The following is a 288,358-nucleotide window of genomic DNA, read 5'->3' as shown; positions in this document are numbered from 1 at the left end:
CTTCAGGGTATATTGTCAATAAAATGCAATCATGTCTGCTTCCAGAAAATGTAAACAATCTGGTATGTCTGCGTGACTGGCTAAAGTGATGCCTACTTGCCTACTATAAAGTGACTGACAGTGAATATACTAGATAAGTTATATAATTAAAGTTAAAGCGGGGGTTCACCCTAAAAAAAATTCTAACATTACATTGAGCTCACTTCCGACATTGACAGTATGCTGATTTTCGGGAAGTGAATCCCGCGGGAGTGGGCGTTCCTATGCACAGGCTAAGTGATTGACGTATGACAAAAGCTTCCCCCCTGGCGCGTACGGCCGCGTCACGAGTTGCCGAAAGAAGCCGAACGTCTGTGTGCGCAGGTGCCGTATAGCACCGTATAGAGCTGACTCCCAGTCCGGCTTCTTTCGGCAACTCGTGATGCGGCCGTATGCGCCGGGGGAAGCTTTTGTCATACGTCAATGACTTAGCCTGTGCATAGGAATGCCCACTCCCGCGGGATTCACTACCCGGAAGCCGGGGGGGGGGGGGGAAATAACGATACAACGGTATGTACGGAAAAAAAAAAAAAAACGATCAGCATACTGTCAATGTCGGAAGTGAGCTCAATGTAATGTTAGAATTTTTTTTTAGGGTGAACCCCCGTTTTAAATGAACTTTCTATGTTTTTCCTAAAGTTTAATAAGAAAAAATTACTTACGTCAGTGCTACAGTTTGAATTTAAAACGTATTTGTGTGAACTGTGAAGTTAAGTCATGGATTGTGGAAACTAACTAGTGTTGGGTGATTGTATATAGTGTATACCACATTTACCACTGACTAATGCAGAGTTGCAATGCAAGGAGATCAGCTAAAATTAGTTGGATCTGTAGGTGCGTTATAATTAATCGAAATAAGTCGATTAATCGATTAAAAAAAAACGATTAATCGAACACGAAAATTGTAATAAGTAACAGCCCTAATATATATATATATATATATATATATATATATATATATATATATATATATATATATATATATAGTAGGGTTGTCCCGATGCCGATACTAGTATCGGTATCGGGACCGATACTGAGCATTTGCGCGAGTACTTGTACTCGCGCAAATGCTGCCGATGCTTCGCCCGAGAGAGAGGGGCGGCGAGCAGTCCTCAAAGAGAAAGCCAAGACCCCCCCCCCCCCGCCACCGCCGTCTAGTTGATAAGCGCGGGGAACAATACAGCTTTCATTTGAATAGCTGTGTGTTCCCCCGCCGCGTCATGTATAGCCCCTCCCCCGTTGAGCCGCACCATACACTGTGCGTCTTTCTTCTTGACTCTGCCTATGCATGGGACTGAGCTGTGTCTATCTAAGCAGACAGGCTTGTTATTGACTGAGCCTATAGCCAGCTGTAGATTGTTGGGTGAGGCCAGCGTGCTAAGAGAGCTGAGCGGGTGAGTGTGTGTTTTTACATTGCGGTGTCAGTGCTGGAAGAGGGTGGAGGGGGGATGAAGCTGTATATACCACAAGTGTAGGAGAATGGGATTAAAGTGACCCTGTTACCAAGATAACACATCACAATGCAAAGGGGGAGGGGAGGACTTATGCACAACATGGACATTGAATTATATTGATCAGTGGAGGCTTCACTGCACCCCATGTATAGATTTTATTGTATAGCCACATGGCTGCATTTGTGGGGGACATGGCTGCATTTGTGGGGACATGGCTGCATTTGTGGGGACATGGCTGCATTTGTGGGGGACATGTCTGTATTTGTGGGGGACATGGCTGCACTTGTGGGGACATGGCTGCACTTGTGGGGACATGGCTGCATTTGTGGGGGACATGGCTGCATTTGTGGGGGACATGGCTGCATTTGGGGACACATTTAAAAAAAAGTATCGGTATTCGGTATCGGCGAGTACATGAAAAAAAGTATCGGTACTTGTACTCGGTCCTAAAAAAGTGGTATCGGGACAACCCTAATATATACTGTATGTATATCTATATCTCAAATACACTGCCACTAACAAACCTGCCTGCTTAATCTAGCTCAATCTCTATTGCCGTCCACTATAACACACTATATGAGCGCTGTGTAAGCAGCCTTATATAGTGTGGAGCGTGGACTTAGTCCCCCTGAGCCATGATTGGCCAAAGACACCCTGCCTTTGGCCAGTCATGGCTTTCGCTGAGGAGCGTGCTGTGATTGGCCAAAGCATGCAGGTCAGGTGCATGCTTTGTCCAATCATCATACAGCAATGCACTGCGATCTCACAGTGCATTATGGGGTGTTACGTGGCACTCAAATTTTTCCACGAACGAACCATAAAATTAGCTGTTCAGCAAATAGGCGAACACCCGATGTTCGAGTCGAACTTACGTTCGATTCAAACTCAAAGCTCATCCCTAATATTGCGTACAACAAAGGTTACCTCCATAATTTGGTCTAATAGCATTGCTTACAAGCTGGGTGATTGTGGCCTAACTTAGCAGGGGGCATGTTGGACCTCTACAGAGAGATCACTGCTTTGCCAGAGAGAGCAAAGGCCCCACTCTGCAACTGCTGGTAGGAGACAGTGGCTGATTTCAATGAGAAGACCTTTTGAGTTAGCTAATATTATCTGAAACGTTAATTGGACTTTAAACATAAAAACAAAAAACAATAATATAACATATAACTAAAACATTGTGGATGCATACCTCCCAACTTTATGAGGTGGGAACAAGGGACACATATTAGCAAAAGTATGTCAACATAGGACATGCCCCCTGCCACGCCCCCTTAAAGTAGAGTTATACAAAAAGATTGGTTAAGCCCACAAGTGCTTTTTTACCACTACTATTCTATTATAATGTCTTTCAGTGGCGGCTGGTGCTCAAATTTTTTGGGGAGGCGCAAACAAACGAAAAAAAAAAAAAATTGTAGCCACTGTGCCCATCCAACGCAGCTACTGTGCCCATCAATTGCGGCCACTGTGCCCATCAATTGCGGCCACTGTGCCTGTAAATTGCCTCTACTGTGCCCATCAATTGCCGCCAGAGTGCCCATCAATTGCCGTCAGTGTGCCCATCAATTGCCGTCCAACTTTGCCCATCAATTGCCGCTACTGTGCTCATCAATTGCTGCCAGTGTACTCATCAATTACCGCTACTGTGCCCATCAATTGCTGGCAGTGTGCCCATTAATTGCTGGCAGTGTGCCCATCAATTGCCGCTACTGTACCCATCAATTGCTGCCAGTATGCTCACCAATTGGCGCTTCTGTGTCCATTAATTGCTGCCAGTGTGCCCATTAATTGCTGCCAGTGTGCCCATCAATTGCCAATACTGTGCCCATCAATTGCTGACACTGTGCCCATCAATTGCTGCCAGTGTGCCCATCAATTGCCGCTACTGTGCCCATCAAATGCTGTCGGTGTGCATCCCCCGCCTGCCCAGCGCTTACCTGTCTCTGAGGGGCAGCGGGTCATGGCTGTGATGTCCTCCACGCTCATCGATGTCTTCTCCTGTCCTCTGCTATGATTGGACGCCTGATAGACGTCCAATCGCAGCGCCTGACGTTTCAGCCAAACAGGTGACAGGTAACAGACCCAAGCACCTGATTGGATGAGAGGTGGTTCAGCGTTAAGAAAACGAATATTCTTTTGCTTTCCTAACACATAGCTGAGTGAACTTCGAGCGCCCAGCATGGTGCCCGCTGTTCACCTTTTTGGACGCACCGCCACTGATGTCATTTGAAATTTACAAATGCAGCAATATAGAAATTGGATGAAAGGTTTAGCACTGGGAAACACTTTTTGAAAAATAAATAGTACATTTTATATACAACCATATAAGTCAAGACCCAAATGAGGACAGGGGGGACTTTGTTCCAAATCACAGACAGTTGGCAGCTATCATGTGGAAGATGTACATTTATATGCAGGAAAGTCAGTACTTCTTATGGACATGTACATTTTTTTCATGTACATCACCAATCAACATGCATTTTACAGGTGGATAATAACTTGATATTACAGTTTTATAACGACATGTTGTTCACTTTGAATCAAACTCTCGTGTATGGGGAGTAGTTTGTACTAGGTCGGACACTGCAGTGTGGTAGTGTTTCCCTCAGTAATGATGGCGGCCGCTGGTTCTTCGTCGCAACTATAATGACATATTTCCCATAGACCGCCCGCCTCTTTTGTATAAATATCAGGGCGGAAGCAGGCCTCGTTCTCTTTGAGTACAGCCAGAGGGGTGTACGCACTGATTGTTCCTGGCTCACCGCTGTTCGCTCGGCAAGTCTCACGAATAAGTCGGCCAGGAAGGTGATCAGTCATGGTGAGTGTGGCGGCTTGCTACTCCCTCCCTTCTCACACGGCCCGCCATTGTACACGTGTGTGTCTTGGCGGGCTGGCCCATAGTCCTGTAGTGTGCTCAGTGGGGAACAGACTGCATTGTATCCGGACTGTTCAGTCATGTGCTATGTGAAGGCCTAGTAGCACTTGGCTTCGATATTACAAGGCGAGGGTTCATAGACTACAACGCGGTGTCATTGACCTAGGATTAGTAGTGTGTGTGTGTGTGTGTGAGGGTTAGGACTCCCTGTATGGGGATGTACAGGTGTCCCATCTATTCCCATTCATATCAATTGTGCTGTTCAGTCTGATGCGGGTGCATGGCCCTGAATGTCGTCAGTGCTTGGGACTGGGAGCTGCTGTCAATTGATCTCAATGGGATAGTCTGCATAGAACACTTTATGAGGGTAACCATGGCCCTTGTATGTGTATATGCTGTAATTCACACGAGAATGAGGAGTGTTCCTAAACCCAGGGCCCTTCATTCATTATATCTGGTCTCCCACAGTACACTGAACATGGAAATACAATTATTTTAGTAAACACCTTTTCTCATTAGCAGTATAGCAGTCTTGTGACTTCTATTGGTGTCTGGTTAAAGATTGGAGTGTTCATTCCTTTTCTGACTGACCTATGAGGCTTCATGACCCCTGACCCTCTGGACAGTGCTGATTGGCCCTTTGCTGATCACTTGTACTCTCCAAAAAACTGTAGCACTACATGCCAAACTGAGCATGTGCAGTGTGACTCCAAGGTTCTGTGCATCAGCAGATAGACTGGGCACAGTAAAATAAGTGGAGGATTAGGTAAGACGGGACCAAACAGCCTTTTATTCAATGTGGAGATTAACCACTTAGATTACAGTGAGTATAACAATCAGGCTTTACTGGATATAGACTGATTTTACTGCTGTGGGTTTAGTAACGCTTTAGGCCAGTTGCATACTGGGGCAGCATTGGCACTAAAGCACTGCTTGTTTTAGCTGCGCACTTTGGCTGTTAAAGTAACACTAAGGCTGCATTCACATTGTAACGCTGCGTATGCGGCGTATTTTGCCGCAATTTGTTTAACTTTTTTTTTCACAAATTATTTCCATTGCTGTCTATGCCCGAACGCCAATGCCACCTGAAAAAGGTCCGGGACTTGTTTTCAGGCGTTTCGGCGTGCGATTTGAACCATCTCATAGACAGCAATGGAAATTCGCCCCTCCAGCATATCGAGCATCGCGCTTCAGGCGTTTTGTCGCCTAGGTGTGAATGCAGCCTAAAGGCAGAATTTTTAGTTTTTTAAAATAACAAACATGTTATACTTACCTCCACTGTGCAGCTTGTTTTGCAGAGTGTCCCCGAATCCGGTCTTCTGGGGTCCCTCGGCGGCGTCTCGGGTCCTCCTCGCAAAAGCGTTCCACCTTCATGCGAGCTCGCATGGTGGAAAGCTTTTGCGAATGCGCTCCGTGATACAGCGGCGGACATAGCCACCGACTATCACTCGGCCCCGGCGTGCCAAGGCATCCGCTGTGATTGACAGCAGCGCCAGCCAATGGCTGCGCTGCTATCACTCCGTCCAGCCTAGCCAATCAATGGCCAGGCTGGGAACCGAAGAGGATCACGTGGACGCGCACGGGACTTTCGAGGGGTCAGGTAAGTAAAACGGGGGGGGGGGGGGGGGGCAGTATCGTCGGATGTTTTTTCACCTTAATGCATAGGATGCATTAAGGTGAAAAAACATTTACCTTTACAACCCCTTAAACAGCCATTATCCTTCTTGGATTGTGGTAAAAACTTGTGCCTTTACAAGCACTTTAAACCATGATGGTGAAATGCACTGCCCCTACACAATGGACATGTGTGAGCTCTTATTGGGCTTCTGTTGCATGGACCCGGACCATGCAGATATCGCATGTGATCAGCAGAGTGTGGGTGCGAATCGCATACAATGTCTGTTTGCTATAGTGTGAACCAGGGCTTGGACTAAAGCTTTTTGACACTTGTTGCTCAAAAGTTACAGTATTTTTTTTTGCTAGAAAATTACCTGGAACCCCAAACATTATATATTGACGGAGACCCCAGAGAATTAAATGGTGGTTGCAATATTTTAATGTGACACGATATTTGCGCGGCAGTCTTTCAAACACAATTTTGTTTTTGGAAGCAATGCTCTTTAATTAAAAAAATGAAACTGTAAAGTTTACTTGTATGTCTTAAGATGTTGTGCCTTGAGAATAGTGATCTTTATTGTAAGTAAAAGATTGATTCTCATTTTAGCCAGAATCATGCCTCTCTAATATGTGGCTATACTGCTGCCCCTCTGGAAAGCAGTCCATGGTGGGAAAGTGTGACATTGCCTGCTTTAACAATCAAAATGCCAACCACACTGCTCCAAAGTGCATATTGTATTTGGTGTCACCCCATTCACTAGGATGCAACATTTACATTTGTGCTACAAAGGCATTGCAGCAGCATTGCTTTTTAGGTGGTTGGTAAGCTGCGACTCAACCTCCTGCTTTACTGCTACCTGTGTAAATGAGCCATAAAGGTCCACTGATTCCCTGGTCCCTGCATTTTTTCTGTTATGCTCATCAGTACAGCAGTCTAGGTTAAGGGACTAGTGTTAGTAAAATGGACTATTTTACTAGTAAACAAGTAGCAATAGTGTAAGAGGGTTATAACACCTGTCAGTTTTTGCCATCTGTGTCCTATCAGATTTCCCTTCACCACCTCGCAGGAAGTTAGAATTCCTAAAGTGAGGGAATTACTGGTTGTCATAAAGTGTCAATTGGAAGGCTTGCCTTCCATTTCTGTTCTGGTACCCCAAAATTTGTTCTCTCCCATGGAATGAATTTCCCTCACAGGGCACAGACCAAAGAAAAATGCTAAGCTGTTGTAACATGCAATGGCATGCTACCGTCATTGGTAAATGTTCTTGGCACCCCCAATTCATCTGCTTTTTAGTGTGCTGTACCACGCTACTGGAAATCCATAACATTGACTTTTGGTCTGTAGCATGTTAAGCAGTTCAAATGAATGGGCTGTTGCAACACAGCAAAATGGACCACAATAGACCTGACTGGTGTGAATGGCCCCTAAAAAAAAAAGCCCTTGCTTACCTCCTGCAACCATAGTCATCAAGGAGACCTTCATCGTCCATCTACAACAGGCAGTGATCTCAGGTTTTCTCTATGGAGAACACAATCTTGTCAGCCTGTTGGCCTTCTGATGTAAACACACCAATGTTTCTGTGCTGTTCGAAAACCAACTGAAAGGTAACTTTGGAGCCGTGGTTCAACTTGTATGGTGAGAACCTAGGAGGCCACAACTGGCCCTTGGTGGTTCCACAGGGCCAGGCATAAGTCTGCATTTGACAGAAGACTGACCTTCTATAGGATATGATGGGATGCAGACAATCAACAGATGTGGTTGCAGGTAGGGCACTATGACTTTAAAGCGGTGGTTCACCCACACTAACAACATTTTAGCATTAAATTAGGCATAGTAGCGCGAGCTACAGTATGCCTGTATTGATTTTTTTTTTAGCCCGGTACTCACTGTGCAATCCTATATAGAAGAAACGCCCATTCCCTGCGGGGAGTCGGAATCTTATCTATACGATTGCACAGTGAGTACAGGGCTAAAAAAATCAATACAGGCATACTGTAGCTCGCGCTACTATGCCTAATTTAATGCTATAAAAAAAGTTTTATTAGGGTGAACCACCGCTTTAAAGCATTAGTTGCCATGAGGATATAAATCTAACATCCAGTGTGGGAACAGATTCTCTTTAAAATGGGAGATTTGTAAGTTTGATAAGCTGATGCTTGTCCAAAAGTTTCCCAGTATGAGAATGATGCAAGTGCAATGAATGCTTTAAAACAGTAATTGGTTCTGAAGTGCCAAAAGCTTTTTATTGTCTTTACCTGACATGATTTGCAAGAATCGTACTAATGTGAACTTTTTCCCACAGGCATTTAAAGACGCAGGAAAAGCACCTGTTGACTCAGAGGTTGCCATCCATCGCATCCGTATTACACTCACCAGCCGCAATGTGAAATCTCTGGAAAAGGGTATGTTTACATTTAAAAACCTTTTGTAAGACGCTTAATGTGTTGTGAATGCACATATTTGCGCAAGAGATTTAATCCTGGATGCATACCTCTGGCAAATATTTTGCTACTAAGCTGCTTTTGTAGCTTAGATCTTGTCTGGGGTAATGACGTTTTATCACATGTATTATGATCTGGTTGGCAATGAGGATGACATTTTTTTTCAATGATGTACAGTGATTGATTTATACGCTATTCTGAGCTGACCTTGGAAATGCAACAAGTTAACATGCGTTTGTATCATTTAACAAGGGTTAATATCCATAGAATGTGTGAGGTATAGTAAATCTTGCTATGATGGCACACTAATGGTTATTTTGTCTCCTAGTCTGCGCTGATCTGATCCGTGGAGCAAAGGAGAAGAACTTGAAGGTGAAGGGACCTGTGCGCATGCCCACCAAGGTAACGGTTGATATGGTGAAAATGTTTGTTGTATTGAGGCTAAGCTCACACTTGGGCTGCTCTTGTGCTATGCCTCAAGAAAATGCAGGGAACAGGAGCCTGCACCTTTTCTGAAAATGTGGCTTGCATGGAAACCACAATGCAGTGCTCTTGTTTTGTGTGGCTGGTTACGGCTGTAGCTACAGACCCGCAGCGGCAATCGCTGTGAACCTAGCCTAAATGTATGGTGTGCAACAGGATTTATACTTATAAAATTAGTTCTAATTTCTTCCTCAGTTTAGTGTGGAGTGAGAATCTTGTTAAGATGGTGACAGGAATGTATAGTAGAATAAGTTTTTTGAGTTTGGTCGTTAATCTCTTAAGACAGAAGTAGGCCTCAAAAAATTGCCAGTGGGCTATAAGACTTGGCCGCTTTTCACGCTGAGCCATTTTACTGCTAATAGTGCAGGGTGCTTTAGACCCCAAAGAGGTTTAAAACGCTGTGTTGTGGCAGAAGTGATTTGGAAGTGCTGCCAATTTAGTTCAATGGGCATGGTGTTCAGTGCTCCCCAAGTACCCAAAGATACTGCTTGCAAGACTTTCCCTGACCTTCAAGTGCACTGCCCCTGTGTGAAGTCACACTGAAATGAAAGGCAGTTTTGAGGCACTATCTAGAACCTATTTCTAGTGCAAACATGCCTTAAAACTGCCTCAGTGTGAAAGGGGTCTTCAGTCTTTTGCCTAAAAGATTGGACTTGCCTACCAGCAAATGTTTGCATAGTATGATATAGTGTGGCATTGTAGATGCTGGAAATGGAGCTAGGTGATGAGATAATGTAACTTCTACATGAATGTTAGTCACATTAGTGCCTGACACAGTGAGGGCCCTGAAAGGAAAGAGAACATGACACTGGTGGGGGGCAGTAAATACAGGTAGCTTGATTGCTCCCCATGATTAAGCTCCAAGGGGTGGAGTAACATGTTGGGTGTGACCTGGGTGCAGTCCAGGCTTAGATTGCCATTCACTTCACCTCATACATATGGGTCTGCACTTTGTGTGGCTAGTGGATCTTTTGCCTCTGACATTGGTTTTCACTGAGCATTCAGTCCTGTATGGACTGATCCATTTGCACCTTGTCAAAGGCAAGAGCACTGACTCTAAAGTACTATAGGCATCATCCCAATGTGGACATTTGAGGTCTAGCAACGCACAGGAAAATTGCTGGTCAGCAAGTGGCAAAACAATATTGGAGGTGGTAAAGCCTGTTAAAGTAACACGAATGATGTGTGCAATGGCTTTGCACAGAGCGGCCCCACAGACCTTCTGAGGTACCCCCCCACTGGTGCTGTAGGTTCCCCTTCTGTGTCTGCTCTCATAGAAGGCCGCTTTGCTCTGTGGGCAGATATGCTTGCTTGCTCCCAACTTCCAAGCCAGGCTGTGTATCCATAGTGCTTGGCCCTGCGCCTTAACATTATTTGAATGACAGAAACGGGAACCAATGGCTCTATGCTGCTGATGCTTGTGAGAAGGAATAGAGAACTCAAGCCCCAGGCACAGCACTAGATTGATACAGGACTTGTAAGTGTTTAAGGGTGGGCAGGTAGCCATGCTGTTTTTTTCCTTAATGCAGAGAATGCATTAAAGTATCACTAAAAGGCAAAACTTTTTTCCATTTGGACAATGGAGATGGAGTAGACCACTTGGTTTTTTTTTTTGTTTTTTTTTTACTGTCTGCCCCTGTTGGGGAGCTTATCCCTCTGTTTGTACTCTTGCGGTTATGGAAAGTGATGCAAGAAAATCCCAAACTTTGGGTTGTCTACAAGAAAGTAAGGGGAAATCTTTTTTTTTATTAGGGACATTAGTTCTCATAGGGGGTGGGGGATCCTTTCACTTCCTGTTTTGCTTATGAGACAGGAAGTGAAAGTACGTCTCCCCAATAGGCAAAAATCTGCCTTTCCCTTACTCTATCCAAATTGAAGAAAATTTTGCCTTTGTACTTTAAGGTAAACCTTTTTTGCCTTTGCAACCCTTTCTTAATGCAAATTTAAAATTGTGTGATATTGAGCAACTGAAATGTCTTAAGTTGTCTGCTGTTCACCATCTAGTTGACATGGAAACCATTTTTGTAGGAAAACTGGTGGGACTTCCAAAATTGTAGTGTCTGTCTTGGGGAATCTTCAGATGGAGACACCTGGTCTGGTGGCAACTAACATTCCTTTCACTTTAAAGATTTTCTTGCAGTCTAGAACAGTTAATGGCAATCTCTCCCTGATGGGACAGCGAGTTGATTGATGGGGTCTAATGATCCTTCCCCAATTTATTCAAAGCTAAACCCACTTTACATACATGGTGGTTGGTTTTAAAATTGCTAGGCTGTGCATTTGTGTATAAATTCTAGCGTTCTGACATGCAGTATATTTGGAGTCCAGTTGATGCCCTCTTTGCAGAGAATCTTTATCTGTATAAATTATACCGCAAGCTTATGATGGATAATTTTTAAGTCAATTTTGTTTTTGTTTAGACTCTGCGCATTACTACAAGAAAAACCCCTTGTGGTGAGGGTTCCAAGACATGGGATAGATTCCAGATGAGGATCCACAAGCGTCTGATTGATCTACACAGTCCCTCTGAGATTGTGAAGCAGATTACTTCCATCAGTATCGAACCTGGTGTAGAAGTTGAAGTGACCATTGCTGATGCATAAATACCACCTTTTGAATAAAAGTGACCATCGTATTCCAGTTTCTTTAACTTTATTTGAAACAAGTAGTGAACAAAACTAATCTCAACTCAAATGTGTTGCAAAAATGTTCAAAAACTGAAAGCGGCAACTAAGTTTAATAGGATCCAGTTGAGTTTATTGGCCAAAGTGAGTCACAGTAGTGTTTAGAGGCTTACCAGTCCCTTTCCTCAGTTTTAGAATATGCATTTAGAATAAGACCAAGTAACACACTGCACTGGGATGAAATGGTTAGGGATCCAAAAAGAAGGAAAGTGGGCTCTCTGAACAAGCATTTAACCCATATTGCATTCTTTTGACCATTTCATCCTGGTTCAGTGTGCTACTTTGACATAACACAACTCAAAGCCCAGATGGGGGGGCACTGGACTCCCTTCAAAATGCATTGGTCCATACAACACTGCCTTTAGAGATGTAAAAAATCAACCTACAAAATTTTCTCTAATGCCACGTACACACAATCATTTTTCGGGTTGTAAACAAAGTTTTTCAGGCTCTAGAAAAAATATGTTCTTTTCAACTTGATCGTTAAAACAGCCTTGCCTACACATGGGGAAAAAAAATTCTGTAGCAAAGCGCGGTGACGTACAACACTTACGACTGCACTATAAAGGGGAAGTTCCATTCAGATGATGCCACCCTTTGTGCTGATTTCGTGTTGGTAAAAGACGATTTGCGCCTTTCTGTTTGTTACAGCGTGATGAATGTGCTTACTCATTACGAATGGTAGTTTACCAGAACGATCGTTCCCATCTCATAACTTGCTACTGAGTATGCGTGGATTTTTCACGTCATTAAAGCCGACACGACCATTTTTTACAACCCGCAAAACGTGAAATGGAGCATGTTTGAGACATTTTTTGGCCGTTTTTCAGAACCTGAAAAATGCTCTGAAGCCCACACACAATCGTTTTTTAATGACATTAAAAAAGTAGTTTTTTTTTTTTTTTTTTTTTTTACAACCTGAAAAATGATCGTGTACGTGGCATAAGACTTGAGCATTACTACAACTGACCCATGCTGTATTCATCTTTTTAGAGTGCTGCCCTCACTACATGCCTTGAAATGGTTTACTTAAGTGGTCACCAACCCTGTCCTCAGGGCCCACTAACAGGCCAGGTTTGCAAGATAACTGAAATACATCACAGGTGATATCATTTGCTGCTCAGTGTTTGCAGTATTATAGTCTGCATCTCCCCAAGATAATACATAAAACCTGGCCTGTTAGTGGGCCCTGAGGACAGGAGTGATGACCACTGGTTTACATGGCATCCAGCTTTTCACCAACTCCAAAGTTGCTGAAAATATTTTGAACAGATTAGGAAGAGCTATAATCTGTCAGGTTTTTCTGTTTCTGAATACAGAATTACGATTTCTCATGTAATGTGATCAAACATCAGTGAAACCTATAAGGTTTTTTCCTTTCTCCACAAAGATGAGCACATTATAGGGAGGAGATTGGCTGAAAAGCAGAACTATCTTGTCACAAATGCTGAGAATTTATTACTGAAGAGATGTGACTAAAATATACCTGCTTGCTGTCTTCTGATATGTAAACTGAGGTGTGCATGTACAGCTTGGTTTACCTCATTGCCACCATCCCTACATACAAAAGAGTGAGCCCATGGGTTAACACTAATGTTGACTGGTCAAAATTGCATGATATATCCCTTTGCTGGCAATGGAGCCATTCAAATGGTTGTGACTCAAGTCACAGCAACTTTTAAAAAGGTTCCTGCGCTACATTTGTGATTTATTGCAATTTGCATTGACTTCTGTTGAATTAAGTTGCAATGAAATGGCACATCAAATCATTCTGATCAGGCAGCTTTGAAATTGCACTGAAGTAACACAATTTTAAAACCACACTGGTGTGAAAAGGCCAGATGGCTTGGACCACTGAAGGAAGGTACGTTTTAGCTCAGCTTTACCACTGCAGAGCAGTCCATTTGATTATTAATGGTTGCTTTGACAATGCATCTCACGGATGTATCTTTTATCCCTGGTGGGGCTTGGAGTCTAAAACAAAATCTAGGTGAGGTAACTGAATGTCTGTCAGGCTACCTCTAGGGTTCTACTTGAGTACTACTTTTGAAAACTGATGCCTGACATGTTAACTCAGCGTTTCTCAATTCCAGTCCTCAGGCCCCCCCAACAGGTCAGGTTTTCAGGATTTCCATTATTTTGCACAGGTGATTTGATCAGTTTCACTGCCTTAGTAATCACCACAGCCTTTTCATCTGAGGGAAATCCTGAAAACCTGACCTGTTGGGGGGGCCTGAGGACTGGAATTGAGAAACACTGTGTTAACTGAACATAGATTAGGGATTTTATGATCTACATGCTTGCTCTACTCTGGGGCTCTAGATAATTTGGTGTGGTGTGAATTACTGCGCTGCTAAAGCATATAAGTATCAAGCTGCTGAACACGGCAACTGAAAAGTGAGAAGCAAACAAACAAAATATGGATGAAAGAGTGCAGCGCTCGGATACAAAGTGTGACAATGAAGTCAAAAATTTGCATAAACAAAAATAAATAAATACACATGGAAAGGAAAAAAAAACACGTCAAGCAATAAACAGAGTCCAAATGGTGATAAGTGAATATCAAGTCCAAAAAACAACCAACTCAAACTGGAATTGAGTGATTTGAAACAGTAACTTTCAGTGATGAAATAAATGTGAATGGAATTGGAGTTCCAAATATAGAAAGGAGTCCCACCACCGGTATAGATGCAGGCTTACCAGAATGTGTGGACTCTGAAAATTACTTTTCCAGAGTCAATCAGGCTTGATAAGTGTTTAACCACTTCCAGACCTTGGGTGTTTTTCAGATTTGGTGTTTGTAAGACTAAAACAGTTTTTTCTGCTAGAAAATTACTTAAAACCCCCAAACATTATATATATTTTTTCTAACACCCTAGATAATAAAATAGTGGTCATTGCAATATTTTTTGTCCCACTGTATTTGCGCAGCGGTCTTACAAGCGCACTTTTTTTGAAAAAAATTCACTTTTTTGAATTAAAAAATAAGACAAAAAATTTGGGCCAATTTTTTTACATATTGTGAAAGATAATGTTACGCCAAGTAAAATGATACCCAACATGTCACGCTTAAAAATTGCGCCCGCTCATAGCGTCAAACTTTTACCCTTAAAAATCTTGATAGGCGACGTTTAATAAATTCTATAGGTTGCGTTTTTGGAGCTACAGAGTAGCTCTAGGGCTAGAATTATTGCTCTAACGATCGCGGCGATACCTCACTTGTGTGATTTGAACACCGTTTTCATATGCAGGCGCTACTCGCGTATGCGTTCGCTTCTGCGCGTGAGCTCGTCGGGATGGGGCGCTTTAAAAAATATTTTTTTTGTTTTCTTATTTATTTTTATTTATTTTATTACTTTTTACACTGAAAAAAAAAAATGTGATCACTTTTATTCCTATTATAAGGAATGTAAACATCCCTTATGATAGAAAAAAGCATGACAGGTCCTCTTAAATATGAGATCTGGGGTCAAAAAGACCTCACATCTCATTAGACTAAAATGCAATAAAAAAATTAAACTGTCATTTTTTCAAATGACAAAAATGTTTCTTTAAGAGGCTGGGCGGGACTGACGTTTTGACAGAAGAGGGGGGGGGCGGTTTATAAGGGCACTCGCAGAAGAGGATGAGTGGAGAGCGCTGGTGGGGGACCCTAGAAGGAGGAGATGAGACTGCTCTGTACAATACCATTGCACAGAGCAGATAAGTATAAGTTCTTTGTTTCCCCCTTACCTTTCCAGGACAGCTACTTGAGATGATTGGCTCTGCCCTCTAGTCTACAGGAAACACAAATCAGATACAATTTAAAAGGCCCCTCCCTTTTTTCTGACCCTCAGTTGTTTTGTTTCCAGACCCTCCAGGAGCACCGACACGTTTTTTGTTTTTCCTAGGTCTGGTAACTGGTTGGCAGACCCCCTGCTCTGGCAACATCCAGTACTGATGGAAGCCTTGGCTTCACCGAGGTGTATCAAAATGGCGTCGGAGGACTTCCGGTGATGCGGCAAGATGGCGCCGGAAGTCACGTGATGCACTTTCTGGCGCCGTGTTCATATGGAACACTGCGGAGTACACTGAGGACATGCTGCCTGGGACTGCAGCCTTTTTTTTCCCCCGGCCGATCTCCACTCGCCTATGGAGCTTGAGGACAGGCCTGAGGAGGGAGCACCCACTATAATAAATATCCCCCAAAAATATATAAACATTTTTCCTTCGTTTAGGCCGATATGTATTCTACATATTTTTTTGTAAAAAAAAATCACAATAAGCATTTATTGATTGGTTTGCGCAAAAGTTATAGCGTCTACAAAATAGGGGGTAGTTTTATGGCATTTTTATTAATATATATATATATTTTTTTTTTACTAGTAATGGCAGCGATCTGCAATTTTTATCGGTACAGCGATCTTATGGCGCACACCTCAGACATTTAACACATTTTTGGGACCATTGGCATTTATATAACAATCTGTGCTATAAAAATGCATGGATTACTGTAAAAATGTCAGTGGCAGTGAAGGGGTTAACACTAGGCGGTGATCAAGGGGTTAATTATGTTCCCTTAAGTGTGTTCTAACTTAAGAGGGGGTGGGACTGACTAGGAGAAATGACAGATCACTGTTCATACATTGTATGAACATACGATCAGTCATTTCTCCCCTTGAAAGAACCGTTATATTACGTGATTTTGGGAAGCCGAGCCAACGTGCCGCAGTAAAACTGCGGTGGGCCGTCTGCAAGCAGTTAAAGAGAAAATGGACAGGAAGGCCAACTCTTTGCTGGGTAAGGCCTGGGATGCTTCAGCTTTATCCTTGGGTCCAGCTGTAGCATCCACTTGTGTGGCTAGGAATTTGGATGTATGGGTTCAGCGTCTGGATGATCTCCTTTCATCCGACACCCCCAAAGAGAAAATTAGGCAGTCCCTTCCACTCATTGCCAAGTCAGTAGCCTCTGATGCAGCTGCAGCCTCTGTGAAAGCTGCAGCTAAGTCTTCTGCTCTCATTAATTCAGCCAGGCGAGCGATTTGGCTTAAGTCTTGTGAGGGGGACCTTATCTCCAAGAACAAGCTCTGCGGCATTCCCTGTGAAGGCAAGCTCTTATTCGGTTCCTCCTTGGTGGAGGTCCTAGCTCGTTCCTCTAAGAGTAAACGGTTCCCTTCTCAAAAGAATAAGCCACAGAATAAGAAGCCTTTTTGCGGTTTCCAAAACAAAGTTAAGTTTTGAACCAACAAAGAAAAAGTGATCTTTTAACAAAGATAAGCATAAGAAGGGGGACTCTCTTTACTCCTTCAGCCCCTTCCAAAAATCCCCACTGACGCCAGGATAGGGGTAGGGGGAAGTTTGTCCCATTTCATCAAAGAATGGGCAGAAATTTCCGACAATTCCTTTATTCTTCAAATGTTGGAAAGGGGTTACAGGTTGGAATTCAAAAGTCCCCCCCCCAGAGATTTTTTTCTTACTCGTCTGCCAAGAAACCAGAAAGACGGCAAGCCATGTTGAATCTAGTTTCCATGTGGGAAACAGAAGGGGGTCATATCCCCTGTTCCGGAAAATCCAATTTTATTCCCACGTCTTTTTGGTTCAAAAAAAGCCTCCGGCGGCTTCCGGATGGTCATCAATTTAAAGCGGTGGTTAACCCATAAAAACGACTTCCCCCTATTACACTGCCCCCCCGCATTACAATACGAATATGCCATTAATTTTTTTTTGGCTGCTGTACATACCTGGGTACAGCTATTCACCCGTGTCCTCCGGGTTGCGAGTCCCGCGGGAGTGGGCGTTCCTACCATGGTGGTGATTGACGTTTTGACTAAAAAACGAGCTCCCCCCGTCGCGTAAGCAGCGTCACGATTGGCGGAAGGAGCCGAACGGCGAGTCGGCGCTATACTGCGCATCGCAGTTCGGCTCCTTCCACCAGTCGTGACGCGGCTTACGCGACGGGGGGGAGCTCATTTTTTAGTCAAAACGTCAATCACCGCCATGGTAGGAACGCCCACTCCCGCGGGACTCGCAACCCGGAGGACACGGGTGAATAGCTGTACCCAGGTATGTACAGCAGCCAAAAAAAAATTAATGGCATATTCGTATTGTAATGCGGGGGGGCAGTGTAATAGGGGGAAGTCGTTTTTATGGGTGAACCACCGCTTTAAGCATCCTGAACAAATATATTCTCTACAGACGTTTCCAGATGGAAAACATTTATTCTGTAAGGAATCTATTGTGGCCAGAGGTATTCATGGTTACCCTGGATCTTCAGGACGCTTATCTTCATGTTTTAATCTGCCAGAACCACCGAAGGTTCCTCAGATTTGCGATTCTCATGGACGTGCCGAGTCATTGGCAGTTCAATGCCCTTCCTTTCGGTCTCTGGGCAGCGCCCAGAATACAAAGGTCATGGCCTTTTTTCGGATACAGAGTGTATCGATCGTCCCTTATCTGGGATCTGCAGTTGGTTTTGCGGACCTTTCAAAATCTGGGGTGGAAAGTCAGACGGAAGTCTTGTCTGATACCCTCTCGGAGCATACTTTTTCTGGGTTATCTAATAGACTCTGTTGCTCAGAAGATTTTTCTTCCCGAGGAGAACATTTTGAAACAACTTCTCGCCTTGCAGGCCTTCAAATTGCTCCCACAGACCTCGCTTTGGCGGATCATGCAGTTATTAGAATTAATGAGACTGCAGCCATCCCAGGGGTGCTCTGGGCCCAATTACACTCCAGGCCCCTTCACTCGTTTCTCTTGCGCCATTGGGATCGCAGGAAGGATTCTCTAGATCAGCTAGTTCAGCTGCCAAGAGAGGATTTTCTCAATCTCTCTTGGTGGGAGCAGCGGGAACACCTGCAGGGAGGGAAGAACTGGGTGCAACATGCTCCAGTAAACGTTACTACAGACGCCAGTCTGTGGGGCTGGGGTGCGCACTCTCAGGGCTGGCAGGCCCAGGGAGCCTGGTTGCCAGAGGAGGCAGTTCGTTCCTCAAATTTCAGAGAACTACTAGCTGTAGGGAAAGCTTTCTTGGCTCTGCAATAGAGGGTCGGTTCAAAAGACCTATTATTTTTTTCAGACAATGCCACTACGGTGGCGTACCTGAACAAGCAAGGGGGTGCTCGTTCGTAGTCACTTCTAACGCTATCACAGCAGATTCTGTCCTGGGCAGAAATCAATGTGCCCTCAATCAGAGCATTTCACATCAGGGGTTCAGAGAATACGCTGGCGGACTATCTGAGCAGAGTGAGCGTCAATTCCAGCTGTTGGGAGTTACATCAAGGCACGTTGCAGGAGATTGTGCTAAGATGGGGCCTTCCCGCAGTGGATCTTTTTGCCTCCAGTCTCAACAGAAAGCTGCTGGCATTTTTATCACTGGAGAGAGAGACAGTTTCCTTTGGGACGGATGCTCTCTCCTTCCTGTGGGATTTCGCTCTGGCCTACGCCTTCCCTACTTTTCCCCTCATAACTCTGGTAGTTTGGAAAATTATTCAGGATCGGGCAGAAGTGGTTCTGATCCCCCCCCCCCCCCCGGTGGCCCAGGAGGAGTTGGTTTTCCTCCCTGAACACCCTCTCTGTGGATCTTCCCTGTCCCCTACCAGATCGGAAGGATCTACTCCATCAGCCTCCAAGCCCTCAAATGGAAGGTCTGATGGCTTGGATGCAATACTGCATCCAAGCCATCAGACCTTCCATTTGAGGGCCTGGAGGCTGAGCGGCGCATCTTACAGTTGAGAGGGTGTTCAGAGAAAGTTATTCAAACTATCCTGGACAGCCGCAAGTTGGTAAGAAGAATCTATGGGAAAGTTTGGAAAACGTTTAATTCCTGGCAAAGGAATTCCGGTTTATATTATTTTTCCACTTCCTGTATAATGGATTTTTTTGTACAAGGGAGTGGAGAGCACCCTTAGGGTTCAGGTTGTGGCCCTGTCTGTGTTTTCAGACAAAAGGCTAGAGGAAGATCCTTTAGTCAGAAGGTTCCTTTCAGCCAGATCTAGACATGCTCCCAGGATCATCAAACATGTGCCTCCTTGGGATCTATCATTGGTGTTAAATGCTCTAACAAGGGCTCATTTTGAGCCTCTGCATGAAGCTTCCCTGAAATTTATTTCCTTAAAGATTTCCTTCCTTTTAGCTATTACGTCAGGGAGAAGGATTTCTGATCTACAATGCCTTTCCTGTAGAGATCATTTCTCTGAGGATTCTAGAAGACAGGGTAGTGATTAGACCTGATCCTTTCTATTTACCCAAAGTATCTTCTAACCTTCATAGGTCCCAGGAAGTAGTCCTACCTAGTTTCTTTACCTCTCCCAAAAATGCGGAGGAGGAAAGATTTTGTTTTTTAGACGTAAAGAGATGTCTTCTACTTTACCTAGAGAAATGCAGTGGGTTTATGAGTTCCTCTCAACTGTTAGTATTGTTCAGTTGCCCCAAGAAAGGGTCCAAAGCGTCTACAAGCTCTATTGCTAGATGGATTAGAGAAGCTATCTGCGATGCTTACAAAGCGTCAGGTCGTATCCCTCCTTCTAGAATTAGGGACCATTCTACGAGATCCATGGCTACGTCATGGGCAGAAAGAGCGGGAGCATCTTGGGAAGACATTTCTAAAACTGCCATCTGGTCCTCCTTTCATGCATTTGTCAAACATTATAGTTTAGATGCTGTACAGCCAGGACCTCTCCTTTGGTAGGAAAGTGCTTCAGGCTGTTGCCCCTCCCTAAGAGCCCTTTCACACTGGAAGCGCCTATATGCGTTTTTACCCCGATTTTACCGCAATTTTACAGCGTTTTCAATTCATTTCAATGGAGAGGGGCGTTTTTGGAGCGTTTTAATAGCGCTATTTATACCGCAAAAAAACGCGGCAAAAAAGCACCAGTGTGAAAGGGCTCTTAGGTATAGAATCTTGCTTATCCTCTCAAGTAGCTGTCCTGGAAGGTGAGGGGGGAAAATCCCTGTTAGTCTTACCAGTAACGGTATTTCCAGGAACCTTCCAGGACAGCGTCTATATTCCCACCCTATTTTTACTTTCACCTGGTGGTGGTGTTTTTGTGTTTTTTCCTCTGCAGAGTGCACTTTGGTGGAGGTTTACTTGATCTTCTAAACAACTGAGGGTCAGAGGAAAGGGAGGGGCCTTTTAAATTGTATCTGATTTGTGTTTCCTGTAGACGTGGAGCCAATCATCTCTCAAGTAACTGTCCTGGAAGGTTCCTGGAAATACCGTTACCAGTAAGACTAACAGGGGTTTTTATTAAAGGGGTTTTCCAGCCATTTTTTGAGTTTATTAAAAGTCAGCAGCTACAAAAAGTGTAGCTGCTGGCTTTTAATAAACTGACACTTACCTGCTCCACTGCTCCAGCAACGCGTCTTCATTCTTACTGTGGGCGGGCACCCACTGCGCATGCGCGAACGGCGGTGCGCATGCGCGAGCGGCGCGGCGCCGTCCGATTGGACAGGGGCTCGCCTACAGGGAGGGGCTGTGAAAAGGCGATTAAGCGGAAGGAGGAAGTGGGACAGGAAGTCCCCTTCTCCTGAAGCCCCCACTCCCCCCCCAAAAAAAATTACATGCCAAATGTGGCATGTAAGGGGGTGAGGAGTGGGTTAAGCGGAGGTCCATTTTTAGGGTGGAACTCCTCTTTAAGTATGTGCATAGCAGATATTTAACCATCTATTACATACAGAATTATGATCTGTCTAAGCTAGTACGAGAAAACATTGACAATACTGGAGCGTGCACTCCTAATTGAGAGAAATAGAGATTTCATACAGAACATGTTAGCTTATTGGACCTCATGCTGATCCAACGACTTCATTTCACTGACCTGTTACAAGCCTTGAAGATTCAGCTAGCTGCATCCTTTTTCCCCAGACACACGTATTGACAGGCATAGTTGTGCGCAGTCTATTGCATTAGTGTGTGCACCCTTAAAGTTTACATACATACACTATTGTAAATGAATCTGAACAAACATTTTAATAACATGTATTAAAACATGGACAATGTCAGTAGTGCAGTAGACGGTATCAGTAGGGCAGTGAGCGGTGTCAGTAGTGTTTTATTTTAAATATTTTTTTACAATTACATTTTTATTTTTTTATATATTTTGGGTGAAATATCAGGGGTTTAAACAGCTCTGTGCTAAGCAGCTTCCTGTTCCTTCACAAACACAGTTTACTATGCTTCAGTTTTGAATGGACACAGTAGAGACCGCTACCAATCCCTCACTGTACTCATTCAAAAAATGAAGGGGCTGGTGAATGACATTCCTCGACTCTCCATCCTGACACATGCCTCGCAATAGCTAGCAGGAGAGGAAAGAAAGAAAGCTGGCAGTGCTGCGGGGTAGTTGGAAGGGGGACTTGGAAGGGGGACTTGGAGGGGCCTGAGCAGCAGGGAAAATGGCTTGCTGCAGCTCTCACACATTGGTAACTAAGCCAGTGGTCTTCAAACAATGGCCCTTTTATTTGCTCTTATTCAGCCCTTGGGGCACTATTCATATGCAATGGGGCATAGTTCCTGCCCCTAACACCAATGATGCGGCATTACTTCTCCCACTGACACCAATGATGGGGCACTACTCCTCTCACTGACACCACGATGGGACACTATTCCTTCCATTGACATCAATGATGGGGCACTATTCCTCCCACTAAAACCAAAAATGGGATACTAGACCTTACTGACAAATGATGGGGCACCATTCTTCCCACCGACGTCAATAATGATGGGGCACCTACTCCTCCCACTGACACCAATTCTTCTCACTGATACCAACAATGGGGCATTGTTACAGAAGCCACAACATTTTCTACTCCTACTGACCATAGTCTGGCCCCTCAAAAGTCTGAAGGTTAGAAACTGGCCCTTTGTTTAGAAAGTTTGGAGACCCCTGCTCTAAGCAGAGAACTAAACAATAAGATCAGTGCTAAATGCTCAATATTCACATTCACACCTTCAGTGGCTCTGGTGAAGATTAGGTGGCTCCTCAGATCCTCCAATTCTGGCACATCTTCGAGTTGCGTGCGGTCACACTGCTCCTGCATCTGTGAGGGCCAGTATCCGGGTATACCTGTATAGTTGTTCCATTGGCCCGCTAGATCACAGTCCCAGGTGGTCTTATCCTCTGATCGTGACAGTTTGCTTGAACCATGACAGATGAATCCCCATCACCTGCATATTTCATCGAGCAACTTCTCCAAAGGCACAGTGCTCAAGAATTATTATTTTTTTTCCCACTCTGAATGAGCTCCTGTCTGCCATCTTCCCACCTAGAAAGATGACCAAGTCATCAAATGGTGGCAGCACCTGCACAGAGCAGCACTGCCAACAGGAGTCCTAACGAGACAACAACCCTAAAATTCATCATCGTGGAAGGTGAGTTTGGACACTTTCGAGCACGTTCCTCCCTTTGAATCCTACAGAAATGATCCCTGAAAGTATAGTCCTACAGTGCTCAAGAATTTTGTCAAGTTCAAGTTACTGTATGTGATTTCTCTGTTTCCCGGAGAGGCTTTGGCATCGACCTCTCTGCTGTGGGAAAAGGTTGATCCAGTAACCAATGATATCACAGCACTTCTTGGTCTCTTTAAAAGGATTTTTATGAGCCACCCCATGCATCAAGGCGACCTCACTGTACAGTACGCCATTCAGTTCCGCACCCTAGTAAATAAAGTGAATCTCTCGCGTTACTATGAGTATGTGGATAAATGTGTAGAGATACAATAATAACCAAAGCTGCTAAATCTGATAACATTCGGGAACATAAAAATGGATATATATAAATAAATGATTAGCGCTAAAGTCAATACATAAATACAAATAGTGCTGACACCATGTGATCTAGTACTGATAAATTTCACAAGCAATATGATACAAACGTGTAAAGTATAATATGTGTAGATAAATATTAATATAAATATCAAATATAAATATAAAGTGCTCCTCTGCCAAACAGTGACCTAAAACTAACAAACATGAACTGTTGCTAGAAACAGGAAACGTGAACTGTTGCTAAATGCAACAACTCTATAAATATGTGCAACACATGCCTCCTTAACCCTCAATGTCCGTGATGAAAAAATGGTTCAATAATGCAAAAAAAGGTTGAAGATAATCAAGTATGAAGTTATTCCCATGGATGGTAAATCCTCCTGACAGTCCAAATTTCCAGTCCGCCCCTGGTTTAGTTGTAATATTGAACCATATTAGTGATCCTCCACCTGTCTCCCAAAACTCTCACCTCACGGATCTGTGTATTAGGCACATAAGGATGTTATCAGCCTCCTTACATCTATGGATTATCCAAACGTATGGTGTACTGATCTCCACGATCCGGTGTCCTGAGATTGATATCTGAAATATGGGAAGGGGGGCGGTGGGGGGATCGCTCCAACCCAAGTCCAAAAGGAGGAGAGGCGACTGGTGGCCCTCACATTGGGCTCGAAGGGACACAAGCGGACAGCGATGGACTTCAGGGTGCTGAAATCTGTGAAGTCCATCGCTGCCCGCTTGTGTCCCTTCGAGCCCAATGTGAGGGTCACCAGTCGCCTCTCCTCCTTTTGGACTTGGGTTGGAGCGATCCCCCTTCCCATATTTCAGCTATCAATCTCAGGACACTGGTTCAGGAGAGGGGTGGTGCTCGCTCGTCCCCTCCCCTTGCTGACCTGCCAGGCTGCATGCTCAGATAAGTGTCTGGTACGTATTTTGGGGGGACCCCATGACATTTTTTACACTTTGGAATGGGGGGGGGGGTCCCCTCTGAATTCATACTAGACCCAAGTCTGACAGCTGATGACTCATCGGTTGTTAAGGACGCAGTGGCCGGCTTCCCTGCCCCCTCCTTAGCAACCAGTTCTATACAGTGAATGTACAGCTAAAAAAAAAAAAAAACGCAAATCGTGGCAAAATTGCAGTAAAAACACGGTACTTGTGTTTTGGATGCGGGTCCATTGAAGTCTATTACATGCAAAAAGCTGCATTGGAAAAAAAGTCCCCAGTCCTTTCCAAAAACGCAGAGGCACAAAAATGCATTGATGTGAGCATGTTCTATAGCATGGGTCTCCAAACTATGGCCCTCCAGTTGTTCAGAAACTACAATTCCCATCATGCCTAGTCATGTCTGTGAATGTCAGAGTTTTACAATGCCTCATGGGACGTGTAGTTCCGCAACTGCTGGAGGGCCATAGTTTGGAGATCCCTGTTCTATAGGAACCCAGGTTAAAAAATGTCCCTGCATTTCTGCAAAATGCATCAAAAAACGCATTAGTGTGAATGGAGCCTTAATGTCCAATGGGCATATAAGGCCTTTTCCATTTTTCTGTATCTTAATGTGATGTCACTCACAGGTAGTCAGATATAAATGGATGCAAGAGCCACCACCGCAGCTCTGCTAACGTCTGCTGTGAAAATGCAGTCCAGTGCGTCTCCATTCACAGTTTCAGATCCGATTACAGCCCGAACTTGTACGATTTCAAACCCGCATGTCTGTCTCACTTCGGAAGCGATTTCAGAGACATCTGTATGGGTTCCTGCACAGATGTCTATTGAAATCTCCCCAAAGTTGCCAAAAGTAGTACAGGAACTACTTTTGGGAATCGGTGTGGCGCCACACCGATTCAGACAGTGCTATTGCCGGCAATAGCCAGCGATTTGGCATGCGATTTGACATGTCAATTTGCATGCCAAATGGGACCAATGTGAACGTGGGGTTAATCAGCCACAGAACCTGTGTGCGTAATATGTGTTTTGTTTAAAGGGATGAGGTGGCAATGGCAAACCTAGGTACACTAAAGCATACACTCACAGAGAGACGTATTTACCTGCACGGGCATGGGATGCCCATGCAGGCAGTCCTAGTCATGTAACTTGGGACACTGCGGCCTTACAGATGCTTCTCCCAATCTGTCATCCTTGTGGGCGCATGACTCTGAACCCGTACTGTCTACAGTCAGGGCTGTGCACCTGCACTCGCCTGGCTGTCATGGAACTCCTATGCATCCAAGCATGATTCTCCATGGCTGTCTACTTCAGCCTCGGTTCACACAAATGCAGTGCAGGAGACGCAGCGATCCCTGTGCGTTTCCCACACTGCATTGCAACCTCACTATTTGTGATCCACTGCGGGTGTCATTACAACATTAATGACTACCCAAATGCATTTCAAACACAGTGCGGTTTACCTGCACCGGATTGCATGATACAAAACAACCATGCGATCTGCTTGCAGTGTGACTCCAAAAAAGTTGCCTGCACTTCTTTGGCGTGATGCAATGTGATTTGAGCCCATTTAAAATGAGCCTTTATTGCTTTCTAGAACACTTATACAATGCGTTGTCATGCGCCACAGTAACAGTTATAATTCTCTGTGCATTCACATCCCATTCAAAATAAATGAGCCACCCAATGTAACGCACCTCAATGCACAACTGTATGCTGCGTCGAGATGTGACTGAACTCTTAGGGCCCATTGACACCTACGCAAATTACTGCATGTCAGCGCAGCTACACCTGTGTTTTAAATGTTTGTACATTGCATCTGTGTGATGCCACGCGAGTGACTTGATTTGACATTTGTTGTCAAATTTTTTTTAATACATTAACATGCATAATAAGGCGTGTTAATGACAACGGCAGTGCAAGATTTTTGCTAGCATACAGAAAATTAGCATGGAAGGAGAAAATAAATATTTCAATGCAAAGACAAGTCTGAGTCATGTGTGGCTACACATACCTTCTGTGTGCTGTGGAGGCCAATAGAATTAGTGGAGGCTGATGAGGTCAGGTGGGTGGCAGATGATATGAAGGCGGCAGTAGCTGCTCATCACTCCCTCTCTGCTTGTGCTTCTGAATCTAGACTTTGTGTGGTGGGTTTTTATGTTCGGCCAGAGCATGCTGTAGCTTTGTATGAACTGTCATTTGTACCCCCAAAAACTGGAATTTGCTTGCCTTGTCAGAATATTCCTTTCTCCTATAGTATTTAGCTTTTTTTAATCGTAAATTGTTAATTGACCCCATTCTGAATCAGAGAGCTGAAGTAGTATGGGGCCTTGCATTGCACCAGTTGGATGCTGGAACTGTTCTGCTTATTTGCTATTCTATAACGTGGAATAAAAATGTATCTGGAAGCTACTGATCTCCTAGTGGTGTGGTGTGTAGATGTACACACTCACACACAATGGAACCATGGTATCGGCATATACTAGAAGTCTTTTTTTCTATTAGCAATGGCCCCTTGTAACACAGCAATAGAAAATCCCAGGGTCATCATCACATAAGTGTGCTATTTTGTGTGTTCATACTTTTAATCAGGGCTTTTTTTTCAGCGGGAACGCGGCGGAACACAGTTCCGGCACCTTCAGCAATAAATGTAATGGCAAGGTTTGCTGGGGTGTGCTGGATGGTCTATTGATGCTTGCTGCTGAAGGTTTATTTTTGTGTGGAGGTCTATTGTTGCTAGAGGAAGGAGGTCTTATGTTTCTGGGGGGGGGGGGGGTGAATTTTTGCTGGGAGGGATCTACTGGTGAGGGAGAGTTCTATTGTTGCAGTCTGCTGGGAAATCTTTTTCCACTGCTGGGGGGTCTATTGTTGCTGGGGTGGTGTTTTTTGCAGCGGGTCGTCTATTGTTGTGTGGGGGATTTTTTTTTGTTGGGATGAGGTTTATTATTGCTGGGGGTGTCTACTGTTGTTGGGGTGGGTCTGTTGTTGCTCACTGCAGGGGATCTATTTAACTGTCTTTCTTGTTTACCATTAACAAATTCAGTGCAAATGACTTGGCAGCAAAATTGATACTTGGTTCTGTATTCTCTAAAAGGGGTGGCACTGGGAGGTTGGTAGGAGGTGGAACCAAGGAACGGTGCTCAGGGGTGGGTAGAGAGCAGAAACAAAGGGTAAAGGTCGGAGTTCCTGCACCTATTGTCTGAGAAAAAAAAGCCCTGCTTTTAATGCTCAACTTCATGGTGCATTCTGACTTTCTTGCTTTCCAGCAGGTGCAATGGACATCAAAGATGACAGTTCCGTATTGACTGCAGAAGTAAGTTCTCTGCTGGATTTACCAATATGCAGTGCTGTAGATGACTCTTCAGTGTTGGTAAGTAAGGCCATAAACCTAAGACGATATAAGAACTGTAGGTGTGCACACAGCTTCTATAGGGTGGAAAACCAACTAGACTGGTTGCTATATAACATATTTGTGGTCAGGTCTACTTTGATAAAAGAACATGGCTGAAGACTTCAGAGATGTGCCATACACATACTTGTTCATTTTGTCTTCACTGACCAGCTCACTAAAAGTATTCTGATTAGTTGTTATAGTGTACTGCAAGCTGCCTGCTTTGCCCCAAAAAAATCAAAACAATTCTTGCCCATTCACTGCCAGTGAGATGTTTCTGAATCTCTTAACACTGCATATACAGTCCAAAAACTACGTTCTCTAATGGGAATTGTTCACACCATTGTAGCGCAGTGTGTATTTTCTTTTCCCCCCTTTTTTTTTTTTTTTTAACCCCAACACCTGAAAATACACGTCTGTGAAAAAAACAAATCAGAAGATCTGTGAAGCGCACATAAAAGCACAAAGCAGAAGTGCCCTCAAAGAAAAAGGCAAGCGGACAAACCCCCTAAAAAAAATACTTAGTGGTAGCAAAGCCATGTTTTGACAATTTGGTGAGACAGGATATTTATGATGGAGACCCTGTGGGTCTCTTCTGTCATAGATTCTTCCTGCCTGTCCGTTATGTACACTGAGCAGCACATGCACAGCTCTGTGTACATTTATGCCCCCTGATCTGTGCCGCGACAATGTGACTCAGTGATATCATTGCAGTCCAGCCAATTGGCAGAAGATGGGTGAAGATGGAAGCACCTAAGACGTGCCGCATCGATCACACTACAGCGCTGGAGGACATCTTTGACAGGTAAGTTGGCCATAATGTCAATACTAGCACAATATGGCATAGGCCTGCAGAGGGTTATTAAAAAGAAAAAAATGTACCAGACTCTACTACTCATGTTATGTTATGTTATGTTTATCATATGAGGTGATCCACAGTATAAAAAGTGAGAAATACACCCCGCCCCCACATAACAAATCCTGGTAATATACAATGACCTGTGGATCACCTCATATTATGATTAACATAAAATATGATAAACATGTCCAAGCTAGATATGTAAATAACCTGTCACTCACAGCAAGGGGAGAGGAATGGACTTGGACAGGGTTTTATCTGGAAGTCCGTTAACTTTCACTGAACAATAAGAGGATTGTTTAGAGCTGGATTAACTGTGTGGCAAGACTGGGCACAGATGATAGGAAATCTTACTCTACATTGTTACATTTTTTTTGGGGGGGGGGGGGTGGAGGCTTCGGTAGTAGTGGGACTCCCTGTCCCACTTACTCCTTCCGCCCAGGGACTGCCTCGGCAAGTTCTCTTCCCACCTTAGACGATCTCCAGGGCCACGTGACTGGTCCCAGGAGATCGCCTGTCCATTCATAGAGCACAGCGCGACTCACGCATGCACAGTAAGTGCCCGGCCGTGAAGCCGAAAGCTGCCACGTGCCCACACTATGAATGGAGGCGCCGGCAGACGAGGGGAGCTCCGTGCGGCCGCGTCGCTGGACCGTGGAGCAGGTAAGTGTCTTAAGTCAGCAGCTACACTTTTTGTAGCTGCTGACTTTTAATAAACACGAAAAGGCTGGAACTCCCCTTTAAGTAGAGGTCCATGGGGCCCATACCTTGTCATATTTCCACTGACATCCTCTATTCATATATGTAATTCTGTACCTAGGCAGGGTGGCGTCAATCAGTGCTTCCCAGGAGGAGAGGGATGGGGGAGATGGTGGGATGCATTTTAGGAGCATCTCATTTTTTGCGTGGATTAGGAGATCAGTTGTTTTTGATGGTGAGATCACTGTGTGTCATCGTGTTTTCCCAATATTTTGCAATTGTCATGGAACCACTGTAGCTGATGAAGTTTTACATCAGTTAATTTCTATATTGCAATTGTGTGAGGAGCATGGGGGGGAAGGAGGACTATGTCCTGACTTTTCCACCAGTGACCTTGCTGCCCCATGTGGAAGCTTGATTGTCTTATATTGGGGGGGGGGGGAGGGGGGTGGAATTATATTCCAGGATTTATTCACAAATGTATCTTAGGAGCTAGCCATTGTGTGCAGATCCAAAACCATTGAATTGTGTGCACCCTAGGGTCCATAGATATGACTAAAGCTGGCCAGGCACCACAATCTGGTTGTATAATGTTGGGCTTTGCTTGATCAAACTTTTTTATATTAATGTTAATTACATTTGTATTGTTTCCCCTTTCAAAGAATGAACAAACTTCACATCCACTGAAAGTCTACTTGAGAATCAGACCTTTTTCAAAAACAGAGCTTGCAAACAATGAATCTCAGGTTGGTTTTTACATTTGTGTTCATACAGTATTGATACTGGTGCCCTAGTGTGTGTGTGTGTGTGTGTGTGTGTGTGTGTGTGTGTGTGTGTGTGTGTGTGTGTGTATACCTGTCCTGTGCCTGTGAGGAAATATTGCTGCTATATTGCCTCCTTCCCCACCAACCTGAATTGTACTGAACCTCTTCATAGAGCATTAAAGTGAAGCTAAACTGGTTTAAAAAAATATATTCTATTCAAGTGTAGCGCTACCCCCTCAGGAGCCACTGGTTGTTTTTGGGGTCGGCGAATTAAGTTGCCTCTAATCGTTGTCTAGGGTGATAGCAGTGAGTAGAGCAGTAAATGAATATCCAATCAGCGAGAGAGGTTTTCTGAATGCTTTTTCTCGGACCAACATCAACATGAGGTAGGAAAGGTTGATGAAGTGAGAGAACCTTGCAGTATCAGGCCTGGATAGAAGAGAAAAGCAATCCTGCTTTCAGTAGTAGTAGATAGTTTGTCGCCACTCCAGCCAGAGTGGGTGAAGTGCCCCCGGACAGACCCCTGGCAGCCAAAGTGTCACTTTAAGGAGGCTGGGAGGAGCAGGTCTCTGCCACAGACCTGGCTCTGATGGGGCCTCTGCCACAGGCCTAGCACTAAATGAGCTAAATGGTTGAGCTTATCCTCCCAGTAAATTTGCACTAGGGTCACCGGTTGACAGTGGAAGTGTACCTGTCAATGTCCCGGTCACCAGATCCCCGATGGTTCATTCAAGCCCTTTTGGACAACCTGCCTCCGGGTTCTCCTCAAGCCGATCCCCCACCGAACGGCATACAGCCTGGGATCTCCTCAGTAGAAAGGGGGACCCAGTTAGTCACTAAGGCCCCTCTGTGGCATCAGTTGCTCCAGGCCAGGAGGGCCCAGAGTCAGGAACTTCGCGTTGCGTGTGACCCCAGGCCAAGTAGGCCATAGTGGTGGGGCCCGCGATATGTGCACACCCTAAAGGTGGGTGCCGCACCCGTAACCCGCGAAGAACCAAGAACGGCTCCCGCCACAGAAATACCCGCTCCCAGCATGCACAGCGAGGCTCAGCTCCTCTCATTGGCTGCTGGGAAGAAGCGGCTCCGCCTGGATCCCCTCTGGCGCCATATGCTGTCCAGAGATGAGACCATATCTCTGGACAATGCAGAATTGGCGAAAGCCAATTTTAACACAATCAAGAATGAGAGCAACTTACCTCTCTCATTCTCCCACTAACTTTAGCGTACCCCCTTTACTGAAAGTAAGGGGGCGCTACACAAGTATATACAGTATTCTTAACTGAAAAATACTTTCTATTGCTTCGCCTCATCCAAATTACTCCTGAGATGGAACAATAAACTATGGGATGTGTAATGTGCAACATGACTGCAACTAATGTGCACTGCTGATTTCAACCAAATAGTTTGAAGAGGAAAAGGAGACGTATGGGAGCTTGATGATAAAGAGGCAGACAAGCATATAAGAAATTTCCTGCAGGTCCATCAGTGGCGGTGCGTCCATAAGGCAGCGCCCGTGCGCCCTTCCTCTCCTGTCACTCCTCTATCAACATAGGTAGATTCATGCATTACATGAATCTATCTATGGTTGCTGCTGCCACCCCCTATTCAGGTGCCTATTTTTTTGGAAGAACCTAATCAGAGCCATAGGCTCTAATGGGCATCCAAAAAGGTGTGTGGGTGCCATGCTGGGCGCTCGCAGTTCACTCGGCGTTGTTGGGAAAGCGAATGAATATTCGCTTTCCTAACACGGAACCGCCTCTCGGCCAATCAAGTGCTTGGGTCTGTTACCTGATAGGCATCCAATCACAGCGCCTGTCGTTTTAGCCGATCAGGTATTCAATCGTAAGAAGAGAATGGGAGAAGACATCGAGGCACGTGGAGGACACTGTCGCCGTGACCCACTACCCCACCCAGACAGGTAAGTGGCAGGTGGGGGATGCGGCATTTGATGGGCACGGTGGCGCCGTTTGGGAACACTGGTGTCATTTGTTTTTTGGGGTTTTTTTTCAGTTTGTTTGTGCCCCCGCCCCCTCCCCCCTCCCAAAAACAATTTGAGCACCAACCACCACTGCAGGCCATGAACTCCTTCCCGACTGCCATGGTGTCCCTTGAAATAGTTTGGAATGTCCAAGAGGCAGGAAGGATCAGCAGTTTGTTGCATAATCAGAAGCTGGTGCCAGTGGCTGCTGATCTGTAGCCCCTACTGAGTTGTCTGTGACACCTCCCTCTTTGTGCTGAGCATGCAGTGAGCACACTCTCAGCACATAAATATCAGGCACCCAGCAACTCATGTGAGCATTAAAGTCCACCCTCTTGTTACCGTACGTGTGTCGGGCAGTCGTAAAGGGGTTAATTAGTGGATGTGAATGGATTGGTATTGAAAAAAAAGGGTATCAGTTATTGTCACTTTAAGTACTCTGCCCTAAAGTGAAATGCTAAATGATTATAATATGGGAAGTGGCAGGGGTAGCATCCAAGTCATGAGTCCAGAGGTGTTAAAAGCTGACCGGATCTCCCATGTGGGTTATGTTCCAGCACTAGTATTGGGGCGGGGGAGGGGCTGATTCTTTCCCGGGCTTCCTAAATGGGGAGAGCAGTCTTCAATCTTACAAACTTGTTATGGTGTTAAGTAAAATTGATCCCATGGATTTCTCGTTGGGTATTTTCCCTCCTAAGGCCTATTGCAGGTATTGCATGCATGCAGGACATGTACACAATGGAAAATGTGGTGGATTGTTTATATTCAGCTTTTTTTGTATCGATTGTTATGACTGTTCTATGTATACTGCTTATTGTGTACCTCTGTCTTATTGTTTGGACATGCCCTCCTACTAAAAAATAAAATATTTGGAAAAATTGATCCCATGGTGGTGTGGGCTGTACATACAAAACACAGCAAAGTGTATATTTCCATCAATTCCTTATTTCAGTTTCCTTTTCTCCATTTCTTTTTAGGATTGTGTGACTGTTGAAAACTCAGAATTGGTTTCTCTTAGTGCTCCTAAAGACTCCTCTGCAATGAAAAACTCTGAAAGGGGAATTGGACAATCAGTACACAAATTTACTTTCACAAAGGTCAGTCATTTCATTAGGATTTTTTTATTTTATTTTTTTCCTTGTGTTGTGCCTTTTTGTTTGCCTTGTAGATGTTTACCGTTTGAACTTTTACAGATATTTGGACCAGATACAGCACAGGCAGAGTTTTTCGATGGCACAATGAAAGATCTAGTGAATTCTTTCACCCAAGGGCAGAATGGGCTTGTGTTCACATATGGAGTCACCAATGCTGGGAAAACCTTTACAATACAAGGTATCAAGTTGTGATGTTTTTTTTCCTTCAGTGTCTTTCTGCATCTAAAGCGCTAGATGGTGACTTTCTGTACATGGTAAAGCTTAAATATGTATTGCTAAATATAATTTAGATGGAAGTGTGAGGCCATTTTATAATGAACTTTGTATATTAAAAGAATGGACTCATTGGTATGACCTCCTCATCTGAGATTCATTGCAGCTTCAGGTCTTTTCTGGCACTTTTTTGTTACAATAAAAATCTGTATTTTTGGTAGAAAATCACTTGGAACCCTCAGATTATTTTTAAGCAGAGGCCCTAGAGAGTAAAAAGACATTTGGTGCAATTTTGTCGCGGTATTTGCACAGCGGTTTTCAAACGCTTTTTTATTTTTTTTGCAAAATGGATGCCAAAACATGTCACACTTTAAAATTGCGTGTGCTTGTGGAATGGGGACACAGTCCAATACTTAAATATTTATGGGCGATGCTTTTAGTTTTTTAGTGTTTTTTTTTTTTCTGGTTACCTGTTTAGAGTTGGAGGTCTAGCGCTATAATTATTGCTCTCGCTCAAATGTTTGCAGCAATACCTCACATGTGGTGTGCAAACACCACTTGCATATACGTGTGGGATTTGCGTTTGCTTATGCACGCAAACACGGAGGGAGGAGGGCGCTTTAAATGTTTTGCATTTTATTCTTTCATCACTTTTAATCATATTACAAGGAATGTTAACATCCCTAGTAATGGAAATAAGGGATGACGGGTCCACTTTAGGGAGAGATCTGGGATCTAGATAATCTAGTATAATGAATTTGTGTCTGTAATAGCGCAACATTCAATGCGTTGAAAGCAAAAATTTCCTAACTGTAAACAATGTGTGATTTAATAATTGAATTCTGCTAAAAAAATGTTAATGCCATTTATGATGAACCAAAAAGTGTACAGAACCCCCTAAAAATGTATGTATGCCTTATCTTAAACTGTGTGCAAACACGTGTGCCATGATTATATGTGAAACCATGTGATCAAAAAATGTTTTACATTTTTTTTTTTTTTAGACAAATGCTTGATTATCTCCAAAAAGCCAGCGGTTCGCCTCGCACATCAGCTGTTCGCTGAATACCGAGCATTATGGGGCATTCGAGCACCCATGGAACGTGCCATAATGAACGGCGAGATAGTCAATGCACTGCGAGATCGGCCAAAACATGCACCTGACCTGCATGGTTTGGCCAATCACAGCGCGCTCTGCTGTGAGAGCCATGGCCCATACTATGTAAGGCTGCTTACATGGCAGCTGTACATCATTTTATGAATGAGAGGAGCAAAATGACATTTGTAAGGGAAAAAATGTAATTTAAATCTGCTCCCTGCTGTAATGTATTGCTGGTTTCCAGCAATATAAATAAAAATTATGATAAAACGGCATGGGATCCCCCCCCCCCCCCCAGTCCATTACCAGGCCCTTTGGGTATGGTATGGATATTAAGAGGAACCCTGCGCCAAAATAAAGTGTAGGAGTTGTCCCCCCAAATCAATTTTTTGGGAAAAAAAATAGTTTCATGAATTAAAAAATAACAAAACAGTAAAAGTTGGCCCAATATTTAAGTGAAAGCTGATGTTACGCCGAGAAAATAGATACCTTAGTGTCATGCTTTAAAATTGCACACACTCATGGAATGGCGCCAAACTTCGTTACTTAAAAATCTCCATAGGCGACGCTTTGAATTTTTTTACAGGTTACCAGTTTAGAGTTAGAGGAGGTCTAGTGCTAGAATTGTGCTAGAATTGTTGCACGCGGTGACACCTCACATGTGGTTTGAACGACGTTTACATACATGGGCGGGACTTGCATTCGCTTCTGAGCACGAGCTACCGGGGACAGGGGCGTTTTTAATTTTTTATTTTACGTATTTTTTTACTTTCACTTTTTTTTTTACAAGGGATGTAAACATCCCTTGTAATAGGAATAGTGTGTGACAGGTCCACACTTGTGGGCACTGATGGGTGGCACTGGGCACAGTTGGGCAGCACTAATGGGTGGCACTGATGGCCAGCACTGATTGGCATTGCTAATGACCACTGATTTGTGGGCACTGGTGACAATTGCTATACTGTAATCGGGGCACTGATCAGTGCGCTGATTACATTAATAGATGCCCCCCTGTGAGATGCCGCTAATCGGCTGTCCTCTCCTCTCACTCTGTCAGTGCGAGGAGAAGCGAATTACCGGCATCTCCATGTTTACATGTGACCGGCTGTGATTGGACACAGCCGATTACATGGTTAAAGGGCTCTCTACAGATATCGGGGTTGTGCCGTGTCTTGGCAACGCGGTGTGGCCATGATCGCTGAGCGGCCATTCTAGGACGCCGTCATGACATTGCCGCAGAACGAGAGCTGCACCGCCCAGCCCGCCATCATTTGACAGTGAGCGGGCCGCAACTAGTTAAAGCGGGGGTTCACCCGAAAACTTCCGGGTGAACCCGGCCTCTTCCGGGTATGGTCTTCGGGACTGGGCATTCTTATTTGACAGCCTTCCGACTGTCACATACAGCGCGTCACGAGTTCCCGAAAGAAGCCGAACGTCGGTGTGGCTCTATACGGTGCCTGCGCACCGACGTTCGGCTACTTTCGGCAACTCGTGACGCACTGTATGTGACGGTCGGAAGGCTGTCAATCAAATGGGAACGCCCAGTCCCCACAATTGGCCTCAATCTAATGTTAAAAAAAATAAAAAATTTCGGGTGAACCCCCGCTTTAAGGAAGATCCAGAAAGAAAGAACTTTGGTTATCTTTATAGTACCCTTTGAATCTAAAAGAGCATGGTTCTCCCCTCTTCCTGTCACACAATTTCTTCTGGGGGCTTTACATTACCTAAAGGAAGCCTCAAAACCTGGTTTCTAAATGGCAGCTCATAAAAATTTGGTTTCTGGAGCCTCTAGTTTCTACTCTTGCCAGCTGCAAGAAGGTTACTAGAGCCATCTATGGTAAAATGTGGAGAGTATACAACCCTCTTTTGGTTGTTGGAAGACCTTTTCGCTATTTTGGAATTTATACTAGACCATGCTATATGGAAAAAGGTGTGGCAGTCTGCACCCAAAAAATGTGTGTGTGTGTGTGTTGTCTCCCCAATTTCAATAGAGCATTTGGTTGTACGGCTCTTTACGGCTCTAGCGTGATCGATCTGTCAGTGGTCGAAGGAGAGAAAAATCTCAAGATTGATGTGTTTCCTGTGTCTGGTGGCAGGAGCTACAGTCTCAGGTGTTGTCCTGAAAGAATACTCAAAAACAAGTTACTGATAAGTCTTGCATTTTCTTTCTATTAGGCCTCATGCACACTGGGCGTTTGGTTTTCTCTCTTGACTGCCTTTACTCCCGACAGGAAAAAAGCAGGTCAGCACACCTAAAGCCACATGTTGCATGCGCATTAAGCATTTGAATGGTATTCATTGGCCAGAATTTATTCTGCCCATTGGAAGGAATGAACTCTGAAGCAAACACCTAAGGTTTAAGCGCGTTTACACACTTTTAAAACAATTTCTGCCTAAAAAGCTTTTCTGTCCAGCCTGTAAACACCTGTGTGCATGGACATCTAGGCTAACAGGTGCTTTTACAGGTTGGGAAGAAAATATAATGCCTGTAAAAGGTGTTTTTGAGCACCCTGCACATGAACCCTTATACACTAACAAACTTTTTTGCCTTTGCAGGAACTCCAAAAGATGGTGGTATACTTCCTCGTTCACTTGATGTGATTTTTGGTCATATCCGAGGTCACCAGTATACGAAGATGAATCTAAAGCCCTATCTTGGCAATGATGTGATGAAGCTAGACCCTGCACAAGTCAAGCAGGAGGAAACCACAAAAGCGGCTTTCCTATCCAGCCTGAAAGAGGTTAGTGGCAACCTAAAACTATAAATGAAATTTGAAAATAAAGTTGTCCACTAGATGGCATTATTATTCTTACTGTTGGCTCAGAAATTGTGTGCTACGGTATCTGTTCTCTTGTACTACTGTCAACCTATGTATAAATCTTGTATTGCAAGCATAATTCGATTCAGAAACATGCTTGTAATCCAAAGCACTTATACGTTCTATATATCAAAGCAAATTTCCCCCTTAAATAATGGAAACTCAAATGATTTGTTCCACAACCATGTATTTAGAAGTCCTTCCGTTTTTATAGTCCATATAAATTATTATAGCATTGTGATAAGTTGTGTAACCATAAAACGTTCATCCACAAGGGGATTAGAAGCAAAATACAGCAGGAGCTCCAGAGTATAAAGAGTATAGCAAGTGTAGCAATTTGTTGGTAAATGTTGTACCTTCATTAAATATAACCATATTGCTACACTTGAAAGGCGTCTTTTCTCTTTTATACTTGTGACGTGACACTACTTGTATATCGGATATTGATAAAAGAGTGATCAGTGCATACAGTCCAATAAATATAGATAATAAAACCACTAATGTATAACAAAATAAGTGATAAGTGACAATAATGTGCAATAAATGCTATTCGTCCCAAAGTGCAAACATAAGTGAACAGAAAATGGCAAAAAATAAGTGATGAGGGTCCTTGTGCAATCCAAATCTTAAAGGAACTTCACAATCTTCTGTATAAATCTTTTAGGTGCTGTGCTCACAGAGCGCTTACCTTAAGGCAGGTATATGCAGACTTGTATGAGTGTGGATAGGTCCAGGGATGGTTCCTCCACATAGGTTCCCAGCTACTGCCTGTCTCCACGGGTACAGATGGCCTCACAAGTTCTCTCCTCGATTTGAGCCCCAGTAAAATCAAGAGACGCTCCATCGTGAAGTACAGCAAGGGATTTTTAATAAATAAAGCTGTAGAAACTTGCATCAAAGTAAAACAAAAAAAAAAGCAGCAGTGACAGCGGTGTTCAGGCTCTTTCTATTTCCTGGTCCATCAGATCCTTACCGGTTACGCCCCATCACGTGGTTTCATCAGAGGACCTCTGCATTTATTGCACATTATTGTCACTTATCACTTATTTTGTTATAGATAAAACCACTAATGTATATTTATTGGACTGTATGCGCTGATCACTCTTTTATCAATATCACTACAGGTATTTACTTACTTACCCATATATATTTAGCAGCATAATTAAACGTATTTTTCATTCACGGTTATTCTACACTTAAGTGGCGGTGCGGTAGCACTATTCATATACTACTTGTATAAAGACATCGCTTGTATATCAAGTCAAAATGTAATAAAATATTTTGCTTGTCTTGCAAAACGCTTTTAAACCAAGGTTTTACTGTATAAAGAAAAGGAGACAGTATCCTCACATGTAGTGAACAAGTGGATACGTAATAATATAAAAAGGTGCCACGTCCTAATACGTATGAGAAGAAGGGGGCAAGTTTTTGGACTTTTCAGGCACAGTGTGCTGGTAAGAATACAGTCGTACAAAGAGAAATTCTCTAAAATTAGATTTAATTGAACATAGAAATACAGTTCATATATTAAAAACTTGACGTTCCAACGGAACTAACTAGCTAGGCATTGCAATAAGCCTCCAAACCATAACAGGAGATGGTCCACTAATAATCAAAACCTAGAAATACAGCGTTTCAAGATTGAATGAAATACAAGCTATAAAGAGTAGATTATATAATTAAAATATGCTGTGTGAGTGAAGGAGGTTCGGACATATACTGTCTGAAAGGTGGAACTTGCAATGTGATGACTCGACCGGTTTTGTGCGTCTTACAGTGCTTGTTCCCAGAGTCTCTTGGGTATAGTTTGATATGGTATCAGTAGATCATATCATAATCATAAATATAGAGCATAGAAGAAATGAATTTCTTAGAGGCTTAAAAGCTAGGTCCGGACTGCTGGACACTAGATGAATACAGATGAACCCTTGTGGGCAAACAAATCTCAAATGGAGTATTAAACTGCTAGAGAGAGGGGGGGGGGCCCACCGTGGCTCCCAACCCTATTGTGGTATCCAAGTACTCAGAAATCCGTGCCAGGGCCTAGACCTGAAAAGGGGTTGTAGCCCAGACGCAAAATTGATTCTGGTGGTTCGAGTGGCAGCGGGTATACTCCATAAGTCTCCCGGGAGACTGCAGCCTACAGTCTATGTATATGTCCGAACCTCCTTCACTCACACAGGATATTTTAATTATCCAATCTACTCTTTATAGCTTGTATTTCATTCAATCTTGAAATGCTGTATTTCTATGTTTTGATTATTGGTTGACTATCTCCTGTTATGGTTTGGAGGCTTATTGCAATGCCTAGCTAGTTTGTTCCGTTGGAACGTCAAGTTTTTAATATATGAACTGTATTTCTATGTTCAATTAAATCTAATTTTAGAGAATTTCTCTCTGTACGACTGTATTCTTACCAGCACACTGTGCCTGAAAAGTCCAAAAACTTGCCCCCAGTTTCCCTTCTTCTTCTTAAAGCGGTAGTTCACCCACAATCCCATGATTTTACCATCGAGACAGGCATTGTAGCGCGAGCTACAGTATGCCTGTCCCGATTTTTTTAACCCCGTACTCACCTTGTAGTCGTCCATCGTAGATTCCGGCTCCCGCGGGGAATGGGCGTGCCTATGGAGAGGGAGGATGATTGACGGCCGGCCCTGGCACGTCACTCTCCCCGAAGACAGCCGGAGTAGGTCTCGGCTCTTCACGGCGCCTGCGCACAGGCTATGCGCACGCGTCGTGAAGACCAAGCCTATTTCGGCTATTTCCGGAGAAGCGTGACGCGCCAGAGCCGGCCGTCAATCATCCTCCGTCTCCAGAGGCACGCCCATTCCCCGGTATCTTCGATGGACGACTACAAGGTGAGTATGGGGGGAAAAAATTCGGGACAGGCATACTGTAGCTCGCGCTACAATGCCTGATTTTAAGGTAAAAAAAAAAAAAAAAAAATTTTTCCCGTCGATAGGGTGAACCCCCGCTTTAAGGTTTTGCTGTATTCTAAATTGTGATACTTGCCATATTGCCCTTCAACTTTTTTTTTTTTTTTTTTACATTTTTCAATAAAAGCCTGGAATAGAGCAAAGAGCCCGTTACAACGCCATTTCTCAGTATGGTGGTGATGGTGATCGATTTCACTGCTCCATTTGATCATATTTGTGATTTTTTTGAAACTATCAAATTGTAGTGCAAGGACCGCATAACGCTCTTATCACGAATCCGAATTTGACAAGCATTCCCCATGCCTCTCGTTCTTCCTGACACCAGGAATGCTTGCTGTAGAATTTACTTTGTGCTGCATATAGGGAAGATTGTACTGCCACGTGGGCTGATGACACGCATACAAATTTTTTTTTTTTGCATTGCTGTTTTTAATGACTCATTGCAGGATGGCATGAAGACTGTTTCAAGTTCAGGAAATCTTCGTAACCTGGCCTCTAGTAATGAAGCTTCATATGTAAAAGGTAAATTTGATCAATGGCTGCTGGTTATTACAGCTTCATATTGTATGGCAAAGTGATCTGTTTTAGTAAGCATTTAGTAGTGCACAGCTCCCAACTTCCTGATTTGTAACAATGTCTCCCTTTTCCTCCTCATTTGTCCCTCCATTTTGGTCTGATCTATATAGTTGAATATTTCACTTTCAAAAAAGGTTTGGCTCTGGGAAACACTTCATTTAAAATTCTAAATTGCTGCATTTGTAAAATTTAAAAGTCAATATAAAGGAATATATAAAGTGAATCTCTCGCGCTACTGTGAGTATGTAGATAAATGTGTGGAAGTACAATGAATAACTAAAGCTGCTGAATCTTGTAACGTTCACCGAACATAAAATAGAAATGTGTAAATAAATGATTAGCACTAAAGTAAATACATACATATAAATGGTGCTGACACCATGTGTCGTATTGCTGATAAATCTAGCAAGCAGTATAATATAAATGTGTAGAATCAAATATATATAAATAAATATTAATATAAATGACATATGCAAAAGTACTCCTGTGTCAAACAGTGACTTAAAACATAAATGTGAACTGTTGCTGAATGCAACTACTCTATAATAAAGTGCAGTCCGTGCCTCCTTAAAGGGTCACTATAGGAATTTTTTTTTTTTTTTTTAGCTAAATAGCTTCCTTTACCTTACTGCAGTACTGGTTTTATGTCCTCATTGTTCGTTTTTGCTTTGAAGTAGCTGTAATTCTGCTGTGATGTCCACACTTCCTGGTTGCCTGTTTCCTTATAACCATCATACTGGGAGCTTTCTCACGGTGGTCTAAGCCGTCATTACTGTATGTCTAAAACTCCTCAGAACCAATCGGATTAATTTTAAAAACAAAACACTGCCCTGGATTTGTTTGTTTTTGTTCTGTGAGTCTTCCCGACTCACCTCTCACCCGGAACTTCATGTATGTACCTTTAAAACTGAAAGTTAAACTAGAGGCACATTATATGATGGATTAAATTAAATTTGTAATCCTTTTTAAAAGGAATCGGTTAACTTTTATGTCTCTATACCCAATAAACAGTCATTTCAGCAAAAAACAATTTCCTTTAGTGACCCTTTAACCATAAATGTCCGTGATGAAAATGGTTCAATAATGCAAAAAAGTTAAATACATAGATAATGTAATCCCATGGAGAGGCTCAAAAACCTCCTGACAGTCCAAATTTCAGATCTTCCCCTGGTTTAGTTGTAATATTGAACCATGCTGGTGCTCCTCCACCTGTCTCCCAAAACTCTCACCTCCCGGATCTTTTTATTAGGCACATAGGTTAAATGACCACCTCCTTGTATCTGTGGAGTGTCCAAACGAATGGTCCACTGTGATCCACGATCCAGTATCCTGAAATGGGTAGCTGGAATAGGGGGAGGGGGGCAGCGGGTGATCGCTCCCGCCCAAGCCCAGCAAGAGGAAAAAAGGCCACTATAGTGTAGTATTATCGGTGAATTTTTAATGATAAAATAAAAATCGGACTCTTACAATTATAATAAACAAAGCTAGCAGGGTATGATTGCAGTGTATTCACACTGTCTTACTGTGACCTCCGCTGCTCCTGGTCTGCGCTGTTGGCCTCGATTTCCCTACGGCGTTACGTCACACTCCACGTGACTTCTACACGTGGAGTGACTTTTTTGCATTATTGAACCATTTTCATCACGGACATTTATGGTTAAGGAGGCACGGACTGCACTTTATTATAGAGTATTGCATTCAACAGTTCACGTTTTGCACTTTATAGAGTCGTTGCATTCAGCAACGGTTCACATTTATGTTTTAAGTCACTGTTTGACACAAAGGTACTTTTGCATTTGTCATTTATATTTATATTAATATATATTTATATATATTTGATTCTACATGTTTATATTATACTGCTTGCTAAATTTATCAGCAATACGACACATGGTGTCAGCACTATTTATATGTATGTATTTACTTTAGCACTAATAATTTATTTACACAATATAAAGGAATAGTAGTGGTAAAACAAAAAACCTTGTGGATTTAATTAACCCTTTTAAATAACCTGTGTGTCTTATGCCAACATACATTTGCTAGTAGGTGTCCCTCATTCCTATATGAAAATGTTGGGAGGTATGGTAGTGTTGTACCATATCAGACTCGATACTAAGCATTTACATGAGTACTCCTTGTATAAATGCTCCAATACCTGAAATCAATACTTTGTTTTTTGTAGTGCAATTTAAGCCCATTCAAAATTAATGGGCTCAAATCACACTGCAAACAATCGCGTGTGATTTGAACAGTGATGCAGTGCGATTCCTGTCAGACTTGCATGCAGTTTCCCTCACCGCTCCTGTGTGAAACCAGGCTTTTCATGGTAACTTCAGCCTGGGTTCACGGTGGAGCGTGCGGGAAGGTGCATGCGATTCGGACAGGAATCGCACAGCATTCCTGTTCAAATCGAATAAGAATCTTTGCAGTGAGATTTGAGCCCATTTATTTTGGATGGGCTTAAATCGCACCACAAGAGTATTGTGTTACTCGGTATCAGCGAGTACTTGACCAAACAGTAAATCGCTGGTAAATAAAATTATCGGTGCAACCCTAGTATTTAGCTCTAATTTTAAAGTTCTTTTCTGACAATCTTGGCCTGAGATCATTATGCATTCCCAGTGTCATCAGAATGAACCACTTGCTGACTGACCACCGTACATATACTAAATGGTAGGATGGTGGTGGTGCTGTAGGATGAAGATGAAAAGCTCTACAGTATAAGGTGCAAGTGACAGTCAATTGTAAAAATGTAAATGTAGCGCTACCCCCTGAGGAGCCGCTGATTGTTTTGGGAGCGGCGTATTAAAGCGGTTGTAAACCGCATAAACTTTTTTTTTTTTTTTTTTTTTAAACCTGCAAGGCAAAAGGCATAATCGGCTAGTATGCACCGCATACTAGCCGATTATGAAATACTTACCTCGGAACGAGGTGAAAACCACTTACCTGGTCCACGCCGAGCAGGATGTCATCTTGCTCCGGCGTGTCTTCCGGGTATCGCCGCTCCAGCGCTGTGATTGGCTGGAGCGGCGATGACGTCACTCCCGCGCGGGAGATTTAAAATCGGCAGGGTCCGGCGGATGCCGGTCCTATCACCATGGATTTCCCCCTGCGCATGCGCCGCCCGCATTGCGAGGGGAATATCTCCTAAACCGTGCAGGTTTAGGAGATATTCTCCTTGCCTACAGGTAAGCCTTTATTATAGGCTTACCTGTAGGTAAAAGTCAAAATAGTGGGTTTACAACCACTTTAAGTTACCTCTGTGTTGTCTAGGGGTGAAGGTAGTGAGTAGAGCAATAAGCGAATGTCCAATCTGTAGATAAGGTTTTCTAAATACTTTATTTCTTGGCCCAACATGACCAACATCAACTTGAGGTAGACAGAAAAGGTTGATGAAGTGAAGAACTTTGCGGTATCAGGCTTGGATGAAGAAGAAAGCAATCCTGCTTTCAGCAATAGTATTACAGTTCATCGCCACTCCAGCCAGAGTGGGTGAAGCGCCCCTGGACAGACTCCTGCCACAGGCACGGCAGCCGAAGTGTCACTTAAGGATGCTGGGAGGAGCAGGTCTCTGCCACAGACCTGGCTCTGATGGGGCCTCTGCCACAGGCCTAGAACTTGGATGAGCTAAATAGTTGAGCTTATCCTCCCAGTAAATTTGCGCTAGGGTCACCGGTTGACAGTGGAGGTGTACCTGTCAATGTCCCGGTCACCAGATCCCCGATAGTTCGTTTAAGCACTTTTGGACAACCTGCCTCTGGGTTCTCCTCAAGCCGATCCCCCACCAAACGGCATACAGCCTGGGATCTCCTCAGTAGAAGGGGGACCCAGTCAGTCACTGGGGCCCCTTTGTGGCATCATTTGCTCCAGGCCAGGGCCCAAAGTCTGGAACTTCGCGTTGCGCACGACCCCAGGCCAGGTAGGCCATAGTGGTGGGGCCCGCGATGTGCGCACACCCCTGAAGGTGGGTGCTGCACCTGGAACCCACGAAGAACCAAGAATGGCTTCCGCCCCAGAAATACCCCCTCCCAGCATGCACAGCGAGGCTCAACTCCTCATTGGCTGCTGGGAAGAAGCGGCTCTGCCTGGATCCCCTCTGGTGCCATCTGCCATCCAGAGATGAGACCATATCTCTGGACATACAGACTGACCCACAGGACAATCCAGAATTGGAGACAGCCAAATTGAACACAATCAAGAATGAGAGCAACTTGCCTCTCTCATTCTCCCACTAACTTTTAGCGTAGTGCCCTTACTGAAAGTAAAGGGGGCGCTACATAAATATACCCACAATGTTGCAGTAAATTTTCAAATTCATGGAAATCTTCAATAACAAGTGCAAATGGCAGACAATGTATACAAATGTGTAAAGCTTCTCACAGTAACTTGATAAAACACCATATGGATTGCACAGTAAATGGTTGAAAAACGTAATGTGAGAACAAAAACAAAGGTGAATTAGACTCGGAATGTCCCATGTGCCACCTTAGGCACAAGTAGAAATCATCAGAAATGGTTCATAAAGCAATCAAATGATGTGTCGGTGATGCCCTTCACTATAACCAGTGACTAAATGGCTGATGCCTAGCCAGTCCAGTATGGCGACACCTCTGTGTGCTGGCCTCTCACCTTACTGCTGTAAGTTAACGGCATTGGACTATAATGGATGCTTCAGGCGGCCTCTGGGGGTTTCCTGAGGGTCTCGAGCTAGTGATGCCTTATGATGGGTAAGTCCTCTTGGATTGTTTTATGCCAGTAATAAAGGCTAAAGGAAAATTCCAGGATGTGTCGTAATGTTTGGTAAAAGATTTATTAACCACTTCCAGACCTGCGCATGACGATGTACGTCCTTTTTTTAAAGATGGATATCTCGGTAACGGCAGCAGCTGCTGCCACAACCGAGGTATCCATCTTTAGTGTGAGCGGTCCTGTACACGATAACGGTGGTCTTCGTGGCGGATTCGCCGCGGGATCGCCGTTATCGGTGGCGGGAGAGGGGCCCTCCGCCGCTTACCGGAGCCGTCGGTAGCGGCGGCGGAGATCGGGACCGGTCGGCTGTTCACTGGGGTTGCGAGTGAAGGAAAAATCTCCTTCACCCGTCCCCATAGCTCTGCTGGGCGGAAGTGACGTCAAAACGTCAGTCCCGCCCAGCCTCTTAAAGAAACATTTTTTATTTTTTTTTGTCATTTGAAAAAATGACAGTTTCAAATTTTTTATTTTTTATTTATTTTTTTCTTGCATTTTAGTCTAATTATGAGATCTGAGGTCTTTTTGACCCCAGATCTCATATTTAAGAGGACCTGTCATGCTTTTTTCTATTACAAGGGATGTTTACATTCCTTGTAATAGGAATAAGTGATCAAATTTTTTTATTTATTTTTTTCAGTGTAAAAAGTAATAAAATAAATAAAAAAATAAGACAATGTTTTTTTTTTAAAGCGCCCCGTCCCGACTAGCTCGCGCGCAGAAGCGAACGCATACGCGAGTAGCGCCCACATATGAAAACGGTGTTCAAATCACAAAAGTGAGTTATCGCCGCGATCGTTGGAGCGAGAGCAATAATTCTAGCCCTAGACCTATTCTGTAGCTCAAAAAATGCAACCTATAGAATTTTTTAAACGTCGCCTATCGAGATTTTTAAGGGTAAAAGTTTGACGCCATGCCACGAGCGGGCGGAATTTTTAAGCAAGACATGTTGGGTATCATTTTACTCGGCGTAACATTATCTTTCACAATATATAAAAAAAATTGGGCCAAATGTATTGTCTTATTTTTTAAATTAAAAAAAGTGATTTTTTTCCAAAAAAAGTGCGCGTGTAAGACCGCTGCGCAAATACGGTGTGACAAAGTATTGCAATGACCACTATTTTATTCTCTAGGGTGTTAGAAAAAAATATATATAATGTTTGGGGGTTTTAAGTAATTTTCTAGCAGAAAAAAACAGTTTTTGTCCTGCAAACACCAAATCTGAAAAACACCTAAGGTCTGGAAGTGGTTAAAATAAAATTGTGGCTGATGCACTTTTTTGAATTGAGCTCATAAGCAATCCACGAGCAGCGAGCTCTTATTCCTGCAACACTGTACATCATTTTGTGCAATAAATACTGTGGGGGCGCACATGCCCATATGACATGGGGGGGGGGGGGGGGGGAGCCGATCAGCAGGCCCGGCGGACGCGATGGCCACCTGCGATCGCTCCACAGAGGAGCAGAATCGTGATCTGCCTATGTAAACAAAGCAGATTGCCGTTTTGACAGGGAAGGACGCAGATCTTCTGTTCCTGCTAAGCAGGAACAAGGATCTCTGTTAAGTCAGTCCATCCCCCCCCACACAGCAAGCACATCCTAGGGACATACTAGACTCTTTGATCACCCCTGGTGTTAACCCCTTCCCCGCCAGTGTCATTGGTACAGCAGCGGTGCATATTTTTAGCACTGACCACTGCATTGGAGATAAAACAGGAAGGTTGGGACTTTTGACGAAGCACCGCAGTGAAAGAGACGCCTCATCCCTAAATGTAATATAAAAGGTAGTTTTGGTCTTTAGATGACGCACAAAAAAGGAACCGGATGTAGAAAAGTAATTTAACAACCATAGACATGACCTCATATAGCCAAAATAGTTATTACAGTAGAGGTTGTAGTTGCATAAACTCGGATACAATGAAGAGTAGACATGAATCATAAAAAAAAATGGTACTGTTGCCAATTATCGCTCCATGTACAAATTCATATAAAAAGTTTTTAATAAGGAATAAATGTCCTCGCAGATAGTCGGTCATTGGGGTATGCGTCTTTGTAAGCTCTATGCGTTTCGAGGGCTAAATACCACCTCATCAGGAGCTGATGCGTATGACAGTTCTGTAGAAAATATATAGAACGTTGAACATCCTAATAACTCCAATAGTGGTAAAGGGGGGGGGGAGCAAAAAAGGAGGGGAGGGAACCATGGCAGGGGAAATGTTCATCCCCCCCCCTACTCACTTGAGGACTCGAAATGTCACTGCAGAATACTGAGGCCAAGGAGGTACGCCTTTTGATGCAATGTCATGCGACTGGTGAGAACCATGGGAGAACAAGTCACCGAAGTCGGAAACAAATTGGTACAAAACTTTTTTTTTTTTGCGTCGCACCAATTGGAACGGGGACCATTGAAATACATGGATTTTGTCTTGTCATGCCACATCATGTGTCAAGTCGCACAACCACTCGCAGTAGTGGAAACTGAGCCTTAATCTTCTCCCTACACACAATCTGGTGACTGCAAAAAAGCTTCTCAGATTTCACTCTGTACATTGAGAGCTCTGGTAGTGTTGAAGATTCTGGCTTCTTAGGATAAGTAGTTTACACCAATCAAGATGGGAGGAACAAAGGAAAATATTAAGTTGAACTTGGAAATGGAGCTTTTCTCAACAGTTAACGGCAAGTTTGTGAATTCAAAGCTAGCTGACAGATGAAAGTTCACATGTATTTAGCAGTTCCTTAAATGCTGCTTTAAACATCAGTGAGATCAATACTTTGCATGTAATAATGCTGTAGTGGACCATATAAGTTACACTGTATATATGGGGTTATAATTGGGTAAACTCTGAAGTCAATGGGAAAATGACAAATGGGTTCCTGAAAAGTCTTCACCCTGCACAATAAAATCTGGCTATTTGGGGCTAGTTAATAAGAGAAGACCTGTTCTGTTATAAAGCTCTCAACTTGGAATGTTGTGTTTAAATTGCCTTTCCCAAACTAAACACCTTGATGGCTTAGTGGTTGTCTTTAGGTATTATGTGCTTGGGTAAAATCACTGTGGTTAAAAATACTCTGCTCCCCAAAATATTTTTTAAATTTTTTTTCATACGGCCTCCATCCTATGTTAGCGAGTGGGAGTCTGACCTCGGTGTCACTGTTGAACCTGTTCTCTGTAAATGTTGCCATGCTATAGGCCTCATACATGGTCTCCTCCCACTGGTACCTGGTTCCAGCACACATTTCTGTCTGTACCAAGCTATTCTTTAGAGTGCTTTCAGGGCTGCAAGGTTTTGATCTCACCAGTGTTGGGCAAATCTTTTTCTCCGGAACCTGCTATAACTAGTCAGCATCTGTGACCTTCAGACATTACCAATGCTCAATTTAAGCTTTTTACAATGTGTACGTGCTGCCAAGCAGACAGTGGTAGCTGCCTGGAAAACGTCCACTCTTGGTCTGCTTGAAGTAAAAAATCGAGTTGCATGAGCATGGTTCATGGCAAGATTGACATCACCCTACATGATTGTGTCCCAAATATATCAAAATTTTGGCAGCCATAAATGGATTTCTCCCTGGTGACTTTTTGATTCCATGCTGCATGAATCATAACGATGTGCACCAGACTTTTGCTGCCACTAGTGGCCTTCCCAATATTACTTAACCGCTCCAGTAACCACCTCCCTCCACCCTTCGTATCCTTCTTTATCCACCTAGTTCATTTTTATTTTTTTGTCTTGCCACCTGTCTTTTTCTTGCTTTTCCACCACTTTATAAAGGACACCTTATTTCCCGCATAAGCCTTTTTTTTTTCCAATAACCTGTTTATTTAGAATTTTTTGTTCAGTACAAATATGCATGTAAGACAGTCAACTGTATATAGTAAGCAATAAAGTCATAACAATTGTATCCAGCAATATCAGCGTCATTGTCATTTCTTCCATGTGTTAACATGAAGTGCCATAGCTGCGAACTCTGAGCCTACGCCTTTTTTTTTTTTTTTAAAGGCTTAATAAGTGCATTGAGAGAAATAACCGTTTAGATGCAAATTTGAACTGCTCCATAGGTGTGAGTCACCAGGGGACTAACGGAAGGAGAGAAAATAAATAGAAAAGGGGGAAGAAAGAAGGGGGAGAGAAGTTAAAAAGTCGTCTATCTGCTGCATTTACCGGTTCAGGGTGGATCTTCCCGGCGGTGCCACAACTCCCAGACTTTATCGTGGGCCTCCAGTCTGTCCTGCATTCTGGCCGTCATCCTCTCCATCAATTCCGCATCTTTAATCCTGGCATAAAGAGCCTCGGGAGGGGGGGGAGCTGCGCTTCCAGTGCAGTGCCACCAAACGGCACGCTGCCGTGAGTACATGTCGGGTCAGTTTCTTGTAAGGGGCAGGGATTTTCAGTGGGGATAGACCTAGTAGGCAGAATTTCGGGGTAAGGGGGATCGTCTTTTCAAGAAGCTGAGCCAGCAACTGCTGAACCGAACTCCAAAATGGGGCAATCAGCGAGCAGCTCCAATAGATATGTAGGAGGGTACCCCTGGCAGTGCCAGCAGCGCTCGGATGTAGTAGGATAAATGGCATGGAGGACGTCAGGGGTCATGTACCAAAAGTAAAGGATTTTGTATGTGTTCTCCTTGTACAAAGTACAGATCAAACTTTTTGCTGCCTGAGCCCAGATCATCCGCCACTGTTCCACGGAGATCTCCTTGCCAAGGCCTTCTCCCATTTAGCCATGTAAGCATGTTTGCCCATAGTGTCCACCGACCAGGCATTCAAAATTTTATAGATATCGGAGATCAGGCCCCTCTGCATGAAACCCGCCAGGATCAGCCTTTCAAAAGAGGTTGGTGGAGAAAACTGCAAATTTGGTGCGATGGATAAGGCGTGATGGCGTATCTGGAGATATCCGTAGAACTCCTGGCGCGGCAGATCGTATTTGGCCTGCAGCTCAGCAAACAGGTGCAGCCTGCGGGTCAGTGGGTCTACCAGGTTCCCAAAATGGAAAAGATTTTGTGTGGTCCATGGTGCGGTCATGCGATGGGTAAGGCTATCCGGGATCTTGGGGTTGCAGGCAAAGGAGGTGAGAAGGGAGCTGTCTAACGCCAGTTTGTGTTGGCGGACCAGTTTGCGCCACGTTCGCCGGAGGTGGGTCATGGGGCCCAACATGCGCTCGGGTTCCACCTCTACGTCCGCGCTCCACTGCAAATTGTTTGGGTGCACCGGGGCGAGCCATAGCTTCTCTATTTCCATCCATTTATTATATGAGCGCAGGGTAAACCAGGAGGCTATCGCCTTCAACTGTGCTGCCTGATAATATTTAACAAGGTCTGGAAACGCGAGTCCTCCGTCTGACTGCACCACCTGTGGCACCGAGCGAGGAATCCTATGCCTCTTGTAGTTCCAAGTATACTGGAACAGATCGGTCTGGAGTTTTCTCAGGTGGGCATAGGGCACCGGTACGGGCAGGGTTTGGAACATGTATAATATTTTTGGGAGGATCGTCGTCTTAACCGACGCCACCCTCCCGAGCAGAGAGATGTGGTGTTTCTTCCACTGCTGGAGGAGGGCCCTAATAGTGCGGAACAAGGAGGGGAAGTTGTGTTGATATAGGGTGGTGAATTTTGGGATAATATGGATCCCCAGGTATTTCAAGGAGGATTTCCAGTTGTATGGAAAATTTGCCTGCAGATGGGCTACCTCCCAGTCTGGGATATTAATCGGGAGCGCTTCCGATTTTAGATGCGTTTATTTTGTATCCCGATAGAACCCGGTATCGGTCTAGTTCGGCATGCAGGATTGGAAGGGAGGTCCTAGGTTGAGAGTGAGGATTATATCATCCGCAAATGGTGAAATTTTAAACTCCTCGATCACTGACTAATATGCCCCTGATGTCTGGGTTCTTGCGTATAGTGGTGGCCAGGGGTTCCACACACAGCGCGTAAAGCAGGGGGGATAGTGGGCAGCCCTGTCTGGTACCGTTGGTCACCGGAAATGCAGAGGAGAGGGCAAAGGGGGTCCTAACTTGAGAGGAGGGGCCAGAGTATAAGTGCTGGATAGCTCGTAGGAAAGGTCCCCTGAGCCCTACATGGCGTAATGTGGCGAACAGGAATGGCCATCCCAAGCGGTTGAAAGCTTTTTCAGCATCCAGGCCAAGCAGCAGAGACTGCCGGCCCTACCTGTTTGCCACCTCCACAAGGTCAATTATTTTCCAAGTGTTGTCCCCCGCTTGGTGGAGCGGGACAAAGCCTACCTGGTCTTTATGAATAAGGGAAGGGAGGACAGAGTTTAGACAAATGGAAAGTAATTTAGTGAATATTTTCAAGTCCAAATTCAGGAGGGCAATGGGTCTGTAGTTGGCACAGAGGGAGGGGTCCTTGTCTGGCTTCGGTATCACTGTAATGAAGGATCGTTGCATGTCGTCGGGGACCGGAGTGTCGTGAAAAATAACGTTGAACAATTTGCACATGTGGGGGAGCAGGAGGAGAAACGCTTTATAGTATTCATAGGGGAACTTGCGTGATGGTAGGGATTTAATGGTGTGCTCCAACTCCTCTACTGTGATGGGGCATTTAGGGGGGCCAGGTCCAAGGGTTGGAGCTGGGAGACTCCGCTCTGCTCCAAGTAGTCATGCATGCGCTGGGTGAGGTCAGGCGAGGGAGTATTACTGGGGATGTCCGGATTGTTGTAAAGAGTTTCGTAAAAGTCTGCAAAGGAGTGGGCTATGTCTCTAGGATGGGATACCAGGATTCCTGAGTTGTTTCTAATCTGGTGTGGAGTTGTAGCTTGTGCGCCGTCTCGTAGCTTCCTAGCAAGAAGGGAGTGGGCTTTGTTACCCTTGTCGTAGTACAGTTGCCTAAGCCTGAGTAGTGCTTTCTCCACCTTTCCCAGCGCTAGCTCACCAAGAGTTGCTCTGAGGGCGGTGATTTTTTTTTTTAGGAGCGAGAGGGTAGGGGAGTCCTGTAATCGACTTTGCGGCCTGCGCATTTTTTTCATGGCCGAAGGGAGAGCTAGGCATTTACCCCTCAGTACCGCCTTGTGAGCTTCCCACAGCGTGGACGGGGTTGTGTCCAGGGTGTCATTCTCTTCAAAATAATTTAAGGTGGACTCCAGTTCGGATTTCGAGGGGAGGTGCTGGAGGAGGAATGTGTTAAGGCGCCAGTTATAGGGTCTGCTAGTGGGGGAGCCCAGATCCAGAGTCAGTAGGACCGGAGCATGGTCAGACCAGGATATCGGTTGTATCTGTGCTGCGCGGGTCAGTCGCAACGCCGGGTTGTTAACAAAAAAGTAATCTATACGGGAGTGTATTCGATGAGGGGCCGAGTAGGTGTACTGTCGGTCGCCAGGGTGGAGAACCCTCCAGGCATCAAACAGGGCATAACATCTGGAAATTTGTCGGAATAGCCTCGAGTCTCTAGGCACTCGTGCCGGGGACACCCTGGGGTTCACCACGTGGCGGTCCGAGGTAGCTGATTGGGGGGGACTTTGTGTTAGGTTAATCACCAGAATCCCATGGTCCGCGCGAGCATAAACCTTGGATAGAAGTCCAAGCTGCCGGACATTTGGGGCATAAACCGCGCAGAAAGTGACCTCCTGGTCCTGCCAGAGACCCCGGAGGATAAGATAGTGGCCTGATGGGTCACTGTAGAGGTGGGTGCTAGTGAAGGGCGACCCCCTTCTTGAGTATGGCTACGCCTGCCCTTTTGTGGGGCCCCGATGAGAGAAAAATAATGACCATAATGACATCCGCCCTCAACGCTAAGTGCCGCTTTCTGTCTGAGTTTAGTCCGTGGACATTTAATGACAATATCCTAGCCATGGGGGAGTGTGAGGGTGGTGGGGAACCTACTTACCTGAAGTGGATGGAGAGGATCCGGGCACCCAGGAGTGGGAGCGGGCATCCCACGGGAGGAGAACCAGAGGACTTCCAGGAGCCCTGTATGCAGCCAGACGATTAAGGGAGAGGAAGGGATGAGACTGTGTAGAAAAAATAAAAGAAAACCTTAGTTTAGAGTAATACTGATAACAAACTACAAACATCTAGTCAAGACCTATGAGGGCCAACTGGCCTAGTTCAGGACGGCTTCCTGTGGGTACCACCAACCCAGCACCCAAGGGGTGGCTCGGGGGGACACAGGAACCCTAAAACAGAAGCTAAACGACCGGACCTTGTACAAGTCCAATAATCTGGGCTGAAGGTGAGGGGGGAGGTGGAATGTGGAAAGTCTCTCTATAGAGCTCAAAATGCTAACCAAGAATAAAGCTAGGGCATTGGGAAGGGGGGGGGGGGCAGGTCTTGGGCAGTAGTCAGGGCAAAGTCACTGGCAGAAGTGTTGGGGCAGGGTGCCCGACTGGCAAAAGCCTGCAGGGCTCTTTAGGTCTTCCTTAGGTGCGTATGGTGGTTTTTCTTGGGCCCTTCAGCACCTCCTAGAGCGTTTAGTTGGGTGGACCTTCTGCCAAACTGTTGGGGGAGGGGGTGGCAAAGCCACAAGATCCCAGTCCGGGAGCTGGGGAGGACGCAACTCCAGGACGTCACAAAACACTGGTAAATCTTCCGGGTTATCGCAACACGGCCGTTGTACCCTGGTGTTTGGCCGAGAGGCTGAACGGGAAACCCCAGCGGTAGGTGATGTTTTCTTCCTGTAGGATACGTAGCAATGGTTCAAGCAGTCTACGCTTTTGTAAGGTGATCCAGGACAAATCGGGGTAAAGCTGGATCGGAACATCATCCAGTGTCACTTTGCGGGCTTGTCGCATTATTTCCTCTTTCAGGAGGTAAGAGCTCAGCCTACAGATTATGTCTCGGTTTGGAAGTGGCCCCTTTGGGGCGCAAGGCCCGGTGTGCTCTGTCCATTTCTAACGGCTTGGCTGGAGGCTCACCCACCAGGTTGTTCAACAGGGTCTGTAAGGTGGCGTGTATGTCCTCTGGGCTCTCCTGCTCCGGGATCCCCCGCACGCGGATGTTTCTTTGCCCCCTGTTATCCAGGTCCTCCACGTGGTGTTGCATATCCCTGAGTAGGGAGCGGTGTTTTGCACTTTGGGTCCTATGGAACGCTAGTTTGGTTTCCTGGATTTCCTCCTCCGCCATCTCCACTCTGTCTGCTAAATGTTTGAGGCCCGATTGTAGTGCCTGAATATCTGAGCGACAGGTGGATTTCACATCTGCTATTAACTGTTTAAAGTCATCTTTAGTAGGCATGGCTTGCAGGTAGGAGTACCATTGGGGAGGCATGGGTGGAAACTGCGCTGATTCCGGTGGTTGTGGTAGGGGGTTGGTTGGAGCAGGGCCTGTTTGGGGGGGGCTGTCCCCGGATCCGAGAGGAAGGATGGCTGATCCAGGATCCATTCCAGGCCAGGGCTTGCTGCGGCTGGAGGGCCATCTTGGTGTCCCAGGGTAAGAGAGGGAGGAGGGGGGCCTGTCTTTTGTGCACTGATGGCCGCAGTGGCTGCCTGTGAGTTAGAGAGGCAGGGTTCCCCAAATCGACCCTGTATTCCAGACGGGGGGTGGCTGGCTCCGCAGCTCTCCCCCAAACTGTCCATTGGCTCCCTGTCGCGGGTACTGAGAGCGGGTGCCGGGGCGGATGAGCTGGGCCCAGGAGGGCCGGCAAGTCCTCTGGGTCCTCTAAGAGGGATGGGAAGCCTGGATCCGTCCCGTGTCTGGCGCTGTCCACAGCATCTGCGGGAAGGCCGCAGAGCACTGAGTGTAGTGCTGCTGGTCTGGGTGTCCCAAGATGGCGGCCGGGAGGCCTAGTGAGAAGGCCTCTGAAAGGGGGAAGGACGGGGCCGGGGAACTCACCGCTCCCGAGTGGTGTAGGGCGTCCTCCGATTGCTGCTCCTGGGAATGGGAGTCCGGAGCTGGGCCGGGATCGAGGGGGAGAGCCGCATCTGGGGTCCCTCAGTGGAGGTAGAGGTGTCTGGCGCCATCTTGGAGGTGTCGTCCGGCCGCATATCCGACGGCTGGAAATGGGACCAGAGGTCCGTGGATGAGCCCAGAGGGGGTTGAGATGATGCCCTGTGCTTTGTGGTCCTGGAGCCGCCCATGAAAGTGCAGGGTAAGGTCCCCAAATCTACCTAGTAGTTTTGGGCTGTGAGCGAGCAGAGACACTAGGCTGCCATTCAGGTCGGCTTCCGACCACGCCCCCCATAAGCCATTTTTACTGTGCTAATTGGTTCATTAATTTCTAGCTGTAGTGTGTGCTTATCTGGCCTTGTCTGGGTGGCCTTGGCCTACTGTACAGTCAAAGCTGTGAAATGCGTGTCCTACTTTCCATAATTGTTTCATCCGGATTTCGAAAACCTGAAATCTTTTGAACAGGGAAAAAAATTACCCTTTTCTCTTGCACAAACTTACCACTTAACATGGTTTTAAAGCCTTTACCTTAATGCATTCCTTACATTAAGGTAGAAAATGTAGTCATCAGTATTCCTCCCAACCCCCATTTACCTGAGGCCTCATTTGATCCAGCGATGTGCCCATCTGCAGCAGGGGGCAGAGCCGAGTACCACGTTCTGAATCTATAGAAGCAGACGGCAAGGTCCAGAAGCGAAGCCCACACAGGCTGCCCCATAAAAAAAGGCTTTCTATTGGGGCAATTCTAGAGGAGCCAGGAGCAGGCAAGTATAAACATGTTTTGTAATGTGTTCTTTTGGGGGAACCCAAGGGCATATGAGCTGCTATGGGCATGCTTGCTTGCCCTCTAATCTTGGTGGAGCAGCCTACATGTCTTGGGCCAGACTTTTTTTTTTTCTTCTAATAGGTGCAGTCTGTGCAGGATTTAATGTTGAAGGCTCCAATCGCCATTTTTGAGAAATAAAAAATGCGCATATTTTTGGTGGGAATTTTTTATATTTGTTTTTTCACAGAAGCCTGCACCCGCAATTGGAGGAAACCAGGTGCAATGTCGGGCTCCTGCAAACACTACATGCAGCTCTGTTGCCTGTACCTCCTGTATGGGATTTATGTTAACTGCTGTAGGTAGTGTGAATGGACTTGCTTGTGGCACATTGTCTGCCACAGTGACAGACGGGACTTCTGTCATTCAGATTTCTGTGAATGTGTAGGCAGAGCCCCACACTATGCCATTTAAAAATGTGACAGCGAGTGTAGGTAAAGGATCCCTTATCTGCTGTAACAGGGAGGGTGAAAATTGGGGGGGGGGGGGGGGGGGTGCAGGCGGTGGGTCTAGTGCATGATGCATCCAAAATGTGGGGGTGACATAAGCCAAAGGATGAACCTATCCTTTGCGACTCTTATCGTTGTTATCCACTAGTAATTCTAGCAGCTGAAAGTTATAGCCAAACCCGTTTTTTCTTTTAGTCTTGGTGTGGAAAAGTTAAAACCCCCTATCAAGTTGTGCAAAGGGCCTTTGAATAAAGTACATTCATCTTAACCACTCCATTTTGTGTCTAAGCTTAACAGTTGTTTCTCAAGTCGTCTTCCAGGACAGCACCCTGAGAGATGACTGGCTTCACCTGACAGGAAACACAATCAAAAGAGGTTAAAAACCCCTCCCCGTGCTCCTCAGTTCTTGACTGTTTCCCCACAGTGAAACGATTTTTTATTCTTTATGACCTGGGGCTGGTGGTCCCCCCCCCCCCCCTCCTGAGAGCTGGACCGCAGCACTGGGTAGCCTCTGGGTCCAGCAGGATTTACTCCTTCCTGGGGGGTCCCTTCCTTCTCAGGGGGGCCTCACTGAGTGAGCTGGAAGAACCCCCCTGAGTGCTGGAGTCTCCTAGGCTAGTGGCTATCCTAGATCTCCAGGGGCTTGACCAGAGACGCACAGCAGCCGAGAGAGAGGCGCCCGACTTGTCCTTCCTCAGCATGGAACGGGAGGACCGGCCACTCATGGCCATGGCTGCAGAGGAGACCACGGGGGTTGAGTCTGCCTGTTTGAGCAGGGGGTACGATAGGCTGGGACCCTGATTCTTCCCCCTGTTTTCCCATAGAATTGATGTGCATTTCTGTGTACCCCCTTTTTTCTCAGGGGAGGATGTCATTGCCCAGGGGGGTACTAGTCGTTCATCCAAAGACACTAGCCATTTTATGAGATGTGGCTATTGTAATAGTAAACTGCCCTCAGATCACTCTAAGCCCTTCTGTTCTAAGTGCATTCAGAAATTAACCGGTAAAGAGACCTCTCAGGTTATGAAGGACTTTCTCGAGGTTCAGACTCAGATGCTTTCCACGCTTGGGGAGTTTCAAACTTCTCTTAGGAGCAAGGAGCCTGAACCCCCCCCCCCCCCCACCGCAGGGCCCTCCTCTCAGGAAAGCTCCTTCTTCACGGTTTTATAGAGTCCGCCAAGAACCTCTGGGGTCCCTGTTGTCAGACTCAGGATGGCAGATCAGGCAGGTATATCTTTTCAGCTGATGAGATAGAGGGCCTCCTTGGGGCGATTTATGCCTCCGAGGAGATTCTGCAGCCAGCAGAACAGGTATCTGCACAGGATAAAATGTACCAGGGCTTAGTGAAGTCTCCGCCAAGGGCTATTCCAGTACACCAGTCCCTTAAGGACATCATCCTTTAGGGAGTGGGCCGAACCAGAGAAAAAGCTTCTAAGGTACAAAACTTGGAAGCGCCGATGTCCCTTTTTAAGGAAGAGGAGAACAAGTTCTTTAAAGTACCTAAATTAGACTCCCCCCCCCCCCCCCCCCCCCCCCCCTCACGCAGGTCTCCAAGCAGTCTGACCTCTTCTTTGAGGATGCGGGTAACTTAAAAGATCCTATGGATCGGCAGGCTGAGACTACCTCTGCGTAGGGCCTGGGAGGCTAATGCGGCAGCCTTGAGCCCCACATTGACCTCAACCTGCGTAGCAAAGAACGCGGATTCTTGTATCTCTAAGTTGATGGAACATGTCTCCCATGTTCCTAAGTCTAAGGAGATTCTGGACTCCCTACAGATTATAGGCAGTGCAGTGGCTTTTTTGGCTGATGCTGCGGTAGAGTCTGTGCGTTCTACCGCAAAGACGGGAGCCCTCATCTACTCTGCTAGGAGAGCAGTGTGGGTCAAAATGTGGAACGGCGATCTTTCATCCAAGACCCGTCTTTGTGGTCTTCCCTTCGAGGGCTCCCTCCTTTTTGGTACAGGCCTAGATCAGGCTCTGACTAGGTCCTCAGAAAAAGGTATACGTTTCCCTACCAATCCTAGACAGAACAGGAAAATAACTTTTCGAGGCCCCCAGGGTGGACTTGAGGGTAGGAACCATCCTTCAGAGAGGCCTCCTAACAATAGGCGCTGGGGAGTTGGGAAGGACAAACAGAAAGGGGGCATCCTTTTTTCCAACACTAAACCAAGCGATAAGGATTCCAAATGACGGGAAAGTCGGGGGAAGACTCTCCCATTTCCTTCCCAGGTGGGAGAGTATTACTCAGAGCCCTCATGTTCTCCAGATTGTAAGAGAGGGGTACAAGCTAGAATTGGCAGTTTCCCCCTCCGAAATTTATTCTGACTCATTTGCCCAAGGACCCCCTCAAGTCAGCAGGCCTTCTGCGGAACGTCGCAGAGCTTGCACAGCAGGGGGTCATAGTCCCAGTCCCTGTGGACCAGAGAGGTTTGGGAGTTTACTCCCATATCTTTGTGGTCCCAAAGCCGTCAGGGAAGTTTTGGCTGATAATCGGAGACCCCTGAATACCTCTGTCCTTCACAAGAGGTTTCGTATGGAGAGTGTTTACAGCCTCAGGAGGCTTCTGCTGAGGGAAGTATTCATGGTGACCATTGATTTAAGGGACGCTTATCTCCACATTCCAATTTTTCTGGGTCATCAGAGGTTTCTCAGGTTTGCGATCACCTCCGCCCAGGGAGTGCAGCATTGGCAATTTGCTGCCCTCCCTTTCGGACTGGCCTCCAGTCCAAGGGTCTTTACAAAGGTCCTGGCGGAGGCGATCGCTTTCCTGCATTTGCAGTGGATGGCTCTAGTTCCTTATCTCGATGATCTGTTACTGTACAACCAGAGTCAGGATCTCCTTCTTGCGGACCTGACCACTGTCATGACTACCTTGGAATCCCTGGGTTGGATTATCAACAAGGAGAAATCCTCGCTCCTTCTAGAGCAGAGGAAGCTTTATCTAGGATTTCTGATGGACTCCCTGGAAAGGAGGCTCCTTTTGCCAGAGGACAAGATTCGGTGTCTCATGGCAGCGGTCAGGTCGGCAGTGGGGAGAACGGAGTCCTCTTTCAGGGACATCATGAGGCTGCTGGGCTTATTGACCTCTTGTATCCCAGCGGTCCCGTGGGTGCAGCTCCACTCCAGACCCCTCCAATTCTTTCTTTCTCCTTTCCTCCTGGGACGGAAAAAGAGAATCCCTAGATGTCAGGGTCAGTGTCCCAGATCCAGTGAAGCACACTCTAAGCTGGTGGCTTCTTCCACAGAACCTGCAGATGGGTCTTGCGTGGAGTCAGATCGAACCCGTCGGGATCACCACAGATGCCAGCGCCTAGGGGTGGGGGGCTCTGTGCCCAGGGTTCCTGGAGCCAACGCCAGAGGGGGGCCTCTTCAAACTACCGCAAACTATTAGCGGTCGGAGAAGCTCTAAAGGCATTCGAGGAAAGAATTCTGGGCCGGGAGGTCCAGATTCTTTCCGACAATGCTACCACGGTGGCCTTCCTCAACCACCAGGGAGGCACCAGATCCCGCACCCTTCTGGTGCTGTCTCTAGAGATCCTGGGCTGGGCAGAACTGAGAATTCCCTCCCTGTCGGCAGTCCACTTAAAAGGGGCCCTCAACTTGGAGGCAGACTACTTGAGTCATCAGCCCATTCTCCAGGGGGAGTGGGAACTGAATCCAGAGGTCTTCAGCCTGATCTGTCAGCACTTTGGCAGCCCAGAGGTGGATCTCTTCGCCCGCAGGGCAAACAGGAAGGTGAGGAGATTCTTCTCCCTCTCCCGAGAACACGGCTCGGAGGGGGTGGGTGCATTGGCCCAGGTATGAAAGTTTCACCTGGCCTATGCTTTTTCTCCTCCTGAACCTGATTCCGAGAATCCTACAGAGGTTAAGTCTAGCAGTAGGCAGACTAATTCTGGTCACACCCTGGTGGCCCAAGAGGACCTGGTTTCCGGCTCTAGAGCGCGGGTCGGTGGCGCCTCCCCTCCTTCTCCCTATTCGGGCAGACCTTCTTCGGCAGGGTTCGGTCTTTCACCCAGACCCCAGCTTCTTCAAGCTGACGGCCTGGTGCTTGAGAGGCGGAGCCTGAGGGAGAAGGGCTGTTCCGAGAAGGTAATTGACACGCTTCTGGCCAGTAGGAAGGCAGTCGATAGGCGTATTTATGTCAAGATCTGGGGCGTCTTTTCTCGCTGGTGCTCGGTGAGACTAGTATCCCAGCAGGAGACTTCGGTCATCCTAGATTTTCTCCAAGACTGGGTGGACCAGGGGATAGCCACTAGGACTCAGAGTTCAGGTGGCGGCCTTGTCTTATTTTTTAGATATACGTCTATCCCTGGATCCCCTAATTAGAAGGTTCCTAACAGCCAGAGATAGGATGTCCCCAGTACAGATTTCTAGGGTTCCGCCCTGGGATCTTTCGATTTTTTTGGATCAGTTAACCAAGGCTCCGTTTGAGCCAATTGGCATTATCCCTATTGGGTTACTCACCTTTAAGTTTTCCTTTCTTTTGGCGGTCACGACTGCCAAGAGGATAGTTGATATGCAGGCGCTCTCTATTAAAGAGCCATTTTTTCGTTTATTTGAGGACAGGGTTGTTCTAAGTCAGGACCCCCTGTACCTTCCTAAAGTAGTGACCAAATTTCACAAGTCACAGGAGATAGTTCTCCCTTTTTGTTCAAATCCCCAGAATGAGAGGGAAGCTTCCTTTCATTGTCTTGATGTTAGACGTTGTTTATTAGTTTATTCAGAGAGGGTTAGTGAGTTTAGACGCTCTACCCATCTATTTAATTTTTCGGGCCAGAAAAGAGGCCATCAGGCGTCCAGGTCCTCCATTTCTAGGTGGATAAGGCAGACGAATTCCCTAGCCTATATTCAAGCCGGTAAGGCAGTTTCAAAAGTTAAAGCACACTCCACGCGGTCACTGGCAACCTCCTGGGCAGAAAGGGCCAGAGCTTCGGTGGAGCAGATCTGCAGAGCGGCGACGTGGTCAAGCCAGAACACGTCCCTAAGACACTATAGAGTCGAACTACTGTCACCTCAGGACTTGGCATTCGGTAGAAAGGTCCTGCAAGCAGTGGTCCCGCCCTAAGGTAGGCCTGAAGCTACTTGCTTCTCTCTCAGGGTGCCATCCTGGAAGACGACTTGAGAAAGTACCAGTTACACTTACCGGTAGCTGGATTTCTGGGAAGTCTTACAGGACGGCAGGCCTACTTCCCACCCTTGTGATACATTATTGGTTTGTATTTTTGTGTTTTTTTTCCCGTGCACTGGTGGGTTCATACTTGATCTCAAACTGAGGAGCACGGGGAGGGGCGGGGTTTTTAGCCTCCCCTTTTTTTTTATTTTTTATTGTGTTTCCTGTCAGGTGAAGCCAGTCATCTCTCAGGGTGCCGTTCTGTAAGACTTCCCAGAAATCCAGCTACCGGTAAGTGTACCTGGTACTTTCTGCGGTTTATTACTAGGGATTCAGGAAAAAATGCAATTCGGGAGTACAGTCTTCGTTTGCTGCACACTTTTTTGTATTTATTTACATTTTTTGTGCTTTTTGACTCGGAAAGCAAGACCAAGTTCCTATCTTGACAGCTAGTATCTTTTTAAAATTCAGATTTTTGTTTAATAAGCACAGTAGATATTCTAGTCTAAAACATTGTTAAAAACATGGTCTTTAATGCAGGGTACAATAAAGTTGCGGTTTTTATTTTTCTAGATGGAGAAGGGGAAAATCATCAGTTCTCTGCATGGGTATCGTTCTTTGAAATCTACAATGAGTATGTCTATGACTTGCTAGATCAGTTCCCCACATCAAAAAACCAAAAGAGGGCAGCCTTGAAAATATGTGATGACCAAGCTGGCATCTCTTATGTAAAAGGTAATCCTTGTTTTTTTTTCAGAAGTTACATTAAGGTATATAAATGAGAAATGATCACAAGAGGTATAATGCGAGCAGTCACAGCCTATAATTGTTTGCATAATACAAATGTTTGTCATATTTTAGTAAAATTTAGAGTGCCACATAATCATTGTGTGTGTATATATTTGCTTTTGTTTTTTATGTAATTTTTTTTTATTTTTATAGCAGGTAGTGAGAAGAAACATGAGATTGTGCATACTTTAGCCTACTTTTATGTTACTGTAAGGCTTAATTTAGATGTGTGGGGGGCTGGTTGCCAAAAGCGTGCATGAGCTGTATTTCTGCTGTCCGCCAACTGCTACAATAAGCATCAGATGGGGAGTGTTTACATGTTGCTGCTTTGCGTCCATGGAAATGTTTACCCAATATGTGGCAAGCATCAAGCCCACCAAATACTCGGGGCGCTGTGCCCAGAGCCCACCCTTTGTTTGAAGCCTATTGGAGCCTCTGGCTCCAATCACATGCTTAAAAAAAAAATCGCCTCTATTGGAATCCCTGCACCCCTTATGGATGGGCAGCTGCTAAGTAAAATATGAGGAGTTGGGGTTACTAAACCCACAACTATAAACTGTCTGTATATGCAATAAAACATGCTTGTTATACTCTCTATGGAACCTAAAGGGGTTAATCCTCCGCATTGTGTAAAGGCTGTTTCATACGGTCTTCTCTGATCATCCCCTTTTTATTGTCCTTCATCCACCTGCTGATGGAGCAGAGCCCTAGTAAGCACTTTGCACATGCTCAGTTTGGTGTGTATTGCTAGATGTGTGTTTGTGTGTTTTCTTTTTTTTTTTTGGAGGGGGGGGTGCATGTGATCAACACAAGGCCAATCCGCACTGTTCAGACAGGGGTCACGCAGCCTCATAGGACAGTCAGAGGAGACTGAAAACTCCTCCTACAAACTTTAACCAGTGCTCAGCCAGGCAGATGGAAGCCACAAGACTGCTATATGCTGCTGATGATGAAAAAAACAGTTTATATTTACTAAAATTGCATTTACATTGTACTGTGGGAGACCAGATACAGTGAAGCCTGGGTTTAGTAACACGATGGATGGATATAGATTTTTAAAATGTATATGAAATGTAATATTTTTTTTTTAGATCTAAAGTGGCTCAATATCACCAGTACAGAGGAGGCATGTAAGATACTGCAAATTGGGAACAAAAATCGAAGCCTGGCATCTACTAAAATGAACCAGCAGTCTAGTAGAAGGTAAGATTTGTTTAGTTTTCATATTCAGCGATTTAGCATTGAAATATAGCTTATTCCTTCCCCATCATATTAAGGCACTTGTAAGAAGTGAGGTGAAACCTCTAAAATGTGGTGACTGACCTAATTCAAGTATGCAGTGTCCGAAAACACACTTTGCACTTTTTGGGGTCAGCTTAACAGTCAGGCAACAAGTAGTTTCAGAAGAGGCCAGCAGTGGGAGTCTTGCCATTTTCCATTATGGTTTACTTTAAGGGGCACACGGAGGTTGAGGGTTCTGACTTCCCCTAAGTTGGGATGAGCCGAACACCCCCCCACCCGTTGGGTTCGCGCAAACATTTAGAACCCCATTGACGTCTATGGGACTCAAACGTTCTAATTCAAAAGTGCTTATTTTAAAGCCTAATATGCAAGTTATTGTCGTAAAACGTGTTTGAGAACCCGGGTCTTGCCCCAGGGAACATGTATCAATGGAAAAAAAAGTTTTAAAAACGGTCGTTTTTTCTGGAGCAGTGATTTTAATGATGCTTAAAGTGGGAAAAAAAATTAAATATCCCTTTTAAATATCGTACCTGCTGGGTGTCTATAGTATGCCTGCCTGTGAAGTGGCACGTGTTTAGAACTGTCCCTGCACAAAATGAGATTACTATAAGAAAGTAATTTAAAACTGCTTGCGGCTTTAATGTAATGTCTGGTCCCTGCAATATGGATGAAAATCATTGAGAAAAATAACACAGTACACACACCACGTAGCTTTAGGTGCACACTGCAGAGGACAATAACAGTACACACACCGTAGTGTTGGGTGCACACTGCAGAGGACACAGGCAGTACACCACGTGAGAATACTGCAGCTAGCACAATCACCTGCCTGTCAGTAAATTGAATTGGGAAGAGCGGATCTAAACTATACAGTGTATATGTAATATAATATTTATTTTTATATATATATATATATATATATATATATATATATATATATATATATATATATATATATATATATATATGTGTGTATATATATATATAATGTGTATATAATCTCACTGTAATTTTAACTGACTAGCCTGCCTTCTCTCCCTCTCCAAGCCTTAATTGTCCAAAGCCACCCTTAAAAATAAAAATGCGGGTTTACTACTGCTTTCTGAAGTAATGTACAAAAAAGTTTTAAAACGGGTTAATATGATTTTACTTTCATATCTTATTTAAAATGCCAACCACATAAAGATATAAATAAGTTGATGCTGATTGAGAGTAAAGTTCCGCTTTAATTTAAAAAGCACCAAAACAAACCCATTTCTACTACTGACTAATTGGCAAATTGCAGCATGGCACTCCTTGTTTCAGTTTGCTCCCAAATGCTTTATACAGTGCCGATCCTGACCTCCCTGGGGCCCTAAGCGATTTGACACGTCACATTAAAGTTGAGAAGCGGGGAGAGGGGGTGTTCTGCTGTCGGAAATGACATCTTACCTCTTCTCCCATGCAGCCAGCGAGTTAAGAAGCGGGGTGAGGGGCAGAAAATTACTTCTCACCAGGCGGGGCCTCTAGTAATTTGGGGGGCCCTCCGCAGATTTACGGGGCCCAAAGTGGCTTGCATAGTGAGCCTATAGGGCGGATCGGCCCTGACTTTATTTATCAAAGGTTCCCCTTTTTTTTTTTTTAATGGTGTGTTTTTATAAAAGCTAAACGTACCTCCAAATTGCTTCTCTTATCGTAGCATTAATCTTTTTTATTTTTTTTTTTATTTTTTTTTTCAGCCACAGTATATTTACATTTCGGCTCCTAAAATTAAGCAATGGTGATGATCCCAGTGTTCTTGCCGTGTCAGAGTAAGTCTTTGCATGTGAACGGTATATCACTGATCTCTACATTTGAAAAGAAACAATATCTAGCAAGTGGACATTGATGGTCAGACTTTCAGGCCAAGGAAGTATGTTTAAAAAAAAATATATTTAATAACATATAAATACATAAACAATAATACAAATTAATTTTTACAAAAAGATTGACCACTGTATATTCCTCAGTCGCCAACGCACATTTCGCCGTGGGGCTTCTTCAGGACGAAGACGAGGAATGCAAGTTTAGCAGAAAAACAGAATTTATCTGTAATGATACAGTGTGAAGGGTTAATAACATATACATATAAGAACAAATCAAATTAAAAAGATGAGTATCTCGATGTATATTTACATGACAAATGGTCCTTCAATGGAAACATCCATGAGGCATATATGACACAAATAGAAGACAGCAAAGTCAGCGATGAATTTTGATAGACATTTTTCAAAAAGCCAGGGATCTGATTTAAGAGGGGTATAAATATAAAAAAATATATAAAACTCTAAATAAGCCCCTTATTGCATGGTATTCACTATTGTCAATGCGTGGAAACACATAACCAGATATACAAGAGAGAAAGACAGCGCAGAGTGAAAATTAAAGAGAAAAGAAAAGTAGACCAAACTTGTCTAATACAAAGACACTGATGAAATATGGCAGTTATACTCTTATACCGCAATAGTCACCTTTTAGGTAGCCAATAAGGGTCAAACCAATGGTCCGTGGGTTCAGGGGCTGGACACCCCAACCAAGATATACAGCTCAAATAAACTATGGTCATAGAGGAAGAAAGGAGATAAATTAGTGGCCTATTGTTGACAGCCATTTTTACAATGGGAAATGGGGATGAGCAGGGAAGGGGGTCTAGATTTACCTAGTTGGAGTGGTCTCAGGCTTACTGGGACAGCAGACAGTGGCAGACAAGCACAGCATATGAATCCAACTCAAGGACGCTTTAGCCAACAGCGCCGTCTGTAGACCGCAATATTGCAGTCAAAATAGAACTATTGATGGACTCGCAGTACCCGCCGGCTGTCTGTTAGTCTCAATAGATGTGGAAGCCCTTTATTCATCAATACCGCATAAAAAGGGTCTCCAAATCATTTCTAATTTCCTTGCTGAAAAGGGACCGAAAATGGATAAACTAACGGTTTCGTTTTGAAATCTCTTTCCCATATCCTTACGAAAAATCTTTTGATGGGTCCCATCTCCTCCAGGTACAGGGGGTCGCTATGGGCACTTTGCGTGCCCCTAGTTACGCGGGGGGGGGGTGGGAGCGAAAACTTTTTTTCGTCTGATTCTAACATTTACTTTTTGTCATTTATATTAAGCTGGTTTCGTTACATCGACGATGTGCTGATGTTTTGGACGGGTACAGTAGAGGACTTGCATGCATTTATGAGATTTTTGAATTGTAACGAATTTAATTTAAATTTTACTATGAATCATAGTGATTCAGCTATTGCCTTCTTGGACATTTTGATTTATGTCGATGAAGCCAATAGCATACAAACATCCTTGTATCGTAAACCCACTGCGGGTAACACTCTTTTACACGCAGCAAGTGCTCACCCGGCTCCACTACTACAGAGTATACCGTACAGCCTATACCTTCGACTACGTCGTAACTGCTCTGACAATGGGAGATTTAAAAACGAATCAGACAAGCTTTATACCAGACTCATCATGAGAGGATACAGTAGATCCTGTTTAAAGAAAGCGTACAATCGGGCTGCTGGACGAGAAAGAGCAAGTACATTACTTAAAAGCAATGCAAATAAGAAAAAATCTGAAAATGCTGTGATGCGTTTCATCACAACATTTTCGGACCAACACACTCAAATTCGTCAGCTTATTCAAAAACATTGGCACTTAATCACTACAGATGTGATCCTTTCCAAATATGTGGACAAAAATCCTAGCATCACATTCAGACGTTCTACATCAATCAGAGACCGGCTAGTAAAGAGTAATTACTGCAAACCTATAACGGGTATGTCAGAAACACCGGGTCTCTTTAGATGTGGGCACTGTAACTTCTGCCACCTAATAAAGGAAGGTCAGACTATCCATCTCCCCAATGGGGAAACACATAAACTGCATAAACACATTACGTGCCAAACTCAAGGGGTTATATACATTCTTTTTTGCACATGTGGCTGCTTCTATGTGGGTAAAACCATCCGCCCTCTATGGAAACGGGTCAAAGACCATATGTACTACATCACCAATAGTCTACTTAAGACCATGGGGTACCATGTCGCCTTTACGCATAAATATGTAATCCCCTCAATACAGTTTGCGGTTCTGGACAGCATAACTGAGGACCCTAGAGGTGGTAACTTCGATCAGAGAGTCCTACAGCGTGAAACTCAGTGGATCTATCGCCTCAAGGCAAATTTTTGGCAAGGGCTGAATGATTCACTGAGCTTTAAATCATTTCTTTATGTATAAAGGTCAATAATCTTGCCATCTGATAGCCCATTAGTCCATCTTATGCACCCCACCATAAGGTTGGCGCTATGAACCCTGTAAACACTTAATACCTATGTTTACTTCCCCTACTTATTTTAGTTAGGAGAGGCAATGCTTACGTTTGGCTGCAGACTTGTGTTATTTAGAACTCCAATCTCAACCATGATCGAAAGGATCATAAACAAGAAAAGTATTGTAAATGTTATTCTGTTATTTCTCAATTAATAAAATGTATAGTATGTGCTGTCAAATCAACACAATGGAATGGGATCACCATACCAATTTAGGAAGTAATGTGTAACTACATGTTCCTGTACACATTTATACAGCTTGTGTATTAACAATTTTAATTGGATGATGTTTCTCTGTTGATTTTGCCTGTTTGGATGGCCCTTCGCGAATGCACCGGGGGCCTGTATGACTAGCATAACCCTGTTGATAGGGACTTGCGCTTTCTCTAGAAAGCATTAATAGACATTATGATATTGAATATAACTATATATAAGTTTTCAAAAATTGTCCCTAGGAGGACAAATCCGGGAATCAATTTAGACCCATAACCTAAGCTTTCTTTTAGCTCTGCATGGAATGTCCATTGTTCTCTGTGTGAACACATCTTCCTTTTCCTTCTATTCTATTCCTTTATTTTTATTTTATTTTTTTATTTATTTTTTTTTCATGTTTATACAATCACCTATCTGTATTTAATCTAAGTTAAATATACTTATTTCTAAATAATAAGTCCTGTTAATAAATAGCCTTTATTTATTAGCATAGGGTGTGTTTATCCTTCTTGTCCACTAGATGGCAAGCTTAGGGCGATATGGTGCTATTTATGACCACCTTATGTTTTTACATTTTGCCCGCCTACTGCTGCGTGAGTTCTTTAGTTATGGCCTGCCTTGCGAGGTGTTGCCTTGGTGTAACCTATGGCCGTGTCTGGATTTGTGCGCCTCTGTGTCCCTGTTGTTGGGATTGAGCTTGGCCGTGATCCACGGCGACATTGTGTGTTCCGATGTTTCGTCGAAAGTTGGGACCTGTTTATGCGACGCTTTAATGATACGGCGCGTTCCGATGACGTCATACGTTGGACGCGGAAACGTGGGCTATTAAAGGCAGACGCAGCTGCAATAGCGTTGTGTTGCCTCGTGTACACCCTGGGACACAGACGTGTGCGTTACATGCTGCCCTGTGGTAAGTGCTATTATCCATGTCTCCTTAGGTATATTTATCTATGCTTCCTGTGGTCATAAGTGGGGCTCCCTTTATAATATCCTTATTGCTTTATTCATAGGCCACTATTTTGACTGCAATATTGCTGTCTACAGACGGCGCTGTTGGCTAAAGCGTCCTTGAGTTGGATTTATATGCTGTGCTTGTCTGCCACTGTCTGCTGTCCCAGTAAACCTGAGACCACTCCAACTAGGTAAATCTAGACCCCCTTCCCTGCTCATCCCCATGTCCCATTGTAAAAGTGGCTGTCAACAATAGGCCACTAATTTATCTCCTTTCTTCCTCTATGACCATAGTTTATTTGAGCTGTATATCTTGGTTGGGGTGTCCAGCCCCTGAACCCACGGACCATTGGTTTGACCCTTATTGGCTACCTAAAAGGTGACTATTGCGGTATAAGAGTATAACTGCCATATTTCATCAGTGTCTTTGTATTAGACAAGTTTGGTCTACTTTTTCTTTTCTCTTTAATTTTCACTCTGCGCTGTCTTTCTCTCTTGTATATCTGGTTATGTGTTTCCACGCATTTACAATAGTGAATACCATGCAATAAGGGGCTTATTTAGTGTTTTTTATATATATATATTTTTTTTTATATTTATACCTCTTAAATCAGATCCCTGGCTTTTTGAAAAATGTCTATCAAAATTCATCGCTGACTTTGCTGTCTTCTATTTGTGTCATATATGCCTCATGGATGTTTCCGTTGAAGGACCATTTGTCATGTAAATATACATCGAGATACTCATCTTTTTAATTTGATTTGTTCTTATATGTATATGTTATTAACCCTTCACACTGTATCATTACAGATAAATTCTGTTTTTCTGCTAAACTTGCATTCCTCGTCTTCGTCCTGAAGAAGCCCCGCGGCGAAACGTGCGTTGGCGACTTCTGAGGAATATACAGTGGTCAATCTTTTTGTAAAAATTAATTTGTATTATTGTTTATGTATTTATATGTTATTAAATATAATTTTTTTTAAACATACTTCCTTGGCCTGAAAGTCTGACCATCAATGTCCACTTGCTAGATATTGTTTCTTTTCAAATACTACTACAGATGTGGCCCATGTGAGTGCTATCCATATGTTTCTTCCTTTTTTTTCTCCCCCTTTTCCCTCATCTATTCTTCTTCTCCCTGCTTCCTTTTTCTTCCCTCCCCTTTTTTCCTCTTTTCCCCTCCTTCTCTTTTTTTGAATCACTGTTCTCTACATATTGCTTCTTTTTCACATATTTTACTTTAGACTTGTGCAGGGTAAACCACGATGGCCAATGATCTTCAGGGCTTTTAAACCAAAGTTGCACCCTAAAGAATCAGAATGGCCTGCAGTGCAGGCAGGCTGAATTATAACATATTGTAACTGGTTTTTCTTTTGCCCCTTGTGCAGAATGTCACTTTGTGACCTGGCTGGATCTGAGCGCTGCAATAAAACACTAACTGTTGGAGACAGATTGAAAGAAGCAGGAAACATAAATAATTCTCTGCTCATCCTTGGAAAATGTATTGCAGCTCTGAAACACAGTCAGAACCCCAAGTAAGTTCATGATGCCTTGTGGCAGCATCAAGAAATGTTAAGATGTTTCTATTTTGGCATTGAAAGCTTGCTTAAAGTAAATGCCAAGCCCCCCCCCACACCCTGTCCCACAAAGAATGCATTTACCACCTGAGGTCAGGCTAGTTTCCAAGTTCCTTCTTCCTGGCAACCCAGGTTGTGTGGCCCCCACCGCCTGGTTTTAAGCTATTCTGCTTGATGACTTTGCTTGGGATCAGCTACAACCAAACAACCAACATGTCTGTTGCCAGCACTGATTAACTTGTAGCCTGACTAGGTTAGTTTAATAAAGTGTAGCACCCTGCCGTAGGTTCGTTAAATTAAGTTTTTGGATCTGTTGTGGTCATGTTTGCTGGTGGTTTGCTCTGGCCAGCCTCTTTAAGAAGATTCCAGAAATAAAGTAGGAAGGTCAGCTACTGAGATTACTATTTTTCAGACCTCAGCCAATCCCTAGAAGGTATGGCTGGGGAGAAGATGAATGTTTTGGAAGGGGTTAAGATCTCTCCCTCTCCCGGGCTCCCCCCCCCCCCGGCAGCAATCAATTGGATGCTTTCCCCAGTGACCCAGGAAACCATAGAGGAACTGTTCCTCTTGAAATCCCCTCCAACTGCAGTGTCACTGTGGAAGAGCACTAACTGCAGTGGAGAAAGTAGACTGCACCTGCCTACACGGGATACAGAAGAGCCACTGCAGTTAGGCCTCAGCAGAATGCTATGGCTGAGCTCCTGAAGGGAGCTGGACTTAAAACTTGCTAGAGGACACTACCTGGGCTAGAGTAGAAACTTTTCTCAAGTGTTGCAGGGGAGCTGGTTGGGGGCTGCCCCTGGACATTGATTAGGACCTTTCGCCTATATTTCCAGATATGTGCTTTGAGCGTGAGGCACCAGAGGTTGCTACAAAGACTGACTTCCCATATAGAGTCTCAGGGTAATTGGCTATCCCCTCTTTATTCAGAATACTATATGGTCCAGTACTGTTGAAACAGGATTTTTTTTACAGAATCTCCAACACCTGCATGTGTTTTGTACACCCTGCACCCTCATCCCTCCTCCCTGCCTATGTTCAAGATATGCAGCTTCAAATGACACCCCCTAGACTTGGCCTGAATTTTGTCAGTGTGCTTCTGGGTCTGGCAGCTTCTGAATAAGTAAGGGTTATTTACAGCGGCCCCTTCAGGCAGTTGGTGCTACAAAAAAAAAAATTCTATCTATAGTGATTCAGTGCCCAAAGACTGCATTCTCTGAATTTTTATTTTTTTCCTTCCACACCTTTTAGAAAAGCAAGCTATGTTCCCTTCAGGGAAAGCAAGCTAACGCGGCTATTCCAACCCTTCTTTTCTGGTAAGGGGAAGGCTTGTATGATTGTCAACATCAATCAGTGTGCCTCTACATATGACGAAACCTTACATGTTATGAAGTTTTCTGCTGTTGCTAAACAAGTAAGTATTGGAGTGGAATTTGAGTAAGAATAGAACTGTTTTTTTTTTGTTTATCAGCTATGGTTTGACCTAAACTATACAAGGCAATTTTTTTTTAATAGAGTAGAGAGGGATTAGAACACCTGTCTGGTTCTATTGCGGTCTGTGCCCCTGTTGGGGAGATTCGCCCTCTGTCCTGTTTACCATTATTTAAAGTAAAAGTCCAAGTTTTGGGTCATCCCTAGAAAAGATATTTCCTTTTTCACTACTTGTTTTGGCAATGGGACAGGAAGTGAAGGAAAATCTTTGCAATAGGACACAGATGGTCGAAATAAACCTCATGGGTTATAATCCTCCCCCATTCGATCTAAAATGAAGAAAAACATTGTGCCTGTAGTTCTTCTTTAAGATACATGGGACTAATATGATCAAATTATTGACGGTGTAAATTGGACTAAATTTTTTTTGCCTCCTTACCCTGCAGATGCAACTTCACAGGGCAAACCGAGGTACTTCTAATTCAAGTTGCATGCCATGAGCTTTCAACCTGTACCCTGTTTTAATTGCTAAAGCAAATTAATATTTCAACTGACTTGTGCAATATGGTTCTGCTGGGTAAACCAAGCATTACCATTTAGAAAGAAATAGTGGGTTGGTCGCCTGTGAGGTCTTGCAACTGGCATTAATATCCTATTAAACTTTTTCAGCAATGTTACCAAAGTAGTTGAAAAGGGAGGGGGGGGGAGAGTATGCTTCTCTCATACGTGCCATACGCTCCTCCCCAGCTTCTAAATGTTGCATTACAGTGGATCTAAATTGGTCTTCCCCTGGACTGCAGATACTGTGCGTATATATATATATATTTTTTTTATTTTCTCAGCATTTTGCAACTCGAGGACAGTGTTGGCCATTATAAAACATTTCTGTTTTAAAGGTTGTCCAGATAATTCAGCCCAGAAGTTTTGATTTCATTGCGCCGAGAATAATTGGAAAAGATGGCAAAATCATCACAGCGATTGATTGTGATATATCTATTGAAGACCTTCTTTCTGAAGATGAGGATGAAGAGATGGACGTGACTGTTATGAGTCCAGAGGTAAATGCTTGGGTCTAACAAGCCATTTCATGCCAGACCACTTGGTTATATAGTCTGGCTAAAAAAAACACAAGTCATCCGTTCAACCAATAAGGGGGGGATTGACAATCCTATATAAACAATCCCATACCCACAGTTGATCCAGAGGAAGGCCAAACAACTCCCAACAAAGCATGATTCAATTTGCTCCAGCAGGGGAAAAAAATTCCTTCCTGATCCCCCAAGATGCAATCTGATCTTCCCTGGATCAAAGTTACCTATTTGTATCTGTTTATATTGCATACATTTACAAAAGAATCCAGACCTTTTTAAAGCAATCTACCGAGCTGGACAGAACCAGCTCTTGAGGTTTTCCTAGCTTACTGTGAAGAAGCCTTTCTGTATTTGAAAATGAAATTGTTTCCTCCAGATGTAAAGAGTGCCCCCTTGTCCTTAGTGATTTTGTGCCCCCTTGTCCTTAGTGATTTTGTGCCCCCTTGTCCTTAGTGATTTTGTGCCCCCTTGTCCTTAGTGATTTTGTGGCGGACCTTCAGTAATTCTTTAATCTTTCCATCTATTAAATCTTCTGTCCTGATTTTAACTTTGGATAGTAAACTTTTTTTCTGCCAGTAAATACCTTTTTATACAGCCCACTTCCTGTTTCTTGTCTGGTCATTAGCCTGGGCTTATGACATGTACAGCTCCCTTACTCTTGTGAGTTTGCCAGGAAGGGAGGGCGGATGAATAGGGCCAATGAAGGTGTGCCTCTGTAAATCCAGGAAGTGAACAGGCAGCAGCTTCAACTGCCCACAGCTAAAAATGGATGCAGGCAGACTTGGTGAAGGGAGATTTCTGCAGCATATTTGGCAAGTAGAGAATCAGTATATATAAAATATGCAGAGTGATTGGAGGGAAGCTTCAGAATGGCAAAGGTGTCTTCATTACAAATTATGTGCCCAGACTGCAGTTCCTCTTTAAAGTAAATAAAACACCAAGCTCGCTATATGGACCACTTATGTATTTTACATGTTACGAATATTATACCTTGAGGGAGTCATAGTACAGTCTCAAAACTACTGGTACAGTTCCGACTTAAACTGTAAATAAGGAAGCGCTTTATGTGCTGAACAAACTGACAAATGATCGCTTTTTGACAACGATATGGAATAACTTATGTAAAATACCATGGCATTCTCCAAACTGAAACATTGATCACCTTCATTTAACAAGTCATCTCAATGCTTTTTAATTTTCTTCTAGCATTGACTTCCTTTACAGCTTTCTGGATTTTCTTGCATAACATCTTGAGCTACAAAGAAAGTCAATACTGGAAGTATTCTTTCTGGCTGTATAATGGCCAGCAGCAGTTGGTCATTTATGGATACCACTCTGATCAAGGTCTAACTGTAGAATATTCTCAGTCTTAGTCCGGTCTTCTGCCTATCCATGTTTCATATTGGTTAAGGCCTTACTGTGTTGGTTCTTGGCACACTATTTTTATATCTAGTGGTACACATTCTCCCTCATACTCAAATCAAATATGATTGAAATTGGTAAACAAAATCTGATTTTTGTCTAACTGATGGGAGTTAAACTGTTGGCATTTAATTTTGTTTTGTGATGTTATGACTGTTTAATGCCCAATAGGATCTTTTGCGAAAGATTGAAGAGTTGAAGGAAAAGCTCATGAATGAAAGACAAAACAAACTGCTTTTGGAGCTGCAGATCAGAAAGGAGATGGGGGAAGCCATGTATCAGCAGATGGTTCATCTTGATGAGACTTGGAGGTATTTGATCCAAATGTGAATTTGAAAGGGAAAAATCTGAGCAGATTTTAAAATTTTAGAAAAGGGGTTTTCTCCTAATGTAGCTGTAAATTTAGTATGGTTTCTGAACATCCTGGAATGAGCGGTTTATACTTGCCCCGATTTGTATAACTTATTACAGTATGCCAAGTAAAAAAAGACCCCAATATACACAAGGCTGTATAACCCTGTAAATGTAATTTTTGTTTAATCGTGTGTGTGTGTGTGTGTGTGTGTGTGTGTGTGTGTGTGTTTTTTTTTTTGTGACTGGGGTATTTTATGTTGGTACTGCTTTCAAATAGTAAAAGGCTTGAAGACTTTAAAGAAACAACCGAGGAGCAACTAGAAAGCAGACTAGAAATGTACCAGAAAGCCATAAAGAATCATGCATACCGTCAAGCAATGGAAGACTTGGAGGAGAATTATGTGCCATACGAAGAGTTCCAGGTTGAACAGGAGAAAGTAGAGGTCGGTGCATCATTTTCCTGCTTTCTTGATCTAAATCTGTACAGTCTGGGGTTGGGATCAGATTAGCACACAATTGTGAATTTTTAAGTAAACACCACTTTACCATATCCATAAGCATTCCAAGGTAGACTGCCTCTCAAAATTTTTAATTTTTGTTTGTAAATTAACCCTTTGTATCCATTTGGAGATGTTGTAATGTCATGGGAGTGTAAAAACTATTAGTTAACAGGAAATGTTCATGGAGGCAGAGTCTTGGGCCTGTGTTTATGCACTTCAAGTGGGTTTTGCATTCCCTTACAAATTTGAGTATGCAAAACCTGCTTGAAAACATGTCAAGAGATGGTCAAATGCAAGTCATATGCATCTGTCAATTTAATTCTCAATGATCTCAGAAAGTTCCTCAAACTGGTGCTACCGACACAAGCCCAAAACCCTTTGGCAGAGCCATGGTTTCTGCAATCTCCATATGGCATAATGTGACATTCTTAAACAAAGTTGATTTTGCTTCAAAGGCTTTATATCTAAGATTACATTATCCCTACAGGATAGGGATCGAAGAATAGAAGAACTTGAGATTGCACTTGGTCTAAAAAAAACGTCTGACGAAGCCATTACAGGTACATACTCTTTCTTTTTGAGAGGGATCTAAATCTGGATATATTAACCTAAAACCAATTGTACTTTTTTTTTTTTTTGTATTGTTGTAGCGTTGCCTAATCAACTCCAAATCCTTGACTTTGTCTTTCTCTGCACCTCATAAATCCTTCATCTTGTGACCTGATGGGAGTTGTGCAACCTGCTTTGAGGTCTCATACCTGAGACTGGCATGCATACAATTTTGCACCGTCATTTTCATTGTTTCAAATTAGACTCTGGGTTGGAACAGGAGTGCTGGTGTCCAGCCAGGCAATAACATTTTCAGAAGGATTCTAGTAATGACCGCCTATATTATGTCGGGCTTCCTTAAAAGTACCTCTATCACGGGAAATTATGTAGCTTGTGTAGCGCCTGTGTACTCATCCGTACAGGTGCTATGTTAAATTTAGTAGGATGAGAGACTTATTTGCTCTCATCCATGTTGATTTATTTAAATTTGGCTGTCACCAGTCCTGAAATGTCCTGTGGGTCATTCTGTGCTCCAGAGATGCATTTCCATCTCTGGATGGCAGGTGGCGCCAGAGGGGTCCGGGCGGAGCCGCTTCTCCCCAGCAGCCAATTAGAGGAGTTTTCCCTCGCGGAGCATGCTGGGGAGGGGTATTTCTGTGGCGGAGGCCATTGCTAGGGGTTCTTTGCGGGTTCCAGGTGCGGCACCCACCTCTAGGGTGTGCACACATCACCGGCCCCGGCGATATGGCCTACCGGGCCGCACATGCTACGTGGAGGTCCTGGGCCCTCATGGCCTGGAGCAACTGATGCTGCTAAGGGGCCCCGGTGACTTACTGGGTCCCCCATCTCCTTTGAGAAGATCCCAAGCGAGTTGTGCTGTTCGGTGGGGGATCGGTCTGATGAAAACCTGGAGGCAGGTGCACAGCCAAGCAACTAGAATTTGTAGGAGAAAAGCTCAGAAATGGCTGCCTCCATGATTCTCACGCGATGGGGTCCCTTTAAGGGTACAATTTTTTTTTTCTCATTGCATTTACAATTGATGGCCACATAGCAAATCTGAACTTTTTTTCCCCCCTCCCTTTTAACTTGTCCTTGAACTGAAACTTTGACTTTGAACTCAAAACTGTCCGATTTGTTTTCCAGACAAAAATCTTGCAACGTTAAAGTGCACCAATACTCTTCGTAAATGCTTGCTTCTTCCACCGTATCTAGTGCACTGAGCAAAACCATGCTAGTCCTTTTCTTTAAAAATCTGTGCTGTCTGTCATCCTTATTTCTTTAGATTATAATTGGGTATGTGCTGAGTTGGAAGCATGACCTTGCACATAGGGGACGCTACATACTTGTACTATATTGGCCTCTCATTAAACCTTTGATTTTGCACAATGGAAAGTGTGTGTGTGTGTGTGTAAGTATTTAAGGAGGGGATTGGTACAGTGCCACGTTCAACCATTTCCTGGGGGGGGGGGGGTGGAGGAATTCTCAGATATGCCCTTTCATAAACCCAGAGTAATATTTTTTGCATGAAATTTTTATTTATTTTTTTAGTTGGCGTTTTTTTTTTTTTTTTTTTTTTAATAAACTCTGGTAGGAGGAGTGGATTGCACTTTAGATGACTAGTTTAATGTTGTTGGTTGTCCTTCAGAAAAGGATTCCATGTCCGGAGCCGTTGAAGCATTAACCAAACGTGGCCAAGAAAAAGCCAAGGTAAAATATCCATTCTCCATTAACTCCATAAGTGGTGAGCTAAGTAACTTTGAGATGGGTTATACTGGACAACAAAGATTTTAAACACTTTTTGGTGCATCTTCTAGATTTTTGTCGTTTTTTAACCATTGTATAAAAAAAATCCTCCCTTTGTAATACCTTTTTAGCTATGCTGCACACTTGAAAGAAACCTTAAACATGGAATTGTTACAGTACATCCAGTACACAAAGTACAGCTACAATAGCTCTGCTGCTTGTAATGCAGCTCGGATATACCAAGTATTACATATGCGAATGCAACAGCCATGCAAGAGTCTTACTACAATAAAAAGAAATGGCCACTCCAAAATAATTTTGGTTCCACAATAGAAAAACGTTGTACACAAACTACTTGCTCATCTGACCAAGATATTTTTTCCCTTGCCTCACATAAGAGACTAATGAAAAAATTCAGGAAAGCAATGAAAAGGGTGAAGGATTATGGTATTTATTTTTTTGGGCAGATGTTTCCAAGAATAATTGATGCAAAGGAGCTCTTTTGGAGCATTTTTAGTGGCAGCGCTGGTGGTTGTTGACACCTTTTGGACTATTCTGGGATAAATCTGTTCTTCCCACTGCACCCCTTAGCCCCTCATCCTTTTGCCAAACCCTGTTCTGATAAAAGTCCTCATGTTAGCTCATTGCTTGATTTACTCTAAAATTTACACTATCCCTAGGTGGTCTACCTTTCCAGGTTCTTAAAAACTACTTGGCTGCAGTCTTGGTTGACCATTCATTGGTGTTTCTCCCAAACCACCAATCCTGCCTTTGCCTTGGAGGTTGTGCTGCTTGGCTCCTACTCCAAACGAACTCCAAAGTAATCTAGTGTTTTTATGGTTTTCGCTCTAATCTAAAAATTACTTTCTATGAAAACTACTCTCCAGGTGTGGAGGGAAGTGAGTGTTAAAGTTGGAACAGTGATCACCTGGTCACATATACTCCCGTGGGGAACCCCAAATGCATTTTTTTTCTCCTTGTATTCTGAGCCAGGTATGGCATAACGTTGCGGGATATCATGCGGGGGGGGGGGGGTCTGCTTACCTTTGACAGGCTGAGATCTTTGTACCATCTGTCCAATTAGATGTTCTTTTAGATTCTTCCAACTACAGCATGCTGCCCGGGCCAACTTCCCACATCCTATGACTCGCTTTCTATGATAATTTGATCATTAGGACACAGCTGTCTGAAAGTTTCTGAAGAGGAAAAACACCAATTTTTTTTTTCTCTCGCAAGATACCAGATTGTACGTTTTTCATTTTAATCCGTACAGTTTTTGTCTGAAAATACAAATGCATTACATCACTTCCGACTTTTTTTTTTTTGTAGTAGCTTTATTTTTATATATTTTTCAATCGTGATTGCGACATGGCGGACACTTTTGACACTATTGTGGGAACATTGTTTATACAGCGATCAGTGCTAGAAAAATGCACTGATTACTGTAAATGACACTGGCAGGGAAGGGGCGATGAAGGGGTTGTGTCCTAGGGAGTTATTCTAACTGGGGGGGGGGCTGGGCTACAAGTGACACGACAGTGATCATTGCTCCTGATGACAGGGAGCTGTAGATCACTGTCCTGTCGCTAGGCAGAACAGGGAAATTGTTTTCATCTGCGTCTCCCTGTTCTGCAGCTCCGTGACACGATTGCGGGCACCCGGTACAGGTACATTGCTTTGCGCAGTCGTGCCACTCTGTCTACGTATATCGGCGTTAGCTGGTCGGCAAGTGGTTAAGAGCTATGGGCGGAAGTAAAATTTTGACATTGCTTCAGCCCTGCAATTATATGGAGATGGGTGGGGGCCCTATTCCTCTCGCTTGTCTCCAAGCCAGGGAGCAGATGCAATTGCCTCCGCCACTGCCAGCAGCTTCAGTATGCGGCGGGAGGGGGGCGCCTCTCCCGCCGCCGATAAAAGTGGCAAATCCGACGCAGAGACCACTTATCTTTAAGTCGACTGCACACTAAAGAGCATACTGGGGTTATGGTAGCTAGCTGCTGCCGTATTGACAAAGGAAAATCGGCAGCAACGCACTTGGCCCTGTTGAACTTGCAGGATGTCAAACATTATGCAAATAAAATACATTAGTCCTTGTAAATTAACTTTAATATTTCTCTATTCCTACGTGATGGTTATTCTGAAATTCTACTTGTGATCAGTTTGAAGGGCTCTGATTCCCAAAAAATATCAGGCAGAAAAACTTTTGAGAAAATGTTTTCCAGTGTTTGTTCTTTGTTCTTTGTTTTTCTACACGTGTGCGTGTGTGTGTGTGTGTGTGTGTGTGTGTGTGTGTTATGTATGTAGCCTGTCTAATGATAAAAATTCCTCCTTTTGACAGACCATTCTTGGTCTGAAGTTGCAATTACAGAATAATAAAGATGAAACTGGTTTACGCATGAGAAGACTGGCTGAAGAAAATGACATGTTAAAACAGCACCTGAAAGTTAAGGTAAACTACTGTAAACATTCAACATGGGGGGGGGGAATGTTGGAATTAAACCAACACACTATTTTAAACGCACAAGTTGTTTGTGTAGGGACACTGCCCAATGCTGTTGTCACTAACTACATTTTAATGTGTGTTGGCATGTTCTTACGAACAATGTGAAAATTCTTTGTACATTTGTTAACTAGACAAATGTAATTCAAACGTACTTCAAAATTGAATTCCTTTTTCCAATTAAAATTTGGAATGAAATCCACTTATACTGTTAACTTGTTCGTTCAAGCAAAAAATGTCATCCTGTTCCTTCAAATTTTCTCATCACTGTGGTCAAAACAAACCTCAAATTGACACAACAAATGATTAGAAAATTGAACAAATGTTTTAAAATGAGAAATTTTGAACAAAAGTCTACTCTATGGCCGGCTTAAGTATATTTGACTGAACCAATATGGTGAAAAATGGGAAATGGCAAATACTTGAAGCTGGACCCCTAGTGTCGGTGTCCGCGGCACAAAAATGATCGCACCTGTTTATTTTACATAGGGTGTACAGGCGGTCCCTGGGTTACAAACAAGATGGGGTCTGTAGGTTTGTCAATTTGAATCTGTAAGTCGGAACAGGTAAAAACAAATTTAAATGTAGCTCCAACCAAAAAACAATTTTTTAAGCTTTTTGGATAGCATAGGGAAGGGTTAACCCACCTGTAACGTTTGTTTTGCTGTATGTGTCCCTGTTCAGAAGATTTTACTTCACTTTCTATCCCAATGACAATTGGATTTTGAAAATGTTGGGTTGTTGAGGAAACAAGCCTTGGTGATAAAGCACCAGTAGAGGTACCTTTCCCCATGGTAACTTATAGGAAAGAATTTCCCTTCCTGGGGATAGATTTCCTCTCACTTCCTGTTGTCTCCCTTTGTAAGTTGGATGTTTGTGAGTAGGGGACCGCCTGTACCTGAGGTCTTGTTCAGAGCTATGATTTGGGAGATGTTAAATGTTGGGCATCTTTACAGAGTTCTTTCCTCCTGAATTCTTCTGGGCAGGCTGTGTATTTAGTGTGTCTTCATTTGAGCCTTGCCTCAGCCTGGTGCATGTGTCAGGGCCCAGGGCCTAGGGACCTAAGTTACATGTTGGCGAGGATAACTGGAGAATGTTGAGCCAGAAGAGCTGGGTAGAGTTGTCTGGACATGGGACAAGAAGGATTTATTGCCCGCAGGTCAAGTTATCTGAGGGACAAGGAGTGCATTGATATGAGAGAGAGAGAGAGATACACTACAGCTTGAGGAACTGACTGTTCCCTTTAGGGTCATGGATCTGCCTGGCTGCCCTGCTCTCAGTCAGTAATTACCAAGAGGCTGGTCTTGAAGAGCCTACTGCTATTGCTACTTAAAGCGGGAGTTCACCCATTTATTAAATTTTTTTTTTTTCTTCCCCTAGATTCCTGCTCGTTCGGTCTAGGGGAATCGGCTATTTGTATTAAAATATGAGCAGTACTTACCCGTTTTCGAGCTGCATCTTCTTCCGTCGCTTCCGGGTATGGGTCTTCGGGAGCGGGCGTTCCTTCTTGATTGACAGGCTTCCGAGAGGCTTCCGACGGTCGCATCCATCGCGTCACTCGTAGCCGAAAGAAGCCGAACGTCGGTGCGGCTCTATACTGCGCCTGCGCACCGACGTTCGGCTTCTTTCGGAAAATCGTGACGCGATGGATGCGACCGTCGGAATCCTCTCGGAAGACTGTCAATCAAGAAGGAACGCCCATTCCCGCAGCCCATACCCGGAAGCGACGGAGAGGATGCATCTCGTAAACGGGTAAGTACTGCACATATTTTAAAACAAATAGCCGATTCCCCTAGAGAAAACGAGCAGGAATCTAAGGGGAAAAAGTGCCCTCTAAGGGTGAACCCCCGCTTTAAGAGTACCTGTCCTTGCTTTGGATGACCTACAGCCCTAAACCCGCTCTCCTAAAGAATGGAGTTTTGCACTAAAAGGTAAAGACTTTAGTGACTGGGATCCAACTTTATTTTGTTCTAGCCAGACACCAAGAACCAGAGCCCAGGTTTTAGATTTGGCCCACCAAGTCACTTGGAGGGCTTTAGTCTGACACTCAGCGGTAAGGAGGCATTACAAATGTTTACAATTTTGTAGATTAAAAATTTACAAATGGTGTCCCTACATACCCCAAGATTGACGGCTCCCAACATTTGTATTAAGCAATTAACTTTGATCCTAAATATAACAGTCAAGATATTACCAGACTATCTTCAGCGATGTTGCATTGCTGTATAACTTTGAGAAAATTAGTGCTAGATTAATAGCTAAAAATATCAAACTACAGCTGTATTCCCAAACAAGTGCAGAATGAGTAGGTTTACAAATGGGGGTTATTTAAGAAAGGCAAGTGCAAACTACACTTGAAATTGCACTGAAAGTGCCGTTGCTGTAAATCTGAGGGGTAGATTTGAAATGAGGAGAAGCTCTGCGGATTTTATCAAATCCTGTGCAAGCTAAAATGCTGGTTTTTATTTTCCTTGCATGTCCCCCCGCAGATCTACATCGACTGCACGTCAAAGTGCACTTTGCACTACAAGTGCAAAGTGGTTTTGCCTTTTATAAATGACCCCCAATGACTTTCACTGTAGTAAAAGACTTTGTGGGTAAATTGCCTTAACCAAGCTTGATAACCCAACCCTTTTAGGCAGAATACGTAGAGGTTGCCAGTCCTTGCCTAGGGGGGCCATGTAACAACCAATCTACAACCTGTAGTAAAGTAAGGCTGGGTTCACACTATTGCAAATTGGTTTCACCACATCCAATTTGCATGTCGCTCCTTACCGGCTCTCTATGGAGCCAGCTCTCACATCTCCAGAGCAGCTCCGGTGTGAATTGCACAGGAGTCCTGCGTGCCTTCTGGTCCATTTCCGGTCCGAATTCAGCCCAAAATTGGAACTGAAATGGGACCTGAAACTGAGAACAGCCTAAATTGTCCGCGGACCAGTTTCAGCAGACATGTTCGGTCGTGTGTATGGGGCCTAAGGCTGCGCTATATACCATGATTTGTGATGCTGGGGCTGTATACTCGGTGCTGTGACGCTGAGCTGTATACTCCTGACATTGAGTGGAAGCAAGTGGAATACAGGGGACGGAGCGGTGGATTCTATAAGGGGTGTGGCTTATGAGAAGTGGGAGGGACCAAATGTGGAAGGGCGGGGTATTGCGCCCCCCCATCCTAAAACTTCACCAGCCGCCACTGGTACCTAGTAACCAGTTATAACTGGTCATAAATCTCACTGACTTAACTAATGTACTAAAATCTGTCTGCTCCGAGTTACTGCAGTGTAAACCATATTCTGGAAAATGGGGTGTGTTTCACACAAGATTATTTTATTACTATTATACAAATGTGTTAATCTTCCATCTAGTTCCAGACTATAATAACAGAAGGGAACCCTTCCTTGCATTTTGCAGGAACAGGAGGTGCGAGGTCTCCAGAACCTGGCAGAACGAGCCATTCAGCTAGAGGCTTCTGTGACAGATCTTCAGATCCAGCTGGATGAAAGCAGGAAGCTTGTGTCAGATGTATGTGAACCAAAGCCCAAGAAGGGCCTGTTTTCTAATCTTAGAAATACCATGAGCGGCACGCCAAAAAAGACTAAACCGTTGGAAAAAACAGGGGAAACCACAGGCCTAGCCAGGAAAAAACCCTTGTCTCATAAATGACAAAAGCAGACACTCTTCACTTTGGAGTATTTATTTAGCGTATACTTGTTGCTTGTGTTTTTGTTCCTATTTATGTAAATAAAACAATGTTTTTACAATTTTGTATGTATATCACAATTTTAATGGCTTGTCCTAAGTGTCTAAAATTTTCCATTGAGATGGCAGTTGGATGGTTTGAGATGCTGTCGATAACACCAACATGGGTCTCTATTGTCCGTTCAGAATAGGTGGTCACATCTCGACAATTGAAGTGTGCTGACAAAGGATGGAAGCAAAACTCAATTTAATTCACCAAGTAGATCCTAAGAGCTTAAGGGCAAGGTATCTCGTGATAGAAAAATGAAAGAAAACCAAACCATAAAAAAAGCAAAGCTGGGGTTGGGGGGAAGAGAGGAAGGAGTGCCGAAACATTCCACAACTCGAGCAGTGACACAAACACGAAGGTGTAAACAGTCGCTGTGGGTCTAATCAGGGCATGTCTTTAAGATGCCTCAACTCTCATATTTTGTATTGGGCCTCTAACTTGTCATAAAGACTAGCCATCAATTTTTCTATAAGTTTTACATTAGACATGTGCAAAACGAGAACATTTTGTTTCAATTCGTTATTTACATTGGTTTAGTAAACTTGTATAGTTTTTGGAATTCATTTTGTTTGAATAAAAACAAATATTTTCCAAAATTTGAATTGACATAATTTTTAATGCAATTCTATGCAATTTTTTTTTCTGTTCTAGTCAATTCTATTTTTTCTATTTGGATATTGGGTAATGGTTATGAAATTGTATTTATTTATATATACCGTATTTTCCGGCGTATAAGACGACTTTTTGGATGCAAAAAAATGCATCCAAAGTCGGGGGTCATCTTATACGCCGGGTACGGTCTCCGTGCAGCTGCGATCGTCATAATTTCAAAGCTGCGCGCCGTCTTCTCAGCACGTCCTCGCTGTCCTGTGATTGGCGGAACAGAAATCTTCCCAGCAGCGCCTCTGTTCTGTTTTCCGCCTATCACGGATGCCTTCTCATCCTCGGACGAGATGAGAAGGCATCCGTGATTGGCGGAACATAGAACAGAGGCGCTACTGGGAAAATGTGTGTTCTGCCAATCACAGGACACGCTGAGAAGACGGCGCGCGGCTTTGAAATCATGGACGCTCGCAGCAGACGGAGACTGTCACCGGCCTGCAAAACGTGAGTGATGGCACAGTGGGGGGGAAAGTGGGGGCATGCAATGTGATGGCACTGTGGGGGAATGCAATGTGATGGCACTGTGGGGCATGCAATGTGATGGCACTGTGGGGGCATGCAATGTGATGGCACTGTGGGGGCATGCAATGTGATGGCACTGTGGGGGCAAGTAATGTGATGGCACTGTGGGGGCATGTGATGGCACAGTGGGGGCATGTAATGGCACAGTGGGGGCATGTAATGGCACAGTGGGGGCATGTAATGGCACAGTGGGGCTTGAAAAAAAGGGGGTAGTCTTATACAGTGAGTATATCCCAAAACCAAAATTTTTCCTGGAAAATTAGGGGGTCGTCTTATACGCCGGAAAAAAACGGTATATATATAATTTTCTATTATATTCTGTTTTATTTTCTACCTCGCTCTGTTTTTACTCTTTTTCTATTCTAGTTTGTGTTATTCTCTCCAGAAATTTCAAAAACTATTCGAATTTTACATTTCACCCAAAATTTTGTTTTGAATTTGTTTAAATTATTATATTATAATTTGGATACATCTGAAACATGTTTCAATTTGAAAACAAAAAAGCACATGTCTATTCTACAGCTTTCATTCTAGCATACAGAGTGTCTGAGGAAGGCAGGGTAGTTTTTCTTCAGTTGATTGCTATGAGGTACATCGCTGCTGTGAGCACACGTAACAACTTTTTATAGGGTTTTGCAAAATTTGCAGAGGACAAGCCCAAAAGGAAAAATTTGGGGGGTAAACTGGATCCAAAGATGCATCAACAAATGCTGTAGTAAGTGATAGGAAAGTGGGGTTACCCCTTTGTTCTGGGTGGTCTGGTCTGATATGGGAATAAGTGGGTAAGAGCCTTTATTTTCCTATCACTTACTACAGCATTCTTTGATGCATCTGCATCTTTTGATCCAGTTTACCCCCCAAATTTTTCCTTTTGGGCTTGTCCTCTGCAAATTTTGCATACAAATAACAGTAAGTTTTGGACTTTCTCTGGTTTCTGTGCCAAAATCGAATGTGCGTGTTTGTTGTTTTTTTTTTTTTTTCTTTTCTCTCCCAGTGGGTTCGCTGGGTATGAGCTGCCAGTGGTGTGGTTTTTCATGCAGCTGTAATTGTTAAAACTTAATTCTTATGGCATGAATCCTTTTGCCAGGTCATCTCCAGTTTGGGCAGGCAACTTTGAGGAAGTTACCAGGTGAACATTTGTGGGTTTCCAAGGCTGCAGTTTGTCTACAGCATAACCCATGACTTGAAAGCTAAAATTTGTTTTTTTTTCTGGGTATTGCATGTTTTGCTTTCACCACAGCAATGTTTAATTTCTCCAAAATTCAGGCATTTGTAACTTTTTATTGCCGGATTTTTTAAATGTTTTTTTTTTTTTTTTTTATCTGGATTTTTATGATCCTCAACATTTTCTTAATAAATCGAGCAAGTGTTTTAAGGATAACACACTATCTGGAGTACTCCTTTCTCTTCCCCCTGCACGCCGGGTTTGTGTCTGAGAGTGGGCTCTATAGTCTATCAGAGGCAAGGATCCTCTCTTTACAACATGGAGGACTGGCAAGGGAGCTGCGTGATACTCACATCTGTGATTTACCAAGACCCCGCAGAGGGCTGTATCTGCAGGCATGAATGACCTTGCATTACAGGAGGTTCATATTTTCTGGTAAGGGTGTCCATCTTTTTTTTGGTGTATCCCTCAAGGAGTGATCTTCCCTCTATCACCCTCCTCGCAATTTGTTTTTTCTATCTATGTTTTGGACTTGACATTCTTGTTTTTTGGACTTCTTTTTCCTCTTTATTTCAGTTTTGTGTGCACGGATTCACATTTTTTGCACTTTATTATTTGTGATTACCCATGTATTGCATCATCTAATAAGCTTGGTATTTTTATATTTTCACATGTTTTGATGCATTGTTTTGTATTGGCGCAACTTTTCTTTTTTTATATTTATTTTACGTGAGTATCACAGCTTTTCTTAATTTTTTTTTTTTTTTCACTATATCCACTTTTAGCGCAGTGTATATACCCCCTCCCTTTTTTATTTACAGAATGCTTGTCACATGACTTTTAGATTGCTGCTGAAAGGTTTTTGGAACATCAAATCAACCCCCCCATGCAAAGCACAAAGTGGCACTGATCCAAACGGCTTGAAAGAAAAAACCTTGTCAAACCAAAAATATAATGTTTGGTAGACTAGACTTTTTTTGCTGACTCACAAGTCTGTTGCCTCAATCTAAAAAAAAACAAAAAAAAAAACATGGTCCTTCAACTTCTGCTTCTGTTTCCAAGCTCCCATTTCTGAGCATGGGTGAAAATATTGCCCTGAATTTAGGTCGCTGCTAGAGGGAGTGGCAATAGATCACACATTTTATTTTCCTCAACCGTGGAAGCCAGGGCCTCTGAGGCCAGACTGGCAAATGCCATAATCTTCTCCTGCTGGCTCTTCTGGAATACCCTAAAAAATAGGGTTACTGGAAGAAAGAGGTAGACTAATGCATTGGGGGCAAGGGTCATGATTTCTAGAAAAGAACACTGATGGTAGTTGAGGTTGTAAACTATCAGATCTGTTAGAAGTCCCCATCTGCTGAAGATTTTGATTAACTTGTTCCTGTTTATTGACCATCCTTTAATATCTGAGAAGCTGCAATGAAGTCTGTAATGGTTTCACTGATGATGCTTTCTGCCCAGTGAAAGACTTTTGTTGACTCTTATCAGAAGTTTCAAAATGCAAGTCCCCCCTTGGTGACTTAAGAGACTAATGTGGAGTTGCATAGCTGCAGCTTGACTCATTTCCCCTAAAGCAGGTGTTGGAAGTGACAGCCAGATAATTGAGGATGTGCGCAGTAAGTCCCTTTTTTCTGCACCATTTGACAAAAACATTGCACCCACCCATATGAGGGATCTCCCTTGAGCAAAACTTGTAGCAGCACCCACCACAAGATCGGTTTCGCTGAAATCTAAATAAGTTGCGTCATTTTTCCTATCTTATTACTGGAGAAACTCCAAATGAAGCCTCCAGTGATGCCACCTTGACTACAGAACTACTGGGATAGTAGCCAATAGAACCCCAAGCAAAGGAGGAAAGATCTGCACACGCAAGTAGGTATCTTGTAGAGTTGTTGGTAGAAGTCAGTCTCCTGAGTGAACTACCTTGAAAGAAACATCACAGGGTCTCTAGCGGGTGGTAACTAGAAGGCCCAGATATAAAATACACAGGACCCCACATCCCATGGAAACCTTCAGAGAAGAGACTGGATAAGGAATGTTTTGGAACCCCAAGGCTCACAACAAACTTAAAAATACTATCTTTATTGACGAAAAGTAAAACCATATTGCTAAAGATTAAATGTTCTATCTTAACATTAATTGGAGGCAAGAACTCCCTACGCAAATTGTACACACTATTCTTATACAGCAGATACCAATATTTTGGGTTAGTTATAGCCCACCATCTTGGGCTATAACTAATATGGGTTCTGTAGGTTTGTTCTGAAGTTGAATTTGTAAGTTAAAACAGGTACATTTTTTAAATGTAGCCAGAAATAGTTTAGGGAGATTTTTTATTTATTTGGATAGCATAGGGAAGGGTAAACACCCCTGTAACATTTGTTTCTTTTTCATACATCATGGGACACAGTCAGACTAATATTTGTTACCTACTGGGTTATACTCCTTCTCCAGGTGAAGGGACACTGGTAAACCAAAAGTCTTCAGACAGGAAGTGATACCCTATATAGCCCCTCCCACACAGGAAGCATTTCAGTTTTTTTTTTTAACCAGTGTCTGCAAGGTGGATAGCACAGTTTGTTTGAGCTCCAGGTCCAGGTCTCTAGTCCCACAAACTGTTCTTAAATTAATCAAGGGGTTGACCGATTGGATCCATTTGACGCAGGCTTTACAGGTTTAGATAAATGATACCCGAGCCTCGCAAATAAACGCAAGAGCCTGCAATGTTTTGCCTGCAGTATGGCCTCCGGGCGCTGGACCCTGCGAAGTGGAATCCTGGACACTACAATGATAGGGCAGCCAGGAAGCAAAGAAGGGACCAAGAGGCAGCTGGATGACCTCCTACTCAAAAATTACTCATTATAGGCTCTAGAATAGAGCATGATATCCACAGTGTGGTATTTAAAAAGCTTAGGCTGGATCATAAATACCAAAAAGTCAGCCTTGAAATGAGCTCAAAGAATTTTTAGGTCTGATCCTAGATACGGCTCAAGCAAGAGTATTCTTGCCACCTGTAAAGATCTGTGCCCTGAAGGTTCAGGTGCGTCAGATAAGGGGCTCCAAACAACCCTCCATTCGGCTCTGTATGAGTCTTCTAGGGAGGATGGGTTCCTCCTTCAAGGCAGTACCCTATGCCCAGTTCCATTCCATGCCTTTATAACAAGACATCTTGTTGGCCTGGATCAGAAAAGAAAAAGCTCAGGATTATCCAATGTGCTTATCTCCTCGGGCACGCTTAAGCCTAAACTGGTGGTTGCAGAATCAGAACCTGCGAAAGGGAAAATCCTTTCTCCCGCTAACTTGGAGAGTATTAACTACAGATGCCAGTCTCTCAGGCTGGGGAATGACACTAGAAGGGCTCACAGCTCAGGGGAAATGGTTAGGGACAAAACCGATTACGGGCAGTACATCTTGCCCTATGGTCCTGGACGGTGGAGCTTCAGGACTGCCCTATCAGGGTTCAGTCCGACAATGCCACTGCAGTACCAGGGCGGTACCATGAGTTGTTCAGCTCTAAAGGAGGTGAACCACATACTAGCCTGGGCAGAAGGACATGTGCCGATTTATATCGCCAGTCCATATCCCGGAAGTAGAGAACCGGAAGGCAGATTATCTCAGCCGCCAGATCAGCCCAGGGGAATGGTCCCTACACCCAGGGGTGTTCCAGGAAATTTGCCAGTGTTTGGGAAGGCCAGAGGTCGACCTATTGACATCAGGTCCGACAGGCTACAGCAATTTGTCCCGAACAAGGGATCCCCTGGCAAATGGAGCAGATGCTCTGATAGTTCTGTGGAGACAGTACTCCCTGGTTTATGCTTTCCCTTCGATCCCCCTCCTTCCACATTTGTTGCCCAGGATTCGGAAAGAGGGGTTTCCACTCATTCTGGTGGCACCAGCCTGGCCCAGAAGGCCCTGGTTCCCGGAGATTGTGAGACTGACAATAGACGAGCCATGGACGCTTCCACTTCCCCCCGATCTACTGTCTCAAGGTCCTATATTCCATCCCAATTTACAGTCTCTGAATTTAATACCCTGGCTTCAATAGCCGTCAAAGGACCATGGCATCTCAGGATAAGTAGTGTCTACCCTAGTGAATTCTAGAAAATCTGTCACTAGAAAAATTTGTCATAAGGTCTGGAAGACTTGTATTGCTTGGTGTGGAGCTGGAAAATGGCATCCTCTGAAATACGTGATTGGGAGAATTCTCTTTTTTTCTACAGTCAGCTGTGGAAATCAAATTTGGCTTTTGAGTACAATCGGAGGTCAAGTTTCGGCCCTACTAGTATTCTTCCAAAGGCCTTTAGCCTCCCATTCACTGATCCAAACCTTTATGCAGGGGGTAACTTGCTTGCTTCCCCCCATTAGGTCACCTATGTGTCCTTGGGACTTGAACTTAGTGTCGTCTGTGTTACAGAAACAACCATTTGAACCTATCAAGGAAATTCAATTAGACTTGCTGTTGTCTTCCTGATGGCCATCACCTCGGCTAGAAGGGTATCAGAGTTGGTGGCCCTTTCATGCAGGGAACCATACTTGATCCTTTACCACGACAGGGTTGTGTTACAACCTGTCCCATCCTTTTTGCCAAAGGTGATGTTGGCCTTTCATTTAAATCAAGACATTATTTTGTCTTCCCTTTTCTCTCAGCCTTGTTCTGCGGAAGAGAGACGACTTCACTTCTTGGACGTTGTCCGGGCAGTCAAGGTTTATTTGTCTAGATCTGCGGAGATTTGAGCATCAGACTCCTTTTTTGTATGAACAGGACCCAAGAAGGGGCAGGCAGCTTTCAAGGCTTCCATTGCCAATTGGGTCCATCAATTAATCATTCAGGCCTACAGTCTGAAACGTAAAGCTCCTCCCTTTAGGGTGAGAGTTCATTCTACCAGGGGTGTAGGAACCTTCTGGGATTTTCGCCATCAGGTATCTGTGGCTCAGATTTGTAAAGGCTGCTACCTGGGCTTCAGTGCATACAATCACAAAATATCTACAAGCAGTGTTCATTAGGTTTTTTTATGCTGATTTACGAAAAGTTGTGGGGGAGGGTGTTCAACCACTTTAAACTCTCCTGATGCTTTAGGAACAAGGATAAATAGAAACTAGTCCTTTCATCATGTGGTTGCCTTGCTGCTTTAGAAGGTCACCCGAGAGGCTATGTATTCCATGTGACAGTGCCTGTCGACTGTGGAATTTGGTAATTTTGTAGTGACAAACCGGTCTTCTGCAGGAGGAGGGGAGGATGGGCGAATCAGATCAAGCAAAGTTTTGCAAGAAAGTTTGACTTTGCATGAGACTTTTGGCAATACTCAATACTGTTGACCCATTACCTCACCACTGGGTTCCCCCCAGAATAAAATATTTTAAGAATAACAACTGAACCATCAGAGGCTGAACCTGGATATGTGCTATGGGAGGACTTCACGGGATCCAAAAAGCTAGTCTTTGATCTCTGGACAGAAAAAAAGTCACATTGCCTGCAGGTATAAGAAATCTTTATAGCTACACAATGGGGCTATCTTAAGCTGGATTCACACCTATGCAGTTTTAGTGCTTTTTGCATTTTGCAGATTTGCACTACAGCTCATTTTAACATGGTTTCCTATGGAACACATTCTATAGTGCAAATCTGCAAAATGCAAAAAGCACTAAAACTGCATAGGTGTGAATCCAGCCTTGGGGGATTGGGTGGAGCTCAATCCTATCCTGCAAACATGATGAAGTGCCTGGGAAACTGTATATTTATGTATAAAAATTCAAAGGATTGCTGCACAAACATGTATTAAAATCAAAAACATACAAAAACCAATTAAAGGTATTCCATCATTACAGTTTCGGGGAAGGGCGATATCTAAATAGCCCAAAACTGTAATGATGGAATACCTCAATTTTTTTTTATGTAGCACAACCCCCGGAGGAGCTGCTGGTTATTTTTGGGTGTCATGTTACCTCTATGTTCTCACTGTCCAGGGTGAAAGGAGAGTCTGAAGAATTTCACACAATGTACTTCTTTTTCTTGGGTTTATTTTGCAGAACTTCAGTAGAAAAGAAGGTGGAGGGTAAACACTCCTGCTTCCAGCGAACAATTCTCGTCGCCACTCTAGCCAGAGTGGGTATTGCTCATACGGATAGGTCCCTCTTACTGGCCTAGCAACCGGGAAGGCGCACAAAGTAAAGTCCAGTCTCTGCCACAGACCTTCCTTTATAAGGAGACACTTTGGTCCGGAATCCTCTGCCACAGGATTCAGCACCTGGATCTCTCCAGCTTAGCTTTAGTAGAACTTTTAGACCTGACAGGCGACACTATCAAGCCTCTTGGTGTGCGGTGCATCCTTCGATTAAGTTTCCAGGCCTTCTCCCAAGGTACCAGCCTCTTGCATGGCCCCCTCCAGGATAGGTCCTCCCCTGGCTTCCTTCACTAAGTGGCTTCCTCCCGCAGGACGGACAGCACAGGATCACCTTTGCAAGGCAGGCCCCAACCAGACTATTGGGCCTACCAACGAAGTCACAGCCCCGGGCCAACGTGGTCCTGGAACCAGGATTCACGACACGCACCTCAGGCCAGGTGGGCCACGAGGCGCATGGGACGACAGACCGTTGACCTTGACCTAATGGAGTCTGTCACTTAAATACCCCTCCCAGCATGCACAGCGAGCAACCACTCCCACTGATTCGCTGCCGAGAGGAATACCCAATGCACCTTGACCTTGCTGCTGCCACCCTTGGCCTGGGGTGGTAATGACACCCCCAGACAAACAATGGTGGAACTCCCAGCACAGCCACGGCTGGAACAGAGGCTAAATTGCCCTTAATCATTCTTGTCTGAGCCAAATAACAGCTCAGACCCCACCAAATTTAAAGCAGCGCCTGATCAACAGGAGCAGGGCGCTGCATTTACTTATTTTTTGGTATGTTTTTTTTATTTTAATGTTTGTACAACAATCCTTTTGAATTTTTTTCTTCTATACTGTATATGACCTGTGGGATGATCTATATATTCCAACTCTCTAACATCAATACCACAGCGTAAAAGCTGACCATCTTGATCTGATAAAGAAAACTGGACTTCCCCTGTGAAATGTGTCAAGGAAGGTTGGCTTAGGGTGGAGAGCTCAATGTATGAAATGTTTTTTTGACAATTTTTAAACACCAAAAGTACAGCTAAGTGTTTTGGAGTGTGGCTTACTTTTTTTTTATACTTTTGGTTGAGAGTGGAGATGGGCTGTGGTGACCAGCACCCAGGTTGTCCATGTCCAATGAAAGGAGCAAGTCTGGAGCAGAGCCATGGGTTTGGGTAGGTTTTTGTTTTAATTAAACAAGTTAGTTTTTTTACAACATTATATATAATCAGTATGCAAGGGTATATGTTTCATACCATACGCTTCTCATTTTAATACATATAATTATCAAGGTAAAAATGACATTAGAAACCACACATTATATACATTAAAGTGAGGGGAAAAATAAAAAAGGAAGATATTTCTATAACAGCAAAGTCACTCTTGGGTTTGTATATCAAAAATGATAGATTACATATATGGCTTGATTGAACAATACAGATGTTAACACTTGAATGCTTTTAGAATGTATCTATCATACCTGCATAGTGGAAACGGAATCTTTGCTTATCACTGTGCCATTATTATGTATATTCTAAAATGTTTATCCATGGTTCCATCTTCGCTACCACCATTATGCATGTCCAATTGTTTCACTTCTTGACATATTAAGAAAGTGCAGTAATGGTGTCCATAGACATTAAATGGTGATCCAGATGTTTACTGGGGAAAAATCTTTGTTGCACACAAACACTGACAGGCCATGAAGTGAGAATAGGGATCAGAGATGATCTTGTGTTCCCTTTACAGGTTATCTCACATTCTCTATTTGCTTAGGGTGTAGAGCTCAATGTATGAAATTTTTTTGACAATTTTTAAACACCGAAAGAACAGCTAAGTGTTTTGGAGCGTGGCTTACTTTTTTTTTTATACTTTTGGTTGAGAGTGGAGATGGGCTATGGTGACCAGCACCCAGGTCATCCATGTCAGATGAAAGGAGTAAGCCCAGATTAGAATAACCCACCAGGAAAAATAAATGAAGAAAACAAATTCTCTACCACATCTAAGGACTAGTAAGCCCCAATATAATACTTTTCTCCTCACTGGGTTGGCTGCTATACTATGCTCTTCCTCTTATGTTGAACATGTTCATTGGTGCTACCCCTTTGTGATATTCATGCCTTACTGTGGATATGACTCTTTACACTGAAGCAGCAGAGTTTTATAAAGGTGGCACTGGCTTGCCCCATCTACTCCCAGCTTTGCCCAAAAGTAACTCATACCTTCTCCTTGACAACTCTTTTTCCCTGTGGAGACATCAGCAGTACTCTTGCAACAGGGATCTAGTTACCACAGCTTGCATTGAACAAATCTCATCAACAGCCTTCCTTGTGTATTAATCCCCAGTATACTATGCTGACTTATCTTATTGGCAGCTGCCCTTACACTAATTCTTCGGCCCTGTCTGCTTTAACTTTTACCCCACTGGCAGCCTCATTGTACTTCTCCACTGACAGCCCCCAAGGGGCAGAGTTTGGTGCCAATTAGGGAGTTGACTTTAGAGAAGCACCCATGACAAATGTTAACCCAAAGGGTTCTTCGCATTTCTAATAGGAAAGTTGAGAGCAAGTATGAGAAAGCAGGAGCACACTATAGACATATGAGTGAATGTTTTACTTGGATAAGCCTTTGTTAATATTCAGCACAGTTTGTGTTTCTGCCTCTTGGATTTTGTATGTAAAAAAAACTGTATAATGAAAAATGGGCAGTATGATTCCTTGCACAATCACAGTGTCACGTGTACTGCTCTACAGGAATAATTATGTACATTCAAACATGCTGGTGTGTTTATCTGGTCAGAAAGAATTGTGTCACATGAATGCTTATCAAAGAGAAGAAAGGTGACCACCTCTGTAACCAAGCCCCGTTGAGCGGGGAGGCGAAACATGTCGGGTTGTGGGCTATGGCTGGAGCGGCACTGGCTGAAACCACATTCATCTACATACTAATGCACTGGGTTGGTGAGCGGCATGCCGGAACCCTTTTTTCTCTTTGATAATGCTCTTACACCTCTGAATGATGCACTGACGCCAGCTCCCTTCACTGAAGCCGGCGAGGAGATCTCTGTCTCAGCCAAGAGCGGCACTGCAATTTTCATTTGGATCCCATGAATCCCTATATTGTCCTACATCAGGTGGTTCTGTCTATTTTGTGTAATATGATATCTGTATTCTCATGAATAAACTCACAGCTTTTTCCTTGTTGCGCAAGTAAACTTTAAGAAAGGCACCACTTTCATCAATTAAATACCAAAAGATGCAGAATAGATATACAAGTCTTTGTGTACATTTTCACAGCTTGCAAGAGTCTGTCAACAAGCATGAGGAATGTTATTGCCATGCTGTGTTTTTCGAAGCCACACAAATCCGATAGCCATGATTAATGTACACTGCTGGCCATTGTTATTCAGTATGTTCAGGTTTCCCAGCTGTATAAACCAAAGAGAAAGGGAATAGCCTGCTCAGTCAGTTCTGGAACATCAAAGTAATCTTGTCCATGATCTAGGGTTGCTGTTGATACTGGCTCTCTGTGGCTGTATAGAAGTCATCTAGAACACTTTGTAAGTAATCAAATGTGGGTCTTTCTTCAGCTTTTTCTTTCCAGCACTGTTTCATAACATCATATAACTCCTCTGGACAGTTGTCCATCCGTGGCATCCGGTAACCACGCTGCAGTGCCGACATCACATCTGCATTACTCATTCCTAAGAAAAAAATAGAAAACATCAAACTCTCTAAGTAACTGGATTTTGGCTTTATTGCACTATAGGAATTTGTTGCATCCTATGAATTTGGGGGATGGGCGCCTTTTTTCTTTTCATCCATTTTAAAAATAACGGGGTGCTGGTAATTTTGTATACATTTTACAAATAATGGCATACTGTCAACTTTTTTTCCTTTTTACTCATCCTAAAAATATAGAGATATGGTCATCCTTTTTATTTTCACTAACTACAATTAAAGGGATATGGACACATTTTCATTTTAATCTATCATACAAATAATGGGATACTGTCACCATGTACTTTATACTCATCCTCCAAATTTATGAAAACCACAAACCTTACATTATCTTAATAATTTTAATAAATGATTATTAAATATTTTCACAAAGTTTTACAAATCTGGACCATTCATGCTGAGCATATGATGAGAAAATACATTTAAAATCTTAAAGTGGTTGTAAAGGCTAGACATTTTTAACCCTAATGCATTTCCTGCGTTAAGGTAAAAAATGTCCCAGTGGCAGTATTGCATTTTCACCTCCTATATACTTACCTGAGTCCTCACTCCATCTAGGGCTGTGCCCATCTGTAGCAGCTCTCTCTTCTCTCCCTGAATTTACAGAACAGAGAGGCAAGCAGCCCGAGCCATTGGCTCCTGCTGCTGTAAATCAAATCCTGTGAGCAGGAGGGTAGGACCCAGCCTCACTGTGTGTGCCAATGGACACACACAGTGTCAAAGTTGGATGGTTTGCGCTTGTGAACAGCAATCTTTAAGTCTGACCACAGGTTTTCTATTGGATTGAGGTCTGGGCTTTGACTAGGACACTCCAACACATTTCCATGTTTCCCCTTAAACCAGTTTTTCTCAACTCCAGTCCTCAAGGCGCCCTAACAGGTCATGTTTTCAGGCTTTCCATTATTTTGCACAGGTGATTTGATCAGTTTCACTGCCTAAGTAATTACCACAGGTGTTTTATCTGAGGGAAATCCTGAAAACATGACCTGTAGGGGCGCCTTGAGGACTGAAGTTGAGAAACACTGCCTTAAACTACTCAAGTCTTGCTTTAGCGGTGTGTTTGGGGTCATTGTCCTGCTGGAAGGTGAACCTCCGTCCTAGCCTCAAATCACACACAGAATGGTACAGGTTTTGCTCAAGGATATCCCTGTATTTAGCACCGTCCATCTTTTCCTCAACTCTGACCAGTTTCCCAGTCCCGACTGCTGAAAAACCTCCCCACAGCATGATGCTGCCACCACCATGTCTCACTGTGGGGATGGTGTTCTTTGGGTAATGTGATGTGTTGGGTTTGCGCCAGACATAGCGTTTTCTTTGATGGCCTAAAAGTTTAATCATCAGACCAGAGCACCTTCCTCCATGCATTTTGAGAGTTTCCCACATGCCTTTTTGCAAACTCAAAACGTGCCATTTGTTTTTTGCTGAAAGTAATGGCTTTCTTCTGGCCACTCTGCCATGAAGCCCAAATCAATGGAGCGTATTGCTTATTGGCATCCTATGTACAGATACTCCAGTCTCTGCTATGGAACATACAGACAAGTCTGGCTTTATCCCGGCATGATCTACGGCGTTAAGTATAGGGAGGCTCTTCCGGAATATTCAAATCCCAGTGGAGAACCCAGGCAATAGAGCAATTTCTTCCCTTGACGCTGCCAAAGCTTTCTAGAGTGTAGAGTGGAAGTATCTATGGCCAGTCCTGAATAGATTTGGCCCAGGGGAAGGGTTTATTTCAATGACTCCCTGTCGGAGGCCTCCCTGTCGGAGGCCTTTCTGATATTTCAGGGCACTAGGCAGGGGTGCCCATTGCCTCCCGTGCTCTTTCTCCTGGCATTGGAGCCCTTAGCGACTATGATAAGGGCATCACCAGAAATTGTGGGTTGCAGACGGGGCAAGGGGAAGACAAGATCTCACTTTACGCTGATGATGCACTGCTGTATCTGGGTGACACTGTGGGTTGTCTAACAGCTGTGATGCAGCTCAATAAACACTTTGGCGATTACTCCAGATTTGCCATTAATCGGCACAAATCGGTTCTCCTGCTGTTGGATACCTTACCTGCAGCTCTGCCTGACTGTGTCCTGGATACAGGTAGTCACATCTTTTAGGTAATTTGGCATTGTAGTGACAAGGGACCCTGCAGACTATATAACTCTAAACCTGAAGCCGCTATTACAGAACTTAAAACATTTTTCTTTTTCCATAGGCTTTGATGGGAAAGCCTTCTTAAAGTAATATACACTTAATTAGATATCACCTTTTATATGGCTCACCTGCACTGTGTAAATTTTTCTTTTATATTCCTTCTCTTTTTTTCTCTTAGGGGAAGGTATGGAATATATCCCCCCCCCTTTTTTTTCTCATATATAGGCTTGGATGGGAAAGCCTTCTTAAAGTAATATATACTTAATTAGATATCACCTTTTGGGTGTTTTTTCCCCCCTAGACTGGTCACTATTTTTGGGGGATACCCATTTCCTCTTTCTTTTCCATTCCTTTGTGTTCCCCCCTCCTCTTGATGGAGGGGGAGGATGAGGGGGACAGGGCACCTCTCCCCAGTATCTCTCTTATCCTCTTTCTCTTATATCTCTGGCCCTGTCTTGTCCCTCCTTCTCTTATCCCTATCTCCCTCTAATCTAGTATTACCTGATATCTTGTCTAATTTAGATGGAGAATTCGGGAAATATAGGACTAGGGACAATGTACATAGGGTAAGGGGATATCCCACTATAAGAATAACAATTAATATAAATATTAGTCAAATTTTATGTTGGGGTTATATTGAGACGTTTATGTCTGTTTGTACTATCAGTGTTTTTTAAATAATTAGTATTTTTTTTTTTTTGTGTATTGTTGAAAAAAGATTAATAAAGAAACCTTTGTAAAGAACTTAAAACATAAATGTGAGGCTTTGTGCAAATTACCGCTAGCAGTGATAGGAAGAGCTAATTTAACTAAGATGATCTGGGCCCCACAGTTGCTGTATATACTTCATAATGCTCCTGTTTAGGCTCCCAAATTCTGGTTCCAACAGATAGACTCCCAATTTAGAACCTTAATTTGGGAAAACCAGGTGGCACGTATAAAATTAACTACCCTAAAGATCAGTGGCAAATGGCTGTCCCCCATGCCCAAACTTATTTTTTTGCTGCACAAATGCAACACTTCACAGGTTGAGACTCACCCAATGTATGAGATTCCTCCTAGAGGCCTATTAATGAACTGATATATGACATATTCTGGCCTATCTCATATGGAGATGGGCTTCCCTGCAGTCCCATCATATTGCCCCACAGCTCGCCTATTAAAAAACTGTGGGAGAGTATTAAACATAGGAATAAATGGCTTCCTTTACAGCATACCCATATGACGGAATCGATTTTACACAGAGATAGCCAAGCTTAATGGTCATACACGGTGGGAGGCAGAAGGGGTTAAATATCTACCCTATATCACATTTTTGATGACTCAAGATTAAAATCTTACGCTCAACTGAAAGAGGAATTTCCACTACTACTGAATTTTTACTATTAGTACATTCAGCTGTTAGCTGTAAGAGCAATTATTCGTCTCTGCGTCTAACAGTATCCTCCTTTTTGAAAAATATATATGAGGAAATATTATTTCTGAAACCTATACACAACTGTTAACTCATATACAGGCCCCTGTGGGAAAAAGACATTGTCCCTATTGATGGAGAAAAATGGGAGCAAAATACTTGAAGCTGGACCGCGGCACAAAAATGATCGCACAGTTTATTTTACATAGAGTGTATAGAATAGGGAGACCAGACAGTCCCCGGAATGAGGACACTGTGCCCGGTTTTGTGACCAAATTGCAGGTGCGGACAAAGGGTTGCCACCTGTCCAGTTTTTGAGACATGTGTCTGGGTCTCTGCCCGCCTCTCACCCAGACAGTGCCTCACCCGACCCGCCTGTGGCTCACTGTGCCACCATGTCTGCAGTGATTTCTGCTCTTGCCTGCCAAAGTTTCTCCCTCCCCATCTACCCCCTGCATGTGGCGCCTCCATCCACTCAATGTGTTACAGATGGGACATGGAGGTGTAGCCTTCATGTTGCCGGGTGCTCTGGCTGGCTGCAGACAGGACACCGAGGTGGAGCCTACATCTTGCTTTGGGCTCTGGCTGGCTGCAGGATGCACATGGAGATGGGGTGGAGCCTCCATGTTACCCGCTGCTCTCTTTTAGTTTCAATTATGTTTATTGAAAAGATTTATACAAACAGTACAAAAGTATCTCAGCATATTATCATGCATTATCAAACGCGATCAAGGGCCCATACATCATTCATGGAATGTAACGCAGGGTCTAACAGCAATATCAATTCTCACCCTAGGAACCTCAAGTCCAACAGGCCAAGGGTCCCCGGGCTCAAAAACATAAGCCCATCATTCTGCTATTACTAACACCTTAACATGAAGACCAGTGTTTGAGAACTTTTGAGAGAAAAAAAGAGGGGTAAAGAGAAAAGTAAAGAGGGGAAAGGGAGAAATAGGAGAGCAACCGTTCAGCACCCCAAGACCCATCATGTAAGACCATAACTACGTCGCCAACGTCCTTAGGTCATTCGTAAGATATCCAAGCCATGGATCCCAGACTTTATGGAATAACTTCATTTTGTCCTGGACTAGTGCCATCAGTCATTCATTCAGCATCAACCAGGACAGTTTCCTTTTAAGCTGATCGAATGGCAGGACAGCGGACCGCAAATTTCTGGCTATTGTAATTTTTGCTGATATCAAAACGAAAGTAAGCAGCCGCCTTTGGGCCTTAGAGGCCTCCACAACCCTGTCACCCAGAAGAGCTTGTTTCGCTGATTTAACCATGTTCAAATGGGTCAGAGAATAAATAAAATTATAGACCCTGATCCAGAACCTTCTAACCTTAGGGCATGTCCACCAAATATGGTAGGTGGTTCCAATCTGGCCACAGCCTCTAAAACACTTGGGGGTAGCTCCATGTACAAAGGTGGCGAGCCTAGCCGGCACCAAATACCATCTAAGCAACACTTTATAATTAGCTTCTATTATAGATGTGTTGATAAGTGATCGAGAAGCAGTTTCCGATCATATGCCACTCCTCCAAATCAGGGTTTCCTGCAAATCTTCTTCCCATTGGAGCATATAGTTTAATTTAGTTGATGAACTCATCAACATCGTATATATCGCAGATATATGGCCTCTGGGTTTATCGTAGTGATTGCAAAAAGTGCTCCATGGGAGTAGATGTTGCTAGGTCACTCTTACGAGCCAGGGTTTGCACATAATGACGTAATTTGGCATATCTATAACATTTTGCTAATGGCATTTGGTATTTTTCCCTCATGGATTGTCACAAAGGCCTGCTATGCGTAGCAGACCCTTATTCGCCCACCATTTAAAAAGCAAGAGGAACGAGGCTCGGGGTAAAAGCACTATTCATCAATAGGGGTTCCATTTATTCATCATAGGAATTCTCAGAAGTTTGAAAAAATCTGGCAATGCTTGTTGGGTGCACCAGGGGGCGCTCCTCCACAACTTGTTCTCAACAGGTTACTGCGATGTTAAAGTATAACTAAAGTCAAAATAAATATTTTTTTAGTTTTCGATAGAATGGAATTTAGAACGCTTGTTAGTTTTTATTGCTGTCTGTACTCTCTTTAGGGAGATTTGTCCTCTCTATTTGTTCCGTTTATCATTATCATTAAAAGTGAAAGTAAGAGAACATCCTAAATTATGGGTTGTCCCCAGAAAAGTAATAAAGGGGAAATCTTCCAATGGGGACACTAGTTCTGGTGACCTGGGTGTCCCCAAGGAATTCCCTTAATTTGCAGGGATTTCCTTTAACTTGCTGTTTTGGCTATGGAAAGGGAAGTGATGGGATACAGATGGAGAAAAAAAAATCTGTCAGGTGATAACCCTCCCTTGCTCTATCCAAAATGGACATTTTTTTTTTTTTACCTATAGTTCTACTTTAATGGTTTAGACAGTAGGACTTACAACTTAAGGAGACGTACACTAGCTGACACAAATCATATCAAGATTCTACGACCAGGCTGCCTCTATTTTTTTGTGTTACACGGTTATGGTGTAATATTCCATGTGAAATGTATACTGTTCTTGTTTGTATGGTTCTTTCTGAGTTGTTGGCAAAAGGCAACCTAGCAGGTTGTACTGTAAATTTATATAAGACAAAGTATACAGATGTGAACACTCCTAGCTTTTGCAAATCGTTCCTATTGTCTGCATGAACTGTGTACTTGCATATCGGAAGGGCCTTTTGGCTTTTGTTTCAATAGAAGTTAAGACTTAAAGGGTATGTTCACGTTTACAGAAAAATCTGTAAGGTTAAACCTCACAGGACCCCCTCCCTCCCTGCCTCCCACCCCAAGTCCCGCTGACCTGGAGCGTGGCGATCACCAGCTAGGAGACATTGTGTCCCTGCCTCACCGGTCCAACGCTTAGAAATCCCCCGCAGCTTGATCTCCAAAACGTACCTCATCAGGAGGTACGTTTAGGAGCTTTCTTATTGATCGTGCCATCGGTGCCAACCAGTCAGAACTCACGTAGCCCATCCTGTCACTGCAGGCGAAGAGGAGAGAAAGCCGCTGGGTTTTAAAATCCCTGGACCGGAAAAGCGGCGATACGATCTGTCAGTGCGGGGGATCGCCGGACTCCAAGTTAGCGGGACCGGGTGAAAACCGGGTGAAAAGGGAAGGGCTTCCCAGTGTAAATTCACCTTACAGATTTTTTGTAAAGATGAACTTACACTTTAACCCTCCAATCCATAACAACCAAGCACATCTGCTTATGTTTGAACTGCAACTGCCATGATGTTGCACATGTGATCAGTTATGACACCAGCCATTTGATGGTTTGACATTTTGGTTGAGGACACAATCAAATGTGACAATTTGCATTTCCATCATCTAATGAATGTAACTGTTTTGAAAGTGGTAAATTCATGGGTTTAATTCCGCTTTATGATTTACTGCTGGGGCTCTGTGCTTCTGAAAAATGACGGTCCCCAGCAATAAGAAACGGGAGCATGCTGGAGGCAATTTACAGCACACAATAATTTTGGTAGCATAATTATTAATCTGAAATGTATGTTCCTTGCTAAAGAACATTATTTTTATCAAGTTGTTATGGGTAAAGTTCTACTTTAATCTATGTTAAAGAAGTACAGAAAACCCTGATTCACTTTCCTGTAGATCGCCTCTTCCGCCATAGCTTTTTAAGATATGGTGAAATGAGAAAGCATGAAGTGCATACTTTTATTCCTCCTTGACCTTTTTTTTGCACTTAATGGGCAGCTTCACTTTATTTGACTTTAGATAAGGATGCAAAATTGTATGTGACACTAGGGATATTGTTATTAGACTCTCTAGAATTCTTTACAGGATGATGTAACACAATCCCTGTTTAAATAGGTAGCGTGTGCTGGGAAACAATGTGATTTTTTTTGGACTGGCCACTACAGCACACAAAGCAGTTTACAAAGAGGTGTTGCCAGAGTAAACAGCGCGTGTTGCCAGGCCTGCCATAGTTACCATTATCTGGAACCTACAGCAAGGACAAAGAAGGAGTCTGGGCTGGTGGTTGGAGCAGCAAATAATGTCTTTACCGCTAAAACAAAGGCATGACAGTGTGCCCTTGTTATGTTCTCTGGATACAGTGATTTCTCTAAGTAACAGATGTGGTTGTATGAGTGCTCTTCAGAATACCTGGATAGGGGATCTTCCCATATGTGATTATCTCAGCCAGGAGAATGCCAAAGGACCACACATCTGATTTAATTGTAAAGGATCCAAAGTTGATGGCCTCTGGAGCTGTCCATTTAATGGGGAACTTTGCACCTAAAAACAAAAAGATATACCCATGTTACACTTATTTTTTTACTTCAATGATCTGTAATTTAAATACAAAAATGTATTTTGAAGTCTGCAAGTAATGAAGAGAATGTATGTTTTTTGTTAATAAGTTCACATGCATGAATTCTTCATGGGATGCAGTGTGTAAGAACATTACTATTAATACGTATGTAGCATTAGTTAGAACATTACTATTAATACGTATGTAGCATTACCCCCGAAGGAGCTGCTGGTTGTTTTGGGTGGCATATTTACCTCATGGCTCCCCCGAATTCCTAGGGGTGAGTGATGCGTATTGCATTTGGTAGAAGTAAAGGAATGTCCACAACAGGTGCTCTTTGCTGTGCTCTTTATTACCCAGCCGGGTAAAAACAATAAACTTGTGGCGAGGAAAGTAAAGATGAAGAAGAAGGGAAAACAGCAGATTCAGGCGTAACCCTTTTCTCTGCCACAGACCCTCCTTGGTGAACTTGAACTTGTGGAAAAGTCTCTGCCACAGACCCTCCTTGGTGAAGGTCAGAGAGATACCTCTGCCACAGGTCCTCTCTGATTTGTAGTTACGAAGATAATCCTCCTTAGATGAATTACTCCTGGATCTCCTTCAACTTGTCGCCCAGGTACCGACTGACAGGTGATCAATCCCTCAGTGTCTGGCTACCTGTGGTTTGTCAAGGCTCTTTTGGACCACCAGCCTCTCAATGGCGCTCCTCAGACGGACTCCCCACCGAACAGCAAATACAGCTTGGGATCCTCAAAGGTGGGAACCCAGTTGCTCACTGGGTCCCCATCTCTGTTCAGATGCTCCGGGCCAACATGGTCCCAGAACCAGGAACCAGGAGCACGCACGCCCCGGCCAGGTAGGCCATAACGCCGGGGCGCCGTGATGTGGTCACCCTAAAGGTGGGTGCCACACTCCGAAGAAGAAGAAGACCCAGAACCAATGGCGTCTGCCCCATAAATACCCCTCCCAGCATGCACAGCGAGGCCAAACTCTCCTGATTGGCTGCTGGGAAAGACCACCCAAACCTCTACTCCACTGCTGCCACCTGCAGCACTGGGGTTGGAAGAACACCCCAGTGCAGCAGAATGAGCCTACAGCACAGCCAAGCTGAGACAGAGACCCTATTTTATACATAACAATTTGGATCAGAGTTTAACTACACTCTGATCTCCCTCTAAATTTAACTAGCACCGGTACTATAGAGGTACAAGTAAACAGGCGCTACACGTAGAATATAGATGCATTTGTGAATGACTGTTAAGCCTGTACAAGTATCAAAATTACTCATTATCAGCTGCAGGAACTATCCAGCATGCTGGGAAATATCTGAGATGATCAAACGATTGTTCTGCTTGCCTTTGTGGAAGGGAGTTAGGGATTTCTACAGTGCACACTCATCAGAGAAAGGTACCTACAATATTGACACCTGTAGATCTTTCTTCTGCCAAGAGAACTGATTGTCTATGGGCAAGATACATTTAGACAAAGATTATTTTTACAAACATGGCAAAATACAGAAACTATACCTTCTTGTGCTATGTATTCATTATCTTCAATGACTCGAGCCAGACCAAAGTCAGCAATTTTACACGTTAGGGAATCGGAGACTAGTACATTGGCTGCCCTGAGATCCCGGTGGATGTAGTTCTTTCTTTCTATGTAAGCCATTCCTTCTGCAATCTGTAAAAGATTAATCAATTGATTGAACGGAGTACTGAGCCTGAACTTAAAACTTAACCTTAAATGTAGCAGGTCAATCCATCCTGCACTCTTATCTCTAGCAGATGCAGCAGACCATTTAGTGGCAGCAATGGCACTGCATCAATCAATGTAGGACAAAGCAAACACTATAGATGAAAATATTTTTATGTAAAGAATCACATAAAGCAGTACAAGTAAAGGACAGAAATATCAGTGTTTCGGATGTGCAATACCACTTTTTCATGCCAAGTTTGTCTCCAATTTGAAACACAAAAAATAATTAGTATGGGTAAGCCATGCTAATGCCTCCAAGGGCCCAGCTTCCCTATAGGACCGAAAAGGGATGCACAATGAATAATGTTGGATCAAGGAGAAAGGTATGTCCAGGTGGACTGCAATCAGGGAGGGGGGTAAATTGATTAAAGGACAATTGTACAAAAAGTACACTAGTCAGTTAAGCTGTCCACAGCTGGACTGTGAGTTTTTTTTTTGGCATCTTCTATAAACTAACTAATGAAACTGTCTAGGAGAAGTAAGGGGTATCACTCCAATATGTGTTATTTAAAGTGTAGGTTTGCCCAAAAAAATAAAATTAAAAGCCAGCAGCTACACATACTGCTGCTGCTGGCTTTTAATAATAGGACACTTACCTGTCCCAGAGTCCAGCGATGTTGGCACCTCAGCTGATGTTTCTATTAGCTGTCGGGTGCTGCCGCCGCCATTGTGGGTGAGGGGACCCAGTAGTGCAGCCTTACGGCTTCACTCAGGGAACCCTACTGCGCATGTGCGAGGCCCACACCTCTCTCCTACTGGCCCGGGGACAGGGGGAGGAGGAGGAGGGAGCCCTGCGGTGACACGGGGAGAGGAGACAAATGAGCAGAAGGTTCCAGTGGTGGCTGGTACTAAAAAAAAAAACATCAAATGCAACCTCACTGTGCCCATTAAATGCAGCCACTGTGCCATCAATTACAGCCACTGTGCCCATTAATAGTAGCCACTGTGCCCATTAATAGCAGCCACTGTGCCCATAAAATGCTGGCACTGTGCCATCAAATGCCACTGTGCCCAAGCATGGCGCTCGCAGTTCACCTATTTTGGAGCCTATTGGAGCCTGTGGCTCTAATCAGGTGCTTCAAAAACACCCCTCGCTGCTGTAATTCAGGCGCCTGGAACCCGAAAAGAACCTGGCGCCTGAATCGGAGGAAGCAGCGGTGCTATGCATGAATCTATCCATTGGTCATAAAGGGGGTGGCTGGAGAGAGGGGGCAGCACCCATGTGCCCTTATGGACGAGCCGCCACTGGCAAGTTCCACTTTTGGGTGGAACTCCACTTTAAATTTATGTATTTAGCAAAACAGATACTGATGGCACCTGCAGAAAGCAGAATTCATCACCCTCTGGCTGCAGGTGGTAACCACTCCAATGCAATTTTTTTACTTTTAGCAATGAGCATAATTAACCACTTCAGCCCCGGAAGAATTGACCCACTTCCTGACCAGGCCATTTTTTGCGATATGGCATAGCATCATTTTAACTGACAATTGTGCAGTCATGCGACACTTGGAGGTGCAGTCGCTGTAAATCTGAGGGCTAGATCTGAGGGGAAGCTCTGCTAATTTTATCATCCAATCACGTGCAAGCTAAAATGCTGTTTTTTATTTTCCTTGCATGTCCCCCTTGGATCTACAGCGACTGCACTTCCAAGTGCACTTTCAGTGTAATTTCAAGTGCAACCCCCATAATATTTTACTTCTTGCTATAATAAATATCCCAAAGTTAAAAAAACAAAAACAACTTTTTTCCTCGGTTTAGGCCGATATGGATTCTTCTACATATTTTTTTTTTATTTTTTTTTGCAATACGCGTATATTGATTGGTTTGTGCAAAAGTTATAGCATCTACAAAATAGGGGATAGATTTATGGCATTTTTATTTTTATTACTGGTAATGGCAGTGATCTGCAATTTTGCAGCGGACAGATCGGACACCTTTGACACATTTTTGGGACCACTGACATTTATACAGTGATTAGTGCTATAAAAATGCACCGATTACTGTATAAATGTCACGGGCAGTGTAAACTATGTTCCCTAGGTGCGTTCTAACTGTGGGGGGATGGGACAAATACATACAAAACAATGCACAATATACAGATCTGTGGGCTGTGGTGAACCATTGTGCAGGTATGTTCCTATTTTCTGGGTATTGGAGTGCCATTCAGAATGTATAGTACTTATACCCTTGCATTGTGACTTTGTTTGGATCAAGCTGGTTCTTAATTAACAGATGTGCCCACTGGGAGCACTGTTTCGGCTGTATGTAGCATCAGCTGTGTTCTGGCAGTGGTGTGTGGACTTCCCATTCTGTTCCCAGAACAAAATTGAGTCAGTCTGAGAGCTTTTCAGACATTCACAGAAAGCTTAGCATTTTATGAATTAGCACAAGGCTTTTATTGGTGGAGAGGTGGGCGGATGATGTTACGATCTCCACCTCAGCCAATTAGAGGAAGTCTTGTATTAATTTGTAAAATACAAAGCTTCCTGTGAATAGCTGAGCAGTGCTCAACCTGACTCGATTTTGTTCTGACAGCTGACAGGAAGTCCTATTATTATTATTATACAGGATTTATATAGCGCCAACAGTTTACACAGTGCTTTACAATATAAAAGGGAAATCGTACAGTTACAATAGAATAACATACAAGAGGGTTAAAAACGCCTATTGCCAGAACCTAGTACTGTATGCTGTATGTTGCCGATTCTACATACAGTTTATACAGCACACACAGCGGGTGCATCTATTATTAAAATAAAATAATTTGTTTAGACCAGCTTGGTTCAAGCTTTAACATTCCCTGTCAGTATGAGAGAAAACAGAAACCTGAGCTAAAACTACCTTCACATGTTTGTTGTCTGTTCTGTTGTTTGATGAGCCGGTAAAACAAGTTTATGACTAAAATCAAGGAAACTTTGCCAAAAATCCAGAGTGAGCATAGTACAGTACAGTAAAAGCTGACGGGCTTTTTTGAATGTGTTTTTGTTTTTTTTTACAAATATGTTGTTTGATGTTTACAATGGCAATACAAATTAAAACCACATATACGAATCACTCAGAGCCGGTTCACACTGGGGCGACTTGGGATCCGACTTGAAGTCGCCTCAAGTCGTCCCAAGTCGCGCTGTCGAGAAAAACAATGCAAGTGAATGGGAGCGGTTTTAATACACACGACTCGAGTCGCTCCGACTTCAAACGAAGTTCCTGTACTACTTCAATCCGACTTGTAGGCGATTTGTACCCATTGATTTCAATGGAAGTCTGATCCAAGTCTGATCCAAGTCTGATCACTGTCTTAACTGAAGCGACTTTCCAGGAAGATAACATACATTTCTCAGGCAAACCTCTCCCTCCCCCTCCCTCCCCCTCCCTCCCCTAGAGCTGATTGTTGTTTGATTGGCCACTGGAAAGTCTCCTGTCCTGGAGACGACTTCAAGTTGTGTTGTAAATCGCCCCAGATTGCCCTGTGGTTCATGCTCAAGTCGTGTCGGAGTCGCCTCTGAAAGTCGCGCTGGAAGTCGTGTCGCCCCAGTGTGAACCGACTCTTATCAATGTACATTAAGGTAACAAAATTCATAAATCCCATACAGGGATAAAAAAATAAAACAAGAGGGGGAAACAATGTAGGGCGAGGGGGAAAGAGCAGGTAATATAAAGGAGGGGAATGAGGAGCAAGTAGTAGAAGAGTGCAGCTCCTAGGCACATAAGTGTACAGCAAGCACTGATATAAAGATAGTGTACATCTTTGTAGGAAGTTTGTGTTCATGAGTATAAGTACAAAAAGAAGGCAAGCGAGAGTATCTACTGTATGTTTCCTCCTTGTGTTTGATCGCTGAATTTTCCAAAGCCCCCAGTAGGACAGAAGAACCATTACAGCCTACATTGCACTTTAGAGTGGAAGATGGGGAGAGATGGGGAGAGAGAAGGAAAAAGAAGAAAGAAAAGAAAAAGGGTAGAAGGCAGGGTTTAGGAAGAAAAGAAAGGTAGTCTATAAATGTAGATTGGTAAGGTTTGGAAGGGGGGATTCTCTGCCGGTTAATCCCCCTACACCAAGTCCTACTACAGTTGGGTTAACCAGTTGGTGTATCAAGAGGTACTCTTAAAGCGGAGTTCCACCCAAAAATGGAACTTCCACTTTTCAGAACCCTCCCCCCCTCCGGTGTCACATTTGGCACCTTTCAGGTATATTTGCACCACTTCTGGGTATTGACTCCTGTGGGAGTCACTCTCCTTCGCATTACCCCCGCCCGCTGTCTTCTGGGAAACACACTGTTCCCAGGAGAGAGCGGGACCAGTGACGGCACACCACGCTACTCGTGCCTGCACAGTAGGGAACCAGGCAGTAAAGTCGCAAGGCTTCACTTCCTGATTCCCTCACCGAGCATGGCGGCGGCAGCATCCGAGAAACGAGCGATTACTTGTCCTCGTCTGCTGACATTGCGGGCGCACTGGACAGGTAAGTGTCAATTTTTTAAAAGTCAGCAGCTGCAGTATTTGTAAATTTCAGGTGGACCTCCACTTTGAGTGTAAGTATTGGGTTGAGAGGTGCTCATAGTACTCATAGTAAGGTTTGAGAAAGGAATTGTTTATTTGAAATGAAGCAAGCAAGCCCATGTGGATCAGTACTTAGTCAGCCAGTCTTGACAGATATGGATCAGTTCTTCCATTGTTAAAATCCTACCTAAATGGAGAAACCATTCTGTCATCATTGGAATATGGGTAGATTTCCAATGCACAGGTATGCTCATTCTGACTGTGTTGACCATGTACATGGCTACAGATTTGAGGTAATGTCTCTGGGAGTGAAATCTAAGGTTTAGGTGGTTGAATGTGATGTTTTATCCTACCTCTCAAAATGGGTCTCTTGAATGTGGCCTGGGAACCCAGACCAGGGAGGAGAGAAGAGAAAGGACCTCACCGGTGGCCTGGCACCCCATCCCCATTTTGCGTTTTCCTCTGAATATAATCCCCCCTCTTTTTTTTCTTCTTCTTCTTTTCTTCCTCCTTGGTCTTATCATTCTCTGCCGTCTGAACTATTCTCTCTGTATCTAGGGATGATTTAAACATCAAACATTTGCCCATGACCTCCTTCCACAGTCCCCATTTAGATAGGTATTTGCCAGTGGCTTTAGGTTGAGTCAGCACAGCCCCTTGAGCTATAATTTACCTGCTAGGTGTGCCCTTTTTTTTTTTTTTAGTAACCAGTCTTCCAATTCTTGTAGCTGTTCCCTTGTGCTATAATATTTGACCTCCTTTAACTACTGTATTGCCAATTGTTGATCGAAAGCTCCTTTTTTTTTCTGTTGACCCTACTTTACTTGCCTGTGCATTACCAAATGTACTACATTATTTGTGGTTTTATCTACATATGTAAACTGTATATCTCAGTTTTGGATTATGTGATTCTTCTCTGTTCAGAATGCACTTATGTGAAATATCAATAAAGTGCTTATGGAAAAAAAAAGAAAAAAGCTTGTATTAAAAAAAAAAAAAAAAAAAAAAGGAGGGAAAAAAAATTAAAACGCTTGAAAAAAGAAAATGCATAAGGACTGGTAAGCTGAAATGCATTCCGTTTTTAGTTTTTTGGCTTAGGTACAGCTTAAAGTGTATGCCCAGTCAAAACTTTATTTAGTGGCAAATGATTACAACCTAAGTCTGGTTTTAATGCTATTTTAGACTTTTTTTTTTAAATAAACCTCCCCTCATTAACTACAACAAAAGATTTGGCAAAGATTTTATACATTGGGGGTGGGGTACCTCCAGGAGTACACTCCTAATGGGAGTGGTTTCATAATTATCTATCAGCTGTGCACCTGCACAGCACTAATGAGGAAATCTGCTGGTCCTGCATCCCTTTAGACATGTTCCTACAGGGGATGTCTGAAATCTGACTTGTATCTTAGGCAGACTTCTGGGAAAATTGGTGAGCCAATCACACAAGCAGGAAATTATTTTTCTGGGGAGTGGTCAGTACACATTCTGTGTACAGAACAACTCCAGGTATCCATATTGCATTGCATTTAAAGAAAATTACAGCAGCTGCAGATTGAAAAGGAATGGTACATTTTTATAACATTCAGCTACAATATGACTTGTGTCGCAATTGTATACGCTATGTTATTTTTTCTTTATTTGCTATTTTTCTCCCCACAAAAGGAGAGTTACCCTTTAAGGGAAAAATGAAAAAGGGACAATTTAACAGTCAGTCCCAGTGGCCATTTTTGACAACTTTACAACTATTTAAGCTGAATGTGAGTATGAACCAATGTTCTTCAGCTGGTTTTGCACAAGGTCTTTGTTACTTCCTCTTAGTACGCTCTGTTGAAATATGTTGCAAATATATCATCTCGTAGTTCCCTTTCTCAATACTAGTTTAAAATCAAGACATGATATATAAAATACAGCAGACCTCCAGCTCATTGTGTGAAAAATAACAATGGTATCCTACAGAAAAAACTGAATTAATGTATAAATGTCTTTGCCATTTTTAAAATGGATAACATTGCCATAGAGAACATCTGCCTGGAGAACCTGTAGCCCAGAACCTACCTGTATGTGCAATTTTAATTCGTCTATACTGTACTTTCTTACTTCTAAATGCACTTTTAGAAACAACCTATCTGAATAACAACAGATGTAATTCTTCTGTAAACGTCTATATTATAGTTTATTCCTTCAATGTTTCTGTAGTCACTGGAAGCCTAAGTGACAGGCTTCAAGGAACACTATGCCCAGGTTTGAAAGGACACCACTGAATATAATAGAAACACTAGTGTCGTCTGTTGAGGCACGTCTGCTGAAGTTTTAGGTCTGCTGAAGTTTTCAGGTGTGAACAGGGCCTTAGGCCTTGTACACACTGCCAGACATGTCCGTTGAAAATGGTCCGCGGACCGTTTTCATCGGACATGTCTGCTGTCAGAATTTGGTCTGATGTGTGTACACACCATCAGACCAAATTCCCCGCGGACAGAGAACGCGGTGACGTATACAGGGCCGCTGTTAGAAATCATGGGGCCCCGTACAGCCTACCTGATGGGGCCCCCTTTAATCCTGCATTTAACCCCCCCCCCCCCCCCCAGGCCACTACCCTGCCCTCACCTCTGCAGATTTGTCACTGTTTACATATGCACACACGTTTATTATGGCTTATCAGTACAGGGGGACAGCAACGGTTTAAAAAAAAATGTAAAATTGTATTTTATTAACAATAATTTTTTACACTGTGTCTTTCATTTTTTTGTATCTCTTTTATTGCAGTGACAGTGACATGTCCCCTTTATGGAGAGATCTCGGGTCTATTAGACCCCATATCTGTCCTCTGGCCTCCAAAGCATCTGATCAAATGTAGATCGGTTTGATCACATGCTTGTTTAAGCCGGTCATTTCTTCTGGTTTCTGACATCACACAGTAGGAGGAACTACTTCAGTTCCACTCACTGTGTCCCAGGAACTGGATGCCGCTACTCACATCATTAACAGGACCCCTGATTGCATTGGAGAGCCCAGTAAAGGCAGTGGCAGGATGGTGGTGGAACCCCCTTCCACTGACTGCCTGTAAAAGTAATCCAGGGGCTTCTTAGCCACTAAGATTACTTTTACTTTGTGCAGAATCGCTGGGGCTAAAAAATGATATCTTGATCATTGCTGTAGCGATGATCAAGATATCACCCTTACAATCCAGCATTGTACCAGTATGTTGCTAGACAGGAAGTGATTAAAGGGGAGTGGTTGGGGGGCACATGTTTACTGCCCCCCAAATACAAGTGTAAAGCAGCATCTCACTTCATCTTCACCAGCATTATGAACAGGCAGCACAGTCAGCATGTGTTCTGTCATGGATCTGTCAGTGTCCAATGGCTTTTGGGTTCTGACTTTGGCTGTACTGTGTTACAAACTATAACCCAGCACATCCATAACAAAGTAAGCACCCAACAGCAATATGACACACTGTGACAGATCCATTACAGAGCACATGCTGACTGTGCTCCCTGCATGAGTATCAGAATGCTGATAATCATAAGTTGCCATGCTGTGTGTAAGCGCCTATATACAGTGAGGAGTCTATCCTCTGTGCTCCACTCACTGTGTGTACTGCAGCCACGGTGTCCAAGTTCTTGCTCCCTTTCCAGCCACAGAGGAGCCTGTGCCTCACATCAGTCTCGACAAGTTGGTAAGTCGGAACATGAAGACGGGAGGTGGAACGGAGGCATCGTAGCATTACTCCGTCAGTGAAGGCAGTGCGTATCGGCATCTGGGACTAATTTAAAAGCAGAGCAATGTGCGGTGCGGTCTTATGTACATCCGCCCGAAATACAAAAAATAGTCCGACCACTGCGCTCACCACCTAGGCCCCTCTGATGACCTGATGGGGCCCAGGAAAATGTAATTACACCCCCTTTTCTTAAGCAATTAGTAGCGGGGGACGGAGTGAAGTTTAGAAAGCTCTATTTTTTAATAGCCAGAAATTAACTGTCAAGTTGCCCGGGCCCCCCTGTGGAGCTGCTGGGGGCCGGGCCCGGTACAATAGGGCTGCCTGTACTGCCCTATCAGCGGCCCTGGACGTATATGACACCGACGTTCTCTGACGCGGAAGTTCAATGCTTCCACGCATGCGTCGAATCAATTTGACGCATGCGCGGGATTTCGGGATATACGTCATAACCAGCGGACATGTCCGATGAGTCATACTGACCATCGGACATGTCCGACGGACATGGTTCCAGCGGACAAGTTTCTTAGCATGCTAAGAAACTTTTGTCCGCTGGAAATCTGTCCACTCGGCCAGGAATCCGGTCCACTAGGCCCTACACACAGACGGACATGTCCGCGGAAACTGGTCCGCGGACCAGTTTCAGCAGACATGTTCGGTCGTGTGTACGAGGCCTAAAAGTTAGTCTATCAGAATTTGATACTTTTGTAATGTGCCAATAAAACTTAAGTACAGACACTAAAAAGTTACAGCAAGTACCATTGATGTTCTCCAAAATCTAGTCTCAGGCCCCGTACACACGGCCGAGGAACTCGACGTGCCAAGCACGTCGAGTTCCTCGCCGAGTTCTGGGATGAAGCCGCCGAGGAGCTCGGCGGGCCGCCTTCTCCCATAGAACAACGAGAAAATAGAGAACATGTTCTCTATTTTCTCGACGAGCTCCTCGGCGGCTCCATCGAGCCAAAAGTGTACAGACGACAGAGTTTCTCGGCAGAATCCGGGTTTTGACCGAGTTTCTCGGTGAATTCTGCCGAGAAACTCTGTCGTGTGTACGAGGCCTCATTGTCTAAAAAAACAACACAAGCCCCTTACACTGACCAATAATATTGCTCTTGAAGGTTTATGAATGACAGAGAAGATTGGGGCTGAACTTTGTGTTGACTGCACTTAAAGTATAACTTTAGGCAAACAGATACACAATTCACATCCATGTAAGCTTACATATGTAAAACAACACACTTATTTTTGTTAGGCCCCATGTACACTGCTGCTGCTAAACGGACGTTCAGAGGCAGTTGGATACGTTTTTCAACTGCCCCTGAACTCATTCAATGTTATCTTATGTGTACATGTACACAGGTTCGTTTACTGTCATTTTTAGGCAGTTGCGTTTATAGGCCGAAGTTTCTGACGTTTCAGACGCCAAACGCTTCTAAACGCGGTAACCCGCATTTAGCAGGACTTCGTTTATAGGCGTTTTTTGAACATTTAACATTTATTTCTTTTTAAACACTTCTAAACGCGGCAAAACACCGCTAAACACGGCATTTAAACATGGGTTACTATCTGTTACTATCTGGCAAGTTAGATTGTTCAGGAGTGGTTGTAAAAACGTGTACATGAAACCTTAGAATGATCACTCTGCTCTTTCCTGGTTTACCATCACTTTTTTCTCAGTATGCGCCTTACTTATGGAACCAGTCTCTCAACCAGGGTTCCATTGAAAACAAGTAAAAAGTTATTCAGCGCTGAAAAATAAACAACAAACTATACAATAAGAATGCTAGCCAGCACTTAGGACAAATTCAAATAAAACATCCCAAAGTAACAAGTGATATAAAGAAGTGCAGCGCAAAAGATTACTTAATAATAAAAATATATAATAAATAAATAAATTCCATGAGTGAAATAAGTGCAAGGAAAAAAATCCAATAATTTCATATAGGTGTGAACCCAGAAATGTGACTAGAGTAAAGATCCTCCACCAGAAAGAACAGATGGCCCCTCACCTCCTTACTCCGACCTCCAGGAGGTCACAAAGCGTGGTAAGCTGATATCACAGATCCTGGTAACAAGGGTCAGCAGATGTCTGGTAACTCTGTATCCAGAAACTCACAGCCCAAGTTTTGGCAGCAATAGGACATGTAGAACAAAGAGGAAAGAGATCTAGTGCTCTCTGTAGCTAAACCAGCATTTATTCAGGTAAAAAATTGATAAAATACACTCACATTGTAAGGCACTCTCAGCCGAGTGCTAAGCTCCAAGCAGTAAACTCAAACAGTGTGAAACGGCCAGGTTCATCATGAGGCGGCGATCGCGGGTGACGTCACACGTTAACTCCTCCCCTTGTACGCGTTACGTGCCAGTAGGCAGGACTTCTTCAGCGCTATTTCCTGACCCTACGCTGAAGAAGTCCCGCCTACTGGGACATAACGCGTACGAGGGGAGGAGTTAACGTGTGACATCACCTGCGATCGCCGCCTCATGATGAACCTGGCCGTTTCACACTGTTTGAGTGTACTGCTTGGAGCTTAGCACTCGGCTGAGAGTGCCTTACAATGTGAGTGTATTTTATCAATTTTTTACCTGAATAAATGCTGGTTTAGCTACAGAGAGCACTAGATCTCTTTCCTATTTGTTCTACATGTCCTATTGCTGCCAAACCTTGGGCTGTGAGTTTTTGGATACAGAGTTACCAGACATCTGCTGACCCTTGTTACCAGGATCTGTGATATCAGCTTACCATGCTTTGTGACCTCCTGGAGGTCGAAGTAAGGAGGTGAGGGGCCATCCGTACTTTCTGGTGGAGGATCTTTACTCTAGTCACGTTTTAGGGTTCCATTGAACCCTGAGGTTTCTCCAGGGGTTTCTTAAGAGAAAAGCAGTGACAGATTAATCTTCTGCCTATACTGGCCGTCATAATGACCACCAAGCTTACTACAATTTTTATTGTCTGTGTTTCTTTTGTGACCATTAATATAATAGGTTTAATTTTCTGAATGCTGAAGAAAATGTTGTCATATAGCGTGGGAATTGTTAAGTACACCATTGTTAACTCTCTACAACCTACTGATCACTGTAATGTAGATATAACAATTTTTGTGGGGTTTTCTGAGACCTGAAGCTATTACAAGACCCCAAAGTTGAGTCGGGGTATAAGCACACCTCCCAACTTTTTGTAAAAGGAACGAGAGACACAGATTAGCAAAAATATGTACGCATAGGACACACCCCCTGCAATGCCCCCTTAAAGAACAATTATACAAACAAATTATTAGTTAAACCTGCAAGTGCTTTTTTTAAACCCCTACTATTCCTTTATACTGGCTTTTGAAATTTATCAATGCAGAAATGTAGAAACTGGATGAAAGGTTTCACACCCTGAAACACATTATGAAAGATAAATAGTGGATTTTATATACAACTATATATATATATATATATATATATATATATATATATATATATATATAGTTCAGATCGAAATGAGGGACAAATGAGGAGGAAAGAGGGACTTTGTGAGAGCTGTGTTATAAATGTACCTCTCTTGCTGTGCAGCATACAGTATATAAGATGCATAAATCAAAAGACTCAGGCCCCGTACACACGGTCGGACCGAACCGATGAGAATGAACCGAAGTTCAGTTTCATCGGACCAAACCGACCGTGTGTATAGGCCATAGGTCTGTTTTCCTTCGGTCCAAAATTTTAAAACATGCTTCAAAACCAAACCGATGGGCGCATGCTTGGAAGCATTGAACTTCGTTTTATTCAGCACGTCGTGTGTTTGACGTCACCGCGTTCTGACCCGATCGGATTTTGGACTGACGGTGTGTACACATATCAGGCCGTACGGCCACTTCAGAGGTGAACCGATGAAAACAGTCCGACGGACCAGTCACATCGGTTTGGTCCGACCGTGTGTACAAGGCCTCACTGACAAGAATTACAAATACTGAGGCAAGTAAAACAATAAACCCTTATATATTTCAGCTATGTTATTGTTTGCCTGAAGTCTCAGTATCAGCAGAATTTTTGTTTGATATTCTTTCCAAACCTTGAAAGGGTTTCTCTTGGTTTGATAACTCACCTTGCAAGAAGATTTACCAGATCCCTCCATCTTATTCAGCACAACCATCACACCTATAGAGTAGCCTAGGACTCATACATACTGAAAACATGGCTCAAACCATTCATTGTTCCCAAAATGGCAACCAATGACTGCTTATAGGTAATGCCACAAAGACAATTGCCAAAAGCCACAAGCCAAACATTTCCTTAGCAAGAGTGTCTTATACACACACAGGCCACATACTGTTTTTGAATTGCTTATAAATCATTAACAGTCATGTAATTATTAACCCAGATTAAGGTCATAACAACCTTTCAGTATAGTTTCCGCTTTTTTAGCTAGCTCTAGCTAGGTTACTTTTCTTCATTTTAACCGAGCTGTGTTTCATTTTAGTTTGCATACTTTTCCACTTCCTACTTTTACAAGACATAATAGCTAGTCTATTGTTGTTTAACAGTATTTTACATATAAACACAAATATATCTTCATGAGCACCCTAAACAGTATGGTCACAAGCATGCACAATGATCCATTGAATGGGAAGTCAGGCAACGGCTATTCCTTTGTATCAGAGTTCTGAGTAAAATGTTGGATGTTCGCCAAAAGACTGAAGCTCACATTTGCATCCTCTGAGACATTTCTAGACTCTGGTCACTTCTCTAAATAGACATATGTGTTGTCTTTACTGTAAACAGTTTCCTGTGCCACAAACAATGCAATGCATCTGATGGCAATCATGTCAGTGATGCCTTCCTCTACCGTGGGAGTCTCCATAACGTAAAACAAAGAGCCAGGCAATGCAGCTGTGAGATGGTGACACCATCATTATGGCCCCCATGAGAGTGGCCAGACATGAAGACTGCTCCTGGAAAATCTTAATCTTATCTTAGGAAGATAAAACACACCATGATTTAACTACGTTCGGGAACTTCAGGCAGATGTAAAGATGTAAAGCTTGGTACACACTAATAGTTTTTTCCCGTTCAATACAGCGGGGTGAACAAAAAAAAACTGTCAACTCCAGTTGGAGCCATTGTACTAACTATGCAAAGTTAGTATAGCGTTCTCCCTTGCTGAACTGTTGTGTTCCCGCCAGAACACTCCGATTAGCGCTCTCCGCCATTGGCTAAGAGAGCTGATCAGGAGTCGGTGGGCTGTTGGTTTTCCAGCATGCAATTCCAACAGAAGCCGGCCAAACATACACACGAGCTGAATGTTTTTTTTTTTTTTTTAACCTGACAATGTCTCCCGTCATTTGGCATGTGTGTCTTAAGTCTTAAGAATCACTAATTAATTCAGCTCTGTAATAACTAAAGCATTGTAAAAAGTATTTTTAAATCAAACAATCTATGTAGCTAAATTTGAATTGGTATCAACTTCTTGCAACCCCTGCACAACATAGTTCAGGCTGGGAGTGGGAGAAGCAGCAATTGGAGTTGATCATTTGTGATAAAAGTGCTCCTGTGCTAGCAAGAGACATGCTAATAGGAGGACAGAGCAGAATGAGGGACAAGCTCTTCAATCTGCTGCTTCTCCTTTCACTGTCCAGTCACAGGCTGGGGAGGGAAAAGACCTGTAAGTGTTAGTTAACTGCAGCAGAGAAAAATCAGGTTTTCTGTCCAAGCAAGACAGGGCTGTGCAAATCTCAGGACTAGATAAACAGAAATACAAATGCTTTTGCAGGTAAAACAAATCCCATGTAGTTATTCCATGTGTCTATTTAATCGTTTGTTATTTAGAGATTCATATCACCCAAAGCTAGCATTCTAACTATTTTAACTATGAGCAGCTGCCGATAGTCTGAATTTTCCTTTATCTTTATATTTTTCTCAGGGATTCCAAAGATTTTAACAAGTACAATGGGTTCACCAATAAAGGTGGTTGTTGGGGGGTGGCAGGGAATCTCTGTAAGGGGCATGAGATGGGTGGGGGTGAGATTGACAGCAGGGAGCCCCAGTAAAAAGGGGATGAGGTGGGTATTGAAAGGGTGAGGTAGGAAGGCTCTTTAAGGAGCGGGGAGGGTGTTAATCTGGTTGCTGTGTAAAGGGATGCGGTGGGTGGTGGGGGTTCTCCAAGGAGGTGGCAACTGGCGAGGTGGGTGGTAGGCAGGCATGCTCTATGAGAGGGTGGCAGGCAGACTTTATGAGGGGTGCTGGCAGTGCTCCCCCACAGCCCTTTCATTTTATTAAGGTCCTTCTTCCCTTACTGTATGTGTGTTTGTCCACCCATAGAGCCTCTATTATTACTACAGTGTGTTGTTTGAATCTAATGCCACTTACTCAAACAGTGCAGCAACAGAATAGGAGGCGATGCAGCTCTAGGGCTAGGTTCACACATATGCAATGCGGAACCAGGGCGATTACATTGCTGGTTCCCGCATCGCATCTCTCCCGCAGGCAGTTCACCCTGCCCTCTGTGAACCGCTGCCGGTGTCAAAGTAATGTTAATGACACCCCAGATCAGTTCACAGACTCAGGAGACATTTATCCGCCTCTGGCCACACTAATGCCGCGTACACACGATCAGTTCGTCTGATGAAAACGTTCTGATGGACCGTTTTCATCAGACTAAACCGATCGTGTGTGGGCCCCATCGTTTTTTTATCCATCAGTCAAAAAACTAGGAACTTGTTTTAAAATTATCTGATGGTTAAAAAACCTATAGAAAAAAACGATCGTCTGTGGGTACGTCCATCGGTTAAAAATCCACGCATGCTCAGAATCAAGTCGACGCATGCTCGGAAGCATTGAACTTCATTTTTCTCAGCACGTCGTTGTGTTTTACGTCACCGCGTTGGACACGATCGGATTTTTAACCAATGGTGTGTAGGCACGACTGATCATCAGTCAGCTTCATCGGATATCTGATGAAAAAATCCATCAGACCGTTTTCATCAGATGAACTGATCGTAGGTGACGGACTTTGTAGTTTGGCAAAATTTACGGAGGGGGGCGCTTTGCAATCATTAGACGCCCTGCGAGAGAGGTTTGGCAGCTTCCCCTTTGATTTTTGGAGACACCGACAACTTGAGACCTTCATGACTAAAAGCCACAAGACAGCACAGATTAGGTCTACCCTGACAGAATTCGAAAGCATGTGGGCTGCGGCGGAACGCCTGCCCCACGCGATCTCAGCATTATATGGGATGCTGGGGGATGCATCGCCTTCCCCCACTCCCCACTTTGTAAGGGAATGGGAAAGGGACTTACACATAGAGTTTACCAGGGAACAGCTTCATCACTTATACCAGCTAACGCACTCAAGCTCTGTGGACTCTAGAACCCAGGAAAACAATTATAAGCTATTAACAAGGTGGTACAGAGTACCCACTACGCTAGCAAAGATTTTCCCTACAGCCTCTGAGGTGTATTGGAGGGGATGTGGACAGAAGGGCACGTTCCTGCACATTTGGTGGGAGTGCCCGGTGCTCCGGCCGTTCTGGGATGTGGTCAGTAAGCATATCTCTGAGGGCCTGGGGTTGGATATCCCGGCCCTGCCTCAGCATTTTCTGCTCCACGTTCCTACCATTCCACTGTCCCGTTATAAGAAAAGTGCTCTCCCCCACCTCCTCAATGCAGCTAAACGTCTCATCCCAATTCATTGGAAAAGCTCGCTTATCCCTAGCGAACAGGACTGGTTGGGGAAGGTGGGGGAGATCATGGAGGCAGAGAGCTGGCTCGCGGAATGCAGGGATACCCGGGAACGCTTCAACACTGTTTGGGGGGAGTGGAAGGCACACATCCACGATGCTGCCCCGTTATCCTCCAGTTTAGAGGAGGCTCTGCTTATTTTGGCGGATCCCTCCTTTGGGAGACTCGTCCAGGAGCATCGCCAACGGGCTAACCAGGAGACCTCCTGATTTCTGCAATACCCCTTGTGTACCATCGGTGGGGGCTGACTCCTCCGCTACCTTCCCTTCTGTCTCTCGCTCTCTCGCTTTTCTTTCTTTTTCTACCCCTCTTGTTTCTCTTCTTTCAGTCAGTGTCAGTCCACTGTCTCTCTTTTAATTTAATTAAATTTTTAATAATTTACTATTTTATTTCGTTTTTATTTAGTTTTTGCCTTTTTTTGCAGACTATGGTTAATGTTAGGTGGGCATGTGGTGCTCAGGTGCCCAGCCTTGCCTCGGGCGCTCAGGATGTTCTTGGAATGTTCCATTTTTTTTCTCCCCCTGTCTTATTATTATGTACATTTATTAGGCGTCCCATGGCGCTCCTAGCTGTTCCAAGAATTGTTTCACTGTTACTTTGGGAATGTAATTAGCATTGCAGGGGGTAGGGGTTCGGGTCTATCCCGCCCCCCACTTGTTGGGGGGGACGCCTGCTCAACTAGACCGAACGTCCAGGGTGGGCGGATGACCTCCGCTCCCTTACTTTTCCAAAGCCCCATCCCAGATGCATGCCCGACTTTGTTCGGATTATGTTAAGTAATGATGTTCCACTGTCAATGTACCTTGTATTTGTTTTGACTTTCTTTTAAAATAAAATACTAATTATACAAGATGAACTGATCGTGTGTACAGGGCATTAGGCTTCCTGGGGCTATGAACATGATGGAAGTCAAATATAAATTAAAGAGACAAGTTCACCAGGTGGTATGCACCTTGTTGGACTTAACCCATAGTAAGCCAGCAGATGTCAAAAAGTGTCTGAATTCCTGGAATTCAGCTTGAAATGTAATTTGAAAAAGGCCTCATGTACTATAAATAGCTGTACACATAAGTGAGAGCACCGGGAAGTGTGCATTGTGTAAAGCCCCGTACACACGGGCAGAATTTCGCAAGACATTTGCTGGTACAAAAAATACTGGCTGACATTCTCCCCTTATGTATGTCAGTCCCTTGATCCGGCTTCTGTCAGATGTGCATGCTGGAAAACCAACAGCCGACCAACTCCCGATCAGCGCTCTTAGCCGGTGGCTGTTCTGTAGAGTGTTCTGTAGAGAGTGTTCTGTAGTGTGCTGTGTACCCAGCATGACAAATAACACTCCAGGGCAGATTCCAATGTGATCGATGGCTGTGTCAAACTTTTTAGTTCTGACACTTTCCTTTATGAGGCTTTCTGTATATGAGAAGCAGTAGCGTGTATTTTTGTAAACACTGCTTCTGCATTACAAAAAGATAAGCAAATAAGTTCCCATTTTCTCAGCAAGAATCTATGTACAGTACAGCTGCGCCTGGAATAAAAGCTTAAACCCTGTTCACTGCACCCTCCCCAAGGTTGCATTTTTATTTTTGAAAATATGTGTTCTATCTATCTATCTACACCCACCTACTTGGAGGTGTCCAAATTTGCTCATTACATACATAAGTTCTTCTTGCTGAATAGTACTCCTCAGTGAACTTGCTTTACTATTTTTTTTTTTTATCTCTGTGCAAGTGTAGAACTTGATTGACATTTGACAGACCAAAACAAAATATTTATATAACTGAGCTTATCTCACCAACTATTGGATGCTGAAAATGCACCTAAACCTAAGAACACTCATTTTATATATTGTAGCATACCAGTCCTTAGATGTGCTGGCTGCATTTGTTTATTATTTCCCTTCATTTTCACTTGGTGAAACAACACACTTCCTGTCCTATAGTAACAACTGTTATTTACTTTGCTGTATGCACGGATGAGCAGAGTTCTCACCCTGGGACATGAAGTGTGTTACTACTACAGAACACGTACCCCTCTCCTTATCTCTATAACATAGCGGATTAGTATTCTATAGTCACATAGAGGACTCATACAGGGCTGATAATAATGTTTCAGATGCACTACAAGAAGGTATCGCCTCACAAATGTTCTGGTAGCCATCAAGTATTTTTTGCTCTTATCCAAAAGGGAGTAAGTAAAAATGTTAGGGTTTACATACATTTTAAAGCAAGCCATAGATGATGCAATCGCTTGATGTCCCCATCAACACAGTTAGTGTTGATGGGGGAATCCCTTCTGCAGTGCTATTGTGTTCTCCTGGCACGAAGTCTTCCCTGCCGACAGAAAACAATGATTACTGCTAGCGGTTATAGCAGTAATCAAAAAGCCTGACAGGCTGGTTGTACTGAAGCCAAACGATAGATCAACTTCAGTACAACCAGCCTACCCACGGATGGATCGTGTCTCGGCCGGTCCCTGCTGAGCCAGCCGAGATTCGGTCCATCTATGGCCAGCTTTACACATACATCTCTAATAAAGAGATGTCCGCTAGATGGATCAATTTCAGATCTGTATAAGAAACAAGATAATCAAAATATGGAAGAGTAAGCTAATACAATTTTAAAGTAATGACAAAAAGCCTGTTGTTTACAGAGTTCAGTAGATAAAGCTAAAATGTACACACAGTTAAATGACTCATCCCCTTTACCAAAACACATCAGTGAACAACATAGCATACTAATAAGTAAATTAAACTACTACAATTTCCAAATTTAAAAAAAGCTATGTGGTGTCAAGAATTATGACCTCACGCAGATTCCGTGTAGCTTTTTGTATTGCAAAACCAATAATATCTTGCTACTGAGCTATTGGGAAACCATATGTATAATATAAAAACTATTTTTGCTTTGTCCTTGTTTGCTCTACAACATTCTGATTTTCTATTGTGACAGACTTGCATTAAATATTCAGCACAGCAAAGCACCAATATATTTCCATCTTCCAATTTGTAAATACAGCATCCTGTGCGATTTACATACAGTGCGTGTGAACAATAACACTTAAAATTAACGTGGTTAGTTTTTAATAACTGGAAAAAAGAGAAGTGTCTCTGTTGCTAGTTATTTTTTTAGTGCTAGCTAGTAAATTCAAAAATTACAGTTGCTATAAACCCAAACCGTTTGCTTCTTTTCTTTCGCCCACATTCTATAAATCATCCTCATGGGTACAAATAGCACCATGAAGTTAAAACATATAGACACCATTCAGTACTTGTATTAGATTAAGTTGCATCTTTTACCTGAGCCGAAAAGTCAATCAGCTTGGGAAGAATAACTCTGGTACCTTCCTCGCTCTTCAGAAAATCTAGTAGGCTACCTATTAACCAAGAGAGTATATATATATACTTAAATAAGGAAACAGTTATTAGAAACATAGGTATGCATGGATACTGTAAAAATGTACCATTTAAACAACCCTGTTGCTAAACTAAATGCCCCCATAAAGTAAGACAGAAAGTATGCTCTGATCTCTCCTGCTACCTATACTGCTCCACTGAATAGAAATAGTTGGTGAAGGTTCTTCTAAAATTGACTCATCCAAGAATGTCAATCTCCTGTGTCCCTCGCAGTACTCAATGGTTCCTCCACCAACTCCTAAGGCCTTGTACACACGACCGGATCTGTCCGATGAAAACGGTCTGCGGACCGTTTTCATCGGACATGTCCGCTGAGATCATTTGGTCTGATGGCTGTACACACCATCAGACCAAATTCCCCGCGGACAGGATATGCGGAGACGTGGCCGCGACGATGACGCGGCGACGTGCGCGACCCTGGAAGGTCAATGCTTCCACGCATGCGTCGAATCACTTCGACACATGCGAGGGCTTTCGGCCGAGCGGACATGTCCGGTGAGTCATACAGACGACCGAACATGTCCGACGGACAGGCTTCCAGCGGACATGTTTCTTAGCATGCTAAGAAACATTTGTCCGCTGGAAACCTGTCCGCTCGGCCGGGAATCCGGTCCGGTCGGCCGTACAGACGACCGAACATGTCCGCGGAAACTGGTCCGCGGACCAGTTTCAGAAAACATGTTCGGTTGTGTGTACGAGGCCTTAGTCGCTATAGGACACAATGGTGATGCAGGGGTCAATGGGAGAGACCAGGAAGTACTGCAGGAAAAATAGGAGATTGGCACGCCAAAAAGTTTTGGTTTCAGGAGAAACTTTACCTGGATATTCCTCTTTAATCAAACAGTGAGGTAAATATATATTTTCAGTTTTCCAGGCACGTCTTTTATAGGTACTTTTAGTTTACCCACAGGGTAATTTTTAAGTAATAATTACACAAATGTAAAAAGTATTGTTTAATGTATTACTGTATGCATTTCAACAAACAAACGTGTGTTCAGTGAATGGTCCAATATCTCAATGGCAATATGGGCCACATGCACGTGCATGCAAATGGCTATCCAGAGAGACACGTTGTGAGGCGCCACCTATCATGGAATACATGTGACCGTCAGGGTAAACCTGCTGCGGGCAGTCAAACGTAGTCAGTGTGAGAGGCAGGGTCACAGTGCAAAGAAGCAATGAGTAAACATCAAGTTCTGCTAAAAATTGGGGAAAACAGTGACAGAGACGCAATAAATGTTGGTGCAAGTGTACGGGACGGAAGCAATGAGCAGAAAATGTGTTTGACTTTCTCAAATGCCCTCTCCACAGTGGATGAGACCTAGTGCTACCAGTTTGATATGGAATCCAAGCGGTAATTGATGGAATGGTGTTTACCGTCTTCCCCGTGACCCTAAAAGAGTAGCCTGCAAAAGTCCATGGTCAAGGCAATGTTGACAAAAGATAGTATCATCCATAAGGAATTACTGTATTTGCTGGCATATAAGACTACCTTTTACACTTAAAAAAAAATGGCCAAAAAGCAGGGGTTGTCTTATACGCCGGGTCAGCTGCTCGGATGCCTGCTGGATGTGCGGTAATACTGTATGTAGCTTTGGCTACATACAGTATATACCGCTTAGCCAATCCCGGTGAGCGATGTATTCAAAAGAATACAGAGCCTGCTCGGTATTCAGAGCCTGAACCTTTGCCAATCCGAGCAGGCTACATACAGTAGCCTGCTCAGATTGGTTTTGAGAGTCAGAGAGGCGTGGGCTGATGATGTTACAGCCTCTGCCAATCCAAGCAGGCTTTGTATTCATTAATAGAATTCATGTCCGCCGAACATGTCCGACGGACAGGCTTCCAGCGGACATGTTTCTTAGCATGCTAAGAAACATTTGTCCGCTGGAAACCTGTCCGCTCGGCCGGGAATCCGGTCCGGTCGGCCGTACAGACGACCGAACATGTCCGCGGAAACTGGTCCGCGGACCAGTTTCAGAAAACATGTTCGGTTGTGTGTACGAGGCCTTAGTCGCTATAGGACACAATGGTGATGCAGGGGTCAATGGGAGAGACCAGGAAGTACTGCAGGAAAAATAGGAGATTGGCACGCCAAAAAGTTTTGGTTTCAGGAGAAACTTTACCTGGATATTCCTCTTTAATCAAACAGTGAGGTAAATATATATTTTCAGTTTTCCAGGCACGTCTTTTATAGGTACTTTTAGTTTACCCACAGGGTAATTTTTAAGTAATAATTACACAAATGTAAAAAGTATTGTTTAATGTATTACTGTATGCATTTCAACAAACAAACGTGTGTTCAGTGAATGGTCCAATATCTCAATGGCAATATGGGCCACATGCACGTGCATGCAAATGGCTATCCAGAGAGACACGTTGTGAGGCGCCACCTATCATGGAATACATGTGACCGTCAGGGTAAACCTGCTGCGGGCAGTCAAACGTAGTCAGTGTGAGAGGCAGGGTCACAGTGCAAAGAAGCAATGAGTAAACATCAAGTTCTGCTAAAAATTGGGGAAAACAGTGACAGAGACGCAATAAATGTTGGTGCAAGTGTACGGGACGGAAGCAATGAGCAGAAAATGTGTTTGACTTTCTCAAATGCCCTCTCCACAGTGGATGAGACCTAGTGCTACCAGTTTGATATGGAATCCAAGCGGTAATTGATGGAATGGTGTTTACCGTCTTCCCCGTGACCCTAAAAGAGTAGCCTGCAAAAGTCCATGGTCAAGGCAATGTTGACAAAAGATAGTATCATCCATAAGGAATTACTGTATTTGCTGGCATATAAGACTACCTTTTACACTTAAAAAAAAATGGCCAAAAAGCAGGGGTTGTCTTATACGCCGGGTCAGCTGCTCGGATGCCTGCTGGATGTGCGGTAATACTGTATGTAGCTTTGGCTACATACAGTATATACCGCTTAGCCAATCCCGGTGAGCGATGTATTCAAAAGAATACAGAGCCTGCTCGGTATTCAGAGCCTGAACCTTTGCCAATCCGAGCAGGCTACATACAGTAGCCTGCTCAGATTGGTTTTGAGAGTCAGAGAGGCGTGGGCTGATGATGTTACAGCCTCTGCCAATCCAAGCAGGCTTTGTATTCATTAATAGAATACATTGCTCACCGTGATTGGCTCCAACTCTAGCAAGAAGGAAGAAGAAGAGGGGCGTGGCTGGACGTGCATGGAGAGAGACGTGCTTTGGAGAGGCTCCGGCAGGCCCGACTTCATCCACCACCATCCTGTGCGGGCAATCGCTGGAAGACCTTCCTAAACCCAACAACCCGAATCCTGGGTCCCCCCTGAGTGGATCCCTGCCCGGGGCGGCTCTCTAGGGCGCAGGATCGCTGTGCTAAACAAGGTACGGCCGACACCATCCACTGCTGACCCGCCGCCATCTTGAGGCCTGTGGTGCCTGGGGCTCTCCGGGCTCCGGTGCTGCGATCGCGGCGCTGGGAAGAGCGGCGACCACCTCGGGACCCGCCCGCAGCTGTGCCCCAAGAGGAGGCATACTCTAGGACAATTTGCTGGAGCAGCGATCGGGACCCTCACGGCGGCCATCTTGCGACTCCGGACCATTAAGGGGGAGCTGTTTCTGCCCTCAATCCCGGACCCCTCGACAGGCAGTCACCCTCTACCACATCGGAGACACCCAGCCTGCCATCCGGAACCCGCAGTTTGGCTTCCTCCGGCCCCCTGAAGGTGTCTACAGGCTTGGGTGAGTCCTGGCGGCCATTTTGGCACTCCCCAGAGGCCTCTCCCCTCTCCCCCTCTGACCAGCACTTCCATTCCTCCCCGGGGACATTCTGTCATGCTGACTTAATACCCCGGAAGGGGGGGAAAACCGGAATGGCCGCATTTGAGTAAAGCTCCGGCAATAACGGGGTTACAGCATCCACTTACAGCCTGACCAGCGGCGATCAAAACTCACCTTCCTGGCGTTGCTGCCCCACTGTCCATCCAGTGATGACGAACAAACGCAAGGGTCCCCAGCGACCCCAGAAACTAACAGAATACTTTGCGTGGGAGCAAAGGCAGGACGGTGCCGATTCTCCCGGACCATCTGCTGCCAGCACTCCACAGACGATTCAACCTAAAAGCAAGACAGCAAAACGTAACTCCCCATCGGCTAGAAAGCAGTCCCCTGTCCCTTCCTCCGCATCAGGGAACCCAGAGAAGACACGGCCTAAGCTAGATGGCACGGTTGCTACATCAGAGGTTAGTGCAGGTTTGGACTCTGGGGACGACACCAGGGAACTCCCTGATTCCATCGACCGCTTTCCCACCACGAATCAGCCTGTGCTTGACACCACACTGAAGGACATGTTGGTGTCCCTTAGGACCTCGCTGCATGGTGATATGATGTCCTGTATACGCGGGCTTGGTAAGGAACTGCATAATGTGTCTGCCAGGGTGGATCACGTGGAAACAAAAATGGGGGAGTACGCTAACACTATCAATAGCTTAGTAGATGCCCACGATGCCAGGGATGAGGAGATGGAAGCAGTGAGGGCCAAGATCGCAGACATTGAGGACCGCGCAAGGAGGAACAACCTTAAAATACGGGGGATCCCCGAAACAGTTCAACAACCAGACTTGCTGGATCATGTCACTGACATAATAACCTCCATTCTGCCCGGCGTATCGGCATTAGATGTCACAATGGACAGGATCCATAGGCTGCCTAAACCTACCCATCTACCTGACAATGTGCCCCGCGATGTCATCCTTCGCCTCCACTTCTACCATATTAAGGAGCGCTTGATGAGAGCAGCCCGCAACAAGGATCTTGTTCCTGAACAACATAGAGATCTGCAGTTTTTTGCGGACTTGTCACAGTACACACTGCAGAAGAGGCGCAACTTGAATACCATCTCAAAAGCACTCCGCAACCACAACATTGCCTACAAGTGGGGCTTCCCTACTAAACTTATCATTACCAATAAGGGAAGGGACTTCGTTGTTGACTCTCTTTCCAAAGGTTTGGATCTACTTAAATCTTGGCTCATCATCCCCGAGGAGGACGCAAGAAGCTCAAACAAGGGAGACCCGTCACGGGTAGGCAACGACTGGCAAATAGTTAACCCGAAAAACGCCCGTTCCCATCGCTAAAATGCCCGCTGGATAGTGCAAATACACTATTTAATCCGCAGCTGTACCCCTGTTTAAGGAGTAAATTATTGAGCTAGACTTTCTTTTTTCCCCCACTCTGAGTTAGCGTTTGTACACGCTACACCCAGGTCATTATGACCTACCTTACCCCCCTGCAGTCTTTTTCGTTTGTTTTGCTTCAACTTTTTCTTCTTCTTCATTTCTCCACCTGGAGCCACTTCTTCGTAGCTGGAGCCGCCACGTCGCTTCAAACAGTCGGAGACCTGCCACCTTCGAGACCGTGCCAATTGTTAGAGGTTCCTCTTCACCACATGCAAGCCTCGCAAACTGTAAGTGATGTACCCACCTTTTATTCTGCACCGCTTTTTGCTCACAAGTACCTATGCCTGTCACATTCTTGACGATCAACACTAAAGGTTTAAATCATCCGGTGAAGAGGAAATCTATGTGGAATGAGGCTATCCATCACAAGGGAGATGTACTATGTGCACAAGAGACCCACTTTCACAAACAGAAAATGCCCTCATGTACCCACCCTAAGTTTCCACATGTTTTCACAGCGAGCTCATCGGCTAAAAAGGGTGGTGTACTTACTGCAATAAGAGACACAGTGGCATTCTCTAAACACAGCGAACTAGCCGACCCCCTAGGTCGGTACCACATTTTAGTATGTGATATTGCCTCCACTACATATACCATAGTCAATGTCTATGCGCCCAACAACCATCAGATCCGATTCCTTCACCAAGTCCTTAAGAAAGCTAAAAAAGTTCAAAAGGGTTATCTCCTTCTCTGCGGAGATTTCAATCTTCCCCCTGACCCACTAATGGACTCGACGTCTTGTACAACCCGGCATCGCCACTCGCTACAACCACTCCTACATGCTCAGGAACTTTACGATGCTTGGAGGTGTCTCAATGGATCAGAAAGGGACTTTTCTTTTTTTTCATCAAGCCACCGAATTTATACAAGACTGGATCTTTTCGTCACGGACAATTGGTTATTGCCCAAAATCACTGCATCCAAAATCAACGACATCACTTGGTCAGACCATGCCTCGGTGACGCTATCGGTTGCTGACTCGCCAGGCGTGAACTCATGCTTCGTCTGGCGGTCCAACTCGAGGCTGATCCAGGGTGGCACCACCAAGGCTCAGCTGCAGGTGGAATTGTCCAATTTCTTCTCTAGCAATGTCAATTCTGTTGCCAATCCTATGACTCTTTGGAATGCCCATAAGGCATATATGAGGGGGGTTCTTATTAAAATGGGAGCTGGGGCCAGGAGAAGGAGGAGACAGCAAATACATGACCTGGTTACCAAAATCCACACCTTAGAAACCCAAAACAAAAATGACACCTCTCAATTATTATCGGCTCAACTATCGCAACTCAGATATGATTTGCGAATAGTACTACTCGACAATTTCGACTTAGCAACTAGGCGTCTTAAGATGTCATATTATGTCAGCGGTAACAAAGCTGGGAAGCTTTTGGCTAACCGCCTTCGGGGCATCAGATACAAAACTAAAATTCCCTACATTTTACATCCTACCACAAAAGAAAAATTATATCACCCACAAGCTATTGCGGACGCATTTAGTTGTTACTATAATTCTCTTTACAATTTGAAGAAGGATCAAACCACGATTCAGCCCACCGAGTCCATGATATCCACCTTCCTGGACAAGGTCAGTCTTCCCCGTGTTACACCAGCCCAGCTGGATGAACTTAATACACCCTTCTCAGTCCCGGAGATTATTAAAGCGATCAAATCCTTACCTATCAATAAATCTCCCGGCCCTGATGGGTTCACAGGGGAATACGTTAAAACTTTTAAACTTGATCTTGCCCCTTTTCTATCTGATTTTTATAACAATGCTGCCTCCTCCTCTTCCTTCCCCAATGAGATGCTACGCGCTCTTATTGTGGCACTTCCAAAACCTGGGAAAGATCCAACTACGCCACAGAACTTCAGACCGATCTCTTTGCTAAATAACGATCTGAAGCTCTATGCCAGACTCATCGCAAATAGGTTGGTCGATATACTACCGACTCTGATCCATATGGATCAATCAGGGTTCACAAAGGGTAGGCAGACGGCAGACGCGACGAGACGTTTAATTAATATCATTCATGCAGCAAATGTGACCAAAACGCCTTCTCTGCTCCTAGCTTTGGATGCAGAGAAGGCGTTTGATAGAATTCACTGGGTCTACTTAGAGAAGGTCCTTACCAAGTTTGGTTTCACGGGCGAGATCCATTCTGCGATAATGGCGCTTTACACTAACCCCTCAGCTCAGGTGTATATATCCGGCATGCTATCTTCCCCCTTTAATATTACCAATGGGACACGCCAGGGGTGCCCCCTCTCCCCACTCATTTTTAACTTGCTCATGGAGCCTCTGGCCTCATACATTCGCTCGCATCCCAAGATCAGGGGGTTCAGGAGCAAGGGCTCGACACACACTATAAGCCTTTTCGCGGATGACATCATCCTCATGCTCACAGACGTAGAATCCTCCCTAGACTCAGTCCAAGAAACGCTAAATCTATTCTCCTCGGTGTCTTACTATAAGGTCAATGACGCTAAATCCTACGTTTTGGGAATGGGTATTCCGCCTGCGCTCAAACAATCTTTAACCGAAAGATTCCCGTATGTTTGGAAAGACACTGGGATTTCTTATCTCGGTATAACTCTTACCCCCAAGACGTCTGAACTAGCTAAAGAAAACTATTACCCCCTGCTACAGTCAATTCCATCTAAATTAAACAATCTAACGAAATTTGAACTCTCCCGGTCGGGCCGCCTTGCGGCTTTCAAGATGCAGATCCTTCCCCAACTCATTTACATCTTCAGGACTCTGCCCATCCCGGTCCCTACCTCCTTTTTCTCCTCTTTACAATCCCTGATTAATAAGTTCTTATGGGGGGGCAAGCGGGCTCGATGCGCATTTAGCAGGTTAATAAAACATAGATCAGTAGGGGGGATAGGCCACACGCACATTAAAGATTACCATTTAGCTTCTATCCTTGCCCAGCTGAAGGGATGGTTCCCCTCCTCAAATCCTAGTCTTTGGGCAGTACTGGAAAGCCACCAGGTCCCCGGGGAAGATCTCTACGACTACTTACTATCCAGCGTCTTCCTGCCCCACCCGTCTTCCGCGATGAGCCCAACGATCCAAGGATCTATTGCGGCTTGGAAGTCCCTGACACTACACCCATCCCCTGAACAAAGATCCTTACCTCTAATGATCCCTCTATCAGCTTTATCACTGTTCATCCCTACTATTTCACTTACCAAATGGGATCCCGGGGGTAGACTGACGGTAGCGGACCTACACGTAGGGCCCGCCCTCAAGACCTTCAGAGCCCTTCAACTAGAACTAGACCTGCCTCCGACTGACCATTACACGTACCTGCAAATTTGTAATTTCCTGAAAGGTTTCAAAGAAACATCTATTTCGCTTCCGTGGCAGGTCCGCCAATACTATCTCTCTAAGTCACCAAAAGCAAGGGGCATCTCGCTATTCTACTCCATACTACAAGATAAATGTGTATTTCAGAAGTCTCTCCCTATGAGAGCATGGGAAAGGGATTTCGATAAGGTATATTTAGAAGAACAATGGGAAACGGCTCTCAGGGTCACATACTCATCCACTAGGAGTGCCAATCTGTGGGAGCTGTATCAAAAGTTCCTACTTCGTTGGTATCTCACTCCCTACCGTATATCGAAATTTGCCCCTGGGGCTTCCCCCCTTTGCTGGAGATTATGTGGGAACACTGGCACACTGCACCATCTGCTGTGGGCGTGCCCCAAAATCACTCAGTATTGGAACCAGGTGTTTAAGTTGATCATTCGAGTGTTGGGCCTGCCTCTAGACCAGGAACCAGGGATGGCATTGCTTTCCCTGGGAATGGACTTGGTACCCTACAACTCACGAATCCTACTATCCCACATACTACTAGCAGCCAGGTTAGTTTTGGTCCGGCACTGGAAGGACCCGTTGCCTCCGAGCCTGACCGAAACGATACAAACGACCCACATCCACGGTACCTACGAACAAATGTTTGACTATGGATTAGGCGGCAGATCTGGCATCAGTAAATATTGGGAACTTTGGAACAGATGGTATCATTCCTAATGTCTGTGTTTTCAATGACGGCCTCCGACTACATTGTAAGACGGGTTAGACTACCATATTAGATTTGCTGGTCCTGCTATGGCTCCATCTTCTTCTTCTTCTTCTTTCTCCTCCTCTTCTTCTTCTATTTCACCTTACTTTTCCCTCTCAACCCTTCCCCACCCTTCTTTCTTTTCTCTCTACCTCCATCTATGTCCCCAGTTTCACTTAAACTTACATTTATAGGTTATGTCGGTCGACTGTCGACCATTCTTACCAGACATTTATTAGAGACAAATCAGGTTTTCACGCTCGCAATGAGCACTGGGCACCAGGGGTTTGAATATTTGTAGTCCAATTTCCATTATTGCTACAGCATAGTTCCCTATTGATGTTTTTTTATTTTTATTTCTTTTACCCCATTAGTCAGCACTGAGGTTACGTTTATTTTGTTGTGCTACTCGATGCCTACCTCGCTGTGATGTGAATTGCTCAAATGTCTGAAATGTGTTATGATCTCTGTTATGACCTAAATAAAAAACTATTGAAATTAAGAAGGAAGAAGAATATGGCTCCAGAAGGAAGAAATATGAAGCGTTGGAAGCCTAGGAAGGGGGGTTGTCTTATACGGTGAGTACAGGCAAAAAAATCTTAAAAAATGTAAAATTAGGGGGTCGTCTTATACGCCCGGTCGCCTTATACACCGGCAAATACGGTAGTTCCTGTGTGTCAAACCATGAATGCCACATTCTACAAGGAAGATTTAAAATGGTTGCTACAGCGCATCCGCCGTGTTTGGCCAAAATTGCACAGGACTATACAGTGGAAGTTGCTGTACAATAACACGTCTATGCACTGTGCTATTCGTGTGCGTCAATTCTTCGGCAGCATACCTGTTCTTGATCATCCACCATATTCCCCTGATCTGATGAGTGTGTACTTCTTTCTGTTTCCCCGCCTAAAGAGCATTATGAAAGGTGCAGGTTTTGCGGAAATAGCGGCAATCCCAGAATGTGTGACAGAGGTTCTACAATCAATTCATGAAGAGGCCTTTGCTGACAGTTTCCAGCTTTATGAACATTGTGAAAAGTGTGTTGTAAAGGATGGCGAATATTTTGAAGGCCAGTAAAGATAATTTGTTTGTATCTTCTGTTTTGTTTGTTTTCTGATTCACCAACTTTTTAGACCCACCTCGTATTTCTGTTGTTTTAAATGTGACAATTTTCAGATACACTATTAAAAATTACAAATTTTCAGATACACTATTACAAATGCTGTACTAAATTCAGCTTACAAGGTATTGTAGCTCACAAACCTCAGGGCTTATGGGTAAGCACAGTCAAGTAACTGTACCCTCTGTAGACCACTTAAGAGAAGAAGGGGAATGAAGAGACAAACAAACTATGTGTACCTCAGGCCTGCATATACCCATACCTACATATACCATGCTGGTAGGGGCTGGTGAGAGCCTTTGTCCAAGCTGATGGTTGGTTCGTCATAATTTCAAGTAATTATTTTAAAAAATTGCAGTTATGCAAGAAGGGAATAAATGGCATAAGGCAAATAAAAAATCAATAAAAAATGCTGGCACCTTGTGTAAGATGCAACGCTTGATATCATAAACCTCCTGGCTCCATCCTTCACTTTTCGTCTAAGACCTCATACACACTATTAGATTTTCTGCAGATTTTTGTATTCAGATTTACCAAGACCATGTAGTGCAAGGGCCTGCCTGATTGCATATAAATTGAAACTCTTAGGCCTTGCACACACGGTCGGACCAAACCGATGTGACTGGTCCGTCGGGCCGTTTTCATCGGTTCACCTCTGAAGTGGCCGTACGGCCTGATGTGTGTACACACCGTCAGTCCAAAATCTGATCGGGTCAGAATGCAGTGACGTCAAACACACGACGTGCTGAATAAAATGAAGTTCAATGCTTCCAAGCATGCGTCGACTTGATTCTGAGCATGCGCGGGTTTTGAACCGATGCTTTTCTGTACTAACCATCGGTTTGGTCCGATGGGGCAGCGGTCCATCGGTTCGGTTTTGAAGCATGTTTTAAAATTTTGGACCGAAGGAAAACAGACCGATGGCCTATACACACAGTCGGTTTGGTCCGATGAAACTGAACTTCAGTTCATTCTCATCGGTTCGGTCCGACCGTGTGTACGGGGGCTTAAGGTTTGACCTCATATTATATGGTTTTGGAAAATCTGAAGACAAAAATCTGCAGAAAATGTGTATATGAGGCCTAAGGATGTCCTTTAGAACAAAACTCATAGGTAGTTTCCCTGTATCCTTGTATGATTCCATTGTTGAAAATAATTATCTGGAAGTCTGACCCATCAGTGTGGACCTACACCCTCAACAAGCTCTAATGGCATCAAAGAACACTGAGGTTCTATAAGTGGTTACCTTGATTTAGGAGAGATATGGTCCATCAAGTGCTTAAATTGGACCTCTGTTATATTGGTGTTCTAAAATTCTGACGATTTACCCTTTTCAGTTTTGGGTGAAGGTCACAATTTGATTCTATCCGCAAAGTGGTGAATGTTATTTTTGTGAGTGGCGCATCCTTCAGAATTGGTTGTATTAAATATATGTATCATCTTTGTGTATGCTTTAGAGTATTTTTTAGATATATATTAGCGATTACTTTTGAGGATATACAATTATATACACATACTTGCCATGCACATGTAGATATTGGACTCACCTTTGGCCATGTATTCAGTAATGATATAAATGGGTTCCTGCTTTGTGACCACAGCATAAAGTCTGACCAGTTTATCATGCTGGAGAGTCTTCATTAGATTTGCCTCTTGCATAAAGGCTTCCACTGACATGGTCCCAGTTTTCAATGTTTTCACTGCTATTTTTGTATTATTGTTATAGAAACCTGAAATGGATGATTATTAAAGTGTCACATAAGGTTTTTATGTGAATGAATTAACAAAAAGTAATTACAATAAAACCTTGGTTTGAGAATATCTTGGATTGAGAGCGTTTTGCAACACAAGCAAAGTGTTTTAATACATTTTGCCTTGATATACAAGCGATGTCTTGATATAAGAGTAGCGTCATGTCACAACTGAGGATAAAAAAAGAAGAGGGGAGCCTCTAAGTGTAACAATATGGTTACATTTAATGAAGGTACAACATTTAGCAACTTATTGCTACACTTAGCGGTGCCTCTTCTCTTTTATACCCTGTAAAAAAATACTTTGATATACAAGTGCTTTGGATTACAAGCATAATAAAACGAATTATGCTCGCAAACCAAGGTTTTACTGTACTTGAGCCTAAAAGCAATACCCCTTTAGATTTAATTCAATGAGTTAGGCCACAAGTGCACGCCAAATCCTCAAATCTTTTGTTCATTACAGCAGCCTATAGAGTGCTTTTTAGGTGGATCAAATTCAGTGCCACCTTCAGCACTGCACTAAAGGAAAGTATGTGCCTCTCCCCCCTCCAGACCCAACAAGACCATACCCAAATGTATTGTACTGCAACCTATGTTTTGACCTCAGGGGGTTGATTTACACAAACTGGAAAGTTCAAAATCTGGTGCAGCTCTGCATAGAAGCCAATCAGCTTCCAATTTTTGACAATTGTCAACGTTTAATAAAACAAGCTGAAATTAGAAGCTGATTGGCTACCATGCACAGTTGTCTTTTTGTCACCTGTCTACATGTCAGGTAACCCAGGGGGTACTGAACTTCTAGAGAACAGTATTTTACAGGATCAGCCTTTAAAATAGTGACGTAACAATCATATTGTGAGATTTTATATGGATATATATTGGTTTAAACAAGTTCTGAGCTTAAGTAAATTGACATACTAAATATTATTTATTAGTACGGGGTGTTAGAACCACCAATGGCCCAAAAAATGTAAATAATAAAGATATAGGAAGGCATATTAAAAAATCCAGCAGGAACACGTTCTGTTCTGAGATGTTTCCTGCTAGGCACAGAACTTTTGAAAGCACTGACTATTTTAATGAAGTAAGAATTTTGTATCTTGTGTGTGTTATTCCTGTTGCTGGTACAATTGATTAATTTGGTGGAGAAGAGCCGCATTAGCGTCTGAGATGTGATCGTATTGTGTAGAGTCTGATCGCACATGATGCACCATGTAAAATAATTGATAATACAGCCATAGCTTGGCATTTATAACCTCTTTACACATCATTGTTTAATAAATAACATTTTCTTGTCTAGTCAGTACTGACTCGCACCAAAAGTGTTTATATGTGCTTGTCTTTGACAATAAAGCACTGGAAAATCCAAACTGACAATAAAAATAAAAAATACAATATATATGTACTTGAGCAATCGGACTTATTTCCATAACACACTGCTAATGTGTTACCATAACTACAAAACGCTTCCTATAAAGAATACAATAATTGTCTGTTGACATATGAGAGGAAACACAATGAAATCCACATATGGCATCATTATCCCCAATTTCTACATTCATTTGGACAGACTAACCTCTCAAATTGAACGTCAAGCTTTTTAATGTCAACAAGAGGAAACATCTTGAAACTCATGCTTCTAGCTGTTGCAAAAACTGCCCGTGTCATTTCCTGGGTTGTGAATGTACATAAACCTTTGGCCTTTTACATTCTAAAACTAAATCTTATGGTAGCTATGGGAAAGCATAAATATCCATTCATAAATCTGTCCTTTTTCTATTGTATTATGTTCAAATATTTTTACATATTGGCAATTATCATTAACAATCTTATACAATGAGCAGGACCCTTTTTAAAGTAATGAATACTTGTACAATGTACAATTCACAATTACAGGGGTCATTGTGTCTACATTGTAACAGCAGCTTATAGCAGGTTGCTAAATAAAGAACTCACTAGGGAAAACAAGAAGGGATGCAGTTTATAAAAGTGGAACTTCTATTTTTATTTTAAAGCAAACCTGTGCTTTGTTTTAAGGTAATGAATAATGTATTTGTTACTTCACTGGCAGGTGATTTCAGCAGAGGTATACTATATGTTACACTATAGCAGAATGTGTATTAAACACATAAGGCCCCTTTGACATGGATGGACCAATTGTCTCCGCCTGTCAGTTTTTCAGGTGGACCCGATTGGACCATCCATTGCTCTCTATGGAGGGGTAGATGTCAACGGGCATGTGTCCATTGATGCCTGCAGACATCCAATCCGATCCTGTCTGCTAAAATCAGGCGGATAGAGATCTGTTCCCCATCCATCTGGCAGATTGGATCGGATGATAGCCAGTTGGAAATGGACAGGTGGTCTGTTGACATCCAACCGCTCATCCGGAGTGGACAGGACCTGTTATCCACCTGTTCAGCGGGGATCAGTGGACAGATTATCCACTAATCAAATGGATTTACTGCCCATCTAATACAAACACTTAGGCTCAAGAAAGGAAGGGTGACCCCTGGAAGTCGCACATCTATGGTGTCCTGCTGCAATGAATGGAGTGGCAACCTCAGCCTAGACTCCGACCAGGCCATGCCCCCAATATATGGGGGCATGGGAATGAGGATTGTGAACTCATTTGTATGGGGAGTATTATACGCATGACTTTTCTATCCCCATGAGTAAGCTCCAGGGGGCGAAATGAAATGCATTGGGGGCATGGCCTGGTCGGAGTCCAGGCTGAGGTTGCCACTCCATTCATTGCAGCAAGACACCCTAGATGTGTGACTTCCAGAGGTCACCCTTCCTTTCTTGAACCTTTGCAGGAGTCAGGACAGGCTCCATCCCCTGCCAGCATTCTAGCAGCAGCTGCGCCTCTCAATCGAGCCTGAGTGGCACACACACTTTTCTCAGGTCCCACAAACGTGTAGGCTGTTGTAGTCACAGCTACAAAGCCCCTATCATCTGTAGGACTACACTTTGTCCTTCTCCTGCTATTAAGGGCTTCTTCACAGCACTTCAGTTGAGCTGTGTTGATCTGCATAGCCAACCCTGGCAACCCTAAAACGCACACCTATAGATTTATAGGAGAGACTGACCTAGAGCCACAATCATAATTTGTCTGCATGCTTACCCATCCAGACTTCCCCAAATTGGCCAGCTCCAAGTTTCTTCAACAGTTTGATTGATTCTCTTGGAATTTCCCAGGCATCTTTGTCCCAGGGTTTCTGTGGCTTGGGAGAATGGCATGGCTTATCAAGTTTCCTACACAGACCATCTGCTTGTTCTATTAAAATGAGAAATATAAACCAAGAATAAGTGTAAGATTGAAAAATATATACAACAAAATAATAACAACAACAGTACACTAATAATAAAATTATGTCATTGGACCTGTTGAGGTCACCATAGGGCAACGATTAGGTTACTTAGCATAGATGTTTGATTTTGTTTTATATTGCAAAAGACTAATGAAGACTTTTCGGCTGGAGTTTAAAGAAAGTCATTATAGCTTACAATAAAAACAAACAAGCCATGTTCGTGTATGAATGGCTTATCTAAATATAAAAAATTATTCCTGCCAGGTAAGAATTTAATAGAAGTCTTTGTTACTTTATGACCAAAAGTTAATAAAAGTTAACAAAGCAGTTACCAACTAAGATGAAAGTAAGTCATAAAGGTAATGCGTTGTTGACTTGAATATACCGTAAGACCTTTCTTCATAGCGCGAACACATACACAGGCACTTGTGCTCTATAGCATAAGGTAGGTTTGAAAGTCTAGTGCAACGTTTGTCAACCAGGGTGCAGAGTCACTCTGGTGTGCCATCTCGGCTCATCAGGAATGCTGTGCTGCATCTGGTGTTTTCTCATTGCAACAGTGCAGGTTGGTGCGCCATCAGCAGCATGGAAACCCATTAAGCTAGTCCAGGGTAGACGGTATTCAAGACAGCCCCAGCATTCAGAAGGGAATTGAAATCTGCCTTGGGATTGGGAGGTTGGACTCTCATCTGAGAAAGGAGGGGTATCTTAGGGCTCTGATGTGAAAGGTGGAGGGGAAGGGGGGAGTGGACTGAGGACTCTGATGTGAAAGAGGGGAAATGGATTAACGACGCTGATGTGAAGGAGGGAGGGGGCATGGGGACTTTGATGTAAAAGGGAAGGGGGAATAAGTAACCTGATGTGAAGGGGAATAGGCTTCTGATGTAATAAGGGACCATATTTTACACTGGCGTGCCTCAAGAGTTAGCACATTCTCAATGGGTGCCATGAAAAAAAAAGGTTGAGAAACACTGGTCTAGAATCTGCCAGTTACTGGTCTAGAATCTATCAGTTACACTTCTTACCATTATAAAACTGTATTTTTATTGTAGTAATTTACACATATATCAACACAGATTCCACCATAGTAGAGGTATAGTGGAGTATGCTGTCCAGTTCTAGGCACCAGTCCTCAGGAAGGATGCACTGGAAAGGGAGAGTCCAGAGAAGGGCAACAAAATGAATAACGGAACTGGAGGACCTTAGTTATGAGGAAAGGTTACGAGCATTGAACTTGTTCTCTCTAGAGAGGAGACGCTTGAGAGGGTATATGATTTCAATGTACAAATACCGTACTGGTGACCCCACAATAGGGATAAAACATTTCCATGAATTTAATGAGACACATTCACTAAAACTAGAAGAAAAGCAGTTTAACCTTAAACTTTGCAGAGGGCTCTTTACTGTAAGGCCGTGTACACACCAGCAAACATGTACGATGAAACCGGTCCGCCGGACCGTTTTCACCGTACATGTCTGCCCGGGGCTTTCTGTACGATGGCTGTAATAACCATCGTACAGAAAGCCACGCGTAAACAATACGCGGGGCGTGTCCGCGGTGTCGCCGCGACAATGACGCGGCGACGTGGGCGGGCCTGCCAGTTAAATGCTTCCACGCATGCGTCAAAGTCATTCGACGCATGCGAGGGATGGCGGGCGCTCGGACATGTACGGTAGGTCTGTACAGACGACCGAACATGTCCGAGCGGGCAGGATTCCAGCGGACTGTTTTAAAACAAGTCCAGGAATATTTGTCCGCTGGGAAAAGGCCCGGCGGGCAAATGTTTGCTGGAATCCTGCACGCTCGGGCCTACACACGACCGAACATGTCTGCTGAAACTGGCCCGCAGACCAGTTTCAGCAGACATGTTTGGTCGTCTGTACGGGGCCTAAGAGTGGTTAGGATGTGGAATTCTCTTCCACAGGCAGTGGTTTCAGCAGGGAGCATCGATAGTTTCAAAAAACTATTAGATAATCACCTGAATGACCACAACATACAGGGATATACAATGTAATACTGGCATAAAATCACACACATAGGTGGGACTTGATGGACTTGTATCTTTTTTCAACCTTGTCTACAATGTAACTATGTAAGAGGCTACTTACTCTGGTAATGCTGGATCATGTCACTAATACATGGGAAAGTAATTCTAGGAGATATATAAAAACCACCATTGTCAAGAGTTCTGATTTTGTAGTGTTTGATGACATCGCCAGTCTTGGGATCAAAATCTCTTATTGATAATGAGTAGCTGCCTGCAAATGGGGGAAAAAAGAAAAAATACATGTAAAGAGCTACAATAATTTATAAACAAATGCAGTTGTTAACCACTTCATTACTGGGCACTTAAACCCCCTTCGTGCCCAGACCAATTTTCAGCTTTCAGCGCTGACGCATTTTGAATGACAATTGCGCGGTCATACAACACTGTACCCAAATTATATTTGTATAATTTTTTTCCCACAAATAGAGCTTTCTTTTGGTGGTATTTGATCATCTCTGCGATTTTTATTTTTTGCGCTATTAACAAAAAAAGACAAAAAATTTTGAAAAAAACACAATATTTTTTACGTTATAATAATATCCCAATTTTTTTTTTAAATATATTTTTTTCCTCGGTTTAGGCTGATACCTATTCTTCTACATATTTTTGTTAAAAAAAATCGCAATAAGTGTATATTGATTGGTTTGCGAAAAAAAATAGCGCCTACAATATAGGGGATAGATTTATGATTCTTTTTTTTTTTTTTACTAGTAATGGCGGCGATCTGCGATTTTTTTTTCCGTCAGGCCTGCGATATTGCGGCGGACATATCAGACACTTTTGACACCATTCACATTTATACAGCAAACAGTGCTATAAAAATGCACTAATTACATGTGACTGGCAGAGAAGGGGTTAACACTAGGGGGTGAGGAAGGCCTTAAATGTATTCCCTGGGTGTGTTCTAACTGTGTGTGGAGGGGGACTGACTGGGGGAGGTGACCGATGCTGTGTCCCTATGTACAAGGGACACAGCATCGGTCTCCTCTCTCCCTGATAGGACGTGGAGCTCTGTGTTTACACACAGAGCTCCACGTCCCTGCTCTGTCACCGCCGATCGCGGGTACCTGGCGGACATCGTGGCCGCCAGGCACGCGCATCGGCATCTCAGCGATGCGCCGGGCACAGTGTTTCCCCGCTGTGCGCCCCCAGCGGCGCGTGCGGGGAATGCACATAAAGGGACGTCCACCCAGCAGTTGAGACCCGCGCTGTGGACGTCTTTCGTCTATAGCGCGGCTCTTTAGTGGTTAACAATGCATAATATTTGTGGCTGAAACAATTTTTTTTTACACGTGTTCATCAGGTAAATGTCCTATAGTTTGGCTCCATTGACCTAAGACTCATATCAGTCTACACTAGTATTAAAAGCTGGCAATTGTGAGATAAAACCAGGAATTTTGTCAGATATGCTCTGAGTGGTAAAAGTAAAACAGTAAAACATCGACCAAATGACTTGGAAAATTTACCTGACTTAAATTTGCGGCTGATTAAATTTGACTAGGCTTCAAATAGAATTCTCTAACAAAGCGTTCAAAATAAATGTATCAATTATCTGAAATTTTTCATTCCCAAAAGCAAGTAAATATGCTTGTATCTTCATAATCCGTTCAACCAGTTATTTCAGACACATTCACATTCAGATCACATTCTGTTACGTGAATATTAAGTGCAGTTCATGTGTGTTAAAGTGGTTGCAAACCCTGTTACACCACTTGTACCTACAGGTAAGCCTATAATAAGGGTTACCTGTAGGTACTGTAAATATCTCCTAAACCCACACGGTTCGACGCATGCGCACTGAAGAAATGGCTGGAATTGTGCCATTTCTAAAGGGCCTGTGCCGTCACCGGTGACATGCTAATCAAAGCGCCGGAGCCCGCAAACCCGGAAATAACTCCGGGAGACATGTCACCAGTCACATCGGTGTACAGGGACCTCTGAAACAGTTTTAATCTAAGGTAAGTATTTCATGCGATGCATACTAGCTCTTTATGCCTTTGTCTTGCAGGTTTTTTTTTTTTTTTTTTTAATGTAGGTTTACAACCACTTTAACAGCAATGTTATTAACCCCTTCGTGGCTAAGGGTAAACAAATCTAAATTCCTAAGCACAATTTTGCATCTTTGACAGGTGTTAGTAAAACTGTACATATCATCACAACTACTTTGTTCATCCAGGTGGATTATACTGTGTTTTTTTTCAGGACAAGTTGGGCTTTTTTATTACCAAATGAAAACTAGCCCAAAATAGTAAAGAAATATTTTTTTTAAACTTTAGCTGTATATTTATTGCTACTACCATAACCTACCACCAGGAAAACAACCCCAAATAAATTCTCCTGCTCCTGACGATTGCAGTTTAACCACATGTGTACGTTAGTTGTTGTTTGTACTCATAAGATACTACCGTATTTAAAAAAAAAAATCCAGTAAAAAAAAAATAAAAACAATACTGACCCTGACACTAACCCCAGCACTGACCTAGATAAAACATTGATCTAGGTATTTTTTGTATTATTTTATTTGATTTTACTTTACTATTATTTTTATCTGCAAGCAGAGAGAGAGATACTAAGTATCTCTCTCCTCCATTCACAGAGGAAAACACGGGGGCCGGCTTCCAAGTAACTGATCACTGTGATAGCCAATCAGAGGCTATCATAGCGATCAGGTGACCCTTAATCTGGAGATCTTGGTCCTGATTGTTAGTACTGGCCTAGGTCTCCCGCGGAGAGGCCGGTCTCTGTGCTGGGAGTGCACTGTGTGGTGTGCTCCCAGCATAAAGGGAGATACACAGATATGCTGCCCCGCGGAAAAAAAATCAGCGCAGTGGGGCTGCATATTTGTGTACAGTCAGCGTCAAGGAGTTAAAACAGTGAATGAGAGCTGTTCTACTATTGCCCACCCAAAAGGTAATGCATAACATATGCTGGTGCGTCAAAAAACAGAATGTGTAGGTTAACATATTACTTAGGTGTGAACTAGCACAATTTAAAACCAAGGGGGTTATTTACTAAAAGAAAATCCACTTTGCACTACAAGTGCACTTGCAAGTGCAGTCGCTGTAGATCCGAGGGGGGCATGCAAGGGAAAAAAAAAGCATTTTAGCTTGCACATGTTTGGATGATAAAATCAGCAGAGCTTCCCCTCATTTCAGATCTTCCCCTCAGATTTACAGTGACTGCAATTCCAAATGCACTTTCAAGTGCACATGTAGTGCAAAGTGGTTTTGCCTTTCGTAAATAACTCCCCATGACTACCCTATGTACAATAATTGATATATGTTAAAATGCAAAGGTGTGAATAGGCCCTTAAAGTCAACAGTAAAGCCTTAGGCGTCTAACTATTTCTAACTACTGTCCCTAGCCACTGACGGGTACTACCTAATTTGCAGGCTGTAAATGACAGACAACAAAAGCAAAATTATTCCAAATCCTATCAAACCTAAGGCCCCATACACACGGGAGGATTTATCCGCGCATACGGTCCAGCGGACCGTTTCCGCGGATAAATCCTCTCGAGGATTTCAGAAGATTTTAATGCGATGGAGTGTACTCACCATCGCATTAAAATGCGCGCCGAAATCCTCTGGCGATGACGTGTCGCGCCGTCGCCGCGATTATGTCGCGGCGACGGGCGCAACGCTGTCATATAAGGAAATCCACGCATGCGTTGAATCATTGCGACGCATGCGGGGGATCCCTTCGGACGGATGGATTCGGTGAGTCTGTACAGACCAGCGGATCCATCCGTTGGGATGGACTTCAGCAGATGGATATGTTGTGCATGTCAGCAAATATCCATCTGCTGGAAATCCATGCCAGGGGAGATTTATCCGCGGAAAAAGATCCGCTGGCGTGTACACACCATAGGATCTATCCGCTGAAACCCATTTGCTGGGATTTATCTGCGGATGGATTCTATGGTGTGTATGGGGCCTAAGACACTTGAAACCCGTTGGGGATATAAGCTTCCCTGAGATAAAAGGCAGCAGGGTGTCTTCTAAAATGAAAACCATTACCAAACTAAGTGGGTTTAAAACCATATTATTATTAAAAAAAAAAAAAAAGAGATTTCCTTGGTATATTACCTAGCCAATGTTGTAATAAAATATCTTAATTTTTCCTGTGTTTTACTTCTGGCTGGTAACTAATTAACTAAGACCAATAGAAACTAAAGAAATGTGACTGCTGGCTTAGGATAAATAAATGAAAAAGATATCAAACCTTTCAGGGTTTCACTCTCTCTGATCAGGAAAGCGCCAGCATTATTTCCAGGAGCCAACAGCTGCCTTTCTGCATCCTTTCTTGTAATGTCTTTGAAAAACCATCTGAGAAATTAATAGTACAATTTAATACCCATGGTTTTAGCTCCCTTCTTAACTGATCACTTAAAAACACATTGGAACTTACTCTTCTGTCTCTAGTGTATTAACTTTGGCTACATAGTTGCTTGGGATGAATCCTTCTTTCTTTGTGGCCAAGGATTTGGCTTTCCACCACTCTCCATGCCTGTAGGAAAAACTCAGATTAGTTAAATCAAGACACTATCACATGGCAATTCAGCAATATATCATATGTAAAAATGGTTTTTATCAAGTTTTTACATGATACATAGGTAACTATAACAAAAAAAAAAAAAATGAATAAAAATTAATACAGTATTAAATAAAAATAAAACATCCTACTGCCTGATCCTGTCCATATACACTGCCTCTATGATTGACCAGTAAGAGGTGGGCACAAAAAAAAAAAAGTACAGCCCTAAATAACCAAACATGAGAAACATAGATCAAACGCATAAAAACAAAAAAGTGTCCAATCAATGGAATCCAAATATGATAGTTCAAGCTATAATGCCAAGTAGATATAAATGCAAATGAATTACTTCTAAAAATAGTAAAGTCCCATCCACATAAGCCTGTGTTGTAAAGTAGAAAGGGAACACCACTTATGTGTGCCTTCACCATCCACTCAAAATATGCTTACCAGATTGGATTGACTCGCAAAAAGGCATGTAGCTCCACCGCAGCATGGGTTCTATGCGCTCCAATACCATTCACTACAAAGCCATGATCATGGCTGGTTCAGGGTTGTATTGGAGGGTGGATCCCCACATGCTGGTTAGGTTGGAAGCTGGAGCCTCACATTCTGCTCTTGTGTAAGGTACAATTATTTTTTCTTCCGTAAACCATTACACAACCTTAGGCAAGTTTGACCTGTGCAATGCAAAACATTGAATCTGGGCAAGAAAAGCCTAGTCCACACTGCTAGTTTTTTTTCGTTCAACCCAGCGGTCTGAAAAAAAAAAACCTGACAGCTCAGGTACTAACAATCCAATGTTGTTACAGCTATCTCCACCTGCTGTTCTATTGTGTTTTGACAGGGGGGTGGCCCCCTCCCCCAGAACACTCTGGAGACCGGGAGCCAGTCGGCAAAACCTTTTTCAGTGCTGCCCGTTTGGCCCGGCTTCTGTCAGACATGCTGCAGTACACACAGCCGAATGTCATCCGGATTCTAATGAGCCCAAAATTTGGCCCGTGTGTATGAGGCTTAAGGGGTTGAAGTTGACAAGGTGTTCAGCGCTGCTGGAATCACTCTACTTCCCACAGCAGCTGTTTCTCCTTTTCAAGTATGATGTGCTCCCGGCCCCTGAATGGGCAATACAAAGTGTCGATCAGGAGCCTGAAGACCAACACTCTTCTCACAAAAAAATTAGCACCAAAGAAAGGAATATGTAACAATTCACAGAAGGGGTGATCATGGATAAAGGAGGGGAGAAGAAATGTGGTAGATATATATCATGCTGTATGTAGATGGGCATGATATAGAGGGGCTATAGACAGCTGCTGGGTGTATTCCACACAACAGTGCATCTTGAATATTATATAAATATATGAGACATCAGTTCTGAGTTTCAATCTTGTGATTTGATTCTGACTTTTATTAATATAGCACTACCCCACATGTAAAGCATCAGTTTTAATAAACGTCTATGATAAGTTTATTATTAGAACATATCCTAGATATCTATATCAACAATGTCATGCACGTTAATCTAAAATTAAAGGGACACGCCAATAAAACTTGAATATGAAGCCTTGCAATGTAAACAGGTAAAAAATGCTACCTTTATGAATATAGTTAAAGCGGTCTAGAAAAATAAATAAAAAAATAGCTCAATATGAAATTCTTAGAACAAAGCCCTCCAGCGGCTCCTGCACACTGCTGAAACGGCTGAGATCTTCCCAGGTGTTTCTTCCGGGTTTCGGGAGCCGCCATTTACAGCATGGGCTCTGCAGGTCCGGCACGGTAAGCCAGACCTTCAAAACGCATGCGCCGATGATGTCACCGGCTGCATGCACTCTGAATATCTCCTGAACTGTGCAAGTTTAGGAGATATTCACAATACCTACAAGTAAGCCTTACCTGTAGGTACTAGTTAAAAAATAAGATTTTACTTCCTCTTTAATTCAAGGCTTACAGTACAATTTAACATTACCTAGATATATAACACACCATTATTATATATCTTCCCTGTGTTTTGTTTCCACTTATGATTTAATAATTATCAGCAGGGCTTTTTTTCAGGGGGAACTTGGGGGAACTCAGTTCCACCACCTCTGGCTCGGGCCCTTTGGTGCCTGCTCACCACAATCACTTGTAAACACAGAAGTCTGGTTTCTGTGTTTACAAATGACAGCTCTGTATGTAATGCAATCCTCGTATTTAATGCCCCTTTAAGACCCTTCTACTGTTTGTGAAATCTGAACGGGTCGTGGTTGAGTTCCTGCACCTATTTTCTGAGAAAAAAAGCTCTGATTATCAGCATCTTCATTGGATTCCACCCAGACTGGCTCCAGTGTGTTTTCTGATGTTTGAATCACAACAATATGCAGAACAATGTGAATGATTCTCTGTTCTCCTTGCATCACTTTTGTACATGCTGAGGGGTTAAATCACTAACCATCTTATTAAATAGGTCAGGGACTTGTATAGCAAGGTCTCATAACTTACCAAATGTATGACATTATGAGGGTTTTTCAACAGCAGGCAATTCCAATGTCTGAGACAATGAAACGGATCGCCTCTCCAGGTGAGTATGAAAATCCACCAGAAAGGAAGGGCTGAGTGCTAGCTCTGGCTCGCAACCGTGAACATGGAGATCAGGTAGAAAAAATAGCTGCACACCAACATGCGTCCAACAGGTTTATTGAAAGACTGCCACAAGTACTATAACAATGGATCAAGGGGGTGACGACCTTTCACACATACATTGTGCTTCCGTTGTTATAGTCCTGGTGGCAGTCTTTCAATAAACCTGTTGGACTGATGTTGGTGTGCAGTTTTTCTACTTGGTCCAATGTCTGGGGACAGAGCCATGAATTCTGGACTTCCCAAGAAAAGCCTACTGGCCCAAAATGTTATTAAAACAGTGAATGGGAGCTGTTTTATCAATGCCTACCCAAAAGGTAAACACCAGCTTTGGAAAACTTAATCATTTTAGAAAAGAAGTTTAGAAGCATGAAAATTATATATTTATCAAATAATGAATATCACTTACTCTTCAATTACTTTCAATTTTTCACCCTTCTTGAAGGTCAAGTCATCTTGGTGGATGCCTTGATATGGGTATAAAGCTACAACAATATTCCCAGTCTCCTCCGGTTCTACCACAAAAATCCAAAAATGAGAAAATTATGTAACATTCAGAATCTGTAAATGTAGCAATGCATTTTTCTTTCAGACTTAAGGTATACCTGCTTGTGGAAATCTTTGTCCGGGCAGAAGGCCTCCAGCGGTTGATGACTACAAGAACATTTTTTATGATTAATAAGATACAACACACAAGAATGAACATTTTACACACCACAAAGTTAGTAGCTAATTTCTTCATCACCATGAGCAAAGACAGACACAAGCAAATTCATACACATTATTTCATATTAGAAATATTTTTGAACAAATGTAAATCTTGGCTGTCATACAGATGGAGAGTATTGACTGAAACGAAAATACTCCAAACTATATCTGGTTAAGCAGGAGCAATGAGTATGCTTAGATTTAAGATGACACCCAGCCAAGCAACGAATAAACCCTTTCAGGGCGAAACGTAATCTGTAAGATGTAGATTAGGGTGGGGACTGTCTCAGAAATTGGCTACTTTTGATTAAATCTAATATGGTGGCTTTTATGGAGTGTGGTTTAGTACTTTATTGGATGAGCAGGATGAGCCCTTTGTTAATCCCAGAACTGTGGATGACCTGAGAAACAAGTTTGGGACTTAGAGAGGTGCAATTTATTTGTCTCTGAATCCAGTCCATTAGGTCTGAGTGGAAAAGTCTGTTTAAGGATAGGTTTCCCTTGATGATATTATCCCTTGAACATAGGATAAGCCCAGGGATTTATGTGGCTATCAGCAGGCCAAAATATCTTTTAATAAAAACTTGAACTCAGACAAACCTATACACAGTCATTGATGCCTCTCCTTTGTAAGATACTAAAGGTTTTCTTTTTGTGCAGTACTATTTATGAAGTACCTAAAAGAGGATGGACAGTAGTTGTTTGTTCAATTTTAAGCCACCTCCAGGACAGGAAATCCCCAACATAAATGATGGTAGTGGTTTTTCCGTATATACAGTTGTGGTCATAAGTTTACATACCCCGGCAGAATTTATGATTTCTTGGTCATTTTTCAGAGAAAATGAATAACACAAAAACTTTTCTTTCACTCATGGATAGTGTTTTGCTGAAGCCATTTATAATTAATCAACTGTGTTTACATTTTTTAAATCCTAATGACAACAGAAACTACCCAAATGACCCTGATAAAAAGTTTACATACCCCAGTTCTTAATACCGTGAATTGCCCCCTTTACCGGTTTCCAACCGGCTCAGGTCGATATAAGGCAGCAGAATGTTACCACTGCGTGAATCACCAAACCCGCCATGCCCACAACGATCAGATTCAATACAGAACCAATCAATATTCAGGTCCAGGCCAATGATTTCGGGCCTGGACCTGCTGATTGGTTCTGACGAATGAAATGCTCCCCCTGCCTGTAAGTGTAAACACAGGCAGGGGAAGGGATGTCATCTCCCCTCGTGGAACTCTTTTCGGTTCCAGAGAGAGGAGAGAGGACATCTAACTGTGAGTTGCACCAACACTACACTAACACCAGTACATGTAGGCACACTTGTCACTCCCCGATCACTCCCCCCCAGTTAACCCGCTACACTCCCTGTCACAGTGTAACCAAGTGCAGTTTTCAGATTTTTCCCTTATCACTGTACTGGTGTCATTTATGACACTAATCAGCATTAGGGCAGTTAATAGTAGGCCCAGGTAGCGTTAGGGTACCCCCCTAATAAAGGTTTAACCCCTTGATCACCTCTTCACCAGTGATCACCGTATTAGTGTTACGGGTGATGCTGGTTAGTTAGTTTGTTTTTTATAGCGTCAGGGTACATGCCGTATATTACCTAATAAAGGTTTAACCCCCTGATCACCCGGTGGTTGACATCACTTAGGTTTTAGTGCCACGGTCAGCGTCAGCCCCAGGCAGCATTACATTAGTGCCATTAGCACTAACACCCACGCAAGCAACCTTACACCTCCTTTAGTAGTATAGTGTCTGAATGGATCAATATCTTTGTTCTGATAAGATCTATACTAGCATCCCCAGTAGTTTAGGGTTCCCAAAAACACAGCGTTAGTGGGAACAGTCGATATATCTGCTAGGACCTGCATTTAACCCCTCCGCCCAGCCCACCCAAGTGCAGTATCAATCGATCACTGTCACTTACAAGTTGTTACTGTTGTTAAGGTGCAAGAACCGCAGGGCTCTCGTATAGAGCTGAGAGCCAGTACTAGTGGCGCTCTTCCTTCTGGTGAACTGGCAAGCACCATTGGCCTAGTACATCCTGGTCGTATATCCAGCACTGCAGTATCACGTGTTGACGTGGCGAGTCCCATAAGTGCAGTTCAAGCTGGTGTGTCTTGCAGCCACCAAGAAGTCAAAGACAGGGCAGTCGCGCCCATATTGCCCTTCCTGCTGCATTTCTCAATTGGGAGACCACTACTTCTGCAGCTACCCATACTTCCCCCATTTACTGGCCAACCCGTAATTCAGGTGGAAACAGTTGATTTCACGTCACTTGATTTTTATTCACTGTTTCTCACGGAAGATCTCTATAGATCTATTGTGAACCCAAGCAATTTGTATGCTGGTCAATTAATTGCCGCTAATCCCCATTTGACCCTAGCCAGAGAATGGAAACATATTATGGTTTCCAATTTTAAGACCTTTTAAGACCTTTCTGGGCCTATCCTTCCTCATGGGCATAACTAAAAAGTTGTGGTCATATTGGTCCACTGACCCAATTCACCATATGCCCATATTCTTCGCTTGCATGACCAGGACCAGATCTTTGGGTTCATGCATTTTAATGAACTCTGTCGTCCTTGAGGAGGTGATCCTGAATAGGATTGGCTCCACAAAATTAGGCCCCTCGTAAACCACTTCAACCAACAATTTGCAGCCTTGTTTTTACTCCCAATCAAGTTGTCTGCGTTGATGAGTCCCTGATTAAGTTTTCTGGCCGCTGTATTGTACTGTATTGTAATTTTTCCAAAACTTGATACAAAATATTCCATGGACTCTCAGCAAATAGCTTGGGGTGTCTACTTTCCAAAATGGGGTAATTTCAAAAAAAAATTGCCGTCTGGGCATTTTTTTAATCACTTGTGAAGAAATGAGATAGGCAGTCATAAACTACGGTAAAAGCTGCGTACATTCCAGAAAATGTACCCTAGTTTGTAGACGCTGTAACTTTTGCGCAAACCAATAAATATATGCTTATTAAATTTCTTTTACCTGACACATGTGGCTGAAAGCTTTTTGGCCTAAATGTTTGACTATAATTGAGTTTATTATATTTTTTAGCAAAAAGTAGAAAACATCACTTTTTTTTCAATTTTTTTTGTATCTTTTAGTTTATATTGCAAAAAATACCACCAAAAGAAAGCTCTATTTGTAGGGAAAAAAGGACCCAAGTTAAAGCAGTGCAGTGCCAAATTGTATAAATTGCTCTAGTCAGGAAGGGGGTAAAACCTTCCGGGGCTCAAGTGGTTAACATCAATGACAGCTTGAAGTCTTTTGTGGTATTTGTGGATGAGGCTCTTTGTCTTCTCAGATGGTAAAGCTGCCCATTCCTCTTGGCAAAAAGCCTCCAGTTCCTGTAAATTCTTGGGCTTTCTTGCATGAACTGAACGTTTGAGATCTCCCCAGAGTGGTTTAATGATATTGAGGTCAGGAGACTGAGATGCCCACTCCAGAACCTTCACTTTATTCTGTTGTAGCCAACGAGTAGTAGACTTGTCCTTGTGTTTTGGATCATTGTCATGTTCGAATGTCCAAGTACATCCCATGCGCATCTTCCTGGCTGATGAGTACAAATGTTCCTCAAATATTTTTTGATAACATACTGCATTCATCTTGCCATCAATTTTGACCAAATTTCTTGTGCCTTTGTAGCTCATACATCCCCAATCCATCTCCGTGTTTCACAGTAGGAAGGGTGTACATTTCATCATAGGCCTTGTTGACTCCTCTCCAAATGTAGAGTTTATGGTTGTTGCCAACCAGCTCAATTTTGGTCTCATCACTCAAAATTACTTTGTGCCAGAAGGTTTGAGGCTTGTCTCTGTGCTGTTTGGTGTATTGTAAGTGGTATTTACGTAGTAATGGCTTTCTTCTGGTGCCTCGACCACACAGCCCATCATTCTTCAAGTGCCTCCTTATTGTGCATCTTGAAACCACATGTTTTTAGAGAGTCCTGTATTTCACCTGAAGTTATTTGTGGGTTTTTCTTTGCATCCCGAACAATTTTCCTGGCAGTTGTGGCTGATATTTTAGTTGGTCTACTTGTCCGTGGTTTGGTTTCAACAGAACCCTAATTTTCCACTTCTTGATTAGAGTTTGAACACTGCTGATTGGCATTCTAAATTCTTTAGATGTCTTTTTATATCCCTTTTCTGTTTTATACAGTTCAACTACCTTTTCCCGCAGATCCTTTGACAATTCTTTAGCTTTCCCAATGACTCAGAATACAGAAACGTCAGTGCAGCACTGGATGAAAGATGCAAGGGTCTGTCAGGAGTTCAGAAACTCACTGACCTTTTATACACACACACTCATTACTAGCAAACAGATCACAAGTGAGGATGGTTACCTTTAATAGCCATTCAAAACCCTTTGTGTCAATTTGTGTGCATGTTATCAGGCCAAAATCACCAGGGTATGTAAACTTTGATCAGGGTCATTTGGGTAGTTTCTGCTATGATTATGATTTAAAAAAAGTAAACACAGTTGATTTATAATAAATGGCTTCAGTCAAACACTAACCATGAGTGAAAGAAATGTTTTTGTGTTATCATTCATATTCTCAAATTAATGGCAAAGAAATACATTCATAAATTCTGTCAGGGTATGTAAACTTATGAGCACAACTGTATGACTTAATTTAATAACATATAGAATAATAGTGTGCGGTAAGCTTTTTTAAGCCAACATTGACCAAACTAAATTATTAAAGGTTGTTTGGCTATAATATGTAAATTAAAGTGGATGTAAACCCCCAAAAAGTTTTTTTAATTAAGACACATATCTGTTTTAGCAGAGGATGTCATTTCATCTGTGCCCAGTCTTGCCACGAATAATTAATCTAGCTCTTAGCAATCCTCTTATGTTTTTTCAGTAAGATAAAAAGGGACTCACAGAGAAATAGGTGTCCATTCTTCCTCCTTGCGGTGAGTGACAGGTGATTTCCTTATCTCATGCATGAGTGTGAGAGAGGAATTCTGTGTACTTCATCTTCCCCTCCTTTCTTCTACAGCTCTCCCAGGATTGGCTGCTCCACACTTCAGCATGATTGAGCATGCTGAAGTCATGTGGTGACTTTTCTGGGTTTTGACTGGATGTTAGTGGTCATGAGGCATAATCCACAAGATCAGCAGAAGTTCAGTGTAAGAAATATCGATGCCTGGTCAAGGGGAGTGTAGAGGTGGGTGGGGAGTCTACTGACATCACAAGTCTGCTCACCGAGCCCTGGACAATAGACCTGCCCACAGAATCTGGAGTATTGCAGGGCTCCAAACATTTTTAAACGTAGTAAGTCCACAAAAGGCAATGCACTGCCTAATGGGGGAATTTCTGTTGACTGCTTACATATCACTAGGACACAGCAGTGTAACCTATTGACCAGAGCCTCTACAATACATGAAGGTAGTTGTATCCCAGTTGTATCCCATTAAGCTTTAGAGCGGTAATAAACGCAAAACCAAAAATATAATATATTGCAGTTTACCAATCATTAGATATGGTGGCTGCATTCGTTTTTATTTTTAGGATTTTTCCTTCGGTTTTAACCCATTCATCTGGCAAATAATTCACCTCCTGTATTAGAGTGCCCCCACTCTGGATGAAGGAGAACAGGCGGCACATTTGGACAGCAGCATTGTCAGTCTGGGGGGAGGAGAGTGTTAGATGTACTAAAAAATGTCAATACACTAACAAATGGAAGCCAAACTCCAACTAACACTTTATAAGCAGTTATATATTTTTTTCATTTTGGGATAAAGGTTTTACATAGATAAATAAAACTGATCATTATAAGCACCCCCTGCCAGCTTTGAATGGTTTGTCTCATCCCTGTAACTGCTACTGCTTACTGGGTATATCACCAGGTGAAAATAAAGGAAAGAAAGTTAGCTTTTGGGTTCATTACTGCTTTAAGTTAAGCAAGGGAGTCAGACTGTCCACCCACTCATAGACACATTTTAGATGACACCTCTTAAGTCTCTACTTAGCTTCACAAAGTATAATAAAGCAGTTTTTTATTTAAAATAAAAATGGCACACGCCTGGTCAGTTCAAACTAAAATTAAATATACAAAGGATTTCCTATGTGAAAAGTACTTGCTAGACATACAGCTATATGCATAGCTAAGGGGTCTAGTATTAAGGTAAAATGTGTTTTTTTTATTGTAAATGTTTTCATCATTACATTTTTTAAAACATATGCTCAGTCTAAGTATAAGCCAGGTTACTTTACCAAAAGAAAGAAAAGGGAAATGATGGGCATACACTAAGAAAATCAATTGTATTCAATTTAGTGGATCAATAAGAAATGGATTGTTATTTGTCACTGCATTTTGCCTTCTGCTCTTTAATAAAGGCTGAATTGCATTCATTTCAAAAATACATAATATTGCAATACAGTAATTATGAAATAACTGCCATGATGACATGCATGCAAATACAAATGGAAATAATTTGATAGAGTATTTTTTTTTTTGCCTTGGTCACCAGTGCAGAAATATCTAATATAATTTAGTTACTGATAGATCTATATGCTGCTTCTCACACAAAGGCTATAAAAGTGACGACATCACAGAGCTGGTGGATGTTAGAGACCTTGCGCTTCTCCACCTTCTATTTAAGGATGCCCCACAGATTCTCAATAGGGTTCAGGTCTGGAGACATGCTTGGCCAGTCCATGACCTTTACCCTCAGATTCTTTAGCAAGGCAGTGTTAAATTTGGTGTTATTGCTCTCGCTCTCTCATACTGGTCACTGGGAGTTCAATATGGCACCTCATGGCAAAGAACTCCCTGAGGATCTGAAAAAAATAATTGTTGCTCTACATAACGATGGCCTAGACTATAATAAGATTGCCAAGACCCTGAAACTGAGCAGCACGGTGTTTAAGACCATACAGCGGTTTAACAGGACAGGTTCCACTCAGAACAGGCCTCGCCATGGTCGACCAAAGAAGTTGAGTGCACTTGCTCAATGTCATATTCAGAGGTTGTCTTTGGGAAATAGACGTATGAGTGCTGTCAGCATTGCTGCAGAGGTTGAAGGGGTGTGGTGGGTCAGCTGTCAGTGCTCAGACCATACGCCGCACACTGCATCAAATTGGCCTGCATGGCTGTCGTCCCAGAAGGAAGCCTCTTCTAAAGATGATGCACAAGAAAGCCCGCAAACAGTTTGCTGAAGGCAAGCAGACTAACGACATGGATTACTGGAACCATGTCCTGTGGTCTGATGAGACCAAGATAAACTTATTTGATTCAGATTATGTCAAGCGTGTGTGGCGGCAACAAGGTGAGAAGTACAAAGACAAGTTTGTCTTGCCTACAGTCAAGCATGGTGGTGTCATGGTCTGGGGCTGTATGAGTGCTGCGGCACTGGGGAGCTACAGTTCATTGAGGGAATCATGAATGCCAACAAGAACTGTGACATACTGAAGCAGAGCATGATCCCCTCCCTTCGGAGACTGGGCCGCAGGGCAGTATTGCAACATGATAACGACCCCAAACACACCTCCAAGTATATGTAATGTTCAGGTGTTGACCAACACATCCCTTCCAAACAGAAGTCCTTCTAGCCAGTGCCTTTTACATATCTTTTATCCAAGACCTTCTAACCAAAGCTGTGCAGCCAAGGCCACAGGAAATGTAGACTAAGACCGGACATACATTGGTTGAATGGTCGAATTCCGAAATAATTTTATTTTTCGAGAATCTTGTCTAAGAATTTTTGTTCGAATTTTGTACCATTTGTGGGCCACAGCAACAGCTATCGAATTTGAGTAATCAGGCACGTTGCACATTTTTTGAAAAGCTAACGATTTTCTAATCAATGATGGGAGAATCGTGTGAGAAATATAATCAAAAAAGCACAAGAAAAGGAAAATGCCCCAAAAGAAAAGAAGATTCCTGGCCACAAAAAAAATTTCTGTAGCAACATGAGGTGAAACTAAAGGCTTGGTTGGTTTAATTTGGAAATCAATGGTGGCACCATCGGATCACAAAACGCACAAAATGCCTAATTTTTTAAAGAAAGTTCCTTTGGAATTCGACCCATGTATAGCCTGCATATGACAAATATCCACTAATGATATTATCACTCTACTCTCTTTATTATACAGTAACAAATATTATGTAAGGAAGAGAAAGATCCAAAAGAATGATTTAAAAGCCATATTTTGTTCTGGAAAAAGGCATTATTGAATCTTGAGAAGGACAGACAGCTAGCATTTTAGGAAGGCATCCTCTGTTTTCTGTCTCTGATATACACTGTGCTACAATGAACATGAACTGCAGTATCTAACCTCATATGCCCCGTACACTCGATCGGAATTCCGCTCAAGCTTGGCTTGCATACACATGGTCACAAAAAAGTTCTCTGTACTTTTGTCCTTCAAGAACACAGTGACGTACAACACTACGGCGAGCCGAAAAAAATAAGTTCAATGCTTCCAAGCATGCGTTGAATTGTTTCCGAGCATGCGTCGGAATTTTGCACGTCTGAATTGCTACAGACGATCGGATTTTCCAATAGGAATTTTTTCCTTTGAAAATTTGAGAACCTGCTCTCAATCTTTTGCTGGCGGAAATTCCAACAGCAAACATCCAATGGAGCCTACACACGGTTTGATTTTCCGTTCCAAAGCTCAAATCGGACTTTTGCTGGAGGAATTTCCGATCGTGTGTACGGGGCATTAGATGCAGTGGTCCTTACACAAATTTGGGATATATATTGACAGCTAATGTTGCCAACTTTGCGTGCTCGCTGGTTAAAAGGATGTGAAAGCATTTCACACAAAATCCTTCCTTTCCAATAAAATATCAAATTTTGTGTACTTTAACCCTAGGTGAAAACCTTTAAAGGGTATTTTGTCTCTGGTAAGAAGCATTAGGTCTCTAAGAAGACATCATGCTTTCGTAATTAAATATTGCAAAGCAAATGGAAAATATACTTCCTCCGTGAGACAAAAAAGTTCCTCTTTTGTGCTGGGAAATGCCTAACATATGCTAAAAATATTTTTTGCAAAGGCAGTGTTTTTTTTTTAAATAGAAAATAGTGATTTTAAGGATTTAACTGATGGCAATGGCCATACTGTACATGTCCATATTTTCTCAAGGAGAACATATATATTAAAAGTGCATGTCTGTAAAAAGCAAACACAACGTGCAGTACTTTTCTATTTTGCTATCTGACAATTTCATCCCTGCTGCACTGAATTTAAGGTAAAGCCCTGCCCAGTTCTCCCCTGCTGAACATCTCATGGGAAAATGTGCATGTGTTGGAGAGAATTAGTTGAATGTTGTAAGGGGAACTCAGGTTCATCTTCAACACCTTATCTCCCATGCTTGAATTCCATTGCCCGTTTATTATTTACTATATTTTTAAGTAATTTAAATTATTTTCTTTGTATTTTATTTATATACGTTTATTCGAGCTTCAAGCTCTTGTTCCTTATTGTTTTTCCTGTCCTGGCGTACCCTATATCCTTCTAAGAAAAAATCCTGGCAACTAGTCCTCGAGCATATAAAAATATACACAAATGTACCCCATTCTCATTCACATAAGGGGCGTTGGTATTCCAATTATCCCTCCACCTGCAGACCCCCACAACCTCCGGCCAGGGCCGTGGGGAAGAGGCCCTTGTCCCCATCAACATGTCCTCAACATCCCCTCAACATGTTGAGGGCATGTGCCCTGGTATGGTTCATGGGGGGGGGGGGTGCTCGCTCATCCCCCTCCCCTTTTCCTGACCTGTCAGGCTGCATGTATGGATATGGGCCTGGTATGGATTTTGGGGGGAACCCACACTGTTTTTTTTTTCTTAATTTTGACAGGTGGTTTCCCTTAAAGCGGAACTACACTGCATCTGGGAACCACAAGCCAAAAACGGTATTCAATTCAGAAGTAAATATAATACTTTCCTATCTATTTACTAATGTTAGCAGCATAAGGATTAAAAATAGTCAATGTTAATTGAGAGAGTGAAGTTCCACTTTAAAATCCATACCAGACCCTGTTTTTTTGACAATTTCTTTATTGCCGGCAATTGTTTTTACATTCGGCTGATAATTCATCGTTTGTTAGGACTCGGGAAGGGTTAGCTCCTACAACGGATGCAAAAATGGACCATTTGTCCATTGGCATCCATTTAGGTTTGCTTCAATTTTTTAAACAGAAAAAAAATGGGGACTTTCTTCCATTTAAAAAAAAAAAAACGACTGTTAACTAAGGCAGATGTCAATGGATGTCAACGGATGACCCCCTGCTAATATCCACTTGCCCATAGGAATACATTGTTTGTCTATTTTTTATCCATCACAGACAGAACATCTTGGTGAAAGGGGCCTAATGCCGCGTACACACGATCAGTCCATCTGATGAGAACTGACCGATGGACTGTTTTCATCGGTTAACCGATGAAGCTGACTGATGATCAGTCGTGCCTACACACCATCGGTTAAAAACCGATCGTGTCAGAACACGGCGACGTAAAACACAACGACATGCTGAAAAAAACGACGTTCAATGCTTCCAAGCATGCGTCGACTTGATTCTGAGCATGCGTGGATTTTGTTTAGAAACAGTCAGTGGCAGCTACTAAAGTATTTATTTGATAAATGAGTGCCTGCTTCAAAAACTAATTTAAAACTGAACAGTGTATAAAATACAAGTCAAACCCTAGTAATCACACTTCCAGCCCTTAATAATAGAAACATGTGCCAAAACTCTACAGTTAAACCACACTCTCAGCTGAGACCATAACGGCACTGTATAGCCCAGGAACCACACCCGCTTCTTATATACGTTGTCTGTTTTTCTGGTCATATGAAGTGTTTACCAGAAGTTTACTAAAGAGGAACACTACTGCACACTGAGCTGAGCTGAAAATTCTATTTTCCGCTGTAAATGTCTGTTTGACATTATTCTCAAGAGAAAATGTACTTCCTTATTAGCATCATGTAACCTGGTTAGCATGTCTCCATTACAATGTATACCCATCTCTTTCCTTCCTTAGCACACAAAAGAATGGTAATCACATTAACAGTGCAAGAAAGGAGATAGCTGATGCTACCAATAATACTATATATACTATACTGTAATATAATAATATACAGTGGGGGAAATAATTATTCGACCCCCTGCAGATTTTGTAAGTTTGCCCACGTACAAAGAAATGAAGGGTCTATAGATTTTTATCATAGGTGTATTTTAAATGATAGAGACAGAATATCAACCAAAAATCCATAAAAACACATAATACAAATGTTATAAATTGAGTAAAATAAGTATTTGATCCCCAAGCAAAACATGACTTAGTACTTGGTGGAGAAACACTTGTTGGCAAGCACAGAGGTAAGACGTTTCTTGTAGTTAGTGACCAGGTTTGCACACATCTCAGGAGGGATTTTGGTCCTCTCTTTTTTACAGATCTTCTCTAAATCCTTAAGGTTTTTTGGTTGACGCTTGGCAACTCAAAGTTTCAGCTCCTTCCATAAGTTTTCTATAGGATTAAGGTGTGGAGAGTGACAAGGCCACCCTATGACCTTAATGCGCTTCTTCTTAAGCTGCTCCTTTGTTGCTTTGGCAGGATGTTTTTGGTCATTGTCATGCTGAAATACCTATCCATGACCCATCTTCAGTGTTGGACTGAGGGAAGAATTTTACATACATGACGCCAGGGCTCAAGACCTGTGGGAACGCGTGGGAACGGAGTCCCTGCACTTTTTTTAACAGCAGGAACGCAGTTCCCTTTGCAGGACTAGAGCAGCCTCGAGCAGCCGAGCCACCCGAGCCAATCCTTCACTAAGCGGCGATGCCCAGCTCGAGTCACTGTCAGGGGCAGGTGAACCTTAGTCTGCCACGAGTTATCGCAGGATTTAGAAAGAACTTGCTTAAAGTTCTTTCTAAATCCCGCGATAACTCACGGCAGACCTCCGCAATGTCTCCTAGGAACAATGACAAAAGCTCCCAGGAGACATTGCATTGAGGAAGTGACGGAATACCGGCACACTACCCGATGAATCCATATACAGGAAGCGGCCAGTAACATAAAGGATTACTAAGGTACAGTGGATCGAAAAAAAAACCACGTGGTTTAGTAATTATGCATATGAGCGTATCATTTTTTTTTTTTTGGTGGGGGAGTGGATCTTGGGTGGGAGTTCCCACACTTTTTTCCCCAGGACTTGACCCCTGCATGACGCCATCCATTGGCCCCTCAATTCAGCAAATTTGGTCTGTAACTTTAGCAGAGAAACAGCTGCAGAGCATAATGTTTCCACCTCTGTGCTTGACTGTAGGGATGGTGTTCTTAGGGTCATAGTCAGCATTTTTCTTCCTCCAAACACGGCAAGTCCCCTCTCCTTAAGAAGGCACATGTACAATCATAGAAAGAGGATACTCCCATGCTATCACTAAAGCACCAACAGATGAATTCGGAACCAAGAGTTATGCAAGATATTGTGATTTGTGAATGGTGCTGCGCTGCTGTAACAACAGCGCAGCACCATTCACAATATATTACATGTACAATCATGCCAATGAACATCTAAATGATTCAGAGAAAGATTGGGAGAAAGTGCTGTGGTCTGGTGAGACCAAAATTGAGCTCTTTGGCATTAACTCTTCTTTGGAGGAAGAGAAATGCTGACTATGACACTAAAAGCACCATCCCTACAATCAAGCACAGAGGTGGAAACATGATGCTTTGGGTGTGATGCTTATGCTGTTTCTCTGCTAAAGGTACAGGCTGACTTTGCCGCATTGAGAGGCCAATGGACGGAGCTATGGATTTGAAAATCTTGGATTAGAACATTCTTCCCTCAGCCAGAACACTGAAGATGGGTCATGGATGGGTTTTCAGTATGACAATGACCCAAAACATACCACCAAGACAACAAAGGAGTGGCTCAAGAAGCAGCACATTAAGGTCATGGAGTGGCCTAGTCAGTCTCCAGACCTTAATCCTAAAGAAAATTTATGGAGGGAGCTGAAACTTCGAGTTGGCAAACGACAGCCAAGAAACCTTAAGGATTTAGAGAAGATCTGTAAAGAAGAGTGGACCAAAATCCCTCCCGTCCCGAGATGTGTGTAAACCTGGTAACCAACTACAAGAAACATTTTATCCCTGTGCTTGCCAACAAGGGTCTCTCCACTAAGTACTAAGTCATGTTTTGCTTGGGGATCAAATACTTATTTTACTCACTGAACTGCAACTTAATTTATAGCTTTTGTGTTATGTGTTTTTTTTTTTCAGGATTCAGCATCCTGATTCTCCTGTAGTCCAAGGGAGGGGGCAAGCACGACAATCCACACCTGGGAGAAAGCCTCGCATTACTGTGTGGAGTTACAGACAGGGGACAAGGTGCTTTGGGGGGAGGGCAGAGCCTGGTATGTTTCAGGAGGGGGGTGCTTGGTCATTTATTTTTTAAATTTTGGCATGGGGAGGTTCCCCTCAAAATCCATACCAGACTTATGGATCTGGTATGGTTTTAGGGGGGTCCCACGACTTTTAAGAAAATTTTTAGCGTAGGGTTCCCCTTAAAATCCATACTAGATACAAAGGGACTGGTATGGATTAGGGAGAGACCCTCCCACTGTTTTTTGCAAAAAATATATTATTGCCGGCAATGTTTTTTTTAAGTATTTAGCTGTCAGTGGGGAACCCTGCTGAAAGCAGATGACTCATCTGTTGTTAAGGACTCAGTGGCTGGCTTCCCGGGCCCACTCTTTAACAACCAGCTAATCACTGGACACCGGCATTTAGCAGAGTTTAGGAGAGTTTAAGGCTCATTTCCACTGGCGTTTTTACAGCCACTGTTGTTAGCCTTTTTTACAGCTTAAAAACGCCTGTCCATGTTTATTTTGTAAAAAAAAAAAAAATAATTTTTTTGTGAGCTGCAGCTTTAAAGATGCTGCGGTCGCGTTTTTGAGCGTTTTCGCGCGGTTTTGCACGTTTTTGAGCGTTTTCGCGCGTTTTTGAGCGTTTTTTTAACGTCTGCCGTTTTTACAGCTCTACTCTGGAGCTTCAGAACGCCCTGGTCCCGCGTTTTTTTTACAGCTCAAAAATGTCTATGCCACTTGCAGCTCAAAGACGCCTATGTGGGAATGAAGCCATAGAATAACATGGACAGGCGTTTTTAAGCTGTAAAAAACGCTCAGAAACGTGGCTGTAAAAACGCCAGTGGAAATGAGGCCTAATAGAGTTTAGGAGCTGTCAGCTTTTTTTCTGACAAAACGCTGCTGCTCCAGAACAGACTGCCAAAATTACTGCTTTATTTGTTCTTTATTACCGTCAATTGACAGTCAAATAATTGAAGGTATTTTTAGGCTTTCCAGTATGGGATTATGGTATAAAATATCCCAAACAGGCACTGACTCTGACAACTATATAGCCTTACAAGATTGGCTTAGAACTACAGTATATACAGGCTCCAGCAATATGTATGGCCCTAACGTTAATCCCTAACCTACCATCATGACTGCAGACATTTTAGTTAGTTTAGATATTGAGGAATCAGTGTCTTTCTGTAGATTCCGTACCCCTTTCCTTTTCCTTTTGTCCCTGCAAGTAGGTGGCTGGTGGATCACCACAAAGTATTATGAGAACCTTGTATCATGCAACTAGAGTTCTGCTTCAAAAGGATTTCTTACTTTGCTTCATGAACTGATCAGTAATGATACAGGTCGATTCATTAAAGGCTAACAATACTGGATTTTATGGAAGAAAATTCATTTTTTGTTGGCTAGGTTTTAATCACAAAATTCCATGAATGTGGCAGCGTCAAACCCAAGTGACAATTTAAATCATCTTTGAGATTTGATCATCAGTACTAGATAAACACATAGATCAAGCTGCTTAGACTACAATCGTTCCATCCACTGGAACCTTAAACCATTGGATGTTAAATTCAAAAGATATCAGATGTATAGTCTCTTAATAGGTTTGCATTTGTTTCTGCCTGGACCAAGACAAAAAAATACAATTTGAAAACTAAGAATATGTTTAAAAAAAGCTCATTGGAAGCAGTTACCATAGGCCAGAGAATGACTCTTTAGGTGTTGTTGAACTTACAAGTTTTAAATGCAAGCACAAAAACAGCTGCGGAGCCAAAGGCTGATTTTTATTATCCCCAAGGAAGATACTGGATTGATGTAAGGGGAAAAAAAGAGAAGGTGAAGAGCAAGCCATGCTAAGGTATGTTTTCTTCCCTTGGCTATCTACTTACTGGCCTTTGCTTGTTATTGGATGTTGGATCTGGTACATAAATAGTTCGATCAGGGCTACGTACGGGATATTGCTTCGAATCGCTGTTCTTTCCAAATCGTTGTTTTTTCGATTTTGATAGGGGGCGTCCCATATTTTCTGTATGAACACAAGAACATAAGTGCAAAATTAGTTTTTTTTTTTAGACCTGCTGTAATTACTATAGCTAATAGCACATTTTTACTTAGGTAGAATGGAACAAAGTTCAATATTCTAACACCTTCTAAACACAATAGTTTATGATATATTTTAAAATGAAGGACTTTTATTAAAGAAACAAAAGGCATAATGCATGTTGATTACAAAAAACAGCAATAGCAACAGATCACATTCAAGCTGATAATAGTAATAGATCATGCTTATAATAGTAACAGGATAAAACAAAATTAAGGAAGCATCTTATTAGTTGCTAAGCGAAAAACTTTTGCAGGTGTCTAAAAAATGGGCTTCACTTTTGCACAAGGATATCCAAGAGTATTATACATTTCAATGCTTGTAACATCCCTGTGCTGATTTGCAAATGCTAAATGTATTGCAATACAATATCTATCAGGTAATGCAAAGAAACCGCTGCTCCCAGGTGATGTACACAGACCATAAGCTTCAAAGCATGCTGCAACCGTGGGGTGTGCGCCCTGTCACTGTAAAAAGCAAATTGGACGAATGACAGCACTCCCACACGATGCAAAAAAAAGGCTTTATTGTATCCAAAACATGTAAAAATAATCCATACGAGCAGGGGAACAAAGGTAGGCGCGTTTCACTTGAAATCATGCTTTGTCAATGCCATATGGAGATGCGAGTGTTGTCTCAATATATATATATATATATGTATATGTAAATAAATTTCAGAATTGATTTCCGGTGTATCCAATTCCACACTCGCATTTCCTGTTTTAAGTTCCCATCATGCACAATCAAACATTGATGTAATGTAAATGATGCAAAATCAATAATAAAAAGAGAGAAAAAAGAAAACGAGCATCATTCTAAAATGATAAAACAGTACATGAAAAAACTAAAAACATTTATAAGTATAACATACATGAAACTGTGAGGGATCTGTCAAGAGGACATCATATGGAAATCAATGGAAATATGAATATGAATATAAATATAGGTGTAAATACCTGGAAATGTATACAGTTTCATGTATTTTTATACTATTATTTTATATAAAAGTTTTTAGGTTTTAGTTTGTTTATGTGTTTTATTATTTTAGAATGATGATTGTGTTATAGTTTTCTTTTTTTTCCCTCTTTTTATTATTGATTTTTCATCATTCACATTACATCAATGTTGTTTAATTTGATTGTGCATGACGGGAACTTGAAACAGGAAATGTGTGGAATTGGATACACCTGAAATCAATTCTGAAACGTATTTACATACATATATATATTGAGACAGCACTTGCATCTCCATATAGCATTGACAAAGCACGATTTCGCGTGAAATGCATCTGCCTTTGTTCCCCTTCCCGTGTGGATTGTTTTTACATACAATAAAGCTTCTTTTGCTTTGTGTGGGAGTGCTGCCATTTGTCTGATTTGCTTTACTATCTATCAGGTAAGGTTGTTCGTGTCTGGCCACAGCAGCATATCTATGATATGTATATACTGAGAGCGTTTTGCAAAACAAGCAGAATGTTTTAATACATTTTGCCTTGATATACAAGCAATGTCTTGATATAAGAGTAGCGTCATGTCACAACTGAGTATAAAAGAGAAGAGAGGAGCCTCTAAGTGTAGCAATATGGTTACATTTAATGAAGGTACAACATATAGCAACTTATTGCTACACTTAGAGGCAGTGCCGGCCCAAGACATTGTGCTGCCTGGTACCAAGAATGAAATGCTGCCCCCCCCCAAAAAAAATTACGTTCACCAAAATGCCCCCACATCCATTATTTTATATCATGATAACTAAAGTGGACCTATCATGGTTCTATACATGTATATAGGAGTATAAAAAGGACCTGTTATGGCTCTATTCATGCAATTAACCCCACAGTGGAGCGGAGAGCGGAACGGGAGAAGCGGTCGGGCGGCAATTAGCCCCACAGTGGAGTGGAGAATTGAGCTGGCGTAATAAGAAGGCGTGCTGGCAGGAAATTTGCTGCCCCCCTGAAAGTGCTGCCTGGTACAATGGTACCATTGGGTCCCATGGTAGGGCCGGCCCTGCTTAGAGGTGCCTCTCCTCTCTTTTATACCCTGTAAAAAAAATGCTTTGATATACAAGTGCTTTGGATTACAAGCATGTTTCTGGAACGAATTATGCTCGCAATCCAAGGTTTTACTGTACAGGAAAGTCTCTCCATTGAATTCACTAACAAATATCAATAGGAAAAAAGAGGTTTTAATCCTATCATATTTAACCTAAAATTCAATATGGAAATAGGCAGCTGGAGTTGGGATTTAATGGATATAGCATCTTGTGTACTAAAACTCATAAAGAAAAAATTATATTTTTGACATGAGTTGCATTTTACTAAGCTAAAAATAAAGCAAATTTATTCCGAACAGTATAGCTAAAATTTAGCTATACTGCACCATGCAGGAGTAACTACAGGGAATTTTTTTAGAATGTTGGTCATCTGTCTATTTTCCAAATTCTGAGTGGTTTCCCATACATACAACAATTTTCTCTAATTCACACATTGCTGGTTCTAGTGTGTATTTGAAATCTTTTATGACCCATGTTCACAAGCAAAATTATGCAATCTTTTTTTTACTTATCCCAGAATCTATAAACAATAATTGTTTGGGGATCATCAGATCTCCAACTTCTATGCTGTATTAACAGCACTGCCTGGTCAAGGCACTCGCCCAGCCCTGCTGATTGGACAGTTAGGGATCAGCAGTGCAGTGATGAGGCCATCTGCTTCCTTTGCTGTCAGGATATTCACTACCAGCACATGTGCATTGCAGCACAGCCAGTGCAGGAAATAACAACAGGCTCACAGATTCATTCAGATACCTTTGTTGCATTTTAGAAATGATTTTAATGATTTGCAATGTTTATTCTTTTACAGCAGATTAACGTTGTATCATTTTTTTCCTCTCTCTCTTTTTTATTTTTTAGATGTTAAACGAACAGTAGCATAAAAAATATTCCATTCTGTTAACTGTTTGTAGTACTGATACCAACATTCTTTTCTTTATGTCAGACTCATGCCTATATTTACAGTTTCTTCCCCATCTGACCAAGAAAATAGACGTCTGATAAAAAAAAGTCTAAAGAAAGTGACAGAACTTGGAACAACCTACAAAAATTATTTTTTATATTTGATGATGAATAAAATATGATATTCACTTTGCACATAGAAACGTTCAACTGATAATACTAATATAACATATCATTAATTTATTCCTTAAAGCTGCATTATGTAAAAAATATAAGTGTAGTTCTTTGTTACTGATTATCAACACAATTGGTTATAAGCATGTGTAAAACGTTAGAAGTAGGTTATAATAACAAGACTATATTCATTGCATAAATTATACATTAATGCAAGTACATATTCCATAGATTTTCCATACTAAGGACCCTCACTGAACTGAAGTAAAGGCAGATAATACAGGTCAGTTGGACAACACTACAGGACAATATGTTTTCCTAAATAATAACCCTTGCAGTACATCCCACTTTAAATCCAGCAGTTGCTTTTTTATTGTAGGTGTGTACATGACTTGTTAATAAAATTAAAGTTCTGTTAGTTCTTGTTAAATATTCCAGGTGTTAAAGCATTTGTTACCCCAACATTTCATATTCCTGATATGTGCCTGCTGTACCATGTACTTGTATGAAAAGGTATCTTGTTCTCTTTGTATTGCTTCCTTTGTGTTCCTGCCAGTCCCTCTGCTTTCCTTATAAAAACTGACCACACTATGCTGGGAACTCAGCCTGCTCTCCTCCAATGGTCAGACTTGCCCTGACACACCTCACATGCAAAGCCTTTCACTGTGAATCTCAACGTGCTGCTGTTTCTCCTCCCCTAGCTGAGAACAGAGGGAATGTGAACACTTATACGAAAAGGGAAAACATTTATTTATATATATATATATATATATATATATATATATATATATATATATATATATATATATATATATATTTATATTCATACACACATGTTTTGCCTTTAATTTCTATTTTAAACTGTTTTACAAGGTGATCTTTACAAAGATGGTCTGGAAATATCCAACCACAGTTGGCTGTATGTCTAAACTGGGCAACCAGGGATGCCTCATTCAAACTGCTGGTACTAATAGACATTGTCTATGTTACCCAGTCTGCTTGAAATCAACATTAAAGAGCAATGATCATTGTATGTGCCATTAAAATTTATACAAAGGGGTTACCCCTAAAAGATTTATCATCCAACCAATCAAAGATTACAAAAAAAAAAATTTTTATAATTTTTTTATTATTGGAAAATACAATATTGAACAGTAAAATAATTAAACAAGGTCGGCTGCAAGTACCAGGAAGAGATGGCCAGCACCCTCATGATGCGCCATGACACATGCACAGTGGCATTCTCTGCAGCCTCCTGGGATACTTCACGTCGGTTTCACAGGAGACTGAAGGCAAATGACACATCGTTCCTGCCTAGGTGAGAACCTAGGGAGTGTAAGGAGTATTTAAACAAAAAAAGTTAATTAGAAAAATGATTAAAAAAGCAACTTATTTTGAGAGAGGAGGGGCTATGAATGAGATGGCAGAAAGTGGCTAGTGAGAGTGAAAGTCTACTTGAACTTACTTAGATAATATCTACAAAAATGTATATTCCTCACCCCTGTAAGCAATTAGATCTTTTTATTTATTTTTTATTATAAAATAAGGACAAGATAGGAATTACAGTAAAACCTTGGTTTGAGAGTAACTTGATTTGAGAGCGTTTTGAGAATTTGAGAATGTTTTAATAAATTTTGCCTTGATATACAAGCGATGTCTTGATATAAGAGTAGCATCATGTCACAACTGAGTATAAAAAAGGAAGAAAGGAGCCTCTAAGTGTAGCAATATGGTTACATTTAATGAAGGTACAACATTTAGCAACTTATTGCTACACTTAGAGGTGCATCTCTTCTCTTTTAGACCCTGTAAAAAAATGCTTTGATATACAAGTGCTTTGGATTACAAGCATGTTTCTGGAACGAACTATGCTCGCAAACCAAGGTTTTACTGTACAGGAAAGTCTCTTTATTGAATTCACTAACAAATATCAATAAAAAAAGAGGTTTTAATCCTATCATATTTAACCTAAAATTCAACATGGAAGTAGCTGAAGTTGGGATTTAATGGATATTATAGCACCTTGTGTACTAAAACTCATAAAGAAATTATTATATTATATTTTTGACATGAATTGCATTTTACTAAGCTAAAAATAAAGCGAATTTATTCAGAACAGTATAGCTAAAATTTAGCTACTGACTTGCCATGTCAAGGCAGGAAACTAAAGTGCTGGGGACTACTCAAAATTTGTCTGCCCCTAAAAACCAAAATAATATAAACCGTTTCCTATTTTACATATACTACATTTGTGAATTGTAGGGTACCACATGGAAAAAAAAGGACTTACTACAGTACACTTTTGGAACTTAATAAAATCAAGGTTCTATATGGTGAAATTACTTACAGCCTAAGACTTGCGACGATGTCTTAAACAGCAACTTGTTACATAATTTAAGATCTTTACAGGTCTGTGGGGAATCTTTGAACAATCATGTCAAGGCCCTTGTTTTTACCATATTTTGTTCATGCAAATGTTTCATGAAGAAAATATTTTCAATTCCCTTTTCTGCTCTTCTGAGTAGATAAGGTTGACAGCACTGAAACAGGAAGTTTTGCTCTCGACGTGAGAAGATTATACATAGGAGTGTAGCCATTAAAACAAATCAACATTTAGGTCTTTAAGGGTTCCAGCTGATTGGTGACTGCATGGGAGTTTGTCCTTATATAAAGTCCACTAGTATACAAATACATTTACACCAATCCATGCTCCAAAACATCCCAGACCTGCAGCTTAACAACAGACACACAATTACACACTGGGGGAAATTTAGCTATTAAAGTGGATGTAAACCCAAAAAAATGTTTTTTTTGTTTTTGATGTCACAATGTAGAGTATAAGATTCCCTATCATCTGTGCCCAGTCTTGCCACACAGAGTTAATCCAGCGCTGAGCAATCCTCTTTTAATGTTCAGTGAAAATTAACAGAATTCCAGATAAAAACTTGCCAAATTATAAAGACCGTTTCTCTGTTCTTGCTTTGTGTTACAGGTTATTTACATATCCTGGTAATATACAATGAACTTTGGATCACCTCATATTATGATAAACATAACATAACATATGATAAACATGTCCAAGCTCTAGATATGTAAATAACCTGTAACACAAAGCAAGAACAGAGAAACGGACTTTATAATAAGTTTTTATCTGGAATTCTGTTAATTTTCACTGAACATTAAAAGAGGATTGCTCAGGCAGCGTTAAGAGCCCTGACTCAGAAGCCGGGGCTGCCAGCTGCCAGCGTCTCTAACAACCAGTGAATATCGGTGACACCACCCCTTGTGACGTTAATGACCCAGCATGCCCTCAGTCAATGACGTCACAAGGGGGCGGGTTCAGCAGGTGACATCTCCGGGTGGCCCCTGAACCTTAGGTATTAAAGAGCAGAATCTGGGGGCCACCTTGTTAAAGGGGGCGTTTCCAGATTCCGATAAGCCCCCTTGCCTGCAGACCCCACAATCACCGGCCAGGGTTGTGGGGAAGAGGCTCTCGTCCTTGACTTATTTTTCCCATAATGGGGGTGAATGGGGCCCCATGTCAAGTTTTGCCTAAGGCCTCACAAAGCCTAGAGCCGCCTCTGTCTTTCCCTGTGACCATTTTCCACTTGGTATCAGGAAAACTCGTCAGAAGTGACTCATGCCTATAGCAGAGGAGTGAGGCAGCAGACAGAAATGACACATAGTACTCTGGATTGAGACAAGCACACACTATAAAGAAATATGCTGTATTCATATTTCATGTCTGAGCTTTACAATCGCTATATTTCTCACTACAAAGAGATTCTGAAGAAAAAATGGCATGATGCCTACTTTAATATCAAACAGGCTACAATACAGGGTGCCATAGAAGGCTGTCAGAGAAGTCAGCTTTTATCAGTTTGAAAAGAACAATGATTTCCTTAGTGCTTGCACCATGATGTTAAAGGGAATTTCCAAAGAAGAGGAACCTGTTTGTGGACACTTATGCTGTTCAGCAGAGGCTTCTTTCATTCTATCTTTGGTATCCTGGGAACCTAGAATTCTGCCCTGTATGTTTTCTTTTCTTTTTGCTGTGACCTACAGTTCTGACTTTAAATGCATTTCGATTTCAAGAGGTTTCTGAAGTTTGCAATGCACAGCGCAGGAAAGAGCCAAATAAGTGAAAATAATCTAGGGACATCTGCTTTGCTTGCAAGTGGCTCCATATCAGCTGATTGCCAATGATATGGGGTGTGGTACCATCCTGTTTGGTAACAGTCTTCCCCCCCAAACATCTCAAAAAGCTATTACCTAATTTTCCTGTTTAATTTTGAAACCCACTTCCAGTGAAACTGTACTTTGCCCACACCAGCTAATAAATCGGGGGTTTGGACATAATTTATTTTTTTTGCAAGCTAAAATTACTGTATTTTTCGCTCCATAAGACGCACCTGACCATAAGATGCACCTAGATTTTAAAGACCGGAGAAAAGACTGGACAGCCGCACTTCCACGAAATTCTTAAAAAGTTGCTTTTAATGGTAAAAAATGGAAACAGCACTACAAGTCACAGCAGACAGTGGGGTGGATAGCTGACGCGTTTCGCACTGGGGTATCAGCGCTTAGTCATCAGCTATGACTAAGCGCTGATACCCCAGTGCGAAACACGTTTCAATTTTTTACCATTAAAAGCAACTTTTTAAGAATTTAGTGGAAGTCCGGCTGTCCAGTCTTTCCTCCGGTCTTTGCTTTGTGCATTGCCAGCACCTACGCTTCTGAGAGGACACTGATTGCTGAGTGCACCCACCTGGAGCGGCAGTTTCCCTTTTCTGCACCTATATTTTAGACAAGGAAAATATGGAAAAGAAAATTCCACAACCAAATGGTGTACTAAAATATTTAATAAAATTTAACAGAATAATATTTCTACACTGACAACCAATGTAAGGGGGCACCCTACACTGATCCCCAATGTAACTGGGACATTTGCATATTGAGACATTTACACTGACCAGTGATGTAAATGGTGTATTTGCAGTAACCCCCCCATCTCTCTACTAATCTCTGCATTCTTATCTCCCTCTCAGTACAACATTGCCCCTCTAACTCATCTGCTAACCTCTATCCCCCAAACCCCTACTCTGCTAACCGCTGCAATCCAACCCCTCCTTCCCATTCAACTCTGCACGCCTCTGCTCACCTCCTCTGCACCTCAAACCCCCCTCTTTGATCCCCTCTACATGCCCCCTATACTCACCTGTATGCTGTTCACACCTTCTCGGTGGGCAGCATGCAGAGGTGCTGGCGTAATTTGCATATGAATTGTGGCGGTGTTTTGTCACATTCGGCTCCCCATCACAGATTGCTCCAGAAGTGAAGTTCCGTCGCCGCCATCTTGCTACACCCCACACTATTGCACATTAATGATAGCGTGTGAAGGGGGCAAGCGGACATCTTATTACATCCACCAGAGTTTTAGATTTCACAGTTATTTTCAACACAAAACGGAGCTTATATGCTTATATACAGTATTTGTAAATCCGACGGACTGTTTACATGTTAAATGTGAAAATCAGAGGTGTTCTGTCACATTAGAAACCATGTAAGGTCAGCGGGTTTGCTGCTGCTTTTTAAAATGTAACATTCCATTGGATTTCCAAATACTGTATTTAAGCATATAAGCTCTGTTTTGTGTTGAAAATAACTGTGAAATCTAAAACTCTGGTGGGTGTAACAAGATGTCCGCTTGCCCCCTTCACACTCTATCATTACTGTGCAGGAGTGTGGGGTGTAGCAAGATGGCGGCGATGGAACGTCACTTCCGGAGCAATCTGTGATCGGGACCTGAATGTGACAAGACACCGGCTGGTCTCATTAACATAACAATGCCTGTGTGATTTACATATTAATGCCGATTCTGTGGGGGTTAAATAAAGAACAATACCCTTTTGTTTCTCTCCCTGTAGCAGCTGAAGACAGGGGAGAAACGGGATTTAGCTGGGGCAGAGTGATGCATAGGGCATCATTCTGCCACCGAAACAATCCCCTTTCAGCGGCTCTCCTGGTCAGTATTCGCTCCATAAGACGCACACACATTTCCCCCCTTTTTGGGGGAAAAAAGTGTGTCTTATGGAGCGAAAAATACGGTAATCACCCAGGGTCTGAGCCAGAGGTGGTGGAACTGAGTTCCAACAAGTTCTCCCTGAAAAAAAGCCCTGCTCCAGCTCATGTTGTGGCCATATCCATCATATGGGTGTGCATGTGAAGTCCAGTTACTTTTTCTTCCTGGTTTTCAGGGAGAGGTGCATGCTGGGCGATTTTTAGGCACAGTAATGCCCAGAGACTCCTGGAAAATGAGTGTCATCATTTCCCAGGAGGCAATGGGGTCTTAGGACAGGAAGTTGAACCACCTAGAACCAGGAACTAGGCAGATTATGAAATGTGCGTAGTAACAGCCAGATAGAAGTGAGTAAAAAAAATGTTTTAATTTTTTTTTGTTTACATTAAAGGCAAGCTGTTAATAGAAAGTAAATTTTTAGGGTGGAACCCAAAAGCAAACATTTATTATGCTGTAGCTCACCAATTCTTAGATGTTATGGCTCCATTCATTTTCTTTTTTAGGCTTTCTTTCTTTTATTTTGACCTGGTGATCTAGCCAGTAAATCTGTTATTTTTCAAAAGAACAATCTGCCCTGCAGATGTAGCAGTTGGAGGCTTGAGATAAACCATTTACCACTGACAGGGGTGCTTACAACGACCAGCTTCTAATTATTTATGTAAAACCTTTATCCCAAAAGTAAAACAAAAGTTCCTTTAACTGCTTATAAATTGGGACCTGGAGTATGGCTTCTATTGATTATTGTATCTAAATCTGCTAGTACATCAAACACGCCCCTTCCTCCCAGACTGACAATGTTGCTGTCCAGAATAGATTCACTGTAATACAGGAGGTGTGTTACTGGCCAGATCACCAGGAAAAAACAGAAGCAAAAAAGCCTAACAAAAAGAAAACAAATGCAGCCACTGCATCTAATAATTAGTGATATGCAATGTATTTAAGTTTTGGGTTTAAAGTGGTTTTAAAGGTAGATTGTAATGCATTCTATGCATTAAGATCAAAAACCTTTTGTGTGCAGCTCTCCCCTCAGCCCCCCTAATACTTACCTAAGCCCCATCTCGATCCAGCAATGTTGCACCAAAGACTCGGCTGTCTGGGACTCTCCCTCCTGATTGGCTGAGACACACATGGGCGCCATTGGCTCCCGCTGCTGTCACTCTAAGGCCCCGTACACACGGTCGGACCGAACCGATGAGAATGAACCGAAGTTCAGTTTCATCTGACCAAACCGACCGTGTGTATAGGCCATCGGTCTGTTTTCCTTCGGTCCAACATTTTAAAACATGCTTCAAAACCGAACCGATGGACCGCTGCCCGATCGGACCAAACCGATGGTTAGTACAGAAAGCATCGGTTTAAAACCCGCGCATCCTCAGAATCAAGTCGACGCATGCTTGGAAGCATTGAGCGTTCTGACCCGATCGGATTTTGAACTGATGGTGTGTACACACATCAGACCATCAGGCCACTTCTGCGGTGAACCGATGAAAACGGTCTGTCGGACCATTCTCATCGGTTCGGTCCGACCGTGTGTACGGGGCCTAAGTCAGTGAGCCAATGAGGACAGAGAGGGGGCAGTGCCAAGCCACGGCTCCGTGTCTGAATGGACACACAGAGCAGCGGCTCGGCTCAGGTGCCCCCATAGCAAGTTGCTTGCTGTGGGGGCACACGGCAGGAGGGAGGAGCCAGGAGTGCTGCTGAGGGACCCAAGAAGAGAAGGATCTGGGCTGCTCTGTGCAAAACCATTACACACAGCAGGTAAGTAAAACATATTTGTTATTTTTAAATAAAAAAATCATGACTTTAGTATCACTTTAATACCGCTTTAAAGGGAGGAGGTAACTTTCCCTGTGCTCTTTTATCGGCCTGATACCTTATTAGATCTGAATTGAAAGGATTCTTTAAATATGAACTCCAGGCAGATCAAATAAATCCATATTTACGTACATATTTATGCAGTTCTGTATTTATGAATACATCATTAAAGCTGGATTTCCACCTCTCATTTTTTTCTTAATATGCTTTCCATTAAAACACGTCAACGCGCAAATTAATTAATCTACATTGACACGCAATGCATTGTATTTAAATAACATATTTAAATGGGTTTTGATGAATTTCCACTGATTTCAAACAATTCAACAATGCATATATTGTTACACAGAAGCTGTCTAAATACCTGGATGTGTCCTGGTATTAGCCTCTTGCAATCCCTGTACAGCAGAGCAACAACTGGAAAAAGAGAGAAGCACCCACGGACCCAATCAGTTTTACTGCATTGTCTATGAGCATGCTCATAGGAGGAAAGCACACATTTTCAGAGAGATGAACACTGATAAACTGATGCTTCTCCTTTCACTCTCCAATTAAAGGTTGGGGGAGGGACAAGACCTGTATATGTTTTTTTAGCAACCCAGAAAAGTCAGGTCTCCTGTCCTGACAGACAGGGCTATACTATGTGACAGAGCTGTATACATTTTAGGACTAGATGGATAGAAATACAACTGACACATTGTAATTTCAGCTCTCCGCCCCCTTTTTTCGGAAATATCACACAAGCTTTTAAAAAAAACTGTACTTTCAATGTCTGTAGAGGAGAGAAGCCTGCAGATAAACAGGTACAACTTATGGAGGAGTTGTTTAATCTCTGTGTATCACCTGAGCCCAGTCACACTTCACTGGGTATATGTGGAGGTTTACAACCATTTTAAAGCGGAGTTCCACCCAAAAATTGAACTTCTACTTTTTGGGACCCCCCCCTCCCCCCGGTGTCACATTTGGCACCTTTCAGGGGGGAGGAGGGAGCAGATACATGTGTAATACCAGTATTTTCTCCCACTTCCGTGCATAGATCACTGCGGTGACTGCGGTGGCCTATGCCACGCCCGGCACCTACTCCGTCCCGTCTGCTGTCTTCTGGGAGACACACAGGTCCCAGAAGACAGCAGGGACCAGCGTGATCGCGCAGTGTGATTCGCGAATGCGTAGTAAGGAACCAGGAAGTGAAGCTGCAAGGCTTCACTTCCCGATTCCCTTTCCAAAGATGGCGGCGGCAGCACCCGAGAGCCGAGGCAGAGATCGGCTCCAGGTGCCCTCATCGCGGGCGCCCAGGACAGGTAAGTGTCCATATATTAAAAGTCAGCAGCTGCAGTATTTGTAGCGGCTGACTTTTAATTATTATTTTTTTGGCGGAACTCCGCTTTAAGTAAAATAGCTCCCTTAAAGCGGATGTGCCATGGGAAAAACATATTAAAAGCCAGCAGCTACAAATACTGCAGCTGCTGACTTTTAATATTAGGACACTTACCTGTCCTGGAGTCCAGCGCCGATCGCAGCAGAGGACGAGCGATCGCTCGTCTCTCTGCTGCTCCCCCCGCCATCCACGCTGAGGGAACCAGGAAGTGAAGCGCTGCGGCTTCACTGCCCGGTTCCCTACGGCGCATGCGCGAGTCGCGCCGCGCCCGCCGATTGGCTCCCGCTGTGTGCTGGGAGCCGAGTGTTCCCAGCACACAACGGGGGGGGGGGTGACGGGAAGTGACGGAATGCCCGTCTTTTGCCCGTGAATGCCGGGCCGGAAGTGGGTGCAAATACCTGTCTTTAGACAGGTATCTGCACCCCCCTCCCCCCTGAAAGGTGTCAAATGTGACACCGGAGGGGGGAGGGTTCCGATCAGCGGGACTCCACTTTAGGGTGGAGAACCGCTTAAACCTGTATGTATTTCATCTTTGTAGTAAGCTGTTAGCCTGGAGTTCAGCTTTAGGTGCAGCCATATACTGGTTTGCTTTAACACAGCCTGTGTGGCCCATTCAGCAATAATTGCTGAGAGTTATGATTAAGGATAGTTTTACTATGAATTCAAACTTTCCAGTGTGTGTTCTTCTTACTGCCCTTTCACAAGTGTAAAATGACCCACCAACTGAAGTTCAGACACAAAGCGATATTAGCTGTGACTGCCTGTTGTGTCAAAGTTTACCCAGGACATGGGACTCTGCAGATAATAGGTGTCATTTGAAACTTCTGAAACTGGTGAAACCTGTTCTGAGACAGCTCAGCCAAGAGAAAGCGAATGGATTATTGTCACACGAGATGCAGTGAAAGCTGACAGTGAGATCTGGGGCCTAGTGGTGGCCGGGGTCCTTGGAATCCTGAGCAGGACACTAGGTGCATGGAGTCTGCATGTTCTACCTGCGCTTGTGTGGGTTTCTTCCCACATCCCAAAGACGTGCTGGTAGTTTAACTGGCTTTTGTCCAAAATTGGATGAGATTTTACTGAGTGTACTCAAGATGGCTGCCTAACCTCCTGTCTGCTTCAACATCAATATGATAAGCAATTTTAGTGCCCAGGAAGAAAAGCACTCTACAAATATATGTCATTAATTAAAAATTATCAATTTAATCAGAAAAAAAATGCTAAGCTCTCTGGGGTAGATTCAGGTACAGCTGCGCGCTCCTTACAGAGGCGCAGTGTACCCTTTTTACCCTGCGCCTATGCAAATTATTTGCGCTACGCTTCATTCATGAAGCAGTAGCCACGTAATTTGCATGGGCGCTCCTCAGAAATGCCCTGTGTAAGGGCGCCTAATGTAAATGATCCCGTAGGGGGCGGGAATCATTTATATTCCCGCGCCGAGCGTAGAGCGCATGCTCTGTCGGGAAACTTTCCCGACGTGCATTGCGGTAAATGACGTCGCAAGGACGTCATTTGATTCAAAGTGAACGTGAATGGCGTCCAGCGCCATTCACGATTCACTTACGCAAACAACGTAAAATTTAAACCTCGCGACGTGGGAACGACGGGTATCCTTAGCATTGGCTGCCCCTGCTTTTAGCATGTGCAGCCTTTAGCATGTGCAGCCTTACGCAAAAACCGCCGTACGCAAACAACGTAAACTGCGTACGCAGGGCTCGCGTAACGTTGTGAATCGGCGTTAGTATGCAATTTGCATACTATACGCTGACCACAATGGGAACGCCACCTAGCGGCCTGCGTAAGAATGCAGCCTAAGATATGAGGTCATAAGAGCCTTATGCCACGCATATCTTAGGCTGCAGTCGGCGTAACGAGCTCTCTGAATCAGGAGAAGTCGTTATGCCGGCACAAGTAACTATGGTTACGCAGACGCAATTGCTTCTTGAATCTGGGCCACTGATGCATCACTGTGGTGTTCATGTTCTAGATAACAAATAGTTGACAATGTAAAACTTAACCTACTGCAGAGGGACCCTATATCATTAACAGATATTCCAGCATTAATAGGACATTTTCTATATTTTTTGTCAATAGTAACAACTTTGCAGCAATATGCAACATCACTAGAAACCCGCATATAAACAGACACAAAGGGGCAGATCCACAAAAGAATTACGCCGGCATATCTATTGATACGCCGCGTAATTTTTAAAGTTCCCGCGTCGTATCTTTGTTTTGTATCTACAAAACAAGATACGACGGCATCTGGGATCGATCCGACAGGCGTACGTCTTAGTACGCTGTCGGATCTGCATTTTTTCCGCCGGCCGCTAGGTGGCGTTTCCGTCGAATTCCGCGTTGATTATGCAAATTAGCTAGTTACGGCGATCCACGAACGTACGTCCGGCCGGCACATTTTTTAGGTCGTTTGCGTTCGGGTTTTTCCGGCGTATAGTTACCCCTGCTATTATGAGGCGTACTCAATGTTAAGTATGGCCGTTGTTCCCGCGTCAAATTTTTTACGTCGTTTGCGTAAGTCGTTCACGAATAGGGATTTGCGTAGAATGACGTCATCGTCGTCAGCATTGGCTTGTTCCGGTTTAATTTCGAGCATGCGCACTGGGTTACCCCTACGGACGGCGCATGCGCCGTTCAAAAAAAAACGTTGTTTACGTTGGGTCACTACGTATTTACATAAAACACGCCCCCATCACATCCATTTGGATTCCGCACCCTTACGCCGCCAAAGATACACTACGCCACCGTAACTTACGGCGCAAATTCTTTGAGGATTCGAAATAAAAGTTACGGCGGCGTAGTGTATCTTAGATACGCTACGCCCGGCGGAGAGAAGCGCCGATCTACGTGGATCTGCCTCAAAGTGTTTTGAATATAGAGGCTACAACTCTCAGCGCAGATACAAAGTACATGCATAGGTAGGGGTATGGTGATTAGTCCATTAGAAATAATAGTAACAGGCAGTTCAATGGATAAAAATGCAGGTGATTTGGCTGTTCAATGGCGGCTGCTGTCCTCAGAGAGCTGACTCTGTGGTAAACAAAAGAGGGGTAGAGAAAGGAAGCGCCACCTAAGTGCAGTATTAAAGAGGTTCTTTTGAGGACACATTGTACAAAACACACTTACAAGAAGGTAAGGAAAGAAGAATCATCTGTAACATCCTGTAGTCCTCGTCCCGGATCCATGGGCTGCTTAGAAGTGAAGATAGCAGAATGTGTGGAGTCGTCAGGCTTGTCCTGTGGCCATCAGGATGAAGCCTGTTCCAGCCTCACGGGTCACGTGACAGGTCACGTGATTACTTCCGAGTAACACTTCCAGGAGGAGGGTCAGACAGGGAGAACAAAGGCTGATTGGGCTACACGCTCGGAACCACTGCTCCTTCTATTGGCCTTTAGGGACACCTATTAGAAAAAGTATTTAGGTATAGGACACACCCCCTGTCACGCCCCCTTAAAAAATAATATTTCCAAAAAATACATTTTAGTTTTTTACCACTACTATTCCTTTATATTGACTTTTAAAATGTACAAATGCAGCCATTTGGAAATTGGATGAACGGTTTAGCACTGGGAAATACTTTTTGAAAGATAAAGAGAAAAGAGAAAGAGGAAAGAGAGACATAGGGACATTGTTCCAAATCAGGGACAGTCCCTCAAAATCAGGGAAAACTGGGAGCTATGATACTGTGATTGCCAAATATGCTGTAGAAATCTCCTTTCACTGAGTCTGGCTGCAACCATTTTAACTGTGGGCAGCTGAAGCTGCTGCCTGTTCACTTCCTGGATTTACACAGAAACTCAGTGGCACACCTCCAGCTTTTCAGCTTTCATTGGCCCTTTTATGACTCATCCCCCCTCCCTTCCTGGCCAACTCTTGCAAGAGTGTGAGAAAGAGAGTTGTGCATGATGTCATAAGCCTAGGCTTTTTACCAGACAAGAAAGAGAAAATGGGCTGTATAAGGTATTTACTGGCAGAAAAAAAAATGTACTATCCAAAGTTAAAACAACAAGGGCAGAAGATTTAATAGATGGAAAGATGAAAAAATTACTGAAGTTTCGCTTTAAAGTGGAACCAAACCCATTGATTTAACAGTTTAAAAAAACAGTTACATCCCCCACAGCACTGAATATAACTGTCACATAGATCTCAACCAAACTGTCAAATCATCAAATGGCTGGTGTTATAAGTGATCACAAGATCAGTCTTGTGGCAGTTTAAAATCAAACAGAGGCCAAGATGGCAGCTTCCTTTGCTGAAAACAATAGGAGGGTTTTGTTCCACTTTAATGTCGGGTCACACTTATGTGGCACATACATATAGGCTGTATTAGAGCCAGTGCTTGATTTATACTACTGTTCTCAGGGCCGATCCTAGGCAGGGTGCACAGGGTGCATTGCACCCAGGCGCCTGCAGAGGTGGGGGCACCGAACATCTAACAGACTCTCTAACAGAAGCCCTCTCTGTGTCCATCACAGAGGCCCCCCTCCAGCTCCCAATAAAGTACTCTGCTTCTCTTCCTGTATTTTGTTTATTGTTAACAGATCATGTAAGGATCCCAGGTTAATGAAGACTTTGTGGGGGAGCATCTCTGTGGTTGAGTCATTGCCATAGAAATATTTGTAAAGGGGAGGAGTTGGTAAAATGACGACACCCGTGTGGGGGCGCCAGAAACATTTCTGCACCCAGGCGCCTGTGACCCTAGCATCGGCCCTGACTGTTCTTATCAAGGCCAACTATCTACTGTTGTCACACTGCTACCCCCATCAGCTGGCTAGGCTTCATACCATACTGACAGAACCAGACATCATAGCCACAAACAACTCACCAGGATTAGGGAAAAAGAGGCTGAAATAGACCATTTGTCCCTTTGGTATTAGTACATCTGAAGCTTGCTTCACAATTTAAAGCGGAGTTCCACCCAAACGTAGAGCCCTCGCTTATTCGCTTCCTCCACCCACATTTGGCACCTTTCAGGGGGGACCGGGGACCACTCCCGGAGACAGGCCGCGGCCCGATCTCCCGGAAGTTCTGCCCCCTTCCTACTTCCCCTGCCGCCGGGCCAATTACGAAGCACAGCGAGCTTTGTGCAAGCACAGTAGAGAACCCGCTGTGAAGCTGAAAGGATTCATGCCGGGTTCCCTTACCAGGAATGGGGGCGGCAGAACCCGGGAGTCGATCCAAAGATTGGCTGGGGTGCCAAAATTGCAGGCACCCTGGAAAGGTAAGTGCCCTGATATTAAAAGTCAGCAGCTACAGTATTTGTCTGGACCTCCTCTTTAAGTGCCAGCACAAGGATCTTTTCTTGTAGCCACATTGTGGCTGTAATTTTCAAATCTCACTGGACTGGCTGAAAATTACTGTCACCTTTTTTTTTTATCCTAGTGTATGTTTGGTGACATAAGACTGGAACTAAAAGAAGAGAATTAAAGGATTGGTTAGGGGTTGTTAAAAAAATGAAACATCCTCACTCACCTCCTTGCTGCCTCATTGGTGTGATGCTGCAGCAGTTCCTTGTCGTCATTAAGCCTGAGAGCTGAGCGATCACGTTACCGTTAAACACTCAGTTCTTGGTCGGCTCTGAGCAGAGAATGGTGATTGTCAGTCACTGCTCTCTATCCTGTCCCTCCAAACCTGACCAGAGCACCGGCTGGACGGGGTTCGGCTCTGGGTGGATTAGGATCCTTCCAGAGCCTGGAGCAACTCTGGATAATACTGGGTCCCAGGTGAGCACAAAGAAGTGCACTCCTGTGACCCACGTGAGAAGTATTGCCAACAAAGCTTTGTCCATACGTCTCTTTTTCTTGCAGTTTAGTTCTAGAGGTTCAGACCCAGTCATGTGTGGGTGGTAGGGATGAGCCGAACACCCCCCTGTTCGGTTCGCACCAGAACCTTTCGAACGGACCGAACGTTCGCACGAACATTTAGAACCCCATTGACGTCTATGGGACTCGAACATTCGAATTCAAAAGTGCTAATTTTAAAGCCTAATATGCAAGTTATTGTCGTAAAACGTCTTTGAGAACCCGGGTCTTGCCCCAGGGAACATGTATCAATGGAAAAAAAGTTTTAAAAACAGTAGTTTTTTCAGGAGCAGTGATTTTAATGTTGCTTAAATAAAAAAAATAAACAAATGAAAAATTCCTTTAAAGCGGAGTTCCACCCAAAATTGGAACTTCCGCTTAACCCACTCCTCGCCCCCTTACATGCCACATTTGGCATGTAATTTTTTTGGGGGGTTAGTGGGGGCTTCAGGAGGAGTGGGACTTCCTGTCCCACTTCCTCCTTCCGCCGAGGGGCATCGTCGGCGAATAGCTTAATCGCCTACAGGGAGGGGCTGCAGTAGGCGATCGCCTGGGACACATGACAGGTCCCATGCGATCGCCTGTCCAATGAGAGAGCGCAGCGCCGCCCGCGCATGCGCAGTGGGTGCCCGGCCGTGAAGCCGAAAGCTGTCACGCCGGGTGCTCACACTTAGGATGAAGACACCGGCCAGGGAGGGGGGGAGAGGAGCGGAGCCCCGGTCGGCGCGTCGTTGGAACGTGGAGCAGGTGAGTGTGTGTTTATTAAAAGCCAGCAGCTACACTTTTTGTAGCTGCTGACTTTTAATAAACACAAAAAATGCCTGGAACACTCCTTTAAATATTGTACCTGCTGGGTGTCTATAGTATGCCTGTGAAAATGTCTTTGAGAACCCGGGTCTTGCCCCTGGGAACATGTATCAAAGGACTTTTTTTCCATTGATACATCTTCCCTCGGGCAAGACCAAAGGAATTTTTCATTTTTAATTTTTTTTAATTTAAGCATCATTAAAATCACTGCTCCTGCATCAGGAGCAGTGATTTTAATGATGCTTAAATTAAAAAATTATAGCTGGGTGTCTATAGTATGCCTGTGATAACAACTTTAAATAACACAATCACCTGCCTGCCAGTGAATTAGGAAGAACTGATCTAGCTAAACTATACAGTGTATAAATATATGTACAACACCTGGGATGTATATATATCCTCTACACACTGTAACATTAACTGACTAGCCTGCCTGCCTGCTCTATCTACCTGCAAAAAATGACACTCTCTCTGTCTCTCTCTGTTCTCTGTTAACTGCCGCAACACACTACACAAGGCTGCCCTGCAGGCAGCCTTTTATAGTGTGGGGCGTGTACTAAACCCCCTAAGCCATAATTGGCCAAAGCCACCCTGGCTTTGGCCAATTATGGCTCTCCATTTTTTGCGCGCTGTGATTGGCCAAGCATGTGGGTCATAGTGCATGCTTGGCCAATCATCAGCCAGCGATGCCGCAGTGAATTATGGTCTGTGAAACGTAACTCGAATTTGGCGTGAACGACCCGTTTTGTACGCTTTTCGACGAACGATCGAACATACGATGTTCGAGTCGAACATGAGTTCGACTCGAATACGAAGCTCATCCCTAGTGGGTGGTGTGTGCCCAGGCCATGGCCTGTGGTGACTATGCAGAAACTTGGCCCTGCTTATAACTGCAAGCAAAGTTCACAAACTTCTAGATCCTTCAGTCATGGTAATGGCACTTACTCTAATGTGTGGCTAATAATATTTCATTTTCTTTAGGAATTTCTCACCTTTATATTGGGTATTAATTGGACATACAGTGGCAGAATGATTAGGTCAGCCCAGTGATTTACCTTTTAGTAATAAACAAAGTGTTACACTGCCAAAAGCGATGGTGCCCATATTAGCCAAAGTGCTGACACAGAGCAACAAAATACATGAGTGAAGGTACTTGCAATGAAAGGAAAGCTATTGTCAGTTGCTCTTCATTCATTGACATTCATTCCGTGTTTATTGTTATGTAAGTCATTGACCCATGGTATGCAAATCATCATCGCTTATTCCAGTCTGACTTCATGTACTTGTATGCTTGTTCTGGGTCTTTGACTCTGAAAGTGTAACTGTAAAAGCTAGAAACAACAGGTAACTAGTATTTTCAGAGGAGAAAAGGCAAAAACAGACTGAATTTCTCTCACAACAGGTTTCCTTTAAATATAGTTACAACGAAAAGGGCCTAATTTTTCAAAATGGCAACTTTATCAGATATTTACACCCACAAAATATTTAGGCTTTTCCATGGTAATTGTGTCAAGTAATAAACATAGGCCTGGATTCAAGAAGCAATTGCGCCTGTGTAACCATAGTTACACAGCGCAATTGCTTACTTGCCCCGGCGTAACGAATGCTCCTGATTCAGGAACCTCGTTATGCCGACTGCAGCCTAAGATATGCGCGGCATAAGGCTCTTATGCCCGCATATCTTAGGCTGCATTCTTGCGATGGCCGCTAGGTGGTGTTCCCGTTGTGCTCAGCGTATAGTATGCAAATTGCATACTAACGCCGATTCACAATGTTACGCGAGCCCTGCGTACGCAGTTTACGTCGTTTCCGTATGGCGTTTTTCGCGTAAGGCTGTCCCTGCTATTAGCAGGGGCAGCCAATGTTACGTATACCCGTCGTTCCCGCGTCGCGAAATTTCAAATTTACGTAGTTTGCGTAAGTGATTCGTGAATGGCGCTGGACGCCATTCACGTTCACTTTGAAGCAAATGACGTCCTTGCGACGTCATTTGCCACAATGCACGTCGGGAAAGTTTCCCGACGGAGCATGCGCTCTACGATCGGCGCGGGAACGCGCCTAATTTAAATGATTTAAATTGCGCGCACTTACGCCGGGCATTTTGCCGGCGCGCCCACGCAATTTACGGAGCTACTGCTCCGTGAATCAAGGGCAGCGCAGTAAATTTGCGGGGGCGCAGGGCAAAAACGTTGCCCTGCGCCTCCGTAAAAAAAGCGCAATTGTACCTGAATCTAGACCATAGTAATTTTTGAGTGACTGCAACCTTGCTAATACTTCCTGAAGTTATCCAGATATTTTTTTGGACCTTCTGATATTACCCCACCCAGTGAAAGCTAGTATGTACTACAGTGCATGGATATTTATATAGGAGAAATAAGCAGAGATGAACGCATTGATATGCAGCTTCTCTTTCACTGTCCAGTCACAGTAAAGGGGGGATGAATAGCCATTCAAGATGGGAAGGAAAGTTGGGGACATGTGTTGCTAGACAGGTGAGTATACTACAGGGGGTGTCAGATTTGATTTCTTTATGGATGTGACAGGGTCTCCTAATTGCCCTCTATGACTAAGCCCTGGTAGGTGGGGCGAAACATGTCAGAGGATGTGGTGTGTGGAGTGGTGCAAAGCATAGGCCACCTTACACGTTAACCACATAGACTGGATAGGGTTGAGCGGGGACTTCACACTACACTACTAGATGGTGATATTTTCATCCAGCGCCCCATTCCTGAGTACCAGTGGGACTTTATACTCTCTCCTTGTTTGCTCAGAGCGGAACTACAAGCATTAGCACATCGGGGTCTCCCAATTGGTAGTTTTTAGCATTTTATGATAGATTCTATTTAACTCTCTTTAAAGGGTGACATTTGTGTTAACAGATGTATATAATGCCAGGATGTATAAAAATCCTTTAATTTAAACATGATACTGTAAAAAAAATACAACCTTTATAGCAAAAGGCCAAAAAAGCAGAAAGTCTATATGATGTCTCAGTAATACAATGTTTGCATTTTGTAGAAGTAAGGAAATACATCCAAGCTGCCGGGGAAGATATCTCCTGGCACAGCCACTTTTAAGCACAATAGCTAAATATTCAGAGACCAAATATATCCTTTATCAGTCACAAAACACTTCATTTTAAATGTCACAGCCTGCGAGCCTTCTAGCTCAGTAAAGCAGAGACTGGTAAGACATGTTTAATACAAAAGTGCAAACAGCACAGCACCAAAGCAAAGTATCAACAGCTACCAATCTGAATTCATCTTGTACTGGTCTAACTTCTTCAGAAAATATTCTGATTGGTTATTATGTGTACATGCACTTAAGCCGGTCATACACAGATTTAAATGTATCCGGTTCAGCAGCGACTGGTTGAATTACGATCCATGTAAGGACAGGCTGGTTGTTCAAATCTATGGATCAACTTGTGTAAAGACCAACTTGTAAACTTCGACATTTTCTCTCGATCAGCACTGCTGGCTGTAGCCGGCAGTGCTGATCAGTGTAATCTGACAGCGGTGAACTCTCGAATGATGAAAAAAGGGGAAAGGGGAAGCACTCACACTGCCACATCCGTTTAATTGGGAGAAGAAAAGGGATTACTCAAAAAATAATAACTAATGCTTGGACTTTGAAGGCAAGACAACAACAGAAATAGCAAAAAATATTATTTTATTACAAAAAGTAAAAAACAAAACAACACAGTGTTCAAAGATAAAAAAAAACATACACGATATTAAAAAGTATGAGTTGTATCCCTTGTGCGTCTACGTGTTTCGCTGTGAGGCTTCTTCAGGACGAGCAACAATAGGAGACAGTGACAGAGAATAAATCTCATAATCTTTGGACGGATATAGCCAGATATATAAATATATCCGAATATCAGGGATTCCACATATATAAATGATATTCCATAGGAAGATGATAGGGATGACATGGGTGAGTATATCCAAGAGCTCGCAGAGCAGACTGAATAGAGAGAGTATTTTAAAGCAAATCACTCCCTCTAAGGGGAATATCCAATATAGGAAAATGCCATGTAATAAGCATAAGGTCCACGAATTTGCTTAAAGAAATCTCACTTAAGCAGGGGAAACAGTCCAGAAAGATAATGGGAAAAACGTATAAAATCCACATATAATCGGGATATGGTATCCAATATCAGATCAAGTAGATCAAACTGGTGTGCGGAGGTAACCATAAACTGCTTGGTAGATATGGCCAGCAGGATATGATCACAAAAAAGCAAACGTATCTGGAAAGGCCCCCGGGAGACAGCTTGTGCTGTACACAGGGTGAACTCTCCCCACACACTCGATGGGAATTAACTAATTATCTTTCATTCAACCCATTGGTTGAATGAAATGGAAAAATTACTCATGTATGGCCATCCTTAGCATATGACTCCTTGAACTGGACAATGCATAAGGTCATAGGCAAATTAAAAACATTCCAACTGCCGAGGAATATGCTTCTCTAAAAAGATAGCAAAATGTCAAAGTGTGTAACAAATTAAATGTCATCAGAAACAGACAGTCCACTTAAAAGTAATATTTAAGTTTAGTGGAGCATGCTGCATCTACTAGGCAAGGTCAGACACTTTTTTCTTACATTTTTGGATTCTCAAACAGGGAGAACTTTCTGCCATAGTTCTAACTCCAGTCAACCTTGAAAGTTTTGGGTGATCCTGCCCAACTTTGCATGTTTCAGCACCTCCCATTGCATTTCCATAATTGATTTTTTTTTTACAAATTGTCAAGGCAATGTAGAACACCTTTGTTACTGTCTCAACCAGTGTTGAGATTTAAAAACTTAAACACAGTTAACCTATCAGTGAAGAAAATATAAGAAAGTGGTTTAACATCCCAATACTTAAAATATCACGGTTGAGTGGACTGATATGTTAATTCGTTCTCAAAATTCAGTACACTTTTATAATACAAATACAACTTATACAATTTGAAATGTTAACAAATTTTCATATAATGAAGTCATGCAATTTTAAAATTGTTAAAATGGACCTGAACCAAAAAAAAAGAGATTTGCTTACTTAGAGTGAACATCTATGTAGCGCCTGGTTTCACTTAGAAGAACCGGTGCTATTTAAATTTAAAGGGAGATCAGAGTGTAGTTAAACTTTGATCCAAATTGTTATGCTTAAAACAGGGTCTCTGTCTCAGCTTGGCTGTGCTGTGGGCTCATTCTGTTGTACTGGGGTGTTCTACCCACTGTGCAGTAGATGGCAGCAGTGGAGTCAAAGTTTGGGTGCTCTTCCCCAGCAGCCAATCAGGAGGGTGTAGCCTCGCTGTGCATGCTGGGGGAGGATATTTATGGGACAGACGCCATTGGTTCTGGGTCTTCTTCGTCCAGTGTGGCACCCACCTTTAGGGTGGCCACATCACGGCGCCCCGGCATTATGGCCTACCCGACCGGGGCGTGGGTGCCACGCGGTGTTCCTGGTTCCGGGGGCCAGGTTGGCCCGGAACATCTGAGCAGTGACGGGGACCCAGTGAGCGACTGGGTTCCCACCTTCGAGGCTCCCAAGCGGTATTGCTGTTCGGTGGGGAGTTCATCTGAGGAGCGCCAATGAGAGGCTGGCGTTTCAAAAGGGTCTCGACAAACCCCTATCTTGTCTTGACCCCTATCTATAGTTCTACAGTATGAGATCATCAAAGGCCCTGCTGTCTCTGACTGATAGCCTCACAAGATAAGGAGTAGGAGTTTGTGATGTCACTGTTGTGCTGCTTGCTGTTTTTCTTGCTGGAGGGCAAGTTTTGTTGGTTTTGTTGGTCTGTGATTTCTGCACCTCTCTGTATGCCTCTTTTTTATATACTCTTTACTTATCTTATTCAGTCACAGGCTACCAGCAAAAATGGATAGGCCTGCATATTACAGCACAACAATAAATATAGGGCAAGAAGTGCTCTTGCAGGGGCCAGTGGTATACAAATGTATATTTCAGATGTACAAATCAACATATTAAGAGATCTGGAGGATACAAACATCACAAGAAAGTGCCTCAAATGGCAATCTGGCCCATAGATCCAACAAATACAACTGTCTCAGCTCGAGAGACTCGTCTCATCTCAACCCTGAGTATTATAAAACAAAGTGAAGGGGGAATGAAGAGCAAGAAGGAGTAGGGAGGGAAGTGCAACACCACAAAATCAGGCATGTGCCAGGTCCAAAAACAAAATAATAATGTTCATAGTAGATCAGAATTCTTCCTCTTCAATCATTAAAGCGGAAGTAAACCCATTAATTTGATAGTTTAAAAAAACAGTTAACATTCCCGGCATGCCGGAAATGCTAGATGTCACATTTGCTTGTGCTCTCAACCAAACTGTCAAACCATCCAATGGCTGGTTTCATAACTGATCACATGTGCAGCATCATGGCAGTTGCAGATTAAACAGAGGCCAAGATGGCAGCTTCCTTGGCTGAAAATAATAGGAGGGTTTACTTCCACTTTAAGATTTTGATTTGTGTCTGTAGTCAAAAATTGTATCCATTCTGCCCAGGCTGCACAAAAGGAACCACACTGATCCCACAGCCTATACTGTATGTCCACCGTTTAATTTCTTTCAAATATTTTTTATTAGAAAATAAGCAAAGTACAAATACGAACATTCAAATGAAACATTTATGGAGGAACAAGCAGAGTCCTCTGTATTAATACAAAGACAAATACGTAATATTCCAGTAAGCACACTAGCACTATGCAAAATCCACAGAGTATAAGGTAATACAGAACTCATATATGTTTTATATTGCAGCGTAGAGAGTGGAACAGACAGTCATTACTTTCATGTTGAAAGAGCAAAACAAAGATAAAAAAGGAAAAGGAAAAACTACTAACAACAACTACAACCTGCACCATTACTCTTAATAGAGACAATTAACCAGCAAACCCAAGAACCAGTGGGAGAAATGGTATTACATCTCCGTAACCTCATTTTACATGGGAAGTTTTCAGGCCTTGATTACTGACCACTAAGAATTTCTCATACAGATAATGAAAATTATGAGAATTAACTTTGCTAATGAGAAGATCTGGTTAGATTTCCACCTACAAAGTATGAGGCTCTTTGGCACATTAAGGAGACAGGAAGTTAAAGCGGGAGTTCAACCAATTCCTTTTTTTTTTTTTTTTTTTCCCCTTAGCTTCCTGCTCGTTCGGTCTAGGGGAATCGGCTATTTGTATTAAAATATGATCCGTACTTACCCGTTTTCGAGATGCATCTTCTTCCGTCGCTTCCGGGTATGGGTCTTCGGGAGCGGGCGTTCCTTCTTGATTGACAGTCTTCCGAGAGGCTTCCGACGGTCGCATCCATCGCGTCACTCGTAGCCGAAAGAAGCCGAATGTCGGTGCGGCTCTATACTGTGCCTGCGCACCGACGTTCGGCTTCTTTCGGAAAATCGTGACGCGATGGATGGCCATAGATAAGTCCGTTTTATCCAGCGGGGTGAAAGAATTTTTTTTACCCCATTTTCCTATCCACATATTCAAGGTGGATGGAGGGAATCCTCCTTGTTGTGTACTTTGTATTCAGAAAGCCGGGAGACTTCCCCACTATCAGCATCCCACACTGATCAACGCATCCTAGTTAGAATAGGTTGCTAGGTTAATTTAGTCTGACTCTCTGTATTCAGTGGAGCAGGGGGGTGATTGTTCCAGTCTGATGCACATTACACAAGCTGCTGGTCTGATTACTTCCTCCTGCATTCTGGAAGATTCTGGAATTATGGTGGGAGGATGAATGGATATTTATGGGAACCCAGCCAATCCCTGGAGAGGTAGAGGCAGGTTGGAATGACCAGAAAAGAGGGTCTTGGATCCTGGGTTAGCCCTACCAAAGGAGTCCCCTGCCTGAGGGGTCCTGCCCCCTGGGCAGTCTTCTGAAATGCTGCTGTGAGATTATTGAGGTCACAGCCATAGCTTAGGCTGGGGGGGCTTATTGGCTATAATCTGGGGTCTCTTGCTTATGATCTGGAGAAGCATTCTGAAGGATACCAGATGCAGGCTGGATGGAAGAGGGTCCAGTGGTTGGTGAACAGAGGAAATCAGAAGGTGGCAGGCTATGATCCTGAGGCCTGTGAGCACTGACCTATGCCCTGTACCCCAGAGAATGAATGCAGTTTCGCAGCTCCACACAGGAGCAGGTCTTAGCATTTCTCCTAGCAGGTAGTGGCTTTGTGGAAGTCCTTTGCCAGTATAGTGAGAAGAGTCCTCAGTTACTTCAGTTCATTTGGGGTATCCCATGCTTCCTATAGCAATAAAAAGACAAAAGATACCCCTAGACCGTTCATTTGAGCCGGTGACAGAGTAAAAAATTCTATGACCTTGGCTGCGTGTGCAGTGCACTAAGTGAGGAAACAGGACCATTAAAATCCAGCGGCTCCTACCAGGGTGCACTACACATTTTGTGTGTTTAAAATGTAACGTGGCCCAGGTAAATGGGAATATTTATGCAGCAATATAATGCTGGATTATGGTGTAACTTGTACAGAGAACCCCTCCCAAAGCTACTTTTTCTATCAAACGTCTTAATCCTCATGCTCAATTAATTGTAATATATACAGGCAAGATAGGGTCTGTAGGTTTGTTCTTAAGTTGAATTTGTATGTAAGTCGGAACAGGTACATTTCTTAAGTGTAGCTCCAGCCAAAAAAAATATTTTTTTAAGCTTTTAGAATAGCATAGGAATTTGTTTTGCTGTCTATGTCCCTGTTCAGAAGATTTCACCTCACTTTCTGTCCCTATGACAATTGGATTTCTAAAATTTTCGGTTGTTGTGGAAACCAGAACTGGTAATAAAGCATCAGTGGAGGCACCTTTTCTCCCATAAGAACTCTTACAGAAGTGAATTTCCCTTCCTAGAGGTATATTTCCTTTCACTCTCTGTTGTCTCCTGTTTGTAAGTCGGATGTTTGTAACCCGGGGACCGCCTGTATAGCGCATAAAAAGCAAAGAGATATTTTGGAGAGTTTCCAATGTAAGAAAAACAGATACAGTATTATTATTATTATTATTATTATACAGGATGTATATAGTGCCAACACTTTCCGCAGCCCTGCTCTTTAGAACTTACAATCTAAGAGGGAAGGTCAAGAGATGCAAGAGGTAATAACTGTAGGGGGTGTGCTGATGGAGAAAATAAATGTACATGTAGCGCCCACCCCAAATCTATCTCAAATTTTGGGGAAGCCTGGGCCAATACTTCGGCCCAGACCTGTTTGATTAACCCAAATTTGCCTGTGTTCTGGCTGTGGTACTACTTGGTAGTTACCCTTGTTGCCTGCAGGTGGTGTTGCCATACTGGCCCTATGTTGGAACGCGGGTGTGCTGGGTGTCCCTTCTCGGCAGCGGTGCAGTGGAAGTGGTGACCCCGCTGTGCATGCTGGGGAGGGGTACTTAAGGGACAGACGCCTTTGATAGGGGCCTTCCTTCGCCCTGCGGCCCTCCTGGCGCGAGGGGTGCGTGTGTGTGAGCCCGACTTCGGAGCCACATTGGCCCGGAGTAATTTCGCTACTGAGTAGGCCCAGCTATGCTGGCAGGGGCCTGCAATCCTAAAGGGGGATCCCAAGCTGTCTGTCCACAGGGGAGGAAGCTGTCTTGATGAAGGAAACCGGGGAAGCAGTCTGCCAGTTCCGGCTTAAAGGCTCTTTTGCTGCTCGGCTTGAGGGTCAGGACTTTGAAATCCTGTGGCAGAGGATTTCTGGACGCATCCAAGCTCATTTAAAGGTCTGTGGCAGAGACCAAGCTCATTCCAAGAGGTCTGTGGCAGAGACCGTCTGGACATTAGTTTGTGCATCACCCCGGCTGCTAGGCTAAGTGAGAGGGGACTATCTGGGTGAGCAATACCCACTTAATAGCTGAGAGTGGAGACTGATTTATTCTGTACCGGGTGCCTGAACCTTCCCCTGCTCTTCTCCTCCTTCCTACTTTCTCTATTTCAAGTTACCTTGCAGTAAAATAAATAAAACCTAACTGTTGGAGGTTTTACATCTGTCTGGACATTGCAATTATTATGGAATTTCCCACCCTGACAACGAAGCTACAAAGGTAACATGCAGACCTAAAATGTAACCAGCAACTCCTCCGGGGGTAGTGCTACATACAGTTGTTAGGTGGGGGCCAGATAGGCTTCTCTGAAAGATGAGTTTTCAGGGATCGTCTGAATGTGGACAAAGTAGGAGAAAGTCGGAAGATTGAGATAGAGCATTCCAGAGGATGGGAGAGGCTCTGGGGAAGTCCTGAAGGTGAGCAAGGGATGAGGTGACAAGGGAATTTGAGATCCACAGCTCAGGTTGGTGAATCTGTCCACAGGACAACTATTAGTCGTGCACGCCACAAATCTGGCCTTTATGGAAGAGTGGCATAAAGCATGCCACACCTTCTATAGTAGATAGTTAAAGAAAATTAAGATAAGTAAAGAAAATATATTATTCCCATTGCCTGCAAAAACAAAAAGAGACTGCCTCGAACAGCTGGCTGAATTGGCAAATGAGTACTGATAATTATAAATGGATGTTTGGGCCAGTTTACCAGGAAAGCTAAGCTTTGGGGAAATTTCCTAGCCGAGTACAAATTATTAAATCCCTTTAAATAGTCCTTTTTACATGCAGAGTTGGTCCAGTTATCTGGCTGATGTCTTTGCATAGGTATTAAAATGCATCAACCTAAGGCTCCAAGCACACTAGTGTTTTTTTAAAAGCTCAGAAAATGCTAGAAGAGACGCTGCATGAAAAATGCTGATAATAGTGATTTTGTGGTGGCTTGTAGTAGCATTTTAGTGGCATTTTAGAAGCTTTTAGGAGCATTTAGCATTCTTTCCTGCTAGAAAAACACTCCAAAAACTCTACAAAAAAACATTTTCTTTCTTTCCCCTAGACCAGGGGTCTCAAACTGGTGGCCCTCCAGCTGTTATAGAACTACAAGTCCCATGAGGCATTGCAAGGCTGACAGTTACAAGCATTACTTCCACAGGCAGAGGCATGATGGGACTTGTAGTTTTGTAACAGCTGGAGGGCCGCGAGTTTGAGACCCCTGCCCTAGACACTGTAGCTCAAAAAACGCTAATAGCCTAAATGTAGTATGCATGGACACATAGGGAAACATTATTTAGCTTTTAGGAGCAAAAAAATGCTAATAACAGCTTCTAGGAGCTTAAAAAAATGCTAGCGTGCATGGAGCCTTAAAGTAGACACGTGACAGTTGTATCACTTAATATCTCATATCTCTTAAGGAACTGGGTTATAAGTATGTACCGTATTTGCCGGCGTATAAGACGACTGGGCGTATAAGACGGCCCCCTAATTTTCCAGCTAAAATCTTGGTTTTGGGATATACTCTCCGTATAAGACGACCCCCTTGCTTCACTGTGCCATTACATGCCTCACTGTACTGTGCCATTACATGCCTCACTGTTCCCGTGCCATTACATGCCTCACTGTTCCCGTGCCATTACATGCCTCACTGTTCCTGTGCCATTACATCCCTCACCTGGACGATCCCTTACCTTATCCCTGACATGCAGTCTCAGTCAGATTGCGGGTGTCCATTGTTTAAAATCACGGATTTCCTCTTGTCCGAGGCCGAAGATGAGAAGACATCCGTGATAGGCACAGTGAGTGCCATCGCATACCTCACTGTGCCATTGCATACCTCACTGTGCCATCGCATACCTCACTGTGCCATTGCATACCTCACTATGCCATCGCATACCTCACTTCGATGATCTCCATACCTTATCCCTGGCAGAGTCAGTCACATACGTCGTCTCGTCTTCAGCCTCGGACGAGACGACATCCGTGATAGGCAGAACACTGAACACAGGCTCTGCTGGGAAACTGAGTGTTCCGCCTATCACGGAACAGCACGAGGAGGAGGCGCGGCTTTTGAACAATGGATGCCCACAGTCTGACTGACTCTGCATCCGGCGTATAAGATGACCCCCGATTTTTGAGGCATATTTTTAAGTATAAAAGGTTGTCTTATACTCCGGAAAATATGGTACTTTTCTGAGGACAACCCAAAATTTGGGATTTTTTTTACTTTCACTTTCAATGATAATGGTAAACAGGACAAATAAAGCGGGTGAATCTTCCCCACAGGGGCACAGGCACCAATAAAATATGTCAGGTGTTCTAATCCCTCTCCACTCTATCCAAAACTAAAAAAGGTTTTACCTTTAGTTATACTTTAATTTACATTTTTTAACAAAGGTGCTAAAACATTAAAAAAAAAGTCTCATATCCCTGGAATATTTAGAGTATACTGAGAGTATTTAGTAATTATTTATTAAATTAGTTATGATGTTTCTAAACCTGTTATTACTCCATTAGGTGGTAACCGTGACAGTAGAAATGAAAAACAAAATGGCAGCAAACAAATCAAAAGGTTATTAGCTGTATTACAGTATGTTGGGCCATATTCTCATAGAAGTTACGAGTATCTCAGTATACTCCATCGTAACTCCCTTTTTTGGCCAGTGTATCTATGCGACTGATTCTTAGAATCATTTTCGCATAGATACACTTAAGATCCGCCATCTGTAAGTCACTTACACTGGCGGATCTTAAATGTAATGACGCCGGCCGCCGCTAGATGGCATTTACGTGAAGGACTCATTTGCGTATGCAAATAATCCTTCTACGCCGATTCCCGAACGAGTTCGCGTCGCGTAACCGTCGCTAACGTCGTTTGCGTAAGCGGAAACTTACTCCTGCTATATGAGGAGTAAGTTTCCGCAAGTCCCACGTAGGCCATGTTACGGATGGTGTCGGGTCCGCGTCGTGTTTTTTCGTCGGATACGTCGTTTTACTAAGTCGTTCTTGAATACGACTTTACGTCAATGACGCCGAGAACTGGAGCATGCGCACTGGGCTTTTTAAAAGCCCGGCGCATGCGCAGTTCATTAGAATTGGGGGCGCGCTTAATTTGAATACAAGCCGCCCCCTTGGAGATCCGCCAGGCTACGCCGGGGCATTTACACTCCGCCGTCCCAACTTACGGAGCAAGTGTGTGGGGAATACAACACTTGCTCCTGTAAGTTGGGACAGCGGAGTGTAAGTGCCTTAAGCGCAACCCGCGGATTTTTAGAGAGAATATGGGCCGTTATCTTTATTTCATGCTGTTTATACTTTACTAGAATCTATAATATAACCCCTTTAGAAGAGATAAACTGATTGTAGCCATGTAACTGCCCCTTCAGGAGTCTGGTTCTTTTTTTATGACTGAGTGATTGGAATTTTTTTTTCTTTCAATCATGTTTATTGAGTTTTACAGGCATACAAGTACAATATGAACATTGTACATCGTGCAACGACGTCGCAAAATGACAGGACATAGCGAGGGCAAGAGAATCGTGCTAAAAAAACTAAAATAGTCCTTGCATATTGAACATATAGGTAACGTGGCTTCCACTCCCTTCCGGCCACCCCAACTGGGCTGATTGGAAAAAATTGAATTGCAGAATGCTCAATCTACACAAATGGGTTGGATAGAGGAACCTCTCCCATCTGGATTTTGTATTCTGACAGCACCACCCTTTGCTATCAGAACACATTGATCAGCAGCTGAAGCTGATTGGAAGCAGCCACTGATTACTGGAATTTTTTTCCCAACATGTGCCTTTAAACATTTCCCTGGGGTTACCTGAAAATTCCTCCCCTTTCTAAATTTTCTCGAATGCGAAGCTGATTAAACAATCAAACTCTGTTGAGCAGGAGAGCCCACACACTGAACAACATTTGGTTGCAGGATATCACCCGCCAGGGATGGTTCACTCCTCAGGCTAGTGAGGGCAGAGGCGTTGCTAGGGGGGTGCGGGGGGTGCGGTCCGCACCGGGTGACACCCGCTAGAGGGGCAACACCATCCCGTTTTTTTTGTTTTTTTTATTTATTTATTTTTTAGCTGACATGCCCAGCCTGCCCTGTGCAATCCCAGCCTGCCCTGTACCACCCCAGCCTGCTCTGTGCCACCCCAGCCTGCCCTGTATCACCCAGCCTGCCCTGTACCACCCCAAACAGCCCTATACCACCCCAGCCTGCCCTGTACCCCCCCCCCAAACAGCCCTGTACCACCCCAGCCTGCCCTGTACCACCCAGCCTGCCCTGTGCCACCACAGCCTGCCCTGTACCACCCCAGCCTGCCCTGTACCACCCCAAACTTTCTTATGCCACCCCAACTTGCCCTGTTCCACCGTAACTTGCCCTGTACCACCCCAATATGCCATATGCCACCATAACTTGCCCTATACCACCCCAACCTGCCCAATGCCATCCCAACTTGCCCTATGCCACCCTAACTTGCACTATACCACCCCAACCTGCCCTGTACCACCCTAACTTGCCCTATACCACCCAACCTGCCCTATGCAACCCTAACTTGCCCTATACCACCCCAAACTACCCTATATCACCCCAACATGCCCTATACCACCTTAACATGTCCTATACCTCCCCACTACACCAACCTGCCACTATACCACTCTATACTACCCTAACCTGCCACTATACTGCCCTATACTATCATTTACAGGGGCTGGTTTGGGGTGCGCCCCGTGCCTGTGCGCTGCCTGCTTGGTGCTGGGCAGCCTAGACAGAGGGGGGGTGACACCATGTTTTACCGCACTGGGTGACACCAACCCTAGTGACGCCACTGAGTGAGGGTGTGAGACATAGTAACAGGTAAGTATATTCTCTGAACTTAGTAGCAATCCTATAGCTGATGAGTTGCTGACAGTGACAGAATAACTAATGTGACGTCAACCTTATGGACCTTGGAGCATCAGTGCAGGAGAGTCTCTCCTTGTCCTTTGTGAAAGGATGTGCATATGCAGGAAGAAGAGTGCCACTCAAAAGACAAAGTCCATTTATAGTTTATTAGTGTCCATAAATCAGCGATTGCAATTTTGGGGCTGTAAAAGTCTGTCTGCTTTCATGAGGGCTGGAGAAAGCTATCACATCCCACTTCTCTACACATAGCAAAATGGAGCATTTGAAAGGTCTAGAGCAGTGGTGGTAAACTTTCTTGATGTGGGGACCTCAAGTGTGGCCCTTGACATCACCATATCATTTAGTAAATATTTAATGTCAGAGGCCAGGGACAAACAGTGGAAGTCCATTGGAGATGGTACAGGACATCTTGTACCATGTCTGCAGCGACTGCAGACATGGTACAAGACATGGGCAGAGACTGGGACCATGATACAGGAGATGGTCAGAGACTGCAGACATATTACAAGAGATTGTCAAAACCTGCACACATGAGACAAGAGATAGTCAGAGACTGCAGGCATAATAAGGAGATGCTAATATAAGGGGGAGGGGAAATTGGGACTTTAAATGAGGTCATGGCTGGGTAGAGTCAAGCACCTCCATCCCTGTCGTTTTTTGGATGCAATTGCTACCAATGTGGCGGTACGTCACGAATGATGCAAATAAAAGAAGGGTGGGACTTTAAATGAAGCTCAAGATGACAAAGACGAGTAAATGGTGGGTTGGTACATATTTATTGATATAGCGTACAAAACATGGATGCAGGCATTAATGACATGTACAAAAACGCACCTATCAAGAGGCGCCATTATTTGAGTATGCAAAAATAAAAGCAGCGACTGCAGACATGGTACAAGACATGGGCAGAGACTGGGACAATGGTACAGGAGATGGTCAGAGATTACATATTACAAGAGATTGTCAGAACCTGCACATATGGCACAAGCGATAGTCAAAGACTGCAGACATGATATAAGAGATGATCCCAGACTCTGGACATGATAAAGAAGAGGGTCAGAGACAGCAGACATAATAAGGAGATGGTCAGAGATTGCAGACATGGTGCAAGAGATGGTCAGAGACTGCGGACATGGTACAAGACATGGTCAGAGACTGCTGATATGGCACAAGACATGGTCAGAGACTGCAGACATTGTGCGAGAGATGGTCAGAGACTGCAAGCATGATACAAGCGATGGTCAGAGACTGAGGACAGGATGCAAAATATGGTCAGAGACTGCAGATATGATACAAGAAATAGTCAGAGACTACGGACATGATACAAGAGAAAATAGGAGACTACAGACATGATACAAGAAATGGTCAGATACTGTAAACATGCTATAGGAGTTGTTGGAGATTGGGGACATGCTTCAGGTGACATTTTACTTGAAACTGCTAGAAATCACTACTATACCAAGGCAATAAGGAAACACAGATTCACAAGGCCCTTTCCATGAAGCCTCTAGGCCACAGGTTGGGCACCAGGGATCTAGACGCAAGGAGAGAAGTTTGTCTTAGACACGCCTCAACAGCAGGTTTTCACTTTTTCTAATCTTAGGAATGCTGAGTAATAAACAAGCCTGTAGATAAGTAGGTCTGACTGGTGGCACACTTGTTCTTGATCAGTGATCTGGGAAATGCTAAAGCCAGTGGATCAGCATGCTAATTTGGCAACTGGCAATTTCAGAAAGTCACCAATGACTGGTCAAAATAATCTCATGTAAATTTTTCTTAAAAAAACAAATATGCTTATTTAACAACATAGAACAAAGTACAACTACACAGCACTGTTTGTAACTGCACACACTTGTTGCTTCTTTAAAGCACATTATTAGATAGTATGGCCCAGATTCTCAAAGACTTACGACGGCGTATCTCCGTTGATTTCCGCGTTGAATATGTAAATAAGCAAGATACGCCGATTCACGAACGGATGTACGCCCATCGCAATTAGTTACGCCGTTTACATAAGACATACGCCGGCGTAAAGATAAAGCTGGTCTCTAGGTGGCGCAGCCCATGCAAGGTATGGACGTCGGAACAAGCGTATCTTTTTAGGTCATTTACGTAAGTCGTACGTGAATAGGGCTGTGCGTAGGTTACGTTCACGTCACAGGCATTGAGCCGGCGTATCTTTGGGCGTAAATACGACGTGATACTGAGCATGCGCGTGCATGCGCCGTTCGTTCGGCCATGCATCTACATGGGATCAAGCTTAATTTAAATACAACACGCCCACGACCTGCCTACTTTGAAATACGCGCGCTTACGCCGGCCGGTTTACGCTATGCTGCCGTAACTTAGGACGCAAGTGCTTTGTGAATACAGCACTTGCCTCTCTAAGTTGCGGCGGCGTAGCGTAAATAAGATACGCTACGCCCGCACAACGTTATGCCGCCCTACGTGAATCTAGGCCTATGGGTTTTCTGAAATTAGATAGGCACAAGTAAGGAGATATATTTGAAGAGTGCTATGTGCTCCATTTAAAAATTCCATGCAAGAGGTGCAGTACGGTGCAGAAGTTATGAGTATATGAAATATGCAATATACAGTATATAAAAATCTAAATTTCCCTGTTCATTTTTTTGTTTCCTTTTCCCACAGAACGTGACATTTTAAAGAAAATTAAACCTTTCCAGGAAGTCTGAAAAGGACAATTTATGTCTGTGTTGCATCACTCTAGACTTTAGCCCTTCCTTGTGTCAGCAGCCATGGAGATTTTCATAGATTGCAGTCTGTGTCCTTGTTGGGGAGATTCACCTTCGCTATTCTCTATTCATTTTATCGATTACTGTCACTAGGAAAGTATGTGACAGGAAAACCAAAATATTACACAAAAGGAGATGAAAGGAAGTCTTTTAAAGGGGATGCCTGTTCCAGTAAGCACTGTCTGAGGCCCCGTACACACGACCGAGTTTCTCGGCAGAATTCAGCCAGAAACTCGGTCGGAGCTGGATTCTGCCGAGAAACTCGGTCGTGTGTACACTTTTCAGCGAGGAACCCGTCGAGGAACTCGTCGGGCCGAAAAGAGAACATGTTCTCAATTTTCTCGTTGTTCAATGAGGAAAGTCGGCCCGCCGAGCTCCTCGGCGGCTTCCTCACTGAACTCGCCGAGGAACTCGATGTGTTTGGCACGTCGAGTTCCTCGGTCGTGTGTACGGGGCCTCATGCCTCGTACACACGACCAGTTTTCCCGTTGGGAAAACTGTCGTGACAGCTTTTGGCCGGGAAAACTGCCCGTGCCCGTGTGTATGCTCCATGGCAGTTTTCCCGACAGGAAAACCGCTGGGAATCCCGGCCGATTCCTGGCGGTCTTTTTCCCGGCAGTGTTCCTATGGGAAACACTGCAGTGGAGCATACACACGGCTGGGTTTCCCGGCCAAAGCTCTCAAGGCAGTTTTCCTGCCAAGAAAACCAGCCGTGTGTAGGGGGAAAAGGCTGCCGAGCCGGTTCTCGACTTTTTCCCTCGGGTTTCCCGGCGGTAAAAAGTCCACCGGGAAACCCGATCGTGTGTACGAGGCATTAGAAAGGATTTTAAAATTTAGATAGATTTGTAATCACTCCATTGTGCCCCCAGACAGAATTTGAGGGACAATCTCACCTGAGGGTTAAATACGCAAGAAAGTTACCATTCACTAATCTATCCTAAACCCTGAAAAAATCTAACAAATCTGCTATAAATACACTTTAAACTAGATAAAAGTCAAGTCTAAAATAACAGTAGAGCAGGTAGTATGTGCACTGCCAAGTCCAGAATGGAAAACAACCTTCCATGGCAGATCATAGTTACATAGTTACATAGTTAGTCAGGTTGAAAAAAGACACAAGTCCATCCAGTTCAACCACAAAAAATAAAAAACACAGTACAATCCTATACACCCAACTCCATAGCCACAGTTGATCCAGAGGAAGGCAAAAAACCCCAGCAGAGCATGATCCAATTTGCTACATCAGGGGAAAAAATTCCTTCCTGATCCCCCGAGAGGCAATCAGATTTACCCTGGATCAACTTTACCTACAAATCTTAGTACTCAGTTATATTATGTACATTTAGGAAAGTATCCAGGCCTCTCTTAAAGCAATCTACTGAGCTGGCCAGAACCACGTCTGGAGGGAGTCTGTTCCACATTTTCACAGCTCTTACTGTGAAAAAACCTTTCCGTATTTGGAGATGAAATCTCTTTTCCTCTAGACGTAGAGAGTGCCCCCTTGTCCTCAGTGTTGACCGTAAAGTGAATAACTCAACACCAAGTTCACTGTATGGACCTCTTATATATTTGTACATGTTGATCATATCCCCCTTATTCTCCTCTTCTCGAGAGAGAATAAATTTAGTTATTCTAATCTTTCCTCATAGCTGAGCTCCTCCATTCCTCTTATCAGTTTGGTTGCCCTTCTCTGCACTTTCTCCAGTTCTCCGATATCCTTTTTGAGAACTGGTGCCCAAAACTGAACTGCATATTCCAGATGAGGTCTTACTAATGATTTGTACAGGGGCAAAATGATATCTCTGTCTCTGGAGTCCATACCTCTCTTAATACAAGAAAGGACTTTGCTCGCTTTGGAAACCGCAGCTTGGCATTGCATGCCATTATTGAGCTAATGATCAACCAAAACCCCCAGATACTTCTCCACTACAGATCCCCCCAGTTGTACTCCCCCTAGTATGTATGATGCATGCATATTCTTAGCCCCCAAGTGCATACTCTTTTTTTATCATCCTCACCTTTATGCTTATCCAACCTAGAATAATATTCTTTTTGCGAAGGGAGCAATGATAAAATGTCTATAAACTCCCTACGCCAAATCTTCTCTTTTGTGCTGGTTGACAAATGAAAACCCAATGGGGACAATATGCAAGGCTCTTTCCCACAGCTCTCAGGCACTTTGTTCAATGAAGAATTGCTCTGAAACTGAACCTGAGCTGGGGGAGAATCAAACATAGTTGTATTAGCAATCTGTCCAAGCCCAGCGACCCCCAAGTTATCTGCCCATACAGAAGCCGCCTCATCTTTGCCCGACACCATTGGTCTTTTTTGATAGTTTAGAAACCAACTGCAGAGGAGTAGACGTCGGCTGACGTCGCCGACTCTCTTCTAGTGGGTGGAGACAGCTGCGTGATCACTGTCTCCCCTTCTCCTGGAGGGAGCCGGTGGACTGTATGGCCTCTTCTGGCTCCTCCTTCTTCCATCCCGCCTCGCAACCTCAACAGCTCCTCTTCCAGCAGGTCCTTTGCGCCAACCTGGAATCTGTGAACCACTGCGAGTGTCAATACAATATTAATGACACCCCCAGTTCGGTTCACAGATCACAGTGCGAACTGTGAATTCACACAGAAATCAGATCGCATGGGCGGGGAAAAAAGTCCCTGCACCTTTTTTATGCAAATTCAGCCATACAAACTGTATCTAACATCCAAAGTCCTTGCCCAGATGCCTTTTAGTGACTTACTACCCATAGTTATTGACAGCATAAGTTAGAGGAGCAAACTTTATATGCCATAGGAGGAATTCTGATCCTTTAACTTCCTATGCTTGAGCTGACATTATGTTCACACAAAGGGAACTACAAAAAACACTTTTTCAACTCAGCAGTAACAGAAAACTCTCATTGCAGGATGTTAAAGTGAAGGGTTGTCTGCGGCAAACAGTTCTATCGGATTGTACAAATAGAGACTGAAGAGGGCTTAGTATAGAATTGACATTTAAAATTTGGGAAGCTCTAGAACTCTAATACTTAAAGAGGAACTGTAGTCTGCTCACATAATTTGTAATACAAACATCTTTGCCATTCTGAAGCTTCCCTCCAACCACTTTGCATATTATTTTATATATACTGTGGTTCTGTACTTGCCAAAAATGCTGGTGAAATCTCTCTCCACTGAGTCTGGCTGCATCCATTTTAACTGTGGGCAGCTGAAGCTGCTGCCTGTTCACTTCCTGGATTTACACAGACACACAGAGGCACACCTTCAGCTCTGCAGCTCTCATTGGCCCTCTAATGATTCATCCCCCTCCCTTACTGGCAAAGAGAGCTGTGCATGATGTCATAAGCCTAGGTTTTTTACCAGACAAGAAAGAGGAAGTGTGATGTATAAGGTATTTACTGGCAGAAAAAAAATATGTTTTACTATCCAAAATTAAAACATGGGCAGAAGATTTAATATATGAAAAGTTGAAAAAATGACTGAAGTTCCGCTTTAATGTTCAGGTGGATAGCAGGATTTAGGCACTCTAGAATCATGAAAATGATGCATGTGACATAGGACAGCAGCAAGAATTAGGAAGGAGCAGAATCAGATTATACCTATACCATAGATATCCTGAGAGGCTGCATAGAATGGGGCAGATCCACGTAGCGCGGCGCATCTTCCCGCCGGGCCTAGCGTATCTAAGATACACTGGGCCGCCGTAACTTATTTTATTTTTTTCAAATCCACAAAGAATGCGCGCCGTAAGTTACGGCAGCGCAGTGTATCTTTGGCGGCGTAAGGGCGCGCAATTCAAAACGATGTGATGGGGCGTGTTTTATGTAAATACGTTGTGACCCGACGTAAACTACTTTTTTTTGAACGGTGCATGCACCGTCCGTGGGGGTATCCCAGTGCGCATGCTCGAAATTAAACCGGAACAAGCCAATGCTTACGACGGTGACGTCATTCTACGTAAATCCCTATTCGCGAACGACTTACGTAAACAACGTAAAAAATTCAAATTTCGACACGGGAACGACGGCCATATCTAACATTGAGTACGCCACCATATAGCAGCTTTAACTATACGCCGTAAAAAGCCGAACGCAAACGACGAAAAAAAATGCGCCGGCCGGACGTACGTTCGTGGATCGCCGTAACTAGCTAATTTGCATACTCGACGCGGAATTCGACGGAAACGCCACCTAGCGGCCGGTGGAAAAAATGCACCTAAGATCCGACCGCGTACTAAGACGTACGCCTGTCGGATCGACCCGAGATGCAGTCGTATCTTGTTTTGTAGATACAAAACAAAGATACGACGCGGGAAATTTAAAATTACGCAAATCTATTGATAAGCCGGCGTAATTCTTTTGTGGATTGGAGGGACTGTATTTGGACACAAAAAAAAATCTGCAGATGCGTTTGGTCTTTTTTTTCTCTTTCCTTTCATTCTTTCTCATTTCTCTTGGGCGGCTTTCTTGTCCGCAGGAAACACTGGTTAGCACACTATAGATTAGTGATGGTGAACCTTGGCACCCCAAATATTTTGGAACTATTTTTTTCCATGATGCTCAACTATACTGCAGAGTGCATGGGCATGAAGGGAAATGTAGTTCCAAAACATCTGGAGTGCCAAGGTTCGCCATCACTGCTTATAGATGCTTTGGATGAACAGTTGGAAATTCACATTTATAGTGAATGTATTTTTTACAACTGTTTTGTAGGATTGACACATTTTTGTTATATTACATTTTTGTTATATTTTTGATACACGAGAGCACATTGTTCCAGGCATGTGCTTTCCGAGTGCATCTTTTATAAAAATTTATTAAAATTAAATATTTTAAAAGTACCAGTTCATTATGTAAATGTTTAGGATATAAACATAAAAATAACATTAGGAACAGAGCACAAAAAACAGGGGAGATTAGAAAAAAAATATTTCAAGATGAATCTGAATAATTCAAGGTCAACCAAACTACTACAACAGTATTTCAAAGCACAACTCGTAAAATTAAAGTGGATGTAAACCCGACAAAATTTTTTTTGTTGATGTCATAATGTACAGTATAAGATTTTCTATCATCTGTGCCCAGTCTTGCCACACAGAGTTAATCCAGCTCTGAGCAATCCTCTTTTATTGTTCAGTGAAATAAAACGGACTTACAGAGAAAAACCTTAGTCCGTTCCGCCCCCTTGCTGTGAGTGACAGGTTATGATCAAGTTCCTTTTGTGACGAAACGTCGGGAGGCGGCGCTCTGACGTCACCGTGTTACACATGTGAGGACCCGTAGGATACGGGCACACGCTCCAACAGGCCGGCTGGCTGTTTTTTATCCATTGCCTGTACATGTCTACTATGCTGTAAGTGTACATTCTACTTTTACCCATTAAATCTTTAAAAACGGTTTTACGCTATGGGCTGTTCCTGATTTTTTCCATGTTCCGGAGCGATCTATCTGGTGGTCATATGGGGGACTGACTCTATATTCACTGTAATGCTATTGGATGGTGGATCGTATACATCTCTATCGTGACAGTGGCTGTCTGCACAGTTATGCTGATTTTGATCTCATAGAGATCTGAGACTCTGGTAAGGGTCTGTGTTACTCGTTGGTGGAGGTCTCCTGTATGTCAATCACACATTGATGAATTCAATTCACACTTGGGATCCATTGTTTCCTGTTGTGCTCTTATGGACTCTGTACCTGCATTAATTGTCCTCATCTTTCTTTGTTATTATTGGACTATTTGAAGCACTATATTTGCTCACTTATTCACATTGTGTGTATGACACTTAAGAGTGAATTATTTAGCGCGACTCCTATCTTTTTTATTTGTATATTTATGTTGTATGACATTTTTGAGACGCAGCTGTTTTTTTCTTTTCACATGTGGTATGCGCAATATTTTTTCCTTATTTACATATCTCATGCACTAGCCTGGAGACAGGCATTATTTTTTAATTCCCAGCCCCACTCCTTTTCTGAAGTCATGTGGTTACTTTTCTGGATTTTGACTGGATGTTAGTGATTATAGCATAATTTAGTGTAAGGAATACATAGGAAAAAATGCATGTTGACAAGGGGAGAGTAGAGGAGGGCGGGGAGTCTACTGACATCACGACTCCACCCACAGAGCTCCAGACAACAGACCCACCCACAGAATCTGCAGTTTTTCAGTTCTTATAACAGACAGAGGGGAAACATTTGACAGGTAAGGATACATGAAGGAGGCATCTATATCCTTAAAGATCAGCACTATGTCAGTAGTTTAGAAAGGATGAGATTGAGTTTACATCCATTTTAATGAATGGTGAGAATGAATAGATAGCTAACCTAGCAATACAGGCACAAAACAATTAGACTTGTTGGTGAAAAGGATCAAAACTTGACCTGGAACATCCTAAATAAGAGTTGCTTGATTTAGAGAAACTCAAATCCCAGTAACATAGTGAAACCAAATCAGAGAGGGGCAGAGAAGAGTCTCTTCTGGCTACTAAAGGAAATAACAGACATCTTGTGGTATTTACTATTATGCCTCGTACACACAATCGCGATTCCCGAAGAGAAAAGTGCGATGTGAGCTTTTTGTCGCAAATTCTGACCGTGTGTATGCTCCATCGCACTTTTTCTGTGAGAATTCCTGCCAAGAAAATATTGAAAGCAGGATCTCAATTTTCGTGACAGGAAAAATTCCTATCGGGAATCGCGATCGTCTGTATGCAATTACGACGCAAAAAACCCTGCGCATGCGCAAAATCAAGCAGAAGAGCCGAACTGCCTTCTGAACTTCATTGATCTCGGCTCGTCGTACGTGTTGTACGTCACCATATTCTTTGACGGTCGGAATTTCGCCTGAGATTAGTGTGACCGTGTGTATGTAAGACAAATTTCAGCAGTTTTACCTGCTGAAAAAAAAAGCGTTTTTCTTGCCGTACATCGCGATCGTGTGTACGAGGCATTAGGCAGGACTAAAATGGAGTACGGCCTTCAAAAGCATAAAAAAACGCTGAAAGTAGAACTTCCCTTTTTAGATTGAACAGCAACATGCAGGAACAGAAAGCAGTGCGACACACTGAAACTTTGTAGCTGATAATATAGAAGGGCCATAGGTAAATGTGGCAATACAAAGAAGCATTTACTCTGTGCACAACTTAAAGAGTAACTCCACTTTTGTTGAGAAAAAAAAACATTCTCCTCTGGGTGATCTACTGTGTTACTCAGAAGAAACAGCTGTTTGTTTGTCAGTGTCCATTTTCAAAATGAATCTGTATCGGAGTGACTTTAAAATTATCAATCAACTGCTGCACTTGCAGGGTTCTAATGAGGAAAGTGGCAGGGTCTGCATTAGATGTAATTTCATTTTGGGAATATCTCACCACAAATTACATCTTTGTTGCTCAAAATCTGACTTCAGTGAATCAGTGAACCAATCACACAAGCAGGAAATTATATATCTGGGGGCGTATCATACAGTAATACACCATCTGTGTACAGAATGGGCTAGATTCACAGAGAGATACGACGGTGTATCTCCTGATACGCCGTCGTATCTCTGACTTAGGCCGGTCGTATCTATGCGCCTGATTCATAGAATCAGTTACGCATAGATATGCCTAAGATCCGACAGGTGTAATTGTGTTACACCGTCGGATCTTAACTGCAATTTAAAAATGGCCGCGGGGGGCGTTCTCGCTGATTAATATGTAAATCAGCGAGATACGCCAATTCACGAACGTACGCGGGCCCGACGCAGTTTGTTACAATGTTTACGTAGCGGTTTTCCCGGCGTATACTTACCCCTGCTTCTATGAGGCGCAGCCAATGTTAAGTATAGCCGTCGTTCCCGCGTCAAATTTTTTTTTTTTACGTCGTTTGCATACGCCGATTCTCAAACCCGATCGTCGCAAGTTACGCTCACGCCGAAACCACTGACGTCCTAGCGACGTCAGTGGGAGCAATGCATGCCGGGAAATTTCGCGGATGGCGCATGCGCATTTAAATCGTCGCGGGGACGCGCCTGATTTAAATAGTACACTCCCCCTAGCCGCGGAATTTGAATTCCGCCGGGGGATTTACGATCCGCCGCCGCAAGTTTGGAGGTAAGTGGTTTGTGAATTACCCACTTGCCTCTCAAACTTGCGGCAGCGGATCTTAAATCACATAGATCACGCGGATCTAAAGATCCGCTGATCTATGTGAATCTAGCCCAATGCCTCCAGGTAGTCATATTGCATTGCATTTTACAGAAAGTTAAGGCGCTGCAGACTGAAAAGGAAAGGTAATTTTTTAATAACATTAAATTACAATATGACTTGTGTCGCAATTGTATATGCTATATATATTTTTTATTTGATATTTTTTTCCCATGAAAGTGGAGTTATCCTTTAACAAGTATTAAAACAAGGAATTATTTCCCATACGATTATCCAAATCTCGAATCACTTCTCCTGGTACCAAATTTTAAGCAGAAATGGAAAGATCATACAACATGCACATAATGAGGGATCTGAATGAAAGGTGACCAGAAGGTCATTTGATGAGGTTTTTTTTTTTTTTTGATTCCCTGTGATCAGATACTCACGTTTATTGTATTATTATTATAATACACGATTTATATAGCACCAACAGTTTACGCAGCGCTTTACAATGGGAGACAGCACAATTACAGTACAATTCAATACAGAAAGTACAGGAGGGCCCTGCTCGTAGAGCTTACATTCTAAAGGGGGGGGGGGGGGGGGGGGTGTTTACAAAGATTACAAATTATAATACAGTTCACCTAAACCCATGGTCTCCAAACTGCGGCCTGTGGACCGAATCCAGGCCTTGGCTTGCTTTTATCATACACTAATAGTGGGGGCATTATTCCTCCCACTGATACAAAACACTATGGCCCAGATTCACAGACATTGGCGCATATTTATGCCGGCGTAGAGCATCTAATATACGCTACGCCGGCGCCGCGCGGAGAGACAAGCACAGTATTCACAATGCACTTGCCCTCACTCGCTCTCAAATTTAGGCTGGGCCTCCTCTGCGTAAGCCAGCGTAGGTGGAAGTGGGCGTGAGTCATGCTAATGAGGCGTGACCCCATGCTAATGATGGGCCAAGCGCCATAGAAGTACTTAAAACGAACGGCGCATGAGCCGTCCCGTGGCCGCATCCCAGTTCGCATGCGCAGAATCACGTCGAAACAACTGCCTAAGATACGTCGAATCACTGCCTACGACGTGAACGTAACCTACGCCTAGTCATATTCACGTACAGCGTAAATGACAAGAGATACGACGAGATACACCTCCTATATGGGGAATAACTTTACGCCGGACGTACGACTTACGCAAACTGCGTATATTATGCGCCGGGCGCAACTACGTTCGTGAATCGGCGTATCTACCTCATTTGCATATGTGCATAGAAAATCAATGGGAGCGCCACTTGCGGCCAGCGTAAATATGCGCCCACGATACGCCAGCGTAGGAAAGTTACGTCGGTTGGATGAAGCCTATTTTCAGGCTATCTTAGTTTTGTGGGCACGGCGCACAGATACGACGTCGCACATTTACACTTACGCGGCGTATCTCGAGATATGCCGGCGTAAGTGCTTTGTCAATCCGGGCCTTTGCCTCCAAATGGCACCAGCAATGGTGAACTATTCCTTTCACTGACACCAACAGTGAGGCATAATTCCTCCCACTAATATAAACAATGGAACATATTTCAACCAGAAACAAAGATGATGGGGCCCTATTCCTTCCACTGACACCAACAATGGGGTACATTTCCTCCCACTGACACCAATGATAGGGCACTTTACCTTCCAGTGACACCAATGATTGGGCACTGTTCCTTCCACTGACACCAGCAATGGGAAACTTTTCTACCCATTGACACCAATGATAGGGCCCTCTTACTCCCACTGACATCGGTGACGGGGCACTATTCTTTCGGCTAACACCAATGGTGGGGCACTATTCCTCCCACTGACAACAATAATGGGAGACTAATGCCCCGTACACACCATCACTTTATGTGATGAAAAAAAACGTCATTTTCTGTGAAGTAAAAAATGAAGTTTTTGAAACTTCAATTTTCAAAGACGAAGTTGCCTACACACCATCGTTTTTCTCACAATGTTCTAGCAAAGCGAGGTTACGTTCACCACGTTTTTCCATTGAAGCTCCCTTCATAAGTAGCTTCTAGGCATGCGCGGGTGAAAAAACGTTGTTTTAAATGACGTTTTTGCTACACACGGTCAATTTCTGTGAAGTAAAAGTTGACGTTTTGAAAAACAACACATAAAATTTAAGCATGCTTCAATTTTTTTTGGTCGTTTTTTAGAAGACATAAAACGACGTTTTCCCCCACACACGGTCAATTAAAGTGACGTTTTTAAAAACGTCATTTTTTTTCATCACATAAAGTGATGGTGTGTACGCAGCATAACACTAAAAGGTCAAATGGAAGCTCAGAAGAAAGTCAGAAGCACTGGTGATAGAACTTACAAGTATCTCAAACTGATCTAAAATGTAAGCTAAAAATATGAAAGCAAACAATATTTTCTCATCTGCGCAATCCCACAAGTTGTTATATATGAAAGTTGGTTTAAAGGGTTAGTTCACGCAAAAGCAACATTTTAGCTAGAGGTGGGCTCATCCAGGCTCTGACTTCTAGATGTTCCACAGGGTGATTCCCCTGCCATAACACCCACCTCTGTCCCTGTCCACCTGGATGTGTTGGGTATTCCTGCTCACCCTTGCGCATTACAGTTCCTCCTACCCAGGGCTGGACTGGGACAGAAATTTGGCCCTGGACTTCATACAGACTGGCCCACTTTGACAGGTCTCTCCCATGGCGGCCGGACAACTCCCGCACCCCCCCGGCCACCCAAGCCCCCTTTCCCCCTTTACTAGCCGTTCTATTTATTAGAGTAGAACGGCTGGTACTGGTACTCTTATAGGCAGAACCAGTGGGGAAGCTAGACATTATTTCACCCGGGACAAAGAATCAGTTCGCTGCCCCCCCTTATGGGACAAGATTAGGCAGAAGTGAGAAACTCCCAGGCCATAGCTCATGAGTCAGCTGTCATGCTCCTCTTTCGTCCCCCCTGCTCCTCTGCTCCTCCCCCTGCTTCTTTGTTCCCCCCAGGTGAGTGCTGTGGGGAGGGAGAGGAGGTGAGCGCTGCGGGGAGGGAGAGACAGAGGAGCGGAGGGGGGAGGCGGTCCGCTGTCACTGAAGCCGGCCCACTGAGCCATCGGCCCACCGGGAAACTCCCTGTAGTCCCAATGGCCAGTCCATCCCTGCTCCTACCGCATTCCCTAAAATCAAATCAAAAAATCAAAACTGGGGGCGGGGGGTTTGGAAACTCCTCCTAATGTCCACAGTCAAGGTCGCTAATAAGGCAGTACAGCCTCCTGTACTGGGCATGGGGCCCATATGTTCAAAAGGGGGGCCCAGGCACCTGCTGAGCAGGAGGGCTGGCTGTACTATCTTACTGCAGTAATTGGTCCTCTTCTGTCTACCCCCCTGCAGCGCTGCCAGCTTATCTTCCTTTTTCTCCCTCTGGCTGCACTGCAGGGGGATTGGTTTTAGCAAATGTACCCTTTCCATCTGCTGTGCAAGCCCCCCCCCCCATGTGTACCCCTTTCCCTGCCGTCTTCTTTTCTCTCTGAACCGATCCTCCTGCAGCGCAGTCATAGGGAGAAAGAGGAGCTGAAGCCATCAGTGCTGCAGAGGAGTCCACAAGACTCACAAGTGTCTGCAATAAAGCAGTATAACCGGCCCTCCTGCTTGGCCGGTGCCGAACTGATGGGGCTCGGGCCCGGTACAGGAGGGCTGTACTGATTTATCAGCAGCCCTGGCATAGGTTAGCTGTTCAATTATTCAGAGAGAAAAATCTGCTAAATCTCACATGGTCTAGGCATACTAAACCCCTAAAGGCTCCTTTCCCACAAGCAGTACATATGTGTATTCATGTAGTGTGTGTAGGATGTTTAGAAATAGTGTGATTTACAAAGTCTTGCTGCGATGGTACATGGTACCAGCGAGGGTGGTGACATATGTTCGGAGCTTCCCCTCTATGTTTCAGGGGATGTGGCACAGTAGGCACAGTATACCATATATGGTGGACATGTCCCAAAGTCAGGCGATTTTGGATTCACATCTATAATTTCATCTATTCACTAACCCAGGGGAACTTGATCAACTCACCGAAGCAGGCGCTACTAGGAAGCCCAGTGGAGGGAGTACCAGGACACACAAAGAAACTTATTTCATTCATCTTTACTGCATCCAGGATAGCGGAAGCTAGATCCTGGAGATCGCCCATGATCCCCTTTGACTTGGTGAAAACTAAGTTGTCGTGGATCATGATCAATGAACGCCTCTCAGTGATATTACTCGATAAACAGACATTCTTTGATAGGGTCTGGGAACCATGGATAAAATACCTGTCCGAAGGATTATGAGACACTAGCACAGTTTAGCGGAGAATGACAGGGGTGCACATTCCCCTCCCTTTACCTTCCTCTCCACTTCTTCTCTCCCCTTTCTTCATTCCTCTTACAGGTTTTCCATTTCTTACCCTATATTCTGTTTAAGTGACCAGGGAGAGGACTTAGGCCACATGGTCACATGGTATGGATTCCTCCTCTTCATCTTCAAGAAGCCTGAAGGGATGACAGGGACCCAATAAAGCGCTAATCCTGTACTCTCTTTTTTTATTATAATTTTTTTATCCTTTCTGCAGGGTTTTTGTTTGTCTGTTTTGTTCTTTACTTCTAACAGGTTTCTCATGTAGTTCATTAAGTTGAAGTTTAAATAGATGAGAGATACAATGAGCACCCTTGTTAAAGCGGTTGTATACCCAAAATTCTGACTTTTGTATTTAGTTAATTAAAATTAATTGCCATTGTTAATTTTTACTCTACCTGCCTCCTGTCCCCCAGTTATCAATATTTAGCCGAGTCATGACGTCTAACACGCATGCGCCGTATCCGGCAAGCCGAGACCCGGCCGGAAAAGTTCAGTGTCTATGTCGGGGCTGCGTCATTTCCTGTTTTAGACGTCAGCCCCGACATCCCGCGATGCTTCCTCGGGTACCATGTGACTTGTACGTCACAGGGTGGAGGAGAGACAGAGGTGTCCTATCATCTCGATAGAACAGCGCTGACCGCGCTCACAGCAAGAGGCGGAACGGGGCGGGTGTCAGCAGAGATTTTTTTTAGTTGGACATTTCGATAGAACATCGCTGGCCAGCATAAAGCGGGGGGACCCATACTGATAGAACAATGGGCTTGTTAAGACGCATGCGTGGGATTACCGAGATGAGAACGTACTGTGGGCGGAAATAAAGATAGTTTCAGACGCGGAAGACCACAGTGGAGATGGCGCCAGCTAATATGCATAAAAACTTTTACAAGATAAAGAATATATGCAGTAAGAAAAACAATTATTTATATACAACGTGATCAATCGATTGCTAAATACCTTGTCGTTCATAATACTGTGAATATACAATTGATGAGGGAGGGTTTACAACCGCTTTAAGGTATGCCATATTGCTCTCACCTCTAGTATCTTGAGACATTTTGTATATGAACATGCTTATCTCATGTAAACAATATTTTGCCTTGAAAATTTGATATTTGATATTTGATTTTCAATAAAAATGATTGGAAAAGAAATAGTGTGATTTACATGGCTGACAACATTATGACATTATGCTATGTGCAATATACTTGTCCTCTTTGCACACAGAAGCACATAATCTGTGCATGTCGCATATCAGATTGCTGGGTAGGAAATATGTTACCTAAACTAAGTTATCTGATGTAAGTATACTAATCTTGATTTGTATTAATGCATGCAACTGTAAATTCACTAAAGTATATAAACGCCTTACATTTAGAAACTAGTATTTTCAGAGATCTGCAACAAAATCTACATAATTCTTTATGATGTTAGAAGGTTCTCTAAAATGCTTCAACATGCTCAGTGAAACGACTTATGCATTAAAAGCATAGCTGGTCAGCATACACACATTACTATCTGATTGTACAATCTCCCTTGGATCCTCTTGAAACTTTTTTACTGCTATCAGTTGAAGTTACCCTAATCGATAGCCTTAGGCCACGTACACACGGTCGATCCATTTGATGAGAATGGTCCGACGGACCGTTTTCATCGGTTCACCGCTGAAGCAGACTGATGGTCTGATGTGCGTACACACCATCGTTCCAAAAACCGATCGGGTCAGAACGCGGTGACGTAAAACACACAACGTGCTGAAAAAAAAGGAAGTTCAATGCTTCCAAGCATGCATCGACTTGATTCTGAGCATGCGCGGGTTTTGAACCAATGCTTTTGTGTACTAACCATCGGTTTGGACCTATCGGTCAGCGGTCCATCGGTTAGATTTTAAAGCAAGTTCTCTAACTTTTGTCCGAAGGACAAAAGACCGATGGGGCGTACACACGGACGGTTTGGACCGATGAAACTGAACTTCGGTCCGTTTTCATTGGTTTGGACCGATGGTGTGTACGCGGCCTAAGGCCCCTTTCACACTAAAAATATCGCATAAATAACGCCTGAAATACTCCTGCCCCAGCATTCTCAATGTGAAAGCCCGATGCTCTGGCGGTAGAAAAAAAAATCTCCTGCAAGCAGCATCTTTGGAGCAGTGAGAGGAGCGGTGTGTATACCGCTCCTTCCCATTGAAAACAAAACAATGGCACACCGCGGTAATTCCCGCCGGCAATGCGTCTCTGCAGAGGCGCATTGCGGGCAGTATTAACCCTTTTTCGGCTGCTAGCGGGGGTTATTACCGCACCGCTAGCGGCCGAATGCCACCGCAATTCCGCGGCAATTCCAACGGCATAGCGCCGCTAAAAATAGCGGCGCTATACCGCCACCGCACATACTGCCCCAGTGTGAAAGGGGCCTTATTCTCCAAAAATAATCCATACACATCCACTACTTAATGGCCCCGTAATCTATATTAAATTAAATAATTACTTAAGGTGTTATCCTGGCTCTTTGTAAAATCCTCCATGAACTTCTGAACATTCTCCTTTTTCCCCTCCCTTACATTTGTTTTCAACAAGCAGTGCATGTTAGTTGCATCAATGCAAACTGCTCTATGCACATTAGAAATGGCATAGTCCATCGTCATTATCGCATCTAAGGAGCAAGCGTGGGCGGGTACCATTCCTACATACAGTGGGACCATGGAGAACAAATGTAGCCACTAGCTCTCCCTCTAACAAGAAGTCAGTTCACAGCGGAGGCAAAAAAAATGATTTTGGAGATCTGGAAGAGGCTGAGAGCAATAGAAGGTACTTTTTGGAGTTAAAATGGTTCTAAAGGCTGAAGGTTTTTTACCTTGCATTCTCTGCATTAAGGTAGCTCAACCCCCCCCCAACCCCTCTTATACTTACCTGAGCCTGATCTCAATTTAGCGATGTACAGGAGAGCAGTGGCCTTCTTGGCTCTCTCACTTCTCATTGGCTCAGAGACAGCAGCAGGATGCCATTTGCTCAATCACAGCCAGTGATGAGAGTGAGAGGGCCAAGCTGCGATATGTGTGTCAATGGACAAACAGACCCAGCTTAGGAGCGAGCCTGCATGGATACCCCCATAACAAGCAGCTTGCTATGGTGGGCACTCGGTGAAGGGGAGGAGCCAGGAGCGCTGGCAATGGAACACCAAAAGAGGAGGATCGGGGTAGGTAAATAAAACATTTTGTTATTAAGGGAAAAAAATACGTGCTTTTAATCACTTTAGGAATACTTACTAGAGCTTTTTTCTTCTTCTTTTTTTTTTTTTAGACCAGAGTTTAGTGTCATTTTGCCCAGTGCTGTTGAATATTGCCTTTATTGAACAGAAGGGTGATTTCATCTCTAGGTATGTTTGCTCGGGCACCTTCCAAACATGTGTCATGACAGCGAAATGATCCTCGTAGCCATCTTAGCCCTCCGTCACATCTGAGAGCTTCATGACGCATTTCCCTAAGGCACAAATTGCACGGCCATTTTGCCACTCTGTGAATTCCAGTGGCAGGAATCTACTGATTTCTGCTACTAAGATTAAAAGCTGTGCATCTCTTTGTACCTGTTCTTAAGGCCAGTGACCACCCGTGGCTGGAGGCACTTTGTATGCCCTGGTGCAACAATGCTCAACATGAAAATTCCATTGTTTAAAATTCTGCTTGTTCACATCTAAATGCTCTGTCATTTGTAGTTCAACGCCTGGTATTAGAAAAAGTACACAAGCTTTTTTCAGACAGGGTCAAGCATTTTTGGCCACACAGACTTGAATTGAATTGCCTGAAAAATACACAAATTGTGCTACAAGCACATTGGCACATTTGTCCATGTTGCGTAAACAAGCTGCATATTTTGGTGGCCCGGATTTCTGGGTGCTGCATACAGCTGCCCATACACATGAATGGGTGAAGGTATCTCCCCGTTCTGCCGCTCTGTGACACGATCGTGGGGCGCCGGCAAATATGCAGGACCCAATCGCATGCGCCTGCTAGGCGGCAAATTTAAAGGGATGTACAGGTACTCCCATTTTCCTGCCCCTGCCATTCTGCCAACATAAATCGGCGTGCGACAGTCGGCAAGTGGTTAAAGTGGATGTTTGGTCAGAAAATTTAATTCTCCTAGATCACTTCAGGCTGACCCCTTTTGCTAGTATAGCAATGTAAATATTTATAAAAAAGTGCCTCTACTAATCCAGTAATACACTGTCTTACCCTGTTCTGCACATGCTCAGTTGCTCTCTATTTTTTGGCACTGTGCTGAATTTAAAGAGGCCAATCTGCTTACAGCCTAAAGGTTTGCTCTGTTTTAGGGGCTCTGGGCTTCAGCAAAATGGCAGCCTCCAGCAAGTAGAAACAGGAGCAATGCTGGAGGCAACTTACAGCACCCACCAATTTTGGTAGCATAAACATTTATGTGGAATGTATAGGGTAGATTCACAAAGGAGATACGACGGCGTATCTCCAGATACGCCGTCGTATCTCTGAGTCTGGCCGGTCGTATCTATGCGCCTGATTCATAGAATCAGTTACGCATAGATGTCTATTAGATCCGACCAGCGTAAGTCTCTTACGCCGTCGGATCTTAACTGCATATTTACGCTGGCCGCTAGGGGCGTGTACGCTGATTTACGCCTAGAATATGTAAATCAGCTAGATACGCGAATTCACGAACGTACGCCCAGCCGACGCAGTATAGTTACGCCGTTTACGTTAGGCTTTTCCCAGCGTAAAGTTACCCCTGCTATATGAGGCGTATATGCGGCGTACCAATGTTAAGTATGGCCGTCGTTCCCGCGACGAAATTTGAAACATTTACGTTGTTTGCGTAAGTCGTCCGTGAATGGGGCTGGACGTCATTTACGTTCACATTGAAACCAATATGTCCTTGCGGCGTACTTTGGAGCAATGCACACTGGGAAATTCCATGCGCCGTTCGTGAAAAACGTCAATCACGTCGGGTCAGGGTTAATTTACATAACACACGCCCATCTCTTCACAATTTGAATTAGGCGGGCTTACGCCGGCCTATTTACGCTACGCCGCCGCAACTTTCTTTTGAGAATACGGCACTTGCCTGTAAAAGTTACGGAGGCGTAACATAAATAGGATACCTTACGCCCGCACAAACATACGCCATTCTACGTGAATCTACCCCTATGTATGTATGTTCCTTGCTAAAGAACAAGTAAAGTTCCACTTTAAACCACATTTCTAAGAATCCCCCCTCCAAAAAAAGGCAACTCTTTTGAGATTTCTTGTCACATGAGTTGCAAATCACTGACTACTGTTTAGGCTACCCTGTTTTTTGTACCTCAAGTACCTCAGAGATTCAATTCTAGTCCTGAGCCCTGGGAACACAGGGAATTATTATTACATAGAAATGTTGAGCACATGCACACCCTTTTTTCTTTTTCCTGTCAGAAGTTTGGCAGAATGAAAACCACTATTCAGCATAAGTGGCCAGAGATTACATCAGTCGACGTGCGTAGCAGGAAATGAGTCAATGTATGGCAGCACGCTTACTGACCACACACATATGCTGGGCCCTGCGATGGCCAACAGCACTGCACACCAGTGGAAAAATAGCCTCTGACTAGAGCACAGATAGTACATTGTGGCTTATTCTAAACAATCTATGAACTATAATGATGGAAAGTGAGGACCCACAATGGGGTTGATTTACTAGAACTGGAGTGTGCAAAATGTGGTGCAGCGCTACTTAGAAACCAATCAGCTTCCAGATTTTTTTGTTAAAGCTTAATCGAACAAGCTGAAGTTAAAAGCTGATTGGCTACCATGCACAGCTGCACCAGATTTTGCACTCTCCAGTTTTAGTAACTCAACCCCACAGTATCAATAATTGACCTAGAAACTTTAGAATAGCTGTTATCAATCACTGTCCCAACTGTAATTAAAGTGACACTAAACTCCAAATTCTGTTCAGTAGGTATTTTTAACTCAAAAAAAGTATCTTTTATTGCTCTCAGCCCAGGGGCGAGGCAACGGGGCAATTTCTCCCCTCGAGAAAATAGTGAGCGTGTGAGCCGGCAGGTGACTGAGCAGGCCGGCGGGTGAGAGAGCAGAAAGGCAGGCTGGCGAGCAGGCCGGAGAGTGAGTGAGCTGGCCGGCGGGCGGTCAGGTTGGTGAGCGGGCTAGCGCGTAACTGAGCGAGCAGGTAGTTTATCTATCACAAAGCCGCTACCCATCAGAATATGCAACTGAAGTGACGTTGCGTCGTGGCCAACTTGGTACACCCACACTTGTCCGCAGTAAGCCTAGAGTTAGAAGTCGGAAGAGGACATCTTTTTTACACTCACCAGAGTCTTGCTTTTCACAGTTATTTTTAACAGTAAAATCAACTTATATAGTGAAATACAGTATTTAAAAGTTCGTAACACTGTTTTGATATTGAATTTTAAAAGCAGCGACAAGCCTGCTAATCTCACAGGTTTTATGATCTGACAGAAGACCGCTGCTTATAAAATTCAACATCAAAACAGTCTTACAGACTTCCAAATACTGTATTTCACTATACAAGTTGAGTTTACTGTTAAAAATAATGGTGAAAAGCAAGACTCCGGTGGGTGTATAAAAATGGCCGCTTGCCGACTTCTAACTCTAGGCTTACTACAGACAAGTGACCGCAATGCAACATCACTTTGGTTGCCTTTTCTGATGGGTAGCGGCTTTCTGACAGGACACCAGCGGGCGGGCGAGCGAGCGAGCAGAGAGATGACATCATCTCTCACTGCCCGCCTTGCATTATCGCAGCTCAGCTTCTGACAGAACACCGCCATCACTGCGCAGGTAAGGACAGCAGAGAGATTACATCATCTCTCACTGCCTGTCCTCACTCTGGGACACAGTCACTGGCAAGTGACAATCCGCATCTTGTGGCAGGCGACATTGACGAGTGACAATATACATCTGGTGGCAGGCAACATTGACAAGTGACAATCCATATCTGGAGACAGGGGATGTGGCAGGAGACAGTGGCAAGTGACACGCTGCATCTGGTGGCAGGCAACTGTGGCAAGTGACACGCTGAATCTGGTGGCTGGCAATAGTGGCAAGGGACACTCTGCATCTGTTGGCAGGTGACGGTGGCAAGTGACACACTCAGGGCTCCCACTGATTCAGCATTATGGTGAGGTGAACTATTTAATTTCATATTACAATGTAATAATATAAATAATGTGCTTCAATCATCCTGACACCATATTAACCATGGCGCCGTGATGATAGAAGCGCCAACACCAGCCATTGCCCTGACAAATTGTCCGCAAAATGTTCTGGCAGTGCCCCTCCAGAGACTAGACTCCGGATCCGCCCTGTCTCAGCCTCCTCCAAATTCCTCTTTTTCCTGCTCGGAATTCCTGTTAGAGGGCGGCTAAGTTCGTTCTCCATGGTCCCACTGTGTGTAGGAACATACAGTGGGACCATTGGTCATTTCTGAGATGGACTAGGGACTATGGAATATGGGATTTGTAATGTATATAGAGCAGTGCATATGACCACAACTAACATGGACTGCTCCTTCCAAATAGAAGTATGAGAATTTATTTTTACCCTTTGTTTAGACTTAATTTACGTGCGTACAAATGTGTGTACATGCATTCATATCCGTAAGCGTGTAAAGCGCATGTTGTTAGATGCGGATTTTAGAATTCTGCGTAACGGATCTTAAAGCAACACATTTACTTGTAAATGGCTCTATTGAGAGCAATGCAGCTGTGTTCAGATCTGTAGTTAAAAAAAAACACTTTTGTATGGCCACGTGAATGAAGCCTTATACCGCGTATATACGACCGTTTTTCATGACGAGAAAAATTGCATTTTTTAAATGGGTCATTAAAAAGATTGTGTGTAGGCTCCAGAGCATTTTTCTCGACGTGAAAAATGGGCATTAAAAATTTAGAACATGCTCTAATTTTTATGGTCGTTTTTCACGTTGTGAAAAACGGTTGTGTGTAGGCTTTAACGACGGGGAAAAAAACGCATGCATGCTTAGAAGCAAGTTATGAGACGGGAGCACTCGTTCTGTTAAAACTAGCGTTTGTAATGGAGATAGCACATTCGTCAAGCTGTAACAGACTGAAAAGCACGAAGACTGAAAAGCGCGAATTGTCTCTCACCAAACTTTTACTAACACGAAATCAGCAAAAGCAGCCCAAAGGGTGGCGCCATCCGAATGGAACTTCCCCTTTATAGTGCCGTTGTATGTGTTGTACGTCACCGCACTTTGCTCGAGCATTTTTTTTTCACGATCCTGTGTATGCAAGGCGGGCTTGACAAGAATCACGTCGAAAAAAACCTTGTTTTTTTCCATGACATTAAAAATGGTTGTGTGTAAGCGGCATTAAGCCTGGTAAAGCCCGGTGGGTTGAACGAAAGACAACGAACAGTTCAACATTAGTACAGCGATCTCCCCTGCTGAGCTGTTGTGTTCTGACAGGGGTATAGACCCCCGGCCTCCCTGCCAGGACACTTTGGTCAGGGTTCTCAGCCATTGGCTGACAGAGCTGATTGGAGCCAGTCGGCTGCTAGTTTTCCAGCATGCTCGTCTGACAGAAGCCGGCCAATAGGACCAGCTGACATACACAAGGGCCGAACGTCGGATGTTTTTTATTGAACCGGCCGATGTTTCTCGACATTCAGCCCGTGTGTACTAGGCATTAGAGTACATGTGCATATGCTGTGTGCTTGGAATAACCTGTATATAACATATTAGAGCTTGATTTAGCCTGTATATAACATATTAGAGCTTGATTTAGCCTGTATATAACATATTAGAGCTTGATTTAGCCTGTATATAACATATTAGAGCTTGAGTTAGCCTGTAGATAACATATTAGAGCTTGATTTAGCCTGTATATAACATATTAGAGCTTGAGTTAGCCTGTAGATAACATATTAGAGCTTGATTTAGCCTGTATATAACATATTAGAACTTGATTCAGCCTGTATATAACATATTAGAGCTTGATTTAGCCTGTATATAACATATTAGAGCTTGATTCAGCCTGTATATAACATATTAGAGGTTGATTTAGCCTGTATATAACATATTAGAGCTTGATTTAGCCTGTATATAACATATCAGAGCTTGATTCAGCCTGTATATAACATATTAGAACTTGATTTAGCCTGTATTTAACATAATATATTCTCCTGTAAAGTACACAGGCACTGCAAAGCACAAGTCAGTGCAAATGAATAGGGTGCAGTCCTTTGTTCTTCTTTTGAACAACTAGGTACAAAAGATAAATACACTGTAGACATAAGCCAGCTATATTCACATCTGGCCCTATCTAATCCTCTTCACTCCACTGGAGAGTGTACACAGGGAAATGTACATACTTTACAAAAAAAACACTAACTGGATTTCTTCTAAAATATATGATTGTGTAAAGATGGTGTTTATTTTATAAAAATGAAATGAGGCTGTTAGACTAAAATGTATATAAGACTTGTGATTAAATTTCTAACTTGGTAATCCTACTCTGTCTATGTTTTTTCCCACAACTGTTGGCTACTTGAATCAATGGAGTGGGTGGAGCTAGGAACACCAACAATTAGGTAGTTTTTCCACACGGTACATTGACACCACCAAATATACAACACTGAATTGGTATCTATATATATATAAATGTAGATCATTACAGTACCATGTAAAAATGCAGTAGAACAGGTGAAATACCAGCTCCTGAACAGTCGCGAGTCACGAGTGTAGTTTTCAGTTGATTTAATACAGTCGTTATTTTGACAGTAATTTTTTATAAATATATATATATCTATCTATCTATCTATCTATCTATCTATCTATCTATCTATCTATCTATATATATATATATATATATATATATATATATATATGTATATACACACACACTATATTACCAAAAGTATTGGGACGTCTGCCTTTACACGCACACAAACTTTAATGGTATGCCAGTCTTAGTCGGTAGGGTTCAATATTGAGTTGGCCCACCCTTTGCAGCTAAAGCAGCTTCAACTCTTCTGAGACGGTTATCCACAAGGTTTAGGAGTTTGTCTATTGGAATGCTTGACCATTCTTCCAGAAGCGCATTTGTGAGGTCAGGCACTGATTTTGGATGAGAAGGCCCGGCTCGCAGTCTCCACTCTAATTCATCCTAAAGGTGTTCTATCGGCTTGTGCACGCCAGTCAACTTTCACCACCCCAAACACGCTCATCCGTGTCTTTATGGACCTTGCTTCGTGCACTTATGCGCAGTCATCTTGGAACAGGAAGGGGCAATCCCAAAACTGTTCCAGCAAAGTTTGGAGCATGAAACTGTCCAAAATGTCTTGGTATGCTACGGGCTTAATGTTCCCTTCATTGGAACTAACAGGGCCAAGCCCAACCCCTGAAAAACCACCCCGCACTATAATCCCCCCTCCACCAAATGATTTTCACTAGTGCACAAAGCAAGGTCCATAAAGACATGGATGAGTAACTCCTAACCTTAACCCGATAGAACACCTTTGGGATGAATTAGCCAGGCCAATATTCATTCGCTACTGTCACACAACTGGGCAAAGTGCTCTGCACCACAAGCCCACTCTTTCTTAAAGCCTATTAGAGCCTCTGGCTCTAATCATGTGCTTAAAAAAAAAAGAAACCCCCATTGGAATCCATGCGTCTGGCACCCACATATAGATTAGGGGGCCAAGCGCATGGACGGGGGGCATTGCTCGTGCACCCTGCATTACAGGCTGCCACTAATGCTTTTTAATTCTTGAAAACAGAAGATTCCCCAGAATAAGGCCTCGTACACACGACCGAACAAGTCCGCGGAAACTGGTCCGCGGACCAGTTTCATCGGACATGTTTGGTCGTGTGTACGAGGCCTAAGACTGCATTTATCCATAAACTGGCAGATAGGCATGTTGTCGGTATATTAATTTTGGCCACATTTATTGCACCAAACAGTCTCATGTAACATAGAGCTTCCTGGAGGATGCTTGGCCAATCACAAAGGCCACTGTGCATATACACATTTGCACACTTCCCTGGCTGTCTTTGCATATGGACCCAAGCAGTATCATAGGATTCTCTGTTTCCCCAGAGAGTGCATGAAAGGGTGGCTCCATGGATCCCTGGATGACAGTGGAGCCACCCACAAACCCGCTATCTGGGGCAGCAATTAATGGACCAGCTCAATTAAGAAGAAAGGCACGATTTTAAAGAAGAAGCAGCAGCATACCAGATAAGTAATAAGGTAAGCTGTTGTAATCACTTTTTGTATACTGTATTAGGGTTTAATAACCCCTGATTTTCAACAAATCACAGTGACTTTAAACAAAAAAATAAATAAAAAAAAAATGAAAAACTGCACCAACAAAACAACTTTACTTCTGCATTTCACACAGCAGGAAGTTAGATCTGAAGAAACACTTTCAGAAGCATAATCTACCCTGCATACTTTTAATACACGACTACTTGTATTTATAAATATAATTTGTTTTGTAATAATCACAGTAAGGAATATCTTCAAGTAGCACAACTAAAAACCCCATAGACCAGCCTTACTCAAAGGGGGTTCCACGGTCACTAGAGGTTACTAGGTCATATTTGAGCAACATTTGTCTCCAAAGCTGGGCATACATGGGTCAGTTTTTTTTTTGATCAGCCAAAAAAATGAACACATTCCCTCATCCACACAAGTTAGAGGAATCTTCCCTGCTGTGTTATAAACATCCTGACAGGGGGGTCTCCTCCACTGTCAGAATACACTGATCAGTGCTGCAGCCAAAAGGCTGCAGCACTGATCAGATTTTTTTTTTACAACAAGCACATTTACGAGAAGTCAATCGTTAGATCGCCTTCTCATGAACATGAACAGACAGAGATGGATGGAAATTTCGACCCACTTATGGATGACATTAGATAATTAACTACTGACAAAAATGATCTTGTAAGGGGGGTTTCTGCCCAATGACCACCAATAGAAGGATCATTTTTCCCAGTGACAATCACGCTAATGTACCATGAGCTGTAGATATATTAACCATTAGTAAGCTTTTCCTGAGACTGGAAAGTTATTTCAGGGGTTTCTCAAGAAGCTGCTAAAAGAGAAATTAGCAATTTCTGCCTCCCAGATAAGAAACCACTGAGAACATTCATCTTGTATTTTGCCCAATCACCACGTGTGACCATAAACTATAGATATAGTCATTATTAACAGGGGTTCTCTGAGACCCAAAGGTTATTTCAAGGGTTCCTCCGGCTGCCATAGACTTATCTGGCTCACATACTGACCAGATGAGTCCTAATGCCCCGTACACACGATCTGGCTTTTGCCCGGCCAAATCACATCGGAATTCGGACGGAATACCATCGGAGTAAAATAGAACATGTTCTATATCTAAATTCCGACAGAATTCCTCAGAATATCCGATGAAAAAACTCAGATGGGGCTACACACGATTGGAATATCCGATGGAAAAAGTCTGTCTGAATTTGCTATCAAAAATTCCGATCGTGTGTACAAGGCATAACCTAGCTAAATGCTGACTTTAAGCTCAACTCTAACATGAATATTACAACAACATCAGTAGACACGAGACAATTTCCTTAGGAATGTTACAAGGCTTCATTTACACGGCTGTAAAAAAAAATTGTATTTACAAGCTTTTTTTTTTTTTTTTTTTTTTTTTTTTAGACCTAAATGCAAGCGCATTGTTTTCAATGAAGACATTCACACAAGTGCGTAAACATGCACGGTGTTCAGATCCATAACACAAAATCCAAAAATCTGCGTCTGAGATCATACGCGGAAACGTATGCCAGATGCAGGTATTGGACAAAGGACAACTGTAAGCAAGTATTTACAGATCCTTATGCGTAATACAATGAGTAACATTTTACACTCATCTGAATGTAGCCTTACAATCCAAATCAGTAGGACAGAACAGCACATGGGATGTCGGCGGTTTACCGTCAACTCATATTAAATCTTGCTTTGTGTCAACAAGGTAAAGCCTGGGACTTTTATGAGCTCCTGTAACAGGTGCACCTAGATACTGTACATATATAAAAGCAGAAAGGAAAGCTGATCACTGGTACTCACTCTATTTCTTCTGCTTACAGAGTCCCCTCAGCTGCCGGGAGTAGCCAGGATAAAGCAAACCAAGGTGTGGATGAGTACACGTCCCACAGCAGTCCGGAAAATAGAATTCTTGCTGGATTTAAACAACAATAGGAGATAGGAATGCAGCAAGAACACAAGCTGCTTCCCCTGAGCCGGTCACTAGAAGGAACTTCAGCTACCTAACTGGGGCTGGCTAGATTTTTTTTAGCCTTTACTTCCTGGTGTGTATCTATTCGCTGGATTTGCATAGAGTTTTACAATCTAGAGGGCAGAAACTTCTTAAGCAAATGGAAAATAGTGTGATGGTGCAATGGGACAGTTGCACTGTTCTGGGTAGGACAGTGTATCTGCAATTACATACAGTTTGTCTCTATGCACAAATCGGTAATGTATTAAAATTCTGTCAGGGCGATTCAGACAATTTCTGACAAATTACTGGTCGCGTGCATGCTCTCGGAAGACGTGTGATAAATTCACGAAGAGCGTCTAACTCTTTCATTAGAAATATTGATACGTATACCAAATATAGGTAGTTTATAGTAGAGACAATTTTATTGTTTGCCAGAATTGATAGGTATACCACTAGAATAGCAAATTGGAGTACAGGAAGACCACTTACATGTTGGTGTTAATTGTTTGGACGTGTTCTTCAGAGGTTGTAATGTAGTAATAATGTAATTAAATAAATAATAATAAATTATTTAGTTTTATAAATAACTAAAATATATGGGCCAGATTCTGATAGAATTACGTTGCTCCACAGCAGCGTAACGTATGTGATTTACGTTACACCGCCGCAGGTTTACAGCGTAAGTGCCTGATTCACAAAGCTCTTACCTGTAAACTTGCAGCGGTGTAACGTAAATCCGCTCGGCGCAAGCCCGCCTAATTCAAATGGGGCGGGCACCATTTAAATTAGGCGCGTTCCCGCCCCGAACGTACTGCGCATGCTCCGTCGGGAAAATTACCCGACGTGCATTGCGCTAAATGACGTCGCACGGACGTCATTTGTTTAGACGTTAACGTAAATGGCGTCCAGCGCCATTCACGGACGACTTACGTAAACGACGTGGTTTTTTAAATTTCGACGTGGGAACGACGGCCATACTTAACATGGCTTAGAACACCTAGGGCTCAGCCCTAATTTTACGCGGCGTATCTCGACGGAAACAACGTAAAGTTAGATCGACGGGCAGTGCGGACGTTTCGGGAATCGCCGTAACTAGTCATTTGCATATTCTACGCCGACCGCAATGGCCTCACCACCTAGCGGTCGGCCTAGAATTGCATCCTTAAGATCCGACAGTGTAAGTCAATTAATGAATTAATCTATGAATCAGCCGCATAGTTAGGACGGGCGGATCACAGAGATACGACGGCGTATCAGGAGATACACCGTTGTATCTCTTTTGTGAATCTGGCCCTATGTTTATAAGTATATTATGGAATTTTACATAGAAGTATTTAAAATGGTTCTAAAGGCAGAAGGTCTTTTACCTTAAAGCGGGGGTATACCCTAAAAACGATTTTCTAACATGACATCCAGCTCACTCTCTACATTGACAGTATGCCGTTATTTGAATTTTTTTTGCTGTACATACCTTTGTACAGCTATTTTCTTCCCCGGCTTCCGGGTAGGGCCTCCCGCGGGAGTGGGCGTTCCTATCCAGCAGGTGATTGACGTGATGACAAAAACTACCTCCACCCGTCACATAAGGAGCGTCACAGGTTGCTGAAAGAAGCCGAACGTCGGTGCGCAGGCGCCGTATAGCGCCGACTCGCCGTTCGGCTTCTTTCGGCAACCCGTGACGCTCCTTTTGCGACGGGTGGAGGTCGTTTTTGTCATCACGTCAATCACCTGCTGGATAGAAACGCCCACTCCCACGGGAGGCCCTACCCCGAAGCCGGGGAAGAAAATAGCTGTACAAAGGTATGTACAGCAAAAAAAATTAAAAATAACGGCATATTGTCAATGTAGAGAGTGAGCTGGATGTCATGTTAGAAAATCGTTTTTAGGGTGAACCCCCGCTTTAATGCAGTCGTCTCTAAACTGTGGCCCGGGGGCCAAATGCAGCCCTTTGCCTGCTTTTATCAAGCCCTTGGGGGAATATTTCATCCTCTGACACCAACTATGGGGCATAATTCTCCCCACTGACACCAAAGCGGGGCACAATTCCTCCCAATGAAACCATTACACTGGGGCACAGTTTACTCAAATACACCAACCATGGGACACTGTTCCTCCCACTGACACCAAAGATGGGGCATTTGTTTACATCCACTGATGCCAGGAGATTCTCTGCTTCCAGTGGCCACAGTCCAGCCCCCTCCCCAAGTCTGAAGGACAGTGAATGGTGTCTATATACAGTGTCTATAAGGTTGGGCTATTGCCCGCTCACCACTCTGGAGCAAGAGATGATGATGCCTGTATCTCGGGAATGTGCTCAGGGGATGGTGTCCGGCCTCCGCTGCACCGCGCTATAGCTCACCTAGATCTGATAGATGGAACAGAAGCAGCCTTCAGGTTGCTGCCGTGCAGGCAAGGAGTGTTGTCCGCAGGTGTCCCTCCGAATATCTGCTGTATGGGTCTGTTGGTGCAAGCTATGACTCAGCTGCAGCTCACACAGTCACAGAATCCCTGCACACAGATCCACGCCGGGGTCCCAAAAGAACGCACAAGGCCTAAGACAGTTCCTCTTATTGCATGTCTGTTTTCTCCCATCAGCCATCTGGTAATTGTAGTACTTAATGATTTAGCAAGAGGGCAAATCCCATCCATTGAGACTACATGTCCCAAGATGCTTTGCTTTGCCTTGTCTCTGCATCCAGGTAGCAAGTCAGTGTCAAACTTAGCACTAGAGGAAACCGGCTACTCCTCCATAAAGGTCAGATTTGTGGAATGTACGACTAATAGTTGTCCTGTGGACAGATTCTCTCACCTGAGCTGTGGATGTCTGTAGTTCCTCCAGAGTTACCATGGGCCTCCTGGCTGCTTCTCTGATTAATGCTCTCCTTGCCACGCCTGTCAGTTTAGGTGGACGGCCATGTCATGGTAGGTTTGCAGTTGTGCCATACTCTATCCATTTTCTATCCATTTTCGGATGATGGATTGAACAGTGCTACGTGAGATGTTCAGGATATTTTTTTTATAACCTAACCCTGCTCCACAACTTTATCCCTGATTTGTCTGGTGTGTTCCTCATCCTTCATGATGCTGTTTATTCACTAAGGTTCTCTACCAAACCTCTGAGGGCTTCACAGAACAGCTGTATTAATACTGAGATTAAATTACACACAGGTGGACGCTATTTACTAATTAGGTGACTTCTGAATGCAATGGTTCCATTATATTTTAGTTAGAGGTATCAGATACAAGGGGGCTGAATACAAATGAACACCACACTTTTCAGATATTTATTTGTAAAAAAAATTGGAAAACCATTTATCATTTTCCCTCCACTTCACAATTATGTGCCACTTTGTGTTGGTCTATCGCATTAAAATCCCAATAAAATACATTTATGTTTTTAATTGTAACATGACAAAATGTGGAAAATCTCAAGGGATATGAATACTTTTTCAAGGCACTGTACAAGAAACGTAAACAAGTCCAAAGCATTTTTTTTTTTAAGGTAGCAGGTTGTACAAAATAGGAGAGCAGAGGCATTGGTTTGACCAGGATGAACGTGGATTTTATGGGATTTGTATAACTGGGCATTGACTGGAGGAATGTAGCTTTGAGAGAATGACAGTGAAGTAGGGAAGAGCACATGGGGAAGGGGCAGAAAACAAATGGTGAACTACAGACAGTGAGTTCCATAGACTAGGTCATTAAGCAAAGTAAAGAGTTGTGGTCAAGATCTGAAGCAGAATGAGCAACATGGGTCCTCCACTTCACAGACACAATCTCCTACACAAGGTACCCTCTGGTAACAGAGGAAGTTAGATCATTGAGGCTATAACATAACTTAAGGATCCCTTAAAGGGGTTGTAAAAGGTACATGTTTTTTCACCTTAATGCATGCTATGTGTAGCGCTACCCCCGAAGGAGCCGCTGATTTGTTGTTGGGATCGGCATATTAAGTTACCTTGGTGTTGTCTAGGGGTGCAGTTGTAGAAACAAGGCAGTGAGCGAATGTCCAGACAGTGAATAAAGGTTTTTCCAATGCTTTATTTCCAGGCCAACACGGCCAACATCAACATCAATTAGGAAAAGAAAGGCTGATGAAGAGAAAGGGAGAACCTTGCGATATCAGGCCTGGATATGAACAGAGCAGTCCCGCTCTCAATAGCATCAGATTGCGATTCGTCGCCACTCTTTCTGAGTGGGTAAAGTGCCCCCGGACAGACCCCTGTCACAAGCCTGGCAGCCGAGGTGTCACCTTGGATTTCTGGGAGGAACAGATCTCTCTCACAGACCTGGCTCTAGGGCCAATTACTTTAAAGCAGGGGTTCACCCGGAAAAAAAAATGTAACATTAGATTGAGGCTAATTATGTGAAGCACAATCGGGTGGTTTTTTTTAAATCAATGCAATACCGTTTTAGAGATAGATGTTCTCCGCGGCTTCCGGGTATGATCTGCAGGACTGGGCGTTCCTAATTGATTGACAGGCTTCCGACCGTCGCATACAGCGCGTCACAAGTTGCCAAAAGAAGCCGGACTGCGAGTCGGCTCTATAAGGCGCCTGCGCACTGACGTTCGGCTTCTTTCGGCAACTCATGACGCGCTGTATGCGACGGTCGGAAGCCTGTCAATCAATTAGGAACGCCCAGTCCCGCAGATCATACCCGGAAGCCGCGGAGAACATCTATCTCTAAAACAGTATTTACTGCATTGATTTAAAAAAAAAAACACCCGATTGTGCTTCCCACAATTAGCCTCAATCTAATGTTAAAAATTTGTTTTTTGGGTGAACCCCCGCTTTAAGTGAGCTAAATGGTCGAATGGAGCGAATGCTCCCAGTAGATTTTTGCATAGGTCACCGGATGACAGCAAAGCATACCTGTTAGCATTCTGGTCACCAGATCCCCGATTGGTTCGTTCAATCCCTGTTGGACAACCTGCCTCCGGGTCCTCCTCAAGCCGACCCCCCAATCAAACGGCACCCAGCCTGGGATCTTCTCAATAGAACCGGGAACCCAGTAAGTCACTGGGGTCCCCTTTTACCTCCGGATGAGGTTCTGTGCAGCCTGCAATTTTGGCCAGGTGGATGCGGCACCTGGAACCGGGACCCCGCGAAGATTTTAGAACACATGACCCCTGTCACAGATATACCCTTCCCCAGCATGCCTTGCGAGGGAGAAACTCCTCCAATTGGCTGCTGGGGAAAACTTGCTCTGCCAGAACCCCTCTAGCGCCAACTGCTGGCCAGGGATGGTACTGCATCCCTGGAGCACAGATTGACCCAGTGGGCATTTCTGGAATGACAGAAGTCCCAATTTAAATAAATTGTGAATGGGAGCAAAGTAACTCTCCCATTCCCCACTAACTTTAGCGTAGTGCCCATACTGAAAGTAAGGGGGCGCTACATATGCATTAAGGTGAAAAAACATCTCAGTATTAGCGCCCCCCCCCCCGAGCCTCCGTTTACTTACCTGACCCTTCGAAAGTTCCGCACCGTGAATGCGCAGGCTTCTCGGGCGGCTTCTCGGCTCATTCATTGGTTGATTGAAAGCAGTGCAGCCATTGGCTGGCGCTGCTGTCAATCACATCCATTGAGGCGGCGCACCGGGGGGCAGGGCCGAGTGATACAGTGAGCGGCTATGGCCGCCGGCTGTATCACAGGAGCGCGCCCGCAAGAACTCAGGTGATGAGTTCTTGCAAGGGGGAGCCGAGACAGCCGCCGAGGGACCCCCGAAGACTAGGTTCGGGGCCACTCTGTGCAAGACGAGCTGCACAGTGGAGGTAAGTATAACATGTTTGTTATTTAAAAAAAAAAAAACGTTTTCCTTTACATACATGTAGTATATTTGAGGTTCTAATCATAAAACAGTACAACTTCCTCTTTCTATTCCTGCAATATAATTAGTCAGATTCAACCTTACAAGCCAGGTTTGAATCTGATTAGTGTCTTTGATGAACTGGCTTCACTGAACTTAGTACTGACAATTTGGTACATCAATTTCTGTATTGTGTAGTGGTATTAAAGTCTCAATTTCAAAAATTGTTTACAGGTAGGGTCTTATAACAGAAGTGGTCCCTTTGTAAATAAATGTCAGTGCTTATATAATCTGAGCCATGCATGTAGAGCTCAGACCACATCTATAGCATCTGCTCTGTGACGTGGTGAAGTGACTACTGTGCGCATGTGCAAGAGTGACCTCATCATGGCCTGGGCATTCAAATGGGCAAGGGAAGCGAACCTGGAAGTAAGACTAGGCTAAGATGGAAGCAACCAGGCCCATCTGAAGCAGTAACAGTAAAGTCCTCGAGAGCTGGTTTGACAGGTAAGTCTGACATAATGTGCTAATATGTGCTTACCCCGCACGCCCCCACAATTTTCTTCCACACAGACGGTTGGGGACCACTTGTGTAAAGCATCAGTAATTGGAGATTTAGACGAGTTGCTGTTTTGACACAACACTGGCAAGCGTATACACTCCGGTACACAATATTATAAGTGGACATTGTTAGTCCACCCGATACTAACCAACAACATGGCCACCTCCGAGGCAGCGACAGCTTTTTCCTCCTTAGCTGCTGTTCTGTCAAAACAGCAAACTCTTTGTGTACCAGAGTGTACATGTTTGCCGGTGTTGTGTCAACAACTGTTCTGCCGCTGTTAAAAGCATGTTTTGTAATTTTGAAATTCCAAGACTCCAGGCACAGCGATCACTTGCAGTTGTACATTGCGATTAGCAGCATTTACGTGCATATCCATGCTGCTGTGTTTAGCATGTGGTGGAACATTCTTGCCATGTCTGATGTGCTTCCTGTTTTTCTTTCCTTGTTGCCACTGCTATCCGCAGGAGAAATAGTACACTGCGATTACCTGCAGTTATGTGCAGATAGCTGCACTAAATCAGTCCTGGACGCAGTCAAATACATTTTTTCTAACCGCAAAAAAAAAAAAACATGTAATCAGGGCCGGATTTGCTCTCCCTGCCGCCCCAAGGCCAGGTTCCGCAATGTACCCCCCCCCCCAAATCAACGGAAAATGGTATCCGGATGGCAGGGGCAGCGCGGTTAGTTTAAATATTTTTTGTTTCTTTTTTTTTTTTACTTTTTTATTACTTTTTTATTACTTAGCTTGTCGTTTACTTTTTTTTGTATACTTTTCTTTTTTATATATATATATATATATATATATATATATATATATATATATATTTTGTTTTTCTTATTCCTTACTTTTTAATTACTTTTTTATTTTATTAATTGAATTATTATTTCTTATTTGTTTTTTCCACCTAACTTTATTGCTATCACACAGGAGAAAACAATTCCCTGTGTGATAGCAATTGGAGGTGACATGTTCTCTTTATTGACCCTGTCACCTCCAAAACAGGAGTCCTAGCACTGTGCTAGAACTCCTGTCACAGCTGAGATGGGAAGAGCACAGCTCACCCCTCTCACTGTGTACATCGGGGGAGGGACAGGAGACGGACTAGGCGGCTAGGGGGAGAACGGAGTCCCGAAGACAGAGCCAGCAGAGAGAGGTATGTGGGGGGGGAAGGGGAGGACGGACGGCAGCACACATTTTACAAGTGATTTCGGCTACATCGCCACAATCACTTGTTAACGAGCGAGCGGATTTCCCCATACTACATTTAGCCCTGCTAGAAAGCAACTTACCGCCCTTAACTTTATGTTCCGCCCGTCGGGGGACTCCATGCCAATGCCGCCCCTCTGTGCCCTGCCACCCCGAGGCCTGGCCTCGGTGGCCTTGTGGGAAATCCGGGCCTGCATGTAATGAAAACGTTGCTAAACGCAGTGTGTGAATGGAGCCCATAGGAACGCATTGTGTGAGTTTAGGTATAGTAGATAACTCTATCTAACCGCAGCTAAAAGCTGAATTCTATCCGCCTGTGTGAAAGGGGCCTAAATCTCCAATTACTGATGCTTTACAGAGATCTCGATGAATTGAAAATTGAGATGAATTGGCTATTTTGACAGAACACCGGTCCCAAGGGAAATGTATTGGCTACCTGCAGCTACTGTATATTTTGAGTTATTATTGCAATATTTACCTAAAAGTATTTTTTTTTAACGTTCACATCAACTGTTCAGAGAAGACATCAGCCATATAGAAAGTGCATTGTATTTAATGGGTTGCCTAGTATACAGGGTTTATTTACAAAGAGAGTAGAGAATGTTCACTTCGTGGTACTGACGCTAAATCTGTATTCACTGTAATCATCCAATCACAGGTAACGCAAGATCTTTTTTTTTTTAGTTCCTTTGCACAAGATTGGGTGTTGGCAAAGCTTTACCTTACTCACCAAGTTACGCAAATATTTACTTTGTATAGTGAAATTTCTCTACACTTAATAAATCAAAAAGCTGCAGTGATGGTAAGAACATTGATCACATGACCTAAGGGGAAAAAGGGTAATACATGTACAAACAATATGATTGTATAAGCCCTGTTTATGTGTGGCTCTTGATGTGCCCTACCTATAAAAGGGGGGTAAATATATTGGTTTAGTATTACTTTAAGGGTGTAAAATGCATGCAGTTTTGGTAGCAGCAAAAAAAATAAAAAATACTTAAAATACTATGGCTATAGCTAATTATCGGAAAAAAAGAACAAGAAAAAGGAGAAAGACGCGTAGTTCCAGTAATTACAGCAGACACAAAAAGAAACATTTTTTCCCCTTGGCTGACAAAATCCACCACATTACGTTTTAAAGTGTTCCTAAGTAAATAGCAAAAAAAGCTGGTTCTTACAACCTTTACTGCTAAAGATTTTAGTAAACACTATAGCTGTTTGCATTTCTTGGATTGTTTGAATTCTTGGAGATCCCACAGTAATACAGTACTAGAACGTCAGTACTATACGTGTGGCCTTGCACAAAATGTTAATCATATCAAATAAGATAATGGAGAAAATAGTGGTACAACAGCTGCAACAGCATCTGGATACCCACAATCTACTCGATCCATTTCAATCAGGTTTCCGTCCCGGACACGGGACAGAAACTGCCTTACTCAAAATATGGGACGATGCCCTCGAGGCCGCAGACGAGGGAGAATCCTGTCTCCTGGTTCTGCTGGACCTAAGCGCAGCCTTTGACACAGTAGACCACAAAATGTTACTGATGCGACTGGCCGAGGTAGCCAGAATCGCAGAAGGTGATTTACCATGGTTTTCCTCCTTTCTTGAAAACCGATCACAAACAGTGAAACTGGGATCTTTCACGTCGGAAAAACGCACGGTGCCATGTGGAGTCCCCCAAGGATCCCCCCTGTCACCGGTGCTTTTCAACATCTATCTTCGCCCTCTCTTTGATATTATCAGTAGCCAAGAACTACTTTATCACTCTTATGCAGACGATACGCAATTGTATTTTCCATCTGCAACAAAAAGGATCATCATCTCAGTTTAGAGAAATGTCTCTCTTCGATAGAAAACTGGATGACTAAGAGTTATCTTAGACTCAACAGTTCCAAAACAGAACTTCTTATGTTTCACGCCAGCCGAAAGAGTCAACTGGCAACAACCTGGACACCCCCGCCCATTCTGGGCCAAAGCATCACCCCTAGCTCCAAAGTCAAAAGTCTAGGAGTCATTTTTGACACCTTCATGACAATGGACGCACAAATAGGGTCAGTAGTCAGCGGATCGCACCATTTGTTGCGCCTACTACGCAGACTTATTCCATTTATCCCCAAAGAAGACGTAGCAGTCGTGGTGGGAACAATCGTGAATTCCAGACTGGACTATGCAAATGCCCTTTACCTCGGGCTCCCAAAGTACCAAATCGCTCGTCTGCAAGTCGTACAGAATACGGCCGCCAGACTGGTGACTGGGAAAAAAACATGGGAATCAATCTCACCTTCGCTGAGAACCCTTCACTGGTTGCCAGTAAAAGACAGAATTGTATTTAAAGCACTCTGCCTGACACAAAAGTGCATCCATGGGAAGGCGCCGCAATATCTTTGCGACAAGATAGAACCTCACAATTCTAATCGCGTTCTGCGATCCACTGACCAAAATCTGGTCAAGGTGCCAAAAACCAAATACAAGTCCAAAGGAGAAAGAAGGTTTGCTTTTCAAGGTCCGAAACTATGGAACGCTTTACCAACCAGCGTTCGGTTGGAGGAAAACCACCTGACTTTCAGGAGACAGATTAAAACTCTGCTCTTTTGATGTCATGAGACACGAAACATCAAGCGCCCAGAGGCGATTCAGTTCGCATGTGCCGCGCTATATAAGTTTTTCATTCATTCATTCAAATAAGCTAAAAGTGCCAATAATAAATAAAAAAATGACAGCAGCAATCTCCAATACCTACACACCTGGTATTAAAATGCATACAAATAGAAAAACCATGTTGCGCTGTCAAAATATATACCAATACAAATAAAGTGCATGTCAAAAAGTGAATAAGTAATAAACACATAAAATAGTGAAAACATCAAATACACATAATAAAAAATATTATAAAAATTCAGTTCATTAATAAGTCCCACAGGAGAAAAGTGCAACAGCACAGTCCTCCACGTGAGAAAGTACCATAAATGAGAAAGAAATAGGCAGCCCAGGATCATATATAAAAGATTCCTCTTCCAAATCACCTCTGTGACACTCAAAAGTTAGACCTCAATTTATAAGAGGTCTGATGCCGCGTACACACAACGTTTTTCGGGATGTAAAAAAATTGTTTTTATGTCATTAATATTTTCCTTTACTAGACATTACTAATCATGGGATGTTCTTAAAGTAAACCAAAAGAAAATGTAGTCAAGCACTGACTGCTGTACAGGAATGACCAATTACAACAGTGATAAATACTATCCTCCATATGGCACGAGAGAGGAATCTGAGACTTGATGTTTTCATGGACTAGATGTCATATCCTCTGGGATAATTGCTGCTGACGTACAAGTCACAATAGAGACACAATACAATATGAATCGCAGGAAACGTATAGAAAAATAAGTGTCACTAGGAAAACTGCTGAGAATTAACGATGCACCAGAAAAGAAATGTACAAATGGATCATAGCTGTCAATGTTTCCAAAAAACTTCCAGGTAACCTTTACTACTTCAGAGCCTGGTGAACAGAGATGACACCCAGAATCCCGTCTCGGAGGACCACGGAGCATCTAATTATGATCAGGTTATGCATTTCATTTTTAAAAGCTGCTCTCCAGTATATAAAAAAGGTACTGTAAGGGATTAGCTGTAAGGGGGTAGCGGGGGTGTATGACCCTCTGCATGGGTTCACTACACACGGAACTAGACAGAAAGGGAGTCGAAGACGGTTGAAAACAAATATTTTGGTTTATTCTTCTATCTTGCTGGAAACAAGTGCAAGCATCCAAACAGCATAAACAAAATCAAACATAAAATAAACCCTGGCCACTTGGGGCGTCTACCTTCACCACACAGTAACCTATCTATGGAGTCTGGCACAGCCTAGTGCTGGGCAGACACTGCTGATCCTACAGCAGAAAACAATACCAGAAAAATCAACAACACCTCACCTCTTTAGAAGTATTTCTGCGCACTGCTCTCCTTCACTGAGAAAGCCTCGAGATGCAGCATTCAGTAATAATCTTCTGGATTACTTATAGAGGCCTCAATTGCCTCATTCTGAACAGCTGAAGTTTTTCAACGCTCTTAAACCTTTCTGGCTACTTCTGCAGCCGACACCCAATAATGAATGGTGTATTGTCTAAACAAGGCAGAAATGTATCTCCCGTCTGTGACAACACCCACAGATTTACCTGACTTCCTGTCACAGTACAATGAAGAAAGAAAAAAGGTGGACTAAAATAAATGTAACATGCAGAAAAAGAGGAATAATGAGCAATTTTTATTTTTTTTAAATATATTTTTATTAGGTTTAAGACAAACCAACAAACAGAGAAAAAGAATACAACACAGCACAAAAAAAAAACAAAAAAAAACAAGAATACCAGTCAACCTGGTCATACAGAGGTATAAAACATTAGGCAGTATGCTCAAATACAAAAAAATATATACGGTAAATATCAATGCAAAAGTCATATAGTAGGCACAATGGTAAAAGGTGCATTAGGAATCCCTGGGGCACGGCCCATCAATAGTCAAATAAGGATAATACAATCAGTGCTGGGAGAGGGCCAACGGATTAGCCAACCATCTACCCCAAATTTTGTGAAAAGTTGTGTTCCTTTTCCGGAGTTCAAAAGTAAAAATAGAGGGCCAGATCCACAGCCAGCGGGTGTAACTTAAATATTCGGATTTAAGTTACACCGCCGGAAAATTTCTACCTAAGTGCCCGATCCACAAAGCACTTACCTATAAATTTTCTGCGGTGTAACTTAAATCCGGCCGGCGCAAGGCGTGCCCAATCTAATGGGGCGAGTCCCATTTAAATTAGGCGCACTCCCGCGCCGGACGTACTGCGCATGCTCCCGATGCGATTTTCCCGACGTGCATTGCGCAAAATTACGTTGCGCCGAGTTTTGTGAATCGCGGCGGGTAAAAAAAGTTGCGTCGGGAAAAAAAAAGAGATGCGGCGTAAAAAAAATTTTTTAAAAAATTTTTTTACAGCTTCGCGGGAAAGAAGGGTCTACTTTTACATGGTGTGCTAACTTTACACTTTGTAAAAGTAGCCCTAATTTTGCGTTTGCAAACTAACAACTTACGGAGACTTCACGAAGGGAAACCGCTTCGTGGATCTCCGTAAGTGCTAATTTGCATACCCGACGCGGAATTTCGACGAGAAATGCCCCCAGCGGCGGCCGAGGTACTGCATCCTAAGATCCGACAGTGTAAAACTATTACACCTGCCGGATCTTAGGAATATCTATGCGTAACTGATTCTCTGAATCAGCCGCATAGATAGAAACAGGGATACGATACGATACATATCTACTGATACGCCGGCGTATCCCTTTTGTGGATCTGGCCCAGAGTGTGTGGAGCATGGGATGACATGTGTAAGTCACTAAAAACACCTAGTAGACAGTTCTTGGGGTGAAGTATGTTTGGGAGGCCTAACGTTGATGAGATGAAAGCACCCACCTCCTCCCAGAAGTCCTGAACTATCGGCATGTCCAGAAGCAGTGTAGAAAAACGGCCTCTTGGCCACAGCCGTGAAAACAGTCAGCCGAGGGCAAGAGACCCACCTTGTGTAGCCTAGCCAGAGTGAGGCGAGTCTGATGATACATTTTAACCTGTATAATGCGGTCCCGGGAAGCAATAACGTTGCATTTACATATAGATAAAGATTTATACGTATCACTAAATTCTGGATGAGCAATTTCTAATAAAAGGACATTTCCTGGAGTCACAAATTTAAGGGACAAATCCTTGTCTGGACCTGGAAAACCAAACAACAGATCAAACAAATCAAACAATATGAAAAAAGTAGTGTAAAAAGAAACCAAGAAAAAGGACAAAAATGTTTTGGATATGAATATAAAGTCCCAGTGGTTGTCTTCAATGCTATTCAACTGTTTCCTTATGTGCTAAAATGTGGTAAAAATATTGGATATTCACTAGAATTGGTATAACACACAGTGATTCATAGTTAGCGCAGTTATTACTTTCTTTTTCCTGTATTTATTATCCCACTCACTTGGTGGGAAACACTTAGCTGCAGCAAACACTAAGACCCCTTTCACACTGAGGGCGTATTGCAGGCGCTATAGCGTTAAAAATAGCGCCTGCAATCTGCCCTTAAAAGCTGCTCCATTGTCTCCAGTGTGAAAGCCCCAAGGGCTTTCACACTGGAGCGTTGCGCTAGCCCCAAGGGCTTTCACACTGGAGCGTTGCGCTAGCCCCAAGGGCTTTCACACTGGAGCGTTGCGCTAGCAGGACGATAAAAAAAATCTTTGGAGCGGTGAAGGAGCGATGTGTATACCGTTCCTCCACTGCTGCTGCCCATTGAAATCAATGGGACAGCGTGGGTTTAACCCTTTCTTGTCCGTTAGCGGGAGTTAAATGCGCCCCGCTATCGGCCGAAATGCACCGCAAATCCACCCATAGCGTCGGCAGAAAAAATAGCGGCGTTTACCGCTGATGGTATGGGTGGCTCAGTGTGAAAGGGGTCTTATAGATTTGACACAAACATTTTTTTTTTTTTTGTGCCGGTGACACATTTTTTACATTGTTTTCTTTTAACTTACTTTTAACTTACTAGCCAGATCAGAATTCCCTGGGTTCTTGTTTTTTACATTCCTAAAATATCGAATGCCTGTACCATAAGATAAATTAATTATATATTTTTCTTAGTGAATTGACTTTATTGAAGCTTTGTTGTTATGTATCTCACAGTCAATATTATTTTTTATTCGTGAATTGGCTCCTAAATTATCACATGCAATAATTTATGCAAATCAGTCATGTGACACTAATATTGCATCCAATAAATATTAATAAAGTCACCCCTTTGTGTGAAAAGATTTGATTTTAGTTGTTCATTAACAATTGTATATGAATGGCTATGTTGGCTGTGTTATTTTAGAAAGATGAAAGGCTAAAGCCCCGTACACACGATCAGAAAATCGTATGAAAAATAATGTTTTTGAAGCAATCGTACGATAATCTGATCATTAGTACACAGCTTTCGGGAGCTGATCATGAAGTTTGTCTGATATTATCCGATCGGACATGCACGAAAATTTTATTCGTACGATGCCAGAACTTTTTTTTTAAATCAGTACAGCTGTAGTTTGAAAATGCAATAGAAATACATTACAACACATGACATCACTTCCAAATTTTTATTCTGTCGTACGAGAATTTTGGTGACTTTAATAAACTCTAGAGGTTCGATCTGAGATTAGCGTGCAAAGTAAAACAGACAATCCTTTGTCCGATAATCTTATTGTGTGTACCAGGCATTAATCTGGTTTTAACTGTATGAACAACATAGATCTACAATCTGACATCTACACAGGAAGCCTATGGCATCTACCCCAAGACTGATCATATATGTCAATAGTCCATATCAGTAAAGTATAGCTAAACTACCAGTTTAAAGTTTTATTAAAGAGGCACTGCAGTCTGCTCACATAATTTGTAATAAAAACATCTTTGCCATTCTGAAGCTTCCCTCCAATCACTTTTCATATTATTTTATATATACTGTGACTCTGTACTTGCCAAATATGCTGCAGAAATCTCCTCCACTGAGTCTGGCTGCAACCATTTTAACTGTGGGCAGCTGAAGCTTCTTCCTGTTCACTTCCTGGATGTACACAGACACACAGAGACACTGCTCCAGCTTTGCAGCCCTGCAGCTTTCAATGACCCTCTTATGACTCATCCCCCCTCTCTCCCTGGCAAACTCTCACAAGAGTAAAAGGTGAGAGCTGTGCATGATGTCATAAGCCTAGGCTTTTTACCAGATAAGAAACAGGATGTGGGCTGTATGAGGTATTTACTGGCAGAAAAAATAATAATTTGCTATCCAAATTTAAAACAACAAGGGCAGAAGATTTAATAGATGGAAAGTTGAAAAAATGACTGAAGGTCTGCTTTAAGTAGAAGTTCAGTCAAATACTATCTAAGCTTTAACCTGCACCCACCCCAAATCTAAGCACTACACAAACTACCCTGTGTAGAGGAAAGATGTCTATACTTACCTATTCTGAGGGCACTCTGGTCCGGTCACATGATCGGCTCCCAGCTAGGGTTGGCACTTTTTCTTCAAGCGGAACCCGAACACTTTAGCTGCGCACAGTCATTTTTTTTCTTTAGTATATACTATAAAGACCTTGGACACCTTTGGGCACTCCTAAGAGAATAGTAATGTGGCGCGCATAGTAACCCCTCGCCCTCCTGTCAAGCCCTGTTCCGAGCCTCATTTCTGTCTGAATAATGTGTCCGGGTTTAAGGTGGACCTAAACCCAGGCACATGATTCAAATCTCGGACTATCCAGGTGACTCCCAGACAGGTGATATCCTTACTCCCAGTGCCAGCTTCAGTGTAGAGGAGGGGCAGCTGAAAACAGATGCCTCAAATTAAGCCTGTGTGACGTCATCACATAGGCCTAGCAGCCATTGTTGGTGATCTGTCCTCTTCACTGAAGCGGGCCACTGGAGAGATGAGGTGACAGAAAGGAGGTCCACCATCATAGGAAAATATAGACATCATTCCCAATCCTATACATGGTAGATAGTATATGGCTTAGAATGGGGTGGGAGCGGATTTAAGCTTAGATAATATTTGACTAGACTTCTACTTTAAAGTATTACTACAGGCAAAACTTATTTTTTCTAGTTTTGGATAGAGGGTTCAGAACACCTGTCCGTTTTTATTGCTGTCTGTGCTCTCGTTAAGGAGATTCGTCCTCTCCATTTGTCCTGTTTACCATTACTGTATCATTTAATGTGAAAGTAAAAGAAAATCCCAAATTGTGTTGTCCCCAGAAAAGTAATAGAGTGGAAATTTTCCAATGGGGTCACTATTTCTGGTGACCTGGGGGTCCCCAAGGAATTCCCCTAATTTGCAGGGATTTCCTCTAACTTCCTGTTCAGCTTTGGGACAGGAAGTGAAGGAAAATCTACGCAATAGGACACACATGGCAATAAATAAATAAAAATCAGACAGGGATTATAACCCTCCCTTACTTACTAAACTAAAAAAAGTTTTGCCTATAGTTCTACTTACATCATGTAAACCTGCACTGTAAGTTTTTTTTTTTTCAAACAAAGGATGTCTTTCCTAATCGCTTACAATGTGATCTTTTAGAAGTTGCTCACTTCCCCTCACTTAGTGCTGCTTCCCAGCACTTCCTGTTGGGAAATGTACACAGTGGATATCACAGAAAGGTCACATAACCAATCTTCGGCATCCACAAAACATTTTACCATTTAGAATGCAGTCATATCTTATATATATATATGATTACTTTTACCAGTGGCCAGCGATGTTTCACGACCTGCTGCCTGTCAATCACCTTGGAGGAGGAGCTGGGGAGTGGCTTACATTCTGCACTATTGAGCTGCGTGTGTGTGTGTGTGCGAGTGAGCGCATGTGTGTGGCTCCAAGGGATCCTGGAAGGCAGAGGAGCCACCCTAACAATGTAAAGAAGAGTGATATTTTCAAATGATATTAAAAAGAAGAGGGAGGCTGCAAGCAGACATGAACAACTGTAAATGCAGAAGTATGCGGCTGTATATCCTGTTTTAACCAGAGTGTTTATTAAGACATCAAGCCCTGCAGTACAGGCAGGAGTTAAAAAACTCCAAGAGCAAATGTAAACATAGTCATTTATGGCCAAAGAGCTTAAAGGGGGTTAAAGCTAAAGTCAATCTACTAAGAGTTTGCCTTCCCTGGTTCCTCCTTACCCCCTCATCTACACGTTCAGGAAATTTGCAAATAAAACCTTTCTACTTTCATTACATATATTATTTTAGACCTACTGATGACATCACTGGTCTCTGTGCTTCCCTAGCCAATGCAGGCAGATTATAGCTGGTTGGAGGGACTGGCAGGGTACTATACATGGCTTATGCCCTGTACACACAACCATTTTTCTCGACAGGAAAAAAAACAAAATTTTTCCCGATGGGATTCCTCTTAAGCCTACCTTGCATACACACGTTCAGGACAAATTCCACCCGCCCAAAGCGCAGTGACGTACACCACGTACGACGGGACTATAAAGGGGAAGTTTCATTCAAACAGCGCCACCCTTTGGGCGGTTTTTGCTGATCCACAGTGGTCAGTCAGTGGTGGAGTAGGACGCTCCGGACCTTCCGCTACGAGTCTGCTCTCACCTGGGACCAGACAGATAGTCAGCTAGACTGCAGACAGGCAGGCAGGCTCCTACAATCCTTGCTGCACGAGTCAACTGCAGCTCATAGGACCGGCTCCTTCCTTCCCTGGGCCCCCTCGTGGGCCCCCTCTCCTCAGGTAAGCCCCTGTCTTTCAGGGCCTTTTTCACCCCCAGGAATCGCTGATGACCATCCTTTTCAGCACAGCCATTCCAGCGACCCAAATTGCGGCTCTCTACCTTCTTCAAAGCCGCATTCGCGCCCCACACTGTCACCCACAATCATCCCGGCCCCCATCGCTCATAGTAGCGCTTTTCCCGGCGTTTTTACGGCTCTTCCCCGCATCCGCGCCAGACCAGGCCACATTTGCGGCCGCCGCAATCAGGAAAGACCGCCTAGCGGCGCGCCGCATATAGGCCCAGTACCAGCCCGGAAATCTCAGGAATTTTTCTAGAAACATCCCCCCCTATCCCTGGAGGATCTCATCCTCCTCCGGATTAATAATCATAGCTCAAACCCACCAAGCTAACAGCCCCCAAACCTGAGGCCTGTGTCTCGGTCGGCGGACATCTTGGTACTCCCCAGCAACAGGAACACCTCTCATCCCCCCTCCTTCCCTCAATCCAACAGTACTTGATCCAGGGTTTTGTCCGATCGCCTCTCAGGGATCAGGAAGGATTTTTTTTCCCTGCGGCAGCACATTGGCTTAGCACTGCCAGGGTTTTTTTTGCCTTCCTCTGGACCAAGGCCAAGCGAGAGGATTCAGCGAATCTTCCCTCTATCGCAATTTAATCATCACCCCCCCCCCCCGGTGACTGGCGACAATGGCTAATCTGCGATACTCTGCAGAGACTATTTGGGGTCTGAGACAATTCGCAACAGTATTACCAGCCGTCACCAAAAAGGCCTTAAAAATAGAGCAACTTTTGAGATTCAATCGACGATCGACCATCAAAAATTTCAACCATTTAACCCAGCTCAAGCACATATCATGTGCTTTGATCAACACAAGATCGGCAGTAAAACACTGATTAGAAATCCACGATTTCTTACTACAAAACGATCTAGACTGCCTCTTTATTACAGAAAGCTGGCTTTCAGACGACTGCAACACCATTCTCGGAGAATTGGTGCCAGAAAACTATCGCATTATAACGGAAAACAGAATAGGGCAAAGAGGAGGAGGCCTGGCGGTGATCCACAAGATTCATATTGCAATCACTAAGCTAGCCCTTTAAAATCCTCTTCCATTTATGGAAACCCTTACTCTTCAACTTCAAACTAACCCCCAGGAGACTGTTCACATTCTCCTCTGCTATAGGCCACCTGGGCCTAAATCGCAGCTTCTGCCATCATTAACGGAGTTTATATCCACTTATACCCTTAACAGCAAACACCTTTTGCTGCTCGGGGATTTCAATCTGTGGGCCAACTCCTCACAGGATCCCATTACGGACGCCTGCATCGATCACCTGGAAGGATTAGGGCTACAGCAACTTATACGCGGGCCAACACATGCTTCAGGTCACACACTCGACCTAATTTTCAGACAAAATCTGAAAATAAGCATTCTGGAAAATGAACCATTGCCATGGAAAGACCACCATGCAATTAATTTCATAATTTCCAAAATTCCACCATTGATAAAAGCACCCAAGCCGGTGACAATACACTGGGCTAGATCTCAGAAGAAGCTCTATTCGGAACTCTTCAAATCTACTGTGGGAAACAGAGTCAGAACAATCCATCCACATCAAACAGCCTCAGATACACTGGATGCCATAAATGCAGCCCTGCTACAGTCAGCCGACTTAGTAGCACCGAAACGCAAAGCCCGCATCCGGAAAAAAAAAGTCCGGCTGGTTCAACAACCAGCTGTCGCTACTGAAGCAAGAGCGCAGAAGGGCGGAAGCCGCCTGGAAAAGAAGCCCTTTAGAGGAGAACCTCATCATCTACAAGGCAATAACAACACGATACCATAAAGAAATCTTCAAAGCCAAGAAACATCATTTCTCTATGGCGATTAACAGCGCCCTAAACCGCCCCCGCGAACTCTTCAAGATGGTCACCCAGACCATGAATCCAGGATGTCTTGAAGTCCCCAATTCAGACACCCAAGAGTTCTGTAATGAACTATCGGATTTCTTCATCAACAAAATTGAAAGAATCCGGGAAAGCATTCTGCAAAACAATACCCCCCTAAACCCCCCCCCCTTCAATCAACCACAAAACACCCAGAGAAACTTTCTACAATCAACAAAGTTCACTCTGGAACCGATCTCCATCGATACCACAAACAATATCATTGGTGCCTTGCGGAACAGCACAGCACCCAATGATATCATCCCCACCAAACTGCTGAAGGAATGTGCCGACATCCTGGCACCATCCATCACACAGCTTATAAACCAGTCATTTAAGGAAGGCATAGTGCCCTCCCTGTTGAAAGAGGGCATAATCCAGCCCATCTTGAAAAAACCTAACCTGGATCCCAAGGACCCAACCCACCGCCGCCCCATAACAGGCCTAAACGTTCTCTCCAAGATAATGGAGAAAATAGTGGTACAACAGCTGCAACAGCATCTAGATACCCACAATCTACTCGATCGATTTCAATCAGGTTTCCGTCCCGGACACGGGACAGAAACGGCCTTACTCAAAATATGGGACGATGCCCTCGAGGCCGCAGACGAAGGAGAATCCTGTCTCCTGGTTCTGCTGGACCTAAGTGCAGCCTTTGACACAGTAGACCACAAAATGTTACTGATGCAACTGGCCGAGGTAGCCAAAGTCGCAGAAGGTGATTTACCATGGTTTTCCTCCTTTCTTGAAAACCGATCACAAACAGTGAAAGCGCACGGTGCCATGTGGAGTCCCCCAAGGATCCCCCCTGTCACCGGTGCTGTTCAACATCTATCTTCGCCCTCTCTTTGATATTATCAGTAGCCAAGAACTACTCTATCACTCTTATGCAGACGATACGCAACTGTATTTTCGCATCTGCAACAAAAAGGATCATCATCTCAGTTTAGAGAAATGTCTCTCTTCGATAGAAAACTGGATGACTAAGAGTTATCTTAAACTCAACAGTTCCAAAACAGAACTTCTTATGTTTCACGCCAGCCGAAAGAGTCAACTGGCAACAATCTGGACACCGCCGCCCATTCTGGGCCAAATCATCACCCCTAGCTCCAAAGTCAAAAGTCTAGGAGTCATTTTCGACGCCTTCATGACAATGGACGCACAAATAGGGTCAGTAGTCAGCGGATCGCACCATCTGTTGTGCCTACTACGCAGACTTATTCCATTTATCCCCAAAGAAGACGTAGCAGTCATGGTGGGAACAATCGTAAATTCCAGACTGGACTATGCAAATGCCCTTTACCTCGGACTCCCAAAGTACCAAATCTCTCGTCTGCAAGTCGTACAGAATACGGCCGCCAGACTGGTGACTGGGAAAAGGACATGGGAATCAATCTCACCTTCGCTGAGAACCCTTCACTGGTTGCCAGTAAAAGACAGAATTGCATTTAAAGCACTCTGCCTGACACATAAGTGCATCCATGGGAAGGCTCCGCAATATCTTTGCGACAAGATAGAACCAAACAATTGCAATCGCGTTCTGCGATCCACCGACCAAAATCTGGTCAAGGTACCAAAAACCAAATACAAGTCCAAAGGAGAAAGAAGGTTTGCTTTTCAAGGTCCCAGACTATGGAACGCTTTACCAACCAGCATTCGGTTGGAGGAAAACCACCTGACTTTCAGAAGACAGATTAAAACTCTGCTCTTTTGATGTCATTGAGACACGAACAACTAGCGCCCAGAGGCGATTCAGTTTGCATGTGCCGCGCTATATAAGTTTTTCATTCATTCATTCTCATGTTAGTAAAAGTTTGGTGAGAGACGATTTGCGCTTTTCAGTCTTCGTGCTTTTCAGTCTGTTACAGCGTGACAAATGTGCTATCTCCATTACGAACGCTAGTTTTACCAGAACGTCTCATACTAGATTCTGAGCATGCACGTTTTTTCCCCTCAGAAAAGCATACACACGACCGGTTTTCCCGACGGGAAAAAAGAAAACATGTTCTCTTTTTTTGTCCCACAGTTTTCCTGTCGGGAAAACTGTGATGTAGCATACACACAGCCGGGATTCCCAGCCTAAACTGGACTGGTCCATCCATTTAATTTAATTGTATTTTTATTTGATTAGCGCAGTTTTTTACCCTTTATTGCTCCCCTAATACTTACCTGAGCCCAATCTCGATCAAGCGATGTGCACAAGAGCAGCGGCTCTCCGGGGTCTCTGCTTGCTCATTGGCTGAGACCACAGTGGGAGACATTGACTCCTGCTACTGTCAATCACAGTCAGTGAGCAGAGAGCGGGGGGCAGAGCAACGCTCTGTGTCTGAATGGACAGACAGAGCAGCGGCTCGGGAGCAAGCTGCTTACTATGGTAGCACTTGGCAAGAGGGAGGGGCCAGGAGCGCCGGAGAGGGATCTGAGAAGAGGAGGATTGAGGCTGCTCTGTGCAAAACCATTACACAGAGCAGGTAAGTATAACATGTTTGTTATTTTAAAATAAAAAAAACCTCAGTTTTATTATAACTTTAAGGGGTCCAACTATTGAGGTGAGTGTACAACCATGGTGTGAGTGGTGAATTAAAGAGTCTGGCACAACATGGGAAAAGTGCATGAAGAAAATACTGCGGTGGATATGGTAATGGGTTTATGCACAAGTTTATGATCCCTTGATATGTTTTTATACACAGTTGTGGGCGACTGATTATTACAAGCATCATTTTCTGTAATTAACAAGATGTTTTAACATATATTTGGCAAATTGGAACACAGTTTATAAGTCACAGTGTTGCATTTGATGGTTATTAACCCCTTTGTGCCGACAGTCAGCATATACGCGGCCTCTCTGCCGGTAGGCCTTAACTGCGAGCAGCCACATACTGTATGCATATCAGACTGTACTAGAAAACAGAGCTGTGCCGAGAGAGTGTGCTCTGCATGCTCCCGCCACAGTTACCAGCAGCTAACGAAACGCTCCTGATCTCTACTTTTCAGGAGCTTTCTGATCATGGCGGTCACATGATCAGAAACCTCTCCTCGCCTCTGGGCGGCATCAGAAACCTCTTAAAGGGCCAGGAGGCATCGGCGTTAAGGGGTGACTTTTATATGCTGGCAGGAATCAATAGATAAGTTCTAGCTTGCCATTTGGTAGGAGGAAATACTAACCGTACAGGTATTTTTCATATTGTGTTTATTAAGCAAATATAATATACCTTCACAGAGCTTTTTTTCACAAACAATAGGTGCTGGAACTTAACCCCTTTCCCACAACCCCCCCCCCCTTTCCCACACACACACCCTCCAAATCACATCAAATAGTGGGTGTGGTCAGTCAAATTTCATGAACAGTAGGAGGGTCTTAAAGGGGCATTAAATACCAGAGTGCAGAGCTGTCACTTGTAAACACAGAAACTAGGCTTCTGTGTTTACAAGTGATTGTGGTGAGCAGGCACCAAAGGGTGAGCAGGCACCAAAGAGCTGGAGGTGGTGGGACTGAGTTCCACCAAGTTCCCCCCTCCAAAAAATCCCTGTACCTTCATATCTATTTTCTAGGATAGTAGAATAATGATTACCAATAGCTTAGTTTTGCTTTAACAGTAAACATTTTGAGTTTCAGCATATAAGCCCTTGCAGACAAATAAAATCCCAGATGAAATTCAGTGGCTCCTTATCGATTTGTTAGAATAATGAAAGAAACCTTATTGTGCTTTTAAAATCTGTGCCTCTATTCACCTGTCTGCTGACCTGCCTTTTGTGGACTGCTTATTTGATCGCCTTCCATCTGTGGCACCTGCTGATCATCTCCGCCTGACGCTGTGAGAGTGCGACGAGCGGGGGAGGAGCCAACGATCACCTGACCATCCAGGAAGTACTTACATGGCAGCGGCACCCTGCTGGGCCAGATAAGACATTTACCTTCATTGTGCTTTTAAAATCTGTGCCTCTATTCACCTGTCTGCTGACCTGCCTTTTGTGGACTGCTTATTTGATCGCCTTCCATCTGTGGCACCTGCTGATCATCTCCGCCTGACGCTGTGAGAGTGCGACGAGCGGGGGAGGAGCCAACGATCACCTGACCATCCAGGAAGTACTTACATGGCAGCGGCACCCTGCTGGGCCAGATAAGACATTTACCTTCATTGTGCTTTTAAAATCTGTGCCTCTATTCACCTGTCTGCTGACCTGCCTTTTGTGGACTGCTTATTTGATCGCCTTCCATCTGTGGCACCTGCTGATCATCTCCGCCTGACGCTGTGAGAGTGCGACGAGCGGGGGAGGAGCCAGCGATCACCTGACCATCCAGGAAGTACTTACCTCTGGTTAATGGAGAATAGAAGCCATAATATCTTGGTCCTAAAGGCCGATAGGTAAATAATACAAGGATGAGAAGTAACTAATGTAATTTTTAAATAGATCTCAATCAGCGGGACTTAATTCACTTGATTCTATTTTATGTTAGATTGAAGGTTTTATATTGGATATTTTAAAGTTGTGCCTGTTGGTATTTTTATCATTTGACTATTTAATTGTGTGTTATAAGGTGTAAACTTTTGTGATATGGCACAAGACAGAGTGTTAGCTGTATCATTAATATGTTACTCTTTTGAATATTTAACAAGTTTAAATAAGTGCTATTCCTTAAACGATCGCACTAAGGTAAAAATTTTAAAATACAATATTATGCGTAGTTCTATAAGGAATAATGGTGATTACGGGTCGGAACCTACATATCCTGACCCAGTAGTACAGGACAAAAGGATACCCCAGGATACATCAGGAAAAAAGACGGAGATTTTAAAGGCAGGTCTCATAAATGTCCGCTCAGCTATAAAAAATGCAGCGGCCATTTATGATTTAATAGTTGAGCAAAAATTGGACCTACTTGCCATGACGGAGACGTGGTTTTCGGCTGCTTCTCCCCCACGGCTGGATGAATTAGTTCCAGGGGGATATAAAATAGTGAAGTGTGATCGCCAGTTTAAAAGGGGAGGAGGTATAGCCCTTATTTTTAGAGCGATATTTGATTTTGAGGTCGTGAACTGCACAGAAATTTATACTTCACTAGAAAGCCTAGTTTTAAGGTGGAAGAAAAGTCCGGAAGAGACCGTTGGCTTTATTATCATATATCATCCTCCGAGTACGAATGCAATTGCCTTAAAGGATATTACAGAATTGTTATCAGCCTCAGTGTTGCAGTTTCCCAAGTCTTTAATTGTGGGAGACTTCAATATGTGGGCAGATGATATTAGCAATACAGAAGTTCAGCAACTTCTTTGTTATGCTAATAGCCTGGGTTATACAGAGGAAGTGAGTAAACCCACCCATAGGGCTGGGCACACTTTGGATTGGATACTACATAATGGCTGTGTAACCGGGACGGACCCACCGCTAGAGGTGGCTTGGAGTGACCATTTCTTTATAGGCTTTAAAATAGTGGGTAATGTAAAGAAAAAACCCCCTCATATACCTAATAGAGTTGTTAAACCATCGCTTACACGCAATTACTCAAATGTGTCCGCAGATGCTTTCTCTAGAATATTTCTAGAGAATGCAGATATCGGGGTATTTAAAAAAATACATACCGTTGAGGATAAAATAGAAGCATTTAATTCAACAATAATAAAAACTTTAGATCTTTTGGCCCCAAAAAAACAGAGTCAAAATATAAGATCCCCAACAAATAATCCGCTCTGGTTTATTCAAAATACTCGCATGTTAAAATGGAGTTGCAGAGCGTTAGAAAAAACATGGAGGAAAGACCCTAATTCCTGTACTAGAGAGGCATATAGAGCGGCGTTGAAAATATATAAAGCTGAAATAAAAAAAGCAAAAAGAACTTATTTAACGGAGAAAATTAGGTTGGCGGAAAACAAGGCCGCAGAATTATTTAAAGTCACCAACACTCTTGCAAATCCAATTTGTTTAGATACCAAGGAAGAACTCTCTCCAGAATTAAGTGAGAAATTAGCAGAGTATTTTAAGCAAAAAATAATAGACATAAGAAATAATATACATGACTCTTGTTACACAGAAAGTTTTCCTGTATATAAAGGGGTACGTTTTACCTGTTTTTCGGCGGTAACTAGTGTAGAGATACTGACTATTCTCAAATCACTTAGAGCTTCGTCGTCAGCGCTTGACCCCTGCATTGCGCAGCTGGTGAAGGACTCGGCTGTTACCTTGGCACCATTTATAGCAGACATTATTAATATGTCCTTCGCTATTGGAACAGTGCCAAGTATTTTGAAGCAGGCGGTTATAATCCCCTTGTTGAAGAAGGCTAACGTGCCACGGTCCGATCTAAGTAATAACCGACCTATTTCGACCTTGCCTTTCCTAGCTAAAATAATGGAGAGAGCTGTTGTGTGGCAACTTCAACCGCACTTGGAGTCCAATGATATTTTTGATGAATATCAGTCTGGATTCCGCCCTGGTAGAGGCACAGAGACCACCCTGATTAAAGTTAAGGATGACTGCCTATGGGCCATGGACAGCGATGAGGCTTCAGCATTAATATTGCTGGATCTGTCGGCTGCATTTGATACTGTAGATCATGCCAGACTTTTGGAAAGGCTGGTGTCTGTGGCCGGGTTTGAGGACATGGCATTGACATGGATGGCCTCATTCCTGCAGAATAGAACTCAGAGGGTAAGACTAGGGACATATTATTCATCTAATAGCTCCTTGTCCTGCGGGGTTCCTCAGGGTTCTGCGCTATCGCCGATATTATTTAATATCTACATAAGGCCACTACTATATATTATTCGGCGCCATAATCTTAGCTTTCATGTTTATGCAGATGATACGCAAATCTATTTTAGGCTACCTAAAAATGAGGAAGTTCAGGTAGATTTGGCATCCTGCCTGGAGGAAATACAGTCCTGGATGGGAGCCAATTATTTAAAACTTAATGGCTCCAAAACAGAATGTATTATTATCAGTAATCAGAGCAAAATCAGTGTGACTGATTTTCCGTCTTGGCCGGTTTCGTTTATGCCATCCCCGACCCGGGCTAACCAAGTTCGGAACTTGGGAATCATTGTGGATTCCAAATTGTCATTGAAGGCGCAGGTAAATCAGGTGGTAAGCGCATGTTACTACCAACTGAAACTCCTGCGCTCTACATTGCATTTCATTGACGAGGTGGATAAAGTCCAAGTGATCAATGCTTTTATTGGTAGTCGGCTGGACTATTGTAACGCGTTATACATGGGGTGTCCAAAAACCCTTCTGCATAAGCTTCAACTGATTCAAAATGCCGCAGCAAGGTTATTAACGGGTGTGGGTCGTCGGGACCATATTACACCTTCTCTGAAAGCCCTGCATTGGCTACCGGTGGCTGAGCGGGTCTTGTTCAAAGTGGGTTGTATCGTCCATAAAGCCATCCATAAGATAGGCCCAGGGTATCTGCAAGAAAAATTTACCTGTTACGTTCCCAACAGATCACTGAGATCTGCTGATCAGGCAAATCTGACTGTCCCTAAATTTAGAAGAACTAAATGTGGAGGGAGGACGTTGGATGCGCAGGGCTCAATATTCTGGAATTCTCTACCTCTATATATAAGACGTGAGAAGGATTTACTAAAATTCAGGAAATTTTTAAAAACGTTCCTATTTGTTCAAGTGTATGGCCCTAATTAGGGTAAGATATTAGTATTGGTATGGTATTTTAGCTTTTTTAAATGTTATTATGTATTTTATATTGTTATCTTATAGTATGAGAGATGTGTTCTGTATTTTTTCATATGTTGGTTCTATGAGCGCATCGAGGCCTGCTGGTAATGACTGCGCTCTCAATAAGCATTTTAAATAAATAAATTAAATAAATGAAACAAAATGCATGCTTTGCCATTGCCGACCTCTCGAAAATTTTTGTAGCCTGGCTTTTTTGCCGATTCTCTGGCTTTAATAGGCTTTGGTTCATTCTGAGACCAGGAATACGTATGCAGCAAGTAAAGCATTCAGAACTCCCTGCTTGATCCAGGCCAGTCACTTAGAAAACCAACTGAACCCAGAGTATCAGCATTACAGAAAGGAAACAACGTTTTTCTGGAGGTGGTGGGCAATGGCATACTACTACTTCTATTGTGATACAAGACAAAGACAAAGATTCCCCACCCCATATCATTCCTAAAGGATAAGCTCCTATTTAAATGGCAAGTACTATTTCTTCAACAGTACAAACAAATGTCAACCATCCCAACCTATAGCTAGCCTTTGCAGCAAAGAGCACATGGAAGGGCAACACATGTCAAAAAGCAAACAAAAATTCACAGCTCACTTACCAGCCAGCCTGCAACAGACCGAATTGACCCTGTCTAATAGTTCACGTTAAAACCAGCGGTTTCGTTTGACCACATTTGCAAATATATGCCTGAGCTGCAACGGCAACATTACGGAAGTCTAGTGTACTGAAATCATAATCTTGAGAATTCCCCAAGATGAGAAGTATGGGAATTTATTTTATTGTAGACTCATACTTACCTAGGTGGATACAGCATCAGACCAATGCTGCATCTGTCCCCCGCCATCTCTACCACTGAGAACTGAGCGATCAAACACCACTGATTGCTCAGCTCTCAGGACTTCCTGGGCAGACAGCTGGTGACTGTCAGTCACCGGGTCTTTGCCCCCCCCCCCCCCCCCCGCGATTACTGGAGCGCTGGACTGAGCTGTGAAGGGGGCAGGAGTGTCCGGCTCAGGCTCTGAGCGGCTCACTGAGAGGCTGAATCGGGGTGCCGGTCCAGGCATGTGGGCGAATCCTGATCACATGGTTGCAATCTTTCCCAAGCCTAGACAGGCTTGGTGATGTTGGCTGACAGCGGGCTTCAGCCCACCATCTACTGAAAACAGGTCACAAATGGGTCATTCTGCACTCTTGTGATCCACAGGAGAAGTACAGCCAATCAAGCTTTGGCTGTACCTCTCCTTTAATAGAAAGAGTAAGGGCGGGCATGCCTTTAGGGAGCCCACTCCTCCGTAAAGGTATAGGCACGCACTGGACACCCAGCAAAAGCACAATGGCAACAAAGGTATCCAGCGCATCCTCTAACGACGCACTGGATACCTTCACTTCCATTGTGCTTTTGCTGGGTGTCCAGTGCCTCAATTTGGGGGACTCTCATGTGCTCCTGCCTTCAAAGACTAGTTATAGGTTAGGGTGATTGCTATTTGTTTGGTGAAGTGGTGAGGGGATGCACTGGATACCTTCACTGGGTGTCTAGTGCATGCCTATACATGCCTTGGTGATGTTGGCTGACAGTGGGCTTCAGCCCACCATCTACTGAAAACAGGTCACAAACGGGTCATTCTGCACTCTTGTGATTCACAAGGGAAGATAGATAGATTAAAGGAGTTGTAAAGGAAAAAAAAAAAAAAATCACCTTAATGCAATCTATACATTAAGGTGAAAAAACATCTCATGATGCCACCCCCCCCCCCCCAGCCCCCGTTTTACTTACCTGACCCATCGAAAGTCTCGCGCTCGGTCCCGAGATCCTCTTGGCCTCTCAGCCTGGCCGCTGATTGGCTAGAGCGGATGGCCATTGGCTGGCGCTGCTGTCAATCACATCCAGTGACGCGGCGGGGCTGAGTGATACAGTGAGCGGCTATGACCGCTCGCTGTATCACGGGAGTGCGCCCGCAAAGACTCATCACCATGCAAGCTCTCTCGCATTAATGTAGTGAGTTCTTGCGGGGAGGACCAGAGACAGCCGCCGAGGGACCCCAGAAGACGTGGATCGGGGCCACTCTGTGCAAAACGAACTGCACAGTGGAGGTAAGTATAACATGTTTGTTATTTTAAAGCAAAAACATTTTTTCCTTTAGTAACCCTTTAAGAGCAGGCATGCTGGGTGTCTAGTGCATGCCTATACATTTAAGGAGGGGTGGCCTTTTTGAGAAGTACTAATTTTTGCAGTCGTGGTTGGAGAGTATCATTTTTAATTAACACATTGTTACAGATCCGGGACATATCTGTTTGCTCCTCTATGTCCCTCCATTAGTAATCTCATCCAATGGGAATAGAAATGAAGGTGCAGTAAATGGCTCTAAGTGCTTTCAAGAGCTTCACTGTTAAGAGAAAGGCATTACGTTGCACATTATACTCATCTATCTTAAGTCTCGTACACACGATCGGATTTCCATCGGACAAATCCGTGGAATTTTGTGCGAAGGGCGTTGGCCGTGAACTTGGTATGCATACAGATGGCAGAAATTTTTCAGCCAACATACACAAAACTACATGTTTTTTCAGCTGTTTAGCGCCACCCTTTGGGCAACTACTGCTAATGTTGTCTTATGGTTAGCATTGGTTCGGAGCATGAGTGTTTGTACTTTGGGTATTTTTTTTTTTCGATGGACTTGTGTACAATCCGACAAGACACATTTGTTGTCGGAAAATTTGAAAGCATACTATAAAACATTTGTTGTTGGAAATTCCAACAATTGTCCAATGGACAATGCATATAAACGGTTGGATTTTCCGACAAAACCCTGCCATCACACATTTGTTGTCGGAAAATCAGATTGTTAGGTTCACCCCAGCTCCGACAAGCAACACGATATATGTTAAATATACCTCCATTCTTTTTTGCAATACAATCAATGCTACACTGATTGTGCAAGACAAAGGGAATTTTAATATTGCATCCTTTCCTCTTTTCCCATAACTTAGTAGTGAGTTATGTATTTGGTGTCTGAGAAGTTAAACAGGCATTTTGCAAGTCTAGTGCTTGCCACAACCAGGAAAGGAAATGACACAGAAATAGAGAAATAAGTTCAGTGAGGGTCTAAAAATAACTCACTGCCAGACAACAAAAACTTACCACGGCCTATGACAGTGGTGCTCATCTTTCATGGTAATGGGGGTCTACAATGCGGCCCTCGACTTCACCAATAGGGTACACATAAAATTCAGTGTCAGGGACAGCAGATACACAACAGGATATAGTCAAAGAATGTGGGCATGATACAGGAGACCTTTAAAGACTGCAGAAATTGTACAAGAGATGGTCAAAGACTGTGGACATGATACAAAAGATGACCAGAGACTGCAGACAGGATACAAGAGATATTAAGATATTGCAAACATGATAAAAGAGATGGTCAGACACTGCCAATATGGTAAAGGAGAGGATCAGAGACTGCGGACATAATATAGGAGATGGTCAGAAGCTGCAGACACAATACAGCCGCTAGCCCAAAGATTGTAGGCGCGACGGACCATCAGTCAGGTTCATCAGTTAACCGATCGTGTGTACGCGGCCTTACAGATCGGCGCAAACAAACTGAAAAATTACACTGTTAGTAATGAGGTGTTCCCTCCATAATGAGGGGTTCCCACCTGTAAATCGCACGTATCTGCATTCTGCAACCTGTAAATCGCACATATATGCATCCTGCACCCTGTAAATCGCACGTATATCTGCATTCTGCACCCTGTAAATATCACATATCTGCATCCTGCACCCTGTAAATCGCACGTATATCTGCATTCTGCACCCTGTAAATAGCACATATCTGCATCCTGCACCCTGTAAATAGCACATATCTGCATCCTGCACCCTGTAAATAGCACATATCTGCATCCTGCACCCTGTAAATAGCACATATCTGCATCCTGCACCCTGTAAATAGCACATATCTGCATCCTGCACCCTGTAAATAGCACATATCTGCATTCTGCAATCTGTAAACATCACTCATCTGAATTCTGCACCCTGTAAATCGCACGTATCTGCATTCTGCAACCTGTATATCGCACATATCTGCATTCTGCACCCTGTAAATCGCACGTATATCTGCATTCTGCACCCTGTAAATCGCACGTATCTGCATTCTGCACCCTGTAAATCGCACGTATATCTGCATTCTGCACCCTGTAAATCGCACGTATATCTGCATTCTGCACCCTGTAAATCGCACGTATCTGCATTCTGCAACCTGTATATCGCACATATGTGCATTCTGCACCCTGTATATCGCACGTATATCTGCATTCTGCACCCTGTAAATAGCACATATATGCATCCTGCACCCTGTAAATAGCACATATCTGTATTCTGCAATCTGTAAACATCACTCATCTGAATTCTGCACCCTGTAAATAGCACGTATCTGCATTCTGCACCCTGTAAATAGCACGTATCTGCATTCTGCACCCTGTAAATAGCACGTATCTGCATTCTGCACCCTGTAAATAGCACATATCTGCATTCTGCAACCTGTAAATAGCACATATCTGCATTCTGCACCCTGTAAATAGCACATATCTGCATTCTGCAACCTGTAAATAGCACATATCTGCATTCTGCACCCTGTAAATAGCACATATCTGCATTCTGCACCCTGTAAATAGCATGTATCTGCATTCTGCAACCTCCCAATCAGGTCAGCTACAGTGCTACACTATACACATGGCAGGGGGGTGATGGACACAGCAATCACCCCCCCCCCCCCAGACTAACACAGGGTGGCAGGGCAGACAGACACACTCCTCCAGGCTCCAGCCTCTTCTTCTTACAAGTACAACACTACTACAAGTCCCAGCATTAAAAAATAAAAAGGCATGACCACTAGGGTGACCACATTTTCAAACTACAATTCAGGGACACCTTCCCTTTCCAAAAATCAGCTTTTGCTGTTTCGAATCACAGCACAGTGATTGGACACAAGAGGCAGGATTTATGATTTCTCCAATCACAAGCAGGGGGTGGGAATATGCTCCTCCAGGCATTCCCGGCCAGGACAAGTACTGTCAGTGAGTAAAAGGGGGATGTGGCAGGCTTTTTTAGGGGCATCAGATTGGCCTGGGGGGTATGGCTGTGTCAGTTTCATTCCAGGACACTGTATTGTCCTGGAATGAATGTGCCCGGGACAGACCTGCAAAATCCGGGACTGTCCCAGGCAATCCGGGACACGTGGTCACACTAATGACCACTCATCCTCCTTGTAGTTCTCCATTGTCTCCTGGGGCTCAGGTGCATGCTATCCACCATCTTTGTCCAGTTTTTCTCTCACTCCTGGGACTTGTATTACCATAGAAGGTGGATTGCATGCACCTGAGCCCCAGGAGAAGATGGAGAACTACAAATCCCAGCAGGTTATAATATAAGGCTCCAAGGTGGATGGGTGTGGATTGTATGCACCTGAGCCCCAGGAGAAGATGGAGAACTACAAGTCCCAGAAGGTTATAATATAAGGCTCTGAGGTGGATGGATGTCTGGACAAAAAAGACAAAACCGGTATGTTCTAAGGCGTTTGTCTCACTACAAAAAATTGCAGATGTGTCTTTAGTTACTGCTGTCCGCCCTCCACCAGCCAATTCTGCATGGCCTTTAATTTCATAAATATTATGAAAATTATTTTGATGTATGGGGTGGGGAGTTAAAAAAATGTCTGACCCAGCTGTCACTGGTATATCTTGTTACAGTTCTGAAGAATTTGGTTTGGTGACACGATGTCATGGGTCCTCTTGACTGATACGTTTTGGGTTTCAGGTAAGGGTAGTATTACTATTTGTGAGGTGTAATTTAAAGGTTATAGGGGTTGTAAAGGCTTGTTTTTTATTTTCTAAATAGGTTCCTGTGTGTCTCCTTGCAGGGATGTAGTCCCAAGGGTGGGTGCGAGCATGCTGACTAACCCCCAGCCAGAACTGCTCGGATGATGGTGGAAAGCCTACTGAGGAGAAACAGGAAGTGAGAAATTCAGACAAAGAAAAAAATATTTAGAAGGGAAATCGAAGGAAAAGGTAAGTGAACCAACAATGCACCAGCTAAAAGGAACCTATTTAGAAAATAAAAAACAAACCTTTACAACCCCTTTAGATTAAGTCTGGGGTTTGGGCGTATGGGGCGTTTGATTGTAGAATCGTTAGCTGTATGCTGTGAACTACTAGGCGCTGGGTTCTCGGTTCTGAAAAATGTATCTACTTGCTAGTTTCTTGAGCAACTTTTCATGGGGAGGGGACAGGACGGCAGGAGAGTCTGTGTGAGACTAAGGAAGCCTTTACCATATCCCGAACTCTGTACATCATTACGGGCCTGTTTTAGAGTGGTGCACTTCCGCACCCACACTGTGTGAGTACCCCGGCAGGGGATTTCTTTATTTAATAAACCTTTAAAAACTTTACTTGCACCATCCAAGTTTTTTTCTATCTTCTATGATCTGGAACATATACTAAGCAGACCTGGATCCCAGGATTGCCCAATAGAACCCAGCTGTGGCTCATAAGCGTGCACAGACCAAGCTTAAAGGGGTTGTAAAGGAATTTTTTTTTTTTCATAATAAGCATCCTTTACCTGCAGACATTCCTCTTTTCACTTCCTCATTGTTCGTTTTTGCTCAGAAGTTGCTCTATTTCTTCTCTGTTCTGTTCACTTCCTGCTTGTCTGATTGTTACTCACCACCGTGATGGGAGGCTTTACTGCGGTGGTCAGTGACGTGCTCGCCCCCTCCTGGGAACTACATCTGTGCAGCAGGACACTCTCTACGTGTTAGAGACTTCAAGGTGGTGTGAATTACTGGGCGTGCCGAAATTCATACTGGGAAATGTAGTTCTTACATGAATGAGCGCCGTAAACCAGGAAGTGAATGAGAGAACAGAAACTAGAACGCCGGAGGTGATATAGATGAAGGAATTTAATAGGTATTTACTCGTTTTTTTTAACAGAATCATTACACTATTCTGTCTGTCTACCTTGCAGACATAGGGCCAGATCCACATATAATTGGATAATTGGATAGGCGCAGCTTATCAGAGATACGCTACGCCGCCGTATCTTAACTGGCTTTAAGTCAAATCCAGGAAGATTTCGCGCCGTAAGTTACGGCGGCGTAGTGTATTTCTGGCGGCGGAATTCAAATCGGCGGGTAGGGGGCGTGATTCATTTAAATGAAGCGCGTCCCCGCGCCGATTGAACTGCGCATGCTCCGTTTCAAAATTTCCCGCCGTGCTTTGCGCGAAATGACGTTTTGAACTTAGACGTGACTTACGTCCGTCACTATTCACGGACAACTTACGCAAAAAAAAAAAAATTCAAATTTCGACGCGGGAATGATGGCCATACCTTAACATGGCAAGTCTATCTATACGCCGCAAAATAGCAGCTTTAACTATACGCCAGAAAAAGCCGACTAGAGACGACATAAGAGAATGCGACGGCCGCGTGTACGTTCGTGGATCGTTGGAAAAAGCTAATTTGCATACCCGACGCGGAAAAAGAACGCAAACTCCACCCAGCGGGCGCCAAAGTATTGCACCTACGATCCGAAGGCGTACGAAGCCGTACGCCTGTCGGATCGAATCCAGAAGCCGTCGTATCTTGGTTTGAGGATTCAAACTAAAGATACGACGCGGGTAATTTGAAAGTAAGCCGGCGTATCAGTAGATACGCCGGCGTACTCGCTATGTGGATCTGGCCCATTAATTTTAGGCAACATTTTTTTTCCCCTTACACCCCGTTTAACTGCAAGGTGACACGCTCTGAGGTGAGCGTCCATTACCTTGGGGGAGCACCTGTGTGACAGCACTCTGATACAGCTTTTTGGATCACTCACTGGGCTGTGTGGTTTTATGAACTGTAATACTTATCATTCCAGGAATGCTGCTATTTGAATATCACATCTACTGAAACATTTTGGAGTATTCATTATATGCACTGGAGCACTTAAAGAATATTTATACAAGGACTGACACAAGGTGTGTCAATATATATTCATTCTTTAGGATTTATTATCACCATTTTTTTATATTTATGCATGTTTTTGCACTGTGTTTGCACTGTGTTTTATTTTACCTATAACAACTTATGATAAAAAATGATGTTCTTTTGCAAGGATCATACATTCCACATTAATAATTATGGGCCAGATTCACAGAGATCTGCGGCGGCGTAACGTATCGTCTTTACGTTACACCGCCGCAAGTTTTCAACGCAAGTGCCTGATTCACCAAGTACTTGCGTGTAAACTTCCGGCGGTGTAACGTAAAGCCGGCCGGCGCAAGCCCGCCTAATTCAAATGGGGCATGTACCATTTAAATTAGGGGCGCTCCCGCACCGAAAGTTCTGCGCATGCTCCGTGTGAAAATTTTTCGCCGTGCTTTGCGCGAAATTACGGCACCCCGACATATTTTTTGAACGGCGACGTGTGTTACGTCGTTTGGTATTCCCAGACGTCTTACGCAAAAAAAAAAAATATTGAAATTCGACGCGGGAACGACGGCCATACTTTAATATGGCTGTTCTAAATGTAAGCCATGAAAAAGCAGGCTTATGTTTGCGACGGGAAAAACCGACTAGCGACGACGCAAAAGAATGCGACGAACGCGCGTACCTTCGTGGATCGCCGTAAACAGCTAATTTGCATACCCGACGCGGGAAAACAACGCAAACTCCAACCAGCGGCCGCCGGAAAATTACACCTAAGATCCGAAGGCGTACGAAGCCGTACGCCTGTCGGATCTTAGCCAAAAGTCGTCGTATCTTTGTTTGTGAATTACAAATAAAGATACGACGCGGCAAATTTGAAAGTACGCCGGAGTATCAGCAGATACTCCGGCGTACTTTTTCTGTGTATCTGGCCCTAGGCTACCAAAATTAGTGTATGCTGTAAATTGCCTCCAGCATTGTTGGCACTACACATGATTGTGCAGTATCCCCACAAACATTTTAGTGAGAGCAGTAATTCTAGTGCTAGACCTCCTCTGTAACTCTAAACTGTTAACCTGGAAAAATGTTTAAAGTGTCGCCTATGGAGATTTTTAAGTGCCGTAGTTTAGCACCATTCCACAAGCATGTGTAATTCTAAAGTGTGACATGTTAGGTATCTATTTACCCCAAAAATTGCATTTTATAAAATCGCTGTGCAAATATCATGTGACATAACAAATTGCAACGACCACCATTATATTCTCATATAATGGTGGCTATACTAGCCATTGCCCCAACAAATTGCCCGCGGGCCTTGGCATAATTTTCTACCATGCAGCTGCTCCCTGGTGTCAAAAAGGTTGGGGACCGCTGCTGTAGAGAACAAAGAAACATGAAAAAAGACACATAACTTAAAACTGATAAAGCCAGTTTAGAATATTTCACATATTGTATACAAGAGTCTACACCCACATTTGAATCTCCAAAAACCTAACCACTTAACCTTTGCAGACATAAGAAATTCAATATAAAGTAACAGGGAACCTGACCTAAATACTTAACATTTCAGCAAATGTTTGCCATATATGAGGTGTACAGGTTCCTCCTTTGATCAGTGTACTAAAGGGGACAGAAAAACATGAAAACAATCATTAGCAAATTCATGACAGATACAGTATAGGACAAACCCGAGGAATGCATACAAAGGTTCTATACATGTGCAGGAACATGCAAATATATCCAGGTTGTATTGTATTGTTGTAGCAAGGTTCCAGGCCTCCTCTAGTCTAATGAGAACCTTCAGAGCCAAGAACTGCTGAAATCCTTCCATATAGAGTGAGTTCTAAGGCATAGTGGGTGTAATGCAAGTTAGATTCATGGGTGCCAGATGCTTCTTGAATGCAAAGAGATTTTATTTCTCTTAAACGGAACTTTAGGAGGGTTAGGGCCAGGACACCCTTAGGTAGTTGCAATGTTAATTGGCAGACTATGAGACTTCTACAGGTGGACAGCCATGCAGGGAAAGGCATCCAGCAAGACGCCACATCTGCATGTGTAGGAATGCTGTCCTATGGCAAAAGTCTTTAACAGTTTCTAACACAAGGTGTAACAGTTCCGTCACTTCCACTACAATCACTTCTTGTAGTTCTTCAACCCACTGAGCTCCCAGTCTCTCTCACTAGACTAGATGATTTAGTGCCACTGAATCCCTTGAGCTCTTCCAATCTTCACTGTAGTATCTTCCTCAAATGTCACCCCCACTTCTCTGCTGGGTCCCTAGCTTGGCACTCCATATACCTATTAAGGTTTACCCCACTGGCCTGCTCGGTCTCTGGCTTGACACACAAGGCTGCTCTGCAAGCGTCACCTCTGTTGGCTGGGTCCCTGGCTTGACACCTGCTGAATTTACCTGTATCTTCACCGTCCCCAGTTGGCGAGAATACTGCTCTGGTACTTGCTTCAGTTACTCACGGTGGTCCCTGGTAATAAGGTGAATGGTCTCTTAGTGGCCACAGCTTCCCCTCTACCTCTGACTACAACAGGTTCTCCGGCCGGCAGAACCTTCTGGTTGGACTGCAAGCCACAATCCCAACCATGCACTGTATAGGCCCTCAGACAGCCTAGCAGCCAGATGTCCCCGGGATAGGCCCAAACTCCAGCCTAGAAAAATTTGAAAGAAATGCCCCTGGGATTGTGCGGATTGGACTATAATAATATGGAATGCCAAGCAAGTATATAGAAAAATAGAAATATATTTTATTAAAGTACAAAAATAAACATATCACAAAGACCAAAAATGATTATCATTAAAACTAACATGCAGTTAGAATTGCCATAATACATAGAGACAAACTCCAATGTTGACAGGTGGGTCAATATACATGGGAGTTAATCAAAGACCGACATGTTTCGGAGGCAAATGGCTGGTTTCGTTTTACAGCGCATATAAATAGCTCCTTCTTCAAGGTTGTGTATCGGCAATAAACATTTAAATGTTTCTATTTAAGAAAAAAGAGAAAAAATATATATATATAACATCAAAGTAATAATGAATACATTCATTTGTTTCTTTTAATCTCTCATAGATAGCATGATTTACTTTAATATTAATATTAAAAAGCTGAGCATCCAAAAAACGAATAAAATGTGTGTGATGAAAAATATATATACATCTCACAACAAAAGTTGTATGCATGTAAGGGGACCAGGAAAGACAAGCCAAGTAAGATAAAAAGTCCCTCAAGGATTATTATGAGGGATCCAGCCCGGAAATCTTGCGCATAATGTTAGGGACCATAGACATATAAAATGTTTGGCCCTATTGAGGTAGTACTAAAGTAATTAAGCACCAGCGACTCCCACCGGACAGGACCCAACGCAGCCGACCAAGGCTCACAGGGCTAGCATGAGACACAACAGCATGTGATCTAATAAAATATGAAAGAAAAATATTGACACAGTAAACTAGAATATATCTAATCCCTTGGGTAAATAAAACCCAACTGAGAAGAGAGAGCGTATTTACCATATTTAGAGAACATACACTCCATATTTCCATACCTTGGATTGGAGAGTTTGTCTGTGCCTGGGTCATGGCTGTGCAGCAGTGTATAAGCAGCACAGCCATGATTAAATAGGGCACTGGGTGTTGTTAAGCTAATCAATTGGCTTCAAATTTCGCGCCAACAGGAAAAAAGGATGAGACAAAGGAGGAGCCATTGACTGCCCGGACCAATAAATGATCTGAAATGCCCAATCCATATATTTTTTCTCTTTTTTCTTAACCACTTCATTACTGGGCACTTAAACCCCCTTCCTGCCCAGACCAATTTTCAGCTGTCAGCGCTGACGCATTTTGAATGACAATTGCACGGTCATACAACACTGTACCCAAATTATATTTTAATAATTTTTCCCCCAAAAATAGAGATTTATTTTGGTGGTATTTGATCACCTCTGCGGTTTTTATTTTTTGCGCTATAAACAAAAAAGACAGAACATTTTGAAGAAAACACAATATTTTTTACTTTTTGTTAAAATAATATCCCATTTTTTTTTAAAAAAAAATATTTTTTTCCTCAGTTTAGGCCAATACGTATTCTTCTACATATTTTTGGTTAAAAAAAAAATTGCAATAAGCGTTTATTGATTGGTTTTCGCAAAAGTTATAGCACCTACAAAATAGGGGATAAATTTATGATTTTTTTTTTTTACTAGTAATGGCAGCGATCTGCGATTTTTGTCAGGCCTGCGATATTGCGGCAGACACATCGGACACTTTTGACACTATTTTGGAGCCATTCACATTTACATAGCGAACAGTGCTTTAGTAATGCAATGATTACTGTATAAATGTGACTGGCAGGGAAGGGGTTAACACTAGGGGGCGAGGAAGGGGTTAAATGTATTTCCTGGGAGTGATTCTTACTGTGTGTGGAGGGGGACTGACTGGGGGAGGTGACCGATCTGTGTCCCTATGTACAAGGGACACAGCATCGGTTCTCCTCTCTCCCTGACAGGACGTGGAGCTCAAGTTTATACATTCAGTTGGCACGAGATCCCCACCTTTTCAATACTGGAATTGCTGCTCTACTGGTTAAGCTTCATTCTAGTCAATTTTCATACAAACTCCAGCCTAGCAGCCCAGGCAGTAAAACACATGTCCACCCCAACAGCCGGGTGCTACATTGTATTTAGAAAAAGCAGGTGCATTAAAAAAAAATCAATGGAGTTTTATTCAATCCAAGCACCCAAGTGTATGTAAAGGAATTTTCTTTTCATTTTGCACATGATTGAGCATTTTTTGAAAAGCATAGGTTGACTCGGCTAACTAAAAATTGTTCTCCTTTAGTATGTCATCCCTAGTGAATTGTACATTTTTACCAAAACTGCTACTGTCTGAAATATTTAACTCATAATAATAGTGCCTGTATCCACTCGTGAATAGTACGGTAGATCCAACAGTGCATAAGGCATAAGGCTTCACATGCCAACCATCTATTGGCATGAACGACAATTATTTTTCACTAATGGACTTATGATCTATTGCTATATGGGACTGTATATTATTTTTATGTTTTTTTTATTAATGGGTGTACAATAGCGCAACACATCAAATAGGGGAACTATAATTCCCTTTTATGTGTAGGCATTGATGTATTTGTGAGCATGGGCATCCGCTGAAATTTTTTCAGGGGGGGGACACTTTGGCAGCAGCGATACAGTCGCATTTAACCCTTTCTTCAAACGCTAGCGGGGGTTAAAAGTGCCCGCTAACGGCCGAATAGCGCAGCTAAAACTATGGTAAAATGCCGCTTTTTAGCGGCGCTTTACCGATAACGCGGCCAGCCGGCAGTGTGAAATAGCTCTTGAGATAATTCAGCTTCACTCAATGCTCATATAAATATAGCCTAGAGAATGTACAGACCCCCCCATTCTGCACAGACCCCACCATTCAGTACAGATGGACACCCCCCATTATGCACAGACCCCTCCATTCAGCACAGATGGACCCCCCTTCACCACAGACCCCCAGATTCCGCACAGACCCCTCCATTCAGCACAGACCCCCCCTTCAGCACAGATGGACCCCCTTTAAGCACAGACCCCCCTTCAGCACAGATTGACCCCCCCATTCAGCACAAACCCCCTCCTTCAGCACAGACGGACCCCCCTCCCCCATTCCATTCAGTACTTCAGATCAGCCATCAGCGCGGCACAGGCAGCAGGTTCCCTCCCCCTGTGTACACATAAACATTGGAGGGGGAGGCGGCTTCACTCTGCTCGCTGTGCCTGTGTGACATCTGGCCCGGGACTGCTCAGACAGCCCGCGGCCGCGAGACTCTTCAACACCTTCTTGATTTTTCAGGGGGGTCATTTGCCCTCATTGCACTATGGAGCGGACACCCATGTTTGTGAGTGCTGCTATTGTTTGTATTTCTATAAGACAACCAATTCTTTGTATATAGGGTATATGATTTTCAGCACCAAGTGCAATTTTTTATGTTATTTTTTTAGTCTGTATAGAAATATATCCTAAATAAAGTGTCAATTGAGGTGCGCAAAACTGCAGGCATTATAGGGTGCCCCAACTTTATTTATACCCCCAATAGCCCTTTGGAATTGGAAATAAATGCTTTGCAGCTTTAGGAACTTGTTGTGTATGTGTATAATACATGTGTATAATACAAAGTACGTATGATTATATTTCAATCAAAACTTAGCAGATGGTTTAAATATTGCTCGACTCAGGTTCTTATAAGAGTAGTGCCTCATACACACGATTGGATTTCCATTGGACAAATCCGTGTTTTTTCTGCTCTTTAGCGCCACCCTTTGGGCAACTTCTGCTAATTTGCTATGGTTAGCATTGCTTCTGAGCATGCATGTTTTCGACAGACTTCTGTACACATGATCAGATAATCCAATGGTACACATTTGTTGCCGGAAAATTTGAAAGCATTCTATAAAACATTTGTTGTCTGAAAATCCAACAACAATTGTCTGATGTAGCATACAAACAGTTGGATTTTCCGACAAAACCCTGCCATCACACATTTGTTGTCGGAAAATCCAAACGTGTGTACGAGGCATAAAGCTATTTTGAGTCTAATGCCGCGTACACACCATCACTTTATGTGATGAAAAAAAATGACGTTTTTAAAAACGTCACTTTAATTGACTGTGTGTGGGGGAAAACGTTGTTTTATGTCTTGTAAAAAACGACCAAAAAAAATTGAAGCATGCTTCAATTTTATGTGTCGTTTTTCAAAAGTGCACTTTTTACTTCACAGAAATTGACCGTGTGTAGCAAAAAACGTCGTTTTCTAAGACGTTTTTTCATCCACGCATGCCCAGAAGCTACTTATGAAGCAAGCTTCAATGGAAAAACGTGGTGGAACGTAACCTCACTTTGCAAGAACATTGTGAGAAAACGATGGTGTGTAGGCAACTTCGTCTTTGAAAATTGAAGTTTCAAAAACGTCATTTTTTACTTCACAGAAAGTGTCGTTTTTTTTCATCACATAAAGTGATGGTGTGTACGGGGCATTACAAAGTAGCAAATTGAGGTCTTTAGGCATAAGTTTTATTTTTTTTAGGACCTAATCCCAGTGTTTTGTTTTTTTTTGTTAGTTTTTTTTAGTAAGAGTGGGAAAGAGATAACATTTGTGCCATGGTTTTGTTTGTGATCATTTTGGGTTGAAAATAAATGCGTGTAATGGAAGGAACAGGAAGGTTCAGTAAGTAATGCAATCCCTGTGAGAATTCCTATCTATTCAGGCTCCTCTAAAAATGTGTCCTCATTGTAGAGCTTTCGCACCCCTTCCATGTTAACCACTTCAGCCCCGAACCATTATGCAGCTAAAGGACCTGGCCACTTTTTGCGATTCGGCACTGCGTCGCTTTAACTGACAATTGCCCGGTCGTGCGACGTGACAAACAAAATTGGTGTCCCTTTTTCACACAAATAGAGCTTTCTTTTGGTGGTATTTGATCACCTCTGCTGTTTTTATTTTTTGTGCGATAAACAAAAATAGAGCGACAATTTTGAAAAAAAATCAATATTTTTTACTTTTTGCTATAATAAATATCCACAAAAAAGATAAAAAAAAAAAAATGTTTTCCTCAGTTTAGGCTGCTACGTATTCTTCTACATATTTTTGGTAAAAAAAAAAATCACAATAAGCTTTTTTTGATTGGTTTGCGCAAAATGTATAGCATCTACCAAATAGGGGATAGTTTTTTTCATTTTTTTTCTAGTAATGGCGGCGATCAGCGATTTTTATCATGACTGCGACATTATGGCGGACACATCGGACACTTTTGACACTATTTTGGAACCATTGTAATTTTTACAGCAAACAGTGCTATAAAAATGCACTGGTTACTGTAAAAATGACACTGGCAGTTAAGGGGTTAACCAGGAGGGGGCGTTGTAGGGGTTAAGTGTGCCCTAAGGGAGTGATTCTTACTGTGGGGGGGGGCGTGTGATGTCACTGATCGTCGGTCCCTACAGGGAACAGACGATCAGTGACAGGCTTACTAGGAAGCACGTGGAGAGGTTTGTTTACACTCACCTCTCCCCGTTCTTCCTCTCTGTGACCCGATCGCGGGACACCGGCGGCGATCGGGTCCGCTGTTCCCGTGGGGCCGGTCACGGAGAAGAGAACCGGGGGCGTTTGCAACCCACGGCTGGGATCTTAAAGGTGACGTACATGTACACCCAGCCATGCCATTTTGCCAACGTATATCGTTGTGCGGCGGTCCTCAAGCAGTTAATGGATCTGCCAGTGGGTCGGAGAAGCTGAAGTCGCCAGTCATGCCTACATGCCTGACCACACTTGTTTCATGGGCACCCTAATGACTAGAGAACATGGGCATGTCTGATATGTTTACTGTGACTTGCTTGGAGAAGTTAAAGCGGGGGTTCACCCAAAAAAATATTTTTTAACATTACATCTAGCAGAGCCAGCATACTAAGGACATTTACTTTCGGCAGGTAATTTTTTTTTCTCCGTACATACCTTTATATTCTGTTTTTGTCCAGGGCTTTCAGGTTCCGATGACTACGGGACTGGGCGTTCCTATCCTTCTGTTCGATGATTGACGGCTTGTGAAACAGGTGACCTGTTGCACAACGGGTGTCACCAGATGTCGTGAAATAGCCGAGCTGCGAGTTGGCACTATATGACACCTGCGCAGTCAGCTCTACACGGCGGGCGCAGACGCCGTATAGTGCCGACTCGCAGCTCGGCTATTTCCGGAAATCTGGTGACGCGCGTTGTGCGACAGGTCACCTGTTTCACAAGCCATCAATCATCGAACCAAAGGATAGGAACGCCCAGTCCCGCAGTCATCGGAACCCTGAGGCAGGGATAGGAACACCGAGTCCCGGAGTCATCAGAACGCGGAAGCCCTGGACCAAATCAGAATATAAAGGTAAGTACGGAGAAAGAAAAAAAAAGACCTGCCGAAAGTAAATGCCCTTACTATGCTTAGTCTAATGTTAAAAATTAGTTTTTAGGGTGAACCTCCACTTTAAAGAAAAACTTCTCAACACTGATGACATATGGAGCAATACTCTCGCCTATTTCAGTTGCCCTCAGTACTGAAACCACTAAGGGGTATTTTAACACATTTTTTAAAAAACCCTTTGGAATATAGATTAATTTTGTGGGTTTAATCTACATTTACAAAATTTCAACACAACAATTTACTAGAACTGTTACGCAGTACTTTAACATTACATATGTACCTCCCAAGTGGTGTCACTAGTTCTTAGGAAATGCAAAGTGTGTCTGCTGGTTCCTTTATGAATAAAAGGCACAGAGGAAATAGACCCCCTATGTGCTATGAAAGTTGTTTTTAATATCATTTTTGATTGTGTCACTTCTAGGCCACACTGGAAGTTGCAGAATTACATTTGTGGTAATGTAAAAGCTGGAAAAAAAACCATAATATAATATAGGACTCTTGTAAGATGGAACATGTATCTGTGAACACAATGACCATTCTATTTTAACATACAGTGTAGCTGTGCAGGATATTGCAAAACATTTTGCTACTTAACATTTATAAAAGGGGAACTGCTTTGTTTAAAAAAAGACTAATCCGTGGAACATTTCAAAACAGAGCCATTTACAGCAAAGCTATACATCAGTACAACATGTTGAAGACTTTTATCATTTATATCAATACGAGAACACAGAAATCAATGACAGAATTCAGGAATTCTATATTGAACTGTTCTTTGTAACTTTTAGTTATTAGTTGCAAATCAATTATCTTTATTTTAACACCATGGTACACTGGGTGCTGATTTACTTTTTCATTAAAAAAACGTTATCTACAAGAAACAAAATGTTGTATATAGCATTTGTTCAAAGATAATTGCAAGTGGATATATGGATATTATACATTTTATGCTTTGCATTGCTGTACATTATATACTCTGTATTACATACTTCATACTTTTCTACTTTACACAATGAGTTGTACGGTATATAGTGAACATTGCTTTACTCTATACACTGTGCTGTGTACAATATATACTCCACATTATATACTTTATACTTTTCCACGCTATACACTGTGGTGTGTAGCACACCCCTTAGGGGCCACAGATGAACTGGGTTCCCTCACCCTCCAAAGCCTGGCACACCGAATTTTCACAGGCACTCCAGAGAAGAGTCTGTGACTTTGTTTTTTGTGGTTTATTGAGGGTTAATAACTTGGATAGCGATCAGAGATTATGGGATGCCCACTTGACTTCAGCAACAAACCCTTGGCAACATCTTCAGGGACATCTTCCTATATATAGTCTATATACAGTCTCCTTGACACCCCTTCTGCACTTCACTTGCTTGCAGTTTCCAGCTGGATCACTGTTTGTGGCACAGTTGGATTTAGCAATGGCCTTTTGCAAGCAGGAACTCAAAGTCTCTTATTGTGTAGCAGATTACAGGGATCAGCTTGCACTCTTCCTCCTGTGGCTACTGGTCCCAGCACCACCTCTTCAGGCACTGCCAACCCACCTGGCTGCAGCTGTTTCTTTTACTAACCCTCCTGGCTAACTTCCCCACACCAGTCCTCCAGACTGACACTCGCCATCCCACCCAGCTGACTCTGCGAGAGATCTCCCGGGGAAAGGATGAAAACTTTCCGCTGACTACATCATGCAACATCAGGTAGTTTCCCCCCTTGTAGGTCCCCAGATGTGCTGCTCTACTGCTCTACTCACAGTGTCCTCTCGCTTGCTCCCGTGCCTCCAGGAGGGGCTTCCTCCGGGTGTTGTGGTAGGATCCTTACAGCACACAAACCCCGGCCCAAGGTCACTCCCCCAGACTAGGGGGTACACCAAAGAGCCACCGAAAGCCTCCACAGCACTATATCTCCATCTTCCACCTGACTGCCCCTGCTAGTTTGACTCATCCCTTTTTATGAGATAAACCTTGCCCCCTGCCAGCCCTTTACTGGGGATTGGCCAAAACCCTCATAAATATTCCAGGCAGCTCCTCCTAACCTCCACCCACTAGCTTCAGAAGTTTCTACAACTTTCTAGACCAGGGGGAGGCACCAGAGGAACTGTCAGGATGAGTCATCCAGCCTTGACTCACTGAACAATAATACAGATTCACAGCTCAGGCTTAGCCCTGAGTTAACTAAACTGTACCTATAAGAACAAACCCACACTACAAAAACACTATCCTACATCTAGCACACACTAGAGGGTGCTACAGGTGTAAGGTATATACTGAACATTGTGACACGCTGTGTACTGTATTGTACATTTTGTACTCCACACTCTTCCACTTTATACACTGTGCTGTGCATTATGTGCTCTACACTGCTCCACTGTATACACTGTGCCGTATGTTATAATCTTCATACCGCTTCATTGAATACATTGTATACTACGAGGTGGTTTTAAAAAATTTCGAGACTAGTTTTGTAACACGTCAACAGATGGCAGCACAAGGTTGCACGCAAAGTCACAGGGAGCACCAACCTATCATAAATCAGTGTGCCAAATAACATTGTCCTGTGTACATTGGGAGCTGTGCAACTGGTGCTATTCTGACCACATGTGTTACCATGTCTGCTACTTCATCATGGACAGCAAGTTAGAACAAAGAACAAATGTGAAATTCTGCAGGAAACTGGGCAAATCTGCCACAGAGTGATATGACATGATTCTGCAGGTTTACAGCAATGTTGCAATTAGTCCGAGGTGTTTTGAGCTTGAGGTGTCCCCAAGCTGCTGACCCAGGAGCAGAAAGAACACTGTTTCGAAGTCTGTCAAGAACTCAGTCAGCGCGCTGTGGGGACGATCATCATGCAAAATTTACCGAATGGTTTCGCCATTTTCGGGGTTGAGCTTGTTGAAGGTCTTCCTGATTTTTCGTTGTCTTCCAGTGATGTTCTTTTGCTCTTGAAGTGCGCATGCCTCTCAAAACACAATAAAGTATGTTTTTTCATACCACCTCGTATATACAGTTTCACTTTGTACAGAGGTGTCTATTACCTAATCCAACATGTACCCCTCCACTGTCTTGTGTGCCCCTCTGAGCTGTCAAACATAAGACATCAGTCACCATCACAATCCTTTATTTGTGCTTTTTAGAATAGAAATGATTTCTCGACTAATCTTATGTTTAGTTGTATAGCTTATTTGGAGTTTAAGGTCAAACTAAATAATAAAGCAAAGACTACAGAGGGTAAAGTAATTGTTTTGATTGTAGTTGTGACATGTCTTTTATGTTTTGTAATAGTATTTCCAATAGAACTTGCACCTTACAAAAAGCAGATTATGAAAATTGATAAGATAACCAACAAATGGTTATCTATCTAAGGACGTTCATTTAAAAAGTGGACTTGGCAGAATACTAGCAGTGTGCAATGTGCTGATATTGCAGCTCAAGGCGAGTCTCCCCACCCTTTGCACCCGTTGTAGGTAGCTTTACCTCTGCAGCTAAAAGAAAAACCTTTTGTGAGTGAACACACCAGCTCATGCTTAACGTATTCAATAAGTCACTTGAGAATTTAATAATAATGCAGAGGTTTAACATTGAACACTGCTCCCTGCCAACACAAGTTTTTTGACAATATTTTCATCATACATTGGGGTTTCTCCAAAAAATTATACACCAGGTAACTAGTGTTTTGCCCCTACCTTGCAGACAGGAACGTGGAGCTCTGGGTCAGCACATCAATACATATAAGGAAGCTAACCCTTTGTGACCATACACCTTTTTAAAGCGGAGTTCCACCCAAAAATGGAACTTCTGCTGTCTGGATTCCTCACGTTTGGCACCTTTTAGGGGGGAGGGGGAGAGCAGATATCTGTCTAATACAGATATTTTCTCCCACTTCCGGTAAAAGATCGCCGCAGTATCCACGCCGATCTACGCCATATCCGGTCCCACCTTCGTCCCCCCCGCTGTCTTCTGGGAGACGCACATGTCCCAGAAGACAGCAGGGACCACTCAGAACATGCAGTGTGACTTGCGCATGCGCAGTAGGGAACCAGGCTGTGAAGCTGTAAAGCTTTCTATTCCTGATTCCCTTACTAGCAATGCCGGCCCCTGCACCCAGAGCTGAGGTCATCGATCAGCTTTGGGTGAGGGCATCGTGGGCGCCCTGGACAGGTAAGTGTCCTTTTAAAAGATAGCAGCTGCAGTATTTGTAGCTGCTGACTTTAAATTATGTTTTTTTAGGCAGAACTCCGCTTCAACCACTTCTTCTTTGGTGGTATTATTTCGCCACTAGGCTTTTTTTAGTTTTTGCTAAACTAACTAAAAAAAGTCAAAACATTTTGAAAAAAAAAAAAGTTTTTCTTTGTTTCTGCTATAACATTTTACAAATAAGTAATTTTTCTTCTTTGCTCACATGTGCTGATGGGGCTGCACCGATGGACATGGATAAGCTGAACTAATTGGCAATGTTGGGGCTGCACTGATGATCAGTGCCCTGATTATCAGTGTAAACAATCTACTGACAGGCTTGTCGCTTATCGGAAATCCTTTCCTCCCTCAGATACAGCATGAGTAATTTTTATTTTTTACTGATGTGTGCTGAGGAGACTGCACTAATAATCAGGACACTCTGTGGCTCATAAAAATTGTTATTTGAAAAAAATAAAAATAAATCAGGACACTGATTAGCACTGTAAACAATGTATTATTATTGCTATTATTATTATACAGGATTTATATAGCGCCAACAGTTTGTGCAGCGCTTTACAACATCAGGGAAAACAGTACAGTTACAATAAAATTCAATACAGGAAGGATCAGAGGGCCCTGCTCGTTAGAGCTTATAGTCTAGAAGGGAGGGTTAAGTGGAACAAAGGGTAGTAGCTGTGGGGGGATGATCAGATGGACAAAATGAAAATACAGTTGTTAGGTGTGGGTAGGATAGGCTTCTCTGAAGAGGAGGGTTTTCAGGGATCCTTTAAAAGCTAATAGAGAAGGAGATAGAAGGACAGATTGGGGTAAGGAGTTCCATAGGCTTGGAGAGGCTCTGGAAAAGTCCTGGAGACAAGCATGGGAGGAGGTGATGAGAGAGCTAGAGAGTAGGAGGTCTTGAGAAGAACGAAGAGAATGATTAGGTTGGTATTTAGAGACTAGGTCAGTGATGTAGCTGGGGACAGAGTTGTGGATGGCTTTGTAGGTAGTTGTTAGTATTTTGAATTCAATTTGTTGGGCGAGCGGAAGCCAGTGGAGGGATTGACAGAGAGGAGTAGCAGAGACAGAGCAGTTGGTAAGGTGGATGAGTCTGGCAGCAGCATTCATGATGGACTGAAGGGGGGATAGAGTATGCCAAGGTTAGCCAATGAGGAGGGAGTTGCAGTAATCGAGGCGAGAGATGACCAGGCAACGAATTAGGAGTTTTGTTGTGTCATTGGTTAGAAAGGGGCATATTTTATAGATGTTCCGAAGGTTGAGGCGGCAAGATTTGGACAGTAATTGGACGTGGGGCTTAAAGGAGAGTTCAGAGTCCAGGACTACTCCTAGGACCTTGGCATGTGGGGATGGGCTTATGATTGTGCCATCAATTTTGACAGAGAGATCAGGGGAAGAGGCACGTGGGGGAGGAAAAATGATAAGTTTGGTTTTGGATAGGTTGAGTTTGAGGAAGTGGTGTGACATCCAAACTGATATATCTGATAGTAAATTAGTGATACTTGAGGAGAATGAAGGGGCGTGTTGAGGGGCAGAGAAATAGATTTGAGTGTCATCAGTGTAGAGATGGTATTGGAAGCCGTGGGAGGCTATAAGCTGACCCAGGGAGGAAGTGTAGATTGAAAATAGGGGTCCAAGAACAGAACCTTGGAGGACCCCAACAGAGAAAGGAAAGGAGGAAGTAGAATTGTAAGTAACGCTAAAGGTGCGGTTGAATAAGTAGGTAGAGAACCAGTGAAGAGTACAGTCACAGAGACCAAAGGTGTGGAGTTTTTTGAGGAGGATGGGGTGGTCAACTGTATCAAAGGCAGCAGAGAAGTCCAGGAGTAGGAGTACAGAATAGTGTCCCTTAGTTTTGGCCATTAGTATATAGTTTGTTAGTTTTAGGAGAGCAGTTTCTGTGGAATGTTGAGGACAAAATCCAGACTGAAGGGGGATCAAGAAGGTTATTATCAGCAAGGTGGACGCTCAGTCAGTTGTAGACTAGACATTCAAGGAGTTTGGATAAAAAGGGGAGCAAGGAGATGGGGCGTAGGTTGTCAAGATTGGATGGACATTTATTTTTTCTTCTTCTTCTTAAAGGGGCCATTTAAGGCCCATCAAGGTGTTTTCAGATGCTGTGAGGCAGGGTTTATGACCACGTGACCACCGTGATTGGCTGTCACAGCAGTCATATGATTGGAAAACTAAGCTTTCCATTAGCTGCCCGTAGCTGTGTCGGGAGTGTGCAGGGCGTGCTCTCTCAGCACAGCTGTATTTACATTCTGGTATGTAAATATGTGGCCCCTCACCGTTCAGGCCCACCCGCAGAGAGGCCGCATATTTGCGTACTGTCGGCGGCAAGAGGTTAAGTAATCTTCTCTGTATATGACAAAAGCAGGACAGATGTGAATCCCAACAGCCTCTAAACGTCCCTGCAGTAAAACCACACACCACCTCAGTGTGTAAAAGAGCAGAGCTTATCGGAGATGGGTGACACCCCAATAAAGTGTGGTCAAACAGCGCTATATCCACTCCATGGAATGTCCAGCTTCTCTCAGGCACCTTGCCAAACACCTGCACTGCTATGTTCCCACAGATCAATGTGCAATTAAAAAAACTGTTTAAAAAAATATGCCCTATGTATATATAAAATCACACGTGCATAAATATATACAATGAAACTAATGAAAAAAATATCATAAATTTACAAGAATGTGCGATGTAAAACCCCTTTACAGTATCTCACAAAAGTGAGTATCACCCCTCACTTTCTTGTAAATATTTTATTCTATCTTTTCATGTGACAACACTGAAGAAATGACACTTTGCTGCAATGTAGTGAGTGTACAGCTTGTATAACAGTGTAAATTTGCTGTCTCCTCAAAATAAGTTAACACACAGTCATTAATGTCTAAACCGCTGGCAACAAGAGTACACCCCTAAATGAAAATGTCCAAATTGGGCCCAAAGTGTCAATATTTTGTGTGGCCACCATTATTTTCCAGCACTGCCTTAACCCTCTTGGGCATAGAGTTCACCAGAGCTTCACAGGTTGCCACTGGAGTCTTCTTCCACTCCTCCATGACGACATTACAGAGCTGGTGGATGTTAAGAGACCTTGCGCTCCTCCACCTCCCCTTTAAGGATGCCCCACAGATGCTCAATAGGGTTTAGGTCTGGAGACAAGCTTGGCCAGTCCATCACCCTTACCCTCAGCTTCTTCTTCTTTTCTAGCAAGGCAGTGGTCAACTTGGAGGTGTGTTTGGGATTGTTATGTTGGAACACTGCCCTGCTGCCCAGTCTCTGAAGGGAGGGATCATGCTCTTACATGTTGGCATTCATGGTTCCCTCAATGAACTGTAGCTCCCCAGTGCTGGTAGCACTCATGCAGCCCCAGACCATGACACTCCCACCACCATGCATGACTATAGGCAAGACACACTTGCCTTTGTCATCCTCACCTTGTTGTCACCACACACACTTGACACCATCTGAACCAAATAAGTTTATCTTGGTCTCATCAGACCATAGGACATGGTTCCAGTAATCCATGTGCTTAGTCTGCTTGTCTTCAGCAATCTGCAGACTTTCTTGTGCATCTTTAGAAGAGACTTCTTTCTGGGATGACAGCCATGCAAACCAATTTGATGCAGTGTGTGGCGTATGGTCTGAGCACTGACAAACTGACCCCCCACCCCTTCAACCTCTGCAGCAAAGCTGGCAGCACTCATACATCTTTTTCCCAAAGAAAACTTCTAGATATGACGCTGAGCACATGCACTCAACTTCTTTGGTCGACCATGGCAAGGCAAGTTCTGAGTGGAACCTGTCCTGTTAAACTGCTGTATGGTCTTGGCCACCATGCTGCAGCTCAGTTTCAGGGTCTTGGCAATCTTCTTATAGCCTAGGCCATCTTTATATAGAGGAACAATTATTTTTATTTCAGCTCCTCATAGAGTTCTTTTCCATGAAGTGCCATGTTGAACCTCACTCTCAGTATGAGAGAGTGAGAGCGATAACACCAAATTTAACATAACTGCACCCAATTCACACCTGAGAACTTGTTAGTCACATGAACGGAAAATGGCTAATTGGGCCCGATTTGGACATTTTCACTTAGGGGTGTACTCACTTTTGTTGCCAGCGGTTTAGACATTAATGGCTGTGTGCTGAGTTATTGTGAGGGGACAGCAAATGTACACTGTTATACAAGCTGTACACTCACTACTTTACATTGTAGCAAAGTGTAATTTCTTCGGTGTTGTCACATGAAAAGATACAAATATTTACAAAAATGTGAGGGGTGTACTCACTTTTGAAAGATACTATATATGTAACCATAAAATACCAATAAGTAATTAAAATATATATACAAATATGTCTAATGAAAAAAAATGTATATTCAAAACCAGAAAGAGGAAGGGATAAAAAAAAAGGAAATCCATTATATCCCTAATACATAGGGATTAATGGATTCAGTGTATTTTTTTATTTTATTCACATGTTGTTTGATATGATCTGGCATCATAGCCACATTGCACTGGATATGTTTACATAGCATAAGACAAACAGTACAAATTACTTTGGGTGGAGTGCTAATTGCATTATGGTTTGCATCCACAGAGGGCACCCATGCAAGCTTGTAATTCGGCTGTATTGTGCTGGAAATGTCTGCACAGTATAGTGTTAATTGATAGATCAGATTAATGCAGTCCCCCCTGTGTTATTGGGTAGAAAATGAAGAGCGGTGGCAGCATGTGTCCTGTGCCCCTGATATCGTCACCTATGACGAAATGTGTTGGGGCAAAGCCGCAGCCATTTTGGTTTCTGACAAACTGTACATGTGATGTGAAGTGCCTGTTTACTACCCATCCATTGTAAGTGCGCATTCATATACAGTAGGGCAAAAAAAAGTATTTAGTCAGCCACCAATTGTGCAAGTTCTCCCACTTAAAAAGATGAGAGGCCTGTAATTGTCATCATAGGTATACCTCAACTATGAGAGACAAAATGTGGAAACAAATCCAGACAATCACAATTGTCTGACTCGGAAAGAATTTATTTGCAAATTATGGTGGAAAATAAGTATTTGGTCAATATCAAAAGTTCATCTCAATACTTTGTTATAAATCCTTTGTTGGCAATGACAGAGGTCAAACTTTTTCTGTAAGTCTTCACAAGGTTGTCACACACTGTTGCTGGTATGTTGGCCCATTCCTCCATGCAGATCTCCTCTAAAGCAGTGATGTTTTGGGGCTGTCGCTGGGCAACACAGACTTTCAACTCCCTCCAAAGGTTTTCTATGGGGTTGAGATCTGGAGACTGGCTAGGCCACTCCAGGACCTTGAAATGCTTCTTACGAAGCCACCCCTTCATTGCTCGGGCGGTGTGTTTGGGATCATTATCATGCTGAAAGACCCAGCCACGTTTCATCTCCAATGCCCTTGCTGATGGAAGGAGGTTTGCACTCAAAATCTCACAATACATGGCCCCATTCATTCTTTCATGTACATGGATCAGTCGTCCTGTTCCCTTTGCAGAGAAACAGCCCCAAAGCATGATGTTGCCACCCCCATGCTTCACAGTAGGTATGGTGTTCTTTGGTTGCAATTCAGCATTTTCTCTCCTCCAAACACGACGAGTTGTGTTTCTACCAAACAGTTCTACTTTGGTTTCATCTGACCATATGTCATTCTACCAATCCTCTTTTGGATTATCCAAATGCTCTCTAGCCAAGCTCAGATGGGCCCGGACATGTACTGGCTTAAGCAGGGGGGCACATCTGGCACTGCAGGATCGGAGTCCCTGGTGGCATAGTATGTTACTGATGGTAGCCTTTGTTATGTTGGTCCCAGCTCTCTGCAGGTCACACTCCCCTTTACATTGCACATAGGAACAGAACTGAGGCTGTGAATCAGCTGGAGCTCCCTCCCCAGTTACCTTTTTTTCTCTTGGTGTCAGGAAAACTAATCAGAAATGTGGATAGCAGAGAAACGAGGCAGCAGGCAGAGTCTTAGTGCTCTGGACTGAGTACACACTATAGAAGGATATGCTTTGTTCATATTTCATGTCAGAGGCTTACAGCAACTTTAAAAAAAAGTGCATAAGTGCTGTAAAATTATTCCAAACAATCATACAAATTAATGATAAAATACAAAGCATAAAAATCCTTAGAAAGTGAGGATCCTAAGGATTTTTATACTTTGTATTTTATTATTGATTTGTATGATTGTTTGGAATAATTTTACAGCACTTATGCACTTTATATTTGGTATATGTTATGTTTTAGGTTAATATAGAGCTGCATTTTTTGGTTTTAAAACCACTTCCCTACCGGGCCTATTCTGGCATTTCTCTCCTTTATGTAAAAAAATCATAATTCTTTTGCTAGAAAATGACTCAGAACCCCCAAACATTATATATATTTTTTTTAGCAGACACCCTAGGGAATAAAGTGGCGGTCATTGCAACTTTTTATCTTGCACAGTATTTGCGCAATCATTTTTCAAACGCATTTTTTGGGGGGAAAAAAAAACGGTTTCATGAATTAAAAAATAACAAAACAGTAAAGTTTGCCCAACTTTTTTGTATAATGTGAAAGATGTTACACCGAGTAAATAGATACCCAACATGTCACGCTTTAAAATTGCGGACAATCATGGAATGGCGCCAAACTTCGGTACTTAAAAATCTCCATAGGCGAGGCTTTACATTTTTTTTACAGGTTACCAGTTTAGAGTTACAGAGAAAGTCTAGTGCTAGAATTGTACACGCTCTAACACACGCGGTGATACCTCACATGTGTGGTTTGAACAGCGTTTACATATGTGGGAGGGACTTACATGTGTGTTCGCTTCTGAGCGCGAGTTACTGGGGACAGGGGCGTTTGAAAAACATTTTTTTACTTCATTTTTTTTTTTTTTTTGACCAATTTTATTCCTATTACAAGGAATTTAAACATCCCTTGTAATAGGAATCTATTGTGACATGTCCTCTTTATGGAGAGATGAGGGGTCAATAAGTCCCCACATCTCTCCTCCAGGCTGGAAAGCATGAGATTGGGAAAAAAAATTCACTGATCTCATGCTGACAGCCACGATCATCGGTTACTTCCGGGAACTCACCCGTGATGTCATAACGTGGCACCCGGGCCTCCGACGGTCATAGAGATGTCTGGTGACCACCCGGTCACTGGAAATCTCTATCGTCGTGAGCCGGCGCCGGACGATTCGTTCTCCAGGTCCCCGATGGAACGGAAGAGCCCGGAGAAGCACCAGAGGGTGGCGGGAGGAGGGGGAACGTCCCCTCCCGTTGCCCATAAGAACGATCAAGCGGCAGAACTGCCGCTTTGATCATTCTTATGGTGCACATAATCGCCGACTGCAAAGAATGATATCTGATTGATGCCTGTAGCTGCAGGCATCATTCAGATATTACCCCCGAAAGTCCAGGACGTCATAGGACGTCCAGCGGTAGGGAATTGGTGAAAGATATCCACTGGTCTCTGTCTGTTCTACCCTGCTGTATCTGTCTTGGGTCCACATGTGGGAGATTGGAGAATGGTATACATGGCGGCGGTGAGGGCGGTACCTTCGGCAGGCTGTGGTAGGGATTGGGCAGCTGTAAAATAAATCATTTCCACATTAAAGCCCATTTGTTGCCTATTCTACATATTTAGAAAAGAGACAGGACATATTTAAACACACAGGATGCTGTTGGACAAGTGGTTATTATCTGCATGGAACGCAAACCATTTCACTTCCACTCTCATAAGCACTGGATAGCAGATTCAAACTCTAAGCCGAGTACTGTCTGTGCTTTTTTTATTACAGGAACAGTAATCTCTGAATAAGGAAGTATTTCATCTGGGAAATTCCATGAAAGGTAATCAGGTGACTGTTCTCAGTTGTTCAGTTTTACACATTCTTGAAATGCTTTTTGATCTTTGACCTTTGATATTTTATTACATTTATATCACATTTTTTTTAGCGACCTTTTAAAGCAGATCTAAACCCAATCACTAAATCTTGCTTTAGGCTGTGTGCACACAAAGATATTAAAATAATGCCATTTACTTTGCATCTTAGTTCCAGAAACTGGCAGGAAAATACAGCATGAAAAGGTGGTCTGGTGTGTATTTAGGTTGTTTACGTGCGTGTGGTATTTAGAGACGTATGCGTGGAATTTCTAAAAGCGCAGTTTATAATGCTTTATGATTATTTAATTTTAGAAGCTGCTTTCAATTTATTATTAATCGTCCGCTTTCATTAAAAATAATTCCTGGGGATCCTGCGATGGTCTTTGTTTCGTCCCTTGCTGTAATAAAGGTAACAAGATGTTGCTCCCGTGCAGGCACCCAGTCAGATACACCTCGGGTGGAGACTACAAGCGGCCATTACTGGCGCCAACATCGCGCACAGACCGGGTCCACTGTTACCATCAGGAAGTTGGTCCAGAGCAATGATGTACACCTGACAGGAAGTGACTGCAAGAGGCTAGATGAGATTAGCAGTACCGAGATGCAAAAAAAAGGATGACAAAGCTAAATATTATGCATTTAGGTTTTAGAACCTTATTGATGTAATGAAATACTAAAATGTACAAGGCAGTGAATATGAAAATCCAGCCTTGAAAGTGAAGTTATGCTCTTGACATAATGGTGCTGTCCCAGGGGGAGGTCAATGACAACTTGCAATCGGAGAAAGTGGGTTGAAGGACGCTAGCCCTATTCAACCAGAAGACTGGTGACATCTAGTGGTGCAAATGAAGTTTGAAGATATTTTATTTTTTTTACTTTTAGGCAAATTTTATTATTTTTTTATTATTTTTAGCTGCAGTTTCTCTGTAAATTGCTTCCAAAACATGAGTGACTTTGAACACACATATAAGAAAGGGGTGATGTTTTTGCTACAGTAATGTTTTTAGAGGAGGTCAAATACAGAGAATACCTTACGCAAGTTCTTTTTTTGAACATTACAGTCTGATTGTCCTACCGGTAAAAGTAAAACACTATTGACTGCTGATCCTGGCTCAGTTCCCTGTGGGCAGCAAAGCTCAAGTAAACACACTGGGAATTTCTTAGGTCAGAGTCCTTTAGTTATTCATCGGCTTGTTTATTTTTGCACTCCTCATTTGCCTTTTATCATAATTTCCCTAACATTAGCTTTTGATGAAATAACTTTCAGGATACAAAATATTCACCTGCATTGTACACGTTTTTTTTACTACAGTGCAAAGTACAGACCATCTATGCTCACAGGGAAATGTATGGGAATAACCGATTATAAAAGGCTTGAAAGGAAGCATGCAGGCTGTCATTGTTGACCTCCTGAAAATTCTAGATGACTGGAACACCAGGCTTTTTCTGGCACTTTGTTTACATGTAACAATCCGTTTTTTTTATTTATTTTTTTGTTTGCTAGAAAATTACTTGGGACCCCAAACATTATATATTTTTTAAAAGGAGAGGCTCTAAAGAATAAATTGGTGGGTTTTGCAATTTTCCATGTCACATGGTATTTGCGCAGCAGTATTTCAAACACAATTTTCTAGGAAAAAATACACTTTGAATTTTAATGCAAAAAAAACACAATACAAAACCCCCCCCCTTTTTTTTTATATATAAAAAAAGAAGATATTACACAGAGTAAACAGATACCAAACATTTCATGCTTTATCATTGTGCACGACCCTACAAGACCCCAAATTCCTCCTCTGTACTTAACCACTTCAGCCCCGTAAGGATTTTCCCCCTTAATGACCAGCCCATTTTTTGCGATACAGCACTGCGTCACTTTAACTGACAATTGTGCGGCACTGTACCCAAACAAAATTTACGTACTTTTTTTCCCCCACAAATAGAGCTTTCTTTGGTGGTATTTGATCACCTCCCTCTTTTTTTTGTTGCACTATAAACAAAGAGCGACAATTTAAAAACATTTTTTATTTTTTTACTTTTTGCTATAATACATATCCCACCCCCAGTTTAGGCTGATATATATTCTTCTAAATTTTTTTGGTATAACAAAACTAAAATAGCAATAGGCGTATATTGATTGGTTTGCGCAAAAGTTATCGTGTCTACAAACTATGGGATAGATTTAGTGACTTATCTTTTTTTTTTTTATTGATTTTACTGATAAAGGTGATGATCTGCAATTTTTAGCGGGACTGCGACATTGCAGCTGACAAATCTTACCCCAGATTACACTTTTTAGTGGCATTATTACATTGATCAGTGCTATAAAAATTAACTGATCAATGTCAAAATTACACTGGCAGGGAAAAAGGTTAACAATAGGGGCGATCAAGGAGTTAAATGTGTTCTAACTGTCGGGTGGATGGGCTGGCAGGGACATGACAGAGATCGCGGTTCCCAATAACTGGGAACATTAGATCTCTGTCATGTCTCCTGTCAGTATGGGGATCCGCCTTGTTTACAAAGGCAGATTCCCATTCTGCCTCTGTATACCGTGATTGCGGGATGCCAGGTAAGCTCCCACAGCTATCACGCATGCGTGAGCTTTGGTACAGCTATGGCGATTTGCGCAGGAGAGCCGACCTGCCACCGTATAACAACGGCGCCTGGTCGGCAGGCGTTCAAAAGCATTTAAACACCAAATTCAGAGTTTTTGAATGCATTTTTGTTAAATGGCGCCATTGACATCCCAGTAAACCGAAGTGATGTCATGTCATTGCTTACGTGTTACTATACCGAACAGCCGTTGTCTGGATGCACAGGCTGGTAGCTCAGGTCTCCTGGTGGGCAGCTGCAGGCATCATCCCGGTACAACCACTTGAAGATCAGTAACGTACCAGGTACGTGACTGGTTGGCAGACATACTTCACCAACCTGGTGCATTCGTTGGATATAAAATAAAAAAAAAGACTAAAAGGCAGAAGAGTACCCATTTGATAATGGTCAAGTCAGACCTAAACTCATAATCCAGAGTCGTGAAGAGATGCAGGAAATGGGTGTTGAGATAAACCTGACCAAAATCTGACAATGCTTTTTGCTTGTTACATTTTGTGTGACTAACCTGGATGCATACAAGTCCTATCAAAACTCCCGATTAGCAGAATTGTTTCTTGTGAATGAATCTGAAAAATACTGAAGCCAGTAGACCATCAACAGTTTTAGAATACAGGATTAACAATGGCAGCCCACATATTTCACTACGGGTTTTCTTTGAGGATTCATGCATGCC

At 43.3% G+C, this 288,358-nt stretch overlaps 3 protein-coding genes and 2 non-coding genes across 7 annotated transcripts; 3 read left to right on the top strand and 2 right to left on the bottom strand.

Moving 5' to 3' along the window:
• Positions 1 to 4,189: 4,189 nt before the first annotated feature.
• Positions 4,190 to 11,545, top strand: RPS20 (ribosomal protein S20). The gene is made up of 4 exons (XM_040354227.1): positions 4,190 to 4,311; positions 8,289 to 8,388; positions 8,756 to 8,829; positions 11,331 to 11,545. Exons 1-4 carry the CDS (start codon positions 4,309 to 4,311, stop codon positions 11,511 to 11,513), a joined length of 360 nt encoding a protein of 119 aa, XP_040210161.1. The 5' UTR covers positions 4,190 to 4,308; the 3' UTR covers positions 11,514 to 11,545.
• Positions 8,567 to 8,635, top strand: LOC120942132. Its single transcript, XR_005749926.1, has one exon. It is a non-coding gene; the product is annotated as a small nucleolar RNA U54 (small nucleolar RNA).
• Positions 11,546 to 22,797: 11,252 nt separating the features above from the next.
• Positions 22,798 to 23,012, bottom strand: LOC120942259. Its single transcript, XR_005749960.1, has one exon. It is a non-coding gene; the product is annotated as a small nucleolar RNA U3 (small nucleolar RNA).
• A 3,309-nt stretch (positions 23,013 to 26,321) lies between these two features.
• On the top strand, positions 26,322 to 84,206 carry LOC120941008 (kinesin-like protein KIF20A). 2 transcript variants are annotated; one of them, XM_040354225.1, is made up of 19 exons: positions 26,322 to 26,346; positions 27,548 to 27,651; positions 29,893 to 29,976; positions 32,950 to 33,069; positions 33,166 to 33,304; positions 36,995 to 37,179; positions 40,643 to 40,718; positions 62,311 to 62,472; positions 63,618 to 63,729; positions 65,487 to 65,558; positions 70,670 to 70,816; positions 72,110 to 72,272; positions 73,186 to 73,347; positions 74,974 to 75,113; positions 75,434 to 75,599; positions 76,144 to 76,216; positions 77,851 to 77,912; positions 80,287 to 80,397; positions 83,857 to 84,206. In XM_040354225.1, exons 1-19 carry the CDS (start codon positions 26,337 to 26,339, stop codon positions 84,106 to 84,108), a joined length of 2,340 nt encoding a protein of 779 aa, XP_040210159.1. In that variant the 5' UTR covers positions 26,322 to 26,336; the 3' UTR covers positions 84,109 to 84,206. The 2 variants fall into 2 exon arrangements, with proteins under 2 accessions (XP_040210159.1, XP_040210160.1); XM_040354226.1 differs by lacking the exon at positions 26,322 to 26,346 and adding an exon at positions 26,359 to 26,428.
• Positions 84,207 to 93,822: 9,616 nt separating this feature from the next.
• LYN (LYN proto-oncogene, Src family tyrosine kinase) lies at positions 93,823 to 228,571 on the bottom strand. 2 transcript variants are annotated; one of them, XM_040354223.1, is made up of 13 exons: positions 228,347 to 228,571; positions 165,988 to 166,124; positions 150,645 to 150,693; positions 150,449 to 150,554; positions 147,298 to 147,396; positions 147,112 to 147,215; positions 142,949 to 143,098; positions 140,653 to 140,805; positions 137,319 to 137,501; positions 125,247 to 125,323; positions 105,792 to 105,945; positions 104,118 to 104,249; positions 93,823 to 96,359 (listed from the first exon to the last, which is right to left on the bottom strand). In XM_040354223.1, the coding sequence occupies exons 2-13, from the start codon at positions 166,117 to 166,119 to the stop codon at positions 96,157 to 96,159; spliced, it is 1,542 nt and encodes a 513-aa protein (XP_040210157.1). In that variant the 5' UTR covers positions 166,120 to 166,124; positions 228,347 to 228,571; the 3' UTR covers positions 93,823 to 96,156. The 2 variants fall into 2 exon arrangements, with proteins under 2 accessions (XP_040210157.1, XP_040210158.1); XM_040354224.1 differs by having other exon boundaries at positions 166,051 to 166,124.
• Between the last annotated feature and the right edge of the window lie 59,787 nt (positions 228,572 to 288,358).

This window comes from Rana temporaria, chromosome 5 (genome assembly GCF_905171775.1).
Source record: "Rana temporaria chromosome 5, aRanTem1.1, whole genome shotgun sequence".
Lineage (NCBI taxonomy): Eukaryota > Metazoa > Chordata > Amphibia > Anura > Ranidae > Rana > Rana temporaria.
The sequence above is the reverse complement of the archived record's forward strand: the minus strand, read 5'-3'. Positions and strand labels throughout refer to the sequence as shown.

Bases quoted from the DNA above. Each gene is read 5' to 3' on its own strand.
- LYN (XM_040354223.1), bottom strand. From the start codon at position 166,119: ATGGGACGCCCCCTATCAAAATCGAAAAAACAACGATTTGGAAAGAAC. The intron at 104,250-105,791 runs GTATAGTTTCTG...TTTTGTTTTTAG, and splicing joins TGAATACATAGCACAAGAAG to GTGCAAAGTTCCCCATTAAA. The intron at 96,360-104,117 runs GTATTCTGAAGA...TTTTTTTCTTAG, and splicing joins TGGGAAGATCCCCTATCCAG to GAATGAGTAATGCAGATGTG.
- LOC120941008 (XM_040354225.1), top strand. The intron at 76,217-77,850 runs GTACATACTCTT...GTTGTCCTTCAG, and splicing joins GTCTGACGAAGCCATTACAG to AAAAGGATTCCATGTCCGGA. The intron at 80,398-83,856 runs GTAAACTACTGT...TGCATTTTGCAG, and splicing joins AACAGCACCTGAAAGTTAAG to GAACAGGAGGTGCGAGGTCT.
- RPS20 (XM_040354227.1), top strand. The intron at 8,389-8,755 runs GTATGTTTACAT...TTTGTCTCCTAG, and splicing joins TGTGAAATCTCTGGAAAAGG to TCTGCGCTGATCTGATCCGT. The intron at 8,830-11,330 runs GTAACGGTTGAT...GTTTTTGTTTAG, and splicing joins CTGTGCGCATGCCCACCAAG to ACTCTGCGCATTACTACAAG.